This window comes from Sciurus vulgaris, assembly GCF_902686455.1.
Source record: "Sciurus vulgaris genome assembly, chromosome: 10".
Classification (NCBI taxonomy): domain Eukaryota; kingdom Metazoa; phylum Chordata; class Mammalia; order Rodentia; family Sciuridae; genus Sciurus; species Sciurus vulgaris.
Window position 1 is genome coordinate 72623979 of NC_136470.1, and position 258099 is coordinate 72882077.

The following is a 258099-nucleotide window of genomic DNA, read 5'->3' on the forward strand; positions in this document are numbered from 1 at the left end:
TTCAATTCCCTGGATGAACTCGTTCAACTGGAAGAGTTTGCTCTGGATCCCTCTTAGTCCTGGGACATCTTTCACTAAAAATGAGTACTTTTTTTTTTTTAAATAAAATGAGTAAATTGTGGTGGTTTTCTTTGTAAGAATCCTTTGGTTTTCACCTGGTGTTATGTCACTCTGGCATCCTGTTCTCTAATGCCCTCTGCCTGTGTCTACAGTAGTCCTGCCATCTTAGCAAGCTGATATCTAGGCACTGTGCTTTAGAAGTTTCCAGGAGTCATTGGAAAGCGAAGGAAAACTTGAGCCATGTTTGTCCTTGGGAAAACATTCTCTTAGCACTTCTGTTATTTTCTTGATATAGTGATTTCTCTATTTAGTGTAGAAACAAGGTGCTTTAAATATCTTTAGCAGGATCATCTTGTTTCAAATGGAAAATAATAAAGAACCACATCTGGCAAAAGCAAAAACATCAACTAATTGGCATTCATATTTACATATCATTTTCTTATGGACTTAATTCCACAGAACTTTCTGGGAAAATTATAATTTCAAGATTAGTGAATCTAACTTTATCTAAATATTTTAGCTAGATGACTAATATGTATAATGTATATTAGAGTTATGTTGATGTCAGATGTTTCACTTGGTCTATGTTTATCCACTAAAAATAATAAAAGAAGCAAATAATAATAATAATAATAAAAGAAGCAACTGTGAAATGTATAGCCTCCTTTTCAAAGCCAGATCAGATGAGCAATTAAAATAAAAAGGCATAGGAAGTACTCTGATTTTTGGATGTCCATAGAAATGGATACTGTGAGTTCACCAAAGGCTGACTATTCCTGAACACTGGAGTGACAGGGACCATCCGCTTCCTTATATGGCCAAACTACAGCCTATACAATCAGAATATAACACTGGTAGGGACTGTTCAGGTCATTTGACCCTGACCTTTATCTGGTAGTCATCTCCAGGTATGTCTTCCCTTTTCCCAGGTATGGTCTACCTTTTCCCACATGTTGGAGGTGGCTCAGGTGCTGTCACTGACCCCACCCACCATGTGGACACAAACCCAGGCAACCCCAGAGCAATACCCCATGTTCTCTTTATTTTGATTTCCCCAAGAAAGCAGTCATACTGCAGGGCACAAGGAGATCCCATGATCCTACAGAACTCAACCATATGGACAATACAGACTACTCACTAAAACTTTGATCAGGCACAGCATATAAATTACAGAACGTCCCCCCAGCCCCCATCTCAAACTACCTCATTCTCTCTTCCCGTCCCAACTTTGAGCCTTCTGTCCTTTCCAAGACTTCGGCAGTTAGTAAGGCCTGTATTTCCTCTAGTATCTATGAAATCTTCATAACCTCTGGCTCATTTGGAAGTCAAAGACATTCCTTACCCTTTTATGCCACTGGGTGGAGGCTGTGTGCCCAGGGGTGGAGAAGAGGAAGAAGATACTTAGCCTGTGGGAGACAATGTCCTCCTTCACTTACCCACTCCCTCCCTCCCTTTCTTCCATCACTCTGGAGTATTTTTGTTTTGTTTTGAGATGGGGTGTCAATATATTGTTTGAACTTGTAGGCTCAGGAGGTCTTCCCACCTCAGCCTCCTGAATAGCTGGGACTATAGGTGTGTGCCACCATGCCAACTTGAAGTATTTTTTAAAAGAGAAAAGATAAAGGGCAAGGCATGGTGGTGCATGCCTACTAACCCAGAGACTCAGGAGGCCAAGATAGGAGGGTTGATACTGAGCAGGGGCAACTCAGCAAGGCTGTATCTCAAAATGAAAAATAAAAAAGAGCTAAGGATATAACTTAGGGTAGAATGCCTCTGGGTTTCATCCCCAGTACCACACACACACACACACACACACACACACACACACACACACACATTTAGATTCACATGTTAAATCATTCATGATATATGTGTTTCATATCTACTATAACATTTTCCCCTTATAGTTTCATTTTATTTTACTATTATTTTTTTAAATAGTATTTTACTAACAGAGCTTCTGCATCATTTCTGCCTTTCAGTTACAAAAGTTAGAACTAATCATTAACTTGACCTAGTAGGTAAATAACTGTTACTCAAGTTCTCTAGAGAAACAGATCCAAGAGAATGTATACCTAGAGAATTATCTTAAGAAGTAGATTTAGCTGGCCCAGTGGTGCATGTTTGTAATCCCAGAGGCTTGGGAGGCTGAAGCAGGAGGATGGTGAGTTCAACAAACAGCAAGATGCAAAAAGCAAGGTGCTAAGCAAAAGAGACCCTGTCTCTAAACAAAATACAAAATAGGGCTGGGAATGGGGCTCCTGAGTTCAATCCCCAGTACCGTCCCTCCAAAAAAAGAAGTAGATTTACACAATTGTGGCCTGATTGGTTAGGCCAGCAAGCTGGAGACTCAGGGAGGAGATAGAATTCAAGTTCAAAAGCTGTGTGCCAGGAGAATTTATTCTTGCTTGGGGGAGGTCACACTTTTTCTATTAAGACCCACCCACATTATCGTGGGCAATGGGCTTTACTGAAAGTACACCAATTTAAATGTTAATCTCATCCCAAAACACCCTCACAGAAACATCCAGAACAATGTTTGACACCATAGTCCAGCCAAGTGAACACATAAAACTAACCCTCAAAATAGACAGTCACCCATTTTAGTTTGTAATTTGCCTTGTCTGACTACAAATGTTGAAGGAAGTCTTGTAACCAACTGATTTGTTACTTAGAGTATAATTTGACAAAGTGAGTGATAGAATAAGAACTAAAATGTGAAAGTTAAACAAGCATAATAATCAAATGCAACGACATGTATTTTTATTAGTGCATTTTAATTATATGGAATAATGGGTTTCACTTTGGCATATTTTTACATGAAAAGAACACACTGATCATATGCACCTCTGCTTCCCTTTTTATCCTTCCCTACCCTATCCCTTTCCTCTTCTTAAATAGTCTTCCTGCCACTTTAGTGTCTCCTCACCATCCCCAGATTCCACATATGAGAGAAAACATGTGATACTTGTCTGTGTCTGGTTTATTTTGCTTCACATTATGATCTTCAGTCATATTCAGTTCTATTCATTTTCCCAAATGCAAGTACATTTTCAAATCAAAAGCAATAAACTAGATCTTTAATGATCACCAAATATACAAGGGAAAGGAAATGATGAAAACAAATTACACTTATAAAAAGAAAAAAAATTCAAGGCAATAAAATAGAAGAAAGAATCCAACAAGAAATTGAAAAAAAATTATATTTTCAATGATCTGAACATCATTCATTCATTTATTCAGTCATTAGTATTTATATATCCAACATTATATCTAGTATTGGGGATATAGTAATGAACAAGATAGATGAATTTCATGCTCCCAAGGAACATATAATCTAGCATGGGAGAGAGACATTAAACAAATTTTAAAATCAACAAAAATAACAATAATATTAAAAAAGAAGTAGAGGGGGCTATAAGATGTATTTAATAGAATTTGAGTGGTCAGGCAATGTTTTCCTGAGACATGTGTCAAACAGAAATACATTGTTTTTGTTTTAAAATACAACATATAGTGAAAATATTAAGGTGGAATGAGCCTCTAAGTGGATAGATTAGCTAGCGACAGACCAGTGTTTCTACCTAACAAAAAACCACAAAAAAAAAATTGGAACAAAATAGAGAAGTCATATATTTTAAGGCAGAGGAGAGCTGATGAGTTAACAAGAAAAGGGGCTAAGACTCCAGAGAGGGAGAGTCTCAAAAAGACAAGCTGACTTTTGCAGCCATTTCATGCAGGGTTATTTGCCGATTCTGCATATGGTTCAGAGGCTGGTAACCCCAGGACTTGCACCTATGAAAGATTTCTGCTGAGAGACAGACCAGTCGGGTTATTAAAGTTCCTTGCAGAACATCTGTTAAATTCTGTGGATGAACATAATAGGATGTAGAAATAGAAGCAAAAAGCCTCCGAGAGCAGAAAAGAGCCTTTAGAAATCCTGTGAGACAAAGATCAGGATTCTGGACTTGTCAGTGATGAACACATACACCAGGATTTCTGCACAAACACAGATGAGACAGGGGTGAGATCAAGTTAGATTGAGCCTTACCACTACTACATCTCAGCCTACACTCAGCACAGTCCATTATGGATTCAGAAATAAAATGCTTCATAGAGTTAATATAATTTTATTTTATATGGGAAAACAATTGGTCAAGAACATCAAAGAACATTCCAGATTGTAAAGTGGTCATGCTGCTGAAAGCTCAGTCCTTGTCCCCAATACCAATTCAATAACAAGGCCATGGTTTTGAGGAAAAGGAAAAAAGGTTTTATTTCTTTGCTAACAAAGGAGAAACACAGGGGACTCTTGTCCCAAAAGCTGTGATTCTGCCCATCTGCAGGAACAGGGGGCTTTTAAAGAGGTGATTCAAATGTTACATTCCACCTGTTCTCTGTTGGAGCTGTGATTCACTTGTTAATTTGAGAGGTAGTCCTTCCTGAGATCTTCTGGTACCATCCCCAAAAGTCTGGATTACTTTGTTCCTATGGTAGCATGTACTCAGGGACAGATGACTCTGCCTAGGATGGGGAAGAAAGGTGATCCTGTTTCCCCTGAGATTAGGGAAGGGGAGAGATTAGGGGAAAGCAGGGAGAGAGAGGAAGAGAAAGAAACATGTCCATTTTAAAAATAAATTGCAGTGGCAGAGTAGCAAGGGTTATATTCAAAGCATAAAGTAGACCACTATCAATTTCTACATTCCATTTCTATGGAAAAATGGGTGACAACACCTCCAAACTGCTTCCTGCTGAAAGGGGTGATGTTGGGGCAAGTGTTCCAAAGTCCTTGTTCTCTGTTAGGTGGGGTATGAACTCTTAATGGTATTTAGCATCAGAGCAGTCCCAAAGTCCACAGTGAGAGATGGCAGGTGACTGAATAAAAATACATAGGGCAGGGATCATGCTAAGACAATGATAAACAAGACAACAAAGCATTACTTTTTTGTAAACAATTAGCATAAAAGCAATTAGTATTTCAGCGAGTGTCTGAAAACCAGGAAGAAAATAACTCATAATCATATCAGTGAAAAACATATTGAATTTTATCAATATAGGAAGTTAAGAAGATGTGTAAGCCTATGAGATCAGGCTCAAATTAACTCAGGACAAATTTGTAACCCTTGAGTCCTTCGTGATCCTTATTATTAGGCACTCCCACAAGAATCCTTCCTTTACAGCCTTGAGCTTTACTTACTTTTGGTAGGGCTGACACAAGTGTGCATATTAAGTTTCATTTAAATAAGCCATTGTTTTTCCTTTTAAATATCCATTTAGGACTGTGCTCAGGCTGTACTCTCCTGCCAGGTGTTTAAGACCAACTTGGTAAAAACTGACCTTGTTCATATCTATTCTTGAAGAATCAGCTGAGATTCCTCAGAGAGCACTCTTGGGGACACGTGTGAAGCCTCCTGCTCCTTTAGCTTTCCTCTACCAGTAGTGCCACTTGCCAGGATGGGTTGGGGTCTGGCTGACCATAGTGGCTTCTCTTGGAAGCATCAGGGATATTTCCATCTCCAGTGACCCTCTGCAATGCAAAATGTGCACTGGTTGACTTCCTGTTCTTCAGGGTCCTCTCAATCTCCCTGATCAGCAGATTGGGTAACTCACCAGAGTTACAGGGCCCAGAGAGGGGTCCTGTCATTCTCTGGGCCCTGATCAACCTTAGACGGTGGGCCAATATGTTGGTTGCTTTTTCCTTGGTCCTTTTACTTCCTTGAATTTGGTTCCCAAGATTCTGGTTTTAAACACCCAGCAAGCCAGTTTCACCAGTCTTAAAGAGGGAGCAACAGGTTATAACTTCAACATCTATAATTTACAGATACCTCTTTCATTTAATTGGGATTAGTTTTAGTACTGGAAGTCCACATTATGTACTATCTATCCTGCAGGTGATGGTTTCGTTTATTATCTCAAATTAACCCAGGTTGGGTTTTTTTTTCCTTCAGCAAAACACTAATAGGAAACAGTTATAAAGTTTACAAGGAAAATACAAAATGAAATTAACAGCAAAAACATATTCAGTTTGTCTAATAACTATGAACCAAGCAAAATAACTTTTATAATCTTGAACCTTTACTTAGTTATATATTATATTCCCTGTTTGAGATCACAATAATCTTTACAACAAAAATCAACCTTTTGAACACAACTTTAAATAAGCTGAAGTCTAGCCTATTTTGGAGCCATTCTAACATGGAGTAAGGTGGGAGGCAGTCTTGTTTCAGGTAAGGTGGGGCTCTTCACAAGTAACACAACACACTACATCTAAAACATCAATTAAAGAAAGGGTAAGAGAGCACACTGGGGGACTTAGCAAATGACCAATTTTGTTGAGTCTTTTCTTAGTTCAGTTACCTTTTTCTCAAAAGTTGCACAATGGAGCAAACTGTACCATTCAGGGAGAGAAGACGGGAGCTCCCTGAAGCAAAAGGAGCTTTGGCAGCTGCTGGGATGGTCCTTCAGTCCCTCCTTTTACTCACAGGAACAGCTCCTCTGGTTGACCCAAGTCAAACTCACCTATTTCCTAACCCTCCTGCAGTTGGCTCTGGACAAGTTTGCCACACCATGAATCCTCAGCATGGAAGTGGGGTTTCTTGGAGAGCCAGGCCTGCCCAAGAAACCTGGAGAAGGCACTGCTTTTGGGTCCCAAATGGGGTGCCAAATTTATTGTCGAAAGCTCGGTCCTTGTCCCCGATGCCAATCCAATAATGAGGAAATGGTTTTGAGAAAAAAGAAGAAGAAAATGTTTTATTTCTTTGCTAGCAAAGGAGAAACACAGGGGACTCCTGTCCCAAAGGCTATGATTCTGCCCATGAGCAGGAACAGGCAGCTTTTAAAGAGGTGACTCAAAGGCTACATTCCATGTGTTCTGTCTGGAGTTGTATTTCACTTTGTTAATTTGGGAGATAGTCCTTTCTGAGATCTGGTACCATCCCCAAAGTATGGATTACTTCATTCCTACAGTGGATGTGTACTCAGGGACCGATAACTCTGTCCAGGATGGGGAAGAAAAATAATTTTGTTTCCCCTGAGATTAGGGAAGGGGAGAGATTAGGGAGGAGCAGGGAGAGAGGAAGAGAAAGAAACATGTCCATTTAAAAAATAAGTTGCAGTGGCAGAGTGGCAAGGGCTATATTCAAAGCATAAAATAGACTACTGTTGCAAGCTGAGATTTAAATATTCAGAAGAGTGGATAAAACATCTGCATTAAAACAAAAGTTCAATAACTAAAAAGTATGAAAAAACACATATAGCTGGATAAAAATACCAATTGTTCATTCAATGAATGATTAAAAGAAGAAACACCAAAGTAAATCATGACTTTAAAAATATACAATCAACCTTGCCAGTAAAATAACTGCAGACTAAATCTACTGTGAAGTTTCATTTTGAACCTAAAAAAAGAATCAAAAAAACTTCTAAAAGTTTTGAAAGCCCAGGCCTGCAAGGCTTCAGGAAAGCAGATCTGCTTATGCATTAATGATAGCAATGCAAATTGATCCAGTCTTTCTGACGGGCAAAACATTACTTTATTGAAAGAATCATAAATGTGTCTAATCCCTGACCAAGTAGTAGAATTTATCCTGAGGAAATAATGTTTAATAAAAAACAAAAGTATAAATATATAATGTTTATTTTATGATAGGAAAATGCTGGAAGAAAGCTAAGATTCCAACAGCAGAGATACAGAAGCAAACTAGAGTATATTAAAATGATAGACTCTAGTGCTATATTAAAATTGATGAATACAATGTTGATATAGGAAATAGAAAATGTTTGATTAAATCATGTTGCATAAAAAGAAGCATACCCAGTTGAACATATATACCCATTACAATGATAAAAGAACCTTGAATACATTCGATCATAGCAGGAAAAAGACGAACCTGGGGAATTTTTCTAGTTGGGTTAAGATAAAAGGTCTGTTGTTAAAAAAAAAAAAAAAGTCTGTTGTGGTGACCAATAGACTTGTAGTAAGTTATTCTGTAAATTTATTAACTCATTAGATTTTTTTTAAAAAATCGAATATTTCTATAGAGACTTTGTAGGACATTGAACTGGTGTATGGAAGTACAGTTATTTGTGGGCTACCTAATCCAGGCAGATGAACAGATGATGGTGTTTCCATTTAGTTACCTGAATCTTATTGAGACTGTACTTTGGTAGAAAGAAAAAAAAAAAAAAAATCCCAAAGGCAAGCGATGGTCAGAGTGCCTCAGCCACTCCAGGGGAATGTTCCAACTGAGAGTTTTAGCAAAAACAATGTTTCCTATATTTCTAACAGGAAGAAAGAGGTCCTAGCTACCAGGCAAAAAGTAACTTGAGAAGTAGGATTACAGTGGGTAGGACTGTGTTCCCCCCCAAAAGATAAGTTGAAGTCCTAACCCTCATACCTGGAAATGTGACCTTATTTAAACATCGGGCCTTTGCACGTGTAATCAAGTCAAGATGAAGACATACTGGATTAAGTTGAATCCTAACCCAATGACTCGGGTCCTTTTAAGAAGAGGGGAATTTGTACACAGGCAGATACTGGGAACTTGCCTTGTAATAAAGGAGGCAGAGATTGCAGTGATGTACTTGCAAGCCAAAAATGCCAAGGATTAAGGGCAACTGCTAGAAGCTGGGGCAGGGCGGCACAGCCTCCAGTAGGAACCAGTCCTGCTGATACCTTCATTTTGGATTTCTGGCTTCCAGAACTATAGAAAGTACATTTTTGTTGTTTTGAGATATAAGGTTGGTTGGAAATTAACAAAGAAATTAACAAAAGAAATTAAATATTTATCTTTTTATAGAAATACTAAGGACAACAAAAGTGGCCTGCAGCAGAGTCCTGGTTTCCAAGGCAGTGGCAAAAACCAAGGTCAATGGTTTTAGGAAGGCACATATAGAATGTCTTTACCCCTCCATCCCCCACCCCCATCAGAGTCTAAGCCGGGAGTTGTCAAATCCAGTCCAATGCTTTGCTTTTCTTCCTTTCTTTCTTCCTCCCTTCCCTTTTCTTTTCTTTCTTTCTTTCTTTCTTTCTTTCTTTCTTTCTTTCTTTCTTTCTTTCTTTCTTTCTTTCTTTCTTTCTTTCTTTTTTTTTAATAATGTATTTTTTTATTGTAAACAAATGGAATACATGTTGTTTCTCTGTTTGTACATGGCGTAAAGGCATACCATTTGTGTAATCATAAATTTACATAGAACAATGTTGTTTGATTCATTGTTATTTTTTCCCTTCCCCCCACCCCTCCCACCCCTCTTTTCCCTCTATACAGTCCTTCCTTCCTCCATACTTGCCCCCCTCCCTAACCCTAACTCTAACCCTAACACTAACCCTTCCCTCCCCCCATTATATGTCATCATCCACTTCTTAGCGATATCATTCGTCCTTTGGCTTTTTGAGATTGGCTTATCTCACTTAGTATGATATTCTCCAATTTCATCCATTTGCCTGCAAATGCCATAATTTTATCATTCTTTATGGCTGAGTAATATTCCATTGTATATATATACCACAGTTTCTTTATCCATTCATCAATTGAAGGGCATCTGGGTTGGTTCCACAATCTGGCTCTAGTGAATTGAGCAGCTATGAACATTGATGTGGCTGTATCTCTGTAGTATGCTGATTTTAAGTCCTTTGGGTATAGGCCAAGGAGTGGGATAGCTGGGTCAAATGGTGGTTCCATTCCAAGCTTTCTGAGGAATCTCCATACTGCTTTCCAGAGTGGCTGCACTAATTTGCAGCCCCACCAGCAATGTATGAGTGTACCTTTCTCCCCACATCCTCGCCAACACCTATTGTTGCTTATGTTGTTGATAATCGCCATTCTAATTGGGGTGAGATGGAATCTTAGTGTAGTTTTGATTTGCATTTCTCTTATTACTAGAGATGTTGAACATTTTTCCATATGTTTGTTGATTGCTTGTAGATCTTCTTCTGTGAAGTGTCTATTCATTTCCTTAGCCCATTTGTCGACTGGATTATTTGTATTCTTGGAGTAGAGTTTTTTGAGTTCTTTAGATTCTGGAGATTAGCGCTCTATCTGAAGTATGATTGGCAAAGATAATCTCCCACTCTGAAGGCTCCTTCTTCCCATTGCTGATAGTTTCCTTTGAGAGAAAGCTTTTTAGTTTGAATCGATCCCAGTTATTGATTCTTGCTTTTATTTCTTGTGCTATGGGAGTCCTGTTAAGGAAGTCTGGTCCTAAGCCGACATGTTGAAGATCTGGACCTACTTTTTCTTCTATAATCTGCAGGGTCTCTGGTATGATTCCGAGGTCCTTAATCCATTTTGAGTTTAGTTTCGTGCATGGTGAGAGATATGAGTTTAGTTTCATTCTGTTGCATATGGATTTCCAATCCTCCCAGCACCATTTGTTGAAGAGGCTATCTTTCCTCCATTGCATATTTTTGGCCCCTTTGTCTAGTATGAGAAAATTGTATTTATTTGGGTTTGTGTTCGTGTCCTCTATTCTGTATCATTGATCTACCTTTCTATTTTGGTACCAATACCATGCTGTTTTTGTTACTATTGCTTTGTAGTAGAGTTGAAGATCTGGTATTGCAATACCCCCTGTTTCACTCTTCCTGCTAAGGATTGCTTTAGCTATTCTGGGTTTCTTATTCTTCCAGATGAATTTCATGATTGCTTGCTCTATTTCTGTAAGGTACGTCATTTGGATTTTAATTGGAATTGTATTGAATCTGTATAGCACTTTAGGTAGTATGGCCATTTTGACAATATTAATTCTGCCTATCCAAGAACATGGGAGATCTTTCCATCTTCTAAGGTTTTCTTTAATTTCTTTAGTGTTCTGTAGTTCTCATTGTAGAGCTCTTTCGCCTCTTTTGTGAGATTGATTCCCAAGTATTTTATTTTTTTCGATGCTATTGTGAATGGGATAGTTTTCCTAATTTCTCTTTCTGAAGATTCATCACTTATGTATAAAAATGCGTTGGATTTATGAGCATTGATCTTGTAACCTGCCACTTTACTGAATTCACTTATGAGTTCTAAAAGTTTTCTGGTGGAATTTCCTGGTTCCTCTAAGTATATAATCATATCATCTGCAAATAGGGATAGTTTGAGTTCTTCTTTTCCTATTCGTATTCCTTTAATTTCCTTGGTCTGTCTAATTGCTCTGGCTAGAGTCTCAAGAACGATATTGAATAGGAGTGGTGAAGGAGGGCATCCCTGTCTTGTTCCAGTTTTTAGGGGGAATGCTTTCAGTTTTTCACCATTTAGAATGATATTAGCCATGGGCTTAGCATAAATGGCCTTTACAATGTTAAGGAATGTTCCCACTATCCCTATTTTTTCTAGTGTTTTGAGCATGAAGGGGTGCTGTATTTTATCAAATGCTTTTTCTGTATCTATTGAAATCATCATGTGATTCTTGACTTTAAGTCTATTGATATGGTGAATGACATTTATTGATTTCCTGATGTTGAACCAACCTTGCATCCCTGGGATGAAACCCACTTGATCATGGTGCACTATCTTTTAAATATGTTTTTGTATGCGATTTGCTAAAATTTGTTGAGAATTTTTGCGTCGATGTTCATTCAGGATATTGGTCTGAAATTTTCTTTCCTTGATGAGTTTCTGTCTGGTTTAAGTATCAGTGTGATATTGGCTTCATAGAATGAGTTTGGGAGGGTTCCCTCCTCTTCTATTTTATGGAATACTTTGAGAAGTATTGGAATGAGCTCTTCTTTAAAGGTTTTGTAGAACTCGGCTGAGAACCCATCTGGTCCCGGACTTTTCTTTGTTGGTAGGCTTTTGATGACCTCTTCTATTTCAGTACTCGAAATTGGTCTATTTAAATTGTGTATGTCCTCCTCATTCAGTTTAGGCAATTCATATGTCTCTAGAAACCTGTTGATGTCTTCGAAATTTTCTATTTTGTTGGAGTATAGATTTTCAAAATAGCTTCCAATTATGTTTTGTATTTCAATCCTGTCTGTTGTGATATTTCCTTGTTCATTCCGAATTTTAGTGATTTGGGTTTTCTCTCGTCTTCTCTTTGTTAGTGTGGCTAAAGGTTTATCAATTTTGTTTATTTTTTCGAAGAACCAACTATTTATTTTGTCGATTTTTTGTATTGTTTCTTTTGTTTCAATTTCATTGATTTCAGCTCTGAGTTTAACTATTTCCTGTCTTCTACTACTTTTGGTGCTGGTCTGTTCTTCTTTTTCTAGGGCTTTGAGCTGTAGTGTTAGGTCGTTTATTTGTTGAGTTTTACTTCTTTTATTAAATGCGCTCCATGAAATAAATTTTCCTCTAAGTACTGCTTTCATAGTGTCCCAGAGATTTTTTTTAAATTTATTTTTATTGTAAACAAATGGGATACATGTTGTTTCTCTGTTTGTACATGGCGTAAAGGCATACCATTTGTGTAATCATAAATTTACATAGAACAATGTTGTTTGATTCATTCTGTTATTTTTTCCCTTCCCCCCACCCCTCCCACCCCTCTTTTCCCTCAATACAGTCCTTCCTTCCTCCATACTTGCCCCCCTCCCTAACCCTAACTCTAACCCTAACACTAACCCTTCCCTCCCCCACATTATGTGTCATCATCCACTTATTAGCGATATCAATCGTCCTTTGGCTTTTTGAGATTGGCTTATCTCACTTAGCATGATATTCTCCAATTTCATCCATTTGCCTGCAAATGCCATAATTTTATCATTCTTTATGGCTGAGTAATATTCCATTGTATATGTATACCACAGCTTCTTTATCCATTCATCAATTGAAGGACATCTAGGTTGGTTTCACAGTCTGGCTATTGTGAATTGAGCAGCTATGAACATTGATGTGGCTGTATCTCTGTAGTATGCTGATTTTAAGTCCTTTGGGTATAGGCCAAGGAGTGGGATAGCTGGGTCAAATGGAGGGTCCATTCCAAGTTTTCTAAGGAATCTCCACACTGCTTTCCAGAGTGGCTGCACTAATTTGCAGCCCCACCAGCAATGTATAAGTGTACCTTTCTCCCCACATCCTCGCCAACACCTGTTGTTGCTCGTATTCTTGATAACCACCATTCTAATTGGGGTGAGATGGAATCTTAGTGTAGTTTTGATTTGCATTTCTCTAATTACTAGAGATGTTGAACATTTTTCCATGTTTGTTGATTGCTTGTAGATCTTCTTCTGTGAAGCGTCTATTCATTGTCCCAGAGATTTTGATATGATGTTTCTTTGTTCTCATTTACCTCTAAGAATTTTTAAATTTCCTTCCTAATATCTTCTGTTATCCATTCATCATATAATAGCATATTGTTTAATCTCCAGATGTTGGAATAGTTTCTGTGTTTTACTCTTTTATTTATTTCTAACTTCAATCCATTATGATCTGATAGAATACATGCTAGTGTCTCTATCTTCTTGTATTTGCTAACATTAGCTTTGTGGCATAATATATGGTCTATTTTAGATAAGGATCCATGTGCTGCTGAGAAGAAAGTGTATTCGCTCTTGGTTGGATTGTATATTCTATAAATGTCCGTTAAGTCTAAATTATTGATTGTGTTATTGAGATCTATGGTTTCTTTGTTCAATTTTTGTTTGGAAGATCTGTCCAGTGGTGAGAGAGGCGTGTTAAAATCACCTAGTATTATTGTGTTATGGTCTATTTGGTTTCTGAAATTGAGAAGGATTTGTTTGACATACATGGATGAGCCACTGTTTGGGGCATAGATGTTTATGATTGTTATATCTTGCTGATTTATGCTTCCCTTAAGCAGTATGAAATGACCTTCTTTCTTCTGACTAACTTTGGCTTGAAGTCCACATTATCTGAAATGAGAATGGATACTCCAGCTTTTTTGCTGAGTCCATGTGCGTGGTATGTTTTTCCCCATCCTTTCACCTTTAGTCTATGGGTATCTTTTTCTATGAGGTGAGTCTCTTGTAGGCAACATATTGTTGGATCTTTCTTTTTAATCCAATCTGCCAGTCTATGTCTTTTGATTGATGAATTCAGGCCATTAACATTCCGGGTTATTATTGAGATATGATTTGGTTTCCCCGTCATATGGTTCATTTTTAAAATTTTATTTATTTATTTATTTGACACTACTTGGTTCCTCCTTTATTTGACAATTCCTTTAGGATAATTCCTCCCTTTGCTGATTTGCTTCTTTGTTTTTCATCTCTTCCTCATGGAATATTTTGCTGAGAATGTTCTGTAATGCTGGCTTTCTTTTTGTAAATTCTTTTAGCTTTTGTTTATCATGGAAGGATTTTATTTCATCGTCAAATTTGAAGGTAAGTTTTGCTGGGTATAAGATTCTTGGTTGGCATCCATTTTCTTTCAGGGCTTGAAAAATGTTGTTCCAGGCCCTTCTAGCTTTTAGGGTCTGGATTGAAAAATCTGCTGATATCCGTATTGGTTTCCCCCTTAATGTAATTTGGTTCTTTTCTCTCACAGCCTTTAGAATTCTGTCTTTATTTTGTATGTTAGGTATTTTCATTATAATGTGCCTTGGTGTGGGTCTGTTGTAATTTTGTGTATTTGGAGTCCTATAAGCCTCCTGAACTTGATTTTCCATTTCATTCTTCAGATTTGGGAAATTTTCTGATATTATTTCATTGAATAGGTTGTTCATTCCTTTGGTTTGTATCCCTGTGCCTTCCTCAATCCCAATAATTTTTAAATTTGGCCTTTTCATGATATCCCACAGTTCTTGGAGATTCTGTTCATGATTTCTTACCATCTTCTCTGTTTGTTCAACTTTGTTTTCAAGGTTAAATATTTTGTCTTCAATGTCTGAGGTTCTGTCTTCCAGGTGTTCTATCCTATTGGATATGCTTTCTATGGAGTTCTTAATTTGGTTTATTGTTTCCTTCATGTCAAGGATTTCTGTTTGTTTTTTTTTTCAATATCTCTAACTCTTTATTGAAATGATCTTTTGCTTCCTATATTTGCTCTTTTAACTGTCGATTGGTGCGATCATTCAGTGCGTGCATTTGCTCTTTCATCTCATCGTTTGCTTCCCTGATCATTTTAATTATGTACATTCTGAACTCCTTTTCTGTCATTTCTTCTGCCATGCTGTCACTGGGTTTTATTGATGTAACATCTAGATTTGTTTGGGGCATTTTCTTTCCTTGTTTTCTCATATTGTTCAGGTATCAGAGGACCGCTGAGATATTGCAGATTTCCTCTATTGACTTACAATGTCCCTGAAGATTTCTATATATATCCCCCCTTAGCCTTCAGTAGGCTGAAGTCTTGGAGGAAGTTGATAATGCGGTGCTCCACAAGGAAGCTGCCTCTCTAGGAGTGGTGGCCTTCAGGTGGAGTATATTCCCTGCTAGTGGGCAGAGGTGCCTCCACTTTTTGACCAATGGTCATCCAAAGGGGAACTAGGCTGCGGGCTGAGGCAAGGCCTGTTTGAGCCTGTGTCTCTGGTTTTACCGTCCTGTGGGGAAACCTCACCCGGCAGGGAAGACTCACCCGGTGGGGAGGTCTTGCTGGTCAGTTCCCCTCCTAGAGTTTCCCCTCAATTTACAGCTACCTCCTGGGCTGGGCTGCCTTCCTCTGCAAAGTTCCCAGGGGCCCAGCCCTACCTCCTGGGCCTGGGAGCCTCACCCTTCGCAGATGAATCTCCTTAGGCTGCCTCTCCTCAGAGAATCTGCCCGCAGTCCTGGAACCTTCGCTCCGCCCCTAAGCCTGTCTCTGTGAGGCTCTTCCACCAAGAAGCCTTCTAGATCCTGGGACCCTGCTCTGCACCTAATCGCCTGGCTATGCGGCCCCTCCTCTGAGCAGCCACCTGTGGCCCCGAACAATCGCTCTGCGTCCCAGAGACCCGCCGCACGCCTCTTCCTCCAGGCAGCCGCCCAGTATTCCGGTGCGGTCACTAGGAGTCCAAGAAACTCACTGCGTGCCTCCTCCTCCCACCAACTGCCCATAGCCCTGGGCAATCACTCCGAGTCGAAGTGACCCGCCCCGTTCCTCCTCCTCCTCCAGGTAACCCCCCAGGTGTTCAGGAGCGGTCGCTCTGAGTGGCTCTAAATCCACGTGACCCGCTGCACGCCTCCTATGGGCAGCCGCCCGGAGCTCTGGTGCAGCCACTCGAGACCAAGCGACCCACCGCGCACCTCCTCCAGGCAGCCCCCCTGTGTTCAGGAGTGGTCGCTTTAAGTCCAAACAACTCACCACTCACCTCCTCCTCTGAGCAGCCGCCTGGAGCTCTAATGCAGTCACTGCGAGTCCAAACGACCCGCCGCACTCCTCCTCCTCCTCCTCCTAGTCCTCTGGGCAGGCCCCGGGGTTCAGAAGTGGTCTGAGTCCAAACAGCTCGCCGCGCTGCTTCTCCTCTGGCAACCGCCTGTAGCTCTGGTGTAGTCACTCCGAATCCAAGCGGCCACGCTCCTCCTCCTCCTCCTCAGGGCAGGAGTGTTCAGAAGTGGTCGCTCTGAGTCCAAACAGTTCTCCTTGCCACTCCTCCCCTGGGCAGCCGCCAGAGCCCCAGTGGTTGCTCCGAGTCCCAGCGCTGTGCTGAGCGGCCTCCTCTACGGCGCTCCCAGTTGTCCGAGTTCACTGCTTCAGCGGGGGGAGGGGCGTCTCGCCGGCAGCTCTACTTCACAAAGTTCCCTGCGTTCCGGGACTACCGCCCCATCCGGGACGCCTCCCCAACGGGAGAGACTCACCCGGCTGCTTTGAGTTGGTCCCAAGTCTCTCAATATCTCCTCTTTTGAATCCTGAGTCCTGGAGCAACATGAAATGCAGCCATCCTCTAGGCCACCATCTTGAAACCGCCTCTCTTTCTTTCTTTCTTTCTTTCTTTCTCACAATTTTAATGCTTGGGGTAAACTCTATTCTGACATGTAAAAATGAAATGAAATTCAACTGTTCATGTTCATAGCAGAGTTTATTGAGACAGTCACACTCACTTGTTTGTGTATATTCTATGGTTGCATAAGGGTGAATATAAATCAAAAAATTAAATTTTCATTTTCTCCTCCCCATTTTCAATTTCAAAAATTTGTTTATTCTTGGGTTACTGGCAGGCGTTGGGATTGGGTTTGTGTTCCACAGAGTCAAGGAATGAACACAAACACCAGGTAAGCAAGTGAGCAGGAATTTTATTAAGGAGAGTGAAAGAAAGATCCAGAACTCCTGGTGCAGCTCACCTGGGAGGGACAAGAGTGCTATTTAACTGTTACAGCATTCCTTCTTTTAAAGGCACTCAAGGAGGAGAAGTTGATAAGCTCCTCTTGATTGGTTCTTCACTGTTACTAGGCATGTGCACTTTGTTGATTTGGGGGCTGGTGGTGTAGTACTGGGGATTGAACTCAGAACACTCAACCACTGAGCCACATCCTCAGCCCTAGTTCATATTTTATTTAGAGACAGGGTCTCACTGAGTTGCTTAGCACCTCACTTTTGCTGAGGTTGGCTTTGCCTCTTGCCTCAATCTCCCAAGCCCCTGGGATTACAGGCCTGTGCCACCACAGGCAATTGGTTCTTGATATTTCAATTGTCGCATGAATGTGCATGAACCGGATTTTGCAGTCTGTTTCCACAAGATGGAAACTTACATCCTTTCTGAGAAACAGGAACTGACTTACAATGGGGCATATTAAAATGGCTGTCCTCCTGCTCATGAACTTTTACTGTCCCTTCCTTACTCTAGATTGCCTATCCCTTTCTATCTCACTCACTTTCCTTCCGAGATGTATATAAAAGTTTTTTTGTTTTGTTTTGTTTAAAAGCTTGTTTTTAAAAAGCATCTTTCCAGTTTTACACTCCAGGAATACTTTTTTCAAAAACCTGGGAGCTATCACTTTGAAATGCAATCATTAAGGAATATGTGTAAGGCCCCCAAAAAGGAAACCCCAACTCTGTCCCATGGAATCGACTGCAACCCCAATCAACCGCAGGAGGCATCACTTGATGCAAACCGCAAGTGGTGTTTATTCCAGCACGCTGGGACCCAACTCGAGGAGTCGAGTCCCTAGCGGAAAATCTTGCAGGTTTATAAAGGCAGAGACCACACATCGGGAGGGGTCACACATGAAAGGGAAAAGGGGAACAAAGCTGCCGGGAAATTTCAAAGGGGGTCTGGGTTTGCTGATAACATACAACATGTTTCACAATGTTTTACAACAGGGCGTAGATTCTGGTCAATAGTTTATGGTAATCCTACTGTTTGAGTACTATCTGGCTATCTGGCTCAATTTACCCTTTTACTCCCTGTTTGGGGCTGATTCCTGGAACAGCTTTAAGGGCTTTGTTCCCATCACTGGGAGGGAGACCTTAGGGAGTTGCGATAAAACAGACAGCTTAAAAAAATGTCCATTCTTTCATTTGCACCCCCTATCTCTCAGTTTCCCTGGCAGGGCAGGACTTTGGCTGGTACCTGGCTCCAAGTCATAACTATCTGCCTGTCAAAGAGATAAATTTTTTCTTTGGATAAAGGCAATTAGTTTCAGAGATGACCACCCCATTACCAGGTGAATTTTGGAAGAACTGTGTGGTATTAAATGGATTTGTCAAGTCCTCTTACTTGAAGTCTAGTTATTCTTTATTTGAGAACATCTGCGTTACCAGTTGTTTTTGCCTGATAGTATTGAAAGGTAAAGATTTCTTTCCATCTTTGTAATCTCTTTAGTAGATTGCCTGACATAACATCATATTCTGAATGGCTATTCAATAATAAAAGAATTTTCTTTCTCTCTACCTTGTGAAGAGGTTTTCTAGGCAGGTGGAAAATTTGTTTTTTAGTTAGATTTTCCCAATAGCTGCTTTTTGTCTATGATGGCAGAATGGAATGGTTACAACAGAAATCATTAACAGACTAAAGTCTTGTGTGTTTGACATTTGAAAGTCAATATTTGTGAGCGTGAGCTTTAAGAGATGTTGTGAAGGAAACAGGTTTATTCAGGGGCCAGCATGTTGAAAGATGGGTCCATCTTGGGGGACTTGTGGGTGCAAGAGGCTCTAACAAAAGAGGGAAGGGAGGAGCAGGGCAGGAAGGCTGCGTGCTGAGTGGGGTCTTTGTCATCCAGGACATGTGTCTCCCTTCTCCTTTTCCTTCTCCTTTTGAGGTGCTGGGATCAAGACCTGTGCATGCTAGGAAAGCACTCTACCACTTTTTCTCTGGAACATTAGATCATCTCTATGGACCTTGATCTTTTGGGGCTAATTTCTGTAGTTTGTAGACCTATATGTCACTTTCTAGTAAGTTAAACCTCAGCAATTTGCATGCTTTGTGTTAATTTATGCAAAGTAAAGACTAAGGAAGGTCATTATGAAGCTCACAAGATGTTCTGGGTTCTACAAATCTAAAGAAAGATTATTTAGCAGTTAGCATCTTAATCAGTTTGGTGTGGACTTTCTTTATGATTTAGAATATTGGACAAAAGGGAGAGGACTTAGTGTTTGCCAAAAGATCAGGGAGGGGACTCAAACTTACAGAAGGGCAAAGAGAAGGAAGCAAAAGTAACTGTCAAGGACACCCTCAAAGGGGCCACCACTGTTACAAGGTCATGTGTCTGGCAGAACTTAAAAGGTTATTGCTGCTACTGATCTGTGTAAGTACAATACCTAGAGAAAGTTGAATTATTCAATGTAATAAAACAAGAGGAATTTTGAGTTCATGTGATTTGCCTAAAAAGAAGTTGTATGACCTGGCAGCACAGGGAAGTGGTGAGAATACAAAGTGGATCTTAGGATAGGAACTTGCAAACAGAAGCACTGGTGGTTAATACAAATAAGTGAAGTTGACCAAATCGAGATATTGGTGATCAGATCCAGGGAGAAGCTGGTTCTGGTTCCAGCTAATTGCTGACATATGAGGAGGTAAACTGTTAGCACACAATTCATTTTTTTCCAAAAGAAGTGGGAAATCTGGGTTTGACATGAAGCTCACACTTTTAAAATGTATGCATTTAACTCAAAAATTTCAGAAATGGGTTTCAGGGTAGGGTTTAGTGCAGTGGTTACCAACTTTGAACTTCTGATCTAGAGAGAAGAGGAGGATCTCTCCCTGTTAACAGTAACTGAAGAAATGATTTGGGTAGAAAATGGTTGTCAAATTCCTGGAAATACTTAGGTGTGAAATTTGACACAGGACTTGATTCCTACATGGAGATGTAATTAGTCTAAACCTCTATTAAATGATGATATGACATAGCTACAGCAGGGAAATAGGACCACATATGCAGATTTCAATGTAAACTTTCTCTGGAAAAATATTGCCCTCTGAAGCCAGATATATTGGAGAGGGCTCTCCTTCCTGCAGTGCATTGGATGAGGATGTGAGACACCCTGTTTGGATATTAAATGAAGAACAATTTGAACAGTATAAAGTTGGTAAGTAAGTTAGTAAGCCCTAAATAAATGTTGACTGTTGGAATCAGTTGTTGTGTTTGGAATATATATAGAAACACAGATCACTTGGTCAGGATTCAGCAGCTTCCAAGAAAGAAACAGAGGAAGCTAAACTACTTTTCATCTCAAAAGGAAAAGTTTTGGTGTATGTGTGTTTTTTTTTTTTTTTTTTTTTTTAATTGTAAACAAATGGGATACACATTGATTCTCTGTACATGGAGTAAAGGCATTCTTGTGATCATAAATTTACACAGGGCAATGTTGTTTGATTCATTCTGCCATTTTTTCCCCCTTACCCCCCACCTCATCCACCCCTGTATGCATGGTTTTAAAACATACCTACAAATTCCTAAACAGTCCTCCCATGAGATGTGGAGGCTATTTCTCCTTCCCTTGAATATGTGCTGGCTTTAATAACTTGCTTCTAATGAATAGGATGCTGACAAGTAACTTTTAGAGCTAAGTCATAAAAAGTGATAGAGTTTTAGTCTCTCTCCATGCATTAGGAGCTGAGCCACCATATTAGAAGTCCAGCTACCCTCAAGCTGCCATGCTGAAGAGACCACATGGGAATCACATACTGATGGAGATGCCAGAGAAGCCTGTGTCATTCCAGCCCTCAGAAGTTTGAGTTGTCCAGACATGGCACCAGGCATGTGTAAGTAGCCTTTGAGATGCCTCCAACTCAGCCAGTCTGACTACAAAGAACTGCCTAACTGAGCCCAGTCAACCTCAGACTCAGGAGTGATAACAGAATAAGTGATGCCGTCCAGCAGCGACGATTTGGTGCCAGGGGGCAGACAAGTAGCGAGGCTCTTGAATTCGGAACGGTTTATTGTTGAATCAGGAAACCCGGGAACCCTGGCTCTCGAGCCTGGAACCTCCAACCTCGAACCTGGAACTTGGGACCTCCAACCTCGAACTTGAACTCCAAACCCTGGCGCTGGAGGAGAGCCGGCTTATATCCCCTCCAGGAGGTGAAGGGTAGGGCTGACGCCAATTATGCAAAGATTAGGCAAGGAGCTAGCTGCCCAATCATGGCAAAGGTCAAAACGAGCAGGCATGATCAGGAGCACTTGGGAACACCTGTGCATGGATTGTGTGTGTGTGTGTGTGTGTGTGTGTGTGTGTGTGTGTGTGTGTGTGTGGACTTAATTGAATACAGCCCATGATAAATCACCTGGGTGTGCTTATGTTAATCAACCTCCTCACTGCTGATGTGACCAAAACAACTTTGGGCTGGCTGCCAGGCGCCATCTTGGCGAGTCCGCATGGCATAGCCCCCAACAAATAAGCAATTGTAATTGTTTGATACCACCAAATTTTGAGGAGGGATGTTAAACCGAAAAGATAACTGACATTATCTACTCACTTACAACATATTAAGAATTTTTAAAAGTTAGATCATGACTTGATATAAAAAGGAAGTCATTTTTACTGAAATTTCTTTATGTTCATGCCTTTAAACCACTGACAGATTAGGGGATTTAAGGAAGAAATTGATATGTAGGATAGAGAATTTAATTTATTTTAATTCAGACATATCACTTACTGATGGAAGCAGAAGAGATTTTCCAAGTTTTTTCCACAGAGCAAAGATTTTTAGAGTGTACTTTGTGAAAGATGATAGATAAAACATCCAAGTACCCGGAACTTGAGACAGCAAGGAGGAAAAACACTGCTGATTTCTTCAGGAAGGTGCTCAAGTTTAGCCTGTGAAAGACACAATGATTGAGCCCTTGGTGAAGGGTTATGGAAAACAATATTCCTGCAAGATAAGCCCCGAAGGAAAATGGAGAGAGGTGTGGCTTGGGAGGAGAGAGGGGAAACTAGCCAAGGATTAACCTCCCAGCAGATCCTTTCCTGATAATGATTGGCCCTGTGAGAAAGGGGCAAATACTCAATGCTGGGGCCTAAACTTTGACATTCCCCCGTGGCAAATTAGTCCTACCCTATAAAACCAAAATCCCCTCTGTAACTGACAGTCAGTTTTGCATCCAAAAAATGAGCCCCGAAGGTGCCCAACTCCGCAAATGAATAAAGGCTTCTCTGAATCTGTCGAGGTCTGCATCCTGTCCTTTTGGGCTTACAAATGGCACCTCTTCCTAGTCACTGACCTGCCCTCATCTCAGGCAATTAAAAGATGTTTTAAAAGGTTAGACCCAATTATGTTTCAGGTTGTCTTCTCCAGGTATCAGACAGTGACATGATAGGTAATGTGCAGGATGTTTATTAGGAAGTCAATACCTGTGGAGGGGAGAGAGTGAAAGAATGGACATTTTTTTAAGCTGTTTTATCTCAACTCCCTAAGGTCTCCCTCCCAGTGATGGGAACAAAGCCCTTAAAGCTGTTCCAGGAAACAGCCCCAAACAGAGAGTAAAAGAGTAAATTGAGCAAGATAGTGCTCAGACAGTTAAGATATATAGGATATAAGATTACCAGAAACTGTTGACCAGAATCTACGCCCTGTTGTAAAACATTGTGAAACATGTTGTATGTTACCAGCAAACCCACACCCCCTTTGGAATTTCCCAGTGGCTTTGTTCCCCTTTTCCCTTCTGTGTGCGACCCCTCCCGATGTGTGGTTTCTGCCTTTATAAACTTGTAAGATTTTCTGCTAGGGATTCTACTCCTCAACTCCTGCGTGAGTCACGAGTTGGGTCCCGGTGTGCTGGAATAAAAACCTCTTGCGGTTTGCATCAAGTAACACCTCCTGCGGTTGATTGGGGTTGCCATCGATCCGTGGGACAGAGTTAGGGTCTCCTTTTTGGGGGTCTTACTAGAGAAGAAATAGAATTGGGCAAAAAGGTGAAGCTACAATGAAGTCCTAACAATAGCTGCAGTTGATCCCATAGGGCTCACATGCTAAAATGGCCCATTTGAGGCAGAAAGGGCTGAGCCTTATGTTTCCACCTGAATCAGTCTTTGGATGGGGGCTATCCCAGGGAGGTGTGACCTCCAAACAGTGGTTATGTGGCTGAGACAACCCTGATGGGGCTGAAAGCAGATAGTGTCAGCAAAAATAACCAACACGGTTTTGGCACCATAATGAAAATACAAATAACCAGGACAGAAGCTGACTTCAAATGGATCAGCAAGCTTTCCTTTATTCTGCAGCAAAGTCAGTCAGACAGGTATGGGAGGGCTCGTTTTCTGGGTATGGAAATGGCCCATGGGTTCCTGAAGGAATCTGAGTTTTATAGTTTACAATGAAGGTGAATTAATCATTGAAGACCACAGACATGCTGTTCAGCCAGTCAGGGACCTAGTTCAGCAGGTTAAATTTTAAGTCAGGAAGGCAGTTGTAAAAAGTTTGAAACTCATTGTCTCTGGGAAAAGCTCAGAACTCGGTGTTCATTTCTTATCTTTCTTCCTCTGGGACTCATTGTTACCCAAAGCTTCACTATTTGCTTTTCTTCTTCCAGTACCCACCTGCATCGGGAAAAGGTAAAAGTCCAGGGCCCAGGTTTCAGGATCCATCTCCTTCCTTTACCCATTGTGGTTGGGACCCGGCAAATGTTTGATTTTGGTGGAGATGCTGGGAATGAACCCAGGAAGGGATGAAAGTTTGCTTTTTCCCTAAGGGCCCACTGTTACTGGGAAAAAATGTACTGGGAGAGGTTTATTGTCTGACTAATTTCCCTCCCTCCTCCTGAGTCACACTGCCTCTCCATTTTTCCTGTGGGGCTGTCTTGTAGGAATATTATTTTCCATAATCCTTCAGGTAGCACTTCCAGCAATTGAGTTAACACTCACCTCTATAAAGGGGACTCTGCATGGCACACTGCTATGTTGAATATTTCAAAAGTGATCAAACCATTTAGCTGAGTACAGATCATCCATCTTGTTTCTAAGGAAAACTTTGGAGCACAAATTCCAAAGAGGTTCATGAGTTTCAGATGGAACTGACCGAACAGTGAGAAAAGGAGACTCAAGAAAGTGACATAATCTCCCTGGAGTTTAAGTGATGATTTTATAAACCCATGAATTATTCTTAATTTTCTAGCTATGTGGCTGAACTCTGGGCAAAGTTTTGGTCAACCCAAGTCTATGAATGTATGTTAGTTAATGGCTATGAACTGCATTTCTCTGTTTCTTTTTTGGGTTGGGTTTGGATCTGACAACATCTCTCACTGATTACTGGTATTTACTTTTTAAAAAGTAAAATTAATAAGGACACACAAAACTTAATAAAAACAGATTTGAGTGTGCAATTTTGTTGAACCCTATGGCTTATTTAGTTACAGAAAGCCTGTGATTCCAGGTGACCACATGATATTTCCAACTTGGGACTTTCAAGAATGTGTTGCAATCCAATTGCCTTGATAAGAACATACTTGCACATAAAAGAGAGTCAGCATAGCAGGCCTTTGCAAGTTGCCCTTGGTTGGCATCTGAACTTAGATTAAGGAAGGGGTCCCTCAGTTCCCTCATTATTAGAAGTATGGTTCTCAGAGTCTTGAAACTGTTAGTACAACATGGTTTGCACTGAACACCTTAAATTCTTCAGAGTCTGAAATTTTGGTATATGCTAGGCAGAAGGTCCTTACATGACCATCCCTGAATTAAAAAACTTTGGGCACCAAGACACTTCCTAATTATTTGACATTTAACTACTCTGTATGTCCTTGCATTATTTATGTCTATTGTGTCTGTTAGGCAGGAGAATTGTATAATTTTGTGCTACTGTTCGTCTCTCCTCAACTCTGCATTCAAAATCAGCCACAATGGAAATATTTACACCATGGAATTGGCAAGCACTACTTGTTTGTTTTATTAACTAGACTACATAGAGTGATGAAGAATATATTCACAAGGCAGATTATTTAAAATTGTATTGTGTCTCTAGCTATTACACTGTAAAAAGAACAATGGAGGAAATATCCCTCCAGCATTTGAAAGCTAACATCCAATTTAGTGATGAAGGAGTCATGTCAATGGTAAGAGTCCTGACAGGGCTGGGGGTATAGCCCAGTAGCAAAGAGCTTTCCTAGTATACTTAAGGCCATGGGTAACCACTTTAAAAAAAAAAAAAAGTTCTTATATATGTCTTCATTATTTCATTTTCATCTTATCTACTTTTTCCAGAGACATAACAGATTTATTTAGGAAAGCAGATACACATTCAAAGGAGAATTCAGGCTATCTCAAGGGAGAGATGTCTTCTGAGGTTAAGTATGAAATACATATTTGAGGGAGAATGCCAGCTATCTTGAGAGTGAGAAGCTTTAGGGATAAAGCAAGGAACACACATTCAAAGAAGAATGTGGGTTATCCCCAAAGGGAGAGACAGCTTCATCTTACCTATTAATGTAAGTGCAAGTATCAACCAACAATTTTGTCAGAACTACACTTAATCATCAATTGCAACCATAGGTTGGTTAGAGGTAAGTTTGGCAAAAATCTTTGAAACATTCTTTGAGAATTGATGTGCTATTTTGAAATTACAATCAAGTATTATATACTTATTATTATTTATGAATTATGTGCTATAAAATCATTATATCAGTAAAATTCATAATAGACATATACACATATGCAAACTTTTTTCCAGAGAGCTATTTGTTAAATATTTAATAGCATATCACTGGTGGAGACTCTGCATGGTATTATGTGTTAATAAAATGCTGTATGTTTTTCATTTTAAATATGATCTGGATTGTGCTCCAAGAGTTAACGCTTGTCTTGAGATTTAATCCTGTGTGTCTGATTCAATGATGATCTAATTGGATGGCCACGAAAAAAATCTTTATTCTGGTGGTGGGCAAGAGAAGAATGGAGGAACTTTGGATGATGTAGAGGAAAATGGGGTGGGAAGGGGTGGGGGGAGGAAAGATAGTGGACTGAGACAGACATTATTATTCCTATGTATATGTATGATTACATGAATGGTGTGAATCTACACTGTGTACGATCATAGAAATGAAAAGTGGTACCCCATTTGTGTACAATGAATCAAAATGCAGTCCATAAAAATATATTAAAAAATCTTTATTCTGCTTTACTCTTCACCTTACACAAATTTGGCAAAATCAAGTCTACTCTGGACTCTGCAGTAGAAGCCACCCTTTTACCTCCCACCCAACTGTAATATTAATGAATCTACACTACTTCTATTTGGACAAAGGCACCACTTGGGATTAATGTACTGGCAGGATTGAGAGGTGTTGGAGACCAGCCTTACAGAGGCTTGGAGAAGATGAAGCTCCTGAAGGAGATTTGTGCCTAGGGAGTAAGGCATTGTGTGACTGACTTGCTCAGAGGGCAGAGCTCCTAGGAGTGCGTCTTCCTTGGCTTATGGCCATATCCTATTTTGGAGAAACAGCAAAAAAATTGAGGAACACAGTGAGGTGGAGGGGTGGGCATGAGGTGCTCACAAGTCACCAGTTCAGGACAAATGGAAAAACAGCCCTGTCCCAAATTTACACATCATGCTCTCCCTCCAATATTCTCCATTTGTAGAGAGGCCAAAAGGGGACTTTAGATGAAGTAGGCAAAAAGAGTTTTAATCCCAAAATGCAGACATGGGTTATACTAATAGCAGCTGCGGATGTGATGTGGAAGAAGAACCAAAGAACAGTGATGTGAACATGGCTACTCTAGGTGTTAGTATGCCAACCCTGCCCCTGCCCTGCCTGGCCATGAGGGGACGCTTGCTTCTTGGAAGGAAGTTTCAGGAGGCAGCTATCAAAGGAGACAGAGAACTGAGGGAGGATTAACATACTACAGGAAGGTTCAAGTGAAAAGAATGAAAATAATTTAGAAAATAAAATACTACAGGGCCTAATGATACTCGTTTGTTCCTTCTAGAATTTTCTTTCCCTGGTTTCAAGACTTGCCACCCTGATCCTTATGGCCCTTTCCCAGTTCACCCAGGAGTGATAGGCAGACCTCAAGTGGCAAGACACATTGTGATAAATCCTTGAAAGATCCAGAAATGGTCAGCTAAAATTTCTACTATAAATAAGGGTTTCACTCTATTTCTTATAAAGTGATGATGTGAGGAAAAGGAGACAGTTTGCCCAGTTCCATAAACCCAAATCTGGTTGTGGTTTGGAGTGAGACAGAGATGACAGATGCCCTGGGGAGAGTCATCACTTTATGGCTGTGGATTATGACCCACCCTGCTGGGTCTTTCTCACTGGCACCTGCCAGGTCCTGGGTGGTTTGAATCAGATGATGGGCGCCATCTGCAGGTAGAAAGCGGAAGGCAAGAGAAAACTATTAAGAAACTACTAGGCATTATTAAAGATCAGGAATAAAAAGCCCAGGAAACTCTTTGGCATATCTCTGGTTCTCTTTGTTCTGAAATTTGGCCTCATTGTGATTAGAATACACTATGCAAGGTCCATCCGTGCTGGGAAAACAGCTTTGATTTTGGCAGGCTCTCAGAGACCTCACTTCCCGATTCACTGAGAAACAACCTGTCAGGTGAAAACTCCAGACCTTCCCATCAGCACCACTCAGAATGACCTCCTGCTGCACTGTCTCCACCTTGCTACTGGTGCCCTGGAAAAAGAGTCCTGCTCCTAAAACTGATGTCACTATTTACTCATGTCTAAGCTTTTCTTTCTTTTAAAAATAACTAACGCCAGGGAATAAAATAACAATTCCCTGATCCTCCAACCCGATTTCCCGATTTCCTTTACCTTCACAGTTGCACTTCTGGAAAGAGCTGGTTATACTCCCTGCCCCTGATTCCTTCCCTTCTGTTCAGTCCTCAGGTTGCTGCCACCTCCCTTCTGTCTCTTCTCCCCAGGAGACAAGGTTGCCAGGTCCCCAACGGGTCAGCAGACACTGCCGGGATCCTACCAATCCTGGGCACTGGAATGATGGCGTTTCCCTCTGACGATCACTCTTTTTATGGTGAGTCAAGGATGCACACATTCCCAGTCTCTCTCTCACCTCTCTGGCACCCCACAGTCTGTCCATGTAGTAGATGCAACTATTATTCAGTCACTTGCTCAGGTCATCTATGGATGCCCCTGAAATAATTTTTGAGATTTTCCTTCTCTCTGCACTTACATCCTTCAGCTTGTCCTGCCTTCAACATCATTTTAGAATCTTACCAGTTCTTTGTCCTCCTCTGCCAGCATCCTCTCTCACCATAGACACTTTAGAAGCCCCTTGGCTGGCCTCCCTGCCTCCTCTCTAGCCACCACACAGCAGAGTGATTCAGCATGAGTAAATCACGAAACAGAAACCCTGTCCCCTTCTCAACCCTCTCAGATTATTCCTAGACCATTCATAGACCTCAGGCTACATGTCAACTCACAAAAAATCCTCCGTGCTTCCCCACACCGGGACTAAGAACTCCTTCTCATTTGTTTCAGGAGCACCTGAGTGTTCCTTTCCAGAGCGCTCATTTCATTGCCTCATAACTGCTGTGTTCCCCAAAGTTGCTTGGTTTAGTGAGGGCAGGGGTGTTGAATCCATCCCCAGTACAGGACACCTAGTAAATGTTCCACAAAAATGGGGAGATATCTATCGTTTCTCCCACGTTTCTAGATGCATAGTATTAACAGAGCATGAAAAAAAAATCTCAAAAGAAGGGGGAAGTAAGGAAAAGTTCTGATAATACATTGATCCTTGAAAGTAGTCCCAAAATGGACAGCAAACGTCCTGAGAGGATCACAGTTTGTGAGCCATTTTCTATTCCTGTAAAATGTCGGCTTACAGCAGAAAAGAAACTACCATTGTGTTTGTTCAAGGTCTAGTGACCCAGGGCTACAGATAGCAGCTGTGGTTTGCCAGAGTGGCAGGCGGTGCCTGAGCGCTGAAGACCGCTATACACAGGTGGAGCGGGGTCAGATGCCTGGAGGAGGAACTGCAGCCCCAAAGGGTTAATTGTCTTGCTATGGGCCAGAGAAGAATGCGGGGGACTGGGGTGGGGTAACTACTCCAGTCCTGGGGCAGCTCATTTGAAGACAGAAACTAAGGGCCGGGAGGGGTTTTCCAGGAAACGAAAGCGAAAGAGGCAAAGTTGACTTCGCAAGTCGGGACGGCCCGGGCAGTCGGGAGGAGCGGAGCTCGGGATGGCTGCGTCCCGCTCCTTCCCGCTGCTGGTGGAGGGGTCCTGGGGCCCCGACCCTCCGAAGAACTTGAGTACCAAGTTGCAGATGTACTTCCAGAGCCCGAAGAGATCGGGCGGCGGAGAATGCGAGGTCCGCCAGGAGCCCGGGAGCCCGCCCCGCTTCCTGGTGCTCTTCTTCCCGGAGGACGGTGAGGGGCGCGAGGGGGCTGGGTGCGGAGGGCGCCACCCGGCTCGCGCTTCTAGGGAAACGGGGGGCAGAGGTAGGCGGGGGAGGATCCGCCCCGCTCCTGCAGCCGCGGTGTGCGCGCTGCGGTTCCTCTGCGCGCTGCGCTTCCAGGCGCTTGCCGGAGCGGCTTGTTGGTGGCCGCGGAACTGTGCAAGTGAGTCTGTCTCCTTTTCCAACCCTTTCTGCCTTTCCCTGTTGTTATTTAGGCGGGAAAGGAAGAGGATTAAGAAATGCGAAGAGTCACACAGATTCTTCCTGGGTAATGGAGATTCCCAGTGATTCGAGGGTCACTTGGGAGAGGGGCAGTGGCGCTGGGCTAAAGTCACAAGGTCTGGGTGTAAATACATATAGAACCTTCCCTAGGGTGGGCATGCTGGAAGGGAAGGAACAGTGCTGTTGATCAACACACTGTGTACTTCTGTGGAAGGCCTACTGTTGCTTCTTTCCTAAGTCTCGGGGTTGGCCTCAGATTGAGAGGGTGGATGAGGCTATTGTGGTTCAGGATTTTGGAGCTTTGGGAGAAAAATCGCTCTAAAAGCCAATGGGCTGAGTTCTCCCCACCTCCCCACCCTTGTTCCTATTTAGGAAGGGAGGTCAAGAGTTCCTGGATCTTGGCTTGCTCAGGTGCCTACCGGTTCTGTAATAGGAAGTCCAAGTGCGCCTTGTCCACTGGGATCTTAGAGACTGGCAGTGATCTTTCAGGATGTAGACAGTCCCTAATCCTGTTTTGTTGTGCTGAATTTGGAGAAGCATTTGGGCCAGAGAAGAGGCAAGGAGTCTTAGGAGGCCATGCAATTGGACCAATGGAACGTTCCAGCTGGGGTTCAAAATGGAAAGAAATGGAACAGAAAGGGAAGGGCAGTCAGATAAGTTTGAAGAAATTGAGGATGGAAGAGCACAAGAGACCTGCTTGACTCAGCTGCTTCATGGAAATCAAAGTACAGTGTCTGCCAAGGGCTAATTTCACCAGGGAGTGCCCAGAAGAGCAGCTGTGGAGCCATTTCCCTTTCCCTTTCCCTACAGGATTTTCCCACTTTGATTCCTACTGTCAACATTGCTATTTCAGGATTTCTTTCTTCTTTTAGAATCCTCCATCCTCAGGAGTAGCTCTCATGTGGGGGCCCAGACCACCTGCATCCAAGTACCCTGGAGAGCAGGTTGCTCTGGCACATTTCCAGTTCTGTTCTAGAGGTTTGGGTACAGTGAGGGTAGGATGGGTGGCACTCAGCATGCTAATCTGCCCCCTGGTGATTCTGAGGTGTTAAAATCTGAGCATCTCTGTTGTTGTTTGTTGATAACCCCAAGTGAACCAAAATGGAAATAATTATACAAAATATCAGCAGCATAAAAATACCAAGAGCACAAAATGTCATTTAGTATTGATAAAGTAATTCAATTCTATCCCTCAAAGGATCTCAGCCTCCCTGCTTGGTTTCTGTCCCCCACAGAACCCAGTCCACTGCCCCAGTGTCTCTACCACAGGCTCCTCTAGTGTCTCCTTTGATCTTCCTCCAGTCAGATGACTCAAAACTGTTTATAGTCTACATTCTCAGGGGTGGAAAAACCCTCTTCAGTTTTAGTTTCCTTCTTGAAAATCCACTTTCCCGGTATCAGGTCATCAGGAATGTGCAGAGAATGAATGGCCTACCTGCCCTTGCAGTTCTAGGAGATTTGATTTCTTCGGGCAGAGGTTACCCTCACCTTCCCCTCTCCACACTCCACCCTACCCTCCACACAGGAGAAGACTTCAGCAAGCATAGTCCACAGTATGACAAGGCTTTATTCATGTAATTCTGTAAAACCAAACAGTACCAGTGAGCCTACCAACAGTTTCCTGTAGTAATTAGTGGATAGCAAATAAGAATGAATAGGAAGCTGTATCTTGCTTTTATATAGTTAACTGGATTTCTGAAAAGTTGAGTGTAAATTGGTTTATAATCTTTTTTTTTTTTTTTCTGTGCTAGAAATTAAACCCAGGGCACTGTGCATGTTAGATAAGTATTCTATCATTGAGCTACACCCCCAGTCCCTGACTTATAACATTCTAAACAACATTTTAGACGTGTACTTTTTTGCGTGTGCATAGTGTGGGGGATAGAACCCAGGGGTGGTCTACCACTGAGCCACACTCCCAGTCTTTTTAATTTTATTTTGCTAAGTTGCCCAGGCTGACCTCAAACTTGCTATCCTCCTGCCTCAGCCTTCTGAGTAGCTGGTATTACAGGTGCATACCACCTCACCCAGTTAAAGATAAAATGTGTTCATTTTATCATACTTTCTGGTCATAATTTGACTCCTGATTATTCAGATGCCTTGGGATAAGAGAACTCATCTTCTTAAATAAAATTAAACATAAATGACTTGAGGTTGGTTCATGAGGAAGACTGTCCACATATGTAAAGGATCATCAGAGCATCTACTCTTTTTCCTCCCAGTTCACCCTATCCTTATTGAGTTCACCTACTAATAATACCACCACTGCATCCTGAAGTCCTTTGTTCATACATATTGCACACAACCTGAGAAGAGGCTGGCACAGTTAGGTGCCTGAACAGGATTTTCTTAAAGTCCAGAAAGTAATAACAGTAACGCGACACACAGAGCATGATGCTAATAACAGCCTACTATTGGGTTTCCGGGGTCACATCTAGTCCTCAGTCCTCACTCCAGCTTAGTCCAGTCCTTTAGGAGTCCATGTGAAAATATCTGACCTCATAAAAAGTAAAGTTGGAGTCTGGTGTTTCTTCTCAGGTGTTCTGAGGTCTGTTTCTGAGTCAACATCCAGGTGAGACCCCACTTGGCCCACCGGCTTCACAGCTGTTTGAGGTAGGAAAGCTATGGTGCCCCTCTTTATGAAAGATTCTTACCTCCTCAGGCCAGCCACATAAGAGCAGGACATGGTGACCCCGCATTCATGCCAGAGCTGCAGCCCTGCACTCTCAAAGGTCCCCTTCTTCCTTACCTCTTTGCACTGTCTGCTGATGTTGACCACACCCCCTTCTTTAAACTCACCCTTCTCTGTCCTCCATGGTAGGAGACACTGATTTTCCTCTTTAATTTTTCTCACTAATTTTCCTTTTCTCTCTCTGAATGCTCCTGATAAGTACGACTTACATAAACAGAGGTAAAGTAAGAATCCAGAGAAGGTATTTCCTTATAGCCACTCAGCTATTTCATAGCAGAACTGGGAGTCTAATCTAGGTCTTTGGACTTTTATGTCCACTGTTCAGTTTGTTTGCTATCGCCAGCTGCCTGGTGTGCTAATTCTTTTTATTTGTTTTTTGAACAATCTCTCCCATTTCTCCTTTTCCTGCCCCTTCTTCCCCTCCTCCTTCTTCTTTCTCCTTCCTTCCTTTCCTTCTTGCTTTCCTTTCTTTTTTTGGGGTGTGGTATTTATTGGGGGTGGAACCCAGGGTCTCACATGCTAGACAAGCACAAGCACTCTAGCACTGAGTTTTACTCCCAGCCCTTTTTATTTTCTTTTGAGACGGGGGTCTTACTAAGTTGCCCAGACTGACCTTGAACTTGTGCCTCAGCCTCCCAAATAGATGGGATTATATGTGTGTGCCACTGTGCCTGGCACTTCTATCCCTTTTTGTCTACTCCTTTTACTATCAGCTGTAAGACCCTTATCATTACAGGCTAAGGAACAGGTTGAAAGGACTTTCTAACTGGGCTCTAATTCTTCTCATGTCCACCTGAGTCACCTTCTAAAAATGATTTTCTTTCATGCCACATTCCAGCACCCAGTCTGCCCTGGTCTCCACCTGGAGTGCTTTAATTAGTTCATCCCTGTGTAGAATGAATGTGCTACTTCTTTGAGTGCCTACAGGGTGTCAGGTACTTTACTCAGTTCTTTATATTTTTTTTTCCATTTAATCCACCCAACACTTGTATAAAACAATCTTCATTAACCTTATTCGTAAGTAAGAAGACAGACTTTGTAAGTAAGTCTTTTTTAAAAGCATGTTAAATGTGTAGTCAGCTTTTTATTACTATGACAAAATACCTGAGATAATCAACTTAAAAAGAGAAAGGTTTATTTTGACTCACAATTTTGGAGGTTTTAGTTGACCTGTTGCTTTTGGGCTCATGGAAAGTCATCATGGTCAGAGTGCTTGGCAGAGGAAACCCTTACCTCCTGGCTGAAAGTGAAAAAAAGAGGAAGAAGGGGAGGTCCCAATATCCCTTCAAGGACATTTCCCCAATGACCAAACCTCTTCCTACCAGGCCTTACTTCTTTTTAAATATTTATTTATTTATTTAGTTTTTACTTATAGTTGTTTTTTTTAAATTAGTGTCTTGTGGATATACATAATGATGGGTTCACTATGGTATAATCATATTTACATAGGAAAGTTAGACCAGATTCATTCTACTGTTCTTCCCTTATCCTGTCCTTCCTACCCCTCAATCCTTTTTGTCTACTCCACTGATCTATTTTGATGGAATTTCTGCCCCTCTTTTTCCTTTCCTTCCCTTTCCCTTTCTCTGCCCCCCTTTGTCTCTTTCTCTCTGTCTGCTTTCTCTCTCTCTCTCTCTCTTTCTCTCCCCTTCTTATTTTGTACTAACTTCCTCAAATCAGAGATAACATTTGACCTTTGACTTTTTGGGTCTGACTTATTTCACTTAGCATAACAGTATTCTCCATTTACATCCATGTACCAGAAAATGCAATAATTTCTTTCTTCTTTATGGCTGAGTAAGACTCCATTTTGTATATATACCACATTTTCTTTATCCATTCATCTGTTGAAGGGCATCTAGGTTGGCTATTGCAAATTGTGCTGCTGCAAACATTGATGTGACTTTTCGCCTACAGTGTGCTGACTTTAGATTTAAAAAAATTTTTTAGTTGTAGATGTACAGAATACCTTTATATTATTTATTCATTTTTATGTGGTGCTGAGAAATGAACCCAGTGCCTCACACAGGCTAGGCAAGCACTCACTGCTGGGTCACATCCCCAGCCCTGATTTTAGCCCTTTTGGATGTATACTAAGGAGTGGGATAGCAGGGTCATATGGTGGTTGCATTCCTAGTTTTTTGAGGACCCTCCATACTGCTCTCCAGAGTGGTTGCACTAATTTGCAGTTCCACCAACAATGTATGTATATACTTTTTCTCCCATTTCCTCACCAACACTTATTATTATTTGTATTCTTGATAACTGCCACTCTGACTGAAGTGAGATGAAATCTCAATGTAATTTTTAAAAAGTATATTTTTAGTTGTAGATGGACACAATATATTTTTATGTAGTGTTGAGGATGGAACCACATAAAAATCCCAGCCCCTCAATGTAGTTTTGATTTGCATTTCCCTAATTATTAGAAATGTTAAACTTTTTTCCATATGTCTGTTGGCCATTTGTGTTTCTTATTTATTTACTTATTTTATTGTTTATTTATTATTTTGTGGTACTGAGGATCAAACCCAGGCCTATGCATGCTAGGAAGACAATCTACCACTGAGCCACATTCCCAGCTGCGTGTTTCTTCTTTTGAGAAGTGTCTGTTGAGTTCTTTTGCGCACCTATTAATTGGGTTATTGTTTTTTTTCTTTTGGTGGTGTTTTGAGGTCATTATATATTCTGGCTATTAATGCTCTATCTGAGGAGCATGTGGCAAAGATCTCCCATTCTCTAGGCTCTCTCTTCATGTCTTTGTTTTTTCCTTTGTTATGCAGATGCTTTTAATTTTTAATTTGATGGCATCCTACTTACTGATTCTTGGTCTTATTTCTTATACTTTAGGAGTCTTGTTAAGAAGTTAGTTGCTGTGCTGACATGTTGGGCCTAAATTTTTTTCTAGCAGTTGCAGAGTTTCTGGTCTGATTCCTAGGCCTTTGATTCACTTTGAGTTGACTTTTGTGGGGGGGGTGAGAGATAAGGATCTAGTTTCATTATTCTACATATGTGTAGTGCTCGGTGGGCTGCCCGGCTGTCGGACGCAGCATGGCAGGTCTGCATCTGCAGACGCAGCGCTCTGCCCACGTGAACCTGCCGGGTGTCAAGCAGCAGGCGGGAGCTGGGTTTGCCCTGCAGTCTGGCTCTCGCCTGGGGCCTCAGCAGAGTACCCTATGACCTCGTGGGGGTCCTTCCTGGGCGGTTGGGCACAGGACATGCCTGCAGGGAAAGGCAAGGAGGCATGACAGCACCCCCAGCTGTCTGTCTGCCATCCTAGCCGGCCATTGGTCCACTTGTCAGCTTGTGCTGGGCATCCATTGGCTTAATCCCTGGCCGGGAATTTTAACTGCTCAGCGATTGGCCCGATCGTTCTTAGCCCGGGAAATTCAACTACTTAAGCGAAGCTCCCCGACCCCGCTCTCTCTCCAGTGCTCTCTCTCTCTCTCCCTTCAGGGCAAACAGTTTGTCTGCCCAATAAAACCTCTTGTGTGAGTTTCGGTGTCCGGAGTGGTTTGTCTGGGCGTCTTTTCACTGTGTGTGTGTGTGTATGTGTGTGTGTGTGTGTGTGTGTGTGTGTTGCTGGGGACTTGAACCCAGGGCCTTGTGCTTGCGAGGCAAGCACTCTACCAACTGATCTATATCCCCAGCCCGTCTTTTCACTTTTCAATATGGATTTCCAGTTTTCCCAGCACCATTTGTTAAAAAGGCTGTCTTTTCTCCAAACATATGTTTTTGGATTCTTTGTCTAATATCAGATAAGTGTACTAATGTGGATTTGTATTTTTGTATTCTTTTCTATTTCATTGTTTTCCATGCCTGTTTTGGTGACAGTATTATGCCATTTTTGTTACTATAACTGTATAATTTGAGGTCAAATATTATGATGCCTCCAGAATCATTCTTTTGGTTCAGGATTGCTTTGGCTATTCTGGGTTTCTTGTTTTTTCCAAATTAATTTTAGAATTCCTTTTCCTAGTTCTGTGACGCATGTCATTGGTATTTTGATGGGGACTGCATTGAATCTGTATAACATTTTTTGTAATGTGGTCATTTTGACAATATTAATTCTGCCCATCCAATAACATGGGAAAGCTTTCCATCTTCTGAGGTCTTCTTCAGTTTCTTTCATCAGTGTTCTATAGTTTTCATCGTACAGGTCCTTTATCTCCTTCATTAGATTAATTCCTAAGCATTTTATATATCTTTAAGGTTGTTGTGAAGGGAATAGTTTCCTAATTTCTTTTTCAGTCGATTCATTATTGGAGTATAGAAAAGCAATTGATTTATTCATGTCGATTTTGTATTCTGCTACTTTACTAAATTTGTTAGTCAGTTCTAGAAGTCTTCTGGCGGAGTTTTTTGAGTCTTCTAAATATAGGATCATGTTGTCAGCAAACAGAGAAAATTTGAGCTCTTTTCCTATTTGTATCTCTTTAATTTCCTTCTCTTGCCTGATTGCTCCAGTTAGAATTCCAAGGAGTATGTTGAATAGGAGTAGTGAGAGCGGGCATCTTGTCTTGTTCCTGCTTTTAGAGGAGCTGCTTTCAGTCTTCCTCCATTTATTATGATGTTAGGCCTTACCTCTTAAGGTTCTGCCACCTCCTATTAACATCACGGGCTGGTAACTAAGCCTTTAATACATGGGCTCTTGGGAGACACTCCAGATCCCAACTATAGCACTAAATATTGAGCTACGTTTAAAGATGTAATTAAAATCCATGTCTGCTTGCTAAACTTTTGTTCTTTTTACTGCACATAGTCTTTCTTGAGAAACTGGCCATGCTAACGACTGATGATGAAGCTCATAGAAATGATGGTATAATTATATAATTATGCAAATAAAGAGTGCTTGTTTTTTTTTTTTTTTTTTTTTTTTTTTTTTTTTTTGTGGATGCTTTAGTTCGGCAAAATGTTCTGAAGAAAAAGAATCATGAGTTAGAATGGCCAGGAAAAGGAACATTCAAGTTAACTGTCCGGTTGCCCACAGCCTCAAATGAAGCCCCAGTCTCTAAGGGGAAAGTTTCAGCACATGTAAGTAAACCCGAGGAGAAGTTCAAAGGGATCTGGAGGTCCTTCCACAGTGTGTGGGATGAATGTGTATTTTCAATGAAGAAAATACAGTGGAATGAGAAGTGTCAACCAAACTGGAGTGAGAACAGCAGCTCATAAATGTGGAGGGGATGAGTGTGGATATAACGTGGTCTGAAATAGTGAGGATGAAGCACTCTGTGTTGATGTTAGACACTTTTGGAAAATTAAGACCCAGAGGGTATACTAATGTCAGTTTCAGATATAAAGTTTTAGATTGTTTTGTTTTGTCTTCTTTTTGACTTGAAACTTGCTATTTTGTTTTGTTTTTTAAACATCATTTTGAGGGAACAGTGACCTATCATACTACAGACACTGTTTCCTCAGTTGTCAAATGGATTGTCAGATTATTGTGAGGGTTGAGATGAGTTCTATGAAGCACCCAGCACAGTGCTTGTTATATAGTAAACATTCAATAAATTCTAGATGGAAAGAAGCAATCATGAGCTAAGCTGTTTCCCTGACTTAGGTCTTACCTTGTATCCCAAACACAGTGTGAATTGGGGGATATGCTCTCTGTATCTTGTTTTTACCAATGATTATTGTGACTAGCAAGGGGATCTGCTACAACATGTGGCCCCAGATGCTTCAAGAACTCCACTAATAGAGCTTTTTATCATTTCTATGTACCTTACATCTCCAGCTGGTCCCAGGGACGTTTATTTATTTATTTATTTATTTATTTATTTATTTATTTTTTATAGTTCTGGGATCAAATAAAGGGGCCTCACACATGCTAGGCAAGCACCAAACTGCATCTCTAGCCTTTTCATTTTGTTTTGAAATAGGGTCTCCCTAAGTTGGCTGGTCTCCAACTTGTGATTTCCTGCCTCAACCTTCTCAGTAGCTGTGATTACAGGAGGCATCACAGCATGCAATGACATTTTCTTAATGTAAAGAAATTATTAGTAATACATTAATGCTATTTTATTGTTTGGGTTTCAGGAATCCAAGACCAAAGATGTCAAAGAACCAGGTAAAGTCTCAATTGATATAACTCTGACATTCACCAAGAAGTTTTGCTTCCATTAAATAAGGCATTCAGGGACTCTTCTTCCTCCTCCTCCTCCTCCTCCTCTCCCCTCTTCCTCCTCCCTCCTTCTCCTTCTTCCCTCCTTCTCCTCCTCTTCTTCTTCCTCTTCCTCCTCTTTTTTCTCCTCCCGCTCCTTCTTCACATTGTAGTTATACATAGTAGTTGGGTTCATTTTGAAAAAAACCATACATGCATGGAATTTGATTTACTCCATTCAGTCCCCAGTGCCCCTCCTTTCTGTCTCCTCCTGCCTCTCCCTATTTTCTTTCCTGTGTTCTACTGATCTTCCTTCCTCTGGTTTATTTATTGAAATTTTTTTTTTTTTTTTTTTTGGTATCAGGAATTGAACCCAGGGTCACTAACCACCAAGCCACATCCCCATCCCTTTTTTATATTTTATGTAGAGACGGGTCTCTCTGAGTTGCTTAAGGCCTCGCTAAGTTGCCGAGACTGGCTTTGAACTCGCGATCTTCCTGTCTCAGCCTCCCAAGTCATTGAGATTACAGGTGTGCACCACCATGCTTGGCTATTTATTTACTTTTGATTGACACTTTATACATATACATACTGATAGAGCTCATTGTGGTATATTTATATATGCACATAGCATGGTTTTGTTAAATTCATCCACCCACATTTCTTCCCCTTCCCTGTCCTTTCCCCCTTTCTTTCCATCTCCTTCTAGTCCATGGATCTTCCCCATATCTTTATATCTGACCCCCACCCCATTTTTCTTCCTTTTTGCTCTAGCTTCCACATATGAGAGAAAATGTGTGACCCTTTATTTTCTGAGTCTGGTTTATTTCACTTAGCACAATGTTCTTCATTTCCATCAAATAATTTTTTTCAAATGCCATGATTTCATTCTTTTTTATTTTATCTCTTCTGTACAGTCGAGAAAAACTCCATTGGGTATATATACTACATTTTCTTAATCCATTCATCTATTAATGGGCATCAGTGGTGCTTTCCCACTGAACCACATCCACAGCTCTTCTTAAATTGTTTTATTTTGAGACAGGGTCTCACAAGTTGCTGAGGCTGGCCTCAAACTTGAGATCCTCCTGCTTCAGCCTCCTGAGTAGCTGGGATTATAGGCATGTGCCACCGAGCCTGGCTTGAGTGTGCTTTTCTTAATAAGCTCAAGATTCTTACAAGATAGGAAGCTTTTATGTGTTCGGATTAATTCCTGCTTTCCATCCTTCCGATCTGGAATTGACTCATCAGCTTCTGATGTTTATTATTGTGACCCCTTAAATTCTTATCATGTTTTTGGAACATATCTTAGGTGCTGTATTCCCAAGCTCAATTTTAGACCTGTAAGTGACTTTTTTTTGGTGTATTTACACTCATACTATGTTCCTAGATCTAAAATTTAATCAGCTTTATGTTTCTTGTAGTTTCATATATTTTACCCTCACTCTTTCTTAACTGATTGCAATGTTAGTGCTATTTCAAATTCACCTAGCACCCTAGGTGTATCCTCAGGAAGAGCCATCCAGCGTTTCTCCACCAATGGATTTTTCATTGTTCTGGAGATGTTAGAACCATTTTCTAATCTGTTTTTACCTGACCCAGACTCTTAAGGGTAGTGACCAGCTAGGAAGTCAGGTGGTCTTCAACAAATCCTTTAGTTGGCTCTTTGAAGAGATGAAGAAGTCCTCAGATGAGTGGTTGAGCCATACTGAATTCTGATGACAGCCAAAAGGCTAGGACTTTTGAAATGAATTGGAATGGGGTAGATGATTTCAGAACTGAGCAAAATGTGGGTGGAGAGTGGTTACCTTACAGATCCAAAATCTCAAGGACAGGGAAAGCAGAGGATACTGCCCCAGGGATGCAAATAACACATGCCTGAAAGTCAATGCAGAAAGTTAAAAACCACCTTTGTGGTTTTTAACCAGCTGAGGAGCTGACAGCTCAGGGAAAGGCACACACCAGAATCATGGGATGTGAATATTGAGCCTGTGTTCAGTTCCAGCTGGACTCGGCCGGAAAGGTAGAAACCAGCAACTGGAAGATCCTGGAGAAGAGACAGGAACAGAGAAATACTGATCACGTGTGGTATTCAAATTCTGGAATTTTCAAGTCAGTATCTCAAGTATGGAGTCTTTTCTAAACTTCAGACCTTCGGTTCAACCTTCCTTCTGAAGTCAGACCCAACGTGTCTGAAGCCACCTGTTTCTGCTTCCTCCCAAACCAATATCTTTTCTGAATTCCTTATTTTTCTTAAAATATACAGTTTGCTCCTCACCTACTAGAAACTTCAGGCATCTCTCTTAAACCTTCCACATATGTTATTCACAGAGACTTATTAATTTTTCAAGAGTCTTCCTCAGCAATCCTCTCACCACAGGCCCCTCTTATTACCTCACAAATCCAATGTGGTAGGAGCTCACAGCTCAGTTCCTGTGTTTGTGACACCCTTTTTCCTTATAACTGATCAGCCCTCTGCACTATTTTTAGATATCCTCTTGTCTTTTTCACAGAAACCTTCCATGATTCACTTTTATCAACTGCAAGATAAAGTCCAGACCACATTCTGGATCTAGCCCACCTCTCTGGTCTTGTTTCTTACATCTCTTTAAAATGTTCCCTATGGAACCACACGTGGTCATTCAACCATACAGACCATCTTCCAAATGGTTTCAGGCAGTCACAGGTCTGTGCTTCTGTTGCTTGCAACACCCTCTACCTGACTTTCTTACCTAATTCTCTGTACTCCTCTAAGACCTGCTCAGCTTCCTCTTCTTCCCTCAAGCCTTTCCATGCACCCCAGTCCCTTTATCTAATTCTTGGACTCCTGAAATGTTCCTGATGCTCTTTATTTGTCAGTTAACCAAGCTTCTCTTGTGATGAAGCTTCTAATAGTCATGGGGTTATAAAACTATACTACTGGGAAGACTCTTTCTTGTTCAGTTCACTTACTATAAAATGAGTCTACCGTTCTCATTTTATAACTAAGAGACTTGCCCAGGGTTACATGGCTGAAGAGTCGTAGTCCAGGATGGAACACATAGAGCCTTGCTCTAGCCCAGTAATCATTCTGGTTGGTCATATTTATTTCATTTAATCCTAAGTTATGTTGTTATTTAATTTTAAGTTATTTTTTTGGCATGAATTTATGTGCATTATCAGATATTCTTGTTTTCCTCTAGTGAGCCAAGCAGTAGATCTCCAGTTCTGCAAACATTTGCTGGACCTCAACTATATACATTGTTCCAGCAATACTAGGGTGAATAAACATGTGTTTGCTTTTGGGAAGCTTAGTTCAATAACTATAAGGTAGTACTATGTTAGAAATATATGTCAGGTGCTATGAAGGATAAAGTAGGTTCCTCATAGAAATGAGGCAGAAAAAAGGTATAATACAATTGAGTTTAAATTATTATTTTTGGATAGTAGTATTAGATGGTCAAATACTATATTTTATTTTTAATTAAATAAAGCAAAACACTATCCAGGACCTGTTTTTAGTTGAGTTAGTAAAGAGATTGGGGGAGAAAATGACATGTTTTATGATAATTTACTTTGCTAAGACCATGGCAGGTAAATATAATATCTCATACCTCTGTTTGCCTCCCTAAAATCAGATGTGTCAGAAGAACTGGATAAAAAGTTGTCTCTCAAGAGTGCATCAGAAAAAATGGAAGCTATCCCCACAAAATCTGAAAATGTTCCCTGTTTGGTGGCATTTGAAAATCTCCCAGCACATGTGACTGAATTGATGTTAACCTTGTTAGTGGAGAACATAAGTGACTTGTCCAGTGATGATTTTCAGGTGGAAATAATACGAGATTTTGACGTTGCTGTGGTTACCTTTCAAAGACCTATAGGTGAGCTCTAGTGACATCAACCTTTTTTGTACCACATTTGGGGATTTGGGACACCCAGTTAATGGAATCTCTATGAAATTTTGAGTCTTCCTAGTAACTGGTAAAAGAGGACTCCAAGATAATACAGGTGCTTGTTTTTTTAAGAGAAGCAAATTGGTTTTGAAACTGAAATCTTGTATATTTGAGTTCGTGTGTGTGTGTGTGTGTGTGTGTGTGTGTGTGTGTGTGTGAGAGAGAGAGAGAGAGAGAGAGAGAGAGAGAAATAGAAGTCTAAAGGTTACTAAAATGATTTCAAGTAAAGGAGTCAGCAGTTTTACATGGGTTATCTTGTTAAGAAAAGTTTATTTATATCTGTTACCAAACTGAATTTGCTAGAAGGTAATAAACACATGGTGCTTACTGTAAGTTAGGTACTATGCTAAGCCCTTTACATGTCTTAATTGACTTTTTTTCCTTTCAACAACTTTGTGAGATTACTCTTATTATCACCCAATATACCGCTGGGGAGACAAAGGCACAAAGTGCTATAAATGGGAGAACTGGATTTGAACCCAGGTAGCCTACCTCTCCAGTCTGTTCTATTATCCATTTTACCATATGTGTTTGTCAGATTTTTGTTACAAGGATCAAAATACCCAAACAAGAACAACTTAGAGGAGAAAAAAGTTTATTTTGGCTCATGGTTTCAGAGGTTTAGTCCATGATGGTCCTACTCCATTGCTCTGGGCCAAAGGAGTGATAGGACATCATGATGGAAGTGTGTGGAAAAGAACACTGCTCTGTTCATGGTGGCCTGGAAGGGGAGGGAGCAGCGGAGGGAGAGAGAAGGGGAGACGGAGAGGGGCCACAGGAAAGATGAGACCTTCCAGAGCATAGGTCATGGGGCTGGGACTGAAGCTCAGTGGCAGAGTGCTTGCCTAGCATGTATGAAGCACTCCTGGATGGTGAACTGGCAAGGATTTTTGGTCATCTCTGTATCCTTAGATTCTAGAATAGTGCTAGGCATATCACAGGCCCACCATCAATACTTATTAATTTGAAAGAGATAATTAGGCTTAGTCTTAAAGGATAAATAGGACCAAGATTTAAAGGAAAAATAAATTGGAGAAAAGGGCTGGGGGTATAACTCAGCGGTAGAGTACTTGCCTAGCATGCATGGGACCCTGGGTTCAGTCCCCAGCATTATAAAAAACAAAAACCAAAGATTGGAGACGGTATTCCAGACACAGGAAATTATATACACAAAAGCAAAAGAGAAGGAAAATTTTTAAAAAATGACTGTTTGGGGGTGGTAACATGTAAAATAAAATGAATGAAAGAGAATAGGCAAAGGCGATGCTTGGAAATTAGTCTGGAGTCAAATAGCCAAGGGCATTGTTAGCGGGGTTGAGGAGAATGAACTCTTACCTGCAGGTACCCCGGAGCCATTGAAGGACTGAGAAAGGCGTGAAATGAGGAGATGGTGTTATAGAGAGAACCTCAGTCGGGTTGGCTAGGGCAGTGACTAGAGGCAGGGACACAACTCAGTAGCAGTAAAACCAAGTAAGACATTCATGTGTGCATCATTGTTCAGAGACAGGCAGTTTTAGACAAGTAAATTCTCAGTAGGTATTAAAATCTTGTCTAACAATGGAGTACTTAACTCTCCCTCTTATCTCAATTAATAGCCATCTTCTTCTATATAAGGTAGAGATAAAATAATAATTTTCTGACCATTTTTTCTTTTGTAGATACCACAAAATTTGTCAATGATTGTACCAGGCACCATACAATTCAACAACTTCAGGTCTCTCCAAGACTTCTGAAAGCCACCAAAACAATCAGGGTTGAAAACCTGCCACCTGGTATTAATGTCTTCCAGTTACAACTTTTCTTTGAAAATCCTGATAATGGAGGGGGAAGGATTGCCCGTGTTGAATGTTTTCCTGAAGAGAGTGCAGCTCTGATTGAATTTTGTGACAGAAAAGGTAATATCTGTTAACTACCACATTTCCCGGGCTGTTTTAGCAGATCTTAGCAGTTAGTTAAACTCTGAAGCATTTTATTTTCTGATTCATATATTTTTTTGGAAATCAAATCTATCATCTGTTTACCTGAGACATTAAGCTTAAGGAGGCCAGTAACTCACTGTTGAGAGAAACAATGTCAAATTTTTGAAGGTAAAAGGAAATTCTCTCATGAGTCTTTAGTCCATATAGACTAAAACACACACACACACACACACACACACACAAGAAACTATCACTCTTAGAGCTTTGAAAATATTGTATTAAAAAAAGAGATCTGTGTTTTAGCCATCCACGTAAATTCTCAAGTTAATTTCAACAAGTTTAGGTAAAGACATACTTAGAAGGGCTGGGGATGTAGCTCAGTAGTAGAGCACTTGTCTAGCATGTACCAGGCTTTGGGTTCAATCCCCAGCACCACAAAAATAAATGAGTAAATAAATAAAATTAGGTTGTATCTGATTTCACTGTGACAGTGAGGCTTAACTAGCTTGCCTTAAAATTGTCTTTTAAAAACTACATACTCAGAAATGTACAGTTCCTATAAAGCATTGTAGCTTCCCCCTTTACCTGTCAGTGTCACTATTCAGGAATTAATAGGGGTGGTTTCACAAGACCCCAGGATAGAGATTTTAGGGCATATTAAGGTCACACCTTTGATGTTTCTTGGGTAAGACAGACCTGAGTTTCAATCCTGGCTTTAAAGCATTTACTAATTTTGTGATCTTGGGCCAATTACTTTAACCCACCACACCCTTTGTTTTCTCATCTGTAAAGTGGGCATCACATTACTGGTTACTGTAGAGGAATGTTGTAAGAATCAGAAGAAATAATTCCTGCAAAGTACTCAGCACCTGGTGGTGCTCATGCAATATGTGTGGTGGTCACTAGAACTACCTATGTGCAGATGGGGCCATGGTGGGATGTTGGGCCTCTATCTTTAGGATTCTGAAAGTCATGTTCTTTTCATGATGACTGACACCAGTCCTAGGACCCAGTCACACACAAGGCAAAGGTGTGTACGTATGTATTTATTAATTCAGTAACCCCAATACTGGGCATTGAACCTGGGGGCACTTAGCCACTGAGCCACATTCCCAGGCCTTTCTATTTTTTTTTTATTTTGAGACAGTATCTTGCTAAGTTGCTTAGGGCATTGCTGAGTTGCTGAGGCTGGCCTTGAACTCATGATCCTTCTTCCTCAGCCTCCTGAGTCACTAGGACTACAGGTGTGTGCCACTGTGTCTGGCTTTGGTGAAGTTATGTTTTAATATCATTCCACAATAGATATTATTTTAATCCAAATCATTATTGGGATTTATTCTAATTTCCTACCACTTATACTTGCCTACAACTAACATAAAAATAAAGAGGGGCTTGGGGGAGGAAAAGAGTACACAGGCACAAACACACACACGAGGCTGTCCCAGTTCAAGTGCGGGAGGGAGACTATAGAAGAAGCAGGAGGAGGTGTAGGTCTATTGAATCATAATCTCTGGGGCAGGACTCTTGATACTTTGAGGATGGCTTTGGTCTGATAGAGGAGCACAAGCATGGGGTTCGAAGTTGACAGGTACTAAACCAGTTCACTATTTACGCTATTCAAATTATCTAACCTTTCCCAGCCTCAGCTTTATCATTTATAAATGGGGATGGTAATAATAGTGTCTCTACCTCAAGAGGCTGTTGTGAAGATTGAAGGAATTAAATTTATGTAAAGCACTTAGTAACTGATACATGGTAAGCTGTCACAGTTATTATGCCTTTCCTTGTAAAGGTGTTAATGGAATCTAAGTTAACACTGAAGGCTAAAATTGTGGGACTGTTCAAGAAGGAACAAATAGCACAATACTTAGATGATCTTCACTTTGAGCAGCAAAATATATACACACAAACATGTATATGTATGTGTGTATATATATGTATATATGTGTATTGCAGTGTTGGGTATTGAACCCAGGGCCTCAAGCACACTAGGCAAGTATTAAACCACTGAACTATATTCCTGATCCTTTTAAAAATTTTTTAGTTTCAGACAGGGTTTCACTTAGTTGCCAAGACTGGCCTCAAACTTATAATCCTCCTGCCTCAGGCTCCTGAGTTGCTGGGGTTACAGAAGTACATCACTGAACCTGGTTGAGCAACAAAATTTTCTTTAAGTGGGGATAGACATCATCCCTGTGCTTGTGGCTCAAGCCATATCTTGTATTTTTTAATATGGTAGTGATCTACCAGTGATATCAGAAAAACAGAATCAAATTTAATTAACAGGATTTCAACATAGAGTGATCCTGGCTATAAAATAATTACTGCATTAAATAAGGGCTTCCTGTGCACTGTTAATACATATCAATGTATATTTGAGCACTTTTGGAGTAGTGCTGCCTTTTAGTAATGTAACATCAAAGTTTTACAAACTTTAGAATTTTTTCCTTCTAGAATAGAAAAGTGGCTACTTGTAAGGTTGAGGCACAAGTGTGAAGCAAGCCTAGGCAACTTAGGCTTGGAGACAAGCAAGACCTTGTCTCCAAAAAAACAAAGGCTAGGAATGTAGCTCAGTGGTAGAGCACTTGCCTAGCACTGGGCCCTGAGTTCAATCCCCAACACTGCAGAAAGAAAGAAAAGTTTTGTTTTGTTTTTATGTGAACTACATCACATTTTGAATTATCTTATTTCCATTTGTTTGTTTGTTTGTTTGTTTGTTTTCACTTCTAAAGTGTTAGACACCATCATGGCCAAGAAACATAACTTCAATAAGATGCCGCTGTTTGTCTTTCCCTACTATATCTCTTTGGGCACAGCATTGTATGGAAAGGAGAAGCCTCTGATTAAACTCCCAGCACCATTCCTAGAGTCACTGGATAATCCCTTATGGAGGTTCTTTCAGAAAAAGAATCACTTAATTGAGGAGATAAATAAGGAAATGAGACGTTATCACTGTGAGTTAACATGGTCCCAAGTCAACAATAAAGTCACTATCAGACCTGCAGCCACTTTAGTCAATGAAGGAAGACCCAGAATCAAGACCTGGAAGGAAGATGCTTCCACAGCACTCTCTGCCATCAGGTCTGAATATGAAGTTACCTCATTTAAAGCGGATCCAGTAGTGTGGAATACTGTTAAAAATGTCTTAGAAGAAGATAAGATTTTGATTGAATTTGATACACTTAAGGAGACTGTAACCTTGGCAGGAAAATCAGAAGACGTCCGAAGCATTGACCGGCAAATCAAGGAATTAATAGAAAGCACCACTGAAAAAATTAGAAAGGAAGAGCAAAGTGTGAAGGAAAAAATGGCCATTTCTTCAAAAAGGTATTTTCTTTTGAAACACAGTGGTGTCCTGCAGCATCTATGCACTGACTGTGGAGAGGTAGAGATCTGTTATGATGAGGCCGCTCAGAACCTATTCTTGAAGGGGCTCCGGGCAGATGTGTATAAGGTCAAGTGTGAAATCCAGGAAAAGGTGTACAACATGACCCAGAAAAACATTCAGGTCTCTCCTGAGGTCTTTCAGTTTTTGCAGCAGGTAGACTCTGAAGAATTCTCTAAATCTCTTTTTATAGCAGAGAAAATTCTTGCCGTTTACAAACTACAGGGTAAGACTGTTCATTTAACCAGTGTTACTTCAAATGTCCTGGTAGAAGCTGAAAAACAAATGCTCCATGCCTTAAATTATAAGCGCATTGTAGTTGAGGACAAAGAAGTTCTTAATGGCAAGAAGTGGAAAATGGTAACTCAAAATTTACAAAAGAAACATGGTTCCTCCGCAAATATTGTGGTAGTCAATGAGTTAACTTCAGGCACCCCAACTGATGTCATCATTGCAGGCCGTGTTAAAGAAGTAAATGAAATCCATAGCTTCCTTTCTGATTTCCTAGAAAAACACATGAAAATAGAGAGATTGGTTGAAGTAGAGTCATCCTTGGTTAAAGCCTATTTAAAGGCGGAAAAGCAATTATTTTGGTCAAAGGTAAAGAAGGTAAATGTGCAGGTAGTTTTCAATCATGAGAAAACACACAAAGGCATTTTACTAATTGGCTCCAAGAAAAATGTCCTGGAGGGCATGAACATCGTCAAGCAAATCCGGGATTCAGTCTGCCTTAAAAAAGTCCTTATTGATAAGCCAGGGGCCAGGCAGTTCTTTCAGGAGAGAGCACGGTATTGCAAAAGTGAGGCCAAACAGACGTTTGGTTGTTTCATTGAACTCCAAGAGGGAAAAGACCAGAAGGTGGGAGGCATCACTGATGGGCAGAAGTGCTTGTCTCGGAGATATGTGGTCCCTGGAGTTACACTAATTGTGCAACAGGGTGACTTGGCTCAGTTTCCTGTTGATGTGGTAGTGAATGCAGCAAATGAGGACCTCAGGCATTCTGGGGGTCTTGCTGCTGCTCTCTTAAAAGTGGCAGGCCCTGAGCTTCAAGCAGATTGCAACCAGATAGTGAAGAGAGAGGGTAGACTCCTACCTGGCAATGCTGTGGTCTCAACAGCAGGAAAGCTGCCTTGCCACCATGTGATCCATGCAGTGGGGCCCCGGTGGAAGGAGGATGAGGCCCCGAGGTGTGTGCACCTGTTAAGGAAAGCTGTGGAACAAAGTCTCCTTTTAGCTGAGGAATACAAGTGCCAATCCATAGCCATCCCAGCTGTTAGTTCTGGAATCTTTGACTTTCCCTTATATCGATGTGTGGAGACCATTGTTTTGACCATCAAAGAATACTTCCAATATAAGTCAGATGGACACACCTTGAAGGAGATTTACCTTATGGACATGTCTGAGAAGACTGCTGAGGCCTTTGCTAAAGCTGTGGAAATTATATTTAAAGACACCCCAGCTAAAACAGCTTCCCTGCCACATACTACTTCCTTGGTCAGTGTACCAACAGCAGTCCAGCCTGTTAAAATATCAGAGAAAGATCTGTGTCTGATATCCCCAGAAGGCCTGAAGATCCAGTTGGTGAAAGAAAGTGTGCAGAATGCTGAGGTGAGTGTCCCTATTTACAGCACACCACCATCCTCTCTTGATGTATGGCTCTCTCATTGAGGACCGAAGAAAGTCAAGGATTGAGGAGGATAATCTAGGGACAGAATCTTACATCTTCCCTCTCTGCCTTGAATCAGGTTTCCTTTAGATATTGGGGTTACTTACCAAATCATCTACTGAAAGAGATTAGCTAATTATTTTTGAGAGCTAAAAGTGTATTGAGATCAGATCACTAGGTTTCCAGTAAATGTGAAAATCCTCAGCAATGTTATCAATCATCTGGGTGTTCTTTTGCTAGTTCAGTTAGAAGTCATGAATAGGCAAAGTGCAGTTCCCTTTGCATTAGCAGCTCTGAACTTTGAGTGCCATTGACTCTTAGCTCCCAGTGTTAGTAGCTCTCCTAACAGCCAGAGAAACTTTCTGGAGCTTGCCTGGTTCTCTGACTCCTAATGCCTTCAGTGTTACCAGCTCTGGCTCCTGGCCACTTTCAGTGCCAGCAGCCTTTTGTGTTCAACCAGCTCTTGGTACAATCAACTCAGCCTGTTCTACTTGGGATAGAAATCACAAATAGGCAAAATAAAGCCATCCAAAAGAAGCCTTATTAGGACTTACGTTGCAGCCTAAGGGGAAGCAGTATACAAACTGATCTGACAGGATAAGGGGAGGACTGCTTACATAAACAAAAACAGTGGACTCACACATGCACCCAGTGTCCTGCCAGCTAACTGCACTTTCTATTTAGTATTCCAGAGTGGTCATGGTGTGTCTTGATGGCAGCCTGGCCTGACTGCACAGAAAAGGCAGCCACTTGGATGTGCTCGATGATGGTGTCTGTCAGCAAAACATTAATCTAAATGTAAAAAACAAACACAGAAAAAGCAGAAAAGCACCCTTTGAGGGAGAGTCAGGTCTTCCTATTTCATATCAGTGATATCATACATTTAGATAACTTTTGATAGCTTTTCATTGCTTTTACACTTGTCATAGTCTGGTAAATTTAAGATTAATTTCTTGTCAAATGTACTGATAGCAGATCCACAACAATTAGAGCATGGGGGATGCAGAGGGCAGAAATCTTGCTGAAGAAGCAAGGGTGAGCTTGGGGGCCAGAGTCTGACATCAGCAGACATCAGCACCCGACACCAGTCTGTCGGTCCTGTGTAAGTGGGGAGAGGAGTAAGTGGACCTGAACAAAATCCAAGTATCATGCAGGAACAATTTTTGTAGTCTGGGGGTTTTAGGGGGTGGAGTGGCTAGGGGGCTAATATATATATATATATATTTTTTTTTATTATTTATATTTTAAAGCTATTTAATACTCTTTTCAACATAGGCTTTAACTAATCAGAACAGCAGCCATCTGAAGCAGGATCTAGATGCCTTCTACTGTGCCAGGCTGTATTTCTTTAATTGGAGGGTGATGGCAGGGCAAGGGGAGTCCTGGGGAAGGGGTTCCTGGCAAGGAATGGAGGAGGTGGTGGGAACACTGGGGACAGGGAAGACCTCTTTTACCAAGCAGTAGCACTGTTTCTCTGGGTTGCGATGGCCAGCATGGCTATAGGTGTATCTTCCAGTGAATTTTAACCCCAACCTTTTTCTGTTGACTTCAGGGGGGCTGGAGAAGCAGCCAGGGATACCAAAGGGATTCACCAGACAGCTCTGAGCTCTTTTATTTCTCCACTTTTTTAAAAGGCAAATTTATTAGCTCAATATACCTAAAATAAAACAGATATCACAATACAATGAACATTTTAATCAAACCTGAATGTTTTATTCAAAGACCAAGACGGAGTCCTAAATGATCACTTGTCACTTGTTCTCATTATCTTTAAACACCACATTGTTGGATATACTTTACATAAGATTAAGTGAAATGAACTAGATTTAATAAACCTGCCAACTTTTTTGCTTTGGATTACAAGAGGAAGTATCTCTAAGCTTCCATCCAAACAGGCTCTAATATAATGTAATAAAAGGTGACACACTAAAACTGCTTTATCCTGAATATACTGTTTTAGTGTATTTCTATAGCTTATCTTGAGAAAAGTTGAAAATTATTTAATAGTCATGATCAATCACCCTCTTTTTTAACTTTGAGAAAAAATTTTTTAGTTGTAGATGGACACAATACCTTTGATTGATTTATTTATTTTTATGTAGTACTGAGGATGGAGCCCAGTGCCTCACACATGCTAGGCAAGCACTGTATTACTGAGCAGCAACCCTCATCCTTTTTTCATTTAGAGAACTTTATTGAGATATAATTCATGTACCATACCCATTCAAAGAGTATGATTCAACAGTTTTTAATATATTCATAGAGGTATGCAATTAGAGCCAGAATCTAATTTTGGAACATTCTTGTCATTCAAAAAGAAATCTTGTGCCCATTAGGAGCACTTCCCATTCCATCAGCTCATTCAGTCCACCTCCCTAGCCCTATGGAACTACTAATTTACTGTTTCTGGAAATTCAATGGCTCTGGAAACTTCATATAAATGGAAATATAATTTGTGGTTTTCTATGACTGACTTCTTTCACTGAGCAGAATGTTTTCAAGGTTCATCCCTGTTGTAGCATGCATTAGTACTTCATTCCTTTTGTGACTGAATAATATTACATTGTATGAATATACATCTGTTTTAATCATTCTTCCCTGGATGAACGTTTGGATTGTTTCTACTCTTATGTGTGATGCTCTTATGGACATTTATTTACAAAATTTTATATGAGCAATTTTTTTTCTCTTGTGTTCACACCTAGGAGTGGAATGACTGGGTCACATGGTAATTTCATGTTTGACTCTGAGGAACTGCTAGGTTGTTTCCCAAAATGGTTGTACCATTTTATATTCCTGTCAGCAATGTTGAGAATTTCAGTTTCTTCACATCCTTGCTAACCCACACTATATCATTTTTATTGTAGCCCTTGGGGAATGTGAAGTAGCATCTTACTGTGGTTTTGATTTGCACTTACTTAATGACTAATAATTTTGAACATTTTTTTCATGTGCTTTTTGGTCATTTTATATCTCTTTGAAGAAATGTCTGTTTAGATCTTTTGCCCACTTTTAAATTGGGTTGCTTTTTTATTATTGAATTTTAAATGTTCTTTATATATTTTGGATACGAGTCCCTTATTTGATATTTGGTGTGTAAATATTTCTTCTTTTCTGTGGATCAAGTTTTCTCCTGTTTAGTTAAGATTAGTACTTTTCGAAAAATATTTTTGTTTTAGTTTAAAATAGTGAACTGAAAGATATTATATTTCTACTTATAACAAGCTTAAGGAATAATTACAAGAATCACAGATAATGTCGATTACATGTTACTTTGTGCCAGGCATTATGCTAAGTACTTGACATGCATTTTTCTCATTCAGTGCCATGAAGTAGATTGTAGGATTAGATTATTCTTCTCACTTCACAGAGGTGTAGAGGAGTTAAGTAATCCATCCAAGTCTCACAGCTAGCAATTGGTAGAAACAGGATTGGAATTTACTCAGGTACTATTTCAAATATTAAAAGTAATTTTGTTTCCCATTTTTAAAACAAAAACAAATAAGCACAATACTCTTTTGACCATGAGTGGGGAATGGGAACGAGTTCTATTTCTTGCCCCCATGACACTCAGTATGAAGACATTCTTTCTTTCCCAGAGATGTGTGGCTTCTGCTGCCACAGTAACTTCTGCATTACTCCTCCATGACGCACGAAGGCAGGTCACATTCCTTCTCTCTTTTCTTGCCCCTCTAACCTAGCCTGATACATCAGCCTGCTTGCATCCACTCTCAGGTGGAAAAGCTTTCATGACACTCGCTGTCTATCAGAATGTTGGGTGGATGGGACGGAGGTGGGCCTTCTGTGTCCAATCCAGGGTAACAGATGTAGTTTGGCTTACCCCATTTTGCTGCAGAAGTCCTCCATCACGTCAGTACTCTACTGTGAGTACATGCTGTTCCCTGTTGCTTTCTGCCCAGAGTGACTAGTCCCATTTCCTAGGTCCCACATCACCCATTGCATCTTCACTATCACTGAACACCCTTCAGAGAGCTATGCATTTATATATTATTTTTGAAAGTTCTCTTTTGTCCTGGAGTGTTACTTAACTGTTTTAAAACATTTGGTCTTGTGTTGGTATACCAGTCTTCAAAACCCTCGCCATCGTAGTTGTCCCCCATTGTGCCAAGCTCAGGGTTCACGTGTACTTATCATTGATGAATATCTTTTGTAAGAATTTGAAATGGATCTTTGGTTTTGTCTTTAAGACCGATGTTGTTGTCAACTCCATTCCCTTGGATCTTGAGCTCGATAAAGGACCCCTTTCACAGGCCCTCTTAAAAGAAGCTGGGCCAGAACTCCAGGTGGAGTTGTATGCAGCTGGACACAAAGAAAAAATCAACGTGGGCACAGTTATCCAAACCAGAGGTTACAATCTGCACTGCCGTCATGTGCTTCATGTGATGGGTCCACACTGGGACCACGGCACATCTTCACTAAAGGTAGGGTCTGGTTTAAAATTTTCTGTGATTAGGGTCTGGTTTAAAATTTTCTATGACACAGCTCTAGGAGAGGCAAATTGTCCTCTCCTCTCTGAAAGGACCCACTCTCTCCCCTGAGAGTGTCCTCTTTCTCTTTTCCTATCCCTTCAATCAACTCATTTCTGGAGTCTGCAAAGAATTTTTTTCTTATGACATGGGTAGCCCTTTGGACTCTTCTTTCAAAGCACTCTAAGGTAGACCCTGTCTGTTTCTTTTCTGTAATATTGTGACGTTTTGGTAGGAGGTTTTATCATTATGACCATTTCTTTCAGTTGTAGCTGACTTGTTCTGGGGACTAGTTAGTAATATAAATTGATTATTTTGCTCAGTAATTATTGGGGATCAGGAAAGGGTGATTGAAGATTATACTACTTTATGAGTGGCGAGGGCCTGAGATGGAAGACAGTGAAGGGTAAGAAGAGTCATTGCTTTTCTTCTTTCCTTCATGGTGAATTGAGTTTGAATCATTTTAGAAGATATTTTACATTCTCTTTTCTTTTTCCCCCATCTACATTTTTCTTTCCTTTTCTGTCTTCCCTTAACCTCTGTTGAAAGCAAAATGTAGTAGACAGAGTTCATAACCACATGGGCTAAATTCTTGTTCTTTTGGTCTAACTCCCATTTCTAGGTGAGATATATAAAGATGTGCTTTGTGCTTTTCAGATCATGGAAAACATCATCAGAGAGTGTTTGAAGATCACTGAGAAATTGTCCTTGAAATCAATTGCATTTCCAGCAATAGGAACAGGAAATCTGGGATTTCCTAAAACCGTATTTGCTGAACTGATCACTTCAGAAGTGCTCAAATTTAGTAGCAAAAATCAACTAAAAACACTAGAGAAAGTTCATTTTCTGCTGCACCCAAGTGATCATGAAAATATTCAGGTACAGTCTTGGCTCATTCCTAATTATTTTGGCAACCTGTATTTGGAGCATAGTTCTCAAATGTCTTCTTGTTCTAATAGGACATTTCTTTCATGTATCCCCCAGATGGGAAAGTAAGAGTCTTGTTGACAAGTTGTACATTGACAAGTTTCAAGAAAAATTATGGTCATAGAAAAAAATATAACTACTTAGTCAGGAAAATTGGAAACACATGCAAAAGTAGATTTTTAAAAAGCCTCATGAACTCCTTTGGATGAGTTACTCATCTTCATCCATTATCAACCTGTGGCCAATATGTTTGATCTCTTTCTACACTTACTTTCCTTTCTCTCACATTATTTCCCTTCCTCAAATATTTGAAGCAAATACCAACATATAATTTTTCCCTAAACATTCATTGATATATTTTAATCTAGGATTCTTTTTAAAAATTACATAACTGTAATACTATTTCATACCTAAAATAAATGAACAATAATTCCTTTACTTGATCAATTATGAAGTCAATGTTCAAATTTCCAACACTCATAATTATTTTATTTTGTCTTTACAACTTTATCTTTGAATCAAAATTTGAACAGGGTTCTTATATTGTAGTACAGTTGACATATTCCTTAAGACTCTTTCAACCTATAAGATTCCTTCTGTGGACATAATGATTTTAATACATATTATAAAACATAGTTGTGACCCTATTGATAGGAAAATGTCAGGATGGGACACAGGTGCTTCCTGGTTCCATTGCTGGATATGCAGTGGACTGTGATGTGAAGAGTTGGTAAGAACCAGTAAGCACATCCCCATGTGAGCAGGAGAGGTGGGACTAGAAATGCCAGCACCATCTTCAGTCCTAGTCTGACAATCAGGTCACATTTACTCAACAGTAGCTGTGGGTGAGACCCTGGATTGGGCCCTCATCCCTGACCTCCGAGTCTTTATAATCTAATAGAGTAGATGACACTAAATGTTTTAAAAGTTCCATGATTTTGCAAGAATTCAACAAATGGATTGAAACCAGGAACCCAAGAGATGTTCATAGATAACAGGATGAGCTGAATTTTTAGGTCATACTTTATTTTTTTCTGAATCTGGACACTGTAAGTTCTTTGGAAGCAAGCAAATCTAACCTGCATTCTAATCAGGCAGCTAAGTTGCCTGAGGAAAATGTGTGGTCTACTTGCTTGGCCTGTATAATTGTAGTTAGTTCTACTCCATAAAAGAATGTTTAATAATTTCCCTATGACTTGCATCCTGTGAGGTGACGTGGTCATGGAACAGGATATGTAGCACATACTTTGCTTTCTGTAAATCATACTTACTCTGGGCGCTAAGAAAGCAAACTAAATCAGAAGCACGCAGTACTGAGCGTTGTTGAATGAATGAGATGCAATGAGTGGAGAGATGTAAGAGTTCTGTGACACAGACCTGAACCATCATATCTCACTATTTTCTAGCAACCCCAGCCTTTATTTTCTTTCCTAAACACTCAGAGTACTCTGCAAATGTTCTGTAACAAGGTTTATTCTCTACAGACAACCTTTAATGACATTTGAAATACTATTGATTCTACATACATGGTTGTTCCATTTTATCCTTTTTTTTTTTTTTTTTTTTTTTGATACCAGGGATTGAACCCAAGGGCACTTAACCACTGAGCTACATCCCTGGCCCTTTTTATTTTTTATTTTGAGAAAGGATCTCACTAGTTGCTTTGGGCCTTGCTAAGTTACTGAGGCTGGCTTTGAATTTGTGATCCTCCTATCTCAGTCTTCTGAGCCACTGGGATTATAAGCATGCGTCACCACAGCTGGCAGATTTAAAGACAGTTAAACTTAGATTACATTTTCACCAAGATCATCAAAACTTATTGAGATGTTTTTAAGTGGCGACTATAACAAAACTTGCAAAACAGTAGCCCATGGCATGAATGTGGCTCCTAAAGGTGCTTTATTTAGGCTATTTTTTTAAAAATTTGAATCAGTTGCTAACATTTAAAACACACCTTTTTTCCACATAAAACTCCAGATGTTCAGAAAATGATGCGACCTAAAAATTGAAAAGATCTGGTATGCTGGACAGAGATTGCTGCTTAGAACAGTTTGCTGGGACTGAGTGGCAGATGCTCTCTACTTCTCCAAACTCAAATTAGTTCACTTCTACTGGGGTACTTTACCTGCCTGACTCCTGGAGGTTGGTGATTCTGAGACCCCAGCAAGCAGTCTCTTCCCATCCTTCCCCCATCACTGTGTCAGACTTCAGCCAGGATTCTACTTTTTTTTTTTTTTCTAATAAGTCTCTGTAGTTTGTTTAATAAGAAAATGATGATTTTGCAAAGAAACAAAATTCACAGATTCATCACCACTAGAGTACATACACTAGCCTCTTGCTTTAAAAATCACTACTTCTTGACCCACTCCTCTTCTGATACAATTAAGATGTTCAAAACTCAAACATTTGGGGTCTCATGATTGTCTTTCTCTTAACACTGTATTTTTTACATTTGACAAGCTATTTCCTTTTACTGATTACGAAGGTAATACATTTTCATTGTAAAACTTCGAACAATACAAAACATATTTATTCTTTAGTTATCTTTCATCCCAATCTTCTTTACTACAAGTCTACTTTTAGAATTATATAATCTATAATTTAATGTTCTTTCTTCATTAAATAGTAGAAAATGAACATTACCCTATTCCATTAAATATCCTTTAAAAATGATTTTTAATGACTGCTAAATATTCTAATGTGTATATATGGAAACTTACTTAACTATTTCCCCATTGGATTATTTGTGGGGGGGTACTGGGGATTGAACTCAGGGATGCTTAACCACTGAAGCACATTCCCAACCCTTTTTTATTTTATTAGTGATAGGGTCTCACTGAGTTACTTAGGTCCTCACTAAATTGCTGAGGCTGGATGTGGACTCAGGATTCTCTTGCCTTGGCCTCCCAAGCCACTGGGATTACAAGTGTGTGCCACCTTGCCCGGGCCCAGTGGATTTTAACTCTTATTTTTTCTCTATTATGAATAGCACTCTAATGAATATCCTTATATTTTTATCTTTGTTCATATCTTTGATAATTTTCATGGCACACATTTGTAGAAATGGAATTATGTGTATTATTTCATAACTTTAAAAATATATAAATAAATAAATGCTACTGTTTAATATTTGTTTTTTAAATGTGTATATACGCATGCAAGATGAAAAGCCCTGATGAATCAAACTCATTCATCAACTTGAGTGTAATGGTCAAAACTGTGTTTGTATTTCTAGGCATTTTCAGATGAATTTGCCAAAAGGAAAAATGGAAATCTTAGTGACAAAATTCCCAAGGCTGAAGATACAAAAGGTTTGGTAAAACCTTTAAATTGACAAATGATTTCTAGTTGCTCAGTAACTATTCAAGTGACTGGTAGATGATAGTGATGGTTTTTCTGGAAAAGAAAATTGAGTGATAAGTAACAATAAATTATTTTCCATACACCTTAGCATGCAAGACACTGGCCATGTTTATGTGATCTGGGGCAAAAGAGAAGGTGGGCCACATTCTATAATTCATATAGTGGGCGTTTAGTGGCAACACTACTACTTTCAGAGCATAATATGGCATATATTTTCTAAAAATAACCACGTTGCAAGACCATATCAACTGAATGCTTCTCTGTCAGATTTGCTATTGCTATTTTTGAGTTTATCCTGTTTGGGGTTCACTGAGGATTTTTTTTGTTGTTGTTGCTTTTTTTGAAACGGGGTTTCACTGTGGTACCCAGCCTGGCCTCTAATTTCTGAGCTCAAGCAATCCTCCTGCCTTAGCCTTCTGAGTAGCTGAGACTACAGGTGTGCTCCACTGTGCCCAGCTTCACTTAGGCTTCTTGAGTCTAAAAAATGTCTTCTGTCAAATTTGGGGATTTTTTGGATATTGCTTCTTCAAATATTTTTTTCTGCACTTTTCTTACTGCCTTTTGATTGTCCAATTATGTGCAAAACTTTTCAATAGTATCTCTCAGGTCTCTGAGGGGTTATTCTTCTCCCTGCCCCCCAGTCTGTTTTCTCTCTTCTCTTCAGAGTGAATAATTTATATGGATCTGTCTTCAAGTTCACTGAATCTTTTCTCCATCCACTATGCGATTGAACATGATCAGTGAATTTTTTATTTCAGATAGTGTATTTTTAAGTTCTAAAATTTCCATTCAGTCCTGTTTTGTATGGTTTCTGTTTCTCTGCAAAGAGCTCCTGTCCTTTCATTCATCCAAATCATTTCCATTTAATTCATCCAAATCATTTCCATTCATTCAACTATGTTTACCTTGATCTCATGGATTATTAGCAGATGCTGGTAATTCCAACATCTGGATCACTTTGGAATTGGCATGTATTGTTTTTATCCTCAAAAGTAAGTCATTTTTCTGGTTCTTTATATGACAAGCAATTTTGGAATGTAGACTGGACCTTTTGAATATTATGTTGTGAGACTTGGGTCCTGTTGAAATCTGGAGAGGGTGGTGGTTTTGTTTGTTTAATGGGCAGTCAGTTGAGTTCATTCTGCAAGTTCTGTCTCACCCTAATTGGGCAAGGTTCTAATGTCAGTCAAAGACTTAGCTGGGCTGTCTTGGGCTTGCCCCACAGCTGTGCAGCTCTGGGGGAGCTCAGGACTTACTCCAGGTCATGTGTGGGAGAAGGGGATCCCCTTCTCCGATGTTCACCTTTCTATGATTCCCTTCTACTCTCCGGCTGGCAGAGGTCATCTGTGAAGTCCTCTGGCCAGGAATAGGGATCTCTCCGAGTTTAGTTTACCTGTTAAGTTGCCTCACAATTTTTTTATCACCAGGGTTGCCCTTGGGCAAAGTGGAGAGAGTAAAGGAAGTGTGAACAAAATAACAAAAATGTTCCATACAAACATTGTGCCTTACCAATGCGAGTGTGTGTGCGTGCGTGCACACATACAGACATTTTTTCAGAACACAGGGGAGCCCTTTTCTCTAATTCTTCTGGCCAGACATACAAAATATCTCTCAGAGTTGTAGCTCTCTGTGGTGCCAGTGTGAAGTTCTGCAACTGGGGTAACTTTGAGCAAATACCTGGATTAAAACATTCTCTCTCTCTCTCTCTCTCTGAAAACCAAGCATTACCTCCTATCACTCTCAGCCCACAGAAACCCTTTTTGCAATCCTCTGACAGCAGACAGGAATTGTCTGAGAGATTTGCTGCCCATTATACAGTTCTTTTCACCCAAGGGGCGGGGGGAAGGAAACATTTAAAAACAAAACCAAATGTGAAAATCCCCCCTGTATAGGTTGCTCTTCAAGTTTTCACCCCCTTGCCAAGTCTGCCTGCTGTTTACTTTTCAGAGTTTTCAAGTGGTGACTTTTTGGATTTGTCCTGTTTTTCATCGTCTTTGTGAGAGAGACAGATTCTTAGAAGGCTAACTTTACCTTGGCCAAACCCAGAGTTGTGTTTGATCCTATATTTTCTATCTTTTCAAGAAACAGTCCATGCTGACTTGGTTATTGACTCCACCTTTTTTCTTTGTAGGTTTCTATGGGACTGTATCCAGCCCTAATTTAGGAGTGCATGAAATGCAGATTGGCCCTATCCTCTTCCAGGTGGCCTCTGGAGATATCACCAAAGAGGCAGCAGATGTGATTGTAAATTCAACATCAAATGCTTTTAATCTCAAAGCAGGTACTTCACTTGTATGATTTTCTCTAGTGTAATAATTGACATGGTAGATACTACGAAGGAGAGTTTCTGTAGCCAAACTGGTTTTGATAACTTTGGCTTGTTGATATTCATTTTTTTAAAAAACTATTTTGATAAGATTTTTTATAATTGGCAATAATTACTTTATGAATTTTTCTTCTTATCAGTGGTATACAGGTTATAGGATTTCTTTGAAAATGAGGAATGTGTTTAGATAATAAGCTAATCTTTCTGATCCAAATATGCTGTAGTGATTTTTTATTCATGTTTGTTACCATCTTGATTTTCTTGTGTAGGTGTCTCCAAAGCAATTTTAGAAGGTGCAGGAAAATCTGTGGAAGTGGCATGTTCTCGCTTAGGTAAGGCACAATGCTGTTTTCTGGTCCCAGATTGTAAGACTGAATATCAAAGCCTTTGAAGAGCTGAGGAAAGTCTTGGAATTGGGAGGACAACACATTAGTCTTAAAATCATTTTACTAAAGAATTAAAATAATAGTGTTACGGGGCGCAACTTAAGAACAGACCAATCACCACTGAGAAGTCCAAATTTGAGAGTCTTATTAAGCCGGCCGGCTGACTGTCTCACACAATGCCCCCAAAAATGGCTATTGGGAGAACAGCCCCGACCATAGGGCTGTAGGGGTTCTTATACCAAAAATCACATCAATCATAAGTGTCTGTTGCTATGATTCGAAATTACAAACTAACATCATGAGATCATCGACAGAGGGGGAAGTGGGTCAAAATGACCTTCGCCTAGGTACAAACTAAAGAATGGTTACTAACATCCACATAATCACTATTCACATGGTACATTGTTTAGGAGCAATAAGAATCAAAAGAGAGCAATTTTTCTTTACATAGGAATTGTCATTTTGTATTGTTAAACATGTCACACTAAGTAACTGATGATGTACAGAGGCGGGGTGTTCCCATGGGAGAAACTTATTTCCTACATAACATGGAGTCTCAGAGCAAAATGGAGTCTGTTTAGTCATTTCCCTTAGAGTCTGGCCTAAACATTCTCATGGAGTCAGATCTGTCAGCCCATCATAATAGAATATGAGAAGTAAAAAAATAATCTCACAGTTAAAAAGAGAAAGTAAGCCACACAATTTCATCAAAGAATTTCTTATTCACAAAATACTTCCTTGCCAAATCAAACATTTTGCTTACTAAACAGAGTAGGTTCAATATCTAATCTTGTATCTTTTTATCTGTGTTTCTCAGCTCAACAAGGCAACAATGAGTATATAATTACAGAAGGTGGATTATTGAGGTGCAAGAATATCATTCATGTTATTGGTGCAAATGATGTCAAGAAATCAGTTTCCTGTGTTTTGCGAGAGTGTGAAAAACGGAATTACTCATCCATTTGCCTCCCAGCCATTGGGACAGGTGTGTAGCATCTGACTATCAAGGCTAAATCCCAAGGTGTCTACTCTCCCTTAGATCTGGTGCTGAGTGTGAATGTGGGTGATACACAATAAATCTGAGTGACAATAGACACAGTTAATCTAGGAATGGGCAGATTCCTCATCCCAAGGCAGCCCCTGTGGGAATGAGCAAAGCCTGGCGGTGATTAAAGAGGAATAAATGAGCTGGGTGCAGTGGCATATGACTATAGTTTGGGCTACTAGGGAGGCTGAGGCAGAAGGATCCCTTGAGTCCAGGAGTTTGAGGCCAGTGTGGACAACTTAGACTCCATCTCAAAAAAGAAATAAGAAAGGAGGGAGGGAAGAAAAGAAAGAGGAAAAAAAAAGAACTGAAGAAAATGTTGGGATGTCAGAGAGAAAGAAGGGGAAAGTGTGGGAGGAGAAGAAAAGGAAGTGAGTGGAAAGAAAGACTGCCTCAGGCTGTGTCAACAGTTCCTTTCTCTTTATTTTCTTCTCTGCATATCCTCCATTGTTTCATCCTTAACTTCCTCTTCCGTCCCCTCCTTGTGGCTTCCATCTGGCTCATCTGACAGCTGGATGAGCACCTGCAGTCCTCCACTCAGTGGTTGCCCTTGTCTGTTGGTCTTAGGACCTCTGTACAGAAGCCTTTCAGTCAACAGAAACTTGGAGGTCAGAAACTCAACTCTGCACCTTCTTTTTTCAGCCAACTTCTTTTGAGTTTCTTATTTTCCTCAACCTATGTAATGATTGTGTAATTCGTTATAGATAAGCATAGTGCTTGGGGTTTATCCCCAAGAGCTTAAGTTAGCTAATGCCCTTTAAGCTCTCCCCCCCAGGAATTACTCATGTGCATTGGTTAGGAATTTCTGCTTGGTTTCCCTTGGAGAGCTGGCTAAGAGAGGCACACACTCTCAGGCTGGAAGAGGAAGGTATCTGACTGGTTCCAGTGACTGAGCGCTCACCATTGGAACTGACATTCTGTTGCTGAAAATCTAAGTTTGAGTGCCTTAAATTGGCATTCCAAGGTCTCCAAATTTATTCTAATAAGTTTAATCATCCCTGTCATTTTCTGGGCCTTCTTCTAAACCTCTGATCCATATCTTTCTTTCTATAATTCTGTGCCATTCCTCATAAAGTTCCTAGGAGGAATTTCATGTCTGCTCTATTACTTTTATTTCTAAAATTATAATTTATGATCCTTATATGTTTTTGTTCTCCAATGATATCATCCATTCCTGAAAGATTAGCCAACCTTCCATCTATCTATCTATCTATCTATCTATCTATCTATCTATCTATCTATCTATCTATCATCCATCTGTCTTTTGCAGATACCCACAAATGGTGCCCCAGTCTCTGTCTTCATCTTTGTTTCCCTGTGATATCTAATCTTGTATTCACCTTAAATTACTTTGGGACAAGAAAGCAATAGCTCAGGGGTGGCACAGATCTTCCCAAGGTGGTCTCTGGGTAGAGTTAAAAGAAGGAAAAAGGAAAGGAGGACATTTTAGTATTGTGTCCTAAATACAATATTTAGGTATATTGAGGTATTTCTGGGTTATTGCCAACCTGTTTCTTCCACTGACCTGATTGCATTGCTGGTCTGAACAAATAAATCGGGGTTAGCAGGTTCTACTTGCTTGTCTTCTTTAGCTATTTCTTTACCACCTGAGCTGGTCTTTGGACCCACAGATTGGTGAAAGTTATGGCTTGGATCTTTAACATTCCCCCAAAAGCTCATGTGTTAGGCAAAGCAGGAATATTCAGAGGTGAAACGATAAGATTATGAGAGCTATAACCTCATAACTGGATTAATTCATATGACGGATTAATAATTTGGATGGACTACTAGCTGGCAACTGTAGGGAGGTGGGTGTGGCTGGAGGAAGTTGGTCACTGGGTGTATGTCCTTGGACAATTTCTTGTTCCTGGCTCTTCTCTTTCTCTCTCTGCTTCCACCATGCCTTTCTACCATAATGTTCTGCCTCATCTTGGGCCCATAGCAGTGGAATCAGCCAACTATGGACTGAACCTCTGAAACCATAAGCCAAAAAATTAAACTTTTTCTCTGCTAAGTTGTCCTGGTCAGGTCTTTTGACCACAGTGATTGGGAGCTTCCATCTTAGTGATGTTTACGAGTTGCCCTGTGACTGTGATCACGATAGCTTCCTGCAGTGAAGAAGGCCTTCTCCCTATTTCTTACACATACCTGCATAAGGAGAGGGAATGACTAATCAAGAACACCTGCAAGCACCTCAAGCTCAGTGCAATTCCAAACTCCCATTCATTGTCTTCCTCCTCAAATCTGCTCAGTTGTATGAAAAGCATTACTTTCCATCTGGGATCCTTGACTTTGTCCTCTTTGTCATTCTTATGTTCATTAGATTGTCAATAGGCTTAAATATATGTGCCAGACACAGTTAATAGAAAGATGACTAAGGAAAGAGTCCAGTCCACAGGAGCACCTAGCCTAGTGGGAGAGTAAGGTAAATGAACAACTGCAATACACCTTGACCCATGATATAGTGAAGATATGTGGGTGGCAAAAGAGAGGAAGATAAGGGTCCAGGATAAATCCAGTTGGTCACTAGGTCCTCCTGACTTTGCTTCCTAAATATCTCCTCGTTCCTATATCCTACCCTTCATTATGGCCTCTTGTCTTAGTTCAGCACTTGTGTTTTGTCTGAACTTTTATATTAGTTTCCTACCTAGACCTGGATTCCCCACTCCAGTGCCTCCTCTATCCCCTCCAGATTTATCTTTCTCAAAAATTGGTCTGGAGAATCACAGCTTCTAAGATAGGAGTCCCCTGTGTTTCTCCTTTGCTTGCAAAGCAATAAAACTTTTTTACTTCCAAAAAAAAAAAAAAAAAAAAAAAAAAATTGGTCTGGCCTGGGGCTATAGCTCAGTGGTAGAGCACTTGCCTAGCATGTGAGGTACTGGGTCTGATTCTCAGCACCACATAAAAATAAATAAATTAAATAAAAGGTATTGTGTCCATCTACAACTAAAAAAAATTTTGAAAAATGATCTGCTTTCCTTTCCAAGCCAGGCTGAACATACCATTCCCTTGTGACATATCTAGCATAAATTTTCCCTCAGTTTTCCAAACTTCCCCCATTGTTTATCCCACATATCACATCCTCTGTGTCCTAATAAGTGGCTTGATGACTAGCCTTTTATGGGACATGGTAAATGTCTATTGAGAGTGAATGACTGTATCTAAATTCTTCCAAGTACCATGGGAAAACCACAGCTTTGTATGGAGCTTGCCTCTGTCCCTGATCATCTCATTTAAAAAGCTGAACAAACTCTCTTAGTTAATTTTACATAGGGATTGTCTGCATTGCATGTACATTCTCAAGTCAAAAAGGTCTATTCTCATTTTCTGTGATGGTGGTAAACACCATCATTAGGGGTAATCCAAATGGGCTCTTAATCAGTCATACCAGGTTGGCCAGGGGACTTTAACACTGCCTGCTGTGTGACCTGGCCAGCTTCCATTAACATGGACCACTGCCATAAGCTGAAAGGGACTTTTCATGATCTTACCTAGGCAGTAGCTTTCATGACTTGAGAAAAAGAATAAGGAGCACCTTGAAAACAGGAATGGACCTGCATAGTGGGCTACCTTGAACTCTGATGGTACAAGGAGAAAAAACTTCTTGGTGTGGGAGAAAAAAGACTTCTTGGAGGCTTTGGATAACTTGTATGTAAAGAATTATAGATTATGATAAGTAACATACAGTTCTGAGTATCATACAAAATTAGCTTAGTTGAAATCAGGTCCCCCAAAAGGAAAAGAAAGGTGGGGGCAGATCTCATGGAAATCAAAGGGAGAGTAGTAGAGGAAAGGGAACGAGGAGTAGTGGAGGGGAGTGCTAGGGAATGATATTGGCCAAATTATATTGTTATATTTTGTGCAGGTACAAATATATAACAACAAGCCCCAGAATTATATAAAACTATATAATGCACCAATAAAACAATGTGGAAAAAATTTACACATTAAAAAAATAAAATCCTCAAAGATATCTGGGAGATATGGAAACAAGCACAAACTCAAGTAATGACTGAGTCAAAAAGAACATTTTTCTCTCTAAGGAGCATGTTGTTTCAACATATTTTAGCATCTTCTGATTTCTTTTTTCCAACAAGAGTTATTTATTCAGTGAAGCTGTTCTTCAAAAGCAGAGGCAAAGTAAAAACCATCTTTAGATAAACAAAAATTCAGATAATTTATCTGCAGATCAGCTCTACAAGAAAGGCTAAAATGAAATTCTTTTAGTTTAAAGTGAGATCATTCTAGCTGCCAACTTGGATCTATGGAAAGAATGAAGAGTAGATTTCCTGGCTATCCAATTGAATCCAAATCTCTTTTTTTCTTTTTAAAAATGTGTTCTAATTGGTTATACATGACCGTAGAATGCATTTTGACACATTGTACACAAATGGAGCACAACCTCTCATTCCACTGGCTGTACATAGTGCTGAGTCACACCAGTAGTACAATCATACATATATATAGGGTAATAATGTCTGTCTCATTCTACTGTCCTTCCCGTCCCCACCACCCGACCCCTCCCCTCACTCCCCTCACTCCCCTGCGTCTTCTGCTTTTTACAGATCCTTTGAGTCCACTTGTGACCAAGAAGAAAAGTTCTTAACAGGGACAGAACTTTGCATTCCTTTGTAACAGGACACAGTAAGCTGGGATCAGCAAAACAGAGTAGATAGAAATGTCAGAAACCAGAAGTTAGGTTGTGGGGGTCCCTGTTCCTGAGTTGTTGGCTTCCTTGATATCCTGGGAGAATTCCCCACTGCATCTAGAATTTTGAAAGTGTTTGAAGATGCATTGTTAGAACACTTCACACTGATGGAACAGTTGGGGAGTGGCATTAATTCTGTGAGATTTGTAATGCCTAGTTTATTCCTGAGCCTTTTTTTTTTGGATATTTTTTCCCTGCTAGTCATTTTTGTTATTTGCTTTTCCAGGACAAGCCCAACAAAACCCAGATAAGGTCGCTGAAGGCATAATGGATGCCATTGAAGACTCCATCCACAAAGGATCAGTCCAGTCTGTGAAAAAGATCAAAGTTGTTATCCTTCTGCCCCACATACTGGATGTGTTTTATACGAACATGAAGAAAAGAGAAGGATCTCAGGCTCCCCGCAAGCCATCCATGATGTCTAAATTTGCCTGTGAGTTTTTCATTTCTACTTCATGCATATTCCTAATATTGCCATCACACGAGAAATAGCTAATCTTCCCTTTCTCTTTAGCTATGTTTGGCATTTCAAAGCAATCTCCCCCAAAACGGAATCCCTTGGTTTTGGAAAAGAAAACAGAATGGGTAGTTTTCCAGGTGTGTGGTGAAGATATAAACAGTGTGGACAAAACTATCTCCTGGCTACAAGAGCTGATTAAAAAGGAGCAGTGTCTTTATGCCACTGATGATGAGTGTATCAAAGACTTTGATGAAAAGGAGTATCAGAAACTGAATAAACTACACAAGACCTCAAATATCACCATTTCCCTGAACCAGAAGAAACCTTTAATTGAGGTTCGGGGAATTAGCAGAGATGTGATGCAGGCTCGAAATGAAATTGAGGAAATGATCAAGAGTGTTCAACTGGCCAAAGAAAAGGAAAACCGGGCAGACTGCATCAGTGAATTTATAGAATGGCAATATAATGACAATAACACTTTTCAGCCTTTTGACAAAATGACCAATTTGCAATTGGAGGATGCAAGGAGAGCAAAGAACAGTGACGTCGTTGTCAAAATTAATAATCAGAATTACACAGTGAACCTGAAAAACTGCACTGCCACAGGTCCAAATGGACGAAGTTTAACTGTTCAGCGCCTCACAAAATCTGAAGGTGAGTTATATTTTCATGCTTGTCATCTGTCATTTTAAAACTACTTTGGGCTTAACACTATTTGGATATATATAAAATTTTCAAGTAGATAAAACTCAAGGAACCCTAACAGAATAAACTAGAAAACTTGGTCTCTGAACTTAAAGAGTTTGCTATTCGGCCAGGAACACAGAGCATAGACATACCCCACAGTCTGGGAATGCTCATCTTTATGATACCAATTGCCAAACCTTGCATTCTTCTATGAGCTTCCCCAGAGCCAGTTCTGCTGGGGATGTAATGGCTGTGTCAGCCAGAGAAGGAAAGACAATAGGCTCAAAGGGAAAGTGGCCCAATATTTTCTAGTGAGGAGGAAACAGGACAGACTGGTCAGAGGGGCCTCTCTGTGTCCATGACTGGTGACGCTGGGAGCATCCTAACTCTTATTTCTAGAATTCACCTCTGTCCTGAGCAGCAGTTTCCTTGACACACGTCAGGAGGCAGCCCGTGGATCCTGAGACTGGATTTGCTCCCCAAGAAGGGAATGCCTGTCCCATATAAACCCCATTCCTGCCCTCAACACATAAGTCACCCAGTGGAAAGCAGTAACTTGGCTTCTCATACACTATATCCATCTCTTGTGAGATGAATATGAATAATTCCGAAGATTCTGAGCAACCCTGGGGAAACAACATGACAAATCATGTATAATATTGTTTAACAGACTAGGAGAGAGATCTGCCACATGATGAATTGTGTCCCCCACTCACCTCTTAAGGACATTGTGAAGAAGAATGAGAAAATAGATATGGAGTACACTGTGGTGGTGATGGGGAGGGTTTCTGGCAATTTCTATGCATAAGCAAAAGAGTAGCAACTATTTAAAACAGGTAGGAAAATAACGTATTGTTAAATTATGATAGAGGTGAGGCTGAATAGAAAATATAAATGAGTTACAGTACACCAGTGGTTCTTGCATCTTAGCCTGATCAGAACTTAAGATGAAGAGACACGGGTTCCACTCCTGGAGACCTGATTCGATACATCTGAGTTTTTTTTGTTTTGTTTTGTTTGGCACTGAGGATCAAACCCATTATGCAGGCTAGGCAATGTTCTATCACTGAGTTGAATCCTAGCCCCTTTGGTTTGTTTGTTTTTTGTTTTCTTTATATTTATTTATTTAGGTACTAACGTTTGAACCAAGGGATGCTGTACCACTGAGCTAGATCCCCAGACCTTTTAAATTTTTTTCTTTTGAAACAGGTTCTCTCTAATCGCCTGGGCTGGCCTGGAACCTGGAATCCTCTTGTCTCAGCCTCCTGAGTTGCTGGGATTACAGGTGTGTGCCACCACACCTGGCCCCTTTTCTTTTCTTTTTTTTAACCTTTATTTTATTTATTTATTTTTATGTGGTTCTGAGGATTGAACCCAGTGCCTCACACATGCTAGGCAAGCTGAGCCACAACCTTAGCCCTTATTTTCTTTTTAATAACAAGAATTCAGTTGGTTCTGATGTTGGTTGTCTATGATCCACTTTTTTGAAAAAAAAAAAAAAAAAATCTCCTAGGAAGATAAGGAACTTGAATACACAGAATTAGGTGATTGTAACACAAAAGCACAGATGATGATACTCAGTTATTCAAAGCATACAGGTATGTGCATCAGGGGTCCCCAATGTCTTTTTTGCAGTTGAAATCCCTGAGCACTGGAGTGACATGAAGCAGCAGAATTGGTGTGTGGTGGAGCTGCAGCCGAAGGATCCAGAATACATCACTGTGGCAAACAAGTTTAACCAGACCTGCTCACACTTCACCATAGAGAAGGTAAGTCAGCAGCTGACATGGTGTCTCTTGATGACCGAGAAAACTGATATCATGGCCCTGTCTAAATACATTTTCATTCATTTCCTATCACATTTTTTAACCCAGAATTAGAACTTTAATGGTAATTAGATTCTAGATTCTATTCTAGAATTTTACCACAATTACTGAGACATTAAATTTGAAGTCTTATGTTAGTTTTTACAACACAATCTCAGATGGCAATCCGATGTTAGAATATTAAAGATACACCATATTTATCTTGCGAAGCAAGCTAATGAATTCAAAGATATGGCTTCCAAGTTGGATTTGATAACTAGCAAATGTGAGAAAGGAACATGCAGAGGGTCCTCATTCAGGATTCAGTTCTTTTGCTCCCTGTTCACAGGTCAAAGGTGCTTACTACCTTGATCAACTCTGTAGCTTCTCCCTGTTCATCTCAATTATTTTGGCATTGCCTATGTTTAAACATTATTAATATTGTCCTTTGAAATTTCGTCCTCCCTGACTCCTGTGAAGATGTGTTTGATATTTCTCCTCCCTCTTTAACTAACTCCCCTCTTATTTTTACCATCATCAGTTTCTCCTCCAAAGGACTCACACTTTGGTCTTCTGTCTCTCTACCTCGCCGAGGAATCTTTTTACCCCTCTTGGTTTTGGCTGTTCTTTCAATCTTGATACTTCCTAAGGAAAGTCTGAGATCTTTGATTACCTTCCATCCATCTGTAATAAGGAGTCTCCCAATAAGGCTTTCATTGTCTTTCTTTTCAAATTTTCTTTTTTTTTAAAAAAATATTTTTAGTTGTAGATGCACACAGTGCCTTTATTTTGTTTATTTATTTATATGTGGTTCTGAGGATGAAACCCAGGCTCTCGCACATGCTAGGCAAGTGCTCTACACTGAGCCACAACCCCAGCCCTGCAAATTTTCTTTTACTCCTGATTTGTGCCGTCACCACCTTGTTTGTTCACGTAGTTAAGCACTGAATAATTCAAAAAGATCTCACATGTTCTACAAAGATATATCCTATACCTTTAGATAAAATAAACAGATGAAGAAAAAATGGATAGAAAGAAAAGGAAGACAGGGAAAATAAGATAATACCTAAGTATTGCCAGGTCACAATATAACCCAAGGTCCTAGAAAGAGCTTCTTAGTGAACAAAGCAAAGAACTAAATTCCTAGTTACAATACTCATAACATCCACAATAAAAAACAAATCATCTGATGATGAGACTCATGGCGCTTCACAATACTGAGACTGACTCCTGAGAAATTTCTCCTGTGGATCAAGTACTAGAGAATATCCTTAACGTCAACTTCATGATAAGTTCAACGTCAAATTCATATCACCTTTTCTTTCTTTTTTTTTAATATATTTTTAGTGGTCAATGGACCTTTATTTTTTATTTATTTATATGTGGTGCTTAGAATCAAACCCAGTGCCTCACACATACTAGGCAAGCACTCTACCACTGAGCCACAACCCCAGCCCTCACCTTTTCTTAAACATCCCTTACTGTAAACAGGTTGAACAAAACTGATGCCTCATTGAATGAAAACAATTCTATGAGGAACCTAGGCAATGGGATTCATGCATGTAGTTATCTGAAGGTCTAGTTCTGAGATAACAAAGAAGTGTCCTTCCAAATACCAATTACAGAAAACTGGTAGTGACTGACTGGCCCATTGTAGAAGAGATGCCAAGTTCAGATGAACAGAAAGGAAGGTACTAATTGATTGGCAAGTACTAATTGATTGATCTGCAGTGGGCTGCCATGTGTGGACAGACCCTGTCAAAGAGATGATTCCAACAACCTTTAAATAAAATCTTATGTGAAATCCCATCATAAGAACCAGGAAATCCCAGTGTATGAACTTGATAAAAGCTGAAGTAGGTAGCACTTACAACACCTCTGTGTTTTTCGTGGTAGCATGAAAACACCAACATGAAAAATTGCCCACATTTGCATTTGAAAGGTAAGTTATGGTCATCATGACACTCTAAATAATTTTCTAGTACATATTTCCTAAGAACAAAGGCATTCTCCTAAATTACAAAATATCATTATAGCATGTAAGAAAATGCACTAATATCCAGTATAGACTAATTAATGCACTAATTATAGGCCATTAATGCACTAATATCTAGTATAGACTCCATATTCAAAATTCTGCAATTGCTTAACAAGTCTTTTTTATTCCTCTGTTTTCCTGCTACCCCAGTCTTGGTTATGCACTGTTTTTGGTCATTATGTCTTCTCATATTTTCTAATATACAATCATACTCCTGCATTTTTTAAAATAATTTCTTCAAGATGTTGAATTTTTGAAGATTTTAAGCCAATTGTGTTGTAGAATGTCTCACATTCTGGACTAACTATCTTGTTATTTTTGGAAAATTCAAACCAATTTTCTTAAAGAGTCTACGTTTATCTGATTCATCATAGAGTCATTTATTTCTGTATACTCTTTATTTCTGGTAAACTAAGAATTAGGTTTAAAGACTTGGGTAAATTCAGATAAACATATTTTTACAATAGTTCATAGGTATTATATCACATCAGGAGTTTCATATGGTAAGTTTGTCCCACTGTTAATGATGCTAATGTTAATGGTGATGTTGTCCCCAACAATCTCTCACCCATTGATGTCAACACCCACTGATGATTCTTGCCTGAATCCATCGTGACACAGGAGGGCAAGATGACTTTCTAATGCTGGCATTCCTTCTGTACTTCTTATCTGGCATTTTTTAAAAGAATACATTTTCTTCCCTCATACTTTTTAAAAGGTTTATTATGTTGTACTTAACTGGAATGATTATTGCTATAGATGTAAAAATCATCCTGTTTGTGGCTGGTAGGAAATTGGCTCCCGTGTCTTTTGCTGACCCCCTTAAACTTGGAGCATTTCTTGCCTTCTGGCATGAGGTCACTCATGCTCACCTTGTACTTTCTGCCTTAGGCTTGGAATCAGTCGTTTCCCTAAAAGTCCTGATTCCTTATAGTGGGGAACAGCAGTAAGAAAGCAGAGTTGTGTGCTGAGTGAGCTTACTGCTACTGAGGTGTTGTGCTTCTAGGCCCTTCATGGATAAAGCTAAGAAAATCATGTGCTCATATTTATGTTTTCTATTAAAATTTAACATTATAGACCTTTTCTTAATTTTTTATATTTTACAGTTATGTCTCTTTCCCTAGACAATAGAAATTTTGATTGCTCTTACGTCAATATAATAAAGACTATATATGACAAACCCATAGCCGAGATCATACTGAATGGGGGAAAAAAGCTGAAAGTATTTCTTCTTAAACAGAAGAGATGGGAAAAGATCAAGAAATCAGGATATCTACTCTTACCACTCCTATTCAACATACTACTTGAAATTTTAGCGGCAGCAATTAGGCAAAAGAAAGAAATAAAAGGGATACTAATAGGTAAGGAAGAAGTCAGATCATCTCTATTTAAAGATGATTTGATCCTATGTTTAGAAGTTCCTAAAGGCTCCACTGGAAGACTTCCAGATCTGATAAACAAATTCAGTGAAGTAGTTGGATATAAAATCCACCACCAAAAACCAATAGCTTTTCTCTACACAATGAACCCACTGCGAAAGAAATCAGGAAAACAATTCCATTCACAATAGCCACCCCCCCCCCAAAAGTTAAAAAGTTAAAATACCTTGGAATAAATCTAACCAAAGAGATGAAAGGCCTTTACAAGGGAAATTACAGAATACTTAGAGAAAGAAGCCATTCGAAATGGAAAGACCTCTCCTGTTCATGGATAGGCAGAATCAATAATGTTGAAATGCTCATATTACCAAAAATGATCTACAGATTCAATGTAATCCCCATCAAAATATCAATGACACTCTTCATAGAACTAGAAAAAAACAATCCTAAAAATAATATGGAAGAACAAAAGACTGAAAATAGCCAAAGCCATCCTGAGCAACGAGCAATGCTGGAGACATCACAGTTACTACAGAGCGATAGTGATAAAACAAAACAAGACAAAAACAAGAAAAAGCAGCCTGGTACCGGCATAAAAACAGACATATATACCAGTGGAATAGAAGACACAGAGACAAACCCACAGAGGTACAGTCATCTCATCTTTGATAATGCAACCAAAAACATACATTGGATAAACATCCCCTGTCCCCGCAACAAATCGTGCTGGGGAAATTTGAATATCCATATGCAGAAGAATGAAACTAGATCCCTGTCTCTCACCCTGTAAAAATGTCAACTCAGAATGGATTGAAGGTCTAGGAATAAGACTAGAAAATCTGCAACTGCTAAAAGAAAACATGGGGTCAAGAGTCCAACGTAAAGGTGTAGGCAATAACTTCTTCAATCAGATCCTTTAGATCAGGCAATAATACCAAGACTTAATAAATGCTGTGGTACCAAATAAAAACACTTCTGCACTTCAAAGGAAATAATCGTGTAAAGAGAGTGCCCACAGAATGGGAGAAAATCTTTGCTAGCTGTCCTTCTGAAAGAGAATTCATATACAGAATATATAAAGGATTCCAGTAACTTACCACAAAATAAATAAATAAGTCAGTCAATAAATGGGCAAATGAACTAAATAGACACTTCTTAAAATAAAAATACAGATGACCAACAAATATGTGAAAAAATGTTGAACAACTATAGCCATCAGAGAAATGCAAATCAAAATTACAGTTATGTCTGATTCATTCTACTGTCTTTCCTATTCTTATCCCCTTCCCTTTGCTTCATTCCCCTTTATCTAATCTGATGAGCTTCAGTACTTCCTGTCCCTACCCTCCCTTGTTATGGGTTAGCATTCACACATCAGAGAGAACATTCTGCCTTTGGTTTTTTGGAACTGGCTTACTTCACTTAGCTTGATAATCTTCAGTTCCACCCATTTACTGGCAAATACCATAATTTCATTCTTCTTTATAACTGGGTAATATTCCATTGTGTATATATAACACATTTTCTTTATCCATTCATCCATTGAAGGGCGCTGTTCCATAGGTTAGCTGTTTGGACTCGAGATGCTATAAACATTGATGTGGCTGTGTCACTGTAGTATGTTGATTTTAAGTCCTTTGTGTATAAGTTGAAGTATGGGATAACTGGGTCAAATGGTGATTCCATTCCATGTTTTCTATGTAATCTCCATACTGTTTTCCAGAGTGGTTGCACCAATTTGTAGTCCCACCAGCAATGTATGAGTGTACCTTTCCCCCTCACATTCTCACCAACATTTCCTATTACTTGTATTCTTGATAATTGCCATTCTGACTGGAGTGAGATGGAATCTCAGGGTAGTTTTGATTTGCATTTCTCTAATTGCTAGAGATGTTGGACATTTTTTCATGTATTTGTTGACCATTCATATTTCTTCTTCTATGAAGTGCCTGTTCAGTTTCTTGCCCATTTACTGATTGGGTTATATGTTCATGAATACACAACCTGTGTAACTCCACATCATATTCAACCACAAGAATGGGATCAAAATTGTAATGGGTTGCACCCTATGTATGTCAAAATGCACCCTACCATCATGTATATCAAAAAACAACAAATAAAAAAAGCTACTATGCTGAGGTAGCTTTAATATAAGAAAAGTAATAGATGAAGTGTTGCTAGATTCAAAATGCATATTCTTCTAGAAAGAAGGCAATTACCGTTGTAAAGATATAGTATTAGAAAAATTATTACAGCTGTAAAGTATGTGATATGCCAGTCTGTGGCAGTTAAAATTATTACCAAGCATACAAATCATGAGAATAAAATGCTGAATCATAGAAAAAAAAAAAAACTACCCCCAGATTCCATGTTACTTTGGTTAGATTGTTTATCATCAAGAGTAAAAGTAACAATGAGCTGGGCACAGTGGCACACACCTGTAATCCCAGTGGCTTGGGAGGCTGAGACAGGAAGATCTTGAGTTCAAAGCCAGCCTCAGCAACTTGGCGAAGCCTTAAGTAACTCAGTGAGATCCTGTCTCTAAATAAACTACAAAAAAGGGCTGGACATGTGGTTCAGTGGTTAAGTACCTCTGGATACACTCCCCAGTACCAAAAAAAAAAAAAAAAAAAAAAGTAAAAGTAACAATAAATACAATAAATACCAGTGAGGATGCAGGGGAAAAGGAACTCTTGTACACTACTGGTGGGAATATAACAGTTTGGCCACTATGGAAATCACTGTGGATGGTCCTTAACAGAACCACCATATAATCCAGTTATACCACTCCTTGATATTTATCAAAAAGGATTAAAGTCAGTATACTATAGAGATACATTCATAACCATTTTATAGCAGCACAACTCACAACAGCCAAGTTATAGAACCAGGCTAGGTGTTTTTCAACAAGTGAATGGGTAAAGAAAATGTGATTTATATACCTGATTAAGTTTTATTCAACCATAAAGAATGGAATTAATTGTGGAATGAGACAGATGTCATTACCCTATGTACGTGTATGATTACACAAATGGTATGAATGTACATCATGTACAACCATAGAAACGAAATGATGTACCCCACTTGTGTACAATGAATCAAAATGCAGTCTGTAAAAAATTTAAAAATTTTAAAAAGAATGAAATTATATCCTTTACAAGAAAATGGAACAGGAGAGCATCAAGTTTACCAAAATATGCCAGACTCAGAAAGTCAAGCCTTGTGTTTCCTTTCACATGTAGAAGCTAGAGAAAAAAAAAGAAAAAAGAAAAAAGAAAAAAGGGGATCTCATAAAAATAGAAGGAAGACCAGTAGGGCAGAGAAGGGGATTAGGGAGAGGGAGGAAGCACAAGGGGAGGTACTGGGGAATGAAATTGATCAAATTATGTTATGTGCATGCACTAATATGCCACTTATATGCCACTAACATGCATATTAGTGCACACACTAATATGTGTGTGTGGTGCTGGGGATTGAACCCAGGGCCTTGTGCTTGACAGGTAAGCACTCTATGAACTGAGCTATATCCCCAGCCCTCTGTATAATTTTTATGCATGAACAAAATATTTAACAATAAAATTGTTTACTAAAAAATAAAAAATTTGATTCATAATAACATTAATTTACTTGTTTTGTATTATAAAAATATGATACCAGAATTATTATTAGGTCTGGGGTTGTGGCTCAGTGGTGGAGCATGCACCTAGCATGCGTGGGGCCCTGGGTTCGAGCCTTAGCACCACATAAAAATAAAATAAAGGTATTGTGTTCGCCTACAACTAAAAAAATATTAAAAACAATTATTATTAGCAAAATTAAAATAGCAAGCCCAACTTTCTTTGGTTATTTTATCTTTTTCCAGTCTCTTAACCATTTTATAGATTATATATTTAATGTGTTTCTTAGTAGCAGCATATGAGTTTTGTTTTCATCTTTTAATTAGAGTACTTAATCTGTTTACTGCATTTAATGTGTTTGCTGATGTGTTTGGGTTCAAATATTTCATTTTAATATTTTTTTCACATATATTTTTTGCTCTTTTTGTCCTTTTCTGCCTTCTTTTGGGTTAATCATTGCTCTTATTCTATTTTCTCCTCCTAGTAGATTGTTGGTTATGTGTCCTATTATAATTCTTTTCTTAATTACTCTGGAAATTACACTGTTTATCCTTGGTTTATTAAACTTTAATGTGCATTAATATATTTATCATTTTTTTAGACAATGCAACCACTTTTTAAACCCCACTTGCCCTCGCCTGACTTTTTTGCTACTCTTAACATTTACCAACGTATTTACCCTTTATTCCTAGTGCTTTTCAATATTTCCTGCATTTTTATGCTTCCAACTAAGATCATTTTCTGTTCTTTTTCTACTGTACATCTAGTAGTGGTGAATTATCTCCAGTTTTTGTCTGAAAATGTATTTATTTCACCTTCATTCTTTGAAGGATAATTTTTGCTGGGTGTAGAATACTGAATCATTTGTTTTAGGCACTTTGAAAAGGTTATTGCACCATGTTCTGACTTTATTGTTTGACTTTGTACTAGATACTCTACTATTCCTCCCACAGTTACAACATGTCTAGGTCAACCAGTATCCCAGGAGGGCTGGGGCACCAAAAGGCAAAGGGACAGAACAAGGTTATTGGACAGAGCAATAAGGGCATTTATTGGAGTGCATGGAATCACAGCTGGAATCACGTCAGGATGCCACGTGCATGGATGTTCCTGGAGAGGCTGGGTCATCAGATTTCTATCATGAGTACTTAAGATCCTAAATATTGTTTGCTTTCATGTGTACATAACAGATGTTAAAAAGTAAACCAACATTCAACCCAACTCTTGTTTTTATGAAATATCGGATCTAAAAAGATTTCTAGGCAGAAAGTTGTCATTTGGCCTTAAATTATCTGTTGAGTGTAATTTTTATTTATGAAAAACAGTGATCATGTTTGATCGGCTGTATCTTGGCAAGTGCCCTTGGCACTGGCAGAATACTTTTCTTCTTTAATTTGTAGATTGAAAGGATCCAGAATCCAGATCTCTGGAATAGCTACCAGGCAAAGAAAAAAACCATGGATGCCAAGAATGGCCAGTGGCAAAATGAGAGACAACTCTTCCATGGAACAGATGCTGCCTCTGTGCTGCATGTCAATGGGAATGGCTTTAACCGCAGTTATGCTGGAAAGAACGGTAAGGAAGTGAGGAATCTGCCTGCTCCAAAGGAGGTGTCAGCCATGAGAACCCACGCTGGCTAGAGACAAGGTGGATTCACTTATTTTCCCCATAGTTGGTGACCAGGTTGCAGACCAACTTTCAGGGTCAGACTCACTGAATTTCGTACTAAAGGGGATTGACTGGCCCTGTGAGGTGGAAAATTTGATTTTTAAAAATGAAACATACACAAACAAAATATTTAAACTCAACATTCCTTTTTTATATTGTTTGACATATTGAGCCAACTTGTCAAATTCTACACTAAATTGAAATTCTTAAAAGTGTTTTGTTTTTCTCTTCACAGCTGTGGCTTTTGGAAAGGGAACGTATTTTGCTGTTAACGCCATTTATTCTGCCAATAACACATACTCCAGACCCGATGCAAATGGGAGAAAGCATATGTATTATGTGCGAGTACTTACTGGAATGTATACACGTGGACACAGTTCATTAATTGTGCCTCCTTCAAAGAATAATCAAAATCCAACGGACCTGTATGACACTGTCACAGATAATGAAAAAAATCCAAGTATTTTTGTAGTATTTTATGACTATCAAGCATACCCAGAGTACCTCATTACTTTTAGATAACATTTTGGGTTCTTTCTCAAAAGACATTATTCATTTGTACATACCTAGTTGTAAAAGTAAATTTTTGATTTTAAAAAACCTCCTAAGAACTTTTTCCAAGATCAAAATATCCTCCTGTGGCACTGAAATCAAACTTGTCTCAGCTACTTTTTCATAATGGAAATGAACTATCTTGAGAGCAAATAAATTTGAGAATTTGGTTAACAGATTACAACTGTGTGTCCATAGGTGTGGACATCAAACCCGTGGGAAAGGAACAGGTTTTATATTTTCAGGAAGGAGAGAACTATAGTCTCATAGACAGAAGACACAACCAGGCAATTCCAGCTGCCACTAGGGGGAGGACACAGCTGGAATCACGTCAGGATGCCACAGTGCTGTGGGGAAGATGGTGTCACTAAGTGCCAGGGTGGCTGTCTTCCCTGGGGGCCAGCATGATGTCTTGTTCACGTTTTTGTCCTTGGATTGAGGTCTATATCTGAGGTAAAATGGATGTTCCATAAGTGTTTGATACATCATTTTAGAATTAAAAAGCCTACCTAGACAGATTCCTACCCAGAGTAGGAGCTGTCTCATTAATATCCTTCACCTATTTTGCCTTTTCGTCAGATTGAACAGATTCCACCACAGGGAACTTCTTCCTTCACAAACCAGCCCAGGCCATGTGGGACGGCCTGAGCTAGGGCTCTGGCTGCAGCGTGCTTGCACCTTGCACAAGTGGGCACTTGTGGTTTAGCTGTGGTCTAGGTTAATTGCATCTCATGGTGTTGTGCAGCCCAGAAGCCACTCTACCTGCCAAACATGGAACCCAAATTTGCCTTTTTGCAATGTCTACTCACTGGTATTGACGCTGCCCAGTGAAAACAACAGGATGATCTTCAGTGGATACCTTCCTACGCAGCTGAGATGATGGACTGTAATTTACACAGCAAATTTCTGTTAGCAACCTAGCTTTTGACAGTTTTAAAGCTGTGTGTATATTTATATAAGCCAGGGGAATTAAGCAGTCATATTGCTAATTTGATAACTCATTATGTATTGGATGGTAAAGTTGGTTTTTATTTAACTTCCTCAGGTAAATTTCAGATTCAAACACCATTTGTTGAGCACATAGGTCATACCAGAGTCTAACAGGTGCTCTCACATACATTATTTTATTCATAAATAATCATGTGAGTTAAGAATTATATTTTAAGGCTGAGGAAACATGTTCAGAGTGCAAGAAGCTTCCTTGCCTGAGGTCACCTAGGCAGGAATCTCTGGAGCCAGCCACTAAGTCTTGGTGCCTTGGTGCCTTTCACTCTTCTTTCCGCCTCAGATCATGGTCTCTAAATTAATGCCATTTATTCAGGAGTATCCCAGACAATCTTTGAAATATTCCCATATTTCCTTCACTTTTTTCCTTCTGGCTGTGGTTTCCATTACATCTCCTCATTTGAAGTTCTATAGGCCCAGAAGCCAGAGCTGATGCTGATGTGAAGCCAATGCAGATGGCACACCTGGACGCTGGGATGGGTGGGAGGATATAGTGTGCTTCCCTGGCCACTGGGAGCAATACCAGACCTTCCAATGGAGGAGGGTGAGGAGGCCACAGGTGCTGCTCCATTGACACAGAGGTCTTGCAACTTCTGCTCTTTATTTATATTTGATTGGCAAAGACTCTGTATGGCTTAGAAGTGGCTTCCTGGCCAATGGCATCTGAACTCAGCACTAACAACATGGAATAAAAAAGAGAGACCTGCTTTCATTTGCTTTTGTTCTCCAGTGGTTTGGTTGACTCAGGGCAAGGCTGAAAGCAGGGTGTGTTGCACTTATGAGTAATAATCTACTCAGTAAATGTTATGGTTATCATCAATCTAAATAATGACATCAACGATGTTGCTTTCCTTTTTGGGTAAAATTACTTGAAAAATTGTCACTTGGTAGAAGACACTTTTCTCCCAAAGGACAAATACAGGGGAGCTTAATGCTAAACAGTGGCCGCTGCTGATAAAAAGCCACAACTAAACATGACAGCATCGAGGAATGCTCGGAGTACTAATATCCAGCTGGAAAGTACAGGAAGGGAGGGGCACAATACAGGAATAGTTCAGTAAATTTGGAGGGAAACTTGACCCCCAGCAAGTAGCTCCTGCTCAAACAGGCCTGTGTTGAGCCTGTGATAGGTCCTGGTGGCTCTCTATAAGGCAGAGGTTCTGAAACTTTTTTGGTATTTAAATCACCTGAGGTGTTTGCTGAAACCACAAGTTTGGGCCCCATTCCAAAGGAGTCAATATCTGTAGTTGTAGCATGCCTAGGAGTCTGCATTTTCAGCAAGCACGAATGATTCTGATAGCCCAGAGACCCAGGGTCATCAGGACTTTCATGGGCCCCAGAAACTTTTGCCTTTGTAGGCCCCTTAGTACCTAAAAAGTTTTAAAGTTCTCCTTTGCAACTGCATTGATATAAAATATGAATGTAATTGAGACTGGTCTATATTTTTTCTGATATTAAAAGAAATTAAAACATTTTTGTGGACTCCTGAAAGCATCATGGACCCTTTCATTGTGCCTGCTGGACCAAATGGATGTCAACTCTGCTGACTTACACCTTGGTGTTGTGACATTAGGCATAAGTCTGAGCTTGTATTCATTAGCTCCTTTGGCCCATGGTGGGTCAAAGCATTCCTTACTGACTGCACTCTCTCAGTATGCTTATCCATGAGACGCAGAGTGAAGTGGGCACCTGCTCCACTGGTGGCCGATAGCCTCCCCTTTCTGCTATCTGTTCTCTTACAATGTCCTTTTACAGATGGACCAGGATCTCTTACCTCATAATCTCTGTCTCTACAAAACCAGGAAATTAACTCCCATTTATACTTAGAAGTCCATTTATACCAACCCTTCATTTAACTCTTCTTCCCAGGCCTCTGCCTGTCAAGGACTAATACTTCTAACTGAATGAAAGACTCTCAGGAGACCTTGCAAACCCTTCTGACCCCAACCTAAGTACAATACATGTGCAGAATAACTAAAAAGTTTTATGATAAATATACTTAACCCTGAAATAAGATTTTCCTGAAAAGTTGCACACAATAAGGCTTACACTTACTATTGCAATTCACTGAAATTATCTATAAATAATTTTGAATATTTGAATAATTTTCAGTTGTATTGCAATCCATTCCATTCTATTCATATTGATCTCACTCCTTAAATCAATTTTATGACTCACAAATGGGTCACAACATAGTAAACATAAAAATTACCTGAAGAAAAAGATAAATCTTACCTTTGGCCACAATGTATGGAGTATTGCATACAAGTTTTCTCTTTAATCTGCTTAGTCAAATATTTAATGAGCATCTATTATGTGCTGGGGACTGATCAAAGTTCTTAGGAATAACTGTAGAATGTGCAGGGAATGCAAAGTCCCGAGACAGGGAGAGTTCCAATTCTCCATACAAACAGCACATCCTTCAGTGCTTTAGCCCAGCAAACCATGTGGCTCCTGAGTCACATAACTCAGGGCAGGCTGCTTTCCAGGGTCTCTTAGCAAGTGGGGTAAAGGCCAAATGAGACTACATTTGTCCAGGATAGCTTTCTTGGTCTTGAGACTTAGGCTTCTATTGTCCCTTGCTGCATATCAGTAAGTAATAACTCTACTCTATGTACTCATTGTGTATGTGGGTGTTCTTGAGACAAGGTGGTAACCAGGACACGGTGAACTTGCTTCACAGATGGTGATAAGTGTCACAGAAAGGCTCTTTTCAGATCCTCTTTCCTTGGGTGTGCTCACATAACAATGGCCTCCCTTCCTATCTCCCAGAAGCACCTACTTTCTTTGATTTTATTGATACTCTCAGTGTGAGGACAGATAGATGGGGCCAGTCAGTTCATTCCAATAGGTGACTTCCTGTATCTTTCCTAGTGAGCATTTGTTTCATGCATGGTTACTCAGAGATCAATATGCTTTCTAATTTATTTTTTTATATTAAATATATATATTTATTTGTCGATGGACCTTTATTTATTTATTTATTTATATGTGGTGCTGAGAATCTAACCCAGTGCCTCACACATGCGAGGTAAGTGCTCTACTACTGAGCCACAACCCCAGCCCCAATTTCTAAGTTAATACAGTATTGGCATTAATTATCCCCAGGTCTTGTAAATATGAGGATTGGGTTCATCTCACTGAACTAAGCTTTCAGTCACTACTTTAGCAGTTGGTAGCAGTCAGTCCTATTTCCACTGGTATCCCTGCATGTTCTAGTCTCTTCCACAAGGACACCCCACCTCCTTTCCTCTTAAGGCTTATATTTATTTTTCCTCCTTGGGGCTTATATTTAAAATAGGCTGAAAGGATGGGATAGAGGAGGAAAAGCAAAGTAACTGAGGAAAGAATTACAAATAAAAGGAGTCAGTTTGGCCGAAGAGCAATGTGTATCCTGTTCTCACTGACAAGGGTCACTAGTGAGATTCTGCAGGTGTCAGGAATGAGATCACCTCAGATCCAGGCTAGAATCCATTCAATGGATTCATCAGACTAGGAGTTGGCAAACCCTTTCTGTAAAGGGACATATAGACAATGTTTATGGCTTTCTGGGTCATACAGTCTCTGTACTCAACTCTGCCACTGTAATGCTAGCACTGCCATAAATAACATGAAATGAATGGCATAGGGGTGTTCCCATAAAACCTTATTTGCAAAAAGCAGAAGCATGTTGATCCCTGCTTGAAGCTGATGGAGAGACTGCTTACTGCTAGAAACACTTGAGGCTTACATTTGAAATAGACCGAAAGGAGGAGGAAAGGCAAAGGAACTAAGGAAAGGCTTACAAATAAAAGGAGCCAGTTTGGCCAAAGAGCAATATGCATGAAAGAAAGAACTGAATTTAATTGGTAAGAATAAGTACATTTACAAATGTGCAATTTACATTTACAAATGTTACAATTTTGCTGTTACATTTTTAAAATTTTAAAATCATAGTATTTAAAAATATCTTTAAAATATCATTTTAAAAAATCATCTATTAGATCACAAGCTTTTCCCTTGTAACAAAAGTTGTGCCACCATTCTGGTCACTTGTGGATTCACCAGGCAGTCCAGCAAGTCATCTGTAGAAATACATGTTTGAGAAGGGGCTGGGGCACTTCTTGAAGCAATTTGTTCCACCGCTGCACTTTTACTGTTACTCATCATCCGCTGCCTGTCTGCACAATACGGTCTTGCAAAGTGTTGTCTACCTTTGTCAACAAAGTCTTTGCTATCGCTTTCAAATATGCCTCCTCCTTCTGAAGGTGTTTCTCTGGGACTCAGCGTTACAGGGACCAGATCAGGGCCAAAGAGACTTGTTGCCTGCTGCTTTCTGGCTGCAGTGGTTATGCTCTGGCCACAAGCTCCTTCCACCTCCAGGTGGTTGCACATGTTTAAATCTTCCTTTTTCATTTTCTCCTTATTTGTTCTCAGTTCTTGAATTTCTTCTACCTTTGATGTTTTGTAATGATCAAAATAGGCAGCTACAGCTCCATTTAAGTAGTGACAATTGACTTCGTGGGATGTTTCCTCAACCTAAGGAAAAAAAATAGCCTTTAGAGTGGATACAGACATTTAGATAAGTGGAAAGCAAATGCCCAAGTCATGGGTGATTTACCACAGAAACCAACAACCCGAAGAGAACGAGAAGTAGCCTACCTCGGTGGGGTTTAACCAAGCTCTGATATCGTGCGGGTCCTCTAGAGTTTTCAGTGCGCACACAAGCGTGCGGGTGATGGCCTCTTCCACCCGGGCTAGATGGTCCTCTTCCTAAATTAAGAAAAACAACTGCAATTTTAGCATGTGTCTCTGTGTCTTGTGGCTTAAAAGAGAGAACAGGGTCCCTTTTAACTTTGTGTTCCACTCTCTCATTAATGTGTTATTACAGAAGGAACGAATGTATTATTAACAGAAGTGTAATTTTTATGTATTCACTATTACTGCCATCCAGAAGAGGTACAGAGCATTTCGCCAAATTTAAGTGTGTATGTTGTGTATAAGACAAGACCTTAAATATGAAGGCTACCTTAAATATGAAGGCTTTTCCATATTTTGACATGTTTAAAATCTTAAGAAAAGTACTACATACAAAGGAATGGCCCCTAGAGTTTGAAAAGCAACTTATTTCAGAGATGGGAGAATGATGATAGTAATGCTTGGCTATAAGAATGCGATAACCAACTGTTTAAACAGCTTTCTTAAGATACGACAAATATAAACTGTAGCATTAATGATAAATGACACCAAATCGGCAACTTCTACTCATTAAAAACACCATAAGGGGACTGGGGAGATAGCTCAGCTGGTAAAGTGCTTGCCTCACAAGCACAAGGCCCTGAGTTTGAAACCCAGTACCACAAAAAACAAACAAACAAACAAAAAACCATAAGGAGAAAACCACTAGATGTCTGTAATATACATAATTAATGAAAAATTAATATCCAGACTATATAAAGATCTTGAACATATAAGGCAAATGACCTAATTTTTTCAAACGGGCAAAAGATAAAAAAGACACATGAAAATATGCTTAATCTCCAGAGAAATGCAAATTGAGAAACCCATGAAACTGACAAAAGAGGGTCAATTCCAAGTGTGGGGAAATATGGGTTCCTAAACAGAAGCTTACTCATGGTGGGAGCTCTAAAGATAGAGACAGAAAATCTTGCACATGTGTTTCAGGAGACATGTACAAGAACATTCTGTTCATAAAAATGAAAAATTGGAAATAATTTAATTATCCATCAACAGAACAACGAATCCATGGTAGTACCTTAACATAAGAGAAAATTGTAGGGAATGAGTGAAAAGCTACAACACAAATGAATCTTAAAAACAGTATTGAATTTCAAAAAGTGAGCCCCATGATAAGACAGCACTTCATACTAGGATGGCTATGATAAAAAGAGAGATTAACAAGTGTTGGTAAAGATGTGGAAAATCAGAATCTTTATAAATTACTGGAAGAAATATATAATGGAGCTGGGGATATAGCTCAGTTGGTGGAGTGCTTGCCTCGAATGCACAAGGTCTTCAGTTCAATCCCCAGCACCACAAAAAAAAAAAAAAAAAAAAAAAAAGCATAATGGTGCAGCTACTTTGGAAATTCAGTAGGCTAAACACAAACTAACATGTGATAATTAACCTTGACTCAAGTTGGCTAGACTGTAATACCCAGTTGTTTGGCCAAAGGCTAGTCTACATGTTGTTGTGAAGATATTTTGAAAATGCAATTAGCATTTACCATCAGTCAACTTTAAGTAAAAAAGATCACCCTCAATAATGTGAATGAACCTTGTCCAATCAGCTGAAGGAATCCCAGAGAAGGAATCCTGCCTCAAGACTGGAACAGAATCCTGTGTGATTCTCCAGCCCATCAGTTAGCCCTATAGATTTCAGACTCTCAACTGCAGCTCCAACTCTTGTCTGAGTTCCCTGCCTGCTCTGCAATTACAGACTTGCCAGCCCCTATAATCAAATAAGCCAGTTCCCTAAAGGAAATCTCCATCTTTCTCTTTCTCCACTCTATAGACAGATAACAATATATATCTATGTGTAGAGAGAAACCATATAGATATATACCTACATGTGGATACCATAAGGATATCTATATATACTTAGGAATGTAACTGCTGGGTCAAATGGTTGTCAGTCAGGGTTCCCCAAAGAAACAGAACCGATAGAATAGTATATAGAGAAATATAGATACAGATAGTCAACAGATTAACACCATCTACCACTAGATTCACCATATGCCATGAGATCCATGTTATACCAGTACTTTCTTCATTTCTTTTGAAGACTGAAAAATATTCCATTTTAGACATACAGTACACTTTATCAATTAATGGGTCCTGTTCACTTTTGGCTATGATGAATAATGCTTCTGGGAACATGTGTGTACAGATGTTTTGTGTGGATACATATTTCATTTCTCTGGGGTGTACACCTAGGAATGGCATTGCTGGGTCACACGGTCCCAGTCAGGGTTCTCCAGGGAAAGAGAAGCAATAGAATTCATGGATAGACACATAGGTGACAAAACTTTTTTTGAGAAAGAATGAAATTGGTTAAAATTATGCATATATGAATATGTCACATTAAAACCCATTGTTCTATATAATTATTTGCATCAATAAACGTATTTTTTAAAAGAAAGAGAATGAAAACAGTGAAGAAAATGGAGGGGCTAGGGAAGAGTATAACACAGAAACAAGTTTTTGGTAATATTCCTAGTTTGGGGGTTAGGTGATGGACTCACTGATATTCATTATATTAACCTTTATATATTACAAATGTGTTACACATATATTCTTTTACATGTAAAAATATTATAAGACATACTAAATAAAAATGATGAGAATAAGAGGAAAGCCTTTAAAATTAATGAAAATATTTTCTAACCAAGTTTGGAAAAAATACTGATAAATACATTTCAATATTCGAAAAAATAAGGAGATGAAAAGGCACCAATGAGAATATACTTTACTCTCAGACGGAAACTGCATTTCTTTAACAGAGAAACTCAGAGGGGATGAATACTGTATCACCTGCATGGAAATAGAATCTCTATTATTTTCTGAATCTGTGACTCAAAATAGGAACATCAGAACCTAGAGTTAACTTAAAGTTCTGTGAGTATGGAGCTTTTTGGAGCTAAACTTGGCAACAAGAAGAACAAATAATCCAATGATTGTCAATACAAAGGTTAATAGCAACAAAGAGGAAAATGTAATTATTCAATTCCTGTTCTGTATTCTAGTTTTTTAAGAAGGAATGAATGGTCTTTAAATTGTGAAAAGTACAGAAGGAAGCTGAAGAAGGAACTGGAGTCCTAGTTTGGTGAAGCACAAAAATCATCCACTTATACTCAGTATCAAGTCCTTAACTACCTAACTTGTAAGTACCATCTGGAGATCAGTTTATATCAACCCTCTGGAAAATTCTAGAAGAACTAGACAGACAGTGTATAACAAGTTTTTTTTTAAAGACTATAGTGAAGTCTTTCAGGCTATTAAGGCAATGCAAATTTGAATCTCAATAAAATATGAACAAACAATATCCTACAGTATATTAAAAAATAGTACATTAAGACCAATTTGGAAAAAAAAGACCAAATTGGATTTGTTCTAGAAATTAAGGGTGACTCAATATCAAAAAATTCAATGGTATAGTTTACTGCAATACCAGATTTTTACTGAAGAGGAATATTATATGACCATCTCCATTGATGCTTAAAAGGCATTCAACAAAATTCAACACTCTTTCCTGATTTTTTTTTTTTCCCTATGGTGCTGGAAATTGAACCCAGGTCCTTGCACATGCTAGGCAAGCATACTACTACTGAGCCACATCCCCAGTCCCCCTTTTCTGATTTTGATAAATAAAAAATATAATGAAATAGGACTTGATGGATACTCGATAAACTATATATACTCAACTCAGTCCCCAAGCTGGCATTTTACTTAAAGAGAAATCACTAGAATTCTCTCTAAAGTGAGGAACAACAACATCTCTAGCAATTAGAGAAATACAAATTAAAACTACCCTGAGATTTTATCTATTCTAGTTCAAATAGCAATTATTAAGACTATAAGTAACAATAAATGTTGGGGAGGATGTGGAAAAGGTTACCCTCATACATTGCTGGGGGACTGCAAATTGGTTTTCAGAAAACTAAGAACGGAACCACCATTTGACCCAGCTATCCCACTCCTTGCTATATATCCAGAAGAGTTAAAATCAGCATACTGCAGTGACACAGCCATATCAATGTTTCTAGCAGCTCAACTCAACAGCTAAGCTATGGAATCCTTCAACAGATGAATGGATAAATAAAATATGGTTTATATACATAATGGAATATTACTCAGCCATAATGAAGAATGAAATTATGGCATTTGCCAGTAAATGGATGGAACTGGAGACTATCATGCGAAGTGAAATATGCCAATCCCCAAACCAAAGGTTGAATGTTCTCTCTGATATGTGGATGTTAACACACAACAAAGGGGAGGGAGGGAAGAATAGAAGTTCAGTGGATTAGACAAGGGGAATAAAGGGAAAGGAGGGGGGATAGAAATAGGAAAGACAGTGGAATGAATCTGACATAACTTTCCTATGATATATGAATATACCACATTGAATCTCAACATCATGTACACCTATAAGACCGAGATCCTAATTAGGAATAAATTATACTCCATGTTTGCATTAATATGTCAAAATAGACTCTACTGTCATGTATAACTAAAAAGAACAAATAAAAATTTTAAAAATAAAGTGAGGAACAAAACAAGGATACCTGCTATTTTCATTATTTATTATTGAATTGGATGAACTAGCCAATGTCATCAGACAAAGGAAAATAACTATAAGCAAACAAACTGAAATGGAAGAAGTAAACTATCTTAATTTTCAGGTAACCTGAGACACCTGAAAATCCAAAAAAGTTAATAACAAATTACAACAAAATAAAATAATTCAAATTAACACCAAAATGAATAACCACCACATATACTAACAATACCCAGTAATAAGATATAAGGGAAAAGCAGATCCTACTGTAACAATCATCAAAAAAGACAAAATACTCAGGAATGAACTTTAAAAAGACATGTACAAAGCTTAAGTGAGGAAAAGTTTAAAATATTTCTTTAATAAAGAAAACTGGACTTGGATAAGGGGAAAGGCATCTTATTCTTGGATAGGACAATTCAACATCATAAAGTTGATATGAAATTTAATATGGATTGAATAAAAATATCAGTAGGTTTTTTCCCTGAAGGTAGACAAGTTGATTTGAAAAAATAAATGCAAGAATAGCCAGGGAAACACTTCAATAGAAAAGCAGTGAAAGAAGTCAGTCTTTCAGATATTAAAGACGTAAGTCCTCTCAATTAAAGCATGATGGAAGTGATGAAAAACAGGTAGAAAGATCAATGGAAGAAATGGACCTGTGATGTACAGATATTTAGTATATGATTAAGGTGACATTTAAACCAATGATATCTGTGATATCACCATTTAGAAAAGGATAAAATTAGATCTCATCCTTATACCAAATAGCGAAACCAACAAAAGGATAAAGAGATATAAATGCAAATGAATATGAAATGATCCGACTTCTAAAAGAAAACACTGGCAAATTCCTTTAGGACCTACAAAAGGGAAAAGTCTTCTCACTATAACCCCCAAACTAAAACCAATAAAATCTGACAACACATTCTGTTTGTGAGGCTGTGTTGGAAACAGGTATTCTCATACACCATTGATGGAAATGCAAATGGCACAATCACACTGGAGTGGGATTTGGTAAAACCTAGCAAAATTAAAGATACATTTATCCTATGACTTTTAATTAAAATCCCTTTTTCATCTTCCCCAGGGGTGTACTTCAACAAATAAAATATGCACAAGGTTATTCACTGGCATTATTTGTAATTATGAAAGACTGGCAACAACCCAAATGTCCATCCACTGGGGTCTACTGAATGACAGTGAGTGCCCTCACAACAGGGTAGTATATAGCTGTTTAGAAAGAAATGATGATTTCTCTGTATTATTATGTAGGCAAATTGAGGATATAATTGTTAAATTAAAAAAACAAGGCACAGAACACTATAGTTTATTACTTTTGTGTAAGAAAAAAGAGGAACTATATATGCACATAAGTAAATTAGTATATACTTATTTGCACCCATAAATATACTCATTCGTGTGTGTATGCACATACATACACACATATTTACAGAAAAAAAGACACCCTAGAATGATGAACTAGAAATGAATAAAAATGGATCCTTGCAGAGGCGGGGAGGAATGGGGTGGAGGAGACAGGGATGAAATGGGGACATCTATGAGCATACCTTTTAATATAGTTTTGACAAATCAAATGCTTTACATATTCAAAATATTGTTAGACCAGAAAATGAAAAAAAATTCTACAATTAAAACTGAAACAAATGAAAATAATGGAATACCATTAGCAACACAGCCACAAATGAAAAAGAATTCCTTTATAATGAAACTTTTGAATAAAACACTTTGTACTCTGCTCCCTTTAGTGGGATAGAGTCTAATGATAAAAAGAATTGCAAAGAAATTTCAAATTCTACTTCTAAGTTTTATGGTTAATAGTAATATCAATATTGGGATTTTAATGTATATTTGTCATCTTAAGAATATATTTCTGGATAAAGCAAATAAGTTAATATGTTATGTTCATAAGGATCCATATTTTCATTGAGATAAAAATACAAAAAACCCTATGATGTTAAACTTGAATTATAAATCTATCAATACTTGCATATCTATCTTACTCTGTCTGTTCATCTGTCAATCCATCCATCCATCCACCTATCTCATACTCTAGGCTGTGTTACTGAAAGAAACTAGAAACAATGACACTGCAGCAGCAATGAGCAGACTGAGAGCCCTGATCTGTTTCTAAATACCTTTCCTCACAAAATGAGGCTACATGAATAAATGATTTGTTTCCAAGTTTGGAGTGTAGAAAGTATTAGGGATCCTGGGATACTTTCCTATATCAGAAAATAAGGATATACTTAAAGACTAATGAATAGGCACAGGGCACAGGACAGCTTGAAGGAGTTTCAATAAAAGCACAGGTGAGGATTCAAGATGGCGGACTAGAGGGTGGCTGCGTTTTGTGTTGCTCCAGGACTCAGGTCTCAAGAAGAGGAGATATAGAGAGGCTTGGGACCAACTCAAAGCAGCCGGGTGAGTGTCTCCCATTGGGGAGGCGTCCCGGATGGGGCGGTAGTCCCGAAAGCAGGGAACTTTGTGAGAGCTGCCGGCGAGACGCCCCTCCCCCAGCTGGAGCAGTGAACGCGGACAACTGGGAGCATTGGAAGAGGTGGCTGCCCAACACCCGGGCTCCGGGAGGCTGCCCAAAGGAGAGGGTGCGCGGTGAGCTGTTTGGACTGAAAGCGACCACCCCTGAACACAGGGGGCTGCCCAGAGGAGAAGGAGAAATACGGGCTCAGCACGTCGCTTGGACTTGGAGCAGCTGCGCCAGGGCTCTGGGCGGCTATTCGGTGGAGCAGCGTGGTGAGTGGTTTGGTCCCAGAGCATCCGCTCCTGAACACAGGGGGGTTGTCTGGAGAAGGAGGAAGAGCGGCGGGGTGCACCAGGGCTATGGGTGGCAGTCGGGACGAGAAGGTGCACAGTGAGATCCTGGGACTCGTGACGAACACACCAGATCTCTGGGTGACTGCCTGGTGGAGAAGGAGGTGCGTGGTGGGTCACTTGGACTTAGAGCGACCGCACGGAACACCAGGTGGCTGCCGGAGGAAAAGGCGTGTGGCGGGTCACTGGGACTCGGAGCGATCGTAAGGGGCTCCAGGTGGCTGCTCAGAGGAGGGGCCGCATAGCCAGGCGAAAAGTGCAGAGCAGGGTCCTAGGGCCTAGGCGGCTTCTTGGTGGAAGAGCCCCACAGACAAACTGAGGGGCGGAGCGAAGGCTCCAGGACTGCAGGCAGCTTCTCTGAGGAGAGGCAGCCTAAGGAGATTCGTCTGTGAAGGGCGAGGCTTCCAGGCCCAGGAGGTAGGTCCGGGTCCCTGGAAACATTGCAGAAGAAGGCTGCCCAGCCCAGGTGGTAGTTGTGAATTGAACGGAACCTCTGGGAAGGAAACCGACCAGCGAGACCTCCCCACTGGGTTAGTCCTCCCTGTCGGGTGAGGTTCTCCCAAAAGGACTGTAAAATCAGAGACACAGGCCCAAACTGGCCTTGCATCAGCCCACATCCTACTTCCCCTTTGGAGGACCATTCATCAGCAAGGGAAGGTACCTCTGCCCACTAGCAGGGAATATACCCCACCGGAAGGCCACCACCCCTAGGGAGTCAGCTCCCTTGTGGAGCACCGCATTATCAACTTCCTCCAAGACTTCAGGCTACTGAAGGCTAAGAGGGGATATACTAGAAATCTTCAGGGATATTATAAGACAATAGAGGAAATCTGCAATATCACAGCAGTCAACTGATACCTGAACAATATGAGAAAACAAGGAAAGAAAATGCGGCAAACAAATCTAGATGTTACATCAATGAAACCCAACGACAGCATGGCAGAAGAAATGACAGAAAGGGAGTTCAGAATGTACATAATTAAAATGATCAGGGAAGCAAATGACGAGATGCAAGAGCAAATGCAGGCACTGAATGATCGCACCAATCGACAGTTAAAAGAGCAAATACAGGAAGCAAAAGATCATTTCAATGAAGAGTTAGAGATATTGAAAAAAAACCAAACAGAAATCCTTGAAATGAAGGAAACAATAAACCAAATTAAGAACCCATAGAAAGCATAACCAATAGGATAGAACACCTGGAAGACAGAACATCAGACATTGAAGATAAAATATTTAACCTTGAAAACAAAGTTGAACAAACAGAGAAGATGGTAAGAAATCATAAACAGAATCTCCAAGAACTATGGGATATCATGAAGAGGCCAAATTTGAGAATTATTGGAATTGAGGAAGGCTTAGAGAAACAGACCAAAGGAATGAACAATCTATTCAATGAAATACTATCAGAAAATTTCCCAAATCTGAAGAAAGAAATGGAAGATCAAGTACAAGAGGCTTATAGGACTCCAAATATACAAAATTACAACAGACCCACACCAAGGCACATTATAATGAAAATACCTAACATACAAAATAAAGACAGAATTTTAAAGGCCGCAAGAGAGAGGAATCAAATTACATTCAGGGGGAAACCAATACGGATATCAGCAGATTTTTCAATCCAGACCCTAAAAGCTAGAAGGGCCTGGAACAACATTTTTCAAGCCCTGAAAGAAAATGGATGCCAACCAAGAATCTTATACCCAGAAAAACTTACCTTCAAATTTGATGAGGAAATAAAATCCTTCCATGATAAACAAAAGCTAAAAGAATTTACAAAAAGAAAGCCAGCATTACAGAACATTCTCAGCAAAATATTCCACGAGGAAGAGATGAAAAACAAAGAAACAAATCAGCAACGGGAGGAACTATCCTAAAGGAACTGTCAAATAAAGGAAGAACCAAGTCGTCTCAAAATAAATAAATAAATAAATAAATAAAATGAACCAAATGACTGGGAATACTAATCATATCTCAATAATAACCCTGAATATTAATGGCCTGAACTCATCAATCAAAAGACATAGACTGGCAGATTGGATCAAAAAGAAAGATCCAACAATATGTTGCCTGCAAGAGACTCACCTCGTAGAAAGAGATACCCATAGACTAAAGGTGAAAGGATGGGGAAAAACATACCATGCACATGGACTCAGCAAAAAAGCTGGGGTATCCATCCTCATTTCAGATAATGTGGACTTCAAGTCAAAACTAGTCAGAAGGGATAAAGAAGGACATTACATACTGCTTAAGGGAACCATAAATCAGCAAGACATAACAATCATAAACATCTATGCCCCAAACAGTGGCTCATCCATGTATGTCAAACAAAGCCTTCTCAATTTCAGAAACCAAATAGACCATAACACAATAATACTAGGTGATTTTAACACGCCTCTCTCACCACTGGACAGATCTTCCAAACAAAAATTGAACAAAGAAACCATAGATCTCAATAACACAATCAATAATTTAGACTTAACGGACATTTATAGAATATACCATCCAACCAAGAGCGAATACACTTTCTTCTCAGCAGCACATGGATCCTTCTCTAAAATAGACCATATATTATGCCACAAAGCTAATGTAAGCAAATACAAGAAGATAGAGACACTACCTTGTATTCTATCAGATCATAATGGATTGAAATTAGAAATAAATGAAAGAGTAAAAAACAGAAGCTACTCCAACACCTGGAGATTAAACAATATGCTATTACATGATGCATGGATAACAGAAGATATTAGGAAGGAAATTAAAAAATTCTTAGAGGTAAATGAGAACAAAGAAACATCATATCAAAATCTTTGGGACACTATGAAAGCAGTACTTAGAGGAAAATTTATTTCATGGAGCGCATTCAATAAAAGAAGTAAAAATCAACAAATAAACAACCTAACAGTACAGCTCAAAGCCCTAGAAAAAGAACAGACCAACACCAAAAGTAGTAGAAGACAGAAAATAGTTAAACTCAGAGCTGAAATCAATGAAATTGAAACAAAAGAAACAATACAAAAAATTGACAAAATAAATAGTTGGTTCTTTGAAAAAATAAACAAAATTCATAAACCCTTAGCCACTCTAACAAAGAGAAGATGAGAGAAAACCCAAATCACTAAAATTCGGAATGAACAAGGAAATATCACAACAGACACGATTGAAATACAAAACATAATTAGAAGCTATTTTGAAAATCTATATTCCAACAAAATAGAAAATTTCGAAGACATCAACAGGTTTCTAGAGACATATGAATTGCCTAAATTGAACGAGGAGGACATACACAATTTAAATAGAACAATTTCAAGTAATGAAGTAGAAGAGGTCATCAAAAGCCTACCAACAAAGAAAAGTCCAGGACCAGATGGGTTCTCAGCCGAGTTCTACAAAACCTTTAAAGAAGAGCTCATTCCAATACTTCTCAAAGTATTCCATGAAATAGAAGAGGAGGGTACCCTCCCAAACTCATTCTATGAAACCAATATTACCCTGATACCCAAGCCAGACAGAGACAAATCGAGGAAAGAAAATTTCAGACCGATATCATTAATGAACATTGACGCAAAAATTCTCAATAAAATTTTAGCAAATCGCATACAAAAATATATTAAAAAGATAGTGCACCACGATCAAGTGGGTTTTATCCCAGGGATGCAAGGTTGGTTCAACATCCAGAAATCAATAAATGTAATTCACCATATCAATAGACTTAAAGTCAAGAATCACATGATTATTTCAATAGATGCAGAAAAAGCATTTGATAAAATACAACATCCTTTCATGCTCAAAACACTAGAAAAAATAGGGATAGTGGGAACATTCCTTAACATTGTAAAGGCCATCTATGCTAAGCCCATGGCTAATATCATTCTAAATGGTGAAAAACTGAAAGCATTCCCCCTAAAAACTGGAACAAGACAGGGATGCCCTCCTTCACCACTCCTATTCAATATCGTTCTTGAGACTCTAGCCAGAGCAATTAGACAGACCAAGGAAATTAAAGGAATACGAATAGGAAAAGAAGAACTCAAACTATCCCTATTTGCAGATGATATGATTATATACTTAGAGGAACCAGGAAATTCCACCAGAAAACTTTTAGAACTCATAAGTGAATTCAGTAAAGTGGCAGGTTACAAGATCAATGCTCATAAATCCAATGCATTTTTATACATAAGTGATGAATCCTCAGAAAGAGAAATTATGAAAACTACCCCATTCACGATAGCATCGTAAAAAATAAAATACTTGGGAATCAATCTCACAAAAGAGGTGAAAGACCTCTACAATGAGAACTACAGAACACTAAAGAAAGATATTAAAGAAAACCTTAGAAGATGGAAAGATCTCCCATGTTCTTGGATAGGCCGAATTAATATTGTCAAAATGGCCATACTACTAAAAGTGCTATACAGATTCAATGCAATTCCAATTAAAATCCCAATGACGTACCTTACAGAAATAGAGCGAGCAATCATGAAATTCATCTGGAAGAATAAGAAACCCAGAATAGCTAAAGCAATCCTTCGCAGGAAAAACAAAGCAGGGGGTATCGCAATACCCGAACTTCAACTTTATTACAAAGCAATAGTAACAAAGACGGCATGGTACTGGTACCAAAATAGACAGGTAGATCAATGGTACAGAATAGAGGACATGGACACAAACCCAAATAAATACAACTTTCTAATACTAGACAAAGGCGTCAAAAATATGCAATGGAGTAAAGATAGCCTCTTCAACAAATGGTGCTGGGAGAATTGGAAATCCATATGCAACAGAATGAAACTAAACCCATATCTCTCACCCTGCACAAAACTCAACTCAAAATGGATTAAGGACCTTGGAATCAGACCAGAGACTCTGCAGATTATAGAAGAAAAAGTAGGTCCCGATCTTCAACATGTCGGCCTAGGACCAGACTTCCTCAACAGGACTCCCATAGCACAAGAAATAAAAGCTAGAATCAATAACTGGGATAGATTCAAACTAAAAAGCTTTCTCTCAGCAAAGGAAACTATCAGTAATGTGAAGAAAGAGCCTACAGAGTGGGAGAATATCTTTGCTAATCATACTTCAGATAGAGCACTAATCTCCAGAATCTATAAAGAACTCAAAAAACTCTACACCAACAATACAAATAATCCAATCGACAAATGGGCTAAGGAAATGAACAGACACTTCACAGAAGAAGATGTACAAGCAATCAACAAACATATGAAAAAATGTTCAACATCTCTAGTAATAAGAGAAATGCAAACCAAAACCACCCTAAGATTCCATCTCACCCCAATTAGAATGGCGATTATCAAAAATACAAGCAACAGGTGTTGGCGAGGATGTGGGGAGAAAGGTACACTCATACATTGCTGGTGGGGCTGCAAATTAGTGCAGCCACTCTGGAAACCAGTGTGGAGATTCCTTAGAAAACTTGGAATGGAACCACCATTTGACCCAGCTATCCCACTCCTTGGTCTATACCCAAAGGACTTAAAATCAGCATACTACAGAGATACAGCCACATCAATGTTCATAGCTGCTCAATTCACAATAGCCAGATTGTGAAACCAACCTAGATGTCCTTCAATTGATGAGTGGATAAAGAAACTGTGGTATATATATACAATGGAATATTACTCTGCCATAAAGAACGATAAAATTATGGCATTTGCAGGCAAATGGATGAAATTGGAGACCATCATGCTAAGTGAGATAAGCCAATCTCAAAAAATTAAAGGACGAATGATCTCGCTGATAAGTGGATGATGACACATAAGGGGGAGGGTGGGGGGAGTTAGTGTTAGGGTTAGGGTTAGGGTTAGAGTTAGGGAGGGGGACAAGAATGGAGGAAGAAAGGACTGTTTAGAGGGAAAAGAAGGGTGGGAGGGGTGGGGGGAAGGGAAAAAATAATAGAATGAATCAAACAACATTATCATATGTAAATTTATGATTATACAAATGGTATGCCTTTAACCCACATACAAACAGACAATCAACATGTATCCCATTTGTTTATAAGAAATAAAAAAAGAAAAAAAAAAGCACAGGTGAGACTGAAATTCAGAATTATCCTGGCAAGCTGGAATGTTCAACCAAAACAACATGATGAAAATTAATATGGATGACTTCATATGATGGTGAATTATTGTATTTATATTTCAATAATCAGCTTTACCAGTATGAGACAGAAGACAACCTGACAAACAGTAGATTATGTGAAAAAAAAAAAAGATATTTTATAGCTGAATAGGAATCTTAATGAAAAAAAGGTTACTAAAAAGGCTAATGTAATATTATAAGCAGCACTGAAGAAACTTAGGACCCAAAGTCATGTGAGGTAGAAATCTTCCGCTCTTCCTAGTGAGGCCCACTGGAGTTCAGTATTAGGTGGATCCTTGAGAGGGCTAATCTTGACGTAATAGCTCTTCTCCTTTTCCTGAGAACAACTTCAGTTTTTAAACACTTCCCATAGGCCAGGCATTATATTGGATGCTTTTTATATATGTGGCCTAATTCAAGTCTCAAAACCACTCTTCTGAGTTGGGTTCAATTATAATCCATTTTACAAATGAGGAAACTGAGGCTTCACAAGCTTAAGTCATCACAGCAACCTGTAACTTAATTCCAAACTCTATAACCAGAATGGTCAAGAGTCTGGGGGAAAAAGTCATATAAAAACATATCAGTAAAGAAACTAGAGGTTTGGGGTTTGCAAGAAAAATAGATTAAGGGGACACGTGGCAGGCATCTTCAAATACTTAAAAAAGAAAAATGTACTGTTCCAGAAATAACGGATAGGACTACACACAGGCAGACGACAGCAGCTCCACTGTTTAAAAACAAAGGAGCGTGCCTGGAGGCCAGGCTTCTGCTAGGGCTACTGGAGGTGTGACTCAGGCACTGGCAGAAGTGGGCTCCATGGACTGCACTGCGCCATCTGCTCCAACTCCAGTTCAGCAGGCTACAAGCAGAGTTCCTGTGAGTCTACTCATCTCCCGCCACACTTTTCACCTAAACTCCAAAGTTGATCCCACCTCCCCTCTCTTATCCCATACGGAACAGCTTCCTGTACTCCTGACGCTCCATCTATTCCAAAGCCCTTCCTGTTACCAAAGGAGAGTGAACACTGACTGGGGGGACGATGAAGCTGCCAAAGAGAGTAGAGAGATGCAATCAAGGATTTGGGTTAAGGAGATCAGAGATGCAGCCAGGGCCTGAGATTAAAGAAGGTACAGCTGCAATTGGGGCCTTGAGTTAAAGGGACAGACATGAGCATAACAGGCAGCTATTGTAGTTGTCAAACAGAGCAGGCAACCGGGATTAAGCATAGCACACTGGTGGGGAGAGGCTTCTGGCAGAAATCAATGATAAAAACTGAGTACCGAGAGACTCTGCTTTGAAAAAATATGTAAGTTGAGACTGAGAATTCTGCAACTAGTAATGAGGGCTCTGAACCCAGAAGCAGACATTTCTAGAACAGATGATGTGGGATGGGACTGTCTATATCAAACACATACGGCAGATCCCGCCAGTTCCAACACAATTTTCCTAACAACCCTGGTGATGGCAGAGGGCTCTGCATGGCAACGTCAGTGCCCATCACGTGGGTCCTTTGAAGAAAGAGAGTGCAGCACCTCTAAGAATTCTATTTCCAACCTAAACATCCATCAACAGAGGACAGAATCATAGCACATGAAACCAAAGTATTCAGAGTGTTGGTTAAAAAAAGTTAATCACCAAACTTTATAGACAGGCTTTGTATATCAAAAGCAGGGACTTTGTGTATTTTTAAAAGGACAACAACAAAAAAGTACCAGTTCAATCCATGAGTTTATACTGACAGTGACAGGATCAATGGATTCTACGTAATGCCACCAGTGTCTGGGAACAAACAGAACCTGAAAACAAAACAAAAAAACAGTTAGCACAAGAACAGGACATTTCATTCTTATGTTAGAATCAGACCCTACTTGAGGTTGCTGGGGCGGGGGGGGGGGGGGGGACACAAATGAATTCATATAGTGCTGAAGAAAAGGGCAACAAGAAAAAAAAAATCCCACTATCTCTTTTTCCTTTATTCCTTCCTTCACTGACAAGTTCATGTGTTGTATGTAGGCTTCTGCCAGTTTCTTTACTCTCCTTATCCTGAACCTTCTCTGTCCACATTTTAAGGCTTCTGAGATTCGAAGTTTTCCTCCCTTCCGTTGAAAAATAGTTGGATGCATTCTGAGAAAAGGCATAGGCAAAAGTAAAGGACATAGTTTCTGTCTTGTTATAGTTCAAAATCTAGCCAAGGAGAAGATACATATAGAAAGGTGGCATAAGTAAATTAGAGGACATTTGATGCTTGAGAACTTCAGGAGTGGGAGAAGCAGGGGCTGGGGTGTGGCTCAGTGGTAGAGCACTTGCCTAGCACGTGTGAGGCACTGGGTTTGATTCTCAACACCACATATAAATAAATAAAATAAAGATCCGTCAACAACTTAAAAAAAAAAAAAAAAAAAAGAGTGGGAGAAGTTGGATACAACTAGGGAGGCAGGGACCACCAGAATGGAGAAAGAGGTTAAGAGAGAAATTAGAGAAAAAAAATGAGTACATGTCAGGAAGAAGTGACACAGGCAGAAGAGGTGGGACTGCTGAGAGATAGTGAGTGTGTCAGACTTGTGGCTGCAGAAGAAGTAATGGGAAATGAGCTGGGAAAACTATGTTAGGGTCTGTGGAGGACCCCAAATTCAGAATAAAAAATGTGGATTTCATCCTGCAGATATAGGAGACACTGAGAAATTCTGAGTAGGAGGATGGTTAAAAGAGTAACATTAAGAGCAAGTCTGGAAAGGACAGGAGATTCTCATGATGGTTCAATTACTGAAAGATAAGATCTAAACAGGAAGTTTTACTAGACAGAAGCAATGGGCAAAGTCAAGAAGGATGGCATCTGTTCAGACTCAGTATGAGATTGCCTACTAAAGTTTGGCAATAGCAAATGTAGATGATCTGAAGCTTTCAGATTTTGGATTTAGGAAACCAGGGGCACTTGCTCTAAGGGGGCAGGGCTTGGAGGTGGGAGAGCTCCTTTTAGAACTGGACATTAAAAGGGTCATTGGATTTAGTTACTAAGAGGATTACATGGGCTAGACTGGTGGCACATGCCTATAATCCCAGTGATTCAGGAGGCTGAGACGGGAGGATTACAAGTTCAAGGATAGCCTCGGAAACTTAGCAAGGCCCTAAACGACTTAGTGAGACCGTGTCTCAAAATAAAAAACAAGAAAGGCTGGGACTATAGCTCAGTGGTAAAGTGCTTCTGGGTTAAATCTCCAGAACTTCCCACCCCCACTAAAAATATGAGTGTCTTCCAAAGGCCCATGTGTTGAGAGCTTGGTTGCCAGTCTGTGGTGCTGGTAGGTGGAACACAGTGGAAAGAAGTTAGGTCATTGAGGGTGAGCAAATGAAAGTGATCTTGGGGCCCAAGCCCCATTCTGTCTCTATCTTTTGTATTCCCCACCACCAAAATGGTACTATCTACTTGTCCTATGCACTTCTACCATGATGTGCTGTGCCACCACAGGTCCAAAGTAACAGAGCCAAGTGACCATGGACTGAAACCTCTGAAACTGGGAGCCAAAAAAAGTGTTTTCCTTTATTAAGTTTATTTTGTCAGGTATTTCATTGCAGTGATTGAAAGCTGACTAACACACAGATCATGAATGTCCTATCATAAAATACAGTTTCAGTAAAGTGGTGAGAAAAAACTTGTATATGATTAATCAAAGAATAGAGAGAATGTAAGGAAATCTAATATAACAGACAAAACCAGTCATTCAAATTTGGTTATTAAAAATAGAAGAAAAAATGAATTGGCAACTATCTCATAATCTCATATCCACTAGAATGAACTGGCAACTATCTCATACACACTAGAATGGTTATAAGAATTATAATAATTAAAAGACATCAAGTGTTGGGGAAGAAGTGAGAAAATTCTTCACTCACAGACTGTTGGAGGGAATGTAAAACTGTATAGGCTTTATAGTAAACAGTTTGGCAATTCCTTAAAAAGTTAAATGTAGAATTACCATATGATCCATAAATTACACTTGTAGGGTATCTAAGATACCTAAAATGGATACATTTCTAGACACCTTTGACATGCCAAAATTGAAATAAGAGGATATAGAAAACCTGAACACACCAATAATAAGCAATGAGATTAGTAATCAAGTAGTAATCAAGATACTAGATAGTCTCTTCATAGTAATCAGGTCTCCAAACAAAGAAAAGCCTGGGATCATCTCAGCTGAGTTCTACCAGACCTTTAAAGAAGAACTAATGCCAATGCGCCTCAAATTATTACATTAAATAGAACGCAGAACACTTCCAAATTCATTCTATGAAGCCAGTATCATCCTGACACCAAAACCAGATAAGGACACATCAAGGAAAGAAAACTACAGATCAATATCCCTGATGAATATAGATGCAAAAATCCTTAGCAAAATATTAACAAATTATATTCAACAATATACTAAGAAGATTGTACATCATGACCAAGTTGGTTTTATCCCAGGGATGTAAGCATGGTTCAACATATATAAATCAATAAATGTAATTCACCACATAAAGAGAATTAAGGAGAAAAATCATTTAGTCATCTCAACAGATGCAGAGAAAACCTTTGACAAAATTCAGCACCTATTCATAATAAAAACGAGGAAGAAGCTAGGGAACAGAAGTAACTTACTTCAACATCATAAAGTCTATATACAATAAACCCAAAGCCAACATCATACTGAATGGGGAAAAACTGAAAGCATTTCCTCTAAAACCCAGAACAAGACAAGGATGTTTGTTCACACCATTCCTATTCAATATAGCACTTGAAATTCTAGCTATAGCAGTTAGGCAAGAGAAAGAAATAAAAGGGATACAAACAGGGAAGGAAGAAGTCAAATTATCACTGTTTGGAGATGATGTGATCCTATACTTAGAAGACCCAAAAAGCTTCACTAGAAGACTACTAGAACTAATTTTTAAAAATTAGCAAAGTAGCAGGATATAAAATCAATATATAAAAATCAACAGCTTTCCTATACACCAATAATGAGTTTGCTGCAAAAAATCAGGAAAGCAATCCTATTCACAATACCCACTTCCCCCACCCCCCAAAAAAACCCAAACCAAAAAACAAAATGAACAAACAAAACAACAGGAATAAATCTAAGGGGTGAAAGACCTCTGCAATGAAAATTATAGAACAATGAAAAAAGAAATTGAAGAAGACACTAGAATATGGAAAGACCACCCGTGTTCATGGAGAGGCAGAATTAGTATTGTTAAAATACCCATACTGCCAAAAGTGATATACAGATCCAATGCAATTCCTACCAAAATACTAATGTCATTCTTCACAGAACTAAAGAGGGAAAAAAAAAGCCCTAAAATTCATTTGGAAGAATAAAACATCCAGAACAGCCAAAGGAAATTTAAGTAAAAAGAATAATGCTGGGCTGGGGATATAGCTCAGTTGGTAGAGTGCTTACCTAGTATGCACAAGGCTCTGGATTCAATCCCCAGCACCACCCCCCACCAAAAAAAAAAAAGAAAAAAAGAAAAAAAAAAAGCAATGCTGCAGGCATCACAATATCTGATTTCAAATTATATTTTTAAAACTATGATAACAGAAGCTATATGGTACTGGCATAAAAACAGAAAAAAAGACAGAGACAAACCCATTTGTCAAGTTGATCCTTGACAAAGGTGCCAAAAACATACATTGGAGAAAAGACAACTTTTTAAACAAATGGTGCTGGGAAAACTGGATATCCGTATGTAGAAGAATGAGACAAGATTCTTTTCTCATCTCGCACAAAGATCAACTCAAAATGGATCAAAAACCTAGGAATTAGACCAAAAACTTTTCAACTCCTAAAGGGAAATGTAGGGTCAACACTCTTAACATTCAGGCACAGGCAATAACTTTCTGCACAGGACTTCTAAAGCTCATGAAATAATACCAAGAATGGGATGGGTACAAATTAAAAAGCAAAGGAAACAATTTAGAGTGTGAAGACAGAAACTAAAAGAATGAGGGAAAAAAATTTTGCTAGCTACTCTTCTGACAAAGGATTCATATCCAGAATATATAAAGAACTCAAAAAACTTAACATCACCAAAAAAACAAAACAAAACAAAACTCCAATCAGTAAATGGGCAAATGAACTAAACATATTTCTGAAAAAAAAAAAGAAATATAAATGGCAAACAAATATATGAAAACATATTCAACATCTTTAATAATTAGGGAAATGCAAATAAAAACTACACCAAGATTTCATCTCATTCTGGTTAGAATGGCAGTCATCTCAAATACAAATAAGGGGCTGGGGTTGCGGTCAGTGGTAAAGTTCGATTCTCAGCACTGGATATAAATAAATAAAGGTCCATCTACAGCTAAAAAAATATTTTAAAAAGAATACAAATCCGCTTATCAGTGAGATCATTCATCCTTTGGTTTTTTGAGATTGGCTTATCTCAGCATTATATTCTCCAATTTCATCCATTTGCCGGCAAATGCCATAATTTTATTATTCTTTATGTCTGAGTAATATTCCATTGTATATATATACCAGTTTCTTTATCCATTCATCAACTGAAGGGCATCTAGGTTGGTTCCACAATCTGGCTATTGTGAATTGAGCAGCTATGAACATTGATGATAAGTGGAAAATGACACATAGTGGTGGGGTGGGAGGGAGGTAAGAATGGAGGAAGGAAGGACTATATAGAGGAAAAAGAGGGGTGGGAGGGAGGAAAAAATAACAGAATGAATCAAACACTATTATCCTATGTAAATGTATGACTACACAAATGTTATGCCTTTACTTCATGTAGAAACAGAGAAACAGTATGTAACCCATTTGTGTGCAATTAAAAAAAATACAAATAATAATAAATGTTGGAGAGGATATGGGGAAAAAGAACTGCTTGCCACTGTTGGTAGGACTGTAAATTAGTACAGCCACTATGGAAATCAGCATGGAGATTCCTCAAAAGACTAGGAATGGAACTACCATATGACCCAGATATAACACTCCTTGGGATTTATCCTAAAAAATCAATCATCAGACTATAGGTAAACATGTATACTCATGTTTTATAGAAGCATGGTTCACCATAGCCAAATTTTAGAACCAGCCTAGGTATCCAACAACAGGTGAATAAATCAAATGTGGTATATATATATACAATGGAGTTTTATTCTGTCATAAAAAAGAATGAAATAATGTCATTTGCAGGAAAATGAATGGGACTTGGGATTATTACATTAAATAAAATAAGTCAGACTCAGAAAGTCAAGGGTGGTCATATGTGGAAGCTAGAGAGAAAAAAAGAAAAAGAAAAAGATGGGGAGAGGAACCTCACAAAATGGAAAGGGGACCTATAGAACAGAGGAAGGGGACTGGGAGAAGAAGGAGGGGAGAGGAAGGATAGATACTGTGGAATGAAATTGAATAAATTATATCGATATATTGTGTGTATATACAAATATGATGTATATGATATATAATTACAATGCAAATTTTAAAATAAATTTTAGAAATTATAAAATAGAAAAAAAATTTAAAAGGACTATGAAAAGCTTTCACATTGCTAATAAAATATCAGACAGCAAGTGCTAATGTGGTAAAGAAATTTTCCCCACTGGGTAGTAGCAGTAAGTAGAATGCCTTTAGAAATACTTCAGAGACAGTCACCATTCTTGCTCAGAAATAAACCATTCTTAATTCTGTGAGTGTTGGCCCACTACCTGGATGCATTCCAAACTGAGTTTATGTGTATAGGTTCAGTTATATTGTAGCTGAACTGATTTTAACTGTGAATCAATATAGCACATTGATACATTGATAGATACAGATGCTCAAGTACCCATGCCTTGACACTCTCTTAACTTGAATGGAAATGGCTTAGTGGCTCTTCTTCCAAAGTCTATTCTCCTCTTCACCAGTAGGAGGAGCTGTGTTCCCTCCTCCCATCTCCTTTCAAGGGGCTGTGAAGTACAGAAGCATGTGCAAGAGGCCTTTAGTGGGGAAAGCTAGGCCAATAGCACTGTTATTGAAGTGAATGAAAGAAACCATTCTCATTTGTACTGAGGGAGAAGAATGTGGAATAAGGACTTCAGAGAGTTATATCTGTGGTGTCCACTGATGGCCCATAATGTTTTAAAGTCCCATTACCTGTCCTGGGCTCAGTGTGACCATATGTCTTTGAGCTTTCTGGAACTGAGGAAAACGCTTTAAGTCAGGATTGACAACATTGATTTTACTGAACACACTAGATTCTTCATAAGGAATTCTAGTTGGATAAAGGAAAGGCGTATCTTCAGGAGGAAAGAGATGCCATCTTTTCCTAATTGAAAAAATAAGATATAAGTTAGGACTGTGAACTTGAGACAAAACATGTAAGAAGGCAGCAGCTTAGTGTTCATGTTTACCCATTTCAAATCAATCGCTAGAGGAACACAGGCACCTGGCCTGTACCTCACTCAATGTTCTACAGGCACCTATGTCTGGCTGAAAAGGTACTTGACCACCACATCACCCCCTTCTCAAAAAAAAAAAAAACTTCTCATAGTTCTGCAGGTGGAACAAACAGAGAATAAGCAGTATTTGTCTGGGAGTCAAGACCTGCATGCTCCAACCTGCCTTTCCTGCCCAATTCTTCTGTTCCCAGTGCAAAACTTAACATCGAACTTTAACGAGGTCTGCTATACACCCCATGACTTCCAGAGCCCCTCTCATCTGTCATTTGAGCACTTAAACACCCTTCAAAGGCTTCCACACGAGGCAACTCCACCATGAAATCATCTTTGATCTTTCAATGGGAACATTACCTCTTCTCTTCAGTCCAGGGCTCTGTGAATCCTTCCTCAAGGGCATGCAGTCTGCCTCCTATCCCAGCTACATGGGCCTGCCTGCACTCCAGCTGTAAACCCTCCCAGGGTGGAGAGGTACCTTACTTCTGTATCTACTGCAAAACATGAAACCTCCACAGAATACTCAATGGATATTTAGAAGAGTTATTCTATTTCTCCAGAGTCAGTGTGCACTATTACAATGTTACAGTAAATCTACATTAACTTCATATCATAGAAAGAACTTGGGCATTTTTTAGTGATGTTTTTCCAACTGGAATTTCTTTGGCTTACTTCCCATTTCAGAATACATGGGAAGTATCTGCTTAAAACAAGGCCTTCTCTTAGCAGGTTTCAGACTTAACTCCACAAAGGCAGAGACCACACACACTGGATTCACTGTTGTATCCACAGGATGCAGCAGTCCTGCCCAAACATCCTAAGCACCCCCACCTCCCCGCTTTTTGGGTACTGGGGATTGAACTCAGGAGTACTCAGCCACTGAGCCACATCTTCAGTCCTATTTTGTATTTTATTTAGAGACAGTGTCTCACTAAGTTGGTTAGCACCTCACTAAGTTGCTGAGGCTGGCTTTGAACTCGCAATCCTCCTGCCTTGGCCTTCTGAGCTGCTGGGATTACAAGCATGCGCCACTGCACCTGGCAATTCTAAGCCCTTTAACAGAGAATTGATGAAGCCAACGGTGAACTCTCTCAGACCACTCTAGTCCTGCGAGTGCCTCCCATGTGATGTGTACTCACAGACATGGTTCTCTTGGATCTGCTCTTAATCATTTTCATATCTAATGATTCTGAGAACCTGCACATGGCCATTTCTGTTTTCCCCTCTGTGCTGCCCAACAAAGGTCCCAAAAGGTCAGAAGGGAAGACTGGGGCATCATTAAGGGGAAAATAAGCCAGTACATATGACATCTGAGTATGTCCTCCAGGTGGCACAAACCTTACACTCTCACAGAAATCAGGTGCTATCAAAGTATTGTGGTCTTGGCCCTTATATCTTGTGGGTCCACAGATGGAGATAAAACTGATCTAAGGTAATAATTTATAGCACTATGTCTACAGGTAGCGCCATACTAAAATTTAGAGTTGAAAAGTGCCATAAAGAAAGAATCTGGCCCAGGCTCCCTGGCACCCTCTCAGGGCTTGAGGGCAACAGTTGACATACTCCTCCTTTCAACTAACTGCTCTGCTCTTATTTACTGAGAACGGAAGAAAGGGTGCTAGTGCTTTTAAAGAAAAATTTGGAAATCATGAACGTATATACTCTAATATAAAAAATCAAGCACAGTCTAGCTGGAGTGGGAGTTCTGAAGACAATCCTGAGCATGCTGAGAAACTTGGAAACCATCATTTCAACTGTTCCCCTCACTTCACGAAGGAGGAAACAGAACCAGAGGTGAAAAGGGCTGTCCTGGCCTGAAGGCAGGCTGACAGGAAGGGGCTGGGAGTAAGGCTTGGGGTTCTCCCGCACACCCTGTACACGTTCCTCTGCCCCTGCTTGCTCACACGCACCCACACACACGTGTACGCACATATACCCATGTGCATTACCTTCCTTGTACCTGGAATACTAAGTTGCAACCATAGGAGTCCAGATGACAGGGCGTATGGGCTCCCAGGGAGCCGATCCACAATGTACTTTCCTGTCCATTTCTTCCAGGAAACCCAAAATCAGACCATATCACGTCCTGTTTTGAAATGAAGTTACAGTTCATTAAGAAGCAACCAGCTCCTCTGTATGGCAGTGTTGTGCATTTTCACTTACACATCTGTTTTTGGCACTTGGAATATTCTCTTGCAGAAAATGCTAGTGATGGAGGAGATCAGGTTTCCAGGGCAGCCTAAAAAATCACTTTAACAAAAAACATATTGGAATAACCTAATAGTAGTCATTTATTAAATATATATTTACAACATGCCAGGAACTGTTCTAGAATGTGATGAATCAATGAACAAAACAGACAAAAATGTCTGCCCAGATAAAGCTTACATCTATTGGAGATAACTAACAACAGGTAAGTATGCAGCTATCTGGGGAAGAGTGTTTCATGCAGTGGGAACGGTGAGTGCAGGGACATATTGCAGAAGCTCAATTTAGGAAGTCAGGAAGCCAAGGTCCCTTTAAGTTGAACAGATTATTTGTGGGCAGGAGCAACTTACCAACTTTTTTACTTCAATGACCACATAAAAGAAGCCTGTCCTAGATTAGTAGAATCATTTAAAACTATCAATGCTGGATCCTTAGCTCTTATCTACTAAACCAGAGTCTCCAGGTGCAGGTGTTACAACATGGCTTTTGAAATACATATTCAATGTAACTTTTGCTTTGTTCCATTAAGTCACATATGCCTCATGTGTAAGGATTTTTAGAATAGATGATATAGAGCTCTGGATTTGGATTTTCCTTGCCTCCACTGGACAGATCCTGCCTGTCAACCACTGGGAAAAGCCTGTAATTAGGAGTTAGTAGTGCAACTTGTAGCTCAAGAAAATAGGGCCAAATCTAACTCCAAATCCATGGGATTAAAACTACTTATGAGCTAGAAAGGAAAAAGAACACACTAGTAAACCAGGCATAAAAAGTGAGAGCTTTGTTTTTTTTAATCATTAATTTTTCCTTGGAGTTTTTAAAAAATAAAACCAAACCACTTGTATGTGCAGAACATGGTCTTAAATACTGACACTTCAATATCTCTAATCTACATGTTCTATTTTTAGAGGCAGACCAATAACAGTTGCATTCAAAGAGAAAGAGGGATTTAAAGAGACGCTTAGCCAGGTGTGGTAGTGCATTCCCTATAATCCCAGTGACCTGGGAGGCTGAGGAAGGAGGATGGAAAGTTCAAAGCTAGTCTCTGCAACTTAGTGAGGCCCTAAATAACTTAGCAAGACCCTGTTTCAAAATAAAAAATAATAAAAAGAAAAATAAAGAGATATTTAATGGATGGTTTTGAGGAAGACTAGAAAGAACAATTTCATTTGTCTTGAGTGATAGTTGTTACATACTGAAGGGGTAGTTTTTGAAGGATCAGTCCCATTATAAATGTGTATGGCTCACATGTGGCAGTTTGGGCGTGGGTGGCAAAAATCATGTTCCCTCTGGATGGATGCCCAACATAGTAACTGGCTCAAGGTCAGCAACTGAAATACAGGGAATGCTGGGAGGGAAAGTAGAATCTGTTGAAATTATGGGTAAATGGTTCAAGTCAACAACACTTTTCAGCATCACCACATACCTGGTTCAATGCTGAATGCTGGGAATTCAAAAATTAATATAACAAAGGCCTACACTTCAAAAATAAGAACAGAAGATGGTCCCATCAACAGAGCCTTTGATATAATATGGCAAGTACTTCAACAGAAGTAAGCAGAGGATATTCTAAGATCACAGAAGAAGGGTCGTGGGCCCACACAGGGAGTTTAAGAAAAACTTCCAATTAGCCTGCTCCTCAAGCAACTTCCGATTCCTCAGAAAAATTTAATTAAGGGCAGCTGAAAGACATTCAATATAAAAAGGAAAAAAGAAAGATCTGCTTTAGTTAAGAGGTCCACTTGATTCTTAATCTCAAAAGATACAACCCTTTGGGAATCTAATGAATGCCAATGTCCCTCTCCTCAGAAAAATGTATACAAACAAAAAATTTTAAAAATACTTCAAGGACTTGACAAACCAACCTTGGGTGAAAAACTCTGTTCTAGAGCTCAGCTTCAGAAAGCATCACCAAGGGAAGATTTTTTTTCTATAGGGTGGGGTTATGGCATGAGAAACTGAGGAGAAAACAGGGGACCTCTCACCTGGCACATTAACGACTTCAAAAAATATTATTTTGGGAATGATTAGATCAGGGTGAGCTACCTAAAATTCAGCTTTCTCTTTATAGTCTCTTTAGAGTTGGAATTTTCTTTCCAATTGAATTCAGCTACTTATGGGTAGTCAAAATGTCTCGAGTCAGTACAGGTCCAGTGGAATCTTCCTTGAGTCTTGCCAGATACAGGGAACCCATTTGGCTGTGCAACCAATAAGGGTGATTAGGGGGATAAGCCACCCTGTAGGCTACTCTCACATTCTGGAAAAGTCTTTAGAAACCATCTATTCCCAGAATATCTTATCTTATACCATCACTGAAAAAAGGTAATCAAGTATGTGTTGACTGCTTAATACAAAATCAGTATCTGCTTTCTTGTAACTTTCAGGAAAGGGTCCCAAGATCTACTTTCTATAGATATAAAGAACAAACTTACTTTCTTGTTTGTCAAAAATGGCAATCTTTAAATTATCTGGAAATCTGCTTCTCCTTTATCGTTGTTGTTTTTTAAACCTACACTTGGTAACACTAACTATTCCTTCCAATTGTTCTTTCAACTTCCTTTACACCCCCAAAGTCTGGTTCCCAAACTGAACCCAAGGCAGTATCTTGTACATGGGACTGCACCACCCATGGCCAGGACATCATAGTGCTAACACACTGTCAAGACAGCATGCTTAATTTTAAGCAACTGAATTATACCAAGTTGGGCTTGCATTTTTGTTTCTTCTGTTTGAACTGCTGCCTAGCTATGACTTATAAGTAGATTCTACGGAAAAGTGATGAGAACCCTATATTTATTCCTCTTAAATTTAATCTTGTTGATTTTTCCTTGATGTTTTATAATGTTTAGATCAACCTCTGCTGAGTCCCAAAATTTCATCTCCAGTGCTAAATTTTCTCCTATTGGGAGGATTGTGTCTTTTATTTCTGCAGTCTGCAACTTTAACAAGAGTGGTTCACCATTTCGAAAAATTAAATCATTAACAACACAAACTCATGACATTTGGATCAGCAATATACACATCAGTATCAGTCTGTACTGCTATCACCTCACTGTGATGACTCCACATATAACCTGTATATGTACAAATATACCACTTAGCTATGATTTCAATGTTCAGTATAACTGTTGGAAAGATTCAATGGAATTTTATTTTAGTTCTTTTACACTGAACTTTTTCTTCACAGGTAGGTGCAAATATCTGATAAGTTCAAGTCTTCTAGTCAGAATGAATACCTACATATTAAAATACATATTTGCTGAAGTTCTAAATTTTACAGGTGGGGCATTTTACCACTTTTTAAAGAGTGAATGTGAAGGTAATTATATCATCCGCAAATTACCTCTCAGGACTATGAAAGGGATCAGGATCTGATCTGAGAACTGCTATTGCATGTACCATTTCTATAGCTGGCCCAGGGCAGAACACTTTCCTCCCTGCCTTTGCTCCTGCCATTGCCTCTGCCTGGATGATCTTCTGGACACCCTCCCACATTCCTATTCAAATCTGTCTTTTAAGACTCAATTTAAAAGTCATTCTTTGAACCTTTCCATTCTCAGTCATGCAAAGTTAGTTATTCTCTCGGCTGGATTCCCAACACACTGTTTTCTCCTGAAGCAACAAAAGTGATCTTCTGAACATGAAATCCAGGTCCCTCCCTGCCCTGCCAGATGTTCTGTCTACATGGCGGGCACTCTCACCTCTCCAATACCTCCAACACTTCCGCCTCACTCTTCTGTCACACTGGCCTTCTTTTTTTTCCAAAAAGGTAAACTCCCTTTTCCAGGGCTTTTGCATAAACTAGTCAAAATATCTAGAAAGCTTTTGACCCACTCTTCACATGGCTGGATTCTTATGTTTTAGTTATCAAGTTAAATATTACCTTTCTTGGAGAAAGCTTATTTTCGAAATTTTTTCCTTGGACAAGTCAGCTCTTGGACAATGAGTATGCTCCTAGGGGGGTCTTGATCATTCTAGGCCAACGCCCAGTTTAACCACTTCTAACACACAGGGACCAACAGCAGTCTGGAATAGGTCCAGCATAAAACTTAGCAAGCCCCTGTGGGTCTGCAACGTCAGAAGAGAGGCACTCCTGACCACAGTGTGCATTGGGGCCCGCTCTGGTTTCTAGACTAAATTGAATATGGTATTCATCCAAAATGATATACTGACTTCAGAGATAAGCAGAATCATATACCTGGGTTTATGACTATTTCATTGTTTTCTAATGTAGTCACTGATCAATTTACACATCAAAATATGTTATTTTATTATAAATTTCTACCTTTTAAATTCTCCTTTACAGGTGAGGCATTTAAATAATTTTTAAAAACCAACAAAAATGGAACTTTGAAACATAACATAATTAGCTATAATATACAAAACTTATAAAGGGGAGTGTAGAGGGGAGGGAAAGTGAAAGTACTGGGAAATGAGATTGATTAAATTATGTGCTTATATGAATATGGCATAAAGAATTACACTATTATGTATAATATGTCAATAAAAAAATTTAAAACAATTTATAAAAGATAGACTTCAATTTAAATTTCACCTAATCTCTTTTTTTAAAAAAAATATTTCTTATATATACTTTCAGTTGTTGATGAAACAACTTTATTTTATTCATTTACTTATATGTGGTGCCAAGAATTCAACCCAGTGCCTCACACATGCCAGGCAAGCGCTCCCCACTGAACCACAACCCCAGTCCCTTCACCTAGTCTCTTAAATGGACATTATATGTTAGCAAGTACTTAAGTCTTTTTTTTTTCCTTAGGAAAATGACCTTAGGAACATAAACAGAACAAAAACAGATAAATACCTAAATTCTTTCATGCCAATTTGCCTCATCAGAAAGCATCACTGTCATTAGACCCCTTTAATCATCACCAAATCACCTGCCTCAGTTTCAACATACCCTCATGGCTATGTTATAAAGCCAAGACAAGTTAGAACTAATCTTCCATTTATTGCATTTTGGGATTCTGCATGCTGGTAACTTAATAAGACTCCTGCTTCTCAGTTGCCAATCCAAATCACAACACAAAATGGAATCTACCTGAGAAACATTCTTGAGGCTAAACTCTTTTGTTGTTGGTTTTTGTTTTGTTTTTGCAATACTGGGGATTGAACCCAGGGTCTTGCAAATACTACGCAAGCACTCTATTACTGAGCTACATCCCCATCCTTATATGTTGATTTGTAATATATATATTACATATATATAAATATATATATACATATATATTTTTTTTAAAACTGGGGATTAAACCCAGGAACCCTTTACCATTAAATTACATCCCCAGTCCTTTAAAATTTTTTAAATAAAAAAAAAAAATCTTTGACTTTGAGACAAGGTTTGGCTAAGTTGCTTAGGGACTCACTAAATTGCAAAGAGACCTCTGCTGCCAAGCTACTGAAATTATAGGCATTCACCATCATGTCCAGCTATGTTGATTCTTTTTTTTTTTTAAATGTTGATTCTTAATAGCATCAATTACAAGGATACTAACTGACAACTGCAAAAGGTAAAACTTGCCTTTTTTTTTTTTTTTTGCGGTACTAGGGATCGAACTCAGGGCCTTGTGTTTGTGAGGTAAGCACTCTACCACCTGAGCTATCTCCCCAGCCCTTGTCATTTTTTTAAAAATATTTTTTAGTTGTATATAAACACAATACCTTTATTTTAGTTATTCATTTTTATGTGGTGCTGAGTATTAAAAACCCAGTGCCTCACACCACTGAGCTAAAACACCAGTCCAAAAACTTGCCATTCTTACCTAATGAGTCAGAAATAAAGAAATTTTATGTGGCACTACCATAAATTCCCCACCTCCTTAGGAAGTAGAGGATGAAATGTTTAAAAATGCTTTACTTAGTCAATGATATAATGCATAACTAAAATAACAAGACTAATTTTATCTGCCATATGTAAAGTTCTGTTACGTGTCAAAATCATAATTTTAAGCCGTCTGTAAGGTTATCAGATATTTTCCAATCATATCAGCATTTATATCAGTATATTTATCTGCATGAATATTATATATTTACCAGTAGATGAATTTAATTTGTGGAAGAAAAGGGCTAATAGATGGAAACTTCAAGTAAAGTTCTTAAGTAGGAAGGAAGTTGGGGGAGGGAAGAGAGGAGGGAGAAAGGAAGTACCAGGGATTGGAATGAAGAAAACTCTGTAATATGCATTTATGAATGTATCAAAAGTGAAGTGTATAACCATAATACAGTAAAAATAATAAATAAAAAGACTGAAAATGCTACCCTTAATTGATTAACTAGAACCAATAAACTTGATTCACTGACAGGAAGGAAGCCAAGATTTAAGTCAAACATTTTCTGAAAGGTCTTAAAGACTAAAGAAATAAAACAAATGGGAAAACTAGAGGAGAAAGCATACTTAAGAAGTCATTCAAATACCTATTATGTATTCAGCACTATGTCAGTGACTTGGGAGACTCCATGAACAATTTCAAAACATAGCTCAAACACTTATAAGATTATTAAAGGGACAAGACACAAGGTTTAAGTCATGGAGCATTTAATTTGGAAATGAAGGCAAGGGGCATACGGACATGGGCTCAAGTGGCTGAGGTTTGAGAGACAAGGCTGAGTCTGAGTCAGGCCCTAAAACGCAGGACTTCAATAAGCAGAAATTCAGAAGGGCAGGGCAGAGGCCAGAAGGTGAGAGGATATACTGGTACATCCAGCAGTCAGTGAAGAGTCTGGACTAGGTTCATGCAAAGACAACAGGTAGGGTGAATCAGTGGGGGAGGGACTTAAATGCTATCTACTTTAAGTCATGAAATGTTTCATTAACATGATTAATATAGTTTAACATTTAATGTGGAGCATGATGTGAAGAGTGTATTCACAAAAAACTACTTTAGAATTAGAGGAGGACTTGGAACTGGAGGAATAATTACTGAAAGGGAGGCTATACACCAGAGGTTTCCCTGAGACCCTTTCAGGGGATCTGCGAGGTCCAAACTAATTTTGTATTATTTGCCTAATTCACTGTATTGATGCTCACATTGATGGTGCATAAGCAATGACAAATTAAATTGCTAGTGTCAAGGTGGTGGGACCAAAGTGTAACAGTAGCATTGAACTCTTAAAACGACAAAGATTTATTGGGGTACAACTTAAGGACAATAAAAAGCATGTATTTAAGGTACACAATTTGATGAAAATGTACATATTATATGATGAAAATGTACATACCTCTGAGAAACCACTGCCACAATCAAGATGACATTCTGATTACATCCAAAAGTTTCTCAGGGCCCCCTCACCCTCATTCTTCAGACAACCACGGAACTACCTTGTCACTATAAATTAGTTTGCAAGTTCTAAAATTTTATGAAAATAGAATCATACAGTAAGTACTTCTTTTCATACTAAGACTAATCAAAGGCAAAGTTACAAAGAAGAACCCAACGTACAGAGGGTCATTTCTCATCATGAAAAAGGGTCAATTCATCAAGAGGACATCATAATCCTAAACATATATGAATCTGATAACAGCTTTCACATACATGACAAAACAAAAACAAAAACCTGACACACCTAAACTGAGGAAAAGACAAGCACATAATTATCACTGGGGAATTTCAGTACCACTTTCTATATAATGGGTGGAACACATATATATCAAACTACTGAAGATACAGCAGACTTGAACTATCACCCTGGCTTGACATTTATAAAACACTCCACCCCACCACAGAATGCACAATACTATCAATATTCATGAATGTTTGTCAAGATTGACTATATTCTGGGCCATAAAATAGGTTTCAATAAACTTAAAAGCACTGACTTCACGTGAAGTATATTTTCTGACCACAATGGAATTAAATTAAAAAAATCAATAACAGAAAGCTGAAAAATTCCCAAATATTTAGAAATTAAACATTATACTTCTAAATAATCAATAAGTCAAAGATTAAATCACTAGAGAAATTAGTAAATATTTTGAATTGAATGAAAATGATTTTGCAAACTGTATTTCAAGATAAATGACCTCGAAAGCTTCCTGATGCTAAAGATTTTTGTAATGAGAATGGTGATGACAGTAGCAAATATAATTTTTTAAATTATGGAATCTATTAAGTACACTGAAATGTACCAACATGTGCAAGACCAACACAGTTCAAAACACTAATGTTTTCTAAATGACCAATGAATATTACATAGGATCTATTCTGTTCAAGACCGACAATGGTTTTTATTATGTAAAAGTACAAAGAGTTTATCTGTTGTGGGTTCAGATTCTGTACTGCAACTAATGACCCTTTAAGAAACTATTCCTTGCTATGTTCGGTGACACATATCTGTAATGCCAGTGACTTGGGAGGCTGAGGCAGGAGGATGGTAAGTTCGAGATCAGCCTCAACAACTTAGCAAAGCCCTAAGAAACTTAGTGAGACCCTGTTACAAAATAAAAAATAAAAAGGGCACTGGGTTGTGGCTCAGTGATAGAGTGTTTGACTAGCACATGTGAGGCACTGGGTTTGACCTTCAGCACCACATAAATAAACAAATGAATGAATGAATGAATGAATAAATAAATAAATGTTATTTTTTTAAAAAGTAAAAATAAAGAGGGCTGGGAATGTGGCTCAATGCAAAGTGTCCCTGGGTTCAAGCCCAGTACCAAAAAAAAAAAAAAAAAAAAAAAAAAAAAAAAAAAAATCACAGATATAAAGAATAATATCAAAGAAAAAAGAAAAGAGAAACTATCCCTTGTCAAGTTTGGTGTGGTATAAAAAAGAAAATTCCATAATTATCTGGAAAAAGCTATTAAAATACTCCTTTTTTCTTAGCTGCATATGTGTATGAAGCAAGATTTTCTTCATCTTTCCAACAGATCAATAAATTCCAGCAGCTTGACTGAAAAAGCAGATGTGAGCACCCAGCTGTTATCTACAAGCCAGACAGTAAAAGGACTGGCAAGAATGTAAACAATCTTCTCCTGTAATGACACTACATTTTTGAATATAGTTATTTTCTCAAAATATGGTATTTATATTAACATGCAAATAGTTGATTATTGTAAATAGGTTAATTTTTTAAATGTGTCAGTTTTAGTATTTACCCATCATTGTATGGCAAGGTAAAAAAGCAACAATGACTAATAATATTTAATGACAGAATGACTTATTATAGCCAAAGCAAAACAATAACAAATTAAGTACTTGTTATATAAGAAGACATGGTGCCCAGAAAACTTTAAGATAAAAGAAGATATGATCTTAATAGCTTTGGTCATTCATAGCAGAATTAATCACTATAATATGAGCTGACAGAAAACTCATTCAGCTAAAAATATGAGATTTTATAAGGGTTTAATTGGAATTCCAAAACATTACCAAAAGGCTGTCTTTTATGTCTATACATAATGGCTAGGTCACATGTCTGACCAGTACTGGCATGCCTGAGATGGGACTGAGCCACTGACAGGGTCAGATGAGGGATTCATCCCAAGGAGAGAGAGCCTGTAGTTGGGAGTGCTTCATCCTGGCTGCAGAGCCTCACAGGGCCACATGTATTTGGACCTTATGAAGGCACAGTAGGAGCTAAAGTTCTGGAAGACTACTTGGGTCAACTCCTTCCTAGTTGTATAACCTTGGAAAAGGTTAACAGAACCTTTTGGTGTACCATTTTTCTTAAAAAGGGGATAATTATTAAATTATTGGTAAATTATTATGAGCATAAAAAATGTAAGACATTTAGAAAAGTTTAGGAAAGTGTCAAAGATAAGTACTTGATAAATGTTACATTCCTATGATGTTTTGCCTGAAATTTGGAGTAAAAAGGCACTTGTTAATTCTACAGAGTAGCTGGGGGTATGAGAAATAGAAAAAAGTACTCTAAAAGTTAATTATGAAATCTCTGAGTTCCAGGATTAGAGATTGATAATGTGATCTGAGGTTAAGAGAGAAAACATCTATCTCAAAATTATTTAACAGTAAGTAAATAGATTTGGTATGGACTTTAGATTCAGAAATGTTTACTGAATATTTTCAAAATTAAGCACTTGGCATGGTGTGATGGAGCACACCTACAGTACTGGAAGACTGAGATGGGAGATGGCTTGAGCCCAGGAGTTGGAGGGCCCTCTAAGCAACACAGGGATACTCCATTTCTAGAAGAAAACGAAAACCAGACAAATGAACAAATAAATCAAGCATTTATTTCATGGCTACAAGAATAAAGATACATCCTCAACTAACAATTAGGGGCAAAATGATATAGTTTTCAATAAAAAGTAAAATTATTTGAGCAAACATTTTTAAAGGTTAATAAAGGAAAGCTATAAAATATTAGTAGTTGAATTATGATAACTATGTAACTACCTTGGTGCAAATAGAAAAACAAAAATATAGGCTGAGTAGAAACCACTCTGGAGCCAAACAACCATCCTGCCATGTGAGAGGGAAGTCCAGAGGGTTGGTGGTAACAGGGGGGAGGGCAGGAGAAGCAGGAACAACAGGTGATGGAGAAATACTTCTCTCTACACAAAACTAAGAGCAGGGTGAGGAACTCTGGAGCTGTGGCCTGATTATGGGCAAGGTAGAGCCGTCCAAACAAGTTCCCTGGAACCACACCCATCCTTGCCTTACACCCAAGACACGGCAGAAACCAAAACTGGGAGTTTACAAAATTACCCCACAAAACAAACTGGCAGTTTGAGGTAGAAGTCGTGTAAAAGAAAAGAGGATATAGTAGTCTGCAAAATGTTGATAGTTATGTCAACACACAGCAATGAACTTCCATATTCTGCATACTTTTTGCAGGTCTTCTACTACCAAATACCAGAGCCCAGAACTCTCTGTCTCAGGCCATAAACCACCAGAGAAAAATTAGCTGTACCGAACCCCAGGGCAGACAGCATGGTAGAGGGACCCCATTATAGCCTAAGTAATGCTTCCTGGGAGAATCAGCTTTGCATTTCTACCTGCCTCACTGACAGAACAAGAAGAGATGAAGTTTTATACACAATCTAGTAGACTTCTTGTATACTCTAAGTCATTCACTACGTGCAAAGGCAAAGGAGGGGTATGTAGCAAGTCTGATGAGTAGGAAACAGGGAAGGTTGCTCATCTGTGTGAGTCAAACACACTTCTTTTGAGTAGACCTTTTGGCTTCAGTGGGTAAAATGCTCCAGACTCACAGTCACTATTTATGAGACAAAAAGGCAGTCAAGGTAGAAAATACCAGGAAGATTGTTAATTTAGGATCTTCTGGTAAAAGCACATTCTTTTTTAAAAAGCCTTTCAGTATTTTTCACTGGTGCCCTATAACTATACATAATAGTGGGATTCATACATGCACACAATATAGCAATATAAATTGGACAACTTAATTCCTACTACCTCTCCTTCCCTACCCCTCTTTCATCCCCATGGTCCTCTCCTCTATTCTACTGATTTCCCTTCTATGTTCATGAGTCTACCTTCCACCCTCTGCCCCTTTTTCTCTCTTAGCTTCCACATATGGGAGAAAACATACCACCCCCGACTTTCTTGGTCTGGCTTATTTCACTTAACATAATGCTTTTGAGTTCTAACCATTTTCCTATAGATGGCATAATTTTATTCTTCTTCAGGGCTGAATAAAATTTCACTATGTAACACTACATTTTATTTATCCATTCATCTGTTGATGGACACCTGGGTTGGTTCCATAATTTGGTGATTGTGAACTGTGCTGTTATAAATATGAGTATGCATGTATTGCTATGGCATGATGACTAATTTTTTTTTAGGATAAATCCCCAAGGAGTGGTTCAGCTGGATAATATGGTGATTTCATTACTGGCCTTTTGAGGAACCTCCATGCTGATTTCCATAGTGGTTGTACTAACTTGCAATCCCACCAACAGTGCAGGAGTGTTCCTTTTCTTCCACATCCTCTCCAGTATTTATTATTAAATAATTTGTATTTTGATGGCTCCCATTCAAGACTAATTTCTTACCAAGATGAAAAGAAATGTATTACTTACCTGGAAAACATCTGTCTTGTCATCAAATAGACTAATCAAATATTTGTAGTCAGCATAAGCCCAGAATTTAGAATGATCATAATCTTTAAATGGTCCCAAAACACAAGACTGGTCACAGTTCCAGGCCAGAAATTCTTCAAGTGTAGCTTCCACATAACTACAAACAGTTTCAAATTGGGGAACTGCAATGTAAGAGAATACATACACCTTTAAATGTATAATCAAAGTGTTTTCCAAATTTTTTTTTAAACAAAGATAATTTCAACCAAAAAAGAACTATTACTTAACATTAATTAAACATTAATTTTATACTAGCTATATTATTAAAATAATTTATAATACTCATAATTAAGCATAAAAGCAGAAAATAGTTTTAACATTAAAAGACTACTTTCATCGTAGTCTGATTTAGTGATCCAGTGAAATGCTTGAGATTATCAACTGCTCAGCAAGCAAGTCTGTGAGGTCAAAACTACTTTCATAATAACACTAAGACATCATTTGCCTTTTTCACTCTCATTCTCTCACAAGTATACCAGGGAGTTTTCCAGAAGCCACAGGATGTGTGTTGGTGTCTGCTTTGACAGATGGTGGAATACATGCTTATGTTCTAATGTTTTAAATTTCTCCATTTTACTTTCTAGTATGGCAAGTATCACTAGAGACAACCCACATCAGCATAAGCTCACGGGGCATTCAATCATTTTAAAAGGGATCCTGAGATCACAGGACTTGAGAACCATTGCTTCAGATTAAAAAAGAGAGGCAACAACATAATAACTATTTTTTTTGAAAATTTTTGGACTTTACTGCACATTTAGCATACACAATTCCTCAGAATCATTAAGTGGACAATAATGATCTAAAGCTTGTTCATTTATTCATTAACTCAGTTATTTCAGAATCATTTATCAAGCATAAAATTTATAATTAGCATGATGTTCAGGCTCATAAGAACATAAAAAATAGATAATATTATTGAGTTTAGAATATATTTAGACAAAAATAAATCTTTAACTAGAAAGGTAGAGAACTTGAGGCACCATGTAACTAAATACAAAATGTTGTGCCACAGACATTTAGAAAAGGGAAAGGCCGGGCTGGGGAGATAGCTCAGTTGGTAGAGTGCTTGCCTTGCATGCACAAGGTCCTGGGTTCGATCCCCAGCACCGCAGGGGAAAAAAAAAAAAAGAAAAGGGAAAGGCCATCAGGGATGAGGGTCTATTATCTGTCTACAGTGGGTTTTAGTATAGGTATAATACCAGCTGAGTTAAGATTAGAGTCTTGGATTGATATGAGAACTATTCTTCTAAGACAGGGATGAAATTACTTATTTTGCAACTAGCAGAATATTTTAAATGAGCGCAGAGAAGTTAACAATTTGTTATGAAATCTGTTTGTGCCCTCCTTTGCAAAGCATAAAATCCTTTGAGGGATGTAGACCAGTTAGCCCAGTACCTGACATAGTAGATGCTCAGTAAATATTAGGCACTATCGTTAACTTATATATTTACTTGGAACCTTTTAAAAGTATCTACTCCAACTTGTCACTTGATTTTGAGAAGCAGGAAAACTTTCCCAACATCCATTTATCTAAAAGATAAAAATCTACATACTCAAGAACCATTTAGTTTTTTGCATATTTTATGAAGCACTTAGAACAATGCCTGATACATGGTAAACCATTAACAACAGATACAAGGTCTTAATATCATTGGCATCATCAAAAAGTCTCCATTACAGCATCAGAGTTCATAAAGTTAAACTCTGACAAACAAAAATGCATATGGCAAGAAAGCTTCATGATGCTGAGAAACAGGAGCCATTTCTGATTCATCTCAGTAAACTCCAACGCTGGCCTGAAGATATTGCACTGTCTTGTAAGTTTTCATTTCACAGAATTTGATCCAACTGAATACTAAAGCCATTAATTGAGTCAGCTGCGCCTGCGGTGGACTGAACAGGACTTTTCAGTTACGGCCAGTTATCACAAACAAGTCTGCATGGCAGACCCCAGAACCTGGCCTCATTAGAGGACTTCATTTTCTGTCATGGAAAGCTCTGCATGTTAAAAATGAAAATACAAAAATGTGAAAACTGCTTGCAGGAACGATAAACCATCAGGGGAAAATTAAAATGAAAAGACTGAATGGAAATGACAGACCTTTTCATTTACATAATTATTTTGAAATAAAATCTTCTCACTCTGACCTGGTGGTAGCAGCACAAAGGTAGTGTTCTGATTTTGTTGAAATGACAATTTTTCTCCAGGTAGTACAGTTGTTTTCTTCTTCTTCTTCTTTTTCTTTTTTCTTTTCCCCCCTCTCTTTAATGATACTGGGGGTAGAACCCAGAGCTTCATACATTCTAAGCAAGCACTTTACCACTGAACTCCATTTGTAGTCCTTTTTATTTTTTCACTTTGAGACAGGTCTCACTAAATTGCCCAGGCTGGTCTTGAACTAATAATCCTCCTGCCTCAGCCTCCCAAATTGCTGGGATTATAGGTGAGCGCCATTGTGCTCAGCAGTACAGTTGTTTTTCTTTACAGAATGGAATTATTCCTTTCTAATTTAATTAGTGTTGTTCTTTCATTTAATGACGAAGTAGCCTAGGCAGTGACAACTTCCATCCTACTTACTGTAAATGTTAGGAAAGAAGAAGCTCAACAGAGTACAGGACTTAGCAGTAGTGCAGAAATTGAGCTTGCTTTTAACTCTCAGAATAAACGTCTTAAAATATTTTTTTGCCCAGCAGGAAAACAAACACTTCTCCATTTTGTTAAACTTTCATCATTTTTCAAATAAGAAACAATACATTGGGTGTAAGCTCTGAACAGGACTTTTGATCACTGCTCCTCTGTCTAACTTACAGATATTTAGGATTATTTCTATAATTGCTTGCCAATTTTATCAAGTTGAGGTACACTGCCACCACGGAGCACATATCTTGACAAATGAATGTGATTCAAAATAGTTTCAAAAACCTGTGTGACACTTAACTACTTTCTTCCTACAATAAACTAAAGAACACATTGGCATTTTTAAAATGCCAATTATTGCCAGGAGCAATGGTTTGTACTCATTGTCCCTGCTGCTTAGGGGGCTGGGGCAGGAGGATCGCTTGAGCTCAGGAGTTTGAGGCCATCATGAGCAACACAGCAAGACACTGTCTCAAACAACAACAACAACAAAATTGTCAAATTACTAAGACTACTATGCAGGCACCCTAGAAAAATTCTAACCAAACCTAAAACAGAAATAAGAAATATAGTCAACCAAGAGGAAACAAGGTTATCATTGTTGATAAGATCATAAGCATGTCTACCTAGATGACCACCAGATCAAAGAAAAAACTATCTAGACTAATAAATGGCTGAATAAGAACTAAACATATAGGAATAAATGACTTTTATCTATGAATCAGTCACAACCAGTTAGAGAAAAAGTATAGGTAAAAACAATGCCTTCATAACACCTGTAACAAATTTATAACACTTGAAAAATTTTTATTGATCTATATGAAAACTATAAATTGTTTTGCTGAGAGGCAGACTTGGAAAGTGAAGATAATATGTTCTGATGTAGGAAAAAATATATGTATATATACACATACACACTTTTGGTTCTTTTTAGTTATACATGACAGTAGAACGTATTTTGACATATACGAACATGAAGTAAACTTCCCATTCTTGCGGTTGTACATGATGTGGAGTGACACTGATTGTGTATTCATATATGAACATAGGAAAGTTATGTCTGATTCATTCTACTGTCTTTCCTATTCCCCATCCCCCAGTTTCCCCCATCCCAATCTGGTGAACCTCCTCTACCCCAAACCCCACCTATTGTGAGTAAGCATCCATATATCAGAGAGAATATTTGGTCTTTGGTTTTGGGGGACTGACTTATTTTACTTAGCAAGATAATCTTCAGTTCCATCCATTTACCAGCAAATGTCATAATTTCATTCTTCTTTATGGCTGAGTAACAAGGAATATACATGTTTATTACAATGTAATTTTTCCAAAACTAATTTACACAGCTTCATACATTTCATTTAAAATCCCAACAATTTCTTTAAAAAGCGAGCACTTTAACTCTAAAATTCATTTAGATGAATACAATTCAAAAATATCTAAGAAGGAAGGGTAACAGAAGTTCAGAGTAGACTAGTAATTATCACAGGCTGAAGAGAGAAGGGAGGAGAGAGAGATGGGAAAGGTTGGTCAGTGGGTACTAAGTTAAAAGGGAAATAAGTTCTACTGCATAGTAGAGTGACTACAGAAAAAAACAATATACTATATATATATTTAAAAGCTAGACGAAAGGATTTTGAATATTTGACAAATGAATATTTTCACCACAAGGAAATGATCAATGTTTGAGGAGGTAAATGTGCTAATTCTGAACTAGACAATACATATTGCGTACATGTATTGAAACACAACATAATATGTAAATGTGTACAATTTCATGTGTCAATTTTAAATATGAATAAAAATAAAATTTAACAGGAAAAGTAAGGATAATGAGTTGTACTTTCAAATATTAAAATATATACTGGTATTAAAATAGCATTTTAACTTGTTACTAGTCTCAAAACTAATAGCTAAAAATATGGGCCAGAGACTAATGCCAAAATTCACACAAGAAAATAACAATATAATAAAACTGGTTTCTAAAGAGAGTAAGGTTTAAAAAAAAAAAAAGTTCCCAACTATTTGGAAAAAACTCATTGAACATCACGTACCAAAACATATATAAAATGAATAAAGAATAAAATGCAAAAAAGTAAATCATTAACTACTAGAAGAAAATATTAGAATATCTACTTTTGGGAGAAGGACTTTCTAAGGATAAAATAAACAAGAATAAAAATGTTACTTGAGTATTATTTGATTTGATTATATAAAAATGTGAAGCAAAATGAAAATACAAATGACAAACTGGGAAACATACTAGTACCAATAGAATATTCTTTAATATGTAAGGAATTTATTAACAAAAAGTTAAACTCTAAATCTTCAATGAAGAACTAATCAAAGAACAATTATCAGAAAAAATACAAATTACAGATGAACATGAGCATATGTTCAACACTGCCAGCAAAGAAATAAATATTAATTGAAATATGAGATGCTATTATTAAACTATCAGTAAGATTTTTTTTAAAAGATGAGTCTCAGTTTTTGTCAAAGAAGTAACAAAATAGTTACTCTGAAAAAAGTGTCAGTGGAAACTAGTGTTCTGTAAGGTGCTTTGTCCTGTGTAACAAGTCTTCCAATCTTTCACTCCACATATTTTCTGAATGTCCATTAGGTGCTCTGCCCAAGATGAGACATGGCCCTTGCTCTCACCAAAATGACCTTAATCAGGTGATTACTTACACAACTAACCACGTGATTAAAACTGTGCTAAGTGTGGCTAAGAAATACAAGGTGTTCTGGGATAATTGGATAGCCACACATGATTTGGGGGGTGGGGGATGATAGATCTGGTCAGTAAAGAATGCCATTTAAGCTAAGATTTCAAGGAAGAAAAGCAACTCACCAGATAAATTTAGGGGAAAGGAAAATGGGAAAAGAAAAAAGAATGGTTAAATACATAAAGAGAACTACATACACAAAGACAAAGGCCCCAAAGTAGGAACAAACAAATTCCTGGAAATAAAGAAATGGAAAATAAACTGATGGCCTGAGCTGGGGGAGAGAGAGATTAAGTTGGGCCTTCTATACCACAATAAACATCTTGGTCTTTAGCCTAAGGGTAAGGGAAATCATTAAAAGGTTTTAAGTAGAATTATAAGATGAGATTTGTTTATTTAAAAATTGTCCCTGGTTATAGTATGAGGAATGGCCCAGGAAGGACAGGGCATTAGGGCATGGGGATGGATGGAAAGACTAGGACTAGGGAAAAGGTTACTGCAGCTATGGATGGGAGAGAGAGCAGGGTAACAAAGTCTAGAGGATGGCCATGGAGAGAGGGAAGCAGGTGCTGCTAGATGTCCAGAATATGAGTCACGAGCCATCAGAATGACAGGGCACTCAGAATGACTCAGGTTCTGGTGTAAGAAGCTTTAGATAGTGCTGCTGCTGATTATGATAATTTTCATATCCTTTGACCCAGTAACTCTCCTTCTAGGAATCTCCCCTAAGGGAAATAACCAGAAACTTGGACAAGATTTGTTTGCAAAGATGTTCCCTACAGCAGTTTTTATAAATTTAAAACTTGTAAAAATATAATCAAAATGGGAGGATTTAAAATAAATTATCAGACTACCATATAATGGAATATTAGGTAGCCATTTAAAAGTCACATTTAATGTCAAGAGTAGCTGCTCAGAATATATTAACTAAAAAGAAAAGCAGGTGTGAAACATAATATATTTTTTAAACACAAAAGGCCCATGTTGATGAACATTAAAGTACAACTAAAGACTATCTCTAGGTAGTAGGACAGGAGTTTCTAAGGTTCTTGGGCTTTTCCATTTTTTGTCTTTTCTACATTAAAGAAGTCATAGTTTTATTTTAAAATTGTTTATATTTTAAAATAACATTTATTGAGCTAGATACTATTCCAAATGTTTTAGGCATATGAAATCACTTACTCTTGAAAATATTTCTTTTTGGTACTGGGGATTGAACCCAGAGGCGCTTAACCACTGAATCACATCTCCAGCCCTATTTGTATTTTATTTGGAGACAGGGTCTCGCTGAGTTGCTAGGGCCTCATTAAGTTGCTGAAACTGGCTTTGAACTCTCAATCCTCCTGTCTCAGCCTCCCAAGCTGTTGGGATTACAAGTGTGAACCACTACGCCCAGCCCTCTTGAAATTATTTCTAACATTCAGAGAAGCTAAGTGACTTGCTCAAGGTCCCACAGTAAACCAAAATTTAAACTCATGCAGGTTGACTCTGGTGGCTCTCCTACACTATTATCATATACTGCCTGTGGAAGTATTATATTTATTTATTCAGAAGTAACTTTAAAAAGAACAAATTATCAGGACCATGCCCTAAATGGGACAAAACATGTGCCAGTCATATATTTGACAAGGGTCTTATACCTAGAATATTTAAGAACTCTTACAAATCAACAACAAAGAGACAAAACTCCCAATTAGAAATAAGCCAAGTATTTGAATGGACATTTCTATTAGTCAATAAACACATGAAAAAATGTTCAACATTATTGATCATTAGGGAAATGTGAATCAGAACCACACTAAGATAACATTTCACATGTACTAGCATGGCCACAATTTTCAAAAATGGAGTGTAAGTGTTAGCAAGGCTGCAGAAAATTGGAACTTTTGTACATTGCACGTGGGAATGTAAAATGGTGCAGCCACTATGGAAAACAGTTTGGCAATTCCTCAAAATGTTAAACATATATTTACCATATGACTTAGCAATTCTACTCCTAGGTATCTACTCACAAGAAATGAAAACATACAACCACATAAAAATCTGTTCACAAATGTTCATAGTAGCATTATTCATAATAGCCTCAAAGTGGAAAGAACTCAAATGTCCAACAATTGATGAGTAGCTTAAAAAAATTTTATATATTCACACAACAAAATATTATTGGCAATAAAAAGAAAAGAAGTACTGATGCACACAGGTTAAACATTCTTTATCTGAAGTGCTTCAGGTTTCAGATTCTGGAATATTGGCACATATATAAGTGTGTGTACGTGTGTGTGTGTACATGTATATTAATAGAGAGATCTTGGGGAGAGGACTTAAGTCCAAATATGAAATTCATTTATGTTTCATATATAACTTACATGCATAGCCTGAAGGTAATTTTACATATCTATGGTGCACTTGCATTGTGACTATGACCTGTCATATGAGGTCAGTTATGGAATTTTATACTTGAAAAGTTCAAATTTGGGATCATTTCAGATTTATGGATTAGGGATATTCAACTTGTACTACTACATGGACAAACCTTAAAAACATGCTATGTGGAAGATACCACACACAAAAGGCCAAATCATGTATGATTCCGTTTATATGGTATGTCCAGAATAGGTATATTCATAGAGATAAAAAGTAGACCAGTGGTTGCCAGGGCTGGGGTAGGGCACAATGAAGGGCTGCTTAAGGGGTACTGACTTCTGTATGGGACAGTGAAATAAATGTTCTGAAATTAGACAACAATGAGAGTTGTACAACATTGTGAATACACTAACAGCCACCCAATCGTATACTATTAAATGACTGAAATGTGAATTTTACCTGGATTTTTAAAAAGACCTAATTATCCTTATTAAGAATTCAAGAATAGTTTTTTACAATTATAGAGACATTTTCCTTTGTTTTTCTTTTATGCTTCAATATTGACTTGAAAATATCACATTACTATGTCTCATCTATAAAGTGGAATAATGGTAGTACCATTCTAGAAAGGTGCTGAGCAGATTAAGAGAGGCGATATGCATACAGCTGGCCCAAGGTGATAGCTCTCAAGAGATGTCAGCTACTAGTAGTACTGATGATGTATCTGGGGTCTAATCAGAATGTGAAAAAATGACAATTTCTTTTTCTCTCCAAATTAGTATCTAAAAAGATGCTTCAAGGAGTGGCAGATTTCACTAAAATCAAGAAGGAAAAGGCATGATCTGATTTATCTTACAGATGCTGGTCTAGTATTTAACTTCTTTTTTTCAATTTTTTTTTTTTAGTTGACAATGGATATTTATTTATTTATATGAGGTGCTGAGAATCAAACCCAGTGCCTCATGCATGCTAGCATTTCTTTGTTTAGTTTTTGTTTGAAAGATCTATCTAGTGGTGACAGTGGTGTGTTAAAGTCACCCAGAATTATTGTGTTGTGGTCTGATTCCTGGAATTGAGAAGGATTTGTTTGATGTACATGGATGCACTGTTGTTTAGGGCATAAATATTTACGATTGTTATGTCTTCCTGATTTATGGTTCCCTTAAGCAGTATGAAATGTCCTTCTTTATCCCTTCTAACTTTGGCTTGAAGTCCACTTTATCTGATATAAGGATGGAAAACCTGCTTTTTTACTAAATACATGTGTGTGGTAGGTTTTTTCCCATCCTTTTACTTTTAGTCTGTGAATGTCTTTTTCTATGAGATGAGTCTCTTAAAGGCAGTATGTTGTTGGGTCTTTCTTTTTAATTCATTCTGCCAGTGTATGTCTTTTGATTGATGAGTTTAGGCCCTTAACGTTCAGGATTATTATAGAGATATGATTTGTATTCCCAGTCATTTGGGCTTATTTTTGGTTATTAACTTGGCTTGGTTTCTCCTTTGAATGGATTTTTCTTTAAGGTAGTTCCTCCCTTTACAGACCTACATTGTTGTTTTTCATTCCTCCTCCTGGAATATTTTGTTGAGAATATTCTATAGCACAGGCTTTCTATTTGTAAATTCTTTTAACTTTTGTTTATCATGGAAGGATTTTATTTCATTTTCAAATCTGAAGGTTAGTTTTGCTGGGTATAAGATTCTTCGTTGGCAACCATGTTCTTTCAGAGCTTGAAATATGTTGTTCCAGGCCCTTATAGCTTTTAGAGTCTGGGTTGAGAAATCTGCTGATATCCCTATTGGTTTCCCCCTATATGTAATCTCCTGCTTTTCTCTCACAGCCTTCAAAATCCTATCTTTATTTTGTATGTTAGGCATTTTCATTATAATGTGCCTTGGTGTGGATCTGTTGTGATTTTGTGCATTTGGTGTTCTGTAAGCCAAATGTATTTGATTTTCCATTTCATTCTTCAGGCTTGGGAAATTTTCTGATATTATTTCATTGAATAGGTTGTTCACTCCTTTCGTTTGTATTTCTGTGCCTTCCTCAATCCTGATAATTCTTAAATTTGGTCTTTTCATGATGTCCCACTAGAGATTCTGTTCATGATTTCTTACCTTCACTGTTTGGGCAACCTTATTTTCAAGATTAAATATTTTGTCTTCATTGTCTGAGGTTCTGTCTTCCAAGTGATCTAGTCTTTTGGTGATGCCTTCCATTGAGTTTTTTATTTGGTTTATTGTTTCCTTCATTTCAAGGATTTCTGTTTGGTTTTTTTTTTTTTTTTTTTTTTTTTTGAGAATCTCTATCTCCTTGTTGAAATGATCTTTTGCTTCCTGCAGTTGCTCTTTCAACTGCTTATTGATATGATCATTCCTTGCCTGCATGTGCTCTCTTAACTCATCCTTTGCTTCATGAATCATCTTAATCATCTGAAGTCCTTTTCTGACAGTTCTTCTAACATACTGTCACTGGATTCTATTAATATAGAATCTAGGTTTGTCTGGATCATTTTCTTTCCTTGTTTTTTCATGTTGTTCATGTATCTTCCCCTCTAGCAGTGCAGATCTGGGATATTGCAGTTTCCCTCCTATAGGCTTATAGTGACGCTATAGGTTTCCAAAACCTTTTCTTTAAGGGTAGATCAATATTAGCAGTGCCTAGTTCAGACAGTATGCAACCCTAGACCAAACAGCCCCTATGAGGACATTAACAATATTGTCATAATAAACAGAATGAGTTCAATTATTATCTTCAGTATAACAAATATATTTGCAATAAGGTCTGCAGTTTCTAATGGAGGACAAAGAGGATGCAGAGGGGTGTAGGATGTAGCTGTTAATGGGATAAGAAAAGAATATATAGAAGTTCTAGATAATAGAGTAAGAGTGTAATCAAAAGAAGTTGGTTGTTAGCATGCAAAAAGGGAGAAAGAGACTCTGAGGGAACAGGTAAACAAAAGGAAAAGAAAGCAAGAAAAGTAAAGAAATAAAAACTTAAAATTGTTCAATAAGGAGAAAAAAGAAAATCTACACTATAACAGACATATAGTATTCAAACCTCCCAGTCTTTAGTAGCCTGGTGCATGAGAGGTACCTGACAATGAGCTTCAAGTCTCCAGCAGGCATCTCAGGATGGGATTTGCCCCACCTAGAGATCGGAGCTATGGCTTCCAGGATTATCCAAGATGGCTGCTGTCCAAATGTGTTGTCAAGTGGGGAGCTGCAGTTCGGGGTGTGGGCGTGGTCAGCTGGAGGTGCTGGAGGTCCTGGAGGAGGGGTAAGGCTGGTCAGGCAGGGGTCCTGGAGGTGGAGTGTGGTCAGTCTGGTTGTGGGATCCTGGAGGTGGGGTGCAATCAGTCAGTCTGGCAGTCCTGGTGATAGGGCACAGTCAGTCAGTCTGGGGGTCCTAGTGGCAGGGAGCAGTCAGTCTATGTGAGGGCCCCGGAGGCAGGCAGTTATCAGTCAGGCTGAGGGATCCTGGAGACGGGGCTCAGTCTGGCCAGGGGTCCTACGGGTCCTGGCTGTTTTCTCAAAATGGCAGCAGCCATGTAGCCAAACCTGCAGGTACTGTGACAGTTAACTTCCAAGCAACAGCAGGTAGCTGGCACTCCACTGGCAGTCTGCAGTAAGTTTCTGACTGCTGTTGGACGATCGGGAGGTGAACCATGGGTGGTGGATGATGGATAGGTGAAAGGCAGGCGATGGACAGGCAAGAGGCAGGCAAATGACCAATGACAGGCACCTGACAGTGAGCAATCTGCACTCAAAAAGGCGTCAATATTCTGGCTGAGTGTAGATGATTGTAGACAAATGGGGTAAACAGCAGGGGATTGATAAGCAGCAAAAACTTCCTCACCAAGAAACAAATATCCTTTGCTTGAAACCCGAGTTATGGAGCGACAAGGAATATAGTCTCCTTGTAGTCCACCATCTTGAATCTCAAAATACATTAAACAGTTCAGTCTGTGACTGGAATGAGATGCCAAAGAGTTCCAGGTATAGTAATCCTTCTCTATCTATCAGAAATTCAAGAGGACTCTAGATACCAAAAACTAATTCCACGAGATATACTACAAGATCAACATGAGAGAAAAATGTGGAACTGCCGAAAGAGAAAATGGGGAATTATTTAGTTCCTCTTAAATTGTTAATATATTCATGAGTCACATCACTGCAATGCTCAAAAACTGAATTTCTAGACAAGTTAAATACCAAACAATGGCTATGAACTCCTTTAGACTAGAAATAGCACTGTTTCTTTTCTTCATATTAACTAAATTTTGCAGTTAATAGTAACTGCTTAACCTGACAAAAGAGGGGAAAAGGAATGTTAGAAGTCTTCAGGCAAGTAGAAGGAACAGGCAAAATCAAACTGTTCAAGAGAATTAAAAAACAGCTTGTACGGTGGTGCTCAACTAAAGTCCCAGCTGTGCAGGAGGCCGAGGCAGGAGGATGGCTTGAGTTGAGGAGTTCAAGACCAGCCTAGGCAACAGATAGACCCCATCTCAAAAATGGAGTGAGCATGGAGGTATAGCTCAGTGGTAGAGCATTTGCCTGGCATGCAAAAGGCCTGAGTTCAATCCACAGTCCACATATATACACACAAACAGTTCTGGATATTTTTCATGTTTCTGCAGTGAATACAGGCCAGGCAGTTGATAAAGCAGTAGATAAAATTATGACCAAGACTAAGCACGATAGTCTGAAGGACATGTTCTGTGTGAGTCAAAAGTAGAAGGGACTATTAGATTACTAGACTGTAGCATTGGTATTATACTATTATGCTGTATTATTGTATTATTTTGTAGTATTTCTCTTTTTCAGTCCCTGCGAACATAAACAATAGCACAGCAACCAGTATTTATTAAATATCTACTTCACTCAATGAACCACAAGAATGCCTAGCAACTTACATATTTACATATAGAATATATGAACAAACATTACCATTTTGTATGGGAGTTTAAATTATATTTAGTCTAAAAAACAAAACACACAAAAAAATCTGCCTCAAGTCAAAGTATTCAAATAAAATTGGACAATGAATGGTCGAAAAGAAGATTAGAAATAAAGGATTCTTCAGAGATAAGGAAACCACTGCTGAGAGCGTGGGAGAGCTACTGAAGAGGCATTATCACTATGAGGATTACTTCCAGGTTTACCTGTGTCTATGCTTTTCATTCCCATTCTGAATCTTATCTGCTTGCCATGAAGGACCTCAGAAAGGTATTTAGCAGTCCAGTGTCGAGCGGGCCAATCAAAAACCATGTTACAGAAGATTGCGGGCTGTTGTAGAGACATTATAATCTCTTTTGCTTTCTCTGGAGTAAAAGGTTTGACATGTTCACCTAGGGACAGAAATGAATAGAGCAACAGATAAATATAAAATCATTTTATATCGCATGAAGGAAAAATAGCTAATGATGTTTCTGTACTGGCAAATCTTGCTGTACAAATTACACTGTACTTTGTCTATAACTATGTACATACACATTTGACCTCAAAGGATCATAAAATGCTTAAATGATTTCTTTCATATTGAATTTTGAAGGTGTTAATATGGTAAATATTTACCATTTTCAATGTCATATATGAAACTTTTGTATTAAAACAAAAGGCTTTCCAACTGCTTTGTATTTTAAAAGATGACAATTTTTAGAAAACGTTGTGATTAGGGCTGGGGAATGGCTTGGTGGAAGAGCACTTGCCTAGCATACACAAGGCCCTGGGGTCAAGCTCTAGTCATGCAGGGGAAAAAAATTGTTTCACAATTGAAGAATTATGTAAGAAAGTAAGAAATGCTGATGAAAACTATTCTGGAACAACCAGAGTTGCTGGAGTCAGCCACAATTCTATTTTCTATATCACAGGTTGAATGCCCAAATGCCCCCCCAAAAGTACTAAATTAATACAGCAGTCAATCTGGAAGGGGAGAGATTGTTTTTTATTGCAGTTTTAAGAATAAAAGATGTGCTAAATGGAAATCCATAGTAATTCTTGGTTTCAATGCACCTATAAACAGCACTGGGTGTATGTATAAACCAAAACTGACTTACTAAATACTCAAGTTTCACAGGACAGAATGTTAATCTCAGGTAGGATAGTAAAGATTAGTACTTTTTAAATATGAGAACCAAAAATTCTTTCTCTCTTAGTGCTAGAGACTGGACCCAGAGCATTGACCGTACCAAGAAAATGTTCTACTGCAGAATTATCTCCCCAGCCAGAAAGTGTCTCTTTAAATAAAGACGCTTAAGATGAAAAGTTTGGAGCTGGGCGTGGTGTGCACACCTGTAATCCCAGCTGCTGGGGAGGCTGAGGCAGGAGGATCACGATTTCAAAGCCAGCTTAAATAACTAAGCAAAGCCTTAAGTAATTCAGCGAGACCCTGTCTCTAAATAAAATACAAAGAAGGGTTGGGATGTGGTTCAGTATTCAGTAGTTAAGTGCCCCTGGATTCATTTCCCAGTACCAAAAAAAAAAGGAAAGTTTAGAAGAACGGTTAAAAATACCTTCATACTCTGACCCTAAAAACATACATTTATGATTCTCAAGAACAATCAGCAACCCTTCTATTTTGGTTATTTCATCTGTACTTACACTGAATTCAAAAAGTTTCAAAGATCTCATAAATAATCTAAATTCCTCCCCACCCAACCTCTTCTAAACCTCTAAAAGGAAGAGGAATAGGGAAGGATTCATGGAAGAACTTGAGTAATTTGTGCTTGTGTAAATGTTGAGGCTTATTTTTAAAGGAAATGAAAATTTAAGTCAGTTTGGCCTTCTCAAACAAGAAGGGGAATCCTTTCCTAAGTCCTTCAAAGTGAGCAGGTTCCAAGTACTAGGCAGCTCATGTTTGAGAAGTCTGTCATCTGGACATGGTCATCACTCCTGAGGCAGGACATCAGTGTGGATGCTCAAAACAGGAAAAGGTAGAAGATTTGGGGACTACAGAGTGAAGATGAAGAAGGTCCCTTTAAATCTTTATGTGGAAGTCCCAGGTTTATGTGAACTTTACATGTTGAAAAGCCCCACAAAGGACAATATGATGTGCCGAGGAATAAAATTTTGTCTTGACCTTAAGATGGTTAGTTTTTGTTTTGTTTTCACTTTGACATGATTGATAACTCTACATTCAAGGTCTCAATCTATACCTCCCAATGTTAAGTACTCGGTTACTCAGAATGCACTGCACCCAATCTTTCCAGACTCGAAGTGCCTGGGTTTCACGTGTATGAAAATGGATGAGTCATATTTTTTATTACGTATTTTTAAAGTTTTGTTAGACTATTGAAAGGAAGGTAAAATTTCTCCCCAACCTAAGGATCTCTGGCAGGAACTGACATAAGACAGGTTAACAGGAGAAAAGTCCCTTGTCTATGGGAGCCCTCACAAGAGAAATGAAGACCCCCAGAAGCAGTTGGATCATAAATGCTTAGATACCAGGTTGGACAAGGTATTAAACTGTGAAAGCATGACAGGAAAAAGGGGTTGGGCTAGAGCAGTTAACAGAAGAAAAGTGACTTGGGATGTAAGGGTTAGTTTAACAAGGTTTGATTGCAAAGATTTCTCTCAGCCTTGAGTCTACATATTTGGTTATAAGAATGACTTCCTTGGGCTGGGGTTGTGGCTCAGTGGTAGAGCTCTTGCCTAGCATGTGTGAAGCAGTGGGTTCAAGTCTCAGCACCACATATAAATAAATGAATAAAATAAAGATCCATCAATAACTAAAACATAAATAAATAAATAAATAAATAAATAAATAAATAAATAAATAAAAATAAAAGAATTACTTCCTTTCTCCTGGCACAGGAGGGCACCTTTCCTGTGAGAGTTTTATCTCCTGCTTCTGGGAGAAAAAGGAAAGTCAAAGTACCCTTTTCCTGCTTCTGCTGTATTTCAAGTGTCTCTAACCCAAAATAATCACTATGCCCAAGTGGCATATTTTTACCTCCTAATCTATGAAGATACTATGCATTTATGATACGTCCTGATATGCTCTGTTGTTCATGACACATAAACTGGAACCATCTTTTGAGAAACAACAGAGAAAATTAAGCAAAAGCCTCAAAGAATCATTCACAATTCCAGTAACTCACATTACAGTAATTTATTTGAACAAAATAATTAATCATGCTATAATACCTATCTAGATTTACATATAGTATACATATGTGTCCACTATCACTTTGTAACAACTAAAAATAAAAACAAAATTATGCCTCAAAGTAGGAAAATGCTTACTAAATTACAAACTAGCAATGCCATGGTGAATCTATTAAACATAAAAATGAACGCTATGTAGAAGTGTATAGAGATGTGGGATGAGAAGGGTGAATAGTGACTGAAATTAGCTCAGAGAGTTAATGAAAGTCAAAGGAGAAGTGTGACAATAAGGTCCTGAACAAGAGGTGGTAGTGAGGATGGCAGAGACAGAGAATTAGTAAAAGAATATCAAGGACTATTTCAATCAGAGATGTGGGGTGGGAAGTGGATGTACTAAAAAGAAAGACGGGTGGACTTACAGACTTGGTGACTTGCCATAAAAGAAAAGTCAAGAGCAACACTTGTTCTTTTGATTTTGAACATGATCATCATTACATTACCCTTTATTTACTGAATAATGTTTAACTGTTTGTCAGGTACTGTTAAATACATTAAAACAAAGTGCTCATCTGATCCTCTAACAAGCTTACAAAACACAGAGAAGGTATTTTATTTTTATTATCTGGAAGCTCAGATGTCAGATGAACTGGAACTGGACATTAGGTCCCTTGATTCCAAGTCCAGTGTTCTTCCCACTGCACAATCCTACTTCCAGAGAATTAAAACTGTGGGAATTAAACTCATGCTTACAACTCAGGAGAGAGATGATCTGAAAAGGCAAAAATAAGGATCAATTCAAAGGCAATAACCCAGGTGTGCTCTGGGAAGAAAGGACTGTTTTGAGGAGTGTATGTGTGTGTGGGTATCTGTGCTGTACCTATAGTAGAGACTACTTGTTGCCTACTGTTATGGTTTGGATATGAAACTCCCCACCAAAAGCTCATGTTAGACAATGCAGGACTGTTCAGGGGTAAGATGATCAGTATGAGCTATAACCTAATCAGTGAACTAATCCACTTTAAGGATTAATAATCTGAGTGAATTACTGGGTGGTAACTGTAGGGAGGTGGGGTGTGGCTAAAGGAAGTAGGTCACAGGGGGATGCCCTTGGAATCACGTATCTTGTCCCTTGTCTCAGTTCACTCTTTTTCTGCTTTGTGGGTACCATGAGCTGAGGAGCTTTCCTCTGCCACATCCTTCCATCAGGCCCAGAGTGATGTACCATGGACTGAACCACTGAAACCAAGAGCCAAACTAAACATTTTCTCCTCTAAGTTGTTCTTATCAGGTATCATGGTCGCATCAACAAAAAGCTGTGACCTACCTACTTACCTACCTACTCAACACCCACTCTCTTCTACTTACTAGCAAAACCCTGCACAAGGGGAATGGCTGGAAAAATTGATTTCCCAGACTTCTTTGCAGATAGGAGTAGACAGAGATATTTCTGGAAGTTGCTGAATCAGCTTTTTTGCCCTTATCTTGGAATATACTACCTGGAAAGCAGACATAATGGTTATTGAGCTTGGGAGACAAGAGAAAGGCTGAGAAAATTGTAAATCTTGGCCAAAGAATGCAAAGATGTCCATCTTCGTGTCAACCAATACTAGCAAACTTCTACCTCTTGAATCATTTGCATAAAACATAAATGTTTATAGTCAAGACCCTGTCATTTGTTCATAACTGGAAGAACACCTTTTCTTTCCAGGGCAAAAAAACCCTTTGTTTTCCAGGGCAAAGATATGTTCAAAGACAGTTATATTCTCCCTGTAAAGTGCTCTGTGGCTCAGACTAGATGAACCATGGCTAGTGTGACACCCCACAGCATTCCTGCAGCATTAAGGTTGTAAAATATTCAATCTTTGAACTCTGTGATTCTTTAAAGGGCAGAGAAAATCAAAAGCACCAGTCCTTCTTAGGTAGGAATTTATCTTTTCTACTTATCTTAAATTATAACCAATGGATCACATGCCTTTGAATATAACAGTTCTCATATTTAAGTAGACATACATGCTACTCTTTTATACACACACAACACGTGAGCACTGTTTTGACAAAATAGCTTCAAAGAAGTAAGTTTTTGCTTTAACATAATGTTAATTTTTTAAAAAAAAATGTATCTAATGATCTGATCTAAAAATCTCAGATATCTCAGAGATTATTTAACAGAATACCTCCCCAACCAAAATTTGCTGAGAAAGCAACCGGTCTAGTGACTGGTATGTATTAAAGGCCCAAACATTTGCTAAATGAATGAAAAGTGCTATAAAGTTTGTGTACAACAAAGCAGTATGATGTTCACCATACACCATAGCAGGAAATTAACATATATTACAGAATTTCAGGCCCAACAGTGAAATAAAACAATCCACTGGTTGTGAGATAAAACTAATTTGGTTTCTGATAGTTTAATCAACAATGAACTGGGCCATTAAATTAACAAATTTAAGCATTACAATTTAAAGAAGACTGCAAGGCTAAATTACATTAATTAAACAGCCTAGGGATACACCCAGTCATTACAGGAATATTTGCAAAGAGCTATAAAAATTCTGAAGTAATCTTAACAGCCTTTAAAGGGTAAGTATATTTAGGTCTAAACTTGCAGCAAGCAGAAATTTCTAAATAGATGACTTAGAAATTGCTGAAAAAACATTACTGACATAGGTGTTGCACACAGTCTTTTCTCCTTCCAAATGTAGCATATTCAGTCCATTTATCTCAGCCTCGGTTATAACCAATTCTTTGGAGACAGAGAAATTGCATCAAAAAGCAAATTGCCTTTTTCTCAGTGATTTTTAAAACAATAATGCAAAGTACAGGATAATTTGAAACCTAATTTCTCTGAATTTGCTAGCAATCCAGATTCAGTCAATTAATACCCAGCTTGGATTTGAATCTGAGACTCAGGCGTTAAAACAGGAATAAGGTACATTTACCAAGTCTCCAGAATACTATCCAAATATTGATAAAATATACCTATGACAAATATCCTGAAATTGAAATTAACCTTTCTGTCATGTCAGGTATAAAATTAATGGAAAAATTATAGAAATTGAAAGACTCTCAGAAGGTGACATAAAGAGCCATGATATTAAGAATCACCACAGTGATATAGCATGTATATATACATGCCAGTGGACCCATATCTAACAAAATGACTGTATTAGTGTTAAAGACTGAATGGAAACCTACACCAAAGGTAATTCTCCATTTTTTAGCCACTATTTTAATTTTTTCCCCCAGTCCTGGGGATCAAACTCCAGGACTGAGCCCTACATGCTAGGCAAGCACTCTCCCACTGAGCTACAACTCCCAGGCCCTACCATTATTTTAAAATATCAATACAGACTAAGTTGATTCTATGTTATGAAAGGTAACATAATGCTTAAATAGAATCACAAATAGTCATAAATCCTTTGGTCCTCTGCCTCTGAAGAAACCAAAGTGTTGAAGCTATGATACCTAACACTGTCAGTGCTGTACTTGGTGAGGGAATGAACACCCTACTAGGATCAGGTTGGGCACAAGGGGCAGTTATAGACTTAAGAGTTACCAAGGGTTCATAAGCTTTTTAGATTCATTCTATCCACGTATACTTACAACTCTTGCCCAGTTAACCCAGAAAATGTGACCTCTCCTCAAAAAATGGCTTATAAATAATGTTTACAAGTTCAAAAGTAATACTGATCTTGAAACTAAAGCAAGGAAAAGTAAATCTATGTATATTTTAAATGAAGTTAACACTAGAAAGAATGGTGTGTTATGCTCTTTACAATGCTCCAAAGTATCTTCAGAATTTCATGTAACCCTTGTTTTTTCTATTTTCCATAATTCAAAATAAATTGGTTATTTCATTAAAATATTAAAGAGTTGTGTCTCAAAGAGATCTTTGCACACCATGTTTACAGTACCACTAACCTAAGAGCCAAGTGGTGGGAGCAACTCCAATGTCCACTGATGGATGAATATTTTTACATACTGGGAAATACTGAGATTAAAAAGGAAGGACATTCTGTCACATGAATGAATCTTGAAGACAACAAGTTAAGTGAAATAAACCAGTTGAAAAAGGTAAATATTTTATGATTCCCCTTATATGAGGTATCATAAGTGGTCATATTGACAGACACTGAAAGTAGAATGGTGGTTACCAGCAGCTGTGGGGAGGAGAAAAGTTGGACTTGTTTGATGGATGTAGAGTTTCAGATATTTAAGATGAAAAAATTCTGGTCATCTCCTTCACTACATTGTGAATCTACTAGATGTCACTGAACTGCACAGTTAAAAATGGTTAAGATGTGCTATGCTTAGTGTCCCCCATAAAAATTCAGGTGTTGAAACTTAAGGGCCAAAGTGATAGTGTTAAGATGTGGTGTCTTGAAGAGGTAGTTGGCCATGAAGACTCCTCCATCACAAAGGTGATTACAGCCTTTATAAAGAGGCTTTGTACAGTGTTAGGCTAGCTTCTCTTCCCTCTTCCACCACATGAGGACACAGCATTCCTCCCTCTAGAGGATGTAGCCATAAGGTGCCATTCTGAAGCAAAGAACAGCCCTCATTAGACACAAAAGGTGGCTGGCTGGCACCTTGATCTTGGATTCTTCGGCCTCCAGAACTATTAGAAAATAAATTTCTGTAATTTATAAATTAACACGGACTAAGACAACAATAAATTTTATGTCATGTGTTTTTACAACAATAAAAAATTCAATCATTATTTTTCTGATATTAATCATTACTGAACGTAGAATATTTTAGTGACATTATGAATTGCACATGTGCTCTAGCATGGGAATTCTTTACTTTGGGGGTATTATATAGACTTTTGCTTTCTTTAAACTACTCTGCCTGATCCCCTTTTAAAATTGAGAACAACAATGACACAGTGAATATGGTGTTTCCAACTTCAGAGAAGTAAATCCAGTTTTGCTGGAGTGTTAGCTCTGCATGAAACTCAAGTACCTGCAACTCTGGAGGTCCTCCTTGGGAGGACCGGAAGAAGAATACTAAGGAGATAGTCTTCTCTTTATTTACTTGTAACTGTAAATACAAAAGCCCAGCAGAAAGAAATATAACAATGTCTGTCTGAAAGGTAGACTCAAACTCAAAGAACTGTAATTTAAAATTTCACTGAAATGCTTCAACAAATGTGCAATCCTGGAAAAAACATCTCACACTCAGAATTTAATTTGATTCTTAACAATAAGTAGTTTTATGTATTTTTAATAATTTCCAAGCTAGTACTTAAAAAAAAAATATTACACCCTCGAAGGCAAACCTCTACTTTTACACCCCTGGCATAAAGCAATGCTAAATAAAGTTTTATGAATAAGTGAGTAAGCAGTGTATTGAAATTAACCATTTGTTTTTGCTACTTTTGCCTAATAAGCTATTAAGCATAACCAGAATCAGTCTCAAAACAAAGGGATGGGTTCCAGTTTCTTGCTCACCTCCCCTGATCCCAATCACTTTACCACTAATTGATAACTCCTAATTACTCCCCACCCTAGTGCAACCATCCTAAAGCTTGCTCACGCTCAAATCCCCAAAATCTTTCTCCGACTTCCTCATTTTTGCTATGCCTTACTTTATTTTTCTAAGAAGGCTGCAACCCATAATTTCCCTCTTTTTCACTTCAACATTTTTATTTTGACCCTGCTCTTCTCTGAACTCAATGGACATACTCTTCCTCATTTCCAACTGCACCTCCATCACCACTTCCTCTCTACTAGAACCAGTCTCACCTTCTTCTAAGCCCTCCAGACCAGTAGGCCTTGGGCTTGCTGCTCATCACTTCCACTCTACCTCAACTCACCAAAAATGGTCTCTTCCATTGATTCCCATTCAAAATATACCAAACCTTCAAGAAATTGATCTAAGCAGCACAGACCAATCTTATTTGTATTAGTTTTCTCCTCTCAGTCCTCAAAGCACTTGATGAGTGCAATATTTACATCTCAATTAATTGTGTCCTTTTTGTATATATTTTATATTGCAATTTTTTTCTATTTATGTAGTACCGGGGTCTGACCCCAGGTGTACTTAACCACTGAGCCACATCCCAGCCCTTTTTATTATTATTATTATTTTAAATTTTGAGACAGGATGTTGCTAAGTTGCTGAGGCCAGCTTTGAATTTGGGATCCTCCTGCCTCAGCCTCCTGAGTAACTGGGATTATAGGCCTGCACCACCACACCCAGACTGATTACAACTTTTTTCGTCTGCATTCTCTTTTCTCCCAAAAGTGATATTTATACCAGTTATAGGCTATTTTAAGGCAAAGACTGTCTTCTGCCTCACTTCATGAAAGTCCCCTATTTATAGAATGCATTCAAATACTTTATGATAATAAAGTAGTAATAAGTTTGCTCAAAAATGAACTTTTATATGACTCTCAGTATAGTCATCATTGTACTAAAGTTACTAACCCTTTCACTTGTATTTATTTAACAAATGTATTTTTCTTACGTTTTGTTCATACCAGCAGTATACAATTTAAGGCAAAGCCTTCTCTTATAGAAGGATTTTGCCATGAACTTAGTTTTTAATGATAGTAAGCAGGGTCACCCTAAAGTGGTGTTGCTGGAGAGGATGACATTTAAAATAGGATTAAAAGTTCCTTAGATAGATTCAGAGGACCCCTTAATACAAAATTTGAAGTTACCTGTAAAAATGTGTACAAATGTTGTTTTTATTTCTGGGGAAAAGATCCATATTTTTCATCAGATTTTTCCCCCTCCTTAGGACTTCAGATTAAGAATCAAGGATGTCTTCAAAAAGTTAAACATGAAGTTATCACATGACCCAGCAATTCCACTCTGCCCAAGAGAACTTAAAACACATGTTTTTTTGTTGTTGTTTGTTTGTTTGTTTTTTTGGGTGCTGGGGATATGAACCCAGGGCCTTATGCTTGCAAGACAAGCACTCTACCGACTGAGCTATCTCCCCAGCCCCTAAAACACATGTTGACAAAAAAACTTGTACCTGAATGTTCATAGCAGCATTATTCATAATAGATAAAAAACATATTCACAATAGATAATAAGTAATTCTAATATCCATAAGTGATGAATAAACAAAATGTGATAGAGCTATACAATGCACAGCTACAAAAAGAAAATTAATTATCGATACATGGTACAACATGGATGAACCTTGAAAAACATTATGTTATAGGAAAGAGGCCAGACACAAAATGCCATATATGGTATGATTCCATTTACATGAAAATGTCCAGAATAGGCAAAATACATGGAGGCAAAATACATGGTTGCCTGGGACTGGGGAAAAGAGGTAATGGGCACTGACTGCTAATGGGTACCACATTTCTTCTAGGGGTGATGAAAATGTTTTGGAATTAAAATAGTGACAGTTATACAACCTTGTGAACACACTAAATACCACTGGATTGTATTGTAAGCTTTAAAAATAGTGAATTTTATGATACCTGAATTTTATATATATAAACCTCCTCTCTCCCATCTGCATGCCTGACCTTTTGCATCATCATCCCATACTTAAGCTCTATGCATTCACATTAAAACTCAACACTGCTTCCAAACACCTGCTGTTATTCAGGTTCCTAACTTACACCTAGTTTCTTTGGCTAAGAAATTTCAGACAGCTCCAATTTTTTCCCTCCCAGTTTCCTATCAGTCACCTATTAATAACAAAATAACTTTCTATTCATAACAAAAATTGTGACCATTCTTGAATACTTAATCTTGCCAGAGACTATGCTGGATGAACTACATATATTGCCTTTAATTTTCACAATTATTGTGCATTTCATAGAAGAAGAAACTGAGGCATTGAGGGATTAAATACTCTGTCCCTCAGTCTTTCTCCCTACAGTCTCTTCTGCACCATTCAGCCACAGTGATCCTCCTAAAACCAGAGCTGATCACATTACTTCTCCAACTAAAAGGCTACGGGCTGTTTTAAAGGCCAGGTTCCTTAAAAGGCATAAGGTGACCATCTTTTTTCACCATTTCTCACAGCAACCTCTTTCAATTCCTGGACTATGTCTACACTCTCTCCTCTTGCCTCTAGACTTGGCACAGGGATTCCTTATTCATTCACTCAACAAAAGATTATGTCCTGATACTGTACCTGGTACTGGGCACATGGTGATAAATGAAGCAGATATAGGTCCTGCCCTTAAGTATTTAAGGTCCAATGGAATTAAAAAAAATTATATGGTAGTAATAAAATAATGGAGCAGATGATGCATTATAAAATATCTAAGGGTGTGGAGTATTGGGGGAACCCACAAACTATTTTCGACAGATTGGTCTGGTGAGGACTCAGGTACTGACATACTCTGACACCTGAAGATTAAGAAGTCAGCTATGTGAAAAGTAGGAAGGGTGAGTGAAAGTCAGTAGAACCTAGATCAAGTGGTTCTGTAGAGCATAGTTAGAAATTTGGCACTTATTCTAGATTCTAAGTGCAATGAAATTTATTCAAAAAACTTAAGTAAGCGAGTGCCTCATTTTGTTTTTCTGTTGTGCTGGGAATAGAACTTAGTACCTTCAGCATGCTAGCCACATCCTTTTCTTCCTTAAAGGAATGTCACAGATGTGGAATGGAGAAGGAATTGAAGGGGCACAAGATAGGAAATAGGAACACAGGTCAAGAAGATATGCAAGGGATTTAGGTAAAAAAAAATATAGATGATTTGGTCTAGGATGTAATGATGCAGGAGGATAAAAGGAAGATAGACTAGATGAAGAACTGACCTGACTTGAAAGGTCATTAGCTGAATTTTAGAGTTATAAGCATGAAAGAGAAGAGAGAGGAGACAAAATTTAGGAAACTGTCAAAGGAGAAAGTTAGAAAGGAGGATTAGAAGAATCAGGTCCATTCTGAATGAATGTTCAAGAGCTTAAGCATTTTCCTTTTATACTGCCATCAACTGGTGCTGGAGATGGAATCCAGGGCCTCCTCCATGATAAGCAAGCGCTCTGCCTTAGAATTACATCCACAGGTCCCTGCAGGATTTTTTCCCAGCAATGTATGGCTAGACAGGTGTAGATACAAAGAGTGCAAAAGGATGCATTCATTTGGTGTCAGAATAAAATGTAGGGAGAGACAAGAGAATAGTGTATTTTTATGAGAGAGCTCATAATGACAAACTATGACATGCCCTCAAAAATGGACACAGGATGCAGTATACAGAAAATGGAAGGATCAATGGATTGGAGATGTTACTGAACTTCAAGAATTGTCTCCCTGGGGTACATAAACAAATGAGCTATAAAGGCAGAAGAAAGAAGTCAGAGAGTAGGTTATAATTTATTTCTTCAGCTGGGAATGGGTGTCCACATCTCTGGGTAAACTATTTGATCTCCAGATAAATCCATCCTCTGTTTTTCTGCTCCCTGGCTTCCAGAGCTCCCAGCACCAGTAGCAGAGTTCATCACTATCATGTCCAATCATAAACATTCACCTCAAACTATTTCCTCCTTGGAGCATTTTTATTTTTCCCACTGGGATCCCTCCTCATGGTGACAACCGTCAATGAGTGACTGTTCTATGGATAGTATTCAGGAGACCACAAATTAGTCATTCTTTTTTCCTTTCTAGGTTCCTTTATTCATTGTGAGTTCTGGGGGAAAGGCTGTTATAAACATTTAAAAGTTTCTGGATCCTGTGGCAGTGCCCTTGTAAGGAGTAATCATTTCATTAAATGCTAACAGGAATCTCCAGCTCTTGGGCCAGCAAACTTCACCCATTCGCCAAACCAAGGTTCCACAGAAAATGAATAAAAAGTCCATCATCTCTGTTCACAAAAGTCCCACATTGTTTCCATTTACCTGACGAGTTGGCTCCAGTTTCACAAATTTAATTTTAATCCACTCTAACGTTCAAAACACCCTTGTGCGTGCAACAGCACTGCTCTAGGATTTCTGTATGACAATCAAAAATCTGGATGCAATTATTTATGAAAACTCCCATTTACTGAAAACAAGTTCCTTTCTTCACAGCTGAATGCAAGGCAGGAGAGACCTAGGATAGGGCTAATCTCAAAGGGCCACATGTGAGGAGCAGGGTTTGCATTCGGGGTATGACCCCAGCCTGGCACCTACCTTGGTCCCCTGCAGCTCTAGCTTCCAGGCTAAGGGGAGAGCTCGCCTCTGAGCCTGCTGCCATGGCTACAGGGAGGCGGCCTCCGCTCCGCCGGAACTCAAATGGAGCGGACCCGCTGTGGGTTCCAAACAGGCCCGCCCGGGGGTCTACAGCCGCACCACAGGAAGGAGTCGCAGCCGCCCCACCCGCTCCGCCGGAACCGCCGCCGCCGCGTCCTCACGTGACGGACTCTGGGCGGGGCCGTGCAGGTTTGTTTAGGTCCCGGGTTTTTGAAAAGCACCTAACGCGTGGTTTGAGTTGTGGCGCTCCCCGCATTCTCCAGACCTTAGCCTGTTGCGCTTAGACGTTTCTTAGTTTCGTTTCGGTGTGTCCTCGTTCTCTAGTCAGATCCTCTTTTGTTTTCCCCACCCAATAGGTTTGGAGTCTTCGGGGGTAGTTTGCTCTTGCGTGGGGTTTCTGGCGGTGGGCGCGGTCTGTGCGTTCGCCGTCTCTGCGGCTGCTCCTACCAGCTTCGGTTGGCAGCACGGCGATTGTCTTTCACTTCTCCTCTCTTCTGGCAGCAGTGTGACTCCATCTGGTTTTGTGAATATGAACCTCGGGCAGAGTGTCCTTTGACTGTTTTCCCTGTGACTCATTTCCCCATCCAGACACGCCAAATTGCTTGACTTGAGTTTTTAAGGTCACTGACAGCTGTCAGACTTATGGATTTATACATCAAAACAAACAAATGGCTGCCTGGTCAAGAGATCAACACCCCCACTTTTTTCCTCGTTTACCCTTAGTCTGGTCAAAAGCATACAGGAGATGGATCTAGGTCACTTAGGGCAGAAATTTTCCAACCTTAACACGATCGTACTGTTCGCCTGTTAAGTGATAGACAAAATGGGTAGAAATATTATATGTGGTGTTGGATATATAAGACAAAAAGGTAACACATAAAATTAGACAGTACTTATTTACAAAAACAAAGGCCCAAGAGATTATTTTTGTAACACAATTCCCTGGTACGCTCCTACATTTCGATCTTATTTCATCCCCTCTCCACAATTTCTAAAGTTATGAACCTAATAAAAATAAAACTAATCCTAAGATAGAAGCAAGCATTGGTTTAAGTGGCCTGAGGTCACCGAGTCGTTTATTAGGCATATGATGTAAACTTGGGTACTTCCTCCATCAACCCCGGGTGGCTTGTCTAACCTCCCTACTACTGCCTCCTTGGGAGTTTCCCTCTCCCAACCCTCTCTTAGCGACCCCTGGTCTTCCCAGCGCAGGTGTTTGCTCACCGCCCCTAAGGGCGGGGCAGACGCCCCCCCCCCACCGCCTCCGCCCCCCCCACCGCCTCCGCCCCCCCCCACCGCCTCCGCCCCCGCCCGCCGGCTTGGGTGGCGCAGGCGCACCAGGCGCGGCCGGGAGGCCGAGGGCACCCACGGTAGCTCTGACTCCGGCTCCTCCCGCGGCATCTGAGTGGGCTGGTAGGCGGCCACCAAGACTGCTCTGGGCAGGGGCCGGCGAGCGGCGTGGCCATGGGCGCGGGCTGGAGTAGCGACGAGGAGCGGGAGCCGCTACTGGGGCCCGGGCTCGGGCCTGGGCCCGGGGCTGCTCGCAGGAGCCGGGAGGCGGCGGCGGCGGCAACGCTGCCCGCGGCGGGCCCCGGCCCGGGGCGGGTGTACGGGCGCCGTTGGCTGGTGCTGCTGCTCTTCTCGCTGCTGGCGTTCGCGCAGGGCCTGGTCTGGAACACCTGGGGCCCCATCCAGAACTCGGCGCGCCAGGCCTACGGCTTCTCCAGCTGGGACATCGCGCTGCTTGTGCTCTGGGGGCCCATTGGCTTCCTGCCCTGCTTCGCGTTCATGTGGCTCCTGGACAAGCGAGGTGAGGGGTCGCGGGGTGGGCGGGGGTCTCTGCAGGTACTGTCACTCCCTGGGGAGCCGGCGCCTGCCCTTTCTCCAGGCCTGCCAGCCGCCTCCCTGGGCTTGGTTTTAGGGGTTGTGTGAGGTAACCGAGTATTGATGGCATCCCGTTCCCGACTTAGGAACCCTCTGTCCCCAAAGCGACGAATGTGGGGAGACTGCCTTGCAAATGTTTGTTTGTTTGTTTGTTTTTTAAATCAAGGCCTTTTATGCAACCGTAGCGATCTTTAAATAGTCAAGATTTTACACATTGTGGACATCAGAGCCATCGAAATGCACATGCTATGAATGTTTTTTACACCTGACAAAAATGACTAATGCATTGACTTCAAAGGAATTTGGGCATGTTGAGGGTGAGAAGTCAGAAAATTGATTATGCTCAGATGTAAGGAAGTAATGAGTTGGGTTTGATTATAGATGACTCCAGCCCTGGAAAAGCTATTAGGAAACTCAGATCTGACGCTTGGTTTTCTGAAGGTGGTGCAGGGCAGTTTTAAAATGTGTGTATGTGACCAGGCGATTGTTTCAGTTGCGCTGTATGGTTCTCTGATACAGCTCATAGAAAAACTAAGGGTCTCTTTCATAGGTATACTATGTATATCTAATTTTACCACCTGCCAGTGTGATTCTGTGATCAGGGGAAATAAATAAAAGGTCATAGGGCTGAGAAGGCATTGAATTATCCCACATAAGTATGGGTAAATGATTGATAGTGATGGTTTACCCTCAAGAGCCTGTTGTGCAAGACTTTAGGTTTATTAGTTGGACAATGATTTGGGATTACTTTGTATAGTTTCTGTTCAGCCTTTTATAAGTTTTTATGAAATTAGTTCTTTGGTCAGATTTGGAACATTGTCTTAGTCCACTGGGGCCATTATAACAAAATGCTATAAATTCGGTGCCTAATAAACAAAAGAAATTATTTCTAACAGTTCCGGATATTTGGAAATTCAGGATGAAGTCCTGAGCAGAATCCATGTCTGGTTAGGCTCACTTCCTGCATGGTGGTCTTTTCTTTGTAATGTCTCATGTGGGAAACAGCCAGTGATCTCTCTGAGATCACTTTTATAAAAGCATTAATCTTAATCATAAGGACTCTGCCCTCACAATGTAATCAACTCCCAAAATTCCTCCTCCTAATAATCATCATCATAGTGGTTAGGATTTCAGCATATGGATTTGAGGGAGACACAAACATTCAGATTATATTACAAGTCAAGCATCAGTAGTCATAGAATTACAATTGTCTGGCACATAGCATTCAAATTATTTGTTATTAAGAGAATAGAATAGGGTGATGTTAGCAGTTACACTCCTTCTCCCATCCTAACAGTTCCTTCATAGGAGTATTCCATATAGAAAAGACTATGGAACTGTTGATTTGAGAATTCATTCACAACCAACAATGTGATGTAACTGCTAAAAGAGGGAGGACGAAGTTTTTGACACAGAGCATAGTGTCTAAAACAAGAAGATAAATGGTTTGATATTCTCTACTAGTGTTTGGTTCTGAGCATAGATTTTTAAGGTCATTTGACAAACTGGAGTACTTTAAAAGATGTGTGACAGTAATGATAATGGTTGTAAAAATCATGATTGGAATAAAACAAAACTTAACGAAAAAAGTCATGGTTGGGTAAAAAACATGGAAGGCAGCGGAGTGTGTCAAGCTTCAAAAAGAACCTTGAACCAATTAGAACTAATAAAAAAATTTTAAAAAAAAGAAACTTGAGGCAGAATATAGACTATGTGAAGATCAAGTAGAAGAGGAATTAGACTTAATATGTATGGTTCTAGAAGGAAGAACTGAACTGTATGAAGTTATACTGAATGTGATGCCACACAATACAAGGAAGAACCTTTTTAACAATAAGTTATCTAGTCGTGTCTTGATGGTGTACAACTTTCAGGTAGAGCAAATACTGACACAGAAGATGTATGGGAAATTCTGAGAAAGGATTTCATGTTCTGAATGGAGATATGCTGTGTTTTAGAGGGTTTTGTTTGTTTGTTTGGTAGCTTTTAAAGGAAATTATAGACTTTACTTGGACTTCATCAATTTCTCCACTAATGTTGTTTCCCCCCATTCTAAGATACAGTTTAGGGTTGCATGTTGCATTTATGTGGTTGTTATTTCTACTTAGTTTCCTTGAGTCTGACAATTCTTTGTTCATTCCTTAAAAGATTAACCAAAAAGACATTTAGAAGTGTCAAAAGACAAAATTGCAACAATTTAATTATAGATAGATTTGGATTTTATTTGTGATTCATGAATTGGGCAGCCTCCATTCTACAAAAATTCAGCTCTCCTTGGGCAAAAGCAAAAGAGTGTGTGTTTTGTTGGTTGTTTTGTTTGGTACTGGGAATTGAACCCAGGGGCACTCCACCACTGAGTTATATCCCCAACATTTTTTATTTTTTAATTTTGAGACTGGGTCTTAAGCCTGACCTCAAACTTGCAATCCTCCTATCTCAGCCTCTTGAGTCACTGAGATTACACACAAGCACCATTGTACCTTGGGTAGAGTTGTTTTATAAGGTGGAAACAAGGAAACAAAATAATAGGGGGAAAAAAACCTGATTGGTTAATATCAGATTACTGCTGTTCACTTTTTAGTAACAATCAAAGCGGGGTGGGGGGGGGGGGCTTCCTTATTATACTGACACAAGTAAACTAAAATCTATTTTTAGGAAAAACTAGTCTTTTGTAATATATCTGCATCCTTAAAGTTCCCATTTGATTATTTAGCATATTGACTCCATTTTGGTTTGGTCTGGTCTGATCTGTTGGGTCATAGTGTAGCTCAGTCTAAAACATAGTTTTTGTTTAATGGGGAAAATGCTGTTTTGTAGTTTCTTTTTATTTTTCTTTTCATCAGGAATATGTTTCAATACTATTTTTTAAATTTAGCTAATCTTGTTTTTGTAGAAAGATGTTAATTTCCCCCTTCTTATTTTAATTTCATCTATTATCCATGACCAGATGAATTAGAAGCTACCTAATCATTTTATAAAATAAATTGTTTTAGAAATTCAATTACAGTTCCTATAACTATATGGTAAAATCAGTTTTATATTTTCCATTGATTGAAGCAATAAAAATAAATTTTAAAATTCTCTTAGGAAGTAGTTTTCCATTTCAGCAGGATGAAGCTAGTATATTTTCATGTGTTAGCTGTTGTACTGCAGGTGTCCCATCTGTACACACAGTACCCAAGTTCTGAGCTTTCACTGGGTGCTAAATAACTCGTTCCCTAGAAGGTAGATGGATGTTGGGTGTCTGGTATTCATTCAGCAACAGGTCCCACCCAACTTAGCATAGAAGATCTCTTATCTTCCTAGGATGGGTGTTATACCTTCCCACACCTTTTTATTTACCAGCAGGAAACAGAAAAGAACTAGCTAGTGAGATAATAGGAGAGCCAGAGCAAATGTGCCCTAGAAACCAAGAGAAAAAAATTTCAAGAAGATAACAACAAATGTGTGCAAAGCACTAGGCAGGGTAGGGTCTATATCTAGTGAGGAGATCCAGGAAGCAAATTTTAAAAATAAATATTTAGGATGTCGGAGGTTAATATATGCTTTGGGAAAAAATAAAAGCAGATTGAAGAATGAAGGGAACATGATTGGATGGTGTTATACTTTGCATAGGGTGTCAGAGAAGACCTCACTTGGTAACTGTGTTTGAGTAGATACTTGAGGAAAAAAGGAAACCAGCTTTGTCAATTCCAGATAAGACTGTTTGGGACAAAGGAATGGCAAACACAAAGGTCCTAAACTTGTTTGGTATGTCCAAGAAGAAACAATGAGACTATGTGACTGGAGTAGAGCCAGAGAAAGAAACAGTGGTAAGAAATAGAATCCTTAAGGGAATGGGAAGCTGTCTCAGGCAGGGCCTTGAAAGCCATTGGAAGGCTGGGCTTTTAAGGAGTGAGAAGGGTTCACTATTGAAAGACTGAGACAAGAGTGAAGTGATGACTCTGCCATTGTCTTAGAATATGAGCCCCTGAGTTCAATACCTGGTACCCACCCCCCCCCCAAAAAAGATGCAATGTTCATCAAATTTCCACCTTAAAAAACATTTGATTTCTGAAGAGTTCTTTTCAACTGAAATGTGCTAGTGAGGCTCCCTGCTGGTCTTCCATTTCTCCATGTTTCTAAGTGGAAATACTACAGATGTGTTTAAAAGACTGGACAATTTGCCTCTACTATGTAGGAGATTACCTCATCACCCTGTAGAACTATTGGATTAGAGTACTGCAGTTTATATTAATAATTTGCAGTCTTTTACCTAATGTGCATTCATGTGCAGATTATTAAAAGTTTTAAAATGTAACTGATTAATCAGTATTTGATCAATCATTGTTTTGATTTTTTTTATTAAAATGCATATTTCTAATCATATTTTTAAAGCTGAGAGAACTGGTTGAATGTTTATTTTCCTGAAGATATTTTTAAGATACAGCTTCATAAGGGCCTGTAAACTTTGCATATATGTGTAGTTTGATACATATTGTTGCATTCAAAAATCTTGTATATAGTAACTGGTTTTATACAAAATACTGAATAGTGGAAATTATATAGTTACAATCGTGTAATTGGAAGTATTAACCAAAGGGAAAAAAAAAAAAAAAAGAATGTGAGCCAGATTAGGGAAATCAGTTAAGCTACTGGAATAACCCAGACCGGAGCTGATGGTGGCTTCCTTCAAGTGATGGCAGTGGAGGATTTGAGAAGTGGTTGGCTTGCAGATAGATATTGAAAGTATCTATTTTCAACTGAAATGTGTTCTTAAAGGGTCTCATGAAGGGTGTGGAGGAAGGAGAGGAGTCTAAAATATTTCTCAGCCTTATAATATTAATAATTGGGAGAATAGAGCTTTGATTTACTGAGATCAAGATTGTGGAAGGAGCATTTGGTAGACAGATGGCATGGAGATTAGGAGTCAGAAATGTCTATTAGATATATATGAACACTGATTAAAATGTTGGTTGGATATACAAGTGTGGAGTTCAGGGGAGAGACCTGCACAGTAATTTTGGGAGTTGTCAGATATAATAGTATTTAAAGTCTTGGGGCTGGTTGGGATCACCTGTGAAGAGAAATGTAGCTTCTGAAGAGGTGAGGACTGAACCCTGGGGCATTCCAATATTTAGAGGTTGTGGAAGTAAAAAAAGAACCAGCTAGGGAGGACTGAGAACAGAACCTTGGAGTTAGCAAAACGGAAATATTTGATGGCCTTTAAAAAGAATAGTCTCACTGGAGTGGTAGGGTGAGTTCAAAATAAAATGCCAGGAGGAATTGGAGAAGGTGAGTATAGATGCTTCTTTTGAGAAGTTTTGCCATAAAGGGCAACAGAGAAATGGGACTGAAGTCAGAGAAAATGTGCTACTAAGGGTTTTTTTTTGTTTGTTTTTTGTTTTATTTTTTAAGTTAAGAGAGATTGAAGGCTATCTTTATAATGTGCTATTCTAATGGATCCAGGGGAAAATTGATGGTGCTGGAGAGAGAGAGTGGAATTGCTGTAGCTATGTCCTTGAATAAGCAAGATGAGATTGAGTCTTCTAGAGCACAGGTAAACAAGTTGACCTCAGAAACATTGACAGCTAATTCTTAAGTAGTAAAAGAAGATATTGAGTATATAGATACAGATGCCAATGGTGGATAGTGGGAGCTTGTAGATGTTAATTTTGCTTATATGCCTCAGAAAACTGGAAACAAAATTATCACCTGATGAGTGAGCATAGTGGGGAGCATTTCTTGAAAGAGAGAATAACTTATGAAACTTTCCTAGGAAGGTGGGGAACATGGAGTGGTAAATTGTAGCAGGATTGTTTGGCAGCACTGAGGACTTGGTGATTGGTGATTAATTTGAAGTGAGACCAGTTTTCGTGGTTGTGTGTTTTCTTTTAACCTGTTCTGTTGGTCAAGTGCAGGCCTCGGTAGAGTTGGCAGAGAGACAGAGAAAGAGATTTAACTAGAATTTCAGTTTTACCAGGTGAATAGGATTAACAGAGTTCAGGCTAAAAGTAGAGAGTTATGTAGAGGGTGATATAACAAGGGACCATGAATGAATGAGATAAAGTAATAGGCTCCAAAATTGTCATTCCTTATTAGTTAAAAAAAATCATTATTATTAGTATATGAGAGGGAATGAGTGGGAAAGAGAGGAGGATGGTTGAAGAATGGGAGCTTGGGATTGAGATTATGTTGTGGATGCAATTATGGTAAAGATAAGGTCAGTGTAATTAAGAGAGTGGACAGCCAAGGTAAGTTGGACAAGGTCATGGAATAAGAGGTCAGGATAGTGAAAGCTCCATTCAGTAGATATTGAAATCAACAGATATGTGAAGGTGTGGGGTCCTGAGGAGTAATAATGAACCAAGACATCTTTAAGCAGTGGGGGTGAGTGACATGGAGGCAGGTGTGTCATGGTCTGTAGACAATCACAGCACAGAGTAATGGCTATAATCTCAGCACAGAGTAATAGATTAAAGTCTGTTCTGGCCATGAGAGAAAGATAGGAGCTGAATTTATTCTTTTATCTTAAGTAACTAAAAATCATATATATATATATACATGAAATGAAATGATAGTTCTCAGATATTGAACAATGGAGAGGGCAGAATGATGATCCCTACTGTTGCTTCATTCTACTACCTGGATAGAATTTCCAGGTAGCAGTAGAGAAATGGGAGCCCAGACAAAACCCAGCAGTTTGCCTAAACTGAGGAGACAGTTGAAAACTGAAAGAGGCCAGTGTAGCTAGAATCTTGGGACAGAGTCCTAGAGAGGAAGAACCCTCAGAGAAAGTTGTGAGTCTATATAGGGAGTACCTCTTGAGTCTTTACCTGAGCGCAGATACACATGAGGAAACTACCTAAAACTGGAGAAAGAACCACTCAAAAGGCACAGGCAGAACAGTTCCCAAATTTCACACGTGGCTGGAAATATTTCACATTCCCAAGGGCCAGGGTGGAAAAAAAATCTTTGTAACTACAAGATTGAAGAAGGGTTGAGCATGTTAAGAAGAGACAGAAAACATGAGAAGAGATGTGTGTGGTAGAGCACACCTGTAATCCCAGCTACTTGGGAGGCTGAGGCAAGAGGATTGCAAGTTTGAGGCCAACCTGGACAACTTAGGAAGACCCTGCCTCAAATTTTTAAGATAAAAAGAACTGGGGATGTAGCTCAGTGGTAAAGTGACCCTGGATTCAGTCCCTAGTACTGCCAAAATAGTAAAACATTAAAAAAAAGTTAAACTTAAATTTTAAATTAACAATATAGGTTTTAATAGGAGATTCAACATTGCAGAAGAAAAGATCAGTGTGAGCTTGAAGATTTAGCAATAGAAATTATCTTCAGTGGAACAGAGAAATAAAGCCTAGAAACAAACAAAAAACATAACCATCAGTGAGCTGTGGGGCAATTTTATGTGACCTAATATACATATAATTGGAGCCCCAGAAGAAGAGAAGTAAACGGGAAAGGCATAGAACAAGATGGGCTTGTAGAAAAACAAAAAAAGATTTTTTGAAGAAATAGTGGCAGAAAAATGTCTGCTCCTGATAATAACTATAACCCCTCACATCTAGAAATCCCAGCAGAAGAAACATGAAGAAAACTACATAAAGGCACATCATAATCATATTGCTTAAAACCAATGATAAAGAAAGAAGTCTTTTAAGCATAAGAAAAAAAAAAGACTGGAGAACTTGGGGATAGAGAATAACAATGATTGGGAGGTAGCAGGAGAAGCAGGGAAGATACTTAAGTGGAAATAAGCAGGTGGAGAGACCATTGGGAGACAAATTTTGTAATGTTGATGTTACATTGATAATGACTAAGCCCTCCAGAAAGAATGGCAGAAAGGCTCTGGAGTTGGAGGATAGTAGAGATGAATTCATATTAAGGAATGCAGAAATGTATACTGGAATAAGGATAACCTGGGCATTTTAGAGTGTTTGTGTCCAATATATACAGGTACAATGTAATTAGTCCTGATATGCTGCAAAGTGAATTGGGGTGGCAAGGCTGTCACCAAGTGGGGAAGGAGGGGAGAGGCTTGTCAGGAGCAGAAGAGCTTGTCTTCATTCCAGCTGATGGAAGTATAGAGCCTGGGCAAGGGTGGTTGTCCCAGGTGAGCTCTGTGGCTGCAGCTGACTATTCCCTGCTTCCCATGAATGTGTGTGTCTGTGTGAGTGTTTTCCATCTTTACCCTTTGAGGAGATTTCCACTTCTATATCCAGTGGGTCCCCAGTAAAAGGAACTATCTCATCCATTGAAAGGAAACTTCTTGCAGTGTCTGGATGCGATATTGAATAGATTTATTTTTACTCTCAGTCATTCTTGTTTAATGAAATTGTTCCGATAATACTTTTCATCATGGTATTTGCATTCTTATCCCAATACTGTAACCATTTGAAATCTACGTATATAGAAGTTCTACATGACTATTTTAAAAAAATAGTAAACATATAAACCATTTATTATCAGTGTCCAGTATTACATACTCTATACATTATATGTGCTGTACTTTTATATGATTAGCAGTGCAGTCCACATGACTATTTTTCTGGGGTCATTATTACCTCTCCTCCCTGGGTGAGTTGACATCTTTTTCATTACATGGAATTATATTCATGCTTTGTCAAAATGTGAGTAATGTGAAGAAAGCATTCCATTCACGATTGGGTATCTAGAGGGGATAGATTAAGCAACACTTGGCAACAATTAAACAAGAAAGCTACCATGCTGTGTAAGATTGCTTTAATCAGCTTTTCACAACTTCTTCATTCTTAAAAGTTTATATGCTATTATATTGTCATGGATTTGATTAAAAAGCACAATTTAGTAAAAAGTATGTTAGCCTTTAGTAGTAACAATGAAAAGCCTGGTTATTTGGACCATATGGCTGTAAACAATGCTCCACTACTTGCTAACTGGCTCTTACCTTAATTACAAAATCTTTAGGAAAATGTAAGCATTATGTACAATGTAAACCTTTTAGGCCTCCAAACCTATAAAATTCCCTTTGGTATAACCTTGTAACATCAATGTTTTGCAATTTTTAGGATATTTATCACTGTGTATGTACTTTTCATTAATTACACTCTATTTCCTGTAGCTATAACGTGGTTTTAAAATCTGTGCTCTGTTGGTAGAAACAGTAAATGAGCAGTATGTATGCATTACTTGTTATAGCGAAGTGCAATTCTCTACGGTATTCCTTCTGCCAAATTGTACTAATCATTCAGATTATATAAGAATATTATAAAGTTAACTCAGTTAATACCACAAATTATTCTTAGTGTAGCATGTATCTGCCTGATCTAGATCTCAATTTTATTTTCCTTGCTGTGTTTGATCTGTATAATTATAATTTTGTTGACTCAATTTCCTTTAGGCAGAGAAACCCTGTGAAAACCAAACCTTTAACCATATACTCTCTACCAAAATAATTTTTTTCTGGAATAAAACCCCCAAACATTGTGCTATTCATTTAGGATCTTTGTCCATATGAAATGGTTTCAAGGTGATAACTGGATTTGGGGAAAAATTGAAGGAATGTGACTACTTGTACCCAGACTTGTTATAAGCCACTTGTGTCATGTGGCTGCCACAAACAGTAAGATAATATTAGTTCAGTATTAACAAAACTATAGTATTCCAACAATAGGAAGATAGAGTTCCATTATATTATCCTGTCAGTGTTGTGTCTGTATCTGGTTACTTTGTTCATACACCACACATATATTTACATTCTTATTTGTCCTTTTATCCATATGACTAACATTGGCATACATTTTAAAAGTAACTGATTATATTTGAATTACAAAGGCCAAAGCTATCTGATACATATTATTTTCTGATGTCCTAAGCCATGCTTTTTATTTTTTAACACCATTATCCTTTAAAATATCTGATAAATAAAAAAAAATTTAGAAGACTGTTATTGTATTAATCAGAGTCCTTAGGGACTATTTTCTATGACCCCATAAGAGGCATGAGTATTAGTTTGTTCTAATTATAAGATAAAATATGTAGTTGGCCAGTTATTAATTTTATGAGAAAATTGAATTTATTACAATTAATTAAAATTTAATTACAGTGGGGGTGGTGCATGCCTATAATCCCAGTGGCTCGGAAGGCTGAGGCAGGAGGATCCAGAGTTCAGAGCCAGCCTCAGCAAAAGCCAGGTGCTAAGCAACTCAGTGAGACCCTATCTCTAAATAAAATACAAAATAGAGCCGGGGATGTGGCCCAGTGGTCAAGTGCCCCTGAGTTCAATCCCTAATACCCTGCCCCCAAAATAAATTACAATATACCAATAAAAATAATAATCTGTCACATTAAAATACTCTTTAGGGACAGAATAGAGTTTTCTTCTATTAGCAGCTTACATTTGAAAATTAGAATTTTTATATTGGAGATACAAAGTTAAAATAGCTAGTATTTTAAAGTTATTTTCTACATTTTTACTATTATATCTGAATAAAATAGTCTTATCCATTTTATAAAATAAGCTTTAAGAACTTCCTTTATTCTTAATATGATCATTCCAGTTTTCTATTAAAGTTAAAATAAAATGAAATCATTTTCAGCATGTAGGGTTGTGTTTATATACCTTTTTCATGTTGGGAATTATACAGAAAAATCATATTAGAATGTATCTATTATTACATTAGTTATCAGTAAGAAAAATATTTACTTTTTTTTTTTTTTTTTTTTTTTTGCGGTACTGGGGATCGAACTCAGGGCCTTGTGCTTGCGAGGCAAGCACTCTACCAGCTGAGCTATCTCCCCAGCCCGAAAAATATTTACTTTTAACCTTAAATTTTCTTGAGTGGTATAGAAGCTAATATGAATGTTTTGGTTTCTTTATAGGTCTTCGGGTAACTGTACTTCTGACATCGTTCCTTATGGTTTTGGGAACTGGTCTAAGATGCATACCTATATCAGACTTAATGCTTAAAAGAAGGTAAATCCTATAAATTTAAAAAATTTTCACAGTTTTTCTCTTTTATTATAAAAATATGTTTGATTGTAAGCTTTTAGTAAACAGTTCCATTTTTATGATCACTAGAGAGTTACTTTATAGAAGCATTTATTTTTTTACCCTAAGTGGTGATTGTTTCAGTTTATTGTCATATGGAAGGTACTATACCAGTTGTTGTGGAAATAAAGAACAAGTTAATTTTTATGCTATTCTGAAGCTATAATAACCATGATAAAATGATAGCATAATTCACTGTGTAAGAGTATATATGTGTGTGTGTGTGTGTGTGTGTGTATTTCCCTGTCTCATGGGGTGATTTTATACTTTTATGGCATTAAGTGTGTATTTGTGTATGTTTGTGACACATACATGACACACACACACACATACCCCATAATGTACCCATACACACTTAATGTCATAGAAGAGTATAAAATTATACCGTGACACAGAAAAAGTTGTAACTGAGGCTATCAGAAAAGAAGAGTTTGTGAAAGAGTTGATAGTCAAACTAGGCACTGAATGATGAATAGAATTTTTATTTACTAATTTGTTCTTTTTAGTTGTACATGACAGTAGAATGTTTTTTGACATTATTCCCATTCTTCCTGGTTGTACATGATGTGGAGTTATACTAGTCGTATATTCATATATGAACATAGGAAAGTTTATGTCTGATTCATTGTACTATCTTTCCTATTTCCATCCCCCCCTCATTGCCCTTTGTCTAATCCAGTGAACTTCTATTCTTCCCTCCCACCTTTCCCCACCCCGCCCCATTATTGTGTGTTTAGCATATCAGAGAAAACATTTGGCCTTTGGTTTTGGAAGACTGGCTTATTTTACTCAGCATAATAATCTCCAGATCCATCCATTTACCCACAGATGCCATAATTTCATTTTCTTTATGGGTTGAGTAATATTCCATTGTGTATATATACCACATTTTCTTTATCCATTCATCTGTTGAAGGGCATCTAGTTTAGTTCCATAGCTTAGCTATTGTGAATTGAGCTGCTATAAACATTGATGTGACTGTGTCACTGTAGTATGCAGATTTTAACTTCTTTGGGCACATGCTGAGGAGTAGGATAGCTGGGTCAAATGGTGGTTCCATTCCTAGTTTTCTGTGGAATCTCCATACTGCTTTCAAGAGCGGTTGCACCGATTCACAGTTCCACCAGCAATGTATGAGTGTGCCTTTTTCCCCACATCTTCACCAACATTTATTGTTACTTGTGTTCTTCACAGTTGCCATTCTGACTGGAGTGAGATGAAATCTCAGTGGAGTTTTGATTTGCATTTCATCTCATCTAGAGATGGTGAATTTTTTAATATATTTGTTGACCTATTTATTTGTATTTCTTCTGTGAAGTGCCTGTTCAGTTCCTTTGCCCATTTTTTGATTGGGTTATTTGTTTTTTTGGTGTTAAAGTTTTTGAGTTCTTTATATATCCTGGAGATGAATGCTCTATCTGAGGTGCAGATGGCAAAGATTTTTCTCCCATTCTGCAGGCTCTCTCTTCATGTTCTTGATTATTTCCTTTGCTGTGAAGCTTTTTAGTTTGATATGATTCCATTTATTGATTCTCAATTTTACTTCTGTGCTTTAGGAGTTTTGTTAAGGAATTTGGTTCCTAAGTGGATATGATAGAGATTTGGGCCCATGTTTTTCTTCTAGTAAGCATAGGGTCTCTGGTCAATTGCCTAGGTTTTGTTTTTGTTTTTGTTTTTGTTTTTAATGCACCAAACATATTCACATTTCTTTTCTTTTCTTTTCTTTTAAAGAAATGACAGAGACTCAGTGTACCAGCTTTTTTCAACCTAAACTTAACATTACATACTTAAACAATCACCAAAACTTTACTAAGTTGCCAGCATTCATGCACAACTAGAAAACATCCTTAAATTTATGTTAAATCAGAAATGTATTACCATTAACGCACTAATATCTTTCATTACTAAATACTGAAAAAAAAAATTATTTCTACTGGAGACTCATCCTGGCCATGTTAGTTTACAGCAGGTTGACACTAGTTGGCTTACATGTCAAACACAATGGCAAGTAGATCCATGCTGGTTTTAGAATACAATCTTGTCCTAGCACTACTCAAAGTCAAGGGTCACCTTGGATTGCGTTTAATAAAAAAGCAAAGTACATGCACTGATTACAAACAATTTTAATGACAAAAAAAAAAAATGGCCCTATTTTGTGGTCCCAACAATAAACTCAAAAGTCTCTGACAAATAGGGGCTCTGCCAAGCTATTTATAAATACTTTAGATTAGGTACAATTATACTGAAAGTCAAATTTGTCTGAAATCTTCCAAAAAAATGTTCCTGTTAGTCCTCAAATGGTGTTTGTTATAGTTTAACATTTCTGTTAAGTGCCTGTGTTGAATTACTTGTTATCCAAGTGTAGCAGCAGCTCCTTACCATTTATCCTTAAGGAGTTAATTGGACATCTTCTTCAACTTCCACTCTTTCTTGACTATTCTCGACAATTCTTTTTATAGTGATTTTTCTGCCATTTACTATTTTGGTGGAAGTTGATATAGATTTGAAGTTACCCATCCCACTGCTGCCAAATGATGTAGAAGAGAATGAAGTAAGGCCATCATGACTTAGTGACCCAAATGAAGTAAATCCTGTATCCATTGAAAGCTGAGAAAAACGAGCCCGCACCTTGGTTTCTGCTTCCTCAGCAACCACTTTGTTTCCCAAAAAAGTCTTCAAATGATCTTCAAAGAATTTGAACAAAAATGGGTCTCTCTTCCACCAAAAAATTCCCAGAAGACATTGTCTGGGTTCCAGAATGTGAAGCCAAACTCAAAAGGACCGTCAAAATGACTTCCACCTCCACCATTTAAGCCTTCTTTGCCATATTTGTCTTAGATGTCCCGGTTTTTAGCATCGATAACCCCTCATGTGCCTCAGCTACTTGCTTGAATTTTCTCTCTACTGCTTCTTTATTCTCAGGATTTTTATCTGGATGCCTATTTAGTGCCAGTTTCTGATATGCCTTTTTGATATTCTCAGGTGAGGCATGTTCCTACCAACCTAGAACTTCATAGTAATCCACCATGTTTTAACAGAATGCTAGAACAAGTCCGAGGACATGCCGGACCCTACAGGGCCGCAACCCGGTACTCATGGTCCTGCTCGGGGGCGCTGGTGATCATGCCTAGGTTCTCGATCCATTTTGAGTTGAGTTGTGTACAGGGTGAGAGGGGTTTAATATCATTTTGCTACATATGGATTTCCAGTTTTCCCAGCACCATTTGTTGAAAAGTCTCACTTTTCTCCAGTGTATGTTTATGGCACCTTTGTCTAGTATGAGATAACTGTATTTGTATGGGTTTGTCTCTGTGACTTCTATTCCATTCCATTGGTCTACATGTCTGTTTGCCAATACCATGCTGATTTTGTTACTATATCTCTGTAGTATAACTTAAGGTCTGGTATTGTGATCTCTTCTGCTTCACTTTTCATGCTGAGAACTGCTTTATCTATTCTGGGCCTCTTATTTTTCCAAATGAATTTCATGACTGCTTTTTCTATTTTTATGAAGATTGTCACTGGAATTTTAATAGTAATTGCATTAAATCTGTGTAGAGCTTTTGGTAGTATTTTGACAATATTAATTCTGCCTATCCAAGAACTTGGAAGATCTTTCCATCTTCAAAGGTCTTCTTCTTTCTTTAGTTTTCTGTAGTTTTCATTGTAGAGATATTTCACCTCTTTTTTTAGGTTGATTCCCAAATATTTTATTTTCTTTGAGGCTATTGTGAATGGATAGTTTCCTCATTTCTCTTTCAGTTATTTCATCACTGATGTATAGGAATGCAGTGGGTTTATGGGTATTGATTTTGTGTCCTGCTACTTTGCTGAATTCATTTATGGTTCTCAAAGTTTTCTGGTGGAGTTTTTTGGGTCTTCTAAATATAGAATCATGTCCTTGGCAAATAGGGACAGTTTGAGTTCTTCTTTTCCTGTTCATAGCCTTTTCATTTCTTTTTCCTATCTAATTGCTCAGCTAGAGTTTCAAGGACTATGTTAAATAGAAGTGGTGAAAGAGGAGATCCTTGTCTTATTCCAGTTTTTAGAGGGAATACTTTCAGTTTTTCTTCATTTAGAATGATGTTGACCTTGGGTTTAGCTTATAAAGGCTTTTACAATATCGAGATGTGTTTCTGTTATCCCCAGTTTTTCTAGTGTTTTGAAAATGGATGCTGTATTCTATCAAATGCTTTTTCTGTATCTGTTGGGATAATCATGATTCTTGTCTTTAAGGCTATTGATGTAATGAGTTACGTTTATTGATTTCTGTATGTTGAACCACCCTTGCATCCCTGGGATTAACCCTACTTGATCATGGTGCACAATCTTTTTAATATGTTTTTGTATGTGATTTTCCAGTATTTTATTGAGAATTTTTGCATCTATGTTCATCATGGATATTGGTCTGAAGTTTTCTTTCCTTGATGTGTCTTTGTCTGTTTTTGGTATCAGGGTGATACACCAGCTTCATAGAATGAGTTTGGAAGGGTTCCCTCCTTTTCTATTTCATGGAATAATTTGAGGAGTATTAGTGTTAGTTCTTCTTTGAAGATCTGGTAGAACTCCACTGAGATTCATGTGTTCCTGGGCTTTTCTTAGTTGGTAAGCTTTTGATGGCATCTTCTGTTTTTATTGCTTGAAACTGATCTGTTTAAATTTTCCATATCTTCCTGATTCAGTTTGGGTAAGTCATATGTCTCTAGGAATTTGTCAACATCTTCAAGTTTTTCTATTTTATTAGAATATAAATTTTCAGAATAGTTTCTGATTATCATTTGTGTTTTAGTAGTGTCCATCATGATATTTCCTTTTCTGAAGAATAGAATTTTGAGGAACATCGTTAGGGGAATGATATTCCAGAGTTGGGAATAACAGAAGTGAAGGCCCATAGAAGGCATGTAACAGAAGCCTCTTCTGAGATGGCTGTATAGTTTCATTTGTGTGCCACAGGGTTTCTTGCAGCTGGGATCTGTGGACTTATTTTCATGGGATGCAAGGTATATAAAGATTTTAAGATTTTATTCTCACTTGGATTATGATATTAAAATTATTTTACTAGTAATCTGCAATAGAAAGATATTTTATTGATGACACTATAATTTTCTTAAACTGATATTTCTCAAGCTGGAATCCTTGGTATGGCCTTGAGAGTTCTTGAGAAATATTTTCCCTGTCAATAAGATCCATAAATTATTCAGGTTTTGGAGACCCTTGTCTATTAAGGTGTGAGAATGGATATAAAAGAATGAGGTTAGAAAAGGGTATCCTGATGATGAACGTTGTTGACGCCAACATGGAGAATTGTGCCGTCCTCCCTTGGCAAATTGTAAGCCACTTTGATTCTTACCCAGAGAAGTGATAGTATCAAACCTTTGCTAAGAAAACTACTGATTGAAGTATGATTGAAGGGTTGATTTCAGCAGGTGGAGACTGCCATCAGAAGACCAGGAAAGATGCAGTGAAAGCCCAAGTTGAAGTCATTCTTTAGTTTATTTACTCACTTTTTCCTTCTTTCATCCATTCAACAAAATTCATTGGTTTCCTACTAGGTGGGAATTGGAAGTATAAGAGAGAGACCTAAACAGACAAAAATTTCTACCTTGTAGATTAGTAAAATACATGGAATGTGCTGTAAGTGGGGGCTGGGGACACAGAATTGGGAAGAAAAATCTGGAATGTTGAGGGGAGAATGGAGTGATTTCAGGGAGAAAAGACCTTACTGGGAAGATAATCCTCTGGGATATAAAGTGGAAGGAAGTTACAGATGATGTAGTACCTCGGTCACTAGCATTCTATGCAGAGAGAACCACAGTGTAAACAGGGAGATAGGGGAAGAGCATACCTGGAAGGGAGGCCAGTATGACTGGAGATAAATGAGTGACTTCATGGGAAGCATGAAAGGACCTGAGGTTAGAGCAGTTATGGGTGGTGGTGTCAATGTGGGATCCGATCCTTTAAGACCTTATCAGCTTCTGTGAGAATCTCTTCTTCCTCTGAGGTAGGAAACCCCTGGAGGATTTAAGCTGAGAAGTGTCCAGGTTATAGGCTATTGTATGGAGAAGAGACTGCAGCTGCAGGCCACCAACATAGGAAGGGAGACCAGTTGGAAAATCAGTCAGTAAACCAGGTGAGAGATGATGATGGCTTGGGCCATCAGGGTTGCAGTAGTGGTGTGAGAAGTACCCAAATTCGGATTGTTATATTTTGGAGAATTTGCTGATGGCCCATGTGTGGGAAAGGCAAGGAGGAGGAATCCAGAATGCCTTCTTGCTGTGAAAAGTCTGTGGGAATGGAAACAATGACACAGATACAAGAGAGAATCTGAGAAAGAGATTGGATGTGACATGGTTGAGTCTCCACTCTAGAGACTATGAAATTGTTGATTCTATTAACAGGGAACACAGCAGAAGGGGGAAGTAGATTTTAGCAACAAGATGTTGACTTCTGTTTGCACAAGAAATTTTCAGTTTCAAAATGGATATTCATTTTTTAATTTTCAAAATATTTTCTCTTTTCAGGAAATTCAGGGCACAAGTACTTTAAAAGGAAGATAGAAAAATAATTTGGGTTCCTCTAGAAAGGTAGTCATCATTTCCCATTCTTCTGAGTTAGGTCTTGAACACATGACTTTCATTATTATATTTGAGACAGTCTTAATTTTCAAATATCCACAGAATTTTTTTCAAAAGATTCACAGTTTTTAAATATAAATTTCAATATAAGCTTAAACTCAATGATGCATTTTTTAAATATTTCTGTTAATATTTATGTTAGCCTTTATTCCGTTTGAGGCCATTTATGCTATTATTTATTTCCAGTCTTAAATCCCTTATATCCTTTCTACATATAAAATACTAGGAATAAAGATTTCACTCTGCATTGTGGTGGAGAAGGTCATATGAAAAGAAGCAAAACTCATAAAGAAATATAAACAAGACAGATAGGAAACAGAAATGAGTTCACAAGCATTGAATCTTTTACAAAAAAAAGGTTATTGACTTAATTTTCAACCTCATGTGTTCATCTATAAAGATATAGGAATAGTTCTCAAGACTTATTTTCTGTTCATACAGTATTTCTTATAAGTAGTATCGTTAAAATTTTTCAATGCAACTGGTAAAATGAAAATAATTAATTATTATAATTAATACAGTTATTACAATTGGAGCTTTTCATAATAGGAACTTAATTACCTTGATGGTAACTGGACCATCTAAATGATCATGTTCTTGTGGTAGTTCATACGTCTCCAGAAATTGTCCACTTCGTCTATATTGTACGGTTTGTACAGTGCCACTGATGTTAGTCATCATCTTTTTTTTTTTTTTTTTCCTTGTGCTGGTTTTGGGTTTATTTTGATCATTTTTTGTTTCGAAAAGTGGAAACAACATAAGCATTTGATGCTGTGAATCTCTCTCCGCAATAGTTTCATTGCATCCACAAATTTTGCTATGTTATATTTTAATTTTTGTTCAGTTCCAGATGTTTCCTCAATTTTTCCTTTCAGTAGTGAAAATGTATCTCAAAGAACTCAGAGAAAAATGGCCTCATGTATTCACCCACCTATTTGTTATTTTGTTGCTTTCTCTTTATCCCTGATGCCCAAGGATTATCATTTTCTTTCTGTCTGAAGGACCAAGGATTGTTTTTGTTAACAAGTCTGCTGGCTCTTTTCTTTATAGGAAGATATGTTTATTTTTCCTTCCACTCTGAAAAACTTTTTCTATATATGAGATTTTGATTTTTCTGTTTTTCCTTCGGGCACTTAAAGAAAAATTGCTTCACTGCCTTCTGTCTCACATCAGTTCTGATTCTTATTCCACAGTTGTTTAAATGGTTCCACGTCTGTCAATAAGGTATCATTTTCTTCCTGTTGACTTCAAGTGTCTTTCTTCATCCTTGGTTTTTAAGTGCTCTGGATGTGTCTGGGCATGGGCTTCTTTGGGTTTCTCCTACTGAGGTTGGCTAAGCAGCTTAAGACTGTAGGTTCATGTCTTTCACCACTTTTGGAAAATTGAACCTTAAATTTTTCTGTACTGTACTCTATCCTCTTGTTTTAGATCTCCGATAGCATTAACACTACATCCCCTCATAGGTCCCTGAAGGGTCTGTTCACTAAGAGTAACAGCAGCAGCAAACAGCAACACAAACTTTGTTCTCTCTGCTTTGAGCAAACTGTTAATACATCTTTGGGTTCACTCATACATATCTGTCATTTCTGTTCTGTTCTTTAGTCTATTTAGTAAGTCTTTTTTTTTTATTTCTGAAATTTCATCTTGTTTCTTTTGATATCTTCAATTCTCTACTGAGACTCCTTGGCTTTTTGTATTTGAAGAGCATTTGTCATTTCTTTGTGAATCACTTTAATAATCACTTTTAAATTCTTCATCAGATAATTCCTATGTGTATCATCTTATTATTGACTCTAATGGTTTTGTTTTCTCATGGAAGTTTCATATTTATCTAATTTTTTAATATTGATTACTTTCGAATTGTATTTCCAATAGTTTGAATAATATTGCATTTTCAATATTATTTTAACAGTTGACCTAATTGAGTTCAGGTACAAATTTCAACCAGTCTTATGTGCTTTCAATGTGGTTTCTCATATCAGAGCCTATTCAGTCATATTCAAATATGTCTTGAATACATGTATAACACTCGGTGGGTAGTCCAGGACCTTGACTGTGAATTGTCATGTAGTTCAGTCTTAAAGTCGATGATGTGGTATATATGGTTGGATCCATGCATGTGCCACTTGGAAATAGGTCCAGGAGTATCTTTATCAGATGGCTTTCCTTTTTCCTCCCTTACAGCAAGCTCCTTTTTATTTTTCTGGTCTTCGTCTCTGGTTCTCCAATCAAAAAGTTGGAGCTCTGTTTATTCACTGTGTTGTTACATACTTTTCTCAAGTTCACTTATGTCTGGAGCCATGCAGCATTAGGACATTTAAAAAAAAATCTGAAAATCATCTCTGATCAGAGAGGTAGGTTCTCCTCTCTTCATCTACACTGTGGATTCTTGGAATCCCTGTTTTGGCCACTGATGCTCACTTTGCCATGCTACTGTGGGATTTCTTTGGAGCTGGGCATGAGACAGTGGAGAAACAGAAAGGCAAAAAGTTATTTTCTCTCATTCTCTGTGATCACTGGACCACCGTTCCCTGGTCTTCGAACCAGCACTAAACGGGGCTTCTTCTGGAACTCTGCCCAGGCAGATACTTACTTCCAGCTTTTGGGTAGCTTAGAGTTCAGCCTGAGTGTATTGAGTTAGTAAACTCATCACATATTTTATGGTGCTTCAAATTCTGGTTTTCCTTACTCACCAGGTGCCATTCAATTTTCAGAGTCCTCAAATAGCTCCATTCATTGTTTCCTCCATTTTGCCCAGAACTGATAACTTGTTTTTGAACTACTGAATTATTGTTGGGTTGTTGTTGTTGTTTTGTTAAAGCAGCTAGGCCTAGCCTAACTTACTGAGTCCATTCCACCACCCCTTTGTTCTTGCATTGCACATTTCTGCAAAATTTCTTAATCTTAGATCAATCCTCAAATCCACCTCTCTGTCCACTATACCTGAGTGATGTGGTGGGCTAGAGAAAATTAATTTAGCCATGTGGCCTGGTAAGTTTCATTTGTGAAATATTTCTTTCCCATTTTTCATCAAATTACTCTTAATATTTGCCTTATTCTGCAAGACCTTTACTGCCATCCTCTTACTTTCAGAAAATGTCTTTACTATCTACTTCTCAGAGAAAATGTAGCTAGTAGGAAGCTTTTTTTTTTTTTTTTAACCTTTATTTATTTATATGTGGTGCTGAGAATCAAACCCAGTGCCTCACACTTGCTAGGCAAGTGCTCTGCCACAGAGCTACAACCCCAGCCCATGGAAGCTTCTTACTGGTCACTTTTAGGTGTAGCTATCTATGTATCATTCCTCCTGGTTAATATAAAGAAATTTCCTCCTTCCCTTCTCTAATTGAAGAGCTGTTGCTTCTTATACTCTGGATTCCATATCCTTCTGCCTTCTCATAGTATTCACACATTATTGTCTCTCTTTATTCCCTCTCCCACTGATCTTCTGCAAGGGCCCTATGATGGTTATTTTAGGTGTCAACACGTCTAAATAAAGGGATGCCTAGATAGCTGACAGAGCATGATTTTGGATGTTGTCTATGAGAGTATTTTTACAGGATATTGGTATATGAATTGGTGGATTCAGTGGAGAAGAGTCCCCCTTAACATCCAGTTGGCTGAGGACCTGGATAGAGGAAGAGGCAGATGAAAGGTAAATAAACTCTCTACTGGAGCTGGGACGACCTTCTTCTCCTACCCTTGGACATCAAAACTCCAGGATCTCTGGTCTTTGGACTCTGAGACTTGCACTAGCGTCCTCCACTCCATCCTCCCCACCCTGCCTGTATTCTCAGGCCTTGCACCTGAGACTAAGGGCTACACCATCATCTTCCCAGTTTCTAGGGCATTTGGATTTGTATTGAGCCATGCCACTGTCTCCCTGGGTCTCCATCTTGCAGGTGGCCTATCAGGGGGCTGCACAGTCTCTATAATCACATAATAAATTCCATTATATCTATCTCTCTATTTCCTATTAATTGTCTTCCTCCCTCCCTCCCTTTCCGTCTCCCTCTCCTTCTACCTCCCTCCCTTCCTGTCTCTCTGGAGCTAATTAGCTTGACTAATGAGCCTGACAAATACAGGCGCCAGTCCTTCAGTATATAACATAAAAAGTCTGTATTTTACTTTAAATAATGCAAAGTTTCCTAATGTTTCTCCTGCAATAGGATAATCTAGCAGCAATAAGAGTTTTTAGATCTATGAGACTTAATATTATAAAATTCCATTTTTTCCTCATGAAAAGTTTGATGTAGGTATCGTTGATTGGGTTGCTCTTCTAGATACTTCTTTTCTGACTCAGGGATACAAATTTCTTTCATCCTGACTCACAACCATCTTCTATATGAGGACTTTGGGGTTACTGTAGAAGGGAAGACATCATGAAGTACTTCTCTGCACACTTGGCCCTGAGTCACCTAAACACTTTACTCACAGTCCTTAGCCTAACCTGGTCCCTTGGCTCCACTTGGAGAGAGCTGGGCAATGTCATCACTCCCTGGGCAAATGCTTCCTAGTCTCATGTCTACACTGCAGAAGGGGAACCCATGACTTCAGTGTTCAGCAGTCCCTCAGCTACACTCCTTGCCCCTCATTCTGCCACACATCCATCCACGTGCACTGCACCAGTGATCTTTCCAAACTTGGATGTGATTGTGTCCCTTCCCCATTTAATACTCATCAGTTACTCTCCATAGCCCACTGAAAGAAATCCAACCCCTTCATCAAGGCACTCGAGACCATTTAAGATTGAGCCTTTCCAACCCCACTTCCTACAGGGTCTTGTCTTAGACACTAGTCTCAACAAACTGCTTCTAGTTCCCAGAAGCTACAAAAGTGTAGTGTGCCTCTGTTCATTAACACATGGTCTTCCATTTTTCTGAAATGTTGCTCTTTGCTATTTAGTGAGCACATTTCTACCTCTCCTGCAGAACCCAGGTAAGCACCTTCATTTGCAGCCCCACACTTAAGTGTTGTTGGTCATTTAGTTCCTTTATGTCACCTCAGCTTTTGGAAAACCTCCATAGTAGAACCCTCATACTGAGTTGCAGTTGTATTTTTACATACCTGTCTTTCCCTCTTTAAACTGAGTTCATGAGAACTGGGACCATGACTCACTATCTTAGTATTTCCAATCTCTAATGCAGTGTTGGCCATATGATGGATGCTTAATAAATGTTTGTGTAATGAAATCTAAATCATTGAATAACTGAGGTAGAATTTCAAATATTTCTTACACCTGAATTTTAGTTTAATATTTACTCAGTATTTTAAAATTTTTGGGCAAAATTATGAATTGGTGCTATAGTCACTCTATTTTCATCTAATGAGCAAGAATGGCATTAAATAATCAAGGCCTTATAGAAGTACACTCACATAAATTCTTGATTTGGTGAGGGCAGCTGCTTCATATTGCATCATTGAAGTTCTTGAAGGTAATACAAAGTGGGCTGATGTCACGGGAGCTTAAAGTGACATGGATTATTACAGAAAGAATAGCAAATATTTCAACTCTGGAGGGTCAAAGAGCACAGAGAAGAGCCATAAGAACGAAGAAGCCTTGAGTGACAAAGAAAAAAAGCTTGAAGAAACATTACTAAAGTCTGTAATGTAAAAATGAAGGGTGCAGAAGACCATGCTTCCCTGAACTCCTCTCTTCTGAACCATCAAAACACAGCTAAACTAGTTTAATATAGTTTTTAAAAAATATTTTTTAGTTGTAGGTGGACACAATATCTTTATTTATTTATTTTGATGTGGTGCTGAGGATCCAACCCAGTGCATCATCACATTGAGAGACAAGCAGTCTACCACTGAGCTACAGACCCAGCCCCAAGTTTTGAATTAACTGTATTTCCATTAGTAATTTTTTGAAAACCACTATCCATCCATGTTGCATATGGTAATTCTTAGACTGGTCGATCAGCTCATCACCACTCCATCTCTACGAGTCTATGTAAGTGGAAGTCACCAAGTCACAGTATGTTGAAAAACAACACACATATAAAACCAAATAACTCAATGCCTGAATTATGTCCTCTGAACCATAGTGAATTACTATGACAATTTGGGTGGTCTCCAGTGTGATCTGTTCTTGGACTTTGCCTCCCAGGGAGAGAGAATGAAGCAGGACTTTGATTTACCAAATTGAAATGAAGATCAGGAAAACTGTCCTTGCTCTGGAGGCTGGTTCAGAGCAGGACAGGAATTGGAAATGATCTCAGCCCTCATTTATGACATCAGTTATGGCAAGAGATGGAAGCAACAGTAGGAAGCTTCCCTCTCTGTAGATTTGGAGATCAGGATCACGGAGTCACCTTCTGAGTTGAACTAATGAAATTCACATACAGTGGATAAGATTAGCTCTCTGTTGCCAGAGACTGTCTGAAATAGGTGGGCCTTACGAAAATGCAATCAAGGTAGATGATTTGGATGTAATCAGAGAAAGTAAGTCAAGAATGTGCAGGACACTTAATCGTCTGTATTGTATGTTGGTAACTGTAGGCAGGAGGGGTGTGGCTGGAGAAGGTTGGTCACTGGAGGCATGCCCTGAAAGGATGCATCTTCCCCGTGGCCTCTTCCTCCCTCTCCTCCTCCCTCTCTGCTTTTCATCTCAGAGAGATGGAAATAAGATCTTTTGATCTTATCACAAACTGAGCAGCTTTCATCCACTGGGCCCTTCCACCACAATGTTCTGCCTCACCTTGGACTCAGAGCAATGGAATTGGCCTTCCATGGACAAAGACCTCTGAAACCATGAACCACAATTAAACTTTGCCTTCTCTAAGTTGTTCTTGTCAGATATTTTGGTCACAATGATGAAAAGCAGACTAAAACAGTATGATTCTAGTAAACATAGATTTTTCTAGAAATATACCCCATTGTGCAATCCTTTGCAGGTGGCAAAGTTACATTTAAAATGACTGTAACCAGGGAGGCCAAGGCAAGTGGATCTTGAGTTCAGGGCCAGCCTGGGTAACACAGGGAGACCATGTCTGAGGGGAAGGGAGTGAAAAAAAGAAAGAAAGAAAAGAATAGGAAAAGACTATACCAGAAAAGATGGTTTGTTTGCTAAATCATTTAATAACAGCTACTTAACTCTCTTGAGGAGAAAAAAATGAAGAACCTAGATCCTTGCCTTACCATTTATATAAATTACTATTGGGTTAAAAACTTAAATATAAAAAACAAGCCATAAAAATATTAGAAAATGATTATTTAAAGAACCTGAACATGTGGAAGGCTTTCACTAAGACACAAATCCCAAAAGTCACAAAAGAAAGGCATAAAACATTTGACTACATGAAAATGTAGAATGTCTTCATGATTAGATATACTATAAAACAAAGTCAAAAACCAAGTTAAAAAGTAGGACATATTTGCAAAAAAAAGGGGGGAAATTTTTTTTAGTTGAAAGTAACCTGTTTGAGTCAATTAAGAGAAACATCTCCTCAGTAGGAAAGTGGGTAATGGCTATGAGCAGCATTTTCAGAAATTAAAATATAAGTGATGAAAACTTAAGAGAATGTCACAACTTTGTATCATAATTAAAGAAAATGAAATTTAAAGCAGCAATTAGATGTCTCTAGTGGCAAAGATGGGAAAAAAAAATACGGTAATGGGCTATGTTGCCTGAGATATAGAAAAAAACAGGCACTGCTAATATGAGAGCAGTTTGCGCTATCCTGTTGGGAGGGAATTTTGGCATTATATCAGACTGAAAATATACATTTTTTTAACCCAGTATTTGCACTTGTAGAAAATTAGCCCACATATGAAGCTCTACCAGTTTGCAGTGACTGCCATATTTGTGCAATTTAACTTGTAACAGCAGAAGGTTGGATGCATCCCAGGTGCCTTCAACAGATAACTGGTTATGGTGCAGTATATCCTGGAACAGTATGCGTCTGTAAAAGGAAGTAAATGTTTAGTAAGTGCTGATATGGAAATATCTCCAATATACATTGTTAAGTAAAAAGGAAAGTTTAGAACATTATGATTAATTTGCACCTCCATAGAAAAAAAAGAAGGAAGGAGATATATGCCAGTTTTGGGCAAAGACTAATTTTGGAAGAAAATATTACCACATTGCTTTTTCTGTAAAAGGCCTAAGGAACTAGAAGTCTGGCCTACAAAGGAAATAGACTTTTTATTTTATCTTCTTCACCACTTCTGGAAATATTTTTGCCATGTGCATATATTACCTTTTTGACTAAGAGCACTAGTTAAATAAAACTAAAATGCCTACATCAGAGATTCAATGGTGAAATTAAAGAAAAAGGCAAGGAAGGATCGTTATGGTTTGGATATGAGGTGTCCCCCAGAACTCCTGTTTTAATACAGAAATGTTTGGAGATAAAATCAATGGACTATGGGAGCTGTAAACTAGTTGTAGCTTTGAATGGACTGACTAAGTGGTAACTGTAGACAAGTGGGGTATGGCTTGAGGAGGTAGGTCACTGGGGCCTGTCCTAGAAGGGTGTATCTTTCCTGCAGCCCCTCCCCTCCCTCTCTCTGCTTCCTGATCCCACTGTGATCTCTGCAAAATGCTACCTCATTTTGCTCACCTTGGGTCCAGAGCAGTGGTGTAACAGTGGTCCACTTTATGCTTTGAGTATAGCCCTTGCTGCTCTGCCACTATGACTTATTTTTAAAGTGCACATTTTTCTTTCTCTTTCTCTCTCCCTGCTCCTCCCTAATCTCTCCCCTTCCCTAATCTTAGAGGAAATAGAATTACTTTTCTTCCCCATCCTCGGCAGAATTATCTGCCCTGGAGCACACACCCACCACAGGAACAAAGTAATTCAGACTTGGGGGAATGGCACCAAAAGATCTCAGAAATGACTGTCTCCCAAAGTAACAATTGAATTACAACTCTGGACAAATCACCTCTTTAAAAGCCCCCTGCTCCTCTTGTTGGGCAGAATCACAGCTTCTAGGACAGGAGTTCCCTGTGCTTCCCTTTACTAGCAGAGTGATAAACCTTTTTTTCCTTTTTCTCAAAACAACCATGTCCTCATTATTGAAATAGCATCAGGAACAAGGATGGAGCTTTAGGTAACAATGGAGTTGATCATCTATAGACGAACCTCTGAAACCATGAAGCCCAAGTAAACGTTTCCTTCTCTAAATTGTTCTTGTCAGTTATTTCGGGCACAATAACAGGAAAGCCAACTAAAACAGAAATTGGTACCAAGATGTAGGATCATTGCTGTAACTAACCTGATCATGTGGTCCAGAAGCCTTCGGAGCTGGTTTTCTAGAGGAATTTTGAAGTTTGGAGACGCAAGCTGAAGGATATTATAACAGGCTTAATGGATGATTCTGGTAGAAACTCAGAAGAACAAAATGCTGTTAGGAATGTGGACTGTACTCATGAGGTTCAGAGGGAATTGAAGACTCTATTGAAAATTGGACTAGAAGCTACTCATGTTATGTTCTGGCAGAGAACTTGGCTGCATTTTTCCTATTTCTTAAGACTTTGTGTCAGGCTGAATTTTAAAGTGATGGGCTGACTAATCTGGCAGAGGAAATTTCAAGGCAGCACAGCATTTATCTAGTGACATGGGTATTTCCTGCAGCTTTTGGCCAGGATTACTATGAGAATCCTGAGCAGAAAACAGCACAAAAGGAATTTCAGAACCCTGCAGTTTAGCCAGAAAAGTGCATGTAAAGTTGGAACCAAGGAAGTTGTGCATGTTGAAGAGATGATAACCCCTAAATAGATGCTAATTACTTTGCACAGAGACAATAAGATGCCTAAAAGTCACCTCAGGAATTAGCAATTTCATATCCATAGCAGGCTCAAAGATGAAGGAAGAGAAATTCCTTTGAGAAAAGATCATGGGAGCACACTGCCTATCCAAAGGGGCCTAGGAAGTTGTTTCTCCATTCCTGAGCTGTGCAGTTAGTCAGATGCTTCTGCCGCTGTGATTCTAGGGGACCTGGGTATAGCACAAGCTGGCAGCAGACCTTGCCCAGAGTAATGATGTTGGCTGTTTATGGACTGAGACCTCTGGAACTGTGAACTTCAGGTAAACTTTTCCTCCTCTAACTTGTTCTTCACAGATGAAAAAACTAATTAAAACAATGATTATATGTAAATTTCCTCAGTCTAGAAATGTAAACCTTTTGATGTAAAATGAGTAATCAGTAGATTTAGGAACTAAGACTCTTCTCTGTAAAATACATAAGATTCCTAGATTAGTATTTTTAAGAATAAGATCTACACCCAAGTACAGTAGGGCACACCTGTTAATCCCAGCAACTTTGGAGGACGAGGCAAGAGGATAGCATGTTCAAGCCCAGCCTTAGCAACCTAGTGAGACCCTGTCTCAAAATACAAAAAAAAAATTTTTTTTAAATTAAAGGACTGGGGGATGTAGCCCTTGCAGTGGTAGACTGTCCCTGGGTTCAATTCCCAGTACTGTAAAATAAGTAAGTAAATGGGTAAGTAAGATCCACTGACCACCAGGTTATTAAAATTACAGATGTTGGCCCGACTGCAGGCCTACTGAGGCTCTGGGGAAAACCATGAGAATAAGCAATCTTAACAAGCTCTTTTAGTTAATCTTATGCTCATTTAAGTTTGAGAACTACTATCCTAAGAGCATCTTCATTTTTTATTTGATCTAATTGATTATACATGATAGTAGAATGCATTTTCAAACATTGTACACAAGTGGAGCATAACTGCTCATTCCTCTGGCTATACATGGTGCTGAGTTACTCCAATAGTGTAATTATACATGTATATAGGGTAATAATGGCTGTCTCATTCTACCGTCCTTCCCATCCCCACCACCCCATCCCTCCCCTCATTGCCCTGCATAATCCAAAGGTCCCTCATTCTTTTCTACCCCCCCCCCCCCCCACTATGGATCAGCTTATCAGAGAAAACATCCAGCCTTTGGTTTTTTGGGATTGGTTTATTTGTCAAAATAAGAACAATAACAGATAGATAATGTAGATAAATATGTAAAACATTCCTTCAAAGTAAGAAAAAATGTAACATAGCAAGAGAAAAAGACAAGTACCAAAAAGAAATGCAAACTAAGATAAGGAGTTGCCTTTTGGCCTAACAAATGTGGGTAGGCACAATAACTCCCCATCCATTTACTAAACCAGTAAATGTGACATTATGTGGCACAGGAGAACCATGGTTGCAGATGAAATTAAACTTGTGCTATGTTTTGGTTATGATTTAGTTGTCTCCAGTAGGTCCATTGTGATTGAAGGCTTGATCTACAAGGTGGTAGTATTGAGAAGTCATGGAACCTTTAAGAGGTAGAACCTAGTGGGAGGTCCTTAGGTCCTAGGGATGAGGTATTTCTTGTGGGAACTCTTTGGTAGTTCTCCAAGAGAGTTGTTGTGAAAGGAACAAGCCTGTTGTTCCCTTCCATCCCAGCCACCTATATTTTCCATGCTTCCTGACTGTTCCCACATTCTCCCACCAGGTGATACAATTAGGTAGCAGCCCTCTCTACATAGCCTGTGCTGTGCCATTTGGACTTTCAACCTCCTAGCCAAAAAACTTCTTTTCCTCCTAAGTAACCTGTGTCTGGTATTTTGTTTTGGTAACAAAAAGCTGACTGATATAGCTTGCTCCTCATAATCAACTGACCTTAAAATAGGGAGAATGTCCTGGGCTGTCCAAGGGGGGTCTGATGCAATCACAAAAATTTGTAAAAGAGACAAAAGAGGAAGTCAGGGAGGGACTCAGATCACAGTTGCTGACTTTGAAGATAAAGGAAGGACAAGGAATGTGGGTATGTTACTGTCTATGGATACTGGGTTAATTGTCTCTGTTCAGCAAAGAATTGAAGAATAGGACACAGAGAGAGCAAGCAAGAAGTAGGTTTATTGCAAACGCAACAGAGATATGGAGATATACTTCTCTGAAGAGAAGGGGCCCCAGAACTGGGAATATGGTGGGGGAATATTGGCCTATTCATTTTATGGTCTCTGAAATTTTTTCCTTTCCTTATCTCCTCCCTGTCCACATGTTCCTCACTATTGATTGGTGCCCCCTCTTTCCACGTCTGTTTTAGTTTTTTCTATTGGATCCCTACTTACGAGCACAAGTATGGAAACATCTGTCTGATTGGGTCCCCTCCTTGTGTCCATGGGCACTTTCATCAAGCAGGAAGTTGACATCAGAAGATTCTTTCCATGTTCCTTTGTTCTGGCTCTGCCTCCAACCTCCTTACTTGCCATCTTGCCCTGACTGCCTAATCCCTTCTACATCTTCCCTCAGATAGCTACTAGAAGCCAGAAAAGGCAAGGGAACAGATTCTTTCTCAGAGCCTCCAGAAAGGAACACAGCCCTGCCAATACCTTGAATCATGTCGGGCTTCTGATTTCCAGAACCTAACACTAATATGTGTCATTTAACCTGTAGTTTATGGTAATTTGTTGAAAAGCAATAAAAAACTAAATGAACCAAGGTGTGTGTGTGTGTGTGTGTGTGTGTGTATTAAACAGTAGTACTCAATGCTGGTTAAGCAAGTAATAGGGACCATTACTGATGTAAATTACTATAAATCCTTCTGTAAAACAATTTTGGAGTATGTTTCAGAAGGCTAAATGTTCATACACTTTGCTTTATTGATCCCAATAGATTACATGTTTAAAATGACCTAGTGCAACTGTATATTCATTATGATTTCTGTGATTACCTACGCTTAAGTAATGATTCAGGGAAAGATACATTGGGAAAAGAACTGAAAGAAAAACAAGACTGAAAATCAAAATATTATTAATAGTTGTCTGAACTGAGGTGTTCAGTTTGTGATTTTTTTTTTCTTCTCTAGGCATTTCTTTTTTAAATTTTCTACTATAAGGATATATACTTTTAAATTAAGAGGACAAAATAAAATTTTTAAGACAGTAAGACAAAAATAAGACAAAAAAATAATAAGACAAAAAATAATAAGACAAAAATGTGGGGAGGTAGACTTCTCAGACCTGGACTAAGTCTATTTTTCCCCTGTACCTTGCTAAGAGAGTACTGTCTATGAGATAAATGTGTTTGGAGAAATGGAAACAGAAGGAGAATAAATGATTCACTGAAGATTAATAAAGTTAGTGGGAAGCTGAGTCTTCTTGTATCTAATCCAATATTCTTTTCATTGCTTTTATGTTCTTTCTCTAATGGCACCTGATAAGTTATCATTTTAAGCATTCAGGGATGGCTGTAACATTCATCTTCATATTCTGTTCAGTGTCCAGCTACAAATGCCTTGACCATAGTGGATATTCAAGATATATTTAATTGAGTCATAATTGACCAAAATCATTAAAGGAAATAAAAGTATAACAAAATTTTATAAAAGAAAACCGAAACTACAGAAAAAATATTTAGAAGACTCGAGCAAGGCTTTTCTACCATCATCTCTATTTTTTCTTTCCTAACTTCCTTTTATGAGGGGATTTCAGCCACGTCCAGCGTGAATGTGGGGAAGAGTTAATTGCCGGAGGGCAATGCTGGCTATGAATCAATTAATTACCCATAAACTTACCTAATCAATAAATACACAAGAGTCAATACTCTTTTCAAATGAGAGGGTGTGTGATGGATTGGACCATACCAGATATGGCTTCTAACAAGATGGAGTAGGCCACCTCTCCTTTATAGTCACACAGGTAAAGGGGGCCAAGACGGGGAGGGGCTTCTTCTGTGTTGGACAGGATGGGGTGGAGTTAGGACATCCATTTGCTCAGGGAAACTAACATATGACCAAACAATGAACCATTCCCACACAGGGCCATCTACGCCCCGTCGATCTGCAACATTACCTCATGACTGCCAGTTCTTGGGAGTCAGGCTTCTGTGTCCCATGGCACAACATCTGATTCTGCTAGATATGGATGGTTCCCCACACTTTTATAGTTAACTCATAATATTTCTAGCCCTTTTGTAACTCTCTATTCTTGGGCTAAATGAAGGAAAGCTATTTCTAGCACCTTTGCCATTCACAATATCCAAGAATCCTATAACGTGAGTTTATTTTGATGTAGGATGATTAGGAATTGGGAGAAAGTTTCTAAATTGTTGGTATATTAAGTCTTAGAGGTATTTTATTAATTTAAAAATAGTTCATATTAAAAATACATAGTTCAGTTGTGGTGGTACATGCCTTTAATCCCAGCTGCTTAGAAGACTGAGGCAGGAGGATCACGAGTTCAAAGCCATCCTCAGCGACTTAGCAAGGCCCTAAGCAACTCAGTGATACCCTGTCTCTAAATAAAATTAAAAAAGGGCTTGGGATGTAGCTCAGTGGTTAAGTGCCCCCTGGGTTCGATCCCCATACCAAAAACAAGCAAACAAACAAAAACAATACAAAAAAATCCCCACAGAATATAAGTTAAGAACTTCAAACTTACACTGAAGAAGTATCTGCTAAATTTCTAAAAAACTCAAATGTTATCATCAATGCTAGTCATAATATGCTAGAGGTTTATAAAGTAGGTCTTTAAAGATATGCCAGGTACTGTTTGCCTTTGGATAGGTGAACCTTGGGTTATATTAACAAACAGTGTTTTTTTATTATTCTTGTTATAAACAGAGAACCTTCAGAATAAGACCATGTGGGAAGTAGAGAGATTGCGGACTGATGAAATCATTCCTAATTTTTTGTTTCTTGTCCTGGCCTCACCTAGGCTTCCCACAAGCTATTAAGCCTGGGCAGTACTAATACTCGTGGGCAGCAGTTGAACCCTCTTGTCTCTGCTGTCCCAGCTCTGCTGATGCTAGAGGGACTTCTGTATCTTTGATTTAGTCTTTCAGTCTGCCATAGAACTTCCTTCTGCTCATCCATTTTTCTACCTGGCTTACAGGGATTGGATGAACTAGATTTCAGAGGTAGGCAGAAGCTAGGTAAAAAGAGAAGAAAGGAAAGAAAAAAGATGAGGGGGAAGAAAAGGGAGCTGGGTTGTGGGGCAAACAGAGGGAGTTAAGAGGTCAATACGAGGAAGCTGGGACATGAGCAGGAGAGTACAGGCTTGCTGTTGGACAGATCTGCAATGGTGCAGAAGACAGGCAGTCCCTTTACTGTGAATGTGCCCTGACATTTATCAGACTGATGATTTAGGTAAGGAAGCCAGCAGTTGGCCCTTGAATCACCTAGTCAGCTTCCAGAAAGCTCCCTTTCTGTTGGAGAGCTTCTTGCCCAGGATAAAAAAAAACAACCTCTAACATATGGCCACCCACCCCCAAGCCCACTGCGCTTGAAATGGTTATGGCACACTGGCCTTGCTTTTACTACCCTCTATATATTTTTGAAAACAATTTGTTTCCAGAATATTTTTAGTCATCATTTTTTCATTTTGCTGCATTTAAATTTCTTAAAATTTATAAATGGAAATGAACTAACGTATGCATTATATGGATAATTTTTTTTTTTTTTTTTTTTTTTTTTTTTTTTTGCAGTGCTGGGGATTGAAACCAGGACCCTTTGCTTGTGAGACAAGCACACTACCAACTGAGCTATACCCCCAGCCCCCTGGATAACTTTTAAATGCAGTTTTGTTGTGTAATTTAGTAACCATTTGACCTTCACTCCACTTGGATCAATCCATACATTCCTAAGAGCATCCACACTGCCTTTATGGAGGCACTATGGAGAATTTAGAAACCATGGTCCTGACCTACAACTTAAACTTTTATTTGGGAAAACAAACCTAAGACTTGTAATGATGACACAGAAAATTTAGCATTAAATTATGTGATGGACTTTACTGAAGATTGCAAGTTGCCGCTCTTTGTTTTCCTACGTCATTGTTAACAGCTTAGATCCCTAGGTACGGATTAGTTTCTGAAAACCAGCTTCTTTCACAAGTGTATTGGGTTAATCACAAACTACATCTTATGTTATGTTATGTTTATTTATTTATTTATTTATTTTTAATACAAGAATTGAACCCAGAGGCTCTTTGCTACTGAGCTGCATCCCAGTCCAGTTCTTTAATTTTTTTTATTTTTTTGATGGGGTCCAGCTCAATTGCTGAGGGTCAGTTTAAGTTGCTGAGACTGCCTCAAACTTCCAATCTTCCTGCCTCAGCCTCCTGAGTCACTGGGATTACAGGTGTGTGCAACTGGCTTATTTTATCTTATTATGTGAGACAGAGAAATTGTTCAAATTTTCCATTTAACAGGGTGTTTTTCACTTTACTAAGCTTATGCAAGTTGAGTAATCATTATACAAAATGCTTAGAACCAGAAGCTTCTCAGAGTTGGGTTTTTTTCAGATTTTTTTAATAGGTGCATATACATAATAAGGTTTCTTAGAGATGGGACCCAAATCTGATTCGTGTATACTTTTTATACATAACCTGAAGATAATTAAATACATTACTTTTAGTGTGCCTCCATTTTGAACATGGCCTGTCACATGAGGTCAAGTGTGGATTTTCCACTGATGGTGTCATGTTAGCACTAGACTTTGGTGCATTTCAAACATCTGACTTTCAGAAATTTTTGTTCCTGCCTGTTTCCAGTCATTTGAATGAATAGTGTAAATCTAAATTTCCATTTCTTCACACACCTGCCCTCTAGCCTCAACATTCTGCTGATGCTGCTTCTATTCAGATCACAAATGACCTCCTTGTTGTTGAATTCCAGTGGTTCCATTTGTTTTGTTTTGTTTTGTTTTATTTTATTTTATTTTATATTTTATTTTATTTTATTTTATTTTCCCAGTGATTACATTTATTATTATAAACAGTCTTTCTGTTTGGCTGGATACTACCAGCCACTCATTCTTCCTGAAACTCCCTTAGTTGTTGTGGCACTAGTCTTTGACTCTTATTTCTTTCCTGCCTCTCTAAGGGATCCTTCTCAAACATCTTTCTAGACTCTTCTTCCTTTGACTATTTTTTAATTTTGTCATTCTCCAGTCTTTATGCCTCAATGCAATCCAACTTCAACATGTAAATCTCGGTTGAGACGTCTTTCTTTAGCTTCTGGCCTGTATCCAGCTCCTTACTGGACATTTTTACAGAATTATGGATGCCTCCCTCCCAATATCCAGTCATTTGCCTGGCCATAATGATGTATTTCCTTAACAGTTTCACAAACCATCCTTTCCTCCATCTCCCCACTGTTTTTGTGACTGCCACCTTCAAATTATGCCACAGTCCCTGTCCTGGACTCCGTCCCTGCAAGTGCCCCACTGTGGCTTTCCTTCAGCCTTACCGTTCTCTGAGGGGTGAGGAGTTTACTCTTTGTCTAGGCTGCACAAGCATTAGGGCAGGCCTAATTATTGCCTTATTTTCCTTTATGTTCCAGATACAGATTGAGAGATGATTCTTCACCTATTCCTAGGGCTCCTTAAAGACAAGGACTTTGGCTTTTAGTTTTTACATACCCATACTCCTATCACAGTACCTACCCAACACAAAGAGAATACTTAATACATATTTGTTGAGTAAATTAAGTAATGAATGCAACTTATATTAAACATTCTATTGTTTCATCTTCTTTGTTGTCATTTTAAAGAGTTTATGGTAACCAGGCATGGTGGTACAAACCTGTAATATCAGCTATTCAGGAGGCTAAGGCAGGAGGATCACAAGCCTGGCCAGCCTAGGAAATGTAGTGAGACTCTGTCACAAAAGGGCTGGGGATGTAGCTCAGAGGTAGAACATTTTCCTAGCATGCACGAGTTTATGGTAATATCTAATATCTAGATGATTTTATTTTATTATGCCTTAGGGTCAGCATTTTTCTAGAAAAACTTATCTCTAAATTTGCATTGCTATTAAATGGGAAAAGTAGACTTCATATATTAAACAATTTTATTTTAAACATATTTTTACAAATTCGTTTCATAAAACAAGCATAAATGAATTGTATTAATTCATTTATCAATGGTGGGGAATAAAAAATAGTAACATACATGAAAATCTTGATATTACAAATGAATGTAACATTACAGTTACTAGAACAACAGTGCTTATGGTCAGTTATATCAGTAACTGCCAAGTCCTAAGATACTCTGTGGTACCGGTGTGAGAGGAATAGGACTATGCTCAAGAAAGCGACAAGATGCAGAAGAATGGAACTCAGTTTACCTGCCCGGTTTCTCATTAATTTAATGAGTAACCCCAAGATCGCATAGACCCCCTGTTAATCTCATTTATGAAGAGTACATGTATATATGATTACTTTTAATGCAAAATGCATATAATTATTTAATATTAGTAACTTTTAAACACCAAGTTAGCTTGTTTTACTTCCTGAGATGACCTTTTTACTCTGCTAATTCAGTGTGCTGTAGGTTGGCTTCCTGAGTTCATAGGTCATAGACCTCTAAACCAAAAACCTATCTGCAGTGTCCCTGCTGCTCTACCTTCTGTAGACATTCCTTTATGCTCTATGACTTGTGTTTGTTGCTTAGTCTAATCGTGATTATATTGAGAGGTAACAGAGTTCAGTCACGACAGTAGTTGGAGTTTTATACCTTAACTCTGAGAATTCATACTGTCTTATCAGTTTTTTGTTGTTTGTTATTATAGATTATTTCTTCCATGTTCTTCTTTTACCCTTGACAGTTTTAGGCATAATAAAATTTACTCATTCCAACCCTTCTCCTAGATGAGTCTTTCAGGAACTCCCCATTGAAAGTATTAAATAGCAAAGAAGTTGCCTTTATGAACCATCATGTTCTGATTGTGTCATCGTGAGTCATGGCTAGGACCACTTAAGACTTTGCTTCAAGAATACTTCTACTGATGAATTGCAGTGGGGCACCATGAGATCCACTGACTTTTGGAGAAACTATTTGGTTTCAGAAACAGTTTAAATTTCTGTCATCTAGAAAATTGTTCTCCTTACATGAAATTTAAAATGCCTTCCATTTTCTTAATTTAGTAACATTAATGACAGACACTTGGAGATATTTTACCTTCACATAATTTTTCCAACATTTATGATGATATGGGCAGATCTAATTGACATATTTCACTTCTCACTCATTTGTGATTCTACATTAGGGCCCTACTTTTCCCCATAAGTCTGTTTGTTATTTCTTTCTGCATTCATAAATGTTTTTTTCTAAATGACTTAAGATGCCAGTTAAAATATATATGAGACTCACATGCTGCTTAAGAAGCTAAACAATAGCTGGGCATAGTGGCAGTAATCTCACCTGCTATAATTCCAGTATCATAAAAATGTCACCTATGTTGTCCTTTCCCTTTCTTCTGCCTCCAAGGCTGAAGAGATTGACCAGACTCCCTTTCTTGTATATGCTTTTTTTTTTTTTTAGTGTAAGGCTTCTTTTTTCTTTAAGGCTTCTCTTGAATGTGAAGGTGTATATTATGGGTAGCAGAAGCAATGGGGCAAAGCGTTTGGTCAGCAGGGTATAAGAGTGTTAAGTAGAATGTTAAGATAAGATGAACAAGAGAACAATGGAAGGAAAGCAAGAAACTACTCTTCACTAAAATCAGAATCAGAGTATTAGGACTGGAAGAATGTATGCAAGGCCCTAGGTTCAATCCCCAAGGCAAGAATTTGTCTCACAAGTGGCCTGGAAATACATATGGAATTTAAATTCATCTCTTCATTTTATGGGAGAAGAAATGGAATTCCCCCAAAGTTATATGTTACCTAGGGCCATTTACCTAGCTGGTTACAGAACTCAGCTGGAACCTAGGTCCTCTGATTGCTCAACCAATTTCTTTGCTATAAGAAAATTCTAAATGCCTTTTTCTCCCTAATACCTAAAAAAGAGTAGGTATGAAATGTACAACTCAGCTGTGTCTGGTGGCATTTAGGATGTCTATTAACAAGTGGCAGTCTAGTAGAAAGAGTACATATTTTGGAGTTTGACCTGGGTCTAAATTTTAGTTGTGTCTGTTGGTACTTGGGAAAGTTTCTTAATCTTTCCAAGCCTAAGCTTTTATGTTTCAATAAATGGGGAAAATAATTGACATTATTTTGACATTATTGATATGATAATTAAATGAGCCAAGGCTTTAGGAAGTATTTAGTTTGGTATGAGGTGTAAGTCAGGAGATTCAGTAAATATTTGTGAAATAGGTGGCAGCTATTACTGTATTTTGTCTCCCTCATCATGGAGGATCAGCACAACTTTTAAGTGATGTCAGTTTACCTTTTAGTGTGTTTATTCTTTACAGGGATGTGTTCTTATTGCCATAGTGAAACTGCTAATTTGGCTAATTTATTGTCACATACCTCACAGCATCTTAATTTTTTTAATTCCAGATTAATCCATGGAGGACAGATGTTAAATGGATTGGCAGGTCCAACTGTAATGAATGCCCCGCCATTCCTCTCCACAACCTGGTTTTCTGCAGATGAACGGGCCACTGCCACGGCGATTGCCTCCATGCTCAGCTATCTGGGTGGGGCATGTGCATTTTTAGTTGGTCCACTTCTTGTTCCAGCTCCCAATGGGACATCACCTCTTCTTGCTGCAGAGAGCAGCAGGGCTCATATTAAAGACAGCATTGAGACTGTGTTGTATGCAGGTAATCTGAAACCTTTTCTCTTTCTGTTATACTTTAGTCTACTTTTTGTATACCAGATCACTTCAGATGAAATAGTTAGAAGGACTGACATATACTAATGTACGTAATGTGCTTTCATTGTTTTATACTATGGAGATGCCTATTTAAAACCAACAGCCTTACCAGGAAGTTAAATTTAACATGTATTCTTGATACATAGAAAGTTCTTTTTAAATTTTACTCTTTACATTTGTTTACAGTGAAGTACTATTTAATACATATTCTAATGTCTAAATATCACACCCAGTTTGTAAAACTACACATCATGATTACCCATAAACATTTGTCAAGCATTATTGGTAGCTTTTTAACCCATTTTCTCCCTTGCAATTTCCCCATTATTTGCCCTGTTCTCTAATCATCACCTTGATCACCTATTATTTGTTTGCTTGCTTATTTGTTTTCAAACAGGTGTCACTGTGTTGCCCAGGCTAGAGTCAAGCCATCTTCCCACCTCAGCTTCCTGAGAGCTAGAACTCCAGGCATGCACTGCCATGACCTAAGATTATTCTCTTTGTTTCCTACTCTGTATGTGTGGAGTCTGTTAATCAGGGATATTGACTTTTCTAAAACATTCTCTTGGGTCCTTTTTGTTTCTAGAGTCAAGTGCCAGACAACCCTGTTCCACTCCCTTATAGATCTTCTTAAATCTGTCCTCTTTTCCAGCTGTCTGTTTATCATTTTCTTCTGCATAAAAAACACTTCTTATAAGTGTTCACTATACAAAAATCACTGTGCTAAGTACTAGGGATTGGTGAGATCAATGATGAGACAATTATAATACAAATAGAGCTATACGGAGGTAGGAAGACTAATTGTCTGAATTTGGAGAGAAGTTGAAGAAGGATCGAAGAAGACTTCACCAAGTTATGATAATTTAGCAAAATTAAGAATTTCATAGGAGTTCACTGACTGGTCAGGTAGGTTAGGATATTCCACACAGGGAGAACAGCACTGCAAAGTCAGGGAAGATGTGCAAGAGCATATCCAGAACACCACACATAATTTGATATGAATGTAGTGGTATAAATTTGTGTGTTTGGGTATTGGTAGCAGGTGGTAGGAAATGAGGCTGAAGAGATAAGGAAGCAGATTATGCCAAACTTTGTCTTAATTTGTGTATTCACTTATGAATTTAACAAACATTTTGAGCCCCTGTGTATCTGTTGTTGTGCTATGCACTGAGGTGGATACAGTTTCTGGTCCAGCGGACCTTCTGGTATCCTGAAGAGTGCAGACAGGCAAACAGTTGTAGAACAGAATGCTGGCATCAGTTGCTCTGACAGCTCAGAGGAGGAGTACCTAGCCCACATTTTGGTTGTGAAGTAGAGTTTCCTGGAGATGCAGCATCTAAACTTTCTGAGAGATGAGACTTAATCAAATACAGTGAGCAGGAAGAAGAATAAAATAGAACCATGAAGAAGAAGCCCAATAAAGTGACAACCTGATACATTCAAGGAACAGGAAGCCCAGAGTGGCGTAGATCTGGGGAGAATAGTGATAGGAGAAGCTAGAGAGAGAAGCCAGGCCATGAGACCTCAAGCAGGGCTAAAGTGTTTGGATTTCACCATGGCATAGGCAAAGACCACACTCCGAAGTTTACATCAGAGGGTAATATGATCAGATTTACATTTCAGAATATGGTTTAGAAGAAATAAAACTGAAAGTAAGGGCAGTAACAGTATAAAAAGTATTTAACCCTTTCTAACTATATAGACACCTCTCCTTTTGAAGGAAAAAATTGAAAATGTAAAAATACATATACAAGGTAACCTGAAAACATAAGCTTTAAACATCATCTTAGTAATATCATCCATTTTATTGAAAACCTAAGCCATGGTTGTATCTTTTAAATGTCTGTGTTTTAGGTACCATTAGGCATATGTTAATGTCCTGCATCTGCCTGGCTCAAGGCTCCCATGCAGTCAGGCAGAAGTCCTTGCTCACAGCTTCCAGTAACTTCCTTGGTACTTTCACACCCTTTCAGTCTGCCAGTCTGCCTTTCTGAAATGCTGCCCCATGATTCTTTAGATGACTAAAAATACTTTTGCTAGAATTGCTCCCTCAGATGGTTAAAGACTCTTTAACTATTCCAGATAAGAGCACATAAGAAAAGTAAACTACAGACCAAGATCTCTTAGGAATATAGACACAAAGGTCTTAGACAAAATGTTAGCAAACCAAATCCATCAGCATATAAAAAATATGATATATCATAGAATTCATCCCAGGAATGCAAGATTCACTTAACATTCAAAACTCAATTAATATACTATATCAATAGAGTACAGGAGGAAATGTGATCATATTAAGAAATAAAGAAGAAGGATTTGACAGATCCAACACCCTTTCAAAATAAAAACAATCAACAAACTAGGAATAGACAGGCATTCCCTCAACCTAATAAAAAGCATATACAAAAGACACAAATGTAACATCATATTTAATTGTCAAACACTGAATGGCAGTACCAAGACAAGCACATCTATTTAACATTGTGTTGGAGGTTCTAGCCAACATCACGGAGTAAGATAAAAGAAATTTAAATATATCTAGATGGGAAAGAAATGGCAAAAAAAAAAAAACTTTTTAAAAATTACATGATATTAAATATAGAAAAATTTCTCTGGAATCCACTAACTGTTAGACCTAAAAGATGAATTCAGCAAGGTTTTACAATACAAGATTAATATGTAAAAATTGATTGTACATTAGCAATGATCAATTTAAACATGAAATTAGGAAAACAATTTAGTTTATAATAATATCAATAATATTTAAGAATAAATTTAACAAATCTGTAACATATCTAAAGACTACAAAACCGTGTTAAAAGAAATTAAAGACAGAGTAGAAAGTTATCCCATGTTCATAGGTTGGAAAGCTTAATACTGGGAAAATATCCTCAAATTCATCTGCAAACATGGTGTACCCCTATTGAAATCCTAGCTGCCTTTGTTGCAGAAATTGACACACGATCCTAAAATTGTCTGAAAATGCAAGGGATCAGGAATAGCCAAAACAGTCTTGAAAAAGGTGTTGGAGAACTCACACTTCTTAACTTCAAAACGATAAGTAACAAAACTAATCAAGACAGGATGGTACTGACAATAAAAAAAGTATAGTACTGATCCATGCTCCATCATGGATGACCCTTGAAAACAAATCAGTCACAAAAGACTAGTTATGTGATTCCATGTAAATGAAATATCCTAATACTCAAATCCATAAAGACTAAAATAGATTAGTGATTATCCAGATCTGTAAGATATGAAACTAATGGGTACAGAGTTTCTTTGTGAGATGATCAACAAATTCTAAAATTGTATTGGTTTTATAGTTATATAAATGTACTAAAACCATTGGACTGTGTACTTTAATGTGTGAATCATATGTTATATGAATTAAGTCCCATGAAGTTCTTTACAGAAATGTCTATAGAAAGTTGGTCAAAGAGTATGAACTTGGAATGGACCCACCTTTTGACCCAATTATCCCACTCCTCTGTTTATACCCAAAGGACCTAAAATCAGCAAACTACAATAACACAGCCACATCAATGTTTATAGCAGCTCAGTTCACAATAACTAGATTGTGGAACCAACCTAGATGCCTTTCAACAGATGAATGGATAAAGAAACTCTGGTATATATATACAATGGAATACTATTCAGCTATAAAGAAGAATAATAATATGGCATTTGTAAATAAATGGATGGAATTGGAGAATATCATGCTAAATGAAATAAGCCAAGCCCAAAAAAACCAAAGGCCAAATGTTTTCCCTGATAAGTGGAGAATGATATATAATGGGGGTGGGGGGTGGGGAATGAGAGAATAATGGGGGAACTTTAGAATATGTAGAAGGAAATGAGAGGGAGGGGGGTATGAAAAATGGTGGAATGAGACAGACATCATTACCCTAGGTACATGTATGATTACACAAATGGTATGAATCTACATCGTGTACAACCATAGAAACGAAATGATGTACCCCATTTGTGTACAGTGAATCAAAATGCAGTCTGTAAAAAATTAAAAGCTAAATAAAAATAATAATAATAATAAAAAAAGAAAAAGAATAAGCAAAGGGTTGGAGAAAGTGATGCAAGTAAATAAAAAAACAGTCTGGAAAACTGTTCTTCATGATTTTTTTCTTTTTTATAGTAATATTTTAAGAATTCATTAAAGATGATTTCTCCCCAAAACAAAGAATATCACAGGAGAACAAATACAAATAACCAATAAATATATGCAAGATGCTCAGTGTTACTAATAATTAAAAGAACAGTAAAGTAAAACAACTCATTAACTTCTTGTTGCTCTTTAGATTGAGAAAGAATAAAGAGATTGAGAAAATCAGGGGAGAAAAAATAGAATTTGGTAACAATCTTGTCTTTCAGAATTAGAAATTTATAAATTTCCAATTGAATTAACTAAAATGATATGTAGTTAAGTGTCTTATAGAATTGTTGTCCATTTTCCTAAGAAAATATTCCTAGAATTAGAATTACCCAACAGAAAAGACCCCTAGAAATCACTAAGTGAACTCCCTTTATTGGGATTCACCCATATTACAAATCAGTTGGGCTGGGGATATGGCTCAGTTGGTCGAGTGCCTGCCTTGCAAGCACAAGGCCCTGGGTTCAATCCTCAGCACCAAAAAAAAAAAAAAACACACAAATCAGTTAATGGCACAGATGAGTCTGTTATCTAAGTTTCTGGCATTTTTATTAGTATGTGCTTTTCTACTAAATTAGGTACAGTTAATGTTTTAGTCAGCTTTTTCACTGCTGTGACTAAAAGATCTGACCAGAACAATCGTAGGGGAGGAAAAGTTTTAGAGGACTCACGTTTTCAGAGGTTAGTACATAAAAGGCCAGCTCCATTTCTCAGGGCTCGAAGTGAGGCAGAACATCATAGCAGAAGAGTGTGGCAGAGGGAATCAGCTCATATATTGATCAGGAAGCAGAGAGAGTGTCCATTTGCCAAATACAAATATTTATACCCAAAGCCACGCCCAGTTCCCACCTCCTCAAGCCACACTTACCACTTCAGTTACCACTCAATTAATCCCTATCAGGGGATTAAATCACTGATTGGGGTAAGACTCTTACAACCCAATCATTTCTCCTCTGAACCTTCCTGCGCTGTCTCACACATGAGCTTTTTGGGGACACTTCACGTCCAAACCATAACTGTTAACAAAAACTGGGAAATCCAAGTGCCAGTGCTATGGAGGGAAGAATCGAAAGTCCTAAGAATTTACCCTTCTGTAATGGGGCCAAACTAGGATGGCTTGACTATTTGTTTTACTTCTGACTAATATTCTATTTAGCTAGGCTTGTGCTTAAATTTGCTATCTTTTGGTTTCTTATTTTTGGATGCTTTCTTGTCTTATTCAATTTTCCTGTACAGTCTATAAATTGGTTCTGTCCTACACATGGATCAGAAATCCTATCCTTGATCAAACAAACATTCTATCCTGTTTTTGCCAACTTACTTTCATATTCTTTCTTTCTGAGTACCATACGGACAACCATCCTAGACCTCTTTTACAGTAAATTTCTTTTGGCTTGAATGTGATTTCTCCGTAGAGTAACAGTTGTTTACTCCCTTGGTCTTTTTGACTATGTGGTATGCCATTGGACCACCATGCTTCTTTGTTTATAGCATGACTTCTTACCTGTGGCCTGCCAAAATTTGTATCTGTGCATATCCGTCTTTACCACCAGACTGAGCTATCTTGGCTAGGTGCTATGTTTTACCTATCTTTATACATCTAGGACTTATTTGATACTCAGTGAATATTTGTTAAATAAATATTTGAGTATTCAACTTTTTGTGTCACTGGTTAACACTTCACTAATTCTTTTTTCTTTCAGAATTTGGAGTTGTCTGCTTAATATTCTCTGCAACACTAGCTTATTTCCCACCCCGGCCTCCTCTTCCTCCCAGTGTTGCTGCAGCTAGCCAGAGGCTAAGTTATCGGCGCAGCTTTTGTAGGCTGTTAAGGTAAATAGACCTGGAGTCATTGGGTGGTGGTAGTTAGCACCTCAATATGATTCCATTTTTTAAAAAGATCATTTCAGATAGTAATTGTCAGCAACATTAATCAGTTTGTAAATAATTAATAAAATACTCATTAAATATTTGTATTTCCTATGAGAAATCTATCTTGAAAAATCACCCAAAACAAAAACCTCTCTATTTTTGCCTTATCTACATACTACCTATAGTATTATTTATTTATTATTTTTAAAATCAAATTTTTTTTCTTTTCCTTAAATAATTTTCTTTTATAAAGAAACTTGTATCATACAATAGTGTCCATGAAAGTATGGGTTTTATGTATTTATTACATTTTTCTAATATGCAGATTATTTTATTCATTATCTATTTGCTAATGCACAATAAAATGAACAGGTGCTAGCCAATGCAAAATGAATAAAATAAACTATTATTTCCATATCACCTAAAATCTTCTCATATGCCACCAGTAGGATCATACTTTAAGAAACAATTTATTATTTTATTTTAATGGCATAACTTAAACATAGTTAGATTAAATTCTACCCTTGAAAGCTCAGATGATTTGATTCTTGAAAGCTAAATTTGATTCTTAGGAGGCATAGAACATCACTGTTGATTACGATTTGTAGTTGCACCTTTGAACTTACCTTTGGAACATCAGCTCTCTTGGTTGGTTCTTGTCTTCTTTCCCCTCAGATGGTAAATTCCTCTATAATACTACTATCCAATAGGAATACGGGAATATAATTTGAGTCACAATGAGAATATGAATATAATTTGAATCACATGTATAATCTTTAATTTTCTAGTAGTCTCATTTTAAAAAGGTAAAAAGAAACAGATAATTTGTAGCATATTGTATTCAACCCACTGTATCTAAAGCATCATTTTAACATGTAATCAATATTAATAACTGAGATATTTGACATTCTTATATTCATATACAAATCTTTAATATCCAGTGTATATTTTCCCCTTATATCACTTTTTATATCAATTTTTTTTTTATCATCTTAAAAATTTAGCATTTTATTGCAGTTAAAACAGTCAAACTCCTTTCTTCCATCTTCTGTATTTTCTTTTTCTTTTCAATTTTAATTTTACTTTTTTTATTGTAAACAAATGAGATACATGTTGTTTCTCTATTTGTACATGGAGTCAAGGCATACCATTTGTGTAATCATAAATTTACATAGGGCAATGTTGTTTGATTCATTCTGTTATTTTTTTTCCCTTTCCCCCCACCCCTCCCACCCCTCTTTTCCATCCATACAGTCCTTCCTTCCTCCATTCTTACCACCCTCCCTATCCCTAACCCTAAACCTAACCCTAACCCTAACGCTAACCCCTCCCACCCCCCATTATATGTCCTCATCCGCTTATCAGTGAGATCATTCGTCCTTTAGTTTTTTGAGATTGGCTTATCTCACTTAGCATGATATTCTCCAATTTCATCTATTTGCCTGTAAATGCCATAATTTTATCATTCTTCATGGCAGAGTAATATTCCATTGTGTGTGTGTGTGTGTGTGTGTGTGTATATATATATATACATATATATATATATATGCGCCACAGTTTCTTTATCCATTCATCAACTGAAGGGCATCTAGGTTGGTTTCACAATCTGGCTATGGTGAATTGAGCAGCAATGAACATTGATGTGACTGTATCTCTATAGTATGCTGATTTTAAGTCCTTTGGGTATAGGCCAAGGAGTGGGCTAGATGGGTCAAATGGTAGTTCCATTCCAAGCTTTCTGAGGAATCTCCACACTGCTTTCCAGGGTGGCTGCACTAATTTGCAACCCCACCAGCAATGGATGAGTGTACCTTTTTCCCCACATCCTATCCAACACCTATTTTTGCTTGTGTTCTTGATAATCACCATTCTAATTGGGGTGAGATGGAATCTTAGTGTAGTTTTGATATGCATTTCTCTTATTACTAGAGATGTTGAACATTTTTTCATATATCTGTTGATTGCTTGTAGATCTTCTTCTGTGAAGTGTCTGTTCATTTCCTTAGCCCATTTGTTGATTGGATGATTTGTATTCTTGGTGTAGAGTTTTTGGAGTTCTTTATTGATTCTGGAAATTAGCGCTCTAGCTGAAGTATGAGTGGCAAAGATATTCTCCCACTCTGTAGGCTCTCTCTTCACATTACTGATAGTTTCTTTACTGAGAGAAAGCTATTTAGTTTGAATCTATCCCAGTTATTGATTCTTGCTTTTATTTCTTGAGCTATGGGAGTCCTGTTGAGGAAGTCTGATCCTAAGCCAACAAGTTGAAGGTTTGGACCTACTTTTTCTTCTATAAGATGCAGGGTCTCTGTTCTGATTCCGAGGTCCTTGATCCATTTTGAGTTGAGTTTTGTGCAGGGTGAGAGATAGGGGTTTAATTTCATTCTGTTGCATATGGATTTCCAGTTTTCCCAGCACCATTTGTTGAAGAGGCTATCTTTTCTCCATTGCATATTTTTGGCCCCTTTGTCTAGTATGAGAAATTGTATTTATTTGGGTTTGTGGACACTAAATTTTTATTGGACTATTTAATGTATATTTGGGTGTCATTAAATTTACAGTTGAAAAGTAGTGAGTAGTTTTTCCCATTTTGCACTAAATTGAAAATAAGTAATTACATTTGAATTAACACAATTTGGATATTATAGAATAGTCTCAAATTCTGTAGGCAATTGTTCAGGGCTTAACTAAAGGTCTGTAGAACATAGTTTTTGTTTTTAATTTTTTCCTCATAATTTTTAACAAAATTTCCACAGCTAAAATAACATTTTTTACCAGTTCTCCATTGAAAAATGGTTTTCTTTTTATGTAAAAATCCATACCATTTTATAGCTCATCAAAATCATAAGTTCAAATATATTAAAAGTTGTTTTAGAATGATTCTTGGACATTTAATTCTGATTTCCATCAACTAATTTTCTTGATACTTTTTTGACTGTTAAAAAGAAACTTCTTATAAAACTTCACTGAGCATTTGCTGAGAATTTCTTTTTTATGTTTTTATTAGTGCATTATAATTATACATAGTAGTGGATTGTGACATATTAAGAAATGCACATAACATAATTTGCTCCATTTGCTTCCTTTCCCCCTGCCTCCTCCCCCTTTTCCTGCCATCCTCCCTCCCCTGACCCTCTTTCTTCTATTTATTTTTTAAATTGATGCATAATAATCATACATAAAAGTAGGATTCATTGTGCTGCATTTATACATGCATACATGCATGTGACATTATTTGGTTACTCTAATGATAGATACACAGATAGGCGTAGATACACACATGCACACACATAATAAAATGTCTGTTAATACTGTCCACTTAAATTTCTTTTCTCACAGCAGACATTTTATTTTGCTCTGCTTCAGCAAATTACAGTGTCATTCATGGTGAAATTTGCAACATGCCTTTTTCCATTCCAGTCTCATATTTTCTTCCTACATGAAATATTCAAATGAGCAAATTACAAAGTTATATCAGTGTATATAAAAAAAATAATTGGAACTGAATCAGTTCATTGACACCAGGAAGATCAGTGATGGGTAATAACACTAGAAAACTCATATGCCAGTGTGCTCACTCTATTACTACCTTACACGTTGCCCCTGGTAAATTGAAACATTGTTCTACAAAATAAAGTTTGGGGGGCTGGGGATGTAGCTTGGTGGTAGAGCACTTGACCTGAATTTGATTGCCAACACCATAAAAAATAAAATAAAAATAAATTTTAAAAAATTAAAGATTTTTTGGTGGAAAGATACTTTTTGCTGCATGTTTTAAAGTTTAGACTTAAATTAGTTAAGATGAGATAAAATTTAAAATTTACCCTCAGTTGCACTAGCCACATTTCATTATTTTTCAAACAGCTAAATTTTTCAGTGAGTTGACCATTACTTTTTAAAAACCATGTGGGGTGGAACATAATAGAAAATATATATTTTAGGGGGTGGGGGGGTACCAGGGATGTACACTGAGCCACATCCCCAACCCTATTTTGTATTTTATTTAGAGACAGGGTCTCACTGAGTTGCTTAATGCCTCACTTTTGCTGAGGCTGGCTTTGAATTTTCGATCCTCCTGCCTCATCCTCCCGAGCTGCTGGGATTACAGGAGTGTGCCACCAAGCCTGGTACAGATTAGAAAATATTGTATCACATGTAATAAACATACTTTTTGTTTGTTTGAGTATATAAAGGGTAGGTCACAGAATTAAAATAAATTTCCTATGCTGGCATATACTGAGAAGCTTTGAAAACCACTTCTCTACATCACCTGGTACATTGCCTTCAACATAATAAACAAAGAAAAATATTAGTTAAGGTGAATTATGGTCAGTAGTACACATTTGTAAAATGACAGTTTAAAATGGTAATTAAAAATAATGTTTGAATATATGTAAACTACTGATTTTTGTATGTTGAGTTTGCACTTGGTAGTCTAAGCTATCTTACTGTTTGTAGTAGATGTTAGTAAAATATCTTGAATCTAAAAATAAACAAATAAATAAACCAAAAAATAAATAAGACACTATTTAGCTAAATTTTTCTCCATGCAAAGCCAGCAGCAGAAGTTAGATACCAGTAGATAAAGCTAGAGAGTTAGATGGGAGTCATATAATAGTAACTTTGAACTAATAATCTTGAACTATTATGTAGGAAATAGGAGTCATTAAAGGCTTTTAAGCTTCCACAGTTATGTACAAGATTTTTCTGACAAGGAAAGAACAATAAATTATCCCTCTGACCACAGTATACCTGTGTTGGCTTCTAATTACCCAAGAATCAGGATCTTCATTTTGTGTTTGAACCATAAAGTATGTCTTTTGTTCTCCATAAAAAGGCCTTTTCACCAATGCCTGACCTCCTTGGTCTCTTCCCATTTTGTCTGTAGCTGCACTATGGCCTGCTCCACCTCTGTGCCCCCCTGGGAGAGGTCTGTGGGCCTGCCTTGCCTCACTTCCCTTACCTAGGGTCTGATTTTCCCTGATCTTTTCAAAGAATTTCCTGGATTAATCAGAGTTACTGCCTCTCTAAATTTTAATTCCACTTCTGGGCCAAAAAATAAAAACCATCAATAACTCTGCTCCATGTTTTTCACCACAATCATTTATTTACTATTCATAAGATTCCCTTCTCTTAATAATGCTTTCAACCTGTATAACCTAATGTAAATACTTCTCTCCCTTCTTATATTGGTGTCATATTTATTGATAGTTGTTTTATCTTTTAGACTCTAAGAGAAGAGCCTTAAGTTAAACATGTTCTTTACTTCAGGGCACATGAACACATTTATTCATTTATTTTTTCATTCATTCTTTTGTTTGTATCTCCTACTCCCATCCCACTCCCTCCATCCAGACCACCTCTCAAATGCCTTATATGTACATCACTTTTGTCTTTGTACTCTTGCAATATATGAATTATTTTGTATGGATCTGTGTTTAATTTATTTAAATGATGGTATACTTTATGTATTATTCCATTTTGATTTTTACATTAAGCACTTTGTGGATTTTTTTTACTTTGTATTTTGAAATACGTGGTAATATACAAGGTAGAATAGTATAGCCCCCATATGCCCATAACCTAATGTCAACAATTATCAAATTGTGCAGCCAATTTTGTTTTATCTCTGCCCTGCCCACTTCCCCTCTTATATTACAAGGCATATTGCAAAGAACAGATCATTTCATCAAGGTATATTTCAATATGTATGATATATTTTAAAAATACAAGAACCCTTTTAGCATAAATATAGTGCCATTATCTTACCTAAAAACTTTTTAATAATAATTGTCTAATACCAAAGAAGTATTTAAATTTCCTTTTGTCTCGTAAGTTTTGTTAACAGTTTGAGTCAAGATCCAGAGTAGATCTACCCATTGCATTTGGTTCAAATGCCTTAAAATCTAAGGATTTCCTTTCCATTTGTCTCTGTTTTCATTGCAACTTATTTGTTGAGGAGCTAGCTTTTTTATCCCCAAAGTCTAGATTTTGTTGCTTGTCTCCTTGTGTGGTTTAACATGTTCCTCTGTCCTTTGTGTTTCCTATAAATTGTTAGCAGAGCTAGCTCTGATTCTGGTTTAGTTTTTGTTCTTTATGTGGCCTCTTATTGAGGCCACTTCCATCAGGAGGTGTATGAGGTCTGCATATAATGTGAGCACTCTGTTTTGAAGATGGGTCCCTCCTACTCTATGTGCACTTAGTGTTTGTACTCCATGGTCTGTCCCTCTATCCCCACTGTGTACCCAGATTGCCTGCAGTTCACTGCAGTGACACCCTCATACTTGTAATTGAAGACCTGAGAATTTCCTTGGAAAATAGACCCTGCAACAGGATTATGAGGTCACAGCATAGTCCAAGCTTAATTTACCAGGTGTTGCCAGATAGTTCTCAAAGATGCCCACTGAACTTAGCATTATCCATTGTTCTAAATTTTGCAGTCTAAGATATAAACTAATATATCTCTTGTTTAATTTGCATTTTGCGACTATTGGTAGTTTTCAGACTCCGTATGAGATTGTTTCATGTTACTGTAGAATTTTGTTAATATCATTTGCCCATTTCCTAATCATAATTTCTTTTTCTTAATAATTTACATATTTTAGATACGAATTCCTCATTGATCTTTAAATTTCCAATATCTACTTCCAGTCTATCATCTACCTGATAATTTTGTTAATGGATTCCTTAATTATTAACTTTTTGGTTTTATCTTTCACATTTAGGTTTTCAATCCATTTAGAATCCACCTTAATATATGATGTTAACTAATGATGTAGGAGTTCTCCCTGCTCCATAAAATAAACCAGAACCACTTACTAAATATCTTTAGCCTTTTAGTACTGTCTTTATCCTGTATCAAATTTCTGAGTCTTAGCTCTCAGTTCTTCATTGTTCTTTTTATTCTTGAATCAGTACCGCTCTGTTTTTGTTACTCTGGCTGCAGTTTGTTATCATATCTGATAGGAGAAGGGCTTTTTCTTTAATTTTTTAAATGGATGACTTAGCTTTTTTAAGAACTTTTATTCTTGCATATAAGTTCTGGGGCAATTTTTTGAGTTCTAGGAAAAACTACTACTAGAATTTTAATTGTGGTTGCATTGAATTCATAGATTAATTTGCATGAATTGACAGTATAAGCTGTCTTTCTATCTAGATTGTCTTAGTGGCCTCAATTATTTATTTTATTTTAAAAATTTTATTCTTTTTTTTTAGATGTACTTGACAGTAGAGTATATTTTGACATATGTATACAAACATGGAATATATCTTATTCTAATTAGGATCCCAGTCTGTGGTGGTACATAATGTGGAGATTCATTGTGGTGTATTCATATGTGTACATAGAAAAGTTGTGTCAGATTCATTCCACTGTCTTTTCTATTCTTATCCCCCCTCCCTTTTCATTCCCCTTTGTCTATTCCACTGAGCTTCTATTCTTCCCCTCCCCACACCTTATTGTGTGTTAGCATCCACATATCAGAAAAAACATTCAACCTTTGGATTTTTGGGATTGGCTTATTTCACTTAGCAGGATAGTCTCCAGATCCAGCCATTTACCAGCAAAAGTCACAAAGTCATTCTTTTTTATGGCTGCATAATATTCCATTGTGTATATATAGCACATTTCTTTATCCATTCATCTGTTGAAGGACACCTGGGTTGGCTCCATAGCTTAGCTACTGTGAATTGTGCTGCTGTAAACATTGATGTGGCTGCATCACTATAGTATGCTGATTTTAACTCTTTTGCATCTATACCAAGGAGTAGGATAACTAGGTCAAATGGTAATTCCATTCCAAGTTTTCTGAGGAATGTCCATACTGCTTTCCAGAATGGTTGCACCAATTTGTAGGCCCACCAGCAATGTCTGAGTGTACCCTTTTCCCTACATCCTCAACACATTTATTGTTGCTAGTATTCTTGATAATTGCTATTCTGATGAGAGTGAGATGAAATCTCAGTGTAGTTTAATTTGCATTTCTCTAATTGCTGATGATGTTGAGCATTTTTTTCATATATTTGTTACTCATTTGTATTTCTTCTGTGAAGTGTTGGTTCAGTTCCTTTGCCCATTTATTGACTGGGTTTTTTTTTTTTTTAATGTTAAGTTTTTTGAGTTCTTTATATACCCTGGAGATTAATGTTCTAATGAGGTACAGTTGGCAAAGATTTTCTCCCATTCTGTAGGCTCTCTCTTCATGCTCTTGTTTCCTGTGCTTAGAAGAAGCATTTTAGTTTGAATCCATCCCATTTATTGATTCCTGATTTTACTTCTTGTGCTTAGGAGTCATGTTAAGGAAGTCAGACCCTAGGCCAACGTAGTGACGATTTAGGCCTACTTTTTCTTCTATTAGTCTCAGGGCCTCTGTTCTAGTGCCTCAGTCTTTGATCTGCATAGTTTTGTGTAATAAATATTGTACTCCTTAGACTGTCTACTTGGTCTTTAGAATTTGTAGTCATATAAAAATCAGTAAAAATTCGATGTCCATTCAATCTTTAGGAGTCTTGTTGAGGAAGTCAGGTCCTAAACTGATATGATGGAGTGTTGGGCCTACATTTTCTTCTCGTAGGTGCAGGGTCTCTGGTCTAATGCCTAGGTCTCTGATCCTCAGTGGCCTTAATTAAATTAAAGGTGACCCTCCCTGCCCCACAGAGGTCCTTGGCCTTTCTGGTTTATTTCTAAATACTTTATGTATTTTCTAAAAAGCTATTTGAATGGTATCTTATTTTCATTACATTTTTGCATTACAATTAACATTTACGCTAAACTTTTTATTTTGAGGTAATTTTAGATTTCCACACAGTGTAAGATATAGTAAAGGTAATGTGTGCTGTTTACCCCAATAATGACATCATTGGGTATTGGTTGTTGGGTATATCACTAGTTCATTCCTTTCTATTGCTGAGTAGTATTCCATGGTATGAATGTGCCATAGTTTACTTAACCATTTATTTGCTGAGTGATATCTGGGTTATTTCTAGATTTGGGCTGTTACTAAAAAAAACTGCTGTAAACATTTGTATTCAGGTTTTGTGTGAATGTAAGTTTTCATTTTCTGGGATCAATATGCATTTGCTGAATTGTGTGGTAGTAGCAGTAGTTTGGGGTTGTTGTTGTTGTTGGGGGTTTTTTTCCCCAAACCATTTATCAGTGTGGTTTCACCATTTTTTATTACCACGATCAGTGCAAGTCATCCACTTTTTGTGCATCCTTGTCAGACTTTTGTGTTATCACTATGTTTATTTTAGTCCTTTCGATAGGTATGCAGAAGTATAATTCCTGCAGAGGACAGTTAGCAGTATCTGTTAAAGCTACAAATATGCTTTGGCCTGGTAGTTGCACATCTAGGAATTGATCCTACAGGTGCACTGTCACAGATGTGAAATGACTTTATAAGAGCAAAAGAGTAAGAGTACATATGTATGGTTACATATGTTTATGATATTTAGTGGATACCGTGCAGCTGAAAGAATGAAGAAGGTATTTCTCTACTGTTTATAGAAAGAGTTCTAAGATCTCTTCATTTAAAAAAGCACAATTCAGGAGCTAGGGATGTAGCTCATGGTAGAGCGTTTGCCTTCCTTGCACAAGGTTCCCTCCCAGCTGTTAAAAAAAATAGCAAGGTTTAACAAATGTGGATATATATGTATATATATGTAATATATACATATATTTGCATTGGACAGTTACCCAAGAGATGCATTGGTAAATGTAGGAAGAGGAAAATGGAAGTAAAAGGGATATGCCCCCATATTTTTATAACTTTTCAACTTTGAGCTACTTAAATTGTATTGCCTATTAAAATATCTTCAAAAGCTTTAATAATAATAAAACAAAAATGAAATCTACTGCCTAGAAATTTTAAAACTAGCAAATTATTCATTTCTTTTACTTCTCTTTTACAGCAATTTGAGATTTTTGATGATTGCTTTAGCATATGCTATCCCACTTGGTGTATTTGCTGGCTGGTCTGGAGTTCTGGACTTAATTTTAACACCAGTACATGTCAGCCAAGTAAGTACTCTGTTTCTTTATATGTAGTAGTTGTTTTAGTTCATTTAATTTACCAATACTGATTACATGTTCTTGGTTTTAACTTGAAAGACTGGGTAAAATATTGTCCTAAATCACTGTTATAAAATCAAAATTCTTATGAAGCAGTTTTTAATTTGATAATAGCCATGAACTTCACATTTGTGGATGAAATTAAGGATGTGAAAAACAGAAATCTTTGTTGTCCTCTTCATTTGTCCTTGCTCCATACTGCATAGAGGAGATTATTCATAAAGAAAATTGTGGATTGTGGGGCTGGAGTTGTAGCTCAGTGGTGGAGCACTTGCCTAGCACATGTGAGGCACTGGGTTTGGTCCTCGGCACCACATAAAAATAAATAAATAAATAAATGTATTATGTCCATCTACAACTAAAAAAATACTTTTAAAAAAGAAAATCATGACCCCCATTATAAAATCTATTGTTATTCCTACTCTAATTTCTTTATTTTCTCTCTGGTCTCAGAATAAGGCTGTTTCATCTCTTCAAAAAATGCCCATTTTACCATACTTGATGACATCCATTTCTTCTTTACTTCCAAATACTATGATAGAAAAAGTAGAGTGAGATTTAGAGGAGCAAATGAAAGAAATTTAAAAGCTCTCAGATTTAAAATATGACTGCTTTTAAGATTTTCTATTTATCACTGACTCCAGTGGTTTTTATTGTGACGTAACTAGGTGGTGATATTTTTCTAAATTTATTCTACTTGAGGCTTGTAGGACTTCTTGAATCTAGGGTTTGATATCTCTCATCAGGTCCTGAAAACGCTTAACCAACACCATTTCAAAACTTGTGTTTCATTTTCTTTAATTTCTCTTCTGAGAACTCTACATATGTTTTGCATTTATACTGTGTTCCATGCATCTTTCTTTTCTGAACTTTTTCTGATCCTTTTGCCTTTTGTGTTTCAGACTTGATATTTTATCTAGCATTTCTCTCAACTCAGTATTTCAGTTTTCAGCTCTGCTTTGCTATTAAATTCATCTATGAGTTCATTTTAATTCTGATGATTTTAAGATATAAAATTTCAATTTGCTTGCGTTTATACATTTCTGTAGAAATGCTCGACCTTGTCTTTAACGAAAATAGTAATTTAAAGTCTGAATCTCATAATTTCATTTTCTCGATTCCCTGTGGATCTGTTTACAGTTTTGACATTCAGTCCAGTTTTCTTATCACTTTATGTGTTCCATGAGTTTTGACTGAGTGCTAGACATAGCATATGAAAAGTTGTAAAGAATTTAACCTTCAAGATGATGTTATTTTCTTCCAGAGAGAATTTGTGGTTTTTTTTTTTTTTTTTTTTTTTTTTCTGGCACAAAATCACATCAGTCTAGTTTCAGGAATTGAGATCATTTAAGGCACGGCTTTGGTTCCTCAGAGTGATCTTTTTTCAGTGCCCCTTACTCTGCGGATCTGGTCCTTTGGATATATGGTCCTTCAGAGTGCCCAATTGAAGTCTGGTGTTGTTACAAGACCGCCTCACCTCTACCAGGTCCCAAATTTATATATTTTTTTCTTTTTTAAGTCAATGAGGCTATTAATAACTTTTCACTCCCTTAACCATGTTTTCTGAAATTAGGGACACACCTAAATGGAAATTGTCAACAAATACCAGGTATATTTTTCTGGCTTTCTTTCCTATCCTAGATCGTGGTTCCATAATTCTGGATTACTATGTGGTAGATTTTCTAGTTCTCGGCCAGAATTCTAATTCAAATCACTACTCTACCTATGTTAGTCCATCCAGACTGCTAAAACAAAATGCCTTAGACTGGTATTTTATAATAATACAAAATTATTTCTCCCTGATCTGGAAGCTTAGAAGTCCAAACTCAAGGCACCAGCAAATTTGGTGTATGGAGAGAGCTGCTCTCTGCTTTGAGCTGGAGCCTTCTTGCTATGTTCTCACATGGCATAAGGGACAAGGCAGTACCTTTGACCACTTTTATATAAGGGCACTAATCCCATCCATGAGGGAAGAGCTCTCAGGACTTGATCATTTCCTGAAGCCCTCCTCTTAATATTATGAAATTGATGACATTGGGGATTAAGTTCTAACACATGAATTTTAAAGGACACCAACATGCAGAACGTAGTTGTATGTTTACCATAGAAGAACACCTTCCCTTAGCTTTCTGGCCTATTTTTCTGGATGGCAAGAATTCCACATGTGCTCACCTCCAATGAGCAAAAGTATAATACCTGTTTAAATGGTGCTGATTTTGCATATCTATGCTTTGTATCGTAAACCCTAGGAAGCCCTTTCAAGAATCTTTCTGTATACAAACACTGCCAGATATAGAGAACATGAATTAAAGGTATTAAGGTGAAATTTAAAATTAAATTAAACCAAGAAAATTAAAACAAAGTTTTAATTATTGGATAGAATTTTACTAACTAGAAGTGAGTATCATGAACAAAGGAGGCAAAAAAGCACAAACTGGTCTCAAAGGCCAAGCATCAGTACCACCAGCTGCTCAGAGGTCCTTAGCCAGGCCCAAAACCCCATTCACCGAGGGGCCAAGTGGAAGTGTCTGTGGAGACCTAATAGCATTAAGCAAGCCTTGGACAGTGGTATTAAATGCCCTGCCCTGACAGGGGTAGTCCTGCAGAACAAAGAGTTCTCCTGCCCCAAATGCAGTGGTATAAAAACCTTGTAGTAATATGAGCTTCAGGATATCATCTTTCTTCAGAACATTTTTTGTTTGCTTCTGGGGGCAAACACTGGTATATCAAAAAACTTGTGTAAAGCTCTTGTATTTCTTAGACTAAGCTGCTGTGAGAAGTAGACTCCCCAAATTCTGACACTTCAGAAGAAGTTTATTTCTCATTCACATAAAATCTAGGACAGTGTGCATAATGATCTAGGACAGTTGGCCAGAGTTGGGACAGTTATTTTCCTAGTGCTGATTTAGAGACCTAGATAGTGCTTCTGTCCCCCAGGACCTTGTCATTATATGCATGTGTGCATCTGGATGACCACATCCAAACTGCAGTGGTGGAAAGGGAAAAAAAGCATGGAGGAAACACAGAGCTGTATTCAGGTTCTAACCTGGAGGTGACATACCTCACTTCTGCTCCCTTCCATCAATGAGAACTTAGTCACATGGTCGCATGTACCAGAGAGAAGCAAGCACATGTAATCTATTAAGTACCTAGGTAGAAGATAACATTTGATAGACAACTGGCAAACCCTGACACAAGCATATGATTCAAAGTAATAAAAGATAAAAATTAGTTTGGACAACTCTCAAGTGCCAGGTCAAGTTTGCACTTTGCCCTACAACCACAAGGACAGCTGGGATAACTATCCTGGTGATAGTGAGCAAAATAAATTGTGAAGACCATTGCAGAAGTTTTTATAGGAATCTGGAAATAAGAAACAAGATAATAAGCAAGTGTGCTGGTCCTGGGAATGGAAAAGAGAAGAAAAAAATGTAACAATGTTAAGAAACACAAGCAGCAACTAACATGTATCAAACACTTTACATTTATTAACTGATTTGACTCTCTTAGAAAACTATACATTTATTATCCCTGTTCTACCAGTGTGGAAATTGAGGCTGAGAGTATGTATTGGTGCAAAAGGCAAGTCATAATAGGAGTTATAGCTACATTTTATTCAAAAGAATTAAAGTCAGCACATTATAGCAATACATACTTGTGTTTTTAGCAATGCATTTGGCAGTAGCTAAGGTATGGAACCAGACTAGTTGTCTGTCAGTAGACAAATGTATAAAGAAAATGTGATATATATACACAATGGAGTTTTACTCAGCTATAAAGAATGAAATTGTATAATTTACAAGAAAATGGATGGAACTTGAGGGCATTATGTTAAACAAAATCAGTCAGATTTAGAAAGTCAAGACTCATGTTTTCTTTCACATGTGGAAGTTAGAAAGGAAAACAACAGGATAGAGGATCTCGTGAAATTATAAGGGAGAGATGAGTAGAGTAGAGGAGAGTGTTCTGGTCAGCTTTTGCATCACTCTGACCAACATACATGACAAGAGAAATGAAGAGGAGGAAAAAGTTTACTTTGGCTCACAGTTTCAGAGGTTCAATCCATGTTAGGGTGACTCTGGCTCTAGGCCCACAGTGAGGCAGAACATCGTGGTGGAAGGGCGTAAAGGAAGAAAGCAGCTCAGGGCATGGCAACCAAGAAGCAGAGAGAGCTCCACTCACCAGAGACAAAATATAAACCCCAGAGTCACACTCCCAGTGACCTACTTCATCCAACAGTTAATCCATCAGTGGTTTATAATCCACTGATTAGGTTATATCTTTTATAATCTAATCATTTCACCCCTGAAAATTCTTGCACTGCCTCACACATGAGCTTTTTGGGGACACCTCATATCTAAACCATATAATGGTGATGTGTAAGGGGAGGGAGAGAAGGGAGGAGAAGGAGAGATGCTAGGAAATGAAATTATGTTATGTGCATATATCCCACTAATATGTATAATTGTAATGTACCAATTTAAATTAAGTTTAAAAAAGAGTTAAAGTACATGAGTGATGAGGAAATATAGGCAGGATTTATAGATTTCCCTGAGAGAGTGTGGCATGAAGGTAGAAAGAACATGAGATAAGTAGGGAAGCATCATTGGGTAATAACCACAGCCAACGTTTATTGAGCACTTCCTGTGTGTTGGCCACTGATCTTAGTCCTATATACACATTATCTCATTGCATTCATTTAATAAGTAAGAAGACATAATTTGCCCAGGATGACAAAGCTAGTAAATGGCAGGGATGGAAGTGTTTAGTCAAGAGAATATGCTATACATTTGAAACCCAACTCATCTTCTCTTTTTCTATCCATTCTCTTGCTCATCCACACATTTCTCCCTCCCTCCCTCCTTCTCTCATCTCTCAATACATTTTTAGATGTTGCCGGGCATTTTAGCCCCCAATTATTTCCTAGTAGTTTCATGTATGATGATTATATTTAAACTTTTTGAACCAAATGATCATTTCTGTACTTTTCCCATTGTCTTAAGAATTCCTAGTACAATGTAGAACATAATGAAAAATACATTTAATAACAATGTGATTATTTGATTGATTTAAATATTCCATTAAAAATTAATCAAGGACATATACATAAGTTAGTGTTAAATCAGCTTCAGGAAGATCCTTTCGTTTTATCCATTTTCTTAAATGATATTTCCCAGATCTGTTGTCAGTGACTGTTAACACATTGTTCATAAAGGATTTCTTTTTCATTTTCTAAATTGCAACATGACAGTCTTGCCTTAAATATGTCTCCTGCTTTGTTAACAGGTAGATGCTGGCTGGATTGGATTTTGGTCCATAGTTGGAGGCTGTGTTGTTGGTATAGCTATGGCAAGGTAAGAATATTTTGTATCAAATATGAGTGGACAGAAGAGGGGGGAAAGCCCAAAGAGAAATAGGCTCTTCTAAAGAAACATTAAAATTCAGGAGAAAGTAGAACAGGCAAAAGTCAGAAAGTCACATGCAGTGAATAGAATTTACTGCTACAGGAATCCTTCTCAGAAGTAGTCCTTCCTAAAATGTTTTTTGTGGACCAAAAATGTATTTCCAGTGTAATTAAGCTGTTTCTCTCCATGTTGTTCGAGAACAACATCTCCAAATGGAACCCAAAGAAAGGTAAATCAACAGTTAACAAGAATAAGAAAGAGTTGAATCATTTTTAAGAGCATCTCTAGAACTTTGCATGAGAAGGCAGTCTGCCAGTAGCAGATATGTGTTTCTGGTGTTTTGGGTAGGTCTGTCCCTAAGGTTATCCCATTTTGATGAAAAATGTTCATAAAGGTTTCCAGTTTCATCAAACTCCTTTTGATCTTGAACTATTATGACTACACATTTTTAGAATGAATCAGAAGAAGGAAAAGTGTCTGTCTCATTTATTCTAAAAAAAGAAAAGAAAAGAATGGAAGTGTCATTCTTAGATTACTACCTATAAAATTACTCGTGGTGTTTCAAAGAGAGTATTCCTTCAACTCCCAAGTCATTTACAAATTAGATAATCAACTTTGTCAGGAAGAGGAGAATCTAATTATATATTTGAGGTGATCAAATAAGATGTGTAAATCACCTCAGTATCTAAATACTTAAACATAATTGACACAGGTAATATATCTTACAGTTTGCATAGTGTTTCTGGGATAATGAAAGAATAAATCGAGGGGCTGGGGTTGTGGCTTAGTGGTAGAGCACTTGCCTAGCATGTGTGAGGCACTGAGTTTGATTCTCAGCACTGCATATAAGTAAATGAATAAAATAAAGGTCCATCAACAACTAAAAATTAAAAATAAAAAAGAATAAATTGATACCGTAACTTCTAAATCTCTTTGTTTGAGGTTTTTATAAGTTAGGAAATTATAAGAATAAAATCTAAAAGCTAAAGAAACAGGATAGAAAACATTTTTGTAGGAAATCACTTCACTGGTAATAAAAACACTGACTCAGCACATTTTGACAAGAATCATACCTAATTTTTCTAATTAAATCTACAAGTCTATTATAGTGTATCATCTTTGATCAAATCCTATTCTGAGCACCAAATAGGTCAAAGAGGAAATAAGAAGTGGCATCTCACATTCTTCTCTTTATTTTCTTTCTATAATCCTTTAATTTTTAACTACAGATACTCATTTAGAAGGTTAAATTGTAATGATGACACTCTGCTTTTTAATTTGTTGAATTGAAAGTTCTAAAAAGTACTTCTCTTATTCTAGGATCAGAAATCAAATTTTAGTTATTTATAAGGCCTAAAATCAACTTTTGAAATTATTTTCTGAACACCATTTTTCAAGGATTCCCTAGAATGAAATTTCCTTACAGACATGAGTGCTTTGAGTAATTTTTCATGCTTACATTGCTAAAGACCATTATTAAAGGTGCTATTTGGTCCTAATATTCTTTGGTGGTGTCAGCCATTTGAAAGGACAATGACCTCAAAAACAACAGACCACCAGGATCATTTTATTCTTGTATGATCAAGTTCTGTGAAACTTTTTTGCAGTTCAACTGTGATTTGTATCTGAAAGCTGTTTTAGTCTCTCATACCTTGTCACCTGCCTATCTGATGAGTTTATATAGCATCCAAAATGTAAATCTGAAAAGTGTTCAGGCAGCTTGGAATTAAGACCAGTGTTTTGCATTTTTTGAGGTTCATTTCTATCAAGCTGTGGAACCTTTTTCAGAGTACACAGAATTTTCTGCTTGTGAATTGTCATAGAAAATGAACTTGTCACTGAGCAAAAAGCACATCCATTTTTTCTACCAAAAGATGGCATCAGCTCTCACAGGAAATCATCTTAGTTTTTACTAACAAACATGATTAACCATATCATGTCAAATAAGTATAAAACAAAGGATAATACAGAAAGTGTTACATAGGACACATAATTACAATAGTGATTATAATCTGTTTTTAAAATTTCAAAATGAAGATAACATGGGAAATGTCATTTTGGGGACAGGATCAACTTTTCTATCATAGAAGTGATTCTGAAGGATGAAGTAAATGATGTAGAGACACAGCCAAAGGATTGCACTTTAAACATTTAACAGTCTGCACGTGAGGAAAAGCAATTGGCAAATGGGAAAAAGTTTTGGCATGCCTTTCAGTTTCACATTGATTCTGGGAAAAGGTAGTGATTTGAGAACTTAAAATGCTATGGAAGTTCCAAACTCCATAGAATAGTATTTAGTGTTCCCAGATGCTGTATTCTTGCTTTTAGGAAGCTTACAGTCTAGTAGGGAAGACAAAATAAATTTTAAAAATGCAAAAATAAAACAATTTCCAAAAGAAAAAAAAAATACTATGGAGAAATAAAGTGAAATGTGGATCCATGATGGGGAGGACTCATGAGCCTGAAGAGCCATGTTGAACTGAGACCTGAATGAACTGAAGGATGAGCAGGAGAGCCATCTGAGGGTCTGGGAGTACCAACATTCCGGGCAGATGGGATAAGTACAAAATGTATCCATTACTGTGGGAAGCAACCTTAGCATGTATGAGAAACAGAAGCACAGCCACCCAACAGGAGCATAGCAAGGGAAGGGGGAACAGACAGGATCAGGTCACATGGGACCTCAAAGGCTCTGGTGTAAGCACTTGTATTTTTTCTCTGAGCCTGAATTTTGGGAGAGCCGTCTTTGCAAGTTTATGTCAACAAAATAGCCTATTTTCTCAAACTGGGATAATGTGTGTTCATTGTAGAATGCTTTAAAAGTATAGAATATATAAAGAAAACTAAACTGATATTTAAAAACTCAAAATCCATCCTATGAGTTATAGATCCAAACAGAGATGACATTTTGTTTTGTAAGAGAAAAAACATATTACAAAGTAACATCATACATACAAGAAAATGTGTCAATTAAAAAATAAAATAAAAATATAGCTAGTTTTAAAATAAAGCATGGAAAATTCTCTATTGTTTAATGAAAGCATGTTACTAATTTAAATAACACTTAAGAGTTCAGATAGAATTAATAGAACAGTGTTTCTTTTCAGGTTTGCAGATTTTATCCGGGGTATGCTGAAGCTAATTCTTCTCCTCCTATTTTCTGGGGCTACACTGTCATCCACATGGTTCACCCTGACCTGTTTGAATAGTATCACACATCTGCCTTTGACCACGGGTGAGCACAAGCTGTTTTTGAACTTTGAATAAGTATTTTTAGTTCATGGAAGTAAACATTCTCTGATAGTAGGACTTTTTCTTGCTTTCCATTTGTTAAATACACAAAACGGTTTCCCTTGTCCAATCATCATGCCATCCTCCATCTAAAAAGAGCCCAAGAAATAATAAAAAATACTTTAATCAGTATTTTGCATATGGAAAAGAAGGATATTCTTGGGCTAAAACTCATAATATGGAAAAACTGATTTTTAAAAAATTCATATTAGAGCGTGATACAGAGATTTTTATAATTTTAATAATAAAAATAAGGGCAGAAAGGTAAGATATTTACTGTATACCAGTAAAATTCTTTGAACAATACCTATAACTTTATTTTATTTTTGCCTTTCTTTATTAATACAAAAGCAAAACTTACTGGAAATACCTGTTGAAAATATGTTATAACCAATTTTCTTAGCTCATCTAATTTATCTGAAACATTTATAGTTGTTGTTCTTTATTATTAATATGAAGCCAGGCTCTGTTTATATAACTGTTCTAAGTTACATAAATTTAGTGACTTAACATGACTTTATATTCTTATAGCTCTGTGGTTTAGAAGGAGATTCACCATAGGTTTTCCTGGGCTAAAATCAAAGTGTGGGACCAGGCATGGTGGTGCATGCCTGTAATCCCAGTGACTTGGAAGGCTGAGGCAGGAGGATCCAGAGTTCAAAGCCAGCCTCAGCAAAAGTGAGGCACTAAGCCAACTCAGTAAGACCCTGCCTCTAAATAAAATACAAAATAGGGCTGGGGATGTGGTTCAGTGATTGAGTGCCCTGAGTCCAATCCCTGGTACCCAACCCCCCAAAAAAAAAAAAATCAAAGTGTGGGTGGACTTAAGGGAAGAACCTATTTACCTGTTTTCTCACCTTTTCTAGCTTCTAGAGGTAAACCCCTTATTTCTGATTTGTGGTCTGTCCTCCATCATCAAACAGCAGCAGAAGGCCAAGTCCTCTCACACTGCTTCCCTACCCTTCTCCCATACTCTTTCTCAGTCTCCTTTTCTCTTCTCTTTTGCCTTCCTTTCTTGGCTTCTTATTCCACTTTTAAGGAATCAATGGTGATTGATTAAACTGGGCCCTCTCCAATAATCCAGGATAATCTCCCAATTTTAAACTCAGCTGATTAGCAACCTTAATTTCACCTCAGCCTTAATTAAGCGCCTTTGCTTAAGACAGCTTATTCACAAATTCCAGAGATGAAGCTGTGAATATTTTCGTGGGAGTGGGTCATTATTCTGCCAATCCAGGATTTTTTTTAATTACTATTACAGATTATTTATAAATCCAGGGGGCTCTGTTATTGTTTTTTCCTTTCTTCTAACAAATGACTTCTTTTTTTAAAAAAAAATTTTTTAGATATTGATAGACCTTTATTTCATTCATTTATTTATATGTGGTGCTAAGAATCGAACCCAGTGCCTCACACATGCTAGGCAAGTGCTCTACAACTGAGCCACAATCTAGCCCCAACAAATGACTTCTTAAGTATTTTTAATATCATTCGCAGGTAATATTCATTCACCTTTTGGATTAAGTATTTAATTAAAGGGTTTTGTTATAAAGTAGATTATATGATTAATGGTCATAACAAGCATTCATATGAGTAGGAGCAATAGGAATCTGAAGGTAGAGCTCCATCAGGACCCAGTGGCATGTGCATTCCTTGGGAATCCATGAGAAAGGAGGATTTCTTTTTTCTCCTATAACTAATGAATATGTATCCCAGTTTGGATCTCTGCACTAAAAACAGAACCAAGAGTTTATACATCAGAAACATTGAATCTTTCAAAGACGGCCATTTTTTGAGGGGTTCCTACCATTTTTACAAAGTTAAATAGGGCAATGGAACCAGGTTATCCTAGACCCGCAACGGCCAAACTACACCAAACCAGCTGCCCTGAGTACTGCACAAAGTCACTGGAACCTCTGCTCTAAGGAAGTTTCCAGTGTCAGCAGTAGACTGTGCTGCATTCTTTTTGATATCATCATGTTTTTTGCAGAGTTAGTTTTTGACAGTTGCTATGATAAAAAGCACAAAATCAGTGTGAAACAGGAAATGAGGGTGGTGGTATTCAATCCAGTTCCAAATTTGAGAAGTTGTGCAATGCTCATCAGATGCACACATCCCATTAGAAAGTAACTGTGGTCATTTAAGAATGTTGGGGCTGTGGTTGTAACTCAGTGGTAGAGGGCTTGCCTAGCATGTTTGAGGCACTGGGCTTGATCCTCAGCATCACATAAAAATAAGTAAAATAAAGGTATAAAAAATATAATAATATAAGAAAACACACTAAAAATTTAAGAATGAAATAAAACTATTTCTCTTAGTTTATGGGTATAACTTTTCAAATGGCTAGTTAATTGTTAGGACACATGTATTTATTAAATTATTGGGGCCTAACTGTATAATTATAACAGAATTGTTAGCTACTTCCTTTGGACTTGGCACACCTTGAAAAAACTACTAAGAATGCTAAAAATGAAGGAGGTTTAGAATCCTCTGTTTATCCTAGCCTGTCTGCAGTCCTCTCTTCAGTGTACACGTTGCTTTGCTGGGGAAATAATAATGAGATACACTGTGCATTATTTCTATGCCAATGTGCCTGCGCTGGGGTTTTGAGCAGTTTAGCAAGTATTCTGGGCCAGAAAATTTTTAAACTTTTTGCCAGTATAATTTCCAATTTTAGCAGTTGAACGACATTCTGGTAGAACAGTTTTAGTTTAGAACTCTTCTTATCCATGACATTACATTTAGATTTTCTCATGGTACTATATGTCAGGAAAGCATCTGTGAGATTTTATAAGAACATGATTATGAGTACACGATGAATAGATTTATTTCTTTTTAATTAAGTGTAGAATATTCAGTATAAGATTATTCATTAAAATTTAAGTATTTTCAATTTAACATGACAGAATTAGTGATTCTGTCTCTGAGTGGAGGTGTTAGGAATAAATTTAATTTCCTACCTTCATGTTTATTTGGGTTTGTGTAGTTTCTTTTACTGTCACCAGGAAATGTATATTTGAAAACTCTATGTCTTTTAAGTCTTGAAAGAACATTGGTGTGATTGGCCCTGGTCAAAACCATGTTTTCCCAACCTGTTTTTGAAAATAATTAGTTGAACAGAAAGGGAAGCAGAATTCTAAATTAAATCAAGGCCATAATTGAAAGGTTGAGTTTGATTTGACCATCTTAACTTTCATGAGATTTATAAATTTTCCTGCCATTTTCAATTGCAAGTCAATTTTTGAATGCCATTTAGATATTTCTGAAAGATACATTTTTTTTTTTTTTTTTTGGCAATTTCCAACCAGTTGATCTTTTTTTTTTTTTTTTTTTTATTGTAAACAAATGGGATACATGTTGTTTCTCTGTTTGTACATGGCGTAAAGGCATACCATTTGTGTAATCATAAATTTACATAGAGCAATGTTGTTTGATTCATTCTGTTATTTTTTCCCTTCCCCCCACCCCTCCCACCCCTCTTTACCCTCTATACAGTAGTTCCTTCCTCCATACTTGCCCCCCTCCCTAACCCTAACTCTAACCCTTCCCTCCCCCCCATTATGTGTCATCCTCCACTTATTAGCGATATCATTCGTCCTTTGGCTTTTTGAGATTGGCTTATCTCACTTAGCATGATATCTCCAATTTCATCCATTTGCCTGCAAATGTCATAATTTTATCATTCTTTATGGCTGAGTAATATTCCATAGTATATATATACCACAGTTTCTTTATCCACTCATCAATTGAAGGGCATCTAGGTTGGTTCCACAGTCTGGCTATTGTGAATTGAGCAGCTATGAACATTGATGTGGCTGTATTTCTGTAGTATGCAGATTTTAAGTCCTTTGGGTATAGGCCAAGGAGTGGGATAGCTGGGTCAAATGGTGGTTCCATTCCAAGTTTTCTAAGGAATCTCCACACTGCTTTCCATAGTGGCTGCACTAATTTGCAGCCCCACCAGCAGTGTATGAGTGTACCTTTCTCCCCACATCCTCGCCAACACCTGTTATTGCTCGTATTCTTGATAATCGCCATTCTAATTGGGGTGAGATGGAATCTTAGGGTGGTTTTGATTTGCATTTCTCTTATTACTAGAGATGTGGAACATTTTTCCATATGTTTGTTGATTGCTTGTAGATCTTCTTCTGTGAAGTGTCTATTCATTTCCTTAGCCCATTTGTTGACTGGACTATTTGAATTCTTGGAGTAGAGTTTTTTGAGTTCTTTATAGATTCTGGAGATTAGTGCTCTATCTGAAGTATGATTGGCAAAGATATTCTCCCACTCTGTAGGCTCTTTCTTCGCATTGCTGATAGTTTCCTTTGCTGAGAGAAAGCTTTTTAGTTTGAATCTATCCCAGTGGTTGATTCTAGCTTTTATTTCTTGTGCTATGGGAGTCCTGTTAAGGAAATCTGGTCCTAGACCAACAAGGTGAAGATTTGGACCTACTTTTTCTTCTATGATCTGCAGGGTCTCTGGTCTGATTCCGAGGTCCTTAATCCATTTTGAGTTTAGTTTCGTGCATGGTGAGAGATATGGGTTTAGTTTCATTCTGTTGCATATGGATTTCCAATTCTCCCAGCACCATTTGTTGAAGAGGCTATCTTTTCTCCATTGCATATTTTTGGCCCCTTTGTCTAGTATGAGAAAATTGTATTTATTTGGGTTTGTGTCCGTGTCCTCTATTCTGTACCATTGATCTACCTTTCTATTTTGGTACCAATACCATGCCGTTTTTGTTACTATTGCTTTGTAGTAGAGTTGAAGATCTGGTATTGCAATACCCCCTGTTTCACTCTTCCTGCTAAGGATTGCTTTAGCTATTCTGGGTTTCTTATTCTTCCAGATGAATTTCATAATTGCTTGCTCTATTTCTGTAAGGTACACAATTGGGATTTTAATTGGAATTGCATTGAATTTGTATAGCACTTTAGGTAGTATGGCCATTTTGACAATATTAATTCTTCCTATCCAAGAACATGGAAGATCTTTCCATCTTCTAAGGTGTTCTTTAATTTCTTTCTTTAGTGTTGTATAGTTCTCATTGTAGAGGTCTTTCACCTCTTTTGTGAGATTGATTCCCAAGTATTTTATTTTTTTCGAGGCTATTGTGAATGGGGTAGTTTTCCTAATTTCTCTTTCTGAAGATTCATCACTTATGTATAAAAATGCGTTGGATTTATGGGCATTGATCTTGTAACCTGCTACTTTACTGAAATCACTTATGAGTTCTAAGAGTTTTCTGGTGGAATTTCCAGGTTCCTCTAAATATATAATCATGTCATCAGCGAACAGGGATAGTTTGAGTTCTTCTTTTCCAATTCGTATCCCTTTAATTTCTTTGGTTTGTCTAATTGCTCTGGCCAGAGTCTCAAGAACGATGTTGAATAGAAGTGGTGAAAGAGGGCATCCCTGCCTTGTTCCAGTTTTTAGGGGGAATGCTTTCAGTTTTTCACCATTTAGAATGATATTAGCCATGGGCTTAGCATAAATGGCCTTTACAATGTTAAGGAATGTTCCCACTATCCCTATTTTTTCTAGTGTTTTGAGCATGAAGGGGTGCTGTATTTTATCAAATGCTTTTTCTGCATCTATTGAAATAATCATGTGATTCTTGACTTTAAGTCTATTAATATGGTGAATTACGTTTATTGATTTCCTGATGTTGAACCAACCTTGCATCCCTGGGATGAAACCCACTTGATCATGGTGCACTGTCTTTTTAATATGTTTTTGTATGCGATTTGCTAAAATTTTGTTGAGAATTTTTGCGTCGATGTTCATTAAGGATATTGGTCTGAAATTTTCTTTCCTTGATGAGTCTCTGTCTGGTTTAGGTATCAGTGTGATATTGGCTTCATAGAATGAGTTTGGGAGGGTTCCCTCCTCTTCTATTTTATGGAATACTTTGAGAAGTATTGGAATGAGCTCTTCCTTAAAGGTTTTGTAGAACTCGGCTGAGAACCCATCTGGTCCCGGACTTTTCTTTGTTGGTAGGCTTTTGATGACTTCTTCTATTTCAGTACTTGAAATTGGTCTATTTAAATTGTTTATGTCCTCCTCATTCAGTTTAGGCAATTCATATGTCTCTAGAAACCTGTTGATGTCTTCGAAATTTTCTATTTTGTTGGAGTACAGATTTTCAAAATAGCTTCTAATTATGTTTTGTATTTCCATCCTGTCTGTTGTGATATTTCCTTGTTCATTCCGAATTTTAGTGATTTGGGTTTTCTCTCGTCTTCTCTTTGTTAGTGTGGCTAAAGGTTTATCAATTTTGTTTATTTTTTCGAAGAACCAACTATTTATTTTGTCAATTTTTTGTATTGTTTCTTTTGTTTCAATTTCATTGATTTCAGCTCTGAGTTTTAACTATTTCCTGTCTTCTACTACTTTTGGTGCTGTTCTGTTCTTCTTTTTCTAAGGCTTTGAGCTGTAGTGTTAGGTTGTTTATTTGTTGAGTTTTACTTCTTTTATTAAATGCGCTCCATGAAATAAATTTCCCTCTAAGTACTGCTTTCATAGTGTCCCAGAGGTTTTGATATGATGTTTCTTTGTTCTCATTTACCTCTAAGAATTTTTTAATTTCCTTCCTAATATCTTCTGTTATCTATTCATCATATAATAGCATATTGTTTAATCTCCAGATGTTGGAATAGTTTCTGTGTTTTACTCTTTCATTTATTTCTAACTTCAATCCATTATGATCTGATAGAATACATGCTAGTGTCTCTATCTTCTTGTATTTGCTAACATTAGCTTTGTGGCATAATATATGGTCTATTTTAGAGAAGGATCCATGTGCTGCTGAGAAGAAAGTGTATTCACTCTTGGTTGGATGGAATATTCTATAAATGTCCGTTAAGTCTAACTTATTGATTGTGTTGTTGAGATCTATGGTTTCTTTGTTCAATTTTTGTCTGGAAGATCTGTCCAGTGGTGAGAGCGGCGTGTTAAAATCACCTAGTATTATTGTGTTGTGGTCTATTTGGTTTCTGAAATTGAGAAGGATTTGTTTGACGTACATAGATGAGCCACTGTTTGGGGCATAGATGTTTATGATTGTTATATCTTGCTGATTTATGCTTCCCTTAAGCAGTATGAAATGACCTTCTTTATCCCTTCTGACTAACTTTGGCTTGAAGTCCACATTATCGGAAATGAGGATGGATACTCCAGCTTTTTTGCTGAGTCCATGTGCATGGTATGTTTTTCCCCATCCTTTCACCTTTAATCTATGGGTATCTTTTTCTATGAGGTGAGTCTCTTGCAGGCAACATATTGTTGGATCTTTCTTTTTAATCCAGTCTGCCAGTCTATGTCTTTTGATTGATGAATTCAGGCCATTAACATTCAGGGTTATTATAGAGAAATGATTTGGTTTCCCGGTCATTTGGTTCATTTTTAAAATTTTGTTTATTTATTTGTTTGACACAACTTGTTTCCTCCTTTATTTGACAATTCCTTTAGGATAATTCCTCCCTTTGCTGATTTGCTTCTTTGTTTTTCATCTCTTCCTCATGGAATATTTTGTTGAGAATGTTCTGTAATGCTGGCTTTCTTTTTGTAAATTCTTTTAGCTTTTGTTTATCATGAAAGGATTTTATTTCATCGTCAAATTTGAAGGTAAGTTTTGCTGGGTATAAGATTCTTGGTTGGCATCCATTTTCTTTCAGGGCTTGAAAAATGTTGTTCCAGGACCTTCTAGCTTTTAGGGTCTGGATTGAAAAATCTGCTGATATGCGTATTGGTTTCCCCCTGAATGTAATTTGGTTCTTTTCTCTCACAGCCTTTAAAATTCTGTCTTTATTTTGTATGTTAGGTATTTTCATTATAATGTGCCTTGGTGTGGGTCTGTTGTAATTTTGTGTATTTGGAGTCCTGTAAGCCTCTTGAACTTGATTTTCCATTTCATTCTTCAGATTTGGGAAATTTTCTGATATTATTTCATTGAATAGGTTGTTCATTCCTTTGGCTTGTTTCTCTAGGCCTTCCTCAATCCCAATAATTCTTAAATTTGGCCTTTTCATGATATCCCATAGTTCTTGTAGATTCTGTTCATGATTTCTTACCATCTTCTCTGTTTGTTCAACTTTGTTTTCAAGGTTAAATATTTTGTCTTCAATGTCTGAGGTTCTGTCTTCCAGGTGTTCTATCCTATTGGATATGCTTTCTATGGAGTTCTTAATTTGGTTTATTGTTTCCTTCATGTCAAGGATTTCTGTTTGGTTTTTTTTCAATATCTCTAACTCTTTATTGAAATGATCTTTTGCTTCCTGTATTTGCTCTTTTAACTGTCGATTGGTGCGATCATTCAATGCTTGCATTTGCTCTTTCAGCTCATCGTTTGCTTCTCTGATCATTTTAATTATGTACATTCTGAACTCCTTTTCTGTCATTTCTTCTGCCATGCTGTCATTGGGTTTTATTGATGTAACATCTAGATTTGTTTGCAGCATTTTCTTTCCTTGTTTTCTCATATTGTTCAGATATCAGTGGACCGCTGAGATATTGCAGATTTCCTCTGTTGATTTACAATGTCCTAGAAGATTTCTATATATATCCCCTCTTAGCCTTCAGTAGGCTGAAGTCTTGGAGGAAGTTGATAATGCGGTGCTCCACAAGGAAGCTGCCTCTCTAGGAGTGGTGGCCTTCAGGTGGAGTATATTCCCTGCTAGTGGGCAGAGGTGCCTCCACTTGTTGACCAATGGTCATCCAAAGGGGACCTAGGCTGTGGGCTGAGGCAAGGCCTGTTTGGGCCTGTGTCTCTGGTTTTACCGTCCTTGTGGGGAAACCTCACCAGGCAGGGAAGACTCACCCAATGGGGAGGTCTCGCTGGTCAGTTTCCTCCTAGAGGTTCCCCTCAATTTACAGCTACTGCCTGGGCTGGGCTGCCTTCCTCTGCAAAGTTTCCAGGGGCCCGGCCCTACCTCCTGGGCCTGGGAGCCTCACCCTTCGCAGATGAATCTCCTTAGGCTGCCCCTCCTCCGAGAATTTGCCCACAGGCCTGGAACCTTCGCTCCGCCCTAAGCCTGTCTCTGTGCAGCTCTTCCACCCAGAAGCCTCCTAGATCCTGGGACCCTGCTCTGCACCTAATCGCCTGGCTGCGTGGCCCCTCCTCTGAGCAGCCACCTGTGGCCCCGAACAATCGCTCTGAGTCCCAGAGACCCGCCACAGGCCTCTTCCTCCAGACAGCCGCCCAGTATGCCGGTGCGGTCACTAGGAGTCCAAGAAACTCACTTCGTGCCTCCACCTCCCACCAACCACCCGTAGCCCGGGGCAATCAATCACTCCGAGTCGAAGTGACCCTCCCCGTTCCTCCTCCTTCTTCAGATAACCCCCCGGGTGTTCAGGAGCAGTCCCTCTGAGTGGCTCTGAATCCACGTGACCCGCTGCACGGGTCCTCTGGGCACCGCCCTGAGCTCAGGTGCGGCCACTCAAGACCAAGCGTCCCACCACGCTTCTCCTCCAGGCAGCCCCCCTGTGTTCAGGAGCTGTCACTTTAAGACCAAACAACTCACCACTCGCCTTCTCCTCTGAGCAGCCGCCTGGAGCGCTAATGCAGTCACTGCGAGTCCAAAGGACCCGCCGCGCTCCTCCTCCTCCTTCTCCTACTCCTCCGGGCAGGCCCCTGGGTTCAGAAGTGGTCAGAGTCCAAACAGCTCGCCAAGCAGCCCCTTCTCTGGCAACCGCCTGTAGCTCCCATGTAGTCACCCGAATCCAAGCGGCAGCTCCTCTTCCTCCTCGTCCTCAGGGCAGGCCCCGGGGTTCAGAAGCGTCGTTCTGATGCCAAACAGCTCGCCGCGCGGCTTCTCCTCTGGCAACCGCCTGCAGCTCTGGTGCATTCTCTCCGAATCCAAGCGGCAGCTCCTCTTCCTCCTCGTCCTCAGGGCAGGCCCCGGGGTTCAGAAGCGTCGTTCTGATTCCAAACAGCTCGCCGCGCAGCTTCTCCTCTGGCAACCGCCTGCAGCTCTGGTGCAGTCTCTCCGAATCCAAGTGGCCACGCTCCTCTCCTCCTCCTCAGGGCAGGCCCCGGTGTCCTGAGTCCACACAGTTCTCCCCGCCACTCCTCCCCCGGGCAGCCGCCGGAGCCCCAGTGGCTGCTCCGAGTCCCAGCGCTGTGCCGAGCGGCCTCCTCTACGGCGCTCCAGCGGGGGGAGGGGCGTCTCGCCGGCAGTTCTACTTCACAAAGTTTCCTGCGTTCCGGGACCCCTGTCCCATCCGGGATGCCCCCCCAGGGGGTGAGAGTCACCCGGCTACTTTGAGTTGGTCCCAAGCGTCCCAATATCTCCTCTCTTGAATCCTGAGTCCTGGAGCAACACGAAATGCAGCCACCCTCTAGGCCGCCATCTTGAAAACCTCCTGAAAGATACATTTTTAACTCATGAACACACTGGGTTAAGAATTAGATTAGTTCATATTCCCTCTCTAAATTGTCATTGCCTTTTTCTTCTTCTTCTTTCCTGATAGCACTTAGTAGTTACTTGAGTTTATGTCTTATTCTCCCTCCCATTCTGAACATCTGGAGCCTCCACCCCAGTACCTAACAAAGACCCTAAGGAATGAATGAATGAATGAAGTGTGTGTTACCTGCATGTGAGCCCTAATAAACAGGACTTACTGCCAGTGGTGGTCAGCAACAGTGTCTCTTCATTATTTAACTATAGGAAGGCAAAAAGGGGCACATTTTTTAAAGGAACAATGGAGAATTTGAATAAATAAGTCACAGACACTCTTACTGCCCTTGTAAAAATTTGACCTAATTCCTTTTAAGTAAAAGAGGTTTCATGGAAGGAAACTTGCTGCAAAATCTAATTATAGACAAATTTAGATCTTTAGGTTGGTATTTAATGGCAAATTCATGGTTTTTTTACTGATCACTTTTACTTTAATCAGGAAAGTATCTAGTCTTTTTCCTCTTGCTTGTTATTTCTATTGTGGGTTTTTTTAAAATATTTTTTTAGTTGTCAATGAACATTTATTTATTTAATTAAATGTGGTGCTGAGAATTGAACCCAGTACCTCACACATGCTAGGCAAGTGCTGTCCCACTGAATACAGCCCCAGCCCCTCTATTGTGGGTTTTATGTATCAGAAGAATACACGTGATAAGTGTTTGAGATTCATTTATGTGCCACATAAGAATGTTTCATTCGAAAACAGACAATATGTCTGATAGTGTTCCCATAAGAGGATATGGCCTGGTGGTGTCTTAGTTGCCTTACTTTGTGTCAGTCACATTCTTATGTTCATACAACAAAATTGTCTAGGATTCATTTCTCAGAATATGTCCCCATTGTTAAGCAATGCATGACTGTACATGCACAATAACTGTTAACATAATAAATTAAAACTAATAAGTTGAATAAATTAGTTTTTTCAACCTGTGTTAAGTACTACTGCTATCTCATTAAAACCACCTATTGCAGTATTTCTGTAGTCCACCGATTTTTTAAAATTTGTTCTAATTAGTTATACATGACAGCAGAATGCATTTTGACACTTTGTACACAAACAGAACACAACTTCTTATTCCTCTGTATGTGATACACAGTCACATGGGTCATGCATTACATTATGTATATAGGGTAATAATGTCCATCCTGTTCCACCGTCCTCCCCACCCCCATACCCCTTCCCTCATGCCCCTCTGCCCAATCCAAAGTTCCTCCATTCTTCCCTACCCACCCCCCATTATGGATCCACATCCACTTATTAGAGAATCTACTGATCATAATATTATAATTGTTGCCATCTCTGCAGAATAAAGACTGGGTCAGTACATTCTCTCCAAAGGCATTCTGTGTTGATATATGTGCTTACTTACATACATCCTCTTAGAGGCTATCAACAGTATACCATTTTTACCTCCTTAAGGAAACTCAGTATTTAAAATTGCATTATTAATTAATTGAAGTACTTACAATAGGGCAAATAAATAACCTCATGACTAGATAATGTGTACTTCAAAATCTTGAAACTTATGCCCCTAAACAAAATTATGAAAACATAATTTTTCACCTTATCCAAGAATGAGATGTCTAGCCCTGTTAGCTACAACTCAAATAGTCATTTTTTACTATAGTTGAATGCTAGGAAAATGGCATTTTGAAAAATGTTAGCACTTTAGTGTTGAGTTTGCTAAAACAATATAATTTGACTGTTTGACAGAAGTTGACTTGGGAGAAATTATTCATCTAATTTCATCTGAAGTTACTAGAAGGCCACAATGCTGATCAGAAACAAATACAGAGTCGGGGCAAAGGAAGGCTGTCTAGCTAGACAGAATTCCCTAGGGAGCAATAGCTGGCCACAAGGTGACTTCAAGTGCTATTTAAAGAAAGGAAGCATACTCAGTTGTATCGAAAGGCATGTGACATGTATAGGCTAAAGAATAATCCTCTTATTATATTTTTGTATGTTTTACCTTAAATAAATAATAATTATGTCCCTTTTTAATAGCATGCAAAGAAAGAAAGATATACACATACCTAAAATAGGGTGAAAAAAGGAAAATTCAAAAAGAATAATGAATGCTTAAAGAAATGCATATAATTAAAGAAATTGAGGGGTAGAGGGTGAGAATATAGTTCAGTGATAGATCATTTGCCCAGCATGTGCAAGTCCTTGGGTTCAATCCCCAGCACTTCAAAACACACACACACACACACATACACATACACATGAATACAAATTAGAGACTTTAAGGAAAGATGGCTAAGCACCTTAACTACTCTTTTCAGCTTTTGAACTAAAGTAACAGTTACTCATACTCATAACTGACTGCTCAAGAAAGGAAAAGTAGAATATGGATTAAAAAAAGAGAATGGATTTGTGAAAATTCTTATATAAGCATCATGAACCACTCAAAGGAATTCAAGGAAGATCATGCAGTGTTTATCCATGGAGACTTTCAAGAAGAGAAATAAGCCTTTAGGCAGAAAATCCATGTTTCTTGCAGGTGAAGTTTTGTCCAGGTGATCAGTAAGCATTCCATGATTTAATAGTGCACTCTCTTCTTTAGAACCATAAATTCTTTGGGAGCTGGAAAGTTACTGATAAACCTGTACCAATGATATCTGATTTCACAACCAGTCTACACTCTGGGCCCATTCTTTCCAAGGATTATTAGTTACACTTCATTTCAGGGTAATTATTTTGCCTTTTAGTCATGAGGGACTCTAAATGTAACAATCTACCTTTATAGGACTAAAGTATTCTGACAAAGAGGCTAAACAAGGACACCTACAGATTAATAACACAGAAAGAAAATCATAGCCACTGATGAATATGGCACAGAATATGCCTCATCCTCTTGTGGAACCACAGTTGCACATACGGCATATTTTAATTAATGGTAGTTTATGAAGGCCACAGCAGTCACTTTTTAGGAAGAAAATATGACCCTGAGAAGATAAAAGGTCTAATCTAATAGTTCCCTGTTAACTTTCTTACTTGATCATGAAATAAAGTGCAATGAGTATGCTCAATATTGAAAGTTTATAAAGTGTGTTAATGTTATAAACCTTTTAGGGAAATTTCTTGATTCTAATCCTTAAGATAATACATAATAAAAATCTGTTGTGTTATTTTATAGTGCTTCTTAGTCCTTAATAAAATTGTAAATAAACCTATTATTCTCATCCACCTAGAAGCACCTGTAAGATTCTATTTTTTATATCCTAGTTAAGCTGTCCTTGCTACATGAATTTATATTTGTTACTGATCTGTTAACTCAACCTTACTCATCATCTGATATAATATATCATTCATTAATGAATCTCTTCTAACATCTCAGATGCATGTTCATCTGACTGCATCTTGAATATCTCTAACAAGGGAACACAGTACCTATCATGTAGTTTGGTCAGCCCTAGATCATAGAAAGTACATTGCCCCACCAGTGAGTTACAACTGATTTGGAGCAACCAGCTCCCAGAGGGGCAAGTCTTTTCCCTCCCTCTCCGTTGATGGCCCTCAAAACATTTGAAGACACCTGTTCAGTCTGGCCTTAGCCTTTCTTCTAAATACCCGCAGGTCAGTAGCCATTCTTCATTGGATGTGGATTCCACACCACTGACCAATATGGTTTCTTTCTCTAAACCTCCCCTAGTGTGTCAGACAGAATTCTTAAAACAGAGTTCCTTGGACTTCCTGCTTCACTCACACCTGAGGCTGGGAAGCTGTTGGTGTTCATTATTAAACATGGCTTTTTTCTTAACACTGTACACACAAGTGGCTTCTGAGCCAGAAGGTGTCTGTCGTATTCCTTTAGATTGGGGGTAATTTCAAGATAGATTGTGTCTGTTTACTGCTCTAGAGTAGCAGGTTACATGAAATAGGCATCTGACAAATAGTTTTGAAGAATGGCCCAAGCTAAGATTTTCCTCTTGCATACTTAAGCAATAACTTTCAACCCATTTTGCTTTCATCATAATTAAAATTCATCTTTTCGTTTGTAACCTTTTGATGCTCTCTCCTTTTGATTCCGTCATCCGTCTTATGTGCAATCATTTCCAGCTTTTATGTTGAATACCGATATGGGCAGCATACCACTTTGTAAATACTACTGAATAAAATAATACCAAGCCTTTGTATTCTTTTTTTCAATCTGATCCTGTGACTTTTAGAAAACATGCTAGAATCTGTAAGCCTTAATTGAATTATTATTAACACTGCTAATTTACATTGTATCTAAATAAGCTGTTTATTTTCAGAACTTTGGTCACTTAATTTACCTGCTTCAAAGAGTTGATAGGATGACCAAATAAATGTGAAGACGGTTTTGAAAATGTTAGAATAATTATATAAATCCAAGATGATCAAGTTGTTTTTGTTATTAATGGTGTCTTGAGAATCTCAGTAGCTGCTGAATGGAATGACTCTTACTGGGAATTTTGTGACTTGTTTTATAGCTGTCACCTAAGGTTTGAGTGTTTTAGGTTAATAAAAATAGATTCATACATACTTTTCTTTCCTTAAAATTTAATAATCTGGTTTGTCGTGGAAATGAGTATTTTCAGGGTTGTGGTCCAATTCATTTGCTTGAAATATATCCATTGCAATTAGATTTTGTGCTGCACAGGACTTTGTTTTTTGCAATCTAAATTGTGGACCCAGGAAATGTCATTAACTTCTTTGAAAAAAAATCTGCATCAGCACTTCAGCTGTGTTTTGTTCTGCTAAATTGCCTTGACTTTTTAATTGAAAGGCAGTTTATTTTAATTTTAGTATCAGTATTACAGAAAGTCATGGAAATATTTAAGGATCATATGGTTTGAACCCTCTCTGACGAGCAGGAAATTATCTTGTCTGCCTGACTTTCAACAGATGACATTCACCCACTGGATATATCAGACTTTAAACTGAAAATTCAAATGGAAGTCAAATTCAGACTTGTAACAATCAGCTTCTACTTTATGCATGTCCCAGAACATTGGGGAATACATTAAGTCAATCCTGACACTGCTGTCTTTCACCTATTCTGATCATGAAGATCAGAATTTAACCCTTTTCATTTAACCCTTTCCTTTGTAAATTATTTTGATTTTTTACATATGATTTCAGCATATCCATGCAGTGTTTTTTAAAACCCTCTTGGTCATCATAATAAAAGAAGCAAACACCAAGTTTGAGTCAGCTAAATGCAGCAGTACTGGGGTCTAACTCAGGGCTTTGCACATGCTAGGCAAGTGTTCTACCATTGAGTTAACATTCCCAGCTTGAGATTTTTTTCCCAGCCTGATTTTTTTTTTATTACTGACCTCAGAAGAGTTATATCATCCATTTATCATACATATAATTTGTCCCACATATAATAGCCCTTTTTTCCTGCATATTATAGGAATTCTAATAAGTGAAGTAGAAATATTCATCTCAAGGATTTTGTACCAGAGCTGGGAGATATGCTCCTAGGTGGACATCAGGTCTTTGTACTGTGAAAACCATCTGAGTTAAACAGCTTCAAAGACGAAGTGAAGTTGTATCAGCTTTCAAAGTATTAGTTTGCAATGAAATATCTCTGTTTTGTTAAATAGGTAAAATATGCATGTAGTAAAAAATTCAAGTAGTAGAAAAAGAGTGTAAGTAAAAGGTTTCTATTCTGTGGCCCACAACTTCCCATCTAGAGACAGTTCTGATGCCAATCTCTTCTGCCTTTTCCCAGAGAATGCCATACATTTACAAACAGATAATGGGTGCACGTCCTTTTTTTTTTTTTTTACATACAATGCAATTTTCAGCACCTTTTTCACTTACACATCTTAGATGTCCTTAATATTGGTATTTACAGAGTTACTTCATTTTTAATGGTTACACAATATACCTTTATTTGAATGGTTCATAAATGTTTAACCAAGCAGCTCCCTATTGACATTTAGCTTGTTTTTAATCTGTTCATGCTAAAAATAATATTTGTTGCGTGTTTTTTGTGTACCTATGCCTGCATAGCTATAGGATAAATTCCTACAATTCTAGAAGTAGAATTGCTAACTCAAAAAGTAAGCACATTTATTTTGTTTTGATAGTTGTTTCCAAATTACCCACCAAATGATGAACTATTTATAGTTTAATCAACAAAGTTTAAACACTGTAGAAATTTTTATCTTTCCAAGGACAGTTTTTTATGCCCCTTCTTCCAAGTCACTCCCAGAATTTAAATACCTAGAAAACCAGAATTCAGAGATTCTTAATGAACCTAAAGTGAGGGCCTAGGGAGCTGTGTGGTCTCGAGGGTTTTCAGACAAGGCCCCAGCTTCACCGGTCACTACCTTTCTCATGCATCCTAGGTCTGATTTTTTTTGGTACAAAGCTTGACAAAAATCAGTGAAATCAAATCTCTTTTTTCAAGTCCCTATGCTAGTAATCCCCTTTCAGGATGCTTCATCATTATATTTTCATTCTTTCACTTACCACATATAATTCTATTATATACAGATTATGATTATTTTTAATTATTACATTTTGATTTGCCTGATTACAATTACATGTAGGGTTCCTTCAGAGATAATGACAGAGCAAATTATTAAAACAGCTCATTTTTTTTCTGTAGTTTGTGAATCTGTACTCAGAAATAACACTTAATGGTCCCTAAGAGCTTGATTTTTCTTGTCATTTATTTCAGTATTTTGCTTGTTTTAAATTCATAGGCTCCCCCATATTTGGTCAATAATCCTCTCTGACCTGATTACCACTGACTGATCAATAAATTATTGTAAAGTGTTGGGAAACAGAGTACTCTATAAAAGCCACCAGTGATATTCCATCCCTACGTTTCCAAATGTACACTAATGAGTCATGTGTTAGTAGAGTACATTGATTTGTTCAATCTGTGTCTAGCAAATATATAGTGATCACAAGATGTTAGGTTGTACTTCGTTTTTTAAGAGTGTCTTCAAAATTATGTCGTGTTTTAAATGATATTTATATAACTATCCAATGCTTCCCATGTAATTCTGAATAATTTGGTTACTCTGTTACCCAGTAGTGTATTCTGTATTCACTAAATCATTTCTTTTGTTCTCTATTTTCATATCTATCTTTTATTCAAAGAAATAAAGGAAGTCAGAGTTACTATTTATTTATATTATTAGAATGTACTAAATATTTCATAACCTTATAAGGCCTATATATGTTATTGAAGAGGGATGTAGCAGCAAGGTTAAGTTAATTAAAGGATTCTGCTAGAAATCAGTGGGAACTATTTTTTTACCCCTTTGACACTGTCATGGACTATTAATGATTATAGTTAGTAATGGTAAGTTCTGGGGATTTGATATGCTCTATTAATCTATAAATAGTACTTAACAGATTTAATGGAGCTCCCTCACCTTCTGCGGTTTCTGTAAAGATATATTTTTCTGTCCAGGTACCATGGCAAATGCCTATAATACCAGCAACTCGGGAGGCTGAGGCAGGAGGATCTTGAGTTTAAAGCCCGCCTCAGGAACTTAGCAGAGCCCTTAAAAACTTAGCAAGACTAAGTCTCAAAATTTAAAAGGGGCTGGAGATGTGGTAAAGTGCCCCTGTGTTAAATCATCCCAGTACCCAAAAGAGAGAGAAGAGAGGGGGGGTGCTTTTCTTAATGAATGTTTTTGTTAAAAATGTTTTCCTAGGCTGTAGCTTAGTGGTAGAGCACCTGCCTGGCATATATGAGGCCCTGGGTTCGATCCTCAGCACCACATAAAAATAAATAAATAAAGTAAAGGTATTGTGTCCATCTACAACTAAAAAAATTTTTTATAAAAACATTATAGCCTTAAACTTAGAATAAATTCTACTCTGTTTTATCAGTTGGTGTGATTTTATTTGTTGGGATATGGGCATCAGTTTTAGTTTTCTGAATAGACTCAGTTTCCCTCATTGAGTCTGATTTCACCTTCAAATTAAATTAGTGAAAGTTTGTAGGTACACATTAGTAAGGAAGAAATTTTTTAGAATGAGGTGCACCTCCCTAAACATTTCTTTAAGAATAACATCCTTTATCAAAATATTTCATTGCCGAATCGTGTTAATGGACTTTGCGGGGCTGACCTGGGATCCTAATTGCTATAAATGTATATATCTCTGGGTGAAAGAGTTCCTTATTTAAAAGAAATTGTTGACACAAAACTTCTTCCAACATTGAGAACTAATCCTATTGTAAGCATTTCCGTAGGAATTGCATACTGAATGATGTTTATTTTTTGTACTTGAAAGCTATCATGAACTGGTCTCTTTAAATGCATAATTTTTAGTTATATTTACTTTTAGTCAGTTCTCTTTAAGATTGTAAAATGAGTAGATTTAGTGTGACAGAGAGGAGTCCTTTTAATTATTTTACAGTGGCATATTATTTTTGTGCTTTGGAATAATCCACCAGAAAGGTAAAGCAAATAAATTGGTAATAATTCAGCAACAAAACATTTTCAAACTTACTCCAGAAAATCTGAGCCAAGAACTGACAGATATAGGATGCTTTGTCAAATATTAACAACTACCACTGAAAAGAGATGGAATTCCAGAGTTGGTACTTATGAAAGAGAACACCCAGAAGATCTGTCTGCCATGACTCATAGCTGCTGCTATGGAACTGAAATGTTTGTGTTTTTATTTTAGTGACATTGTATGCCTCCTGTATTCTCCTGGGAGTGTTCTTGAATAGCAGTGTACCTATATTTTTTGAGCTCTTTGTGGAAACTGTCTACCCAGTTCCAGAAGGAATTACTTGTGGAGTCGTCACTTTTTTAAGTAATATGTTCATGGGAGTACTTTTATTTTTTCTCACATTTTATCATACAGGTAAGAAATTTGGTTTTTATTTGCTATCTAAATATGTTATTGGAGAGGCTTATGGCATTAACATATAGGAACTTTATATGGAGAATTCTCACTAAAACAAGTTATGTGAGTATTCACTTGCCAATAAAAACAATATCCACAGCTGTATTTCTTGAAATGTATTCTAGCCTATATGCACCCTCATCCTCACCCCAGAGTTTCTGAATTAACCTGATGGAGGCTCAGCATATGTATTTTTAAAAATATCTTCCCAACCCACCGCCTGGACAGATAGGTGATTCTAATATTGAACTTCTTTTTGAGGACCAGTGGTGAGTGTAAATTAATGTCAAGAGTATGTATGTAGTTTAAAGTTCTAGGGATGAATAAGTTGTTGCACAGTATAAGAAGTGCTCTAAAATATGACACTCCAAGAGGCCACATTGTTTATAGGGAACTTTGTGACAGGCTTATAATTGAAATAATAAACATGTTAACTTCCTTGAGTGGACAATAAATTTTTAAAACTTCCAAAGCAATGAAACAGAATCATCCTGGGTTTTGGACAACTTCAGGGATAACACTCTGTCCTAAATGCAAAAAGTGTCCAAATGATAGATTCATTTCTTAACAATTAACAACCAACTAGATTGTCTCCACCAGTCAGTAGTGCAGGTGAAGTAGGTCTTAACTCTGCTAAACCTGATGCAGGTTTAGTTGTTCTGTGACGGAGAGTGACCCTAATGCAGACAGAGCCCCCTCTTTACTGTACTGAAAATATTTCCAGTAAGGAAAAGTGGCATCATCGGGTGTTAGAGTAAGGTCTTTGCTTCCAATTCATTTTCTCAACAGAATCTCATGACAATTTTTACATATCAGTTTTAATCCAGTTCACTTGTGTCACACTGGAAATTAAGAGGCTTATTGCTTCTCTTTGCGTGGTAAAACATTAGAGATGGTTGTGATGTCCCCTAGCACAAGAGAAACAATTTTCTAGCTGATGGGCACAGGTTTGCTAAGTGGCCTAGAAGAACATGGTTTTTTCCCCTGTCAGCTAGAAACAGTGTTGTCCTTACGGTATATAAAAACAACAGTAGATGTCAGATAATGATATCCCCCGATAAATCTTGCTTGTGGTCTCCAGTGTATAACAAACACATATTTATTGACCCAGAAGGCAATATGGCAGGGAAAAACACCAATAATGGTAACTATTCTAAAGTATTTGTATTAGTCAGTTTTTTGTTGCTATAACAAAATGTCTGAGACTGGGTACTTTAGAAAGAAAAGAGGTTTATTTAACTCACAGTTTTGGAGATAGCATCAGATCAACTCTAGTGAAGACCACATGGAATGTGGTATCACAATGACAGGGAGCATATGTAGGAGGAAGAAATCATGTGGAAAGATCACAAGCCAGAGAGAGGAAGGGCAGTAACAACCTTCCACTAGGACCCATTTCTTAAAGGACCCACCATCTCTTAATATCACCACATGGGACCAAGATTCCAATGCATGAACCTTTGGAGGACATACTCAAACCTTAGCACTGTCTTATTGCAGAAGAACTCAGTATACCCCTGAGCATTTTACTAAGTCATAGAGTATCTAGCACTCTCCTGGGGCCAGCTATAGCTTTTGATTTGTACCACAGAGACTGGCTTCAGGCACAACTCAACTATAACTGATATCAGTGTCCACTCCTCATTTTGCCAACTCATAGTGACCAGATGCTATAGGCAGATATTTTTGTTTCTTTGCATAGATAGGTAACAGAAGAAACACCATTTTAGCTAATACTTATCTTACAAATACAATCAGGGATTTATCTGGCTGGGAGAAAAAAAGCTTCCCTCTTTTTAGGTGGTTTCTGATCACGTGGCCTTACTATATATTTGAATAGGTGTTAAAAGGTTTCCGCCTAAACTCTGTGACTATTGCCACCAAATGAAATTTGAAATAATAATCTTAATCCACCAATATAATTTCTGGGACACGGGTGTCTTAGTAAATTTGGGCATTTTGATAATTGATGAGATGATTTGTATGAAAGAACATATATGTCCAAGGCATAGCTGGCACTCTCCAAGTGTTTGTTTTGTTTCCTTCTAGATGATTAGTGGGTTGATGTTAGGAATTTAAATATCTAGGTTTCTGTTCTAAAGAAGCGCTCTTACATATGTATTTGTGGGTGTGTATATGAATATACACAAAGATACCAACATCTCTTAAGGCCAAGGTTATTAGAACCATGAAATCTGTCTTGAAATTCTTTTCACATATGATTAATTGATCCTGTCCAAAAAATCTTGCAGCATAGGTTCCTATTCTTTATGGAGTGAGATAGAGTAATATACAAATGGCAGATCTGAAAATGCTATAAAACTGTTTCCTAAAAACAACTTCTTAGTTCTGCATCCTAGTCCCCAAAACATTTTCATATAATAAACTCAATTCCTTTTCAATCGAGCCAGTATTCAGATATCATAATTCAGCAATTTAAAAACTTGACCAACTCACCCATTAGTTATAAGTAAAAATTCAAGTATTAGTTACATGATTACAAGGCCTGGTTGTTTTCTTAAGATGGTCTCAGTGTTTCGTTTTGTAGTTTGAAGAGCTAGGACCTCGCTGTGTTGCCCAGACTAGACTCAGTCTCCTGGGCTCAAGCAGTCCTCCTACCTCAGCCCCCGAGTGCTGAGACTACAGGTGCGCAACACTATGCCTGGGAAGAAGGCCTGATTTTCTAATCATAAAAATCTCTGGTGCTTTTGGTCATTTCTCAAGGCACTACTAAACTTCCTGACTAGAGTTTCTGCCCACCCCAGAGTGCTATCTGGGGTGACTATTACCAGATAATTTTTCAGGACTGTACAGCTGTCCCCAAAATGACCCATTAGAATACCTCACCTAGCCAAGGTAGTTTCCACTGGCAGTTTGTTGCAGATTAGGGCCATTGCTGTCATTGAGGGCAGTTGTTACTCTGGCTTAGGCTCCTGTACCAAAGTCACTGGCTTATTTGGAGCCTGGGTCCCAGTGTCTCCACGTCCTATTTCAGTTCTGCTTTGGGTACCTAGATCCATGACAGAAGTTTCCTAGAATTTTTCTGACTTGGATTTTTCAAGGTCACCTTCAAAAAAATAAAAAAAAGTTACTTCATCCCTAATATAAACATACTTGTAAAACTGAGTTGCTTCCTACAGTGTTTGCTTTTGATAATCTCAGTGAGTTGAGACAGCACACTGATGCTTTTTTCTAATAACTTCATATTCAAAATCAATTTGTGAATACTGTTATGTCCTTTATGTGCTCTGAATTGTATTCTATTTTATATTCTGTGGTTTGTGTTATCTGTTTTTTTTTATAAGCTTTGCATCAATTTTTGTCTAAAAACATATTTTGAAGTGGCTTATTGTGACTTTGAGGGTGCACCGTTACCTAAAAGACTTAGGGGCCCTGCTGAGGTGGGAGGCATTGTCTAATGGTTACCAGGAGAACAAAGGTCATATTCAACAGATGTGATGTGGTGAGAAGTAATTTTATGTCTAAAAAGTACAGTGGTGCAGTGGGTGGTCAGAGCAACTGGGTGATTAATTGGCATGAAGAGAGCTGGAGTGGAGGGGTCAGCTGGCTGCTCACCGTGTGTTTGAATGGAGACATTTTTGTTAAATCATCATGAGAGAAAGGAGAAGGTGGTTCTGGAGGGTGGTAACTGGAAACTGACAAGCACTTGCAGGTGGTCGAAGTGGAAAGCATGGCCTCATTGAGGGAAGACAAGGTGAAGAGTGTGACGATGCTTCTGGAAGGAAGAGGTAAGAGGATGAGCAAAATCCCAATGAGTTCAGTCCCCGCCGAGTACCGCCAAGAGCAGAGCCCACTGCACTGAGGGAAAGGTGGTGTGTCACTGCAGATTGACCAAGACAGGGCCTGACTATGGTGTGGTGGACAACAGAACCAACAAAGGCAGGGACCAGTTGTATGGCCCCACCTTTGAGTGTGGATTTGGAGCAGCAGTGGGAAGGAATGCCACAAAATAGCTCAGAGACAAAAGGATCTAATAGGAGCACTGTGGAGCAGGAATCTGTTGGCTCAATTATGTCATATGACATTGAGCTCAGAAAGGACAGCGATTGACTTTGCAAATGTTAAACCAAATTAAATTTTTAAGCAAGCCATTTCCTGCACCTAAACTGTGGTTTCTGTGAATGGTTTTCATTGGGAAAATGTAGCTGTTTTCCTGTCTCTGACCTTCTGCTTTCTGAAAAGGCAATTTCCAAGAACACTTGAAGTTGATTGAGCCAAGTGATTTAGTGAAAGGTGGATTTGCCTTTCAGAGAAGAGCACACAGTAAAAGCCAATCAACAAACTGATATTAAAGAGCAATTATGAGGCATTTTTAGAGATTTCATCTGACCCAAGTATAAAAGGGGTAATTTTACAATTCTGATGAAATAAACGGCCTTCTTTGGCAGTATTTGACAAATTCCTCAGTGTAAGAAGAGCAAGGACAAGTTGATGGTTGCTACCTATGTGTTGCTTTAGTTCTCATAAGTTATGATTGCTAAGATTTAGAAAACGTCATTGTCATAGACCATGGTGTTAGGTACCATTCTTTCTTTGAATTGTTGCTTAAAATGCAGCCTTGAAGTCAGAGTTTTCTCTTAATACAGACAGTATGCTTTTGTCTATATTTTACTGCTCTTTTTCTTCTTTATATTTTTTACTACATCTTTCCTTAGTAAAATTATCATCAGAAATCCAAGTTATATGGTTAATGTAAAAGCAAAAAAAAAAAAGTCTGCTGTGTCATTTCAAGCAATATCAGAATAAAGACAAGGTCCCAGAGGTCACAACTTTTCAAAGTATTTAGATTATATGCAATCCAAGTAAAGCACAGGAAACAGCTTTGTATAAAAATGCCATTAAATGTACTTCTTTGTTTCACACTATAGAATAACATGCCCAACTTCTAAAATGTAGTAACTGAGAAATAAGATGGCTGCCTTTGTAGCGGGGGAGGGAACCTGTTGCTGTCCCTTACTGGTTGATTTTCTGATTTCCATTCCTGAGCATAAATTGCTCTTTTAGGCCATATGAATTATGGATTAAACTAAAGCAGCAGTGTGGAAATCTGTAGGATGATTTTGAAGATTAAGAGTGTTAGCATTTGGTAGAAGTACAAAGCAAAATGTAAACCTATGCAAGTGACCAAAAAAAAAAAAAAAAAATGAAAGAAAGAAATATGTTTCCCTATTTTTTTTTCATTGGATCTGATAAATGGATATTAATCTGGAGACGTTTTCCCCAACCACCAACAATAATCTCTTTACCACCAAGGAGCTGCTCACTTCAGAGCCTTGGGATTGATAGGCACATAGGGTTAGGATAGCAGAAGCTGAACAGATGCTGATGCTCAAGGGTCCCTAGAGCTCTCAGAAGCAGCCAGGGGCAGCCACAGTTGGGCAGAATGTGTTGGAGCAAGTGGCCCAAAATTGTCCTATTAGTCCTGAATTCCTAAGAGATCATTTTTGAAGAAGCAGATCCTTGATAGCATTAAGTAAGGTAAAAGCAGAATTGCCTGTTTAAATGACTTCCATAGGTTTTCCAGTAATTGACATCATACATAATAATGATTCATGCTAGTAGAAGAAACAACTAGAAAGAAAGAAACCAAAATACAGTGGTCTCTCTAGAGGTAGAACTATGATTGATTTTTTTTTTAAATTTTTATGTTTCCATATATTTCCTAATCTGTTTTTCAGTGATTACTACTTAATACTTCTGTGAAGAAATAACATATTTCTACTCCCAAAATATAAAAGTATTATCTTGAAATTCAGGTGATTTATCTTTTTAATTCAGCAGACATTTCTAAACAAGGACAAGAGTAATGGTGATAGAGGGCACTTAAAAAATAATTAACAAACTAACACTTAAAGGTAATCAATCTTTTTTCTTTGAAGTAATGGATTGATATTGCAACCCAAGTCAAGGTGGATAAATTGATGAAAAGTTTTTACCAATACTGATTTAAAATATTCCCCATGAAAGCCCTATAGTAAATTATACACATCACTCAGTCTCCATCCAGATCAGCACTGTTTATTGAAAGCCAGGTCAAGCCTTCTAGGGTGCATTTATTATAAGTGCTTTTGAATGCAGAGCAGATTCCTCCCAGCATATAGGTGGTGATCTATTCATGCTAAATGAATGCTTAAAACTGCATGTTTTTGTTTTACAGAGTTGTCTTGGTTCAACTGGTGCCTTCCTGGGTCGTGTTTGCTCAGTCTCCTCCTCATTCTGTGCTTCAGGGAATCCTATGACAGACTCTATCTTGATGTGGTTGTCTCAGTTTAATAGCACAGACTTGAGGGAGTTTGAAAGGAGACTGGAAATCAATACTGCACACTGCACATTTGCTTGGAATTGCACATCTAACAGGAGAAAAAGGAGAAGAAAGAAACTTCATTCAGAGGTTTTGTTAGGTTACAGATTATTGCATTAATTTAATTACTACTAGGTAATAATAATGTGGGACTTGAGTGGTAATAGGGAATTTTAAAACTCTACAAGTGGCATACCTGTGCCCGATACTAGGGTTGGGAGAGTAACATCTTACTCATTCAGCACTACCTAAGAAATTCCCTCTGTGTTTTGTGCCAGTGCTAAACTACTGATTAACTAATTATGAAAAGAAATGAAGGGCATCTATCACGTGAAGATAACTCCTCCTGAGGTCACATGACAGAATAGGAAGAAATGCCACTAACTTCTAAAGAAGTTTAAACCCTGTATCAAATTTTAATGACAAAATAGCCAAACAGTATATCGATAATAGATATTAGCCACGTGTACACTACATGTTTTTTCTAATAAAGCCATTTCTTATATGACTCCTCATTTTTAATCAGGTCAGAAGCCTTTGGCCATTCTTGTCATGGGGATCAAGTGCTTTCCAGGGACTTCAGAGCACAAGCACTGTGTCTCCATCTCAACTCACCCTTGTTTCTCTGAATACAGTTTCATCTGCAAGACCCTTAAGTAACTGAAGTAAGGGTGATTAACTGCTTGATAGGGTCACAGTAACTACTGTATGAAGAACGTGATTCCGTTATGGCTTAGCACTTTGTGAAAAGCAAAATGATTAACCACACAGAGCATGTGTGTCTTCAGCCTACATGTGGCAGCATAAAGCAGTAAAGTCCAACGCCAACTGTTATTTAACCAGGGTTAGACTTTATTAAATGACCCTGAAAAGAACAATTTCTAACATCAAAACTTTAATCTGTTGAGTGATTTCTGAATTGCACCCTTGTGTTTCAGTTCAGGTTGTAAATATTCAATTCTGTATGAAGTCAGTGTATTTGAGAGGGCAGCATTTTGCCAGTACCTATTGTTTTTCTATGAATGGTAGATTTTTTAAAAATATCAGTTACTTATGGGGCAGCTCTCAGACATGATTTCACTATGACATAAAATCCCCTGTGGTGGGAGCATGCTGTCACAACTGTTTAACGTTTACACAATTCCCCTCACACAGAAAAAACAAACACTTCCCCAAAAGTCAAGAACAACACTGCCTTTATTATTCTGTACTTCCTCCAACCCTCTTCTTTCCCTTCACTTGAAATTGTCACACCATTTTCAGCTGTGTGTGTATTTTACTTGTCTTTGTGGACAGTGTAAGCCAGTCCCTGTCAGCCAGTGTGGGGAAACCTGGTTAAGGAAGCTGGCAGCACTCACCCCTGCCCATCAGTGCCTGTGTACCATCAAACTCCACGAGCACCCCAAACGCGTCTCCCTGCCCTCTTAGCAAGCTCAAGACTATGCATTAACTCACCTCACGTCTGGAGGAGGATTCTAAGACTGCCTGGTGTCTTCCAAGACTGATTGTGAAACTAGGAAAATAAGAAAATCCTCAAAATGAACATCCTTCCTCATTCACCTTTGAACCATCTCCCTTTCTAACCACCTGCTCATTTAGCATCAAGAATAGAAGGAACTTGGGAAAGAGAAGTCCTACAAAAGCTAGTCTTGGTTCCTACTAACTCTCATCCTTCTCAAATAAAAATGAAATAAAGTGAAGGTAGAATTCATGAAGATGATTGAAAGTCAACATTAAGGATATTAGTAGAACATGACCCCGATGCTAAATAACCACCACCCCTTCCCATTTAGAAAGGAGGAAAGAAGCATGAAATTAGGGGTTTAGTCACACTGTTGTGTTTAAGGATTATGCTATATCAAATCCTGTTATAATGAGACTTCTGACAAAACATTTTCATTAACAGTTAATTCCACTTTTAACAAAGTACATAATGACACTTAAAAAAATATTACCTAAGTTACTGATTAGTTCAAAGACATCCCAAGTGGGCAGTGAGTAACAGTTCTTGCTCTGGCCCAGGCACTGACTGTTCTTTGGTGTAGGCGAACTCAGCTGAGTCTTCCTATCCCCTCTATTTCGGCTTACCCCTCCGGCAGATCATTGTTCTACTCACAAACTGCAGCTGTTTTAAGTGATTAAAATTTCATCTGCCAAGTCTGATAGGAAGAAAACCAAAGGCATGGGTATAGGGAGAGGACTAGATGTTATTTATCTAAACATTGCAAATCATAATTTTTTGGTTTTCATTCCTAACCTGCATCAAAATAGACTAGCTGTTATCTATGTACTCTCTGAACACACGTTGTAGAACCCAAATGAAATTTTATAACTGGAAGAAATCTTAACCATCTAACCCAGGTCCTCATTTTAGAATTTATAGAAATGACCCTAGAGAGGTAAAGTACCTTGCCAAAGTATTGGTTACAGTTATCCCTCAGTATTCATCGAGGATTGGTTCCAGGACACCCCCCCCCCCCCCATATACAGATATCAGAATCCTCAGATGCTCAATTCCTCTGTATAAAATGGATTAGTATTTGCATATAACTGATGTAAATCCTCCCATATACTTTAATCATCTACCTAGTACAATGTAAGTGCTATGTAAATAGTTTGTATACTGTGTTGTTATGAAGGAATAAGTCTATATGTGTTTAGTACAGTTGCAATTTTTTTCCAAATATTTTTATCTTTGGTGGGTTAAACCCACAGATACAGAACCTATGAAGAGGAAGGGCCCCCTGTAATAGAAAGGTAGAACTTAGACCCACATTTCTATTCCTAAACTTGTTTCTCTCCCTCACCTACAAATCTGAAGGTTAATTTAGACCATTTCGTGGGTTCATGAATATTCTTCTGTGTCCAAAGTTGATGGGGCTTATGAGTGAATTATTGTTATCAAGTATGGAAAGTTCAGGAACTAAAACCGAGGTGATCACTTGTTTTACATGTGAGATTATAAGTAAAATTTATAAATAAATCCTGTAGGTGCTCTAACATCACTTAAGTCTTAACTTGCAGAGACATTATATGAAAAGATTCTGATGAATAATTCAGTCCTCATAAGCCCAGCCAACAGCATTATTAATTGGTAAGGACATGTTATAGTGTAAGTTCCCTGTGGCTTATCAATTAATACTTCACAGTTTATGGAAAGAAGCAGTTTTTAATATGATCCATGGTGGAGGTCTAGGAACAAGATAATTACACAAATGCATTTCACTGGAAGATGGAGCTATTAAAACAACAAGAGGGAATCAAATACACATGTAATTTTGTATATTTAAACACATGGCCTAAGGGCCAGGTTTTATCATGGATCATATATTCATGTTTAATTATTGAGAATATTTACAGCTTGTTTTTATGAAGCTCTTCTCACGAAGGATCCAAGCTAAGGGATTTTAAGTTGAAGAGATTAAATCCCCATCTACTTATCTTTTAATTAGTTTTTTTACTCTTATTTGTACTAAAATTCAGGCATTTGTCTTGCAGTCTGCCTGAATAAAAGTTTCCTTTTAAACTCGAGAAACCAAATAAAAATGCATAGCAAATTTGTTTTCAATTAAGGTTAAAAATCACATTAGTTTCCACATTTGTCCCTAAAATAATAAGTACAGAAATTACTGCAATCACACCATATTACCAAGCAAGTACAGAAGCTGATATAGGGTAGAGGGTGTAGCTCAGCAGCACTTACCTAGTACACACAAGGCCCCAGGATAGATCCCCAACACTGCAAAAAGATAGGAAGAAAATAATATAATGTCACATTATAAAAACAGACCATTTCATCAGACTTATTTTATAAATGCAGGAAAGGGTACAATTCCACTTTAATTTGGAATTATTATACAGAAGGGGACAAGATAAAGTGTATTTCTGTTACCATCAAGTGGTCTGTTAGAAAAGATTAGCAGTACTCAGGGGAAAGTGTTGGACCATCCTAGAAGAACAGAAGTTTACCACGAAACCTTGAGATGCTTCTTGAAGAGCATGCCTGGGGTCCCCGTGCTCAGCAGAGGCGAGGGTCTGCTCACCTACCTCAGCTGTCACGAGCACTCATGCTCGCTCAGAGTCTTCCTTGCTCGCTGAAGCCTAAGACCTAGGAGATGCCTCTAGCAATGAAAACCAGGCCCTGAGGAGACTCTTGAGGTGTCACCTCTGGCCAGGGGGCTGGGAATGAGGGAGGACAAGGGCAGAGAGGACAATTACATATCTCTAAATTTCTCCAGTTTAAACTCTCTTGGTCAGGACTGAAAACAACAGCAGCCTCTTCTCACCATACAGTTTTCTGATGCTCTAACTTGTCCTTATTGCCTGAGGTACCTCAGGTTCTAGAACTCCTGCATGAATCTGAATTCAGCTTTGGCCAGAATTCTGGCTTCCTTGCCCTGATGTTCTCACACAGACCCTCACCTCCAACCCTTCCCAGATTCCTATGGAAAGCAAGGCCACACAGCTAGGCTTCTCTCTCCTGACCGGGACACTGGCATAAGCAGAACCTAAGTAAATCCAGGGAAAAGATTAAACAGTTCTCACAGCTAGGTCTTATAAATTAGACTGTTTCCCTGAAATGGGAATTGCAAAAGTCTCGAACAGTGTATAGTTATTATTCATTACATTTTTTAAAATATGAACTAATTGCTTTATGTGCCTTAGAAGCAAACAATAGCCTTCCTTCTCCACCCTCTCTCAAAAGAGCAGAAGGTACCTCAGCCCTAGCTATTCTGTTCATTGAACAAGATTTAACTTAAAAAAAATTTAAAGCATAACTAAAAAATGAAAGAAAGCATGAAATTGATTTTAGCAGCTTTGATAAAATACTAAGACACATCAAACAATTTTAGCTCTAAATTTTAGCTCTGGACTTAGTGCACTGTAAGGCTTAGAACTTGGAGGGGGTTACCAGAAAATCCACCTAAACATTGCAGCACTCTTAGGATGCCCTTCAAGCTCTCCTAATTTACAAAGGATATTTCTGTAGTCTTGAACAAATTGGCAAGGCTAACCTAAAAATATTGTGTGTTACCCTAATGTTAGAAAATTATTTTAAGTTACTATAGTATTTAATTTAGGCCAGTCTAATTTAGGTTAGCTTTCTTCCCATTTTCTTCCCATTTCTTCCCATTTTCTTATCAAGAATATAGAATGAAAGAAATAATCCAATCCCACCAGTGTTTTTTATAAAACATTAGACAGAGAGCCTTTTATGTTAATGATACAGCTGGGTTTTAGCAGTTCCCCGAACTCCTAGACCAGCATCCGTTCCATAAATGATCAGTGTATTAGCCAGAATTCCTTTAAATTAATTTTCTCTCATGTCTTTTAAAGTTTTTTAAGCTATGCAAGGAATGCATGAATGTATAACAATTATGAAATAGCCAAGACAGGAACAGAGCAAAGTTCACCTCTATGTAAGCGCAGGCTGACTCACTAGTTCTTCTGTCCAGACAGACATCGTGAATTCCCCTAGAGCATTTTAAATCAAGTCATTTAGAGAACTATTTCTTGGTCTATGTCAGCATAAACTTTATGGGCAGAAGCAGGAGTTTCTAAGATCCTTATTTCTCTCCCAGATGAATCTCAAGGGTAGGAGCAGTTAATATAGACACTTCACATACCCGGCTATGTACCATCAAGTTCTATCATATTCTGAAGTTTAAAAGTGAATTCCAGTATGCATTATCCTGTTCTCTTATTCAATACACACTTCTATATTTGTGTTGGAAATACAGTTTCTGTTTTTATACTCTCAAATAAAGTTCCTGTACTGTGAGAGAGAAAAAAATGAATTGCCCACTCCAAAATCCAAATAGAGTTTCTCAACAGGTCTTTCTTGACTCCCACAATAATGTAGAGAACAGAAAGTTGAGCGAATAAGTTGTGTCATTTGATATTTTTTTTTAAATGGAGATTCTGGTAATTCTTAATATTTCCATGGCTACCCTACTTTTGAAGCAATTGGCACAACTGATGAACCATAGCAGAAAAAGAATTTAGCTTCATTTGGTCACTTCTTCCTTTCCTGTTCTCTTGCACATCCAGCTTTCTCCTTTCTGGTCATTTCTTCCTATTTCTGGATATACTGGGAAGTAAGCTGTGTGAAACTGGATTGTCTGAGTTGCCAGCAGTAGGGAACAGAGCTGGCCCCACAATTTCCTCATGGACTAAACTAGAGAGGGCACAGAGAGAGAGCACTGGCCTAGGAGCCTGAGGGCCTGGCTCTTATCCCAGGCCTAGTGGCTTTGGCTGTTTGAACTCGAGCTAGTCACTTCATTTCTCACTCATGCACATCTCTAAAATAAGGGGAGAATAGAATAATGATGTTCCCCTAGGTTTCTTCCAGTTTAGAAATTCTAGTCCATGCTTATTTCAGTGTTAGAAAATGACTGAAGCACCTGCAGTCTGTAAGACTAAAGAGCTTCCCAGCATTTTCATGTTCCGTTTGTGCAGCATCCCCCCTCACATGAACACATGAAATATTATGCTGCATACGCTTTGAACAAGAAAAAATGGCTTTTTCAGTATCTGTGGTAGGAGATAAGCTTCAGGTGCTATTTATTTTCCCGTAGGACTTTATATATGAAATGCAAGATTTATTAAATTTATCAAATGCATGAAGAGAAAAGCTGTCATCTGATGTTGAAAACATTCTGGGAGCCAGGTGGGAGGTAGCGCCTGCTCACCAGAGTCAGACCAAACCAGACACCTATCCTGTGGTCTGGTTTGATTCATCATGAGGCAGCCTGGATTTGCAACTGTAGAAATCAAGCCATCAGGTCAGGTAGTAAGGCTGATCCTTGAACTTACTATATCTAGAATTATGGTACCAAATAGCTGTAAGATGCAACATTGTCATCTCTGCATGGCCAAATTCTTCTAGCAGAGCTATACAGACACCTTCCTGGGTGAGGGCAAAGGAGCAGCATGTTAAGGTGTGATCTGCCTGCAGGTGTTAGGACACACAGCTTCACTGCAACTCTAACACAGGCACACAAGTTGTCGGAGAGAGCTGTGAACCCAAAGAAGACCAGCCTGGGAAATAGGAGACCTGACCTCTGTCCTGGGTCATTGGCCTGTTCTCTGAGGACTTGTGTGCCTCTTTCATGGGAGGGTCAGAGCAGATTCTCCTTTGGGCTGAAGAGTTTTATAGTTCTCTGATCTATATCTGTTAGTCACACAGAGCAGAAAGCAGAAAACCATGTGAGTGTGATACTTTTCCACCAGTTCTCCCAATTCAGACATTATCTTTTCAAGCAAACCAGGAACTTTACAAACTCCTATTCCTTGTGTGCCTAGAAGTTATGGAAACCCTGAGTCCATTTTATTCCATTATTCATTTATGCTTTTATTCATTCTACATACAGAGTAATTTTATGTGTACAGTATGTACTTGTGAAAGAGAATCAGAAAAAAAAAAAAAAAAAGATGTTTCTGCCTTCCAGGACTTTTTAGAAATATTTTTTTTAAAAATCCCAAACTAACCCTTACAAAGGAATCATGACAGTTTCCCAAATACTTAATCATGCATAGGAGCCCAAATATTTTCTCATACTGTCATTAATCATAACTGATTTTAAGAAAAGTATATTCTGTTCCACTGAAATTTCAATTTTTTTTTTTTTTTTTCTGGTGCTGGGGATCGAACCCAGGGCCTTGTGCTTGCAAGGCGAACACTCTACCGAGTGAGCTATCTCCCCAGCCCTGAAATTTCCATCTTGAATAGGACCTGTTCTGTCTGATGATGTAGATCGATTCAGCATGAGGAATGCCAAACCCTACCATAACTGGAGATTGGGTTAGTATTCCTTTGGGAAGCTGGGAATGTCACTGCTACTCCCAGCTTCCTCTATGACAGATTTTACAAATGCACACACACTAAGATACACATATCCCTAAGGCCTTGTGAGTTTTCTTTCTACCAGGAATTGAATTTTAACAATGAACAAACTTTTAACACCAAATTCCATCTAAGGATGGGATTCTGTCTAATGATGAAATGTAGGATATAAGCAGCCGGAGATAAGGGCCACTTTGGATTGGAGGCCACAGAAGCCCTCAGGGCTCCACCCGTGAGTGAATCCAACCCACGCTTGATACGTTATAGTGAAGTCTCTGCCTCCTAAGCCTTGGCCAAAATCCAAAGAATGCTTAAAAATAGGACACATTTTAGTTGCTGCAGATGATTTTATTTACTACAAATGTCCCCAATTCCAAATTTACTTCCCTGCACACCAGAAATATATCCTTTTAGAGGCTTATGAATATTAACTATTAGGAAAATTATCCACCCCCATCCTGAGTGGCACACACAAGTCCCAAACAAAATGGCTTCCTTGGCCTACACACATAACTACCTGTTTCTGTTTAGGTCTGTGGCTCAGAGAAGGTACCTGGAAGAAACCATGAGCGGAACTGGGGTTGTGACTCAATGGTAGAGTGCTTACCTAGCACATGTGAGGCACTGGGTTTGAACCTCAGCACCAAATTTAAAAATTAGTTAATTAATTAATTAAAGGTATTGTGCCTGAAAGAAAGATACCATGAAAAGTCATGTGACTGGTCCCACTTCACCTGCCACGTAGCCAGACTGGGACCTGCTCGATGGAATCCAGCTGCAACTGAGTGTTTTGGGGTGGTCAGTTCCCTTTTAGTCCTTCCCTGAATTCACTAATTCACATGGCACTGCTCTTCCTAATCAGTAAGTTATTGCTGAGAAAAGAATTTCAGTAAGTAATGCAAGTGTCTCCAAAGGAGTTGTCCCACTCCACACCCCCACTATCCTCTAGGTCTTTGCCCCATGATCTTGCTCTGTGTCCCAAAGAACCCTCACCGAAGCCCTCTACTCCTTTTGTAATTTCACTTGTCCTTTTAGGAAAAAAGAAAGCATCACTTGATATTTTAGCCCCTTATATTTTACCGTCTTCTCTCTCAGAACAGGCAAACCCGTCCATACTTGTCCTTTTTCAGTCAGGCTTAATACAGACTCCCTCCCCTATGCCCAGAAACTGCCCATTCTGCTGCCCATCTAGCTGGGGCAGAGGTGATTCTCCTGAACCAGATGCTGATTCCCTTTCCTACTCACTCTTACTTTATCAATATTCCTATACCAATTTTTGTTATCTAGGTTCTGAAAATTTTTTTAACTTTAATTTTTCTTACACAAAGATGTAAGATTAAGATGCTCCTTTCATCTTAAAGTTGAATATGATCTTTTTCCTTCTACTATATGATAAAATTTGAACATAATAACATTCTAGAATAAAATCAGGCATGGATTTCATCTTAGCCAATATCAAATGCTGGGAGAAGCAGATCATACAAAGATTTTTAAAAGAAGAAGGAAAAGAACCAGAACGGAGAAATCCGTATTCAATAATTCAACCAGCATATTTTGGGCTCCTGCTGTATGCTGGCCCAAATAAGACCTCACCCTGACCCTCAGAGAGATTTATATTCCAATGAGCCTATTCATAAAAAAAAAAAATAACTAAAAGCCAGCAACCACCCCAAAAGGGCTGTTGGAATCTTTGTAACTCATATCTGTGCTGTCTTAGTTTCTGTATGGGATCTTACTTTGGAGAATATATTCTAAATCCTGTTTTTGTGAGCCATTAAAATTCATGCTTATCCCTAATCAATGTATAGCTATGTGTGACCTTCACTGAGTAAAAAATAACCATGGACAACCTTTGAAGGGAAAGGCAGAGAAGCCTGTTTTGATGGCTTGAAAACAAGTGGAAAGGTTTTTAGGGAAAACTAACAAGCTTCCAATGATTTCAGATCTGCCAGTGTTCATTCAGGCATGAGTTGGGCTTGAAGAAGAGCCTTCTAGCAGGGAAATGCAGGGACAGGTAAGGAAATCCATGAGACCACAAAAGGCAAGTTATTGAATTTCAACCCACACTAAGGACTGGGGGTGTAGCTCAGTGGTAGAACTTGTACTTATCATACACAAGGCCCTGAGTTTAATTCCTAGCACCACCAAAAATAAAATAGCCCTATAGATGTGTTTGTTAATATGTCTGCCAAACTGAGGTAGAAGAGGAGGTTTAGAGGTATGGAGTTGTGGAAGAAGCAAGTTCTGGAAAGCAGAGCCAGAAATTGACTCATTTGCACTGAGTCATCTGGCCTGGCCTCCTGCCTCCAATCTCATCCTGCCTGCAGCGTGTCTGGCCAACTGTTTTTCTGCTCTCTCGAGGGGTGGAGATGCTTCAACCTCCCTGTAGGCTGTTCCAGAGCCATTCCTTTTTGCCCTTAGAAGTAGTTGCTTTCTAAGAATGGCAGTGGGAGGGAGGGGTCCTGAAAGAGTGGCAGAGGGGAGACAAGACAAACAGAACAAATCAGGGTAAAGGACCCCAGAAGGAAGAGGTGGGGAACAGCCTCCACATTTCACACTTCCTTCCCTCACTTAAATGTAAGCAGCTGGCTCCAAGAATGTGGGGACTCCAGAAAGTGAAACCAGCCATCTGGGGACCCTGTTCTCCCAGATGCCCTGACTGGCACAGGGGAGGGTCCTTTCTGCTCTGAGAAAGCAGCGTGTATCTAGACATCCACTGCTGTCCAAGAGGAGCTGTATTTTGTTCAAAGATCTATAACTTTCACAAATCTCCCTCCAAAGGAATGTTCTATAAATGAAGGCATGCCTTCCATACCCACTGGATTGTGTTTCATGCACTCTGCCAGAGGAACAACTTTACATACAGTTCTCAGATGCAAAGAAATCTTGGCTAGTCCAAGGGGATTAGATCCAAGTAAAGTTACCATCTCTTACTCCATTCAGACCTTTCCATCTGCCTCCACCCTCAGTCACACACCCAGAAGCAAGTCAAAAAGCCTGTCCAGCCAAAATCACTGTCCAAAAGCCCAAGTTCTCCCTCTAGTCTCAAGTTAAGGAGTATTTGGCCTAATCGTATGCCATTAGTCATCTAACTGTCATAGTTCTGCTTCAGTCATAGCAGAAATGTAGGCAGGGCAATCCTGCAGGTAGAGGAAGAGGAAGCAGGGTGGCTGCAGAGGCAGCTGCAGCAGAGAACTGCAGACTGTCCAGCAGCCACCACTCTCCACCATGCCTAACTGGCTCCACCATCCCCATTCCCCAGCCTTGGGCCTCCCTGGTGCCCTGAATCTCATTCCAGTTCCCCCCTCCCCAAACCTCTCCTGCCAGTCCCAGGCTGCACTGAAGTCCTTGTCTCCTTTTCAGTCTGGAAGAAGAGAGTCCTGTCCTTTGGGAATCTGAGTCAGTCCTGGAAATGACTTTCAGCTGCAGTGGAACATTTGCCTGCCACTGTGAAATAGTACTCCAGCAGGCTGCAATGGATTCCCTGCCTCTGGAGATCCAAGCAACAGAGAGGGTCAGGACTGTCCCTGAGGATCGGGATCATCTCTTGAGATGTCTCCCGGCTCCAGGACCTGATTTTTTAAAATGGCAACACCAAGATATAGGTAAAGGTTATATGCAGGCTCTTTGAAGGCAGGGGCTGCTCCTCCTGTGACATCCCAAGTAACTGGGCAAACTTTCTTCGCCCTGCAAAGATGGTGCAGTATGAAAGGGTGCGTGGAGGGACTTCAGATCTTGTCCACATGGAGATTAGATGCTGGGGACCTGTGGCCACCAGTTTTGCCGCCTGGTAGGTCAATGCAGGTGGGTAAGTCAGAGTATGGATGTGTGATGAATCCCCCACCCCCGCTTGCAGCACATCACAACCTATGAAGTGTTCTGTGCGTTTTTAAATAATTCTTACCATGTAAAGGTTGTATTACATTTTAATAAAAGATTTTTTTTGCATTTTACTTTTGTAATATTTGGGGTTTTATAGATTTTTATTTTATGGCAACTATACTTTTGTAAGGAAATGTTGAAGTCTTGAGTATTTTTATCCTTTTAGAAAACTATGGTTAATGTCAACTGTAAGCACTGATAAATATTATTCATGTGCAATTTTTCTTCCTTTCACTCGGGACTTTTTAAGAAACTGTGTTTTGGCATAGCATTTTATTTAAAATGCTGCTTCATTTTACACATTGTGAATACTGAAGATTCTGAAAAATAAAGATGCATTTAAAATCTCTGTGCTGTTACATTGTGGAAATGGTAATGTGCATTACTTTGCCAAAGTGGTAATTAAATGTTTAATGGTTTAGAACTCCTAGTTCAGAATAGGGGTTCTAGTCATCACTCACAGTGCAGAGCTTCCAGACAAGCCTCCGTTTCCTTGGAAAATGCACTTGGGAATGGTGATCTCCTGCTCAGCTAGGAAATATGGTTATGTTGACATGATGGTTGTCATGCTTGTGGTTCTGCAATAAATGTGTATTGAAAGCACTTGTGGTAACGTGGTCCGCATTTTGTTTTTAATCAAACTCCAAATGGCAAGAGAAGTGGAGCCAATGCTTCCTGAGCATTCAGGCAGCAAGATGTGGTGGGAAAAACGAGCTTGGAAGCAGAGGAGGCTGGGCCAAATCCCACTTCTCCATCGACAAGTCCTGAGACTTGAGAATTCCTTCATCTCTTGGACATAACCATTTCCTCATCTACTAAAATTATATTTATATATTTATGAGAAATCAAGGGATTGGATAATTATATTTACCTCACTTGCATGAGAGTCGTCAGAATCAAAATGGCATCACTTATGTCAAACCTTGACAAATGGAGCAGGGAAGGCCATAGAGGAAGGTTCTCACACACAATTGTCTGATAACAAGAATGATCACAAAAGACTCTGACAAGGAGGTTGGAGATGGTAGCAAAACATTTATCTAGCATGCATGAGGCCTTGGGTTCCATCCCTAGCAACACACACACACACACACAACTACCAAAACCACAACCTTGCACGAAGGCCTATGCAAAGATAACTGTCCAGTGACTGCCCCACCTTGGATTGGTGCCACCCATGTTATTGATCTCATAGCCAAGGATGATTGTTTCAAAACAACATATGTAGTCCACCTCCTTTTGCCTTTAAAAACTTCTTTATCCTTGAATAAACTCATAGTTTTTATTGACACACATATTCCCATCGCAGTGTTCACTCCTGAATGAATTTATTCTCTTTGGAGAATCTTGGTTTGTATTTAGGTGCACAGCACATGGATGGTGTGATGATGGAAGAAAGTAATGGACATAAAGCACCTGGGAAGTCTGAGCTGCTCAATCAATATTATTTGCCTTCTTCCTTTCTGTCCCTCCCTTGTATTCCCTCCCAGAGTCCTCAGTATCTACTCAATAAATGCTGGAGGGTAAACACAATGTATCTTTTCCTCTGCCATGTAGGAAGCAGATCTTGCCCCAATTTTTGGAATAATTTTTCTATTATAAACTAATACACAATTCTGAAGACTTTTAGCTACAAAAAGTATTTACTTCTTACTATATACTTTAAAATATAGTATGATTCATACTGTATTTTTATATTAACATTACATCCTGAACATTTTCCCATAACAAGGGAAAATTTTGTAATTTAAAAAATTACATCCTATTGTTGGATGTAAGTTGTCCCTGAGGAGATGTATTCTGGGGAATACATAGTTGTATATTTATCCTTGTCCTAGTTCCTAATGATTTTCTTAGAGTGAGAATTACTTAGAAATTCTCTCTACTAAGAGAATTACTGATGATTTTCTACCTGGAAGGAGAATCACTTAATTCAGATATGAAAACTTTTGGCTCCTGACACATATTCCAGGATTATTCTTTCTCCAGCCCCATTAGACTCCCCCAGCAAATGAGTTGGCCCTGAGTCAGGGATTTGCTGAGGTGGGAAAGGTGAAGTCACACCGCCTCAACTTCTCCTTCCTGTTCTTTCCTCCACTTTTCATAAACCACACACCTGAATGTGGATTAGCCATGATTCAACCTTTTCTTTATTATGTAAGACTCTGCCAGGTGCAATCGTGCACACCCTTAATTCCTGCTACTTACAAGGCTGAGGCAGGAGAATCTCAAGTTTGAGGCCAGCCTCAGCAACTTAGGGAGACACTGCCTAAAAATAAAATTTTAAAAAGAACTGGGGATGTAGCTCAGAGGTAAAATGGTCCTGGTTCAATCCCCAGTACCAGGAAAACAAACAAAAACCTGGACCTGGACAATTCTGAATTCTAGAAAATAAAAGGCAGAAAGGGGGCAATGCCGGGAGAAATGGAGGGAAATACTCAAATTTGGATAAATGGAGTTGGGGAGGTTCTGTATTGGAGGCTTATTTCTCACCAGTGGTGTCCCAGCTGTTTCATGCATGATTTAGTGGTTGGTTATCATTTGCTCCTCAAAGGAAGGTAGGGCATATTTTGAAATTTTGTCAACCAAGCAATTTTTGTGAAGCCCCAGATCCTATTTTCCATATTTACTTTGACATGCCAAAGAGTCAGAATGCAGGAAGCTTTAAACCCCCAGTGCTTAGCTCAGTAACAATGTTGATAATTTCCGAAGCTTGCTCTGTGCCTGATACTGTTCTAAGCAATTTCTATGCTTCAGCCCTCACAGCAAACCCCAAGTAGGTTTTATTATTAGCTCCATTTTGCATAAGAGGAGCAAACGGCCCAAGGTCAAATGGCTGGTAAGCCCAGGAGCTGGTTAGAGCCCAGGCTGCAGGCTGCTGAGACCCAGGCTTCCACCACCAAACAGTTAGGTGCTGGGAACCCTTCCTCAAACGAAAAGGGTAGGAGTCTTCCCAAGGGCTGTTATTTGCATCAACCAGACTTTGTACTATACCCTGTCCAATAATCAATTTGCTCTTCACCAATGCCTGCAAGGTGGATGTCGCTGCGCCCACCTCACATATCACACAGCTGATCAATAAATGTGGGACTGGAGTTTGAAAGTCCAGGGTCATCTTTGTGCATCTTTATGCATCAGGATCCCTCAGGTCAGGGTATGGAAATGCTTGAGGTTCACAGCCGTGAGAGATGTAAGGGCACCGACAACTGTTTCTAAACCTGACCTGAGATGGCTCACCCTGACAGGAGTTCAGGGCTGTGCTCTGCTTCCCACTTCTTTCGTATTCTCCCTTCCCCACTTTACAAACCAGACACATCTCTCACACTTTAGCAGTACCACTGAGGAGGTCCTGGGACGTAAAAACCTCCTCACTGCCAAAAACAGTGGAAGAGGATAGTTAAAAATACAGTGTGGCTCAGTGGTAGAGCGCCCACCTAGCGTGCATGAGGCCAGGTTCGAGCCTTAGCACCACATAAAAATAAAGGTGGTGTGTCCACCTACAACTAAAATATATATATATTACATGTGCACAATGACTATTATAACAAGTTATCACAAACCAAGGCAGGGCTCCATATCTAGCTCTCATACATGTTTCTGTTATGGACGACATAGCATTGCAAATGGGGACTTGGACTCCGATTGAAACATCAGATCTATAATAGAATGGGAGAGCAGGCAGGATATCAATTCCTCCAAGGAAGAGTTGTGAAAAAGCAAAGTGAGCACATTGATTGGCAATGGTGGTGGCACTCTGTCAGGGATGCACGCCTTATCTAACTATGTTCCCGGATAGAAGAAAACATGCTGATCTTGAGCCCATCCTCTGCCTCCTCACTATTCCCAGAGGCAAGGACGAGCTTGCAGCATCCTCTCCTTCACCTTCACCTTGACCTTGATCTGTTTTCCAGGGGAGGAGACTTGAGTATTGCAAAGAGGAGGTGGTAGGAAGTTCCCTATTTACTTCTGACAGATGAGAAGTACACCTAGTAAAAGTAACATTGAAAAAGGTAAGGTAGTATTTTTAGTTTTCTTGGACTTTTAATTCACACTCCTTTAATGCTTTGTGGATGTGAGGTATAGTTGATGTACAATTAACCTCACGTATTTAAAGTGTGAAGTTTTGACACATGTACACACAACCATAAGTCATCACCACCATCCGAATGAACACATCCATCACCCACTCTAACATCCCTCCGTCCCTCCCCCGCTCCTGTCTCCATGCCCCATACCTAGGCAATCACGATGTGCTTCTGTGACTATGGATTAGTCTTCATTTTCTGGAATTGAACATAAATGGAATCATACAGAATTCTTCTGTCTATTTTTGTCTGACTTCTTCCACTTGGTGTAAATACTTGGATATTCAAGCATGATGCTGCCTGTATCAATAGTTCACTCCTGTTTATTGTTGAGTTATATTCCATTTCATGAATGTACCACAATTGGTTTTTCTCTTCACCTATGAAGAGATATTTGCACCATGTGTAGCTTTTTATTCTTATAAATAAATTATTGTGTATCTTCTTTGTGTAGACATGCTTTCTTTTGTCTTGGGTAACTACAGTGGGATCCGCAAAATAGGCCACATCACTGTGGTATGCTGATTTTAAGAGAATATGTGAACAGGCCTTTCTATCCATTTGGCCCTTCTCTGCCTAGGAATGATCTTTGCACAGGAGAAAGAGTTTGGGGGGTCTGACACCTGCCCCAGACAGATGGCCACAGATCTGGGAGACTGTCTCCATACCATGACTACCCTTGGTCTCTGTGCACCTGTTCCCCCAATCTTCCATGAACTACTTCACCTCTCTCCCCCCGCCCCGAGACCCAAGCCCTGATCCCACTGTCTAGCTCATACAAGCTTCTACTGTCCAGCCCTTGAGTCTTGTACTCTGTGTATGGCTCCAGTTTCCTCCTGTTATTTTTCCTCCTGTTACTCTACCTATTGAGAGTTTATTTCATATAGGAAAGTTATCAAAACTTCAGAGTGAAAAGAGTACATTTAAAACTTCCCTGTAATTCCTAGGAGTGGAATGGCCGATCATCTTAGTGTATGGTTCACTAAGAACTGCCCCGCTCTTTCTCTTTTTTTAGATTTAATTTCTTATTTGTTCCTTCTAGTTATACATGACTGTAGACTGTAGTTTGACATATCAAACATACATGGAGTATAGCTTCCCATTCTTGTGATTGTACATGATGTGGAGTTTCATTGGTCGTGTATTCACATATGAACATAGGAAAGTAATGTCGATTCATTCTACTATCTTTCCCATTCCTATCCCCCTCCCTTCCCCATATCCCCCTTCCAATCCCATGAACCTCCCTTCGTCCCCCCACACGCCTGCCTGCCCTGACCCTGGGCCTATTGTGAATCAGCATCTGCATATCAGAGAGTACATTTGGCCTTTGGTTTTGGGGGGATTGGCTTATTTCACTTACCAGGATAGTCTGCAGTTCCATCCATTTACGGGCAAATGCCATAATTTCATTCATTTTATGGCTGAACAATATTCCATTGTGTATATATAGCACATTTTCTTTATCCATTTATCTGCTGAAGGCACCTAGGTTGGTTCCATAGTTTAGCTATTGTGAGTTGTGCTGCTATAAACATTGATGTGACTGTGTCACTGTAGTATGCTGATTTTAAGTCATTTGGGTGTATACCAAGGAGTGAGATAACTGGGTCAAATGGTGGCTCCATTCCAAATTTTCTGAGGAATCTCCCTGCTGCTCTCCAGAGTGGTTGCACCAATTTGCAGTCCCACCAGCAATGTGTGAATGTACCCTTTCCTTGGCATATTTATCGTTACTTGTGTTCTTGCTTGATGCCATTCTGACTAGAGTGAGATGAAATTTCAGTGTTCTTTTGATTTGCATTTCTGTAATTGCTCGTGATGTTGAACATTTTTTTCATGTATTTGTTGATCATTCATATTTCTTCTTCTGTGAAGTGCCTGTTCAGTTCCTTTGCCCATTTATTGATTGGGTTATTTGGGGTTTTTTGGTGTTAAGTTTCTTGAGTTCTTTGAATATCCTGGAGTTGAATGCTGAATCAGAAGTGCAGGTGGAAAAGATTTTCCTCCCATTCTGTGGGCTCTCTGTTCATGTTCTTGATTGTTTCTTTTGCTGTGAAGAAGCTTTTTAGTTTGATATAATCCCATTTATATTCTTAATTTTACTTCTTGTGCTTTAGGAGTCTTGTTAAAGAAGTCAGGTCCTAAGCCAACATGACAGAGATTTGGGCCTACTTTTTCTTCTATTAGTCGCAGGGTCTCTGTTCTAATGCCTAGGTTCTTGATCCACTTTAAGTTGAGTTTTGTGCAGGGTGAGGGAGAGAGGGGTCTAATTTCATTTTGTTACTCCATGCTGTTTCTCAAAGTGGTTGCTTCATTTTACCCCCTCACCAGCAGTGTTGGAGAGTTCCAGGGGTTCTACAGCCTCACCATGCTTGGTATGGTCAACTTTTTACTTATATTTTTATCAATAATAATAATTATTAGTATTAGTTTATTGGTGGTGCTGGGATTGAACACAGGGCCTTGAGCATGCCAATTGCACACTCTCCCACTGAGCTGCACTGCCCAGTCTTTTTAGCATGAGCCATTCTAAGTGTGCAGGGGTGTGGGGTGTGTTAGGGTTTTAATTTGCATTTTCCTAATGACTAATGATGTTGATCATCTTTCCACATGTTTGCCATCCATAAATCCTCTCTGTGAGGATAAAGACCCTTTTCCCCATTTTTATTGGGTGGCTTGCTTTCTGATTGGTTGGTTTTTAGTAGTTCTTTATATATCCCAGATTTGCAAACATCTTCTCCTAACCTGTGGCTTGTCTTTTCATTCTTTTTTTTTTTTTTTTTTTTTTTTTCGCGGTGCTGGGGATCGAACCCAGGGCCTTGTGCTTGCGAGGCAAGCCCTCTACCAGCTGAGCTATCTCCCCAGCCCCCTTTTCATTCTTTTAAGAGCATTTTCTCTGAAGAGACGTTCTTGATTTTGATGAAGGGATGGCTATTTTCTTTTAAAGCTTGTGCTCTTGGTGTCCACATCAAGTCTTTGCCTAGTCCAAGTTCTCACAGAGCTTCATGTATTTTTTTTTCTTCAAAAAGAGTTACGATTTTTACTAAATTCTGCCAAAATTGTTGAAGACCATAAGTTCATATTCATCTTTCATTTGGTCTCAAGTCTCTCCCCCCTCGTGTGTGTGTGTGTGTGTGTGTGTGTGGTGGGCATAAGACCCAGGACCTCACACATGCTAGGCAAATACTCTGCCACTTAGCTATACCCTAGCCCAAGTCTCTTCATTATCATTGCCAACTTCTCTATCTTAAAAATTTCTACCATGGATTGATTTTGACATCGATCCTCTAGTAGGAAAACACTGTGAACTCCTTGTACACTTTTGATTTCCTCTCTCTCTTTTTCTCTTCTATTCATTTTCTCTCTCTCTTTTTTTTTTTTTTTTGCAGTGCTGGGGATTGAACCCAGGGCCTTGTGTGTGTGAGGCAAGCCCTCTACCAACTGAGCTATATCCCCAGCCCCATTTTCTCATTCTCGCAATAACTAACATTTATTCTAAACCCTTCCTCTCTAACATTGGGCTTTGTGTTTAATAATTGTCAAACTTTGAATATCTCTATAATGTTCAATATCAGTAAGAACCATGACATCTCAATGCCGAATAAATTTTTAAAAATTAGATCTTACAGAAAATTTTTTAAAATTAAAGATACCAACCAATTGCATACTTCAGATGCAGAAAATATGATAGGGTAGACAACAAAAGGCTTTCAAGCTTAAAAACACATTACATTAGGATAAAATTCTGAGGGGGAGGTAGAATGAGATGCAAGTTCAGAAAGTAAAAGGAACAATGTAAAATTTCCAATTGTTAAAGAGCTCATTGCTGTATTTTTTAAAATGTTATGCTTTTTTAGGTTCTATTGGCTGCATTTAAAAGAATAGTTTCATTTTTTAAATGTCGGTATTTACAATATGCCAGAAATTATATCTTTTGTAGCCTTTTAAACTATAATGACAAATCTACATGTCAATGTAAAAATGGTGAGGGTGTAACTAAGTTTTTCAGAATCTTTTCAGAGAAACTGTGGTTATAAAAATGTGTAGTATTGGAGAAAAGATTGCCTCTTCAACAAAGGTGCTGGGAAAACTGGAAATCCATATGTAGGCAAAATGAAATTGAACCCCTATCTCTCATTCTGCACAAAACACAACTCAAAGTGGATCAAAGACCTAGGAATTAGACCAGAGACCTGTGCCAACACTCCACCATGTCAGCTTAGGAACCAACTTCCTCAAGAAGACTCCTAAAGAAGTAAATCAAGAATCAATAAATGGGATTATATCAAACTAAAAAGCTTCACAGCAAAAGAAACAATTAAGAACATGAAGAGAGAGCCTACAGAACGGAAGGAAAATCTTTGCCATCTGCACCTCAGATAGAGCATTCATCTCCAGGATATACAAAGAACTCAAGAAACTTAACACCAAGAAAACAAATAACCCAATCAATAGATGGGCAAAGGAACTGAACAGGCACTTCACAGAAGAAGAAATACGAATGGTCAACAAATACATGAAAAATGTTCAATATCACTAGCAATTAGAGAAATGCAAATCAAAAACTACACTGAGATTCTATCTCACTCCAGTCAGAATGGCAATTACCAAGAATACGAGCAACAATAAATTTTGACGAGATTGTGGGAAAAAGGGTACACTCATACATTGCTGGTGGGACTGCAAATTGGTGCAACTACTATGGAAAGCAGTGTGGAGATTCCTCAGAAAGCTTGGAATGGACCCACCATTTGACCCAGCTATCCCACT

At 38.3% G+C, this 258099-nt stretch overlaps 3 protein-coding genes and 1 pseudogene across 6 annotated transcripts; 2 read left to right on the forward strand and 2 right to left on the reverse strand.

Annotated features, from left to right (window-relative positions):
- The first annotated feature begins 29216 nt into the window (after positions 1-29216).
- PARP14 (poly(ADP-ribose) polymerase family member 14) lies at positions 29217-81504 on the forward strand. 2 transcript variants are annotated; one of them, XM_079155260.1, is made up of 17 exons: positions 29217-29624; positions 37471-37601; positions 38604-38634; positions 42297-42527; positions 44258-44494; positions 47251-49511; positions 53778-54011; positions 54714-54935; positions 58219-58294; positions 60478-60627; positions 60942-61004; positions 61876-62043; positions 67038-67244; positions 67326-67925; positions 69594-69727; positions 78198-78372; positions 78701-81504. In XM_079155260.1, exons 1-17 carry the CDS (start codon positions 29438-29440, stop codon positions 78985-78987), a joined length of 5394 nt encoding a protein of 1797 aa, XP_079011386.1. In that variant the 5' UTR covers positions 29217-29437; the 3' UTR covers positions 78988-81504. The 2 variants fall into 2 exon arrangements, with proteins under 2 accessions (XP_079011386.1, XP_079011385.1); XM_079155259.1 differs by having other exon boundaries at positions 29219-29624; positions 42285-42527.
- A 2337-nt stretch (positions 81505-83841) lies between these two features.
- Positions 83842-147662, reverse strand: HSPBAP1 (HSPB1 associated protein 1). Of its 2 annotated transcripts, XM_079155312.1 has the most exons (8): positions 146922-147661; positions 133883-134068; positions 120927-121108; positions 108643-108779; positions 106395-106566; positions 99975-100058; positions 84664-84774; positions 83842-84540 (listed from the first exon to the last, which is right to left on the reverse strand). In XM_079155312.1, the coding sequence occupies exons 1-8, from the start codon at positions 146983-146985 to the stop codon at positions 84007-84009; spliced, it is 1470 nt and encodes a 489-aa protein (XP_079011438.1). In that variant the 5' UTR covers positions 146986-147661; the 3' UTR covers positions 83842-84006. The 2 variants fall into 2 exon arrangements, with proteins under 2 accessions (XP_079011438.1, XP_079011439.1); XM_079155313.1 differs by lacking the exons at positions 106395-106566; positions 108643-108779 and having other exon boundaries at positions 146922-147662.
- Positions 147663-148286: 624 nt separating this feature from the next.
- On the forward strand, positions 148287-238018 carry SLC49A4 (solute carrier family 49 member 4). The gene is made up of 9 exons (XM_079155316.1): positions 148287-148791; positions 159717-159810; positions 186748-187013; positions 192938-193067; positions 203016-203124; positions 208462-208529; positions 211688-211815; positions 230967-231149; positions 237370-238018. Exons 1-9 carry the CDS (start codon positions 148446-148448, stop codon positions 237483-237485), a joined length of 1440 nt encoding a protein of 479 aa, XP_079011442.1. The 5' UTR covers positions 148287-148445; the 3' UTR covers positions 237486-238018.
- Positions 159844-168200, reverse strand: LOC306670889 (dnaJ homolog subfamily B member 6-like; annotated as a pseudogene). The gene has a single exon. The product of its transcript is annotated as a dnaJ homolog subfamily B member 6-like (transcript).
- Positions 238019-258099: the final 20081 nt, after the last annotated feature.

Bases quoted from the DNA above. Each gene is read 5' to 3' on its own strand.
- PARP14 (XM_079155259.1), top strand. From the start codon at position 29,438: ATGGCTGCGTCCCGCTCCTTCCCGCTGCTGGTGGAGGGGTCCTGGGGC. The intron at 38,635-42,284 runs GTAAAGTCTCAA...CCCTAAAATCAG, and splicing joins CAAAGATGTCAAAGAACCAG to ATGTGTCAGAAGAACTGGAT. The intron at 54,012-54,713 runs GTAGGGTCTGGT...TGTGCTTTTCAG, and splicing joins ACGGCACATCTTCACTAAAG to ATCATGGAAAACATCATCAG.
- HSPBAP1 (XM_079155312.1), bottom strand. From the start codon at position 146,985: ATGGCAGCAGGCTCAGAGGCGAGCTCTCCCCTTAGCCTGGAAGCTAGA. The intron at 100,059-106,394 runs GTAATGGGACTT...TTTTGTTTTCAG, and splicing joins TCACACTGAGCCCAGGACAG to GTTCTGTTTGTTCCCAGACA. The intron at 84,541-84,663 runs GTAGGCTACTTC...TTTTTTCCTTAG, and splicing joins CTTGGTTAAACCCCACCGAG to GTTGAGGAAACATCCCACGA.
- SLC49A4 (XM_079155316.1), top strand. From the start codon at position 148,446: ATGGGCGCGGGCTGGAGTAGCGACGAGGAGCGGGAGCCGCTACTGGGG. The intron at 193,068-203,015 runs GTAAATAGACCT...TCTCTTTTACAG, and splicing joins AGCTTTTGTAGGCTGTTAAG to CAATTTGAGATTTTTGATGA. The intron at 211,816-230,966 runs GTGAGCACAAGC...TTTTTATTTTAG, and splicing joins ACATCTGCCTTTGACCACGG to TGACATTGTATGCCTCCTGT.